At 34.4% G+C, this 241,062-nt stretch overlaps 2 protein-coding genes across 4 annotated transcripts; one reads left to right on the top strand and one right to left on the bottom strand.

Moving 5' to 3' along the window:
• Positions 1–872: 872 nt before the first annotated feature.
• LOC118267589 (uncharacterized) lies at positions 873–237,077 on the bottom strand. 3 transcript variants are annotated; one of them, XM_050694351.1, is made up of 23 exons: positions 236,511–237,077; positions 204,799–204,829; positions 152,515–152,546; positions 117,864–117,892; positions 96,800–96,853; positions 96,604–96,677; positions 84,824–84,940; positions 82,856–83,067; positions 81,351–82,736; positions 75,001–75,089; positions 60,774–60,960; positions 48,698–48,844; positions 33,563–33,824; positions 17,862–18,042; positions 9,690–9,834; positions 9,098–9,355; positions 8,202–8,331; positions 7,275–7,438; positions 6,611–6,842; positions 6,096–6,257; positions 4,962–5,113; positions 4,352–4,464; positions 873–4,231 (listed from the first exon to the last, which is right to left on the bottom strand). In XM_050694351.1, exons 7-23 carry the CDS (start codon positions 84,859–84,861, stop codon positions 3,533–3,535), a joined length of 4,557 nt encoding a protein of 1,518 aa, XP_050550308.1. In that variant the 5' UTR covers positions 84,862–84,940; positions 96,604–96,677; positions 96,800–96,853; positions 117,864–117,892; positions 152,515–152,546; positions 204,799–204,829; positions 236,511–237,077; the 3' UTR covers positions 873–3,532. The 3 variants fall into 3 exon arrangements, with proteins under 3 accessions (XP_050550308.1, XP_035437553.2, XP_035437555.2); XM_035581660.2 differs by lacking the exon at positions 96,604–96,677; XM_035581662.2 differs by lacking the exons at positions 84,824–84,940; positions 96,604–96,677 and having other exon boundaries at positions 236,511–237,076.
• On the top strand, positions 113,489–117,509 carry LOC126910799 (uncharacterized protein K02A2.6-like). The gene is made up of 2 exons (XM_050694486.1): positions 113,489–116,185; positions 116,751–117,509. The coding sequence occupies exons 1-2, from the start codon at positions 113,489–113,491 to the stop codon at positions 117,507–117,509; spliced, it is 3,456 nt and encodes a 1,151-aa protein (XP_050550443.1).
• Positions 237,078–241,062: the final 3,985 nt, after the last annotated feature.

Genomic DNA, 241,062 nt, shown 5'->3' with positions numbered 1-241,062 from the left:
TACTGATAGATACTCACATTTATATGTTTTTGACTGTTAATAGAAAACCGTTGAAGGCAAATCCTCCGCTAACGTCGGTTACCGATCAACCTCTTCTTCTCTAGATAAATCTTTATTTAATAGTGAATATATCAGACTGATTGTGTCCCTGTTCCATTTCCTGCCTTGAGCCGGAGCCTCGGTAACCTTTTACCTTCCTAAATCTTCACGGCCCAAAACTACGTACCAAGTACTAGTAGTTCTTGAGACAAACTGACGAAGACTTTTTTTGGGTAAAGTATGAGTGTCGAAGTCTCGTGAAGATCTAATTCATTTAAGACAAGAATTAATATTTGTAATAAGGTTATTATCACTGTTTATATTGTGCAGGTACATATTTACTCGTTAAAAGTCATCGCCTGATATCAAAATTTGGAGATAAAAATGTCTTATCATGTTTTTGCGTACATTTTGTAGGAGGAGGTAAACAGAAGTGTTTTGACGGTTCCATTATTTAAGAGGTGTGTTCAGCCCATCGTCATTCGCCAGGGTAAATACAGATTTAATGCAATCATTGAGAATTTTCAAATTAAAATATCTTTAAATAAGTAATTTCGATACGGGATTATTGATTCCAAAATGAGCCTTCTGGAAGATTCATATGGAACCTTGAAATCCGTGGGCTGATCCTAGGATTAGCTCACTGATTGGGAAAAATATTCTGAAATAATTTATGTATTAGACATGGTCACTGTATCCATCAGGACAGGCGTAAGTAAGTAATGTCACAATATTGTATACTGCATGATCAGGAATCTAGGAAAAATAAATCATGAAGGAAAAAGGTTTAAGGGATATCTAGAGAGAAACTATTTTGGGACATAAACCACAAATAAAATACACAAAAAAATTTATTCACCACATAAATTTTCATTGGATAATAATCTTGCTTTGCTCTTGCAAAATAACAGTTATACTTAATTATAATTTTTATATTCTTTGAAGATCCCACATAATAACATACTTATAGCAACATTCACGATCACAGGAAGGTTAAAATTTTGGAATAGAAAACTTATTTAACCATTGAAGAACTTGACACGTCAATATTTGGTGTTCCTACAAAATAAATCTATACATACATACATTGAGTATTATATTATTATGTTCAACTCATAAGACATTGGGTAGTCATGCATACGACTTAAGACATCCACGGAATATTATATATCGGCGAACCATTCATAGAAGCTTTGAGCAAAGTTACAACTAAACGATATAAAATTATTGATAATTTAATAGAAGACTTTACCCATCATGTATAATTTTCATAAGTATAAAAATTTTACCGACAATTCAACTTGTTTACTTGTCATTCGCCAGAACGTCAGAAACGTTTGAATTTAGGCTAAATATTTATTTATATATTAACACCTATTTTATATGACCATTTATTAAGATTTAGAAGACCCATTTCATATATATTTACTACAATATTTAGAATATAGACGACGAGTGCGCACATGAATGGAACTTGGCACTAAGGCTGGGATTATACTAACATTTGTAAACATGTTGAAACGACCGAACAGAATCGGGAGACTATCTCCAACCAGACTGTCCATTCTTACTGTATACCTATAAGAACTCGCACGGAAATAGAATAAGTGAAGACATATAGTAAAATGTATGCGAAACGAAAAATAACGAGCGAATGTTTATGATCTAAATATATAACACCAATGGGTTATTATAGGCTGCCTATATTTATTTAAAAGTGATTCGTTCCGACTCAGCAGCATAAATATTGTTCAGGAATGTGTTCCCGAGATAGATATTAGTATTAAACGCGCTAAACGAAATACATTTACATACGATTACGCGAAATGGGTCTCAATATTCCGTCCACAGTAGACAGTATAGAAGGGTAAAAATACTAAAACATTTGGTTCAGAAGTCTTCACTTTAACAATTAACACAAAGTAGATACACTTACCTAGGTGAGTTTGAGTAGAAGATAGATAACTCTAGTTGTATAAACTATATCTATGCAGTCTGTATGTGTTATCATAAGTTAAACTTATCCTAAGCACAGACTGCACAATTCAGTTTTCCACAGAGCATCACGATTATCATATGAACTGGCATAGTTCATTACAAGTATATATTTCGAGACAAACACAATCATTAGTGATGCTTCATTTACACTTGGTCGTTGGCCAAATTCGGCTATCAAATCCAAGCTAAACCTAGGTAATACACCCTGCTATATTATCTACTACATACAATATACCGATTACAAAGGCGTTACGTAATCGATATTTATCGTATTATTACACCTAGTATACGAAATATTTTAGACCATTTAGGTACATATACTTTCTATACATTACTTATTCCATCGAACACAGATAGGGGCGAATTTCTAACGAAACGACCAAATGTAATGGAGACATGGTATTCGTGACGCATTTGTATTATTTTGTAGTATATATCATACACTCTGACAAATTAATGTCCTATAACATTTGATTAATTTCTCTACATATAATAAGGGTACACTTTCAAGGTAAATAAAGATACAATACAGCTATGAATACAATTTAGAACTGAGCTTAAGTTTAGTAATAAAATTAAAGCTTTGCTTGTGGATAAAATTGTGCGAAGGATAAAAGGTTGTCACCCATTTTTCATAAAATAAACCAAATATTTTACGACTACTAAAATATATTCTGTATAAACTAAAATTAGCATAAATTGGTGACAATATTTTATTTGCTTTAATCGTACGTACAACAACAGTATACATATAGGTAGGTATAACATTCTATACATATATCAGAAGGCATTATCTATGATAACTTTTGAAGAGGTCTCAAGAACGAGTTTCACACAAACGTATTTATTATATTGAACTTTATTCTACGGATAACTTTGTTAAGTGATAATGTTTGTACAATTTGCACAAATTTATTGTTTTGTGAACATTAGTATAATATATTTTATCAAGTTTTGTATAGTACTGTACAATGTTGAACATGTTCAGGTCCTGGATTCAGTCATTAGTAGAATGTCAAACTATCTCATTGATGTGGTTATAACAACTCGAAAATATTATTTATCCATTTACAATATTTTTTACTACACATGGTATAATTACATCATGTTGTGCTCTCCTATGAGAGATCACACAGGGAAAATCTTTAAAACGTGCTATAACATGGATGTAAATAATATATTTTCATGTAAAATTTTTCATTTCCAGTTGATGAACGCTTTTATATCTTTAATCGTAATTCTTGGTACCAAAAATAGAGATGATTATGATATTGAACACATCTAGCTAGATGTAAAAAATATAGGTATCAATGAACAATAACATGGAGTAGGTATCCGAGAAGTGTACAAATATTTCTCGTACCTCTACAGTATTCGAGTACATCTATAACAATAATACTTTTAGAAGGCGTCAACATACCACATTATAGAAGGACCCAGCCCAGTCACTCTTCATAATCTATCTAATACACTGATATATCTCACAGCTCCATGTTTATATACCGTAGTCGAAACTTTCGAACTCCGAGAACCTCGAATCCTGTTTCTGCAGGCGCTGCTGGCAGGCCTCGATGTAGCTGTCCTGAATCCTGTACATGCCCGAGTTCGCCTGGTACATCAGCGTCTCCAGGATCCGCTCGTTCTTGATTGCCTTCGACGGGAGCACCACCTTTATCAACTCTTGCGGTGAGATCCTATACAGCTTCAGGTCTCTAGCTAATCTTTCCATTGTGCATTTAAATTCATTTTTGGCATCAGTCTTATTGGCGGACTTGGCTTTGATCTTGTTCCGGGCCCAGCTGAGCATCGCCTCGAACTTCCTCACCTCCGGTACTTCGAGGTTCCGGCACATGATCATCTGCACCATGGACTCGGACAGGTTGAGGAACTCCGGAGTCTGGAACAGGGCGTACGCTCGCTGCTCGATGAAGGCCAGGATCATGTTTACCAACTCCGAGGCTGACGTATATCGCCAGTAGTAATTTTCTAATGATATGAGCATCGTGCATACCACTTCTATTCTAAGGAATTGTTTAGCATGATGGAAACACGCCTGTAGTAATTCAGGCAGGTCGTAATGCTCTGCAGCACAAATGAGGCCTGGTATAGAGGCGCAGGTCAGTGGGCAGCTGCCGGTGTGCAAGTAGTCCAGGAGGATGCGGAAAGTTTCAGGATCGAACTCGATTATTGAAAACTGGAAAACAAACAGAACAATCGTCACGTCTATTTATAGTAAACAATTGTTGGATATGTGATCGATGTTATTTTTACACAAGGAAATTTAAAAATAGAAGTGAACATTTTTTAATTTTACCTCTGTTTGCGCCAGTTTAGCTCGATCGACTTTTTGTGCGTCAGCGCAAACGGATAGTCTCGGTACAGCAAGAGCTGCGTTTTTGTCTTTTTCTTTATCTTTTCCTTCTTTATCTGTAAACAATTATAGTAAAACATTACATACAAAAATAACACTATGCAATACAATGTATGAAATGTTACTACAGTCAGATAAACGTTGCTCACGGATTTATTTAAGGCGCTTTGTGGTATGCTAAGGAATGTCCCACTTTGTATTTACATGTATTTTGTAAAACAAAGTCAATACGAATAATATCCATAAACACAATGTTACTTGTGAATGAAAATAGAACAAATACAGGACATGGTGACATAACCATTATTATGAATGCATTGTACAATGTTCCTTACATGCTTTTGAATGTGAGTATGTTAAGAACTATACCTAACAATAAAATAAAACTGCAGTGTGTATGAAATTGGCTAGGAATAATGTTATAGGTTCGGTTACTGTTAAAAAATAAGCCGAGAGAATGTTCTCCGGACAACCAGATTGCAGATAAGATAACAGACTATAGCAAGTAATGTATTTATTTTTATTTGTACTATAGGTATTATGGTCTACTTACTGGAACAATCTTGGGAACTCGCCCATTTCTTTTTATCTTCTGCGTTAAGTTGCGAGTGTTGTTTGCGAATTGATCGTCCCCAGCCCGCTGTTATGGTACCCAATCTGGAGAAAGCGCGCTTCACCATTGGAGAACTAGGAACGCTTTTTGGCCTGTAATTTTAAAAACAATCATTTTGGGGTATTGTGTGAAAATATCTTAATAATTCTAATAATTGGGAGAATTAATTGAAGTCTTCTACATAGGTACAATTATATTTATTGATCACTGTTCAATCTCAAACTGTATAATACAAAATTTTGATAGGGATATGGTCTATCGACGGAGAATCTTAACACCGCGATTTACATTATGACGTCATCTAATAACGCCATCTAGTTCAGTTCAATAGAACTTTTTAACAACGAACAATTAATTATGATGACTTTTTTCTACGACAGAAGGCAGAGGTACATTAAATGTGATGGCCACCTTTTTGGTACCGTACATAGTTATAATTGTGATAGGAATGTAATAAGTCTTGTATTTACAGTTAAAGAAAAATTCGTCGTGTAGTGTGTCTACTGTCTACTGCCTGACTGTTTAGTCTACTGTCTAACTTTAACCCGTTGTATGTCGGAACGCAGGTATGCGCGAGACACAATGTATTTTTTATTGTGTCTCATAATATACTAACAGGCAAGAGGTTAAGCAATAACTGGAACGACACTGAACGTAAAAATCGTTGCGATGCCCAGAGTTTCATAATTCACTTAAATGGACTTCAATTCTTGGCAGACAGATTCGATCATGTGTCTATATCTAATGAGTAATGGTGAATCATAAAGGTAATTATATCTTATTGCAAATCGTTTTCTGGCCACAGTTATGACAGGTTTATTTTCGGAATTATGACAACCTCGATTTGCTGAAACGATCAACTTTTTGGATTCATATTTCGATCCCATTTTAATAATTTGCATTTGACTTTAGAAGAAAAATTAATAACACTCAGTTGGTTCCTCACGGTATGCTTGTCTTTTTTAATTTTATTGACTAAAGACTAAAGTCGTTCATATAATTTTTCTAATGTAACTTTGTTAAAGAAAGTCTATGTAACGTTTTAGGGATTCTTAAATACATAATGTATCTTACCTTGGTGATTCAATATCAGGAACTTGCAAGAAGTTACTACTTTTTTGCCTTGCAGGAGTCGGAGAGAGAAGTGTAGGTGCTGGCCGCGCCAACAGTTCAGCAACCGGGACTTGAGGGGAACCGAAACCCGTCTGGATACCGTATAGCATCTCTTGAAATACCCTGGAATTTAATATGATAATAGTGTATATATATTAATTGTGTCTATTTTAAAAACACCCCTTTAGGTAATAGCGATCAAATTAATTCTTTTTTCTGGTAGTGTAATGACACCATAGCTTGAAATCGATGGCATCAAACTGGATTTTTTTTATTACTTTTTACTTTATTCTATTAGCATATTTTTTATATTATTTTTTTCTTTTTTTTTTATAGAATAACATATACTAAATTTATTTTCATAAATAATGCTTCTCCAGAATATAAAGACGTTAAGTACACCTTCAGGAATGTATAGGTATACAGTTCATAACTACTTCTTTAGGAACTTTCAGAAGAAGAAGAAAAATAATCACCTGCTTCTCACGCCAAGTATAGCTCTAACACCAATAAACTTGGTCTTCTGTTTCGACTGTCCCACGAGGAAGACCACGTCAAATAGTTGGGCGTTCTGTGCCATGTTCAGCTCACTGTTGAGGAATACCCTCGTGAAGTCCTTCGCCAGTTGGTCGTAGTCTTCGAACTGGTCTCGTACTGAGTCCAGGAGTGGAGAAGACGGTCGCATGTGACCGATGGGTCGCCATGATCCTGAGGAAGAAAGCACATCGTGTTACTGTTGAAAAAATTCAAAAACCGTTAAACCCGAAATTGTATCTTATCCGGAAATTGAACCCAAGAGCAAGGACTCTAGAACAAGGGTTCAGCAGTCGTTCTTGTGACCACTTGATCGATAAAGCATTGAGTGCCTTATTTTTAAACATAATATTTTGTTATAACGAGTTGGTTGTTTTAGTTTGTCATGAAAGTATATATTTTTTTATAAATTATAATTATGTATTATGTCAGTAAAATACCATAGAAATATTTAGCTCGTACCTTTGTAGCAAAACTATAGCGCCATCTAACTAGATCCCAACGCCATCTATCGAGCTTATGTGTAAACTTTTCTTTTAGATACGAATTTCGATAGCGCTATGGTGTCATTGACTCAAAAAATGCATAACAATTATATCAACTAACCTCTTCGGTAAGGTTTCGGTATTTGTCCAGTCTCAGCGTGGTTCTGCAAGTTAGCAACGATGTCTTCCAGCATTTGACTGCGCGTTCTTTCTTGCATTCTCGCGAATTTGGGCGCGGAGTACGAAGCTCTTTCTCCGTTCACTATTTTAGTCAGCAACCATTCCCTGGAAATTTTGGTTAGAGAATGAAAAGCTAGACTTAGAAAGTAATACCAAGTTCTAAAAGATTATGTTCACATATTTTAAACATCTCTCAAATCTTGTAAATCAAAGAAAAGTTAATGGAGCTGATTAAGATGTAATTAAATACACACATAGCAATGAGACATTATCTTATTAAAATAGGATAGAACTATCAACCAAATCCTGGTGAATGATTAACAAAAAGTGCCCAGTAATTTGAAACTAAAATATTGGTAGACTAAACTAGGTATAACGTAAATGCAAATCTCAGATCAAAAGTCTGGCTCATTTAGTTCCCCTCTATCTAATATGAACTTTGTTAGTTAAATACTAGTTATCAAACTACTCATTATGTATCTTCGTCCAAAGCTTTTGACTGTGGTCAATTATAACTTGATCAAAGCTGGGTAAAACTAACTGCAACAGTTAGTTGCAGTTCTCATGGAAGCGTTTAGGTAGCTGTGTGGATATTGGTGCTAACTCGGTGTAAGCTGCTAAGTTGATTTGCTAACTAAACCGTTTAGTTTCGGGTTGAGTTTAACCGCGTCAATGGTTTTATGAGGTTACGGTATTCAACTGTATGATATAATAGTAGCAGATGTTCTAAGGAAGATAAAAATATAAGATATGAAAAGAACATTGAACACGATTATAGTCTATGAAAATACATCATTTTAGTTAAAGACCATAGAAGTGATTTGATTAATTGATAGATATTAAGTTAAGCCAAATGATGTTTTATTACCTGAACATAGGGCCCTTATCGAAAACGCTTTGCTCCCACAAATAAGGCTTGTAGGCGCCCACTTCATCTCGTGTCACCACTGAAACTTCGTATCGCGTTGGTCTGCGTTTAATCTTGGCTGATACTCGCACTGTAAATGTTTAATAGTATGATTACCTACTAAAGTCTCGAAAAGAAAAAGAAGAAATACCTATACAAACAAAATCAGTGGTATACCAAATAAAGTTAAACTGGCAGATACAACAATGATTCCTAAGTGATTGACTTGATACTTCTTGCTAGGACTGTTGGAACTAGAACTAATGTTGTTGAGACATAAATGTCTACAGTTGCTATAAGAAACAAGCGTCTCAGTAAGGTATGTAAACAAAACTGTTTCAGTTATGATGAATTTAATATGATTACATACAATTAGTTCTTTTTTTGCATTAGATCATTTTGCTTGTATTTGTAATAATACTGAATGGCATTGGATATAATAGTCACAAAGTAGTAAATTGATTTCGTCTGGACTTTAAAAGAGACTATGACCTCTGAGTTTGTTTCGGCATTTCTTCTCAGAGTAGTCGGATAGGAAATGCCGGCCTCATCTAGTTATTTAAGAGATTGACGTGTAAAAGTGTTATTTTATAACCTATTTGCAAAATAAATATCATTTATCATTTATCATTTAGGTGTTTAATATTTGTGCACCAATTTCGGCACTCTTGACGCCTCTGATGTTGCTGTTGTCCTTAAAATTTCGTTGACTTTTTACTATTAGACGACTTGCAAAACTTTGTCGGTACTGATTGTAAATAGTATAGAAAAATACCATTTGTACCTTTAGGAGGAAATAATAGAAACTGATTTGAATTTCTTAAAAAATAAGTCACACAATCCAATAAACTCCTTACCTAATATGAACGTATGCAAGAAGTGGCTCTTGATACAGGCTGGAGAGAACGCAGTGTTATCGGCTTCCAAGAAAACGACACAAACTATATCGTTGCCTATATGACGTTTCCTTTGTAGTTTCTGAGGGTCGTGCCTCTCGTAAGGCAATAGGGTTGACACGTGGAACATGATTTCTATCCCCCTCCAATTTGTGTACACTGAGTATAAGCCAGTCAGGTCATGGACCGTGTCTAAGCCGCCTTTGTATTTATCAAAACCTGTAAACATCAAGTTGTGAGTTGAAGTTTGTTTCAGATGAAGCATGTTGTTGGGAGAAATACGAGGAATTTTAATGTGTCTTATTTTATTATGTTTATATTGTTTATTTTTTATAATAATTGTATAGTCTAACTCAGAGTTTAGCAATTGTTTTTGATACAAAATCGTTACTAAGGAATAGTTTAAGTAATCATTAAATGACTCTGAGTGTGGCAATAAGAACTTTTACTGTCATAGGCAACTGCAAAATTGTTTTATTGTGTCTGCCACAGGGCAAAATGTTTATAAGAGTTCTTTTAGAATGGATCATAGGTAAGGTGATTCATCTCTTACCTTTAAGTCTGACTTTCTCTCCTAAAACTTGCAAGAACTCTTCAAACATCGGCGAGTTTTCGTTATTGTCCAGAATTTCTTCTTCTGTGTACTGGTTTTCTTTTACGTAGATTACTCCAACTTTCAATTCCGATTTTATGAATACCTGAAATTAGATATTAATTTTCTTTAATATAATCACATCAACAGCCTATATAAGTGGTCACTGCTGACCAAAGGTCTCTTCTCACACGGAGAAGGTTTGAGCATTAATCACCACGCTTGTTCAATATGGGATAGCAATTTCAAACTTATAAACAGAAATAATAAACCCAATGTCCCTTATGTTATGTCATGTTTTCCTTTACGGTTTGTCAGTTGTGTCTAAATGATCTTAGAAAGTACATATTCTTCCCGTTGGTAAGTTTCGAACCCTCAAGCATGAGAAGCGGGCGTCGCGACGCATCGTATACTGCCGGGCCACTACGATATTTTTATTATTTAATATAATAATCGCCTTTTATATAATGTACTTTCTGATATTATTCATATAGTTTTCGATAATTCTCACGGCGTTGTTTGAGACTTATAGACTAACTAAACACTATGTAAGCAAGTTTGTAGCAAATACAATATTCTCAGCTTAACATCGTTTCAACAACTCTTGTACCTAATACAGAAATCGATGTACAAACTTAAATTACAAACTTGTTATTCGGTTCGTACCTTTAATGTTCTAATATACAATGTTAACAGTTGCTTATTGTTGTGTTAAATAAAATACTTTCCTTTTGACAACCAATGGCACTCATACTCAATAGAACCGTCTCATTCTCTGAGCTGTTTCATAACAAATCGGCAAATAACTTAAACGGTATTCCAATAAATAGAATCTTATGTACTCAATCAAGTAAAACTGAGAGAGATTATCTCAAAACTGTATCTTCTGTCAAGTGATAGTAGATACAATAAGCTTGAAATGAGTTTGATTCCCATATCTTATTATTAGCTACTAACTAACACTTATAAGCTTTTAAATTTAATTAGCTTGGAAAATCAATTCCGTGGGAAATGTGTGGTTAATGGTCTAGAAGACCATTATCTATCTTTGAACTATATTTCATCTATATACATACGTTTCACCTTTTGCGTGATTCAGTCATAAACATCAAACATAAACTTTCACATTTGATTACAATAATCGTTTTCTTATTCTAACAATTATTTGAGTAAACAAACAGAATGTACATAGCAAATGATCGTAACCGTTTATAGAAAGGCGAGGTGATGTTTTGTTAGAGGTAGTGTTGTTATTACTGTATAAAATAAAATAAGGAAGAGAGAAGCAATTTATTCTAGCATGGTGTCTTTGATCGGAGTACGATCGCTAAGGGCCTTGGGGACAGTGCTCATTATCTTTCCTATCTCAGCCTACATACAATGGTCCCTGATGTCCAGCTACAGTAAAAATATCCACTTTACTGATGAACTAGATTTATTACTAAAAATAAAGAGGTATTATGGAACTACTTATACAGTTTATTAGAGCTTAGTGTTCATAAAATGCCAAAAAGAGGGCTTTGATTTATGTCTATTCGTCTCAGTGTTATAGTGTATTCAAGTGCACCAAGCCCTTATTTACATAAAGTACGCGTAATATACATATCGAGTCAGATTATTGGATAATTTTCAAGGGGATGTGCATTCATCAATAATAGAAAGAAAGAAAGACATTTATTCTCAGATTAAAAACAAGGATACACAATACACTGTAGTATTATAACTACTATAGTACTGACATGATTACATGGTAGTACGGAACCATTCGTATTTCTAAGCCTCGTACCGACTCACACTTGACCGGTTTTAATATCTTAATGGAGAAAATTCCGCAAATAATAGAACAGAGGCCGTCAACGGTCGAATGTCGGGGGGCATTACAAATAAAATATTTATCGTGAACTTACTGAAGAAGTGAACAACTTTGGCTCACTCGCGAACTCTATAAAGTGCTTAGATGTTTACCTCTCCTCAATTACGAAGTGATCAGACCATTCGCTCGGATCGTTTCGTGGAGAGACATTAAGAAGAACCGTTATCCGGATTAATATGAATACTTTTTCGGAAACGAATCTAGTTTCTCCAGGGACACTTCTAATCTATTTCGATCCGATTGGGGGAACGGAAAATTCGAATAGATTACTTAATATCGTTATTTTTGCTGTGAACAGAATCGCCAATATTTTGAAATATTTCTGAATAGGTAACGATAACTACTCAATCCGGAATCTATTCCAAAAAACATTACAAGTAACACTTTAGTAGTCATCTAGTCGTTACATATACCTAATCACGAACACATGAGCATTTGATTCACGTAATTTACTGATATTCGATCAAAGTTAGATTACACTCAGTACCGTGGCGGCCGTGGTTACTCCTGGAATTTTCCTAACTAGATAACTACTTGGGAAAGTTCCACAAATAAGAAGACCACTAACAAAGTAAGTAGACAATGTTTTGATTTAAATAGTTTACGGTATAAAGTAATACATAATTTATATTACATTTTATACTACTTACGGTAGCAAGAAAGCTTGTTCTCGTTCGTTCTCGTTTTGTTAAAATAAGATAATAAATTGCCATTACCAAGCGAACTCAATATTATGAAGGATCCACTTGAATTCTTCAGCTATTTGAAGTGGCTACCTTTATCTTCAAATGTTCCAGTGTATTTTATTCTTTCTTTTCACAAATCAATATTTATTCAAAGTAGTCTATTGTCCTTTAAGGTTGGTAGTCTTAAATTGTACCAGAAATCGACCACTTAATTGGGTTCTTCAATATTTCAATGGCGGTTCAACCTGGCTGTGTGCTGTAGCCAATGAATTGTTTATGACTATTAGTGGTTTCGAAAGCTTAATTAATATTAGAGAGGGTTCGATACGTATCTATTGCTTGATTGACAGTCGGTCAGAAGTAAACATGGGACTGACAATTTTACATGATAGATGTTTTCTCAGAATTTCTTGCAATGGTGTTTCTTTAGTTGGTAATCTTTGATAACTTCCTTGATTGTCCTTAGTTATGTATTAAGATCGGGCCTGTATTTGTATAATATAGCTGCCAATTGGAGATACGTGTGCAACCCACAAGAAGCAGTTAAGTGCCAAAATCTCATGAAAACACACGTTAGATTTATTATCATGTTGGTGTCATTATTTTCTAAAATATATTGGGATGATCTGAAGCAAAATTTCAAGATCATAAATCTGTTTTATAACACCTCGTACATATGTTCCCTGAAGACATCCTTCCTATGCGTGAGCTCGCATACATCACATAGTTCGATATTTCACCTCAGTAACAAAACAGCAGACTAGACGAGCATTTCGTTTGATGAGAACACATTTTACTGTCTTTCTACTACCTAATAAAGAAGACATAAACTTTCGTAGGTATGTAGTAGTAGCTACATACATGTATTCGCCGCGGGTTGCGGCTCGGGAATATTTTATGTTGCGTTTGTGACTCACGGGCTAACAAGAGACTCACGCGTTCTTTTCTTTGATCGTGGAAAGCATTATTGGATTTGTGAAACACGCACTAGTTTAGACTAGTTTGTAGATTTGGTAGTAGTAAAATTGGTTACTGAACGCACTGTTTTGTGTTTAAAACCTAGATTATAAACCTTTCCGTACAAAAATCAACCGATACATCAGTTTTATCTTGTGTCTTATCCAAAAACCTAAAAACATTAGATGTTTCATATGAAAATGAATATACAAAAAGTTATATCTAAACTCGTATCTATCATAAAAAGCCTACTTCAAGGAAAAGAAGTCGTGTCGTTACATTATATTATAGTAGCGTATGTTAAAGTAGTTGAGAGGAAATTGCAAATAAAATGGAGATGAAAATTGGACGGTTATGGCCTGACGTAGAGTAGGTGATGTCACGGCTGATGCGTATTACGCACATTACCTTCTGTGGGTGAATGTTACATATAGGTACAGACGTATATAAGTATTATATATGTATGTGTAAGGCCAGTCGCATACGTCTATTATAAAGTGACAGTTTGGTTTGGCAAAGTTTCAATGTAAATTAATGTAACGACACAATTATCTAGGATTGTAATTTATAATATTACGATTGTTATGTAATGTACGTGAATGCCAAATACTTACTTACTTTTTTGTCAAATACTCAAATGTCACTCAATTTTAAGACGCTTTCAAGAATAGTTCTGTCACCACATATTCTTTAGAGAAAGCACGATATTTTCAGTATTCGGACGTTTATCACATAACATAAGAGTGTACAGTAATGTAGAAATGTGAGTGTACCGTAGCAATTATATGAGTTTGCTTTACGTTTAAATTAATCGAAACGAGACCGCGTTCGGCGCTCCGATTGGTTGGTTTTATTCGAGCCAGCCAATTAGCGCACCGAAGGTGTTCACAGCAGAGGCGAAATAACCGTTTATGTTACACGAAAATTTTGAATTTAAAATTGAGACCATTCTTAAGCCAATACAAATTCCCAAAAAGCCCAAGCTCTCTTCATAGCCACATTTGCAGCCACACAACAAAAAGGTATGAATTTTAATAAAAAGGCCCAAACAAAGTCGATTTGAATATTCGTTATGAGATTGCTGAAGGCATCGATTTTGTGGAAATATGATATTATGGAGTCGCTATAAAGGTAAGGGAGGAAGGTTGATGTGTTCCCCGATTGTACGGACAATTGTAAAAGAAACACTTTTTACGACATCGTTAACGTTTTAACGAGAAAAAACGGAGATAACTGAGAACTGAGGGAAGCTTAATGTTTCCGTGCAGAGCTCTTGCAAATTGATCCTGAATGGTGTCATGACATTTGACGCTTGTGTTTATTGACTATGTGACTTGTGATTTAAATGTTAAAGCATTTATTTAATTAGCACAAACTGAGTACCATTTGATAAACAAATACATTACTTTAAAACTTTATAAAGGTTTTCCTGTCGCCTATTGTTCTATGAATGCAAATGAAAAAACGTTTACGGTATGCCTTCTTTGACATTCATGTTACTACTCAATGTGGTTAACTGCAACTACTTGCTAGTTTATCTTTTGTAGGAGATTGAGGTATTATCTCCTGGATTTATGGACGATGAAACTATTTAATTTTAAAGTCAGTAAGTTGATAGAATTGTATGAAATTGTAGGAATCTATTTAGCCAAAGACGTCAACAGAAAAATGTTACGAAAAACAAAGAAAGTTTGAAATAAATTAAGGAGTTTGAAATCAGTATTCCAAATACAAATTCATAAGTTCATTCTTAATGCATTGCATCAACGTTTGACAGTTTAATGATAAATCGGTGGAACTTGCAAATTACGAACGCATCTATATTGTTTATTATTCCATGAAATATTTTCAAAAATCGAACGCAACCAAAGAGCGGCACAGACCATAAATCATTCAGGTGGAAGTGGCTGTCAGCATGGATCTAAAACAATTTCTTTTAGACAAAAAGTGACTAAAATCTCGCGGCATTTCCAGTTCCAGTATCGCTTGGTCCTTCTTGTCAAGCCATCCATGTCAGGCTGCGTTACTTCGTTCCATGTTTTCGGTCAGATTACATTATAGTCAGTGAAAAAGTAACAGACGTTTTTCTTATTTACAGATTTCAATCAAGAAGAGTGTATAGAGAGAATAGAAGATTGAAACGCTATTATTAATAGTGTTCTTAGTCCGATCGAAGTACACACTAAGCGTTAATGGAATTGGTTATTTGTTTTTTTTTTTAGGCTGTATGTCTTTGATACGTTGGTCTCACGTTTGTTCTTCATTACAGTAGTCATTTACTGCTTTATATGCTGTCATTTAATTTTTAGGCCATCGATACTTGAAAATCGTCTCTATTCGCTTCGAAAGAAAAAATATAAGAAGCGGGCCTGTGATACGATAATTTAGAATTTCAACTAGTTTTCGGAGAATTTATTATAATTTGGTATGATAATAGTTCTCAGAACGTTAACATTATTATGGTATTCACATGGTATGTAATATTTGGTTAGGTTATATATTATGTATAATAGTTGGTAGCGTAAGTTATATTATGCATGAATTAACATATTTCCCACAAATTAAGTCAATTGCTAGTTCATGGACATTATACCAAATGATTATATTAAATTAAAAGTTCTGTTATTGAGAACTTTTTAAAATGTCAAAGTTTTATTGTGACTTTATATCAACTATTATACATTCCAATAAAACAATCCCAACCAGCCAGTCCAGGTGAAAATCATAAATTATGAATGAGGTTTGAATGTAGAAATTTTTCGAATTTTCATTTCATCGCGGGGTTTACGTCCCTTCATGCAGATAAGCCCCACTCACTGTTATATTCAGAAAGCCGACATATTATATATATACAGGGAATTCGAAATGCAAAGGACGGACAGGAATGGGCCGAGCTCAACAAAGTTCTGACTTATAAACGTACGTAACGTACGTAATGAAAATTGGCAGTTCACTGGATCGAACAAACTTACCCACTACACACAAAATTGAATCTTTTGCCTCAGTATTTTACGTGCACTTTCCTTTTATGCGTGACGAGGCTTACACTAAAGATACTGGCATTTGAAAAATATGTACATTGGGATAGCTTTATAACGGTAGTGGTCGGTTTGGGGTTTTGTTTCAGCTCTTTATCAATTTATTTTTGAAGGCAACGGAGTGATTTATAAGATGAAGTGATTGTTTGCTTCTTTCACAAAAAAATATTTTTCTAAATAAAATAAAGGAAATCTTTTTCAAGAATTATTAAATACTCATCATGTACACTTCAAAATAAAAATGTAGTTTTTGTCTCATTGGTCTTGTAGAGGCAAAAATGGTAGCAGAGCGTATAGTCATTAGTTCGATTAGGTTTCGGAATTTGCAGCCAAATGTGCGCGCACGTTCCCAGATTCCGTGCTATGCATGGCAATATACCCGCCCCCCCATTACATGGCACTAATAATGAAACTGGGGATAATTGGATTAACTATAATACACCTCTGTCTACCTGACAAAATACGTGATGTTTTGCTGTGTTTACAAAAGAGATGACGGTTTGAAAATCTGTGTGCCAAGTTTTAATAGACATTGTGTAGATAGGGGATTAACGTACGAAATTCCTTCTTTATTTATTTCATTCTTTTGGCATACCGCCATAAGTTCCCTGCCTCATAAGACATCCGATTATGAGCCTTCTCGCCCTAATTAGTTGTACAAATACCTTCATATTCAAAGAAAATGTCAGTAATATATTTAAATGGATGCTTGTAGATTAACTTCAAAGTAATTAGCTCTGACGTCCCGCTGTAACTCGCGTTTCCAATTCAAAGTTATAATATTGCCGTGTAATATTTTAATGTCTCGTAGTGGATTTCATGTGAGCGCAAAGTTTGTGAGACGGGAGTAGTTGTGCCTAACTTGTCATTACTCCATTACCGTGATTAGCTTCGAGCTACGGAGAGAGCTGCCTCCCCGTATGAGAGTGTGCCGCAGACGTCCCCCTACGTCCCTGCGTGCCTCGCGACTAACGGGCCTCATCAATGTTTCATGGCAGTAAGCGCCATCGTTTATTCGTAATTGGTAAGAGAAAAAACAATCGCAGCGACTGGGGAAAGGTTTTACTGCTAATTTACTCGCGATCCTGTATTCTCTTCGAGCCGAATGCTAAATGAGATAAGACGGGTTTTGCTCGTGATTTTCTTAATGTTTGTTTTCGCTCGGTCGGTTGTTTGTGTACCCTTGCTTTAAAGTCAGCAAATACTGAAACCGAAATTTTAATGTTCCACTTCGGATGCAAGGCCACGTAAAATATTATAATGTAATACGTGTCATCTCAGGTTTTGTATTCTGGAATTGTGTCAAGTACAAGAATATTGTCATAGGTATGCTATTATACACTACAAGAAACTCATAACAGAAGTGGCGAAAACTGAGTTTCACATGTAATAAAATGTATGTTCATAGCTGTCTAACCTTTTGGGAAATAAAATTCGTGACGTAATATAGTTTAGTGTAGTATACACATATATCTACTTTTAAAGGAATATAAATGTAAAGTTCCAACACGAAGGAGTATTGTATTGCGCTATCAGTGGGTCATGTACGAATAAATGCTTTTTCTTTTTTTAAACTTACCTGGTCAAGTTTAAGGAGTTCTTCTGGCGTATCTGGTAGCTGACCCAGCATCAGCGGCGGATTGATGTTGACCTCTTTGCCCAGTGACCTCACCACCTCCTCACGGTTGTAGCGGTCCGCAAACACGCATGACGCAGGAATCAACCCGTGGACCGTGTAGCTTATTGCCCGGACCAGAATCCTAGACAAAAAGGAAAGAAAGCTGTTAGTACTAATTTTTACATTGGTTTTAAACTTGGATAGGAAAGTTAAAGTCATGGCTTAAAATAATATCTTGGAATCCTCGCAAAATAGACTTTTTTATTCGTTGAAAACTTTATTGAAAGTGATCGTTTAATTTAGCAAATACTTTGTGATATTTCACACTTTTTTTTTTTTTTTTTTTTCAGGGGGGAAAATCATCCAATGACTTCTCCCGCCTTGGGTGAGGCGGGAGGGAGTGTCAGACTCTTACTGACTAAAAACCACCCCGTTCCTTCTCCTGCTTTGAGCCGGAGCCCCGGTAACCTTTTACGTTTTCCGCAGCTCCGGATCGAGCATCAACCCTACTGGGCCCCAACTGTGGTGGTCTGGCTCTTTGAGGCGCGCGCGGAACGCGACGCGCCGTACGCACGGGTCTGGTTCTGTTCGGGCGGCGAGCTACCCTTACTCGTCGTCCGCAGACCCGCACTTACGGTGGCCGGAGATCGTCACGCGATCCCCGACGCTCGGAGTGTCTTCTGCGGCGGCTGGGGCGTGAGGAGGATCGTTCCCTCACGCGCTCCGCCTCCTCCTTAGCTAGCATGACTGCTTCGCAGAAGGAGGAGACGGCGTCCCATTCCCCCTCGCTCCGCACCATGGCCTGAACCAGGGCCGGACGCGAGAGGTCACCGTCGCCGATCACATCCCTAAGGACACGGCGATGCTCAGCCCATGCAGGGCACACCGCTACTGTATGTTCCACCGTGTCCTCCGGGTGATCCTCGCAATGACGACACCCGGGCGTTTCCTCCCGCCGAATCCGAAACAGGTACCTACCGAAACTTCCGTGTCCGGTAAGCACCTGCGTCAGGCGGTAGGTGAGGACGCCATGACGCCTCTCTAGCCACTCCTCAAAGAGGGGACTTACCGCTGCAATAACAGCGAGCCCAGCCCTCGGTTGCGACAGTCGCTGCTTCCATTCCGCCATGAGATCGCGCCGGAGCTCATCCCGCCACGCACTAATCTGACGCGGCAGTGGGGTTTCGCCCCGGCGATGCGCCTCCGCACGTAGGCTGTATACGTGCGCGAGCACTTTCGCCTCCAGATCCCACGGCGGTGATCCCGCAAGGAGGTTAGCCGCCTCCCCGGAGATCGTGCGGTACCCACGGATCATCCGAATGGCCATGACCCTCTGGGATGAAACCAGCGCCCGAGCTGGTCGTCGCCTTAGATGTGGCGCCCACACCGGGGCCCCATAGAGGGCCATGGACCGCACGATCCCCGCGTATAACCTCCGGCAGGAGGCGTTTGGTCCCCCGAGGTTGGGTAGGAGCCGCTTTAGGGCAGCCCCCGTCCGTTCCAACTTGGGAGCCAAACGTCGGAAATGTTCCTCAAATTTCCACCGACTGTCGAGGACGAGTCCCAGGTACTTCATCGTCACCTCGATGCCGATGGAAACCCCTCCTGCCATGATCTGGAACTCACCCGGAGGTGGCGCATTCCCGCGGCCATAAAAACACATGGCCTCGGACTTATGAAGCGCCACCTCGAGTCCCAGCTGCCGGATCCTTTCAACGACTATCGCAACCGCTCTCATCATCAGGTCGGCCGCCGCCTGGTGTGACCTCCCGTGTGCTAGTACCAGCGTATCGTCAGCGTAGCAAACCACGCTGACGCCGTTCGGGAGGTCAGTGCGCAGCACCCAGTCGTAGCCAATGTTCCACAGGAGCGGTCCCAGGACCGATCCCTGTGGAACACCGCGCGACATCTCTCGCCGGTTCCACTCACCTCGGTGACCGGGGTAGATGACGGATCTATCCGTCAGATAAGCCTCGACTATACGACGGAGATAGGCAGGCACCCGATGATACCGTAGTGCCTCCAAAATGCAGCTCCAGGGCAGAGAGTTGAAGGCGTTGGCGATGTCCAAAGACACCGCCACGACGACCTTACCCCTGGACACTGCAGACCCCGTCGTAAGGTCTCTCACGCGCATGATGGCGTCCACCGTAGAGCGCCCTTTGCGGAAGCCGAACTGGCCGTCCGCGAGGTCCGGCCCTGTTCCCGTCAGGTGCGCGACGAGGCGGTTTGAAATTATTCTTTCAAACAGTTTTCCCACCTCGTCGAGTAGCACGATGGGCCGGTACGCGGACGGAGAGTCCGCAGGGCGCCCTGGCTTCTTCACAAGGACCAGTTTACCCGCCTTCCATGATAGCGGGAACTGGCCCCTCTCCAAACATGCGCTGAAGAGACCAATTAGTCGAGGCCTGAGAGTCTCCGAAGCCAGGACCCACGCCTTGCCAGGCAATCCGTCGGGTCCCGGGGCGGTGTTCTTGGCGCCCATCCGGCGCACCGCCACTCTCAGCTCTGCCTCGGTCACTTCTGGTGCTGTGTCGTCGTCGTCGTCGCTGTGGCCCGCATCGGGCACCGCAGGGAGCGGAGTCATACACGGAGGGATGTAGCCCCTCCGTGATTGGGGGAACAAGGTGGTGACCACCTCCTCTACAACCTCTGGCCGGAGACTCTGTGTCAGCGGGGGAGCCTGTGTGCGGAGCTTGTCGCGCACCATTAGGTAGGGGCGTCCCCACGGGTCTCTGTCCAGAGTCTCCAGCATCTCCTGGCGGGCCTGGTTTTTGGCCCGCCGGATTTCCGTTTTTAGGGCGTCTTTCGCCGCCTTGTACCCCTCATATAACTCCGCCTCTCTAGCTTCCGCGTCCGGTGGACGGATACGAAGCCTGCGGTGCCTAGTGTACTGGCGTCGCGCAGCAACACACGCATTGCGCAGAGCAGCCAGCTCTTGCGACCACCAGTACATCTGGCGCTTCCGCTGTCCTGGACGGACCCGGGGCATCGCCACGTCACAAATTCTGGACATGGCGTCCTGGAGCCACCGCGCCTCCTCGTTGATGTCGGCAGGCCTGTCTGGTGGTATCACCCAGGCCTGCACGATGGCGGCTTCCAGAAATAGCTCCCGGTCCAGCTGCCTCAGCGCCCAACGCGGGCCACATGGGGCCTGTCTGACTGGTGGGTCCGCGGACTCGGCGGAAACATCGAACCGGATGTACCGGTGATCGGAATATGTCTCCACCTCCTCCATGACACACCAGTCGACGACACGCGGTGACAGAGCAGGGCTCGCGAACGAAATATCCACAACCGATTCACCCTGCATCCGCACACACGTGGGGACAGAACCCCGGTTCAGGACGACTAGGCCTGTCTCCAGAGCCCAGTCTTCCACCATCCTACCCCGCGTGTCAGTGATCCGGGAACCCCAAGCCAAATTCTTGGCATTGAAGTCCCCGAGGACGAGCACGGGGAGGGAACGGAACCCGACGACGACGGCGACCAACTCCCTCAGGGAGTTGTGGAACTCGGCGAGAGTTCGGTTCGGAGAGAAATACACGCCCACCACAGCGATCTCTCCGAACCGTGCTGCGACACAACCCCGGCCTCTCCGAGCACTCTCGAGAGTCGGGGTACCGGCGGCGGCCGACGAGATGATGGTCACCGAGCCGTCTAAGTCCGCAACCCAGTGATCCCTGGGCGGGACGAAATACGGCTCGGAGACTACGGCGACATTGATCGACCACTGCGTCATGCTCTGGAGCAGGAGATCCTGAGCAGCGGCGCAGTGGTTAATGTTCGCCTGGAGGAGGCGGAATGGATTCATTAATGGCAATCCATCACGACCTCCCCCCTGGCGGCACTACAGCTGGCGGTGACCGCGGCGGCGGCGGCAGTGGCGACTGCCACGGTGGCGGCGGTGGAAACGACGGGGGCGGCGGAGGGCCTGCCCTTGCTCCTGGGTTTGGCAGGCGGGGAACAGGCCTTGCTCCCAACCCGGTGATTGGCCGGCTTGCCGGCCGCCGCACATGCGTCGCAGTGCAGCGGGGCGGTACATGTGCCGGCCTTGTGACCGGGCTGACCGCAGCGGAAGCAGCGGTCGCTGCGGTCAACCTCCGAGGTGCATTTAGCGCTCACGTGGTCGCCTACGTGGCAGCGGTAGCACCTCAGAGGCCGGAGCTCGAGCAGTTTGACCTGCGCCGAGACCCACCCGACAAGGAGCCTTTTGCCCTCCTTAATCTTTTTGGCCGCTGTGACGGGGCAACTCACGACCACCGTGCGCAGCCCCGAGTTGTCCGGACGGATGGTGCCTGCCCTGATCTGGTCAGCAGGGCACCCTCCTGTCCTGGCGACAGCGGCCACCACCTCGTCTTCCGTCACGGAGTCGTCCAGGCCCATTATTCGTAAATCCAAGCACTTGGTGGGCCTGGACACGCGAACCTCGTCCGCACCGAGACACGCCCGAAGCCTTTCGGCTAAGGCGTCAGCGGACGGGCCGCTGGTTGCGCCGGGGACCTCCAATAAACGGGCTCCTGTCGCGGTTGTTTTCATTGCGAACCCGTTAGGGGCCCCAAACTCCGCGGGAGTCACCGCGGTAAATCCCTTGTCGGTGGGATAAGCTCGCTTGTGGCTGGGGCAGTCTGCTGAGCCGCTGTGCCCCTCCTCTTTTTTTTATTAACTTGTCCCACTGTCCCGTTTGCCATCTGTGCAACGGGAGCCTGCACAGGTGGTGGCGCTGGGGCTCTCGCTGCGGGAGCCGCACGTGTTTTTGCCCGTGGTTGAGCGCCGTGGCCAGACTGACCCGAAGAGGTCGAGGACCCAGCCGCAACAGCCGCATATGAGCTCGAGGCCGCTAGCGGAGGACGGAGGAACCTACTCTCCAGCACGTCGAAACGCTGCTGGAAAACTGCCATCTCTCTACGCACCAGCCCCAGCAATTCGGTCTCCGTCGAAGCTTGAGGTTGCCTTCCTCGGCAAACGGCGAGGTCAGCCTTGGCGCACCGGAGTTCGGACTCCAGATGCGCATTAGAGGCCGACAAGCGCACCAACTCCCGCCGCATTTCTGCCAGCTCTTGGTGCACTTTAGCCGCCGAAGGCACGCTGCACACCTCAAATATTGCCGCCATAATGCTCGCCTCCACGGACTTTAATTGTGCAGACTGGCATTTTTTGCCAGCCACCCTGCGCAGCTCCTCTCTGATAGTTTGGCGAAGCGCCACAGAACTCTCTGCCTCGCCCTCCAAACCCGCGACCTCTATTACCTCCATTACGGAGGAGTCCGAGAGGGCGCCACTTTGCAAGGCGCCACTCTCAGCGGCCAGTTGCTCAGCTGGCTCGGACTGTGCAGTGTGTGCCAACCTCTTTCTTTTCCCTCTGCCTCTACCCCGCGCGGTCGTAGGGATTTTAGGAGGGTCTGGAGGCCCCTGCGTGTTGGAGGACGAAGAATGTCCCTGGCCATCCTCCACCCTGGGACGTTTAAAAGCCCCCCTTGTAACACGTTTTGAGCTTTCGCTCGCGGCGGATGCAGATGAGTCGGACTCCGCGCCCGACTCCCTCCGACTTGAAGCCCGTGTGTTGGGCCTGCTGGATTCGTCCAGCGCCTCCCCTCGGGCACCAGAGCCACTAGGGCTCTCTAAAACTATTACCGCAGGCGAGCTGAGCTCACCTGCCCTCTCCTCCACTGGTGGTTTGGTTTTTTTTGCTAACTCCATAAAGTTCCCACGAGTATGGGGGAAATATTCAGTCCACCCAGGCAGTGCCCCCTGTACCTGGGTAAGTGTATATTTGTATCCCAACTAGAGGGTCCACCGGTCCCCTAGCTGGGGGTGCGCTCGAGACTGACACTACTCCTCAGCCACGCATACCCTCGCCGCGCACCAGAACTTGGTATTAGAGGAATTTTTTATAGAGGTTATCTTCCTCGCGGTCCGGGCGGCCAAGCCAAGACCCTCGTTCCGTTCAGAGTCATAAAACATGACCATGACCTCTTCACGGATTACGATATCAACGGTTGCAATCGAGGACAACTTGTGCCCCGATGCTGCTCGTTGGCAGGGTAAGTGCACAACGAGCACCGTCCTTGCCTCTCCGCCACGCTCTCTGCTAGGTTCAGAGAGACGGGCGGAAAGACGTTCTCTCGGAGGCGCAGGCCATGTGTCAGCACAAAGCCTGCCTCCTTCGGAACCCATCTCGGGTTCTTCCGCTCCGTCCAGAAGTTCGCTACAGGCAACAGCCACTCCAACCCTATCACCCCCGTTAGGGGACTACTACCTGTACCCAGGGTGCACCACGGGGAGGTCTTCTGGCACCGCACCCCTGATATTTCACACTAGAGTGGCTTTACATAAAAGATATTAAAGTTTGAAAAATACAACAAGAAAATAAAGTATTTTCTAAAATTCAAAACACAATGTTTATTGAGCTGGACAAACTGTGGTTCAGGTAATGTACAGGATGTATGGACATCTGTTATCCTTTTGATATTCAATGAATTTGACACCTACGCCAAATGGGCTATTTACGTAGGCCATTTTTCGGCGGCTTATTTCTTCAGATTGAATATGTGGGTTTTGACAATAAAGTGTTATACGGTTACTTATAGACATTTTATTTTTAGGTGATTGATATTTTATTTTATCGGTATTTTTGTACGTGTTTGCTTATGAACGAGAATAAAGAATGTATAAATTGGATTAGGTTCGTTTGTATAGGATATATACAGTTATATTAATATTTAGATATTTTCGGTTTTTAGAGTTATCGTCATCCACAGTCCGTGACAGTAGACTGCTCGGCCTTAGTCTCCTCTGTATAAGAAGGTTTGATAATATCACTCATGTTTGATTGGTTGGATAGAGCTGTTTAAAAGGTTCAGGTTTATCAGAGAACGCTGCTGTTTGGTATCTGTCCAATGTGTAGTCACTTAGTTACTACGACACTCACAGGACCACAAATGTTTTGTACTCTATCTTTACCTTCGGCTTTAAGGCAAAGTAATAGAGTGTAAAATTCTGTGTCTCAATTAATATGGGTAATTAATTTAGTACCTATATTTTAGTTAAGAAACTGCTTTATAATTAATACTTACCTATTTATGTTAAATTGTGTAGGAAGGAAGCATAGTAAATATGTATTGGCACGTACTAATTAGATCTTTAATAGCTACTCTTCGTTAATAACAGGATATTTTATATTGAATTTAATTTGAAGGTTGGTCTTTGAAAGAACGTTTCGGTTTTAATATTAAGGTTAGAATTAACGTTTTTTTAACATAGATTACATTTTATTGGTTAATTTCGTATACGGATAGACATGTTACAAATGACATATTTTTTATAGAACCTAATAAAGATGGGTGGAATTATGATCAGCAAAATAACGCTTCGAATCGAAATATAGGTAAGCGTTAATTGGTAGCGGTAAGACCTTCTTTAAAACTGCAAATTTTATTTCGCTAGTACTATTTTACACCCCTTTTATAGAACAATGGAAGAAAAATACACAGAGGTAGGTTATACATACACTTTCTGTAACTAGTTCAATAGTGAGAAGGGCTAAGTGTCGATTCAGGGAAACGGGTCACCGTTCTTGAGTTTGTTTGCCCAGTGTGCAATTGTGGGCAGCGACCATACGCTTTTATAATGTTGGTATTGCTTTAGGATGGGTGTGCTTAGACGTTTAGGTATTTTTAAACCATGAGGTCAGATAAAGACGATTATTTTTAGTTAAACATGATGCTGTGTTAAAGATATTAGTTAGTTATGAACGGAAGAAATACTACTGTACGAAAAAAATGCTCGTATTGACCATCAGGATCGTGATGACTCAGTGCCTACTCCGTCAAGATTGTAATGAAGATGATGACCAAGACACACACACAACACATACATACACAAACATAAGATATTTGTTCCACATCTCTCAGATTTTTAATCGGTTCAAATCATGTAACTGCCCAACCCTTTGTTCTAACTCTCCAATAGCTCGCATTCAAAACTATTTATCTGCGGTGCTAACACAATTAGGGTGACATTTTAGATAATTGTCTACAGCCCACACTCTTTGGGTCACCACTACATAAATAGAAACGCAGATTACAAACTATAAAACAATTTACGAACGTTTTACAAAAGGCAAGAACTTCTAAGCTGGGATAATGACGTTCGAACCTCAACGAGAATTTGGTTTATATTCACATTAAAACGAGTCGCAGCTTACCGTTCAGCCTGAAAGGGTTTGTTAGAAATGTCGACAAATTGAAGGGTCTGACCAAAGCGTTTGCTTCTAGAGTATGAATAAAGTAACTTATGGAATTTACCTGTATAGTCGAACCAGATTTATTTTGTAAAAGAAAAATCTGAGCGATGATAATGTTAAGATTAGGCATTGTATGTTTTGTAAGATAATAAGAATCGAATAACTATGCTGTTTTTAAAGGGAACATTGAAAGTATTTTATTTTAAATCAAGAGTAGTTTCATCACATTAAACGCCATAGATGGCAAAAGAGACCGGAGCTAGCGGAGAATTTAGTCGTAATATTTTAGTTGAAAAGAACTTCATAGTATTTTCACACGTTTTAAAAAACTCAACAAAAGCTCTTAAGGAGTCTTACTACGCGCTTCAATATGACTTGTTGACAAAAGATAATGGCTGTGGCGAAATTAAACTAGCACTTTACCAATACTATTATTGGTTAGGGACTGTCATTTATTCTCGCTTTGTTTGCTTGTAATTAGGTTAACTGCCTTGCTACACTCATTTACTTCGTTCGGCTATTTTCCTAATTCCCTTTGTAAGGGTGTGCTTGTGATTTCCGGATTGTATATAGTTACTTTATAGTTATAAGTGTCTTTAACTTGGTATCAGGTTGGTAAGTTGGATTGCGTTGGAAATAAATCTTTAGGGTTCAGTGTTAGAAGTTTGGTTGTGCACTTTTTGGGAGTTAAGTGGAGTAGATATTATCGTTCTTTATTTCTTATATGTTTTTTGACTAGAAATCCTAATTGTCCTAAGTATTACGAACTAGATATTAATTATGTGATATGTAGAGCTATGTTACGATGATGAAATAGCTAAGCCGTGAAACTATATGACCGTTTCCATTGATACTAAGCTATGTAGCTGTGCGAGGAAGATGCGTAGCTCGAGTATACGATGTATCGATAGTAGGGAAGCCATCCATAGCACAAATCCTTCTTTCCATATAAAAAACGTATCTTAGTTGAAACTTTTTTCACCAGTGCTAAGCTATATATGGTCATGAATATGATTGGTGGAAGCCAAACTCGTCCACAACAACGTAGTAAAGAACATTTCTGATGGAAAAGCACCCTTACTCACCCTTCTATTAAGTATAATTCCTAACAAAAAAGACATTAGTTGTCTACGAAATAGGGGCAAAATAGCAGGTTTGATGGTAATCAAATTAGTGGATAGCTATCCATCAACGGTTCTATCTGTCGATAGGTATCGATCACAAACAATGCTATCGATCAAATTAGATCTAGTGTCATCGTTCTATTGATAATCTACACGAATATATGTATAAAGTTGAAGAGTGTGTTTGTTTCGTTAATCTCCGGAATTACTGGTTCGAATTGAATAAGGCTATATAGGCTATAAAACAACACGCTACGACCAATAGGAGCCGAGCACAACGGGTGAAACTGCGCTAGTAGGTGCTTAAAATGGCAAGGAGTTCTTTGTCCAAGTTGAGTAACATAGTAATGGAATTTTAAGATTTCATTAGAAAGGAGGTTTTGGGTTGGATTTCCCAATCGGAAAAAGTTAATTGGGCATTTAGATTAAAAAAAAACTCAATTATAACTCGTGTCCTGGAATTCTGTAATTGATGTTGTGTTATTAGAATCTGTTATCTGTTAATCTAGCCTGTTTATACATATATGTCAAACAATTCAGTGTAGTTTATTAATACCAAAAACTTTCGTGTTTACTGTAAGCAGTAAAATAAAATTCTTAAATTAATTGCATAGCACTAGTTCATAGCTTGAATGAACAATTGAATGAGTGAATGAATGAGTAATAGAGTGGTGGCAGTAATCGGGGTTAATGGCTTCATAACTACGAAGGTAAAAACTCAGTAATTAGCCACACTTGTTTATAACTGGCCAGTAACTAAACACGCTAGTACCGAATTAATTTGAAATGTTTTTGACATGAACACGAACAAACGGCTGAGTTGTTTGAGCCGCTAGTAACTAGTAACTAATTTAGGAAAAGTTTCCTTAGATTTTGTATGTCTTTTAAAGGATAATAGTTGTTTTTTAAACCAACGTTTCCTCTAGGTTTTTCTCCGTGTCGTGCGTCCCAGACCCGAAACAACAATTTGTAGATAAAATGTGTGTTGGTACTTTTTCTGAATTAGTATTTAGTGGTATTGGTATTTGTTATTGTATTTTATAAATGTTATACTGTGGATGTGCATATATTGTATGCGTGAATTTGCTAAAAAGTATGTGATTTTAATGTAGTAGGCGACGCAAAAATTTAAGCTTTCCATATTATTGTTTACCGTTGTTATACTACTACTTTTGGCTCGTAAATATTTGACTACAAGCATTACACGACAAATACTGTGTGTTATTCTGATAGTCAAATGATAATCTTAATAGCATTTCTGTCTTGAAGAGGCACTTATGACATGATATTTAATTACAACTTAACAACATTTCATTAGTCGCGTCAGTCCCTAACTCATAAATCGTGATGATCGATCACTAACCACGCCTGGCAGTCACATTAGGACTGTCAAATTATTGTCATTGTGTACAAGGATGCTGATACCCATGTCATGGTTTAAAACGACACCCTCGGGAAGCCAGGGTGTGACCTCTCTGCACCTGGGGACCATACAACACGCATAAACAACAATACCTACCACGCAACGCACCAAATATTTCCGAAATTAATTCGCCACTCACTACCATTTCGAGTATCACGTAATTATGACGTCACATTTCCTATATTCCCTGTTATAATGTAGAATGTAGACATAAGACTTGCCCACTTCATGTCGCAATTTACAAACAATTTCGTTTAAGACACCATGTTCGCATAAAGCTCATTACATAAATTGGAATTTACCGTTTCAATAGAAATTCTCTAGTGGATTCTCAGGAATTCAACGATCGTTCATTAGTTATTGGAATCAAGTAACTTGATATATGATAGGTATGAAGTACATCGTGCTTGGTGCTAGCAATAATAAACCTTATTTACTAGGTGTTAAGTCTCATACAAAAAGTACATAATCCGTAAATGAACGAACGAAATCTTCTAAATGTGTAATTCCAAAAGCTTACTTGATACAAGAATCAGCGATGAACACGTATATTCGGATTCTGTGGAGCCAGTCTAAAAATTTGAACATTCAACGTTTTTAATTAAATTCTCTCGTTGTCTCGCCGTTTCAGTTTTCCTATGACAGAGTATAATGAAAACGCTGGAATTTACGGTGAGCAGCCGAGGAATCCCACTGTGAACAATTCCTATGTAAAAAATTAGACATTTTTGCGGCGTGTCTTGATTTTATATGACGTGCCATTTTATTCTTTGGAGACTTGACTTCATTTATTTTTGCATAATTTTACTGACAAGTTAATACAGTCTTGTCGGAAAAGAAAACGGAAAACTATGTAGCTACAAGCAGTGCGACAAATAAACGATAAAATCGTTTCCAAAGAACCAGTGATCAACGTAACGATACCGGTTGAAAATGTATTCGAATTTCCGTGAAAGAGAATTGAAAAATTCGTCGAAAATATTACACTTTTCCGACACGTCCGTTTCTGGGTTCCCCAAAATGAAATCAACTTGATTGACGATAAAATACCTACGAGTTTCAGTTGATTAGTAAAGGGAGATTCTGAAGGTAATTGAAATGTCTATTGGTACCTTCATTTTGTTGGGTTGGGAATACAATCCTTAATTTGGTACTTTGTCTTAGCTATGAAGACTCGGTTTTATTATATTTCCCGCGATTATTATAGACATTTGTTATGAAAGGGATTGCTTTAGCTGGAACACTAAGAAGTTATTGTGGGTTTAGAGCATTCGAGCGTAAGAAAGTAATTAGCTTGTTGTTCTAATGTTAGTATATCATTTATATTATAAACGTTTATTGACTTGCTTCTTCAGTTGATCGTAAGTATCAATTAGACGATAAGTGTGATTGGAATTTCAATTTTGATACGATGTACGATACCTCTATAGGTAATATGTTTGTAAACAAAACTATTTTATGAATACAACAAGACAGGTGAAAATGGAATAAAATCTGGACACTTAACACATAAGTATATGTTTTTTTGGAAAGATTGTCGTATTTTGGATTGTAATGTTTTTTTTTGGAATGTGTTTGTGTTAAAAAATCCACATTAAAATGTGTCTTTTGACAAATGTGTCCAATATTTATAGTTTTATTTAAGAGTTTAATAAATTAGCTATGATGTCGTCGACCTAGAAGAATGTAGGTGATTAAAATAAACTCGCTGCAACTACATGTTATTGAATCTTACAATCTATTTTAGAATGCCTTGAAATCTATCTTGTTATTTTGTTTGTACGATGGTGAAAGAATTTAGTAATACAAAAATATTTATGTATTCATTGATTAGCAATAATGCACTGTAGTATTATTTTAATAAAGTTTATATTTAGTATCTTTATCTTACGATTCTTCCAAGCCATGAAGTAAAACATCTTGTCTTTCTATTAACAGTTTAAGAGGATCAATGTACTTGAATCAATTTAAAAAAGGATTCAAATGAAAATTCTACTATTTCTGTTAAGAACAAAATGATTGAGTTAACAAATATTTTATACAGAATATTTGCATTTATTATAAAAAAAGAGAAATTGAGTGACTGGAGGCTGAGAAATAGAATAGCACCGAGTAACGAGTATTCTTTTAAAACCAAACATTTTGAGATTCGAATTATAGAATTAGGAAGCTCATTCCGTACTTTTTTCGTACCGAAACTATGAATTAACGATCAGCTCAGCAGATGTAAGATCAAGTTTCGACCTTAGTAAGAACACCTACAATAGAGTATTGAGTATCTAGTTATACAGCCAGCAAACATGGGGCTTTGTAAACTTTACCGATAGCCAATTTGAATAGTCCAATACGGTCTACTCTTCAAACATACCCTTTCCTATCCAATTGCATGTAAATCAGGCATCAGGGTCAGCATCTAATGTTTATAATACAGGCTAAAACATCAAAGGAGGTCGTATGATCTTGTACAGGCTTATTGGCCTTTGCAGTGACCACGAGCGGGTTAACGACGTCTCGACACGCAATAGTCTCGTTGAAGAGTACTGCCAATCTGGCTGCTGGCTTTAGGAAGGGTGCTTACAATAGAGGTCAGTTTTCCTTGCAACTTGCTGTTACACAAATCAGCAGATTTGTGGAAATTTTGGTGTTTTTCATGAAGGTTTGAGTGAGTTACATTTTTAATTTTCAATCGAAGTCGAATTCACTGACTGAATGGGTTTAGACTAGAGACGTCTATTGGCAGAAATAGATAACTTGTATGGATAGAGAGCCAAAGCGATAGGTCCTTTAAGTATAAGCATACTTTTATGAAACTACGTACATAAAATAATAATTTCCAAAGCAACGTAATAAAAACGCCAAAAATTTATGAAACCGAGGCCTTCTATAAGAAGTATCAGGGGATATCATGATCAAAATTGAATTCCATTTCTCTGAGGCAATACGACTTCAAACGTGGAAACAGATGGAATCTCAAAAACGATGTTAAAAAATAAATTGACTTCTACTTTCACGAGCCGCAATAGTACTAAAAATTTAACAGTTTTTTTATGTACGTTAAGTAAATAGGTCATTTGAAACGCAATTTTAATTAAGTGACAAAATAAATTATGTGTTTTGTGGTCGCAGGTCTGTTTTATTTGTCTGATATGGAGTTCGAATTTGTGCGATTTTTTTCGATTTGATTTTGCGAGGCGGGAGTGTCAGACTCTTACTGACTAAAAACCACCCCGTTCCTACTTCTGAACTCGCTAGTCAGTTTTTACGACTGAGTTTCTACATAACTGATGACTACAGGAATGTTCATGTTTTCACTTTGCATGTGAAACTGTACTTCAGACTCCTAATTAACCTTGTCCAATCTCAAAGTTTGATACAGCCATCTACGGACAATCGTCTAAAACAGCAGTGATATTTTATTACCGAAAATGATGGTTCTGCTCCTCCATATTTCTGACACAGGAATGTGATTACATGAAGATACCTTGTTTTAAACATCGTACCAGGAATATCTACTTGGTTATGAAAATTTCATGAACATTTTCTACTGCCAATGTAACGAACTTTGTGATACAAATTTCGTTTTAATGAAATACCGTAAGGTATAATTAAAATTCGGTAGAATTGTAATAACACCTTTTACGTGTGTGAGGGTGAGGCCACATTCGGATCGCCTGGTCCCCTTTACAACTGCGCTCGCTTCTATTAAAGGTCGTTTGTGACATTTATTACGTTTTGAGACTTACGAACGACTTGGCTATACGTCGAATTGTCTTTGCTCTAAAATAAAAGTCTAATGAAAATTGCCTTAATCAAGGAAAAGTGCGAAAGGGACAAGTGAGTTGGGATATGGAAATATTTTGTTCATGTGCTACGTATTCATATTGTCGTACGAAGCGTTATTAGGCAGCTTCGGGGCGTTTAACACCTTGCTTCTACATTATGCTAATTGAATTCTTGGTTTACGAGAGGGTCGTGGAGGTAAACCCGAGTGAGGTCATCGCCGTTACAGGCCAGTTAATTATAGCACTATACAAAGCCCATTCCGTTTACAATACCTTGCCATTTTTAATTAAAATGCACCCCACGGCAGCAGATAGCACTCCCATTTATATTGAAAGTAAAATACGCAAAAGTTTATTTGTTTTACGAAATAGAAATAAAAAGGAATCCCTTTTTTACCTGAAATGTTTATTTTTCAAAGGTTTCATTGAGATACGAGTAAGGAACGTTGTTTTAATAAGAGAAGTTCACGCCTACAAATAATAATTAAAATTGATTGGTATTACAAGACCGTCGGATTATTGTATTCAGTTATTACAATAATAATAAAACAATACGTAATTAACTTCAAAACGCTGTCAAGGATGGCCGTCGTAGCTTAGACAGGAATTTCATATTTTGCGCATCACTCGTCGGCTCAGTGTATACTGGGATATCGGTTTAACATAATTATATTTAATTAAATTCCATTTCTGGCTGTGTCCGCGCGATATGATAGGATTCACATTCCGAGAGTTTCGATAGATACAAATATGCTGGAGTGGCATCGATTGTTCTTCGCATTTGGATATTAATAAATTGTTATCGTCTTTGGAATACTTATTCATTGTTTATGTTAGCTTTGACTCTATAACTATTTCAACTAGTTTGTTAGTTTGAATACTTATTGTATAAATAGTTGTTAAATAAAATGTCTATGAAAGAAAGTAACCACTTTTCACAGTGCTTTAGAAAATATTTCAGTATTGGAAAAAACTTATAAGAAAGTATAAACCCTGTTTTGTCTCTAGACTGTATTAGTTGTAGTATTAGCGTTAAAATAGGTAGAAGAAGATCTTTGTGTTGATTTCAAAACGAAACATTCTACATACCTGAACTGATCTCTTCCATTCAGCGTCTCCTGCTTGATAGACAGTATAACAGGTCCGAGGTCCTCGTCATTGGTGAAGTAATTCCAGTGTTCAGTTCCGTAGAAATACTTCTCATATGTTTCTTGTTCCACTGACGTGAGTTCGAATCCTCCTGATCTTTCCCATTGTTCTTCAATCGCCGTTTTCTTCTTCGGCGTACTACCTCCATTGTCACTGCTGTCTTCTGCCGCTTCGTCCAGAGACCCTGATCTTCTGTGACGATCTGTTAGAGAAAATAAGGATTTTTTAATTATTTTCTTAAGTGAATTTTGGATGAGGAAATGGAAACTTTGATAATGTCAAGAGAAAGAGAAGAATAATATTAGTTTTGTTTTTTTATGAAATTAAAAGTCAAAGAACAGGAAGATTTGTGTGTTTTTCTTTGTAACTAATTAATTCTCAGTTAAGACACGAGATTCAGAGTTTGGTACACGAATGTGATTCTGTGTAAGTATAGATATTATACAGAAGGTCGATTAAAATATGGATTCAATTCCATTGTTGGCACTGAATTTGGTTGAATGTCAATGTAGGTTACAGTACTACGGTGATTTAGATGAGCCTGACTATTAGTAGCAATGCTAATGAATGGAATCGGATGGGTTTGGCCGTAAGGAAATACCGTGTAGGGCTGTTTGACGACATAAGCTTAAGGGGTAGTCATTGGTAGTAGTTTTAGGTTTAATTTTAAGGTTGACAACGCTAGAAATGTTGACCAAAAGTGCACAACGAATATATCTTTTTGTTGATTTTTCCCTATCTTATGCCCTATAGTATAGTTGGCATAAGGTACAATATAAACTTTTGCCTATTTCGTAAACAAAAATGAATTTCTAGTCAGTTTCAAAATTATGCTCATTTACAACACCCACAATTAAAAATTATGAATGACTAATAAAATAAGGGTACTGGTATCAATGTCTATCTAGCGCAAACGTAGGCCGGTGACGTAGCCAACCCTAGCTGGTCGCAGATTAATGATACCGATAAAGTTGTGTTATCACGCTTCTATATGTCGAGCGATTTCTTTAGGAGCGTTTCAGTCACGCCACCAGAGTACAATGTGAGTCACCCTCAAAAATTGCTTTTGATTATGTCCTTACTTCCTAAGTTTTTGAGGGTTAGGTAGTAATATGTAGTGGGAGTTTTGAGATATAAAATAGGACCTTTTTTAAGGGGGAAAATCATCGAATGACTTCTCCCGCCTTGGGCGAGGTGAGAGGGAGTGTCAGACTCTTACTGACTAAAAATCACCCCGTTCCTACTCCTGCTTTTCTAGCCGGAGACCCAGTAAACCCGCTAGTTAGTCCGGATCATAAAATAGGACCTAGTCATGTAATTTTCAGGATCAGGAGTTTAGAAGAGATCAAAAGTGATTAATGTTTGATAAATATAACAGTAAAAGTAATTTGGTAACCAAGTTGGTATCGTTAATCATAATAAATCACTGTTTTTCGCTTATTGAGGAAGCCTAAGGATTGCTTAATTTAGACAAAGATAAGGAAATCATATCTGGGTTCAGATCGATATGAAACTTAAAACTTTTTAAAGTAAATTTTTATGATTTTCATTATGCCCCGAAATAAACCTCGAAATTAAGATAAAAATAGATTAAAAGGAAAGTGTGTCAATAAGATTCTTAAGACACTATTAAAATATTTAGTATGATATTAATGAGTCTAGAAGTGTGTTAATAAATACGCCATTTCATACAGAAGTCGTAACAATGTATTTAAGTATTGTTGCACACGTTGTTCCAGACAAAGGACATTCGAAAAAATGTAGGCGAGACGAGTAATTGGATTCAGCCATTAGATTCTCAAATAAATAAACAAAAGAGGATAGCCGTTTATTAAAAGAACTGACAGATGCATTTAAGACTTTAAATAAACGTGGCATCAAAACAAAAGTGTGTGAATGACAAATCTTTATTTTGTATTTCGATTTCGTAGTTGTATTTTGATTGATGAGTGTGATTTCAATTTCTGCACGTCTCCTTAAAATACATATAGTATTGAATTTTATATTTTATTTATTTATTTAATCTTAAATGTCCACAGTACAACAAAATAGTGGCACATAAGCCGAACTTAATGCCATATGGCATTCTCTACCTGTCAACCCTAGGTTGACTCTATCAAAATTTAATTTAAAACAATTGCTTAAAAACTATCTCTATATAATATTGTATCAACAAACAAACATTTTACATTAGCGGTACTAGATTTATAGAATATTGAAGTCGTAATGTTATTTTAAATTTAAGTCAAGTCAAGACAAGACGATAATCGGATTATTTAGCACGAGACACGTGCCGCTACCATAAAATGATGAACGACAGATGTCTTGCGGTTATACCGTCTCTAAAGCCATTGTATCCTCCAAGTGAGATAAGTTAAATTAATTATTCTACTAATAAAGCGTCAAAATATACGAACCTAGAAACAGACGTCAGAAAGGTTGATTAATTTTCTTAAAATATTGTTAATAAAGTTAAATGGCCCTAAATTTTTTAAATAAAAAAGTTGCAAAAAAAAACGCTGTAAAGCATATCAAAATATTATCTGAACTATTTATTAGTCACTCTGTCTAAAATATTTTAACTACTTATTCCCTGAAAAATTCTGATTCTATATCTCTTTACTATTACCACCACCAATTTGGATGCATCAAAATCAAAACGGCAGATTTTTTTATGGCATAAACCTGTAAACTAGCAAACGTATCACCTGATGGTAAGCAATCGCTGCCTCCCATGGACATCCGAAACACCAAAGGCGTTACAAGTGCGTATTCGTTTATCCTTTCCTTTAAGCCGTTCTATCGGAAAGCAGATCTATGCGAGACACAATATCTTTTCCATCGTGTCTCATATACCGACAGACAAGATGTTAATACTGAAATAATAATATTATCATATACGGTATACGGTACAGGTGACTTTATTAATAGATTTCTACCTCCAGCTATCGGGCGAAGCAGGACGTCATATGACTTGACGGTCCAAAGCCAGGCTTACCATGTCATTTCTGCCTGAGATCACATATTTGAACAGCATGAATTATATTTCTTATTAAATGGATATTTTGGTATTATGTATTTTGTTATATTTGCTGTTGTACTTAGTGGCTACATTGGTTGGTACAGTTTTGATAGATATTTGAGTTGTTAGAGTTGTTTATATTACTATTGAACGGGTTTAGATTAGACTATCATTTTTAACCTAGTATAATATTATATGTGTTTTTTTTGGTAATCTCACGGCGGTGGGGCTTTTAAGCCATTGCCATCTAAAAACTGTTAACGGCAATAGTTTAACAAAGTGGAGGAATACAACTAGTGTCACAACGTTGTCCGACATGGCGTCTAATGTGTTAATGAATATTTTAAAATGTCAAAGCAATTCATGAATATTACGTAACGCAATAGAATGAAAGTTTGTACTTGCAGAAAATCTCTGTTCTTAAAATCACACGCATAAAATATACACTTCTATTCGAAAAGAACGTGGTGTTATGTTATGTACATAATACATAATTAAGTAGGTATGTACGCCCACTATTGCACATTTCTCCATCACCTGCGGTTAGCAGAGAATGCTATCTGTTATTAAGTCCACTCATGTATGTTTGCACATAAAGTGTAAAATAGAAATAAATACTTAGCAGTGAATGGAGCTTGATTGCGTCTACACCAATGACATGCTATCATTTACACGATAAGACGGGCTGATTGGGTTTAGATTTATAATAGACGGGTAGCGTTTATTAAATACGTCTTTATGTCTTGCAGTAACAAGCTTAGCTCAATTTGACGCCATTGAAGCCTCATTTCTTCAAAAGGGCTATGTTTATGTCTGATAAATATCAGTACAACATACATGAAACCTATATGGTTTTTAAATATACAGATAGACGATAAAGTGTCTTGGTAGTAATTCTGATCGATTTTAGAGACGAGCTAAAAAAAAGTATTTTTTTATCTTGCAAACATGTAATTTTGGTAGCATACTGAAACTATAACTTACGTTAAAGTAAATATAATGTTTTACTAAGAAAAAATGAATAGCAAAAAGTGAGCGAAAGGCTTCTTCCTCACCCAAACCAGGGACAAACAATCAAAATATTACGCTGTTACATCACTTTTATCTTTATAACATTCGCAGTTCAGTCTAGTTTCGTTTACCTCGTGTTATTGTAACACCAAAAACGTCACTTATTTACGCCTTCTTCACCTTGAATATGTTTGTTACGTGCGCGTATAGGCATAAGCTTTTACAGGCAAAATATGTACCTACATCCCTTTCACCGTCCCTACTTTTACCATATCAAAAAACCGCTTGTTTATTTAAGTATAGCTGCGTTGTCAGACGGGGAAATTGCTATGGAACACAATCCCTTGTAAACATTGTATATGGGTACCTAAGTATACAATATACCTGTGTTGGGGATGACTATAAATACTTCCTTGTACACCTACATCTGATCGGTTTCAATCGATATTTCATAGTTTGGTACTGAGCCTAGTGTTTCAATTCTATGTATTACTGGATTCGGTTTATTTACTGTAGAAGCTAAGAGATGGAAGCGAGGATGTAGTCAATGGTTTAGTTATCTTTAGTCGTTAGTGAACAAGTAGTAATTCATTCATCGTGGCATTAAAATATTTTTGATGGGTTGTCATATCTGTGAGATAGTTTTGAGGAGACAAACCAACCTAGCAGTTACCATAGCCTATAGAAGTTCCTGATCCGGAGCTGCCGACTACCTAGCGGGTTTACCGGGGCTCCGGTTCAAAAAGCATGAGTAGGAACGGGGTGGTTTTTAGTCAGTAAGAGTCTGACACTCCCTCTCGCCTCACCCAAGGCGGGAGAAGTCATTGGATGATTGTCGCCCCTCAAAAAAACCTATAGAAGTTAAAATCGCTAGAGGTGCTTATGAATTTTCGAATCGGTAATACTCTTTTCATTTTTCCTCCAAATTCTAGAGATCTCGTGCTTTTCCAGAACGCATCTCAATTAGTAGTCTTTGTTGAAGGGCAGTCTCTCCTCGTAAGAGAAATATGTTTAGCAGATTGAACAAAAAAAGATTTAAGCTCAAAATACGAATATATTTTGTAACAATTTCAAGTGGCAACATAATCAGCAAGTCGCAGGCTCCTGAACTAATCCTCAGGCATCAGCTTATGTCTTTGCAGTAGTTGAACAGATATACACCGAAATAATCTCATTTAAGCTGCCATTTGCACCTGGCTGAACTTGAAACACACTACTCTTTGAAGATAAAATTAGTCGCGAGAGGTCTAATCCTTCTTAAGACCCTTTTTGCAGAATTATGAAGTCGGTGTTGTTTTATATTTGCTTTTTGGTTACTGCATTTACTAAAGTTCATGGCATGAAGTTAAAAGCTTCGTTGAAATGCTACTGGAAAATTCAGAGGTCCAGCTTATGAGTATTTAGTTACACGTAGCCAATCGCATTGTAAGTTCAGCTTAGTGTATTGTATCCTATCAGTTTTTATAGTATCGCAAAAATAATACTGATCAAGTGTATTTAACATCATACGATATTTCGAATTACATTCTGAAATAACTAACATTTTGTTTTATAAAACAAAATATCTGGAAAGCCATGTAATAGAAAAGAAAAAAGGCTTGAGATAAGTTAAATAAACATTCGAAATAGAGAAGGACGAAACTCGAAAGTTTCTCGAAGATTGATGAAAAAATATTGAACATAAAGTTTTTCTTTCATTTCGGCCAGTTCGGTTGTGCTAAAATATAAAACGTCACTAACGTTTCCAAGTCTCTAAATATGGCGTCGCTACGAAGGAATGACAGGACGTCAGAATAAATTATAAAGTAAAATGTTTTTAAGCACTTTTCTTCATGACATTTTGTCGTTTTTGGATGATTTAATACATGAATCATCAATTAGGTTGTTTTCAAAAGAAACGGCTGTTGAAATGTGAAAAATTATGTCCTATCTTAATCTAGGTAACGTGTCAATTATATTATCTTTTAACTTTGAGATTTTTGATTTTGAAATTCCTAATACACTACTGACAACTCATACCCTCTGACAAGATTTTTAGTTAAAAACATTTTTGCTATTTTTTGTAGGCAACTAGTTTTATAAATGAAGTTCGTCCAAAAACTTCATAGTGGATGAAATAAAGACAATAATAGACATATCATACGTCTAATAGACATACTACATTGGAGTTATAAAATGGTTCCGGAGCTTCCATAGAATTTTATTGGCGATATTTTTTGTCGTTTCACGCTTGTTATTCGACCTTGACGATGATCCGTTTCCAAGGATGATGTGACAATTTTATAGTAATATAATCTAAGTAGATCAGATCACGTTTTATTCAATTCTTCATGTGATAAATTGTGTTAGTCTAGCTATGGGTATGAAGAGGCGAAATTTTTCTATTACTTTTTATAGAAAAGTGTTTTTCGATGTTCTCTTAGCAAACTTAATTGTTATGATGTCCGTTATTTGGTTATGGGATAAAGATATTTTAGGTATAATGTAACATCGATATATGAAAAAGTAAAATAGTTAGTGAACGGTTGCCTCATATATCGATGAGATACGATAGAAATATGAGAGAGGAAAGACTGTAAGTGAGTTACCATTATACATACTTACTGGAAGTAATAGTAGCTACTACATTATTTAAGTATAAGTCAAAACGAATATCTATAACAGTTAACGTCTACGACCCATTCTATCAAGAAGAAAATCTTAAACACAATCACGAAACCCAACAGCCGACCTCAAAATAAATGATTACAACAAATTCGTAGCGAAATCCCGAAAGAATTCGTATTTTGTGATAACATAATATAAAACTCAATGAAAAGTATGTAGAAAGTAGGTATTCAGTGATTGATGGCCTCTCGAGGGCACCAAAGTAAAACAAACAAGCATCTAGTGGAAGTGGGACTGTGGAAGTGAATTCGATACCTATCTAATTTGGAAATGGATTCGCCATTGAAAGGCACGCTTTGTACCCAGTATTGATTGTAACTTCTAGTTTGGGGTTACGTTTGTTTCGTCCAATACTCGTACACATGTGAATAAATAAAATTTACAATCGAGAGAGTTGTTGTTTTTTTTTTTTTCGAGAATCGAGAAAAAAGTTTGTGGAACAATATAACAACTGGTTTGATTTAAAAAACTGTAGTTAGTCATCGTACAATTGGGATCGTGATTTAGTTTAGAGAACGCTTTTGTCCGTAACACTTGATGGGAATATTTTTACGATACTTACTATTGAGTGGAGTCCAAGAAATAAAAGAAGATTGATAATACATTGTAGTCTGGGATAAAGATTATTAGACGACATTCATTTATATTGTAGGAAGATTTTGGACAGATAGGTACCTATTGTTTTTGATAAATTATTTAATTAGACACAAAATTGCTTCTTAATCTTTTAGTGAAACACCTTCGTAATTCTACCAATATTTAGTATTATAATATATATACATGTATACTGAAGTCTAAGAGACACTTGGTTAAAGTACTGTCTTCATACCTAGGTATAAAAAAGTGCCTTCTAGTTTGCTTAGCAACACCAGTCTTCAATAAACTTCAAATATATATTATAAAATATATAGCATAGATCGATAGAATCCCCAAATCATATTCGCTCAACGAGACATGATCTCGTTGTACTTACATAGACTGGTAATATTTGCTATCAATATCGTCTGCACGTGCTCCACGTAATGTACTTACTTATATATATTATATACATATATATATTTTGATACTATTACGTAGTTTGGTAGCGTAGTGTTAGTATAAGTTACATGTTTGAGGAACTAATATTAAACAAGATGTTTTTTAAAGCAAAAATTGTAAAGAGTTCTTCTTTTAAATTAATAAACCATTGAAGACTTTTTAACGTTTTGTTCGACCACGTGAAACATTCTTATTTTAAAATCATTTAAAAATAACTATTTTTTTTCTAAACAATTGAATTCACAATAAATAAGTACCTATTTACCTTTATTCAATAGAACCATTTTCATTTAAAACAGTTGACAAATTGTTTCATAATAATATTTTATGAATTGAATTTGAAAAGAGAAGACAAAAATGATTGTGTGCAAAAATATTAAGACTGTTTTGTTATTACATTTCAATTCGTATTTTATTATTACTCTAGCTTTAACGTAAATTCAACGTAGATAATATTTTTTTTTATTATAACTTTCGTGACACTAGTATGTATACTAAATTAATTATTATGTTATCGGCTTATTCACGTAACTGTTTGACGAGCAACTCGACTAGTTTCAAGCTATGCTGGAGGCTCATATTCATGAGCAGCATTCCGCATTTCCGCGACACACGACGCGGCGATGGGCGCGCTACTACTGATCGCCATAATAATAATATTTTCAAATCGAATCAATAATACCGTAAAGCCGATTCAAAGCAAACAAACAAACAAATTAGCTTAACTCTGAATAATTTTAGTACGCATTATTACTATTTTTGTGACCGCCAAAGCTTTGAAGGGCGCGTTTGAAATAAAAATAGAATTTTAATAATAAATATAGAATTGTGTCAGTTAGATTCTGACGTATTTTTGTGAGAAGACTGAGAAATTGTGTCATGTCTCGTGTCACGCTAATAATATAAAGTGTCACTATTGATATAATATAATAGTTACTTACTATTATATGAAATACAACTTATTTATAATGGAAGAGTGACTTTTTGCCTGTTATATTTTGACGTCTAAATAGTTAAATAGGTTATGATAAGTTTTTGTTAAGAGAAATATTATGAAAATATACTTTTTTGACACAAATATAAACTGTATTACTATCTATATAGTTAGTTGTAGGATAAAATATTGTTCTTGTTTGTTTGATATCGAAAACCTGAGTTATAATCTTTACCGCTAATTACCGCCTCTAAAATAATAATATCATATTATTTATATATTAATATATCGATTACTAGTAATAGTCCTTGGGTTAGTAAAAGTCTATTATACATTTACAAAAAAATGCATTGGAAAGAATAGAATATGTTCCTTATCCAATACCTTGGGTACGCTGTGATGTGATACTAAATATATCCATAATCAAAAATATCCATTTCCACGTTAGATGCATCTTTGTATTTTCCCAAAGGCCAGTCAAATGCCCATACTTGAACGTTAATGGAAACGAATGGTTCTCCATTACATCCACCCATCTATCAAGCAATCTGTTTACGAGTATGTTTATGTTCGTAAGTAACGTAGGTGTCTATTATCTTCTATACTTGTACTAAGTTTCTTTTAATTAGAAAATGTACTTAAAGTAAATAAAAGTAAGGTTTATTATTGTGTTGAGAGGTTTGCAATAAAATACAAGAATATTTTTGCTTCAATGGTTTGTAAATAGAGGCTTTGGTAGGATTTGAGCATTACCTTTTTTCATTTTATACATTTCTTCTTACATCGTTTTAATTTAATACTATTTTGCTGACTAAAAGAGTATTATATCTTACTATATTATAAAAGCGAAAGTTCGTATGTTTGTTACTAGATTACGTTAAAACGACTGAAGCGTTTGGTATGAAATTTGGAACGGATAGATATATAATCTGGAAATAACACACACTATTTTTTGACCCACAGGTCCTCGGGCTAAGCCGTTGGCAGAAGTAAGTCTTATAAATTACCCAAGGCCTTTACATATGACTATATAATAATTACGCCATGGAATTCGAGCTACTTTAATTAACTGACGCCATAAATTACAAGGAGTATCGTTATAGGCTTAATTAAGGCTTCACATACACTATATTGAAAGCGCCTTAAGATGTTATTCGATGAGTACCTATTATCGGGTGAGAAGTGGTATGGTTAATTATGTAACCCACTAGTTCTACTTGACCACATAAAAAGACGTCTTTAAATTTCTAGGAAAGACAAGTCCCCTACAGTAAAGGTTGTCCCATCTTATTTCAAATATAGGATACAATTCCAGATTTCGCACTATTTATAACTTTCAACTTCAAATCAGTAAAAAATCTACGGCCTGACCCTTAGTACGAGTTTGCTTTACGTTTAAAGTAATCAAAACGAGAGCTCGTATGGAGTACTGATAAACCAACGGCTCGGATAAACCAACCATACCGAAATCGAAACCATCGCCGAATCTGAAACCATCTGCACTCACTATCATTCAAGCAACAGCGAAATGATAACCACTTAACTTCATTATCATTATAATCAATTTAATTTGTATAGACAGACGTACATATAAAACGTAAAATGTAAGCGTATCACGCAAACTTAATAGTGCCATGGAATATGTATTCTCCGTTCATTATGTTCCGTGAAATAATTATGAGAAATGTGTAGCTCACTTTAACAAATGACATGTGGTAAGCCGAAACATGTGCTTTATGTTTATAAAATTAGAGTATATTATTCTTTGTACATGAATACGTTTTACAATTGATATTAATATACATTTTAGTCTACGAAAAATTTGATAGTCCTAGATCCTAGGACTATCAAGCTTTATTTATTTTTGTGAACCATCATGGTCCTATTTATTGTCAATGATTTAGATACCTTACAAGTTATTTTAAATACTTATTTGGTATTATAGTGAGATATTCCCTTGTTCCACTGGAGTAATAGATTTGTAATTCAAATATAAATAGAAAATGGATTCGTTTATCAAACGAGAACGATGTAATGTAACGTATCAACATCGGTGAGTGAGAAAATCACATCACAAATGCAAACAAACAAAACGAGTCACGTACGGATTGCGATGAAGAACACATTGTGAGGGAAAATGACCGGGTCACTGTGCCATTACAGTATCGCGGTACATTTACACATGACGTGACTTTTGAATAGGGCGCCCGATAAGGGAGGAGACACGACGGCGGGCGCCGAAGATCTACACCAGCCCAGACAATAAGGGGGACACCGATAAATTGAAAACGTGTGTCGAATGAGCCATCGGATCGACGAGGATTCGTTTACACAACCCTAGTTCGGTGTCCAGACCAACATTTAAGTAGAAAAATAAATAAACAATTTGTATAAAATGTATATCTGTTGACGTTTTTTAAATAGTAAATTCTCTGTATTGAAAATAGTAATTTTATACCTCAAATAAATATCATATTGACTTGCGTGCAGAAAAATATTTAAAATCTTCCATAAATAACTATTGTTGAAATTAAATTAATAGATGTTCCAGGTAGTGTAGGGGTAGTTGTTTTAAAAGCTGCTTAAGTTCATAATTAATGAAGCACAATTTAATCAAAGGAGAGTCTTAAGGTATTTGAGATACAATATATTCAAATCTATTGTTGTATCTATTATTTCATGCATATCTATTATCGAAAATTTCAGGAGACTATTTGCGGAGATTCAAATTTTAAATATGTCCTATCCTTAATATAAATTTTAAACCCCCCAGCATTCTTTTAGACGTTAATGTGTTAATGTATAAAATAATGCGAATACATATCAATAAGTTTATATGCCACAGCATACCAGATATGAGATATGTATACTGATTGTGAATCCTCGAATCTATATTTAAATAAAAAAAATACTAAACACACTAAACATTTCCCATAATCCCGACGTTTAGGTTCATTCATAATAATGAGTTCAAGTAACGGTTTCAAAGTTTCATGTGGCCGGGGATACGAGCGACAAGTCTGAACTACATTCAAGTCGACCAAACATCGTTGTCTCTAGCTGCGACGACATGTACTCTAAATAATCCGCTTTGCATAACCAATGCGCTCCGAAGTTCAGCGTCTCCACGAACACCATTTTCCCTCGTCTCCATGCTAACAGTCATTACATACAGAATAAATATCAAAAGCCAGACGGGATTTTATTTTAAATATTTCATCCCGACGCAACATTAAACCCTGACTTCATACATTCTGCAAATACTCCATGTTTGCATTTTGTTCATCACTGTAAGTTAATGAAACATTTCGAATAGTTACCATATTTACAGAGTACACAGTTTAATTAGCTCTCAAACACCGGTATTTTGTATACTCATTTCGTGTTGTTTGCGGTCAATAAATTGAAATTCTTCGTTAAATTTATTTTTATTGAGCTTCGTTGCGATTTTAATTTTGTAAAACCAACGATATCGATGAACATGATACAAATGTGGTATGTTTATCGTATCAGAGAGTATAAATTTTGGGAAATACGTCGCATTTTCAATGTTCCAGACTCTCAGCTTTATTATTTTCGTGAAGCGCCTCGTTCTGATTGGATGCTTCTGTTCGATCTTTGCTATAATAGGAACTATTTTGTCCTGAAGGCATGTTACCGAGATGATTTGATATTTTCACATTTTCGTTGATATCGGTAATAAGTCTGTTATTCTTGTTATGTCTAGAAAAAGGTTTTTCTACTGTAAGCTCGGAAACAAAGAAGAAAATGTCACTTGTTAGAATATAGAACATGGGATCATGTTTGCTGTAACCATTAATTTATGATATTGTTAGCTGGAGTACGTACCTTCGAATTTTTGATTGAACGTGGGAAAAAAGGTATGAAACTTATTGTAGATCACATAAATACGTGGTTACAGTACATTGCCCCTAAAAATAGGTCGAATAGCGTTTTATTTTCCCATTCGTCTTGAATGACGGCCTTTTCGTCGGCCATATTCATCATACTACATGACAATATCAATATTCAGGTAAAACATTCCCTGGAATGTGTAAGCAGGTATACATATGTATAGGGGTTCTCCTCACAAAATACGTCGGGACAAAATAAACTGACTACGTGAAAAAAAGATGTAACTGTAATTCTAGGATGAGGCAACAGAAATGTGTTCTTATTTCATTTCATACGTAGTGTTGGTGTTGGTACATTTTCTGAATGTCCCATCTGCTGTGCTGAGCAAAGTATCATTATAATAGATGGCTTAAGTATATGAAGACGATTTTTATATGAAAATTAGAATTGAGTATATACTTTTTTCGGATCAATATGTCGATCAATATTATTTTATATAGTGCTACGTTAGAAATACGAGGATAGGTACTTTTGAACGCCTACATAATGTAAATAAACTCATTTTAATTATTTTCAGATAGAGATTGTAAATAGATATCTAGTTCTGTATTAGAGATTGGAAATACGTATCTAGTCTATATTGTATTACAAAATTATGTCTACGTATGTCTTGTATATCTTAAGGTGTTACGAAACTTAAGTATTTCTTAAGGTGTTACAAAACATAAGTATTTCTTAAGATGCTACAAAATTTCACTGCTAGCTATACACGTCTGTCACAAATATTCAAGGAATCGCAAGTTTTGAATCGCATTCCCCTCTATTGAAAATTGAACTGTGAATGTTCACGTCTGGAATTGTAAAGGTCGTTACATATTGGATGAGCTACACCTTAGTCGATGCGCCGGAAAAAGGAGCCAAATTAAATTTGATTTTCGACTGTTCGCTAATGTGACAGCAAAAGAATTATCTCGGAACTCGTACCCTCAGTTATTCAAGAGAACACTAACTTTGTTTCAGTGTGTACGCGACTTTTCTTTTAGCTTTTGTTGATTTTTTATTAAGGAGTTTTATGTTTATTTCTTTTAGGTTTCACTAGGGGATTAAATGAGACGTGCATATTAATTGAAATAGGCGTTCAATTTTTTCACTTCATTTTATTTCCCTTGTAAATAATACAACGATATTTTTTGGTAAAATTGGAGAACTAACTATATTATTCTCAGCAATACTTTTAGATATGTCCCAATGATTTAAAACCTCACATATTGATAGAAAAACACATTAAAATTAGTCTAGTTATTATCAAGCGAACATGTAAAAACAGTCAAAGCCACGGGCAGCATCTAGTAACAAATATAATAGAAAAGTAATAGGGTGCTGTACCCATCAAATGTTAATAATTTCATTCGCAAGTTGAGTTCAACCGCCGTAACGAAATGGAAGCACCTACTGAGAAAGTATAAAATTTCATTTTCTTCTCAGAGCTAATATGACAGGTGAGGAATCACCGCCGCGACCCCTTATTTAATAAACGACGAACCTTGTATTCGTTTTTAGCTGTTTAATGTCCTAGTTTTAAGTTATAAGCGGTTCTGAATATTAATGTACGTTTCAATATTTGTAATGATTTTGTGAGAAACAACTCTCAACTCTGGTTGTGATGAACTTTCAGAATAAAGATTGTTACCAATCTGGACTATTGATTTTATTCTTTTGGATTTGTGAAACATTGATGGCTATTGGAATAAACGTTTAAAAAACTTTTAATATCTTAGGATAAAGTACTAGCCAAGTATTTTATACAAAAGTTAAGAGATACTTATTTTTCTAAAGAACATAATTTAAATTAACGTATAAAAGTCTTAGATAAGTGTCTCAAGTACACTCCATCTTAGGTAATTATTCTACAAAGAAATATCTTGGAAACTTATAAAAGTTTCTTAGTTTCATATAAAAAATATTGCTTCGGAAAGTGGAGGTGAAATAATTGTAATGTCTAGAACAGACGGCTGCGTTGTAAAATTAGCTTTACCTTAGTGGCCTTTCTGTACTTACAAATGATAAAATGTTTGTATTTGAAGTGTGAAAGTATGTTGTTATACTTTTTAAAATTTATATGATATTACATTTAGGATTTAAGAAGCGGTGAGTAGTATAAGCAGTAATAGTCTAGTCCCTTCAGTAACTAATTAAGTAGTTCGTCTAATTTAAAACCATCACTATCACCTCATTGTTGAACTGTGGGCTTTATTTATTACACGCCACAGTTTTATATTATTGCTTAATATAAAACTGTGGCATTTGTTTTAACAGTTTAACCGTTCCAGACTTGATCTTGCGAATATGTTCTCGATTTTTAGACCAACAAAAAAAAAAAAGATTCTTGACCAATCAGAAAGAGAGATGTAATACAAATAATTTTCAGATCTTATCTCTCTCTTGATAGTGTTAGTTACATTTATTGTGATTTAGAAACAAAAACATCTTTCAATAATTATTGAAAGAATGATCCCTTCTTCAATAAATTATAGTATGAAGTACTTACCGTCAGCATTGTCCCGGTCAGGTCCACTATCGTGTTCCGACTCGGATTCGTCCCAGATTGTGTCTGTAGCAATCTTCTGGCGTGAGCACTCGATCCAGTAGCCAGGCGTCGGGATCAAACTGTGCGGGTACTCTTCGCAGAATTCATCTGGAGAAACAAAGGAACATTAAGTAAAATATTTAAGGAAGGCTCCAAAAAGTTACAAGTTGAGATGAGACTGTAAAAAGTATGTGTACTGTAGAAGTAAAATCTCATCGCAGTTTTTAGCATCACGTGCTTTAACATCTAGAAAAACCTTTATACCGTAGAAAGAAAATAAAGTTATAAATAAATATATACATCTACATAAAAAATAAAACGTATTTAAGTAACTTATGCCTAAAAAACATTATCGTTACACGAGCCCTATAAAACGGGGAATACCTCCAAAATTCTAGATACTTATTAAAACAACCTCAAACGTTCTCTTTGAATTTTTCACAGAAATTAATTTCGTTATCGTTTGCTTGAAGGCTACGATCCGAGCCCTTTTATTGATTATTAATTTATTTAGCTTCGTTAAGTGCCCATTTGAGCGAAACTCGGAGTTTTGATCATTACACAAGTTAGTGTCCTGTACAGATTCTACCTTCAAACTACAAGTCGAGACGAAACTTAGTTGTTTGGCAAATACATACGACAATATTGTACTACAAGTATATTCAATCTAGGAATACATTTAGTATGGCACACATACATTTCAATATCGGAACATACTCTTGTATACAATACAGCGTTGCTTTTTAATATTTGTACGAAGTACGAACGCTGGAATCTGTTTAGTTACTAGATACAAGTACACACGTGGAGTTTTCCAATAATAGTATGCTTTCTTTACTTATATTTCGCCTTGAAATAAGTACCGTAGGTAATAAAGATATAAATATCAAACAGAATTGTTCTTAATATTATCAAACCGTATATTAATCCTTTCATAGCTTTAAAACGTTACTTTGAAACTCAATCCGGTTGTCAAAATCAAGTGAAATTTACCGACACAGAACGGAGCGTTTTATTGGCAGAATGTGTAACGAAAATTACAATTTCAATCAGACGGGCTGAGAGAGAGCTTAGGAATTCATGTGAGATGAATATTAAGTAAACAGGGGAACTGTAACATTTTTATTAATATTTTCTTTACTTATAAGGAAATCTGGCCGTTCAAGCCGTTAAAGGGTTGAGTTGTAAATAAAATATTTACATAGAGTGCGCGGAAGTGTCCGGCTCGGGTCTCGGTCTGTGAGGTCGAGACCGTCTTTATAAAACTAGAACATATCAAATATGCACCGACCTTATTGAATATTTTATACTATCTACTCCGTGTTGTACTTTCTAAACTAATTTTTAGGTTTAGGTGCGTTTATATTTTTAGATGACTTTTTATTTTAGTGAATTAGAAAGTTCATCAAAAGAGTAAGAGCTGTATTCAGAAATATTTTTTTAAATTCTTATAATTGCAATTGCAAATAGAATATAAATACTTTTACAATTTATAAACAGGACGCTTGAAGAATCGAGCATGCGTCACACAGTTCAAAATTAAATAAGTACAAAAACAAAAAAGAATATTGTCTTCTGTAATGGAATTTTTCTTCCGAATTCTTCTTTCTTCCTTTTTCTTTTTTGATTCTTCTTTCTTCTGAAGCTCTGATGAATGTCTAGTACTCAGTTCACTGTAAGGTAGAACACCAAACTCTTTTCAATATGCTTGGCGTTCATACTTAGAGTGAGCCGAGATACCGGACTTCTTCGCTGTCTTCTGCTTCTATCTTCTTTTCGTTCTTGAAGTTTCTAGTATTCCTTATGACTAAAACTTATAACTAGGACACAAGAAGTGTATACATAATTAGTGACAATAAAATAAAAGGATAAAAATCTTCGATTCCGAACTTACATAATGTATTTTATGGGATTTTTCAGTACTTTTGATGGTATAAACTGGTAAACGAGAAGATGGATCACCTGATGGACACCCGAAACACCAGATGCGTTACAAATTCATTGGCCTAGTGGGGGTTAGAAATTTAAGGGTTGTTGGGAAAGGGCCTCCGGTTACCACACTCACACAACGAAATACAACACAAGCGTTGTATCACGTCTGTATTCTGTGAGGCCGTGGTATCATACCGGCCTGGCTCTCCCACACTTATTTTGAGAAAGATTAATTTAATACTACTCACAGTACTTTTTTAAACAAAATAAATCCATAATTTGTCAAGTTAATAAAGTAAGCAAAAAAGATAGGAATAACGATGCTTTTTTCTGTGCTTTTAATAACATAATATTTTGAATTCAAGATTAAAATTATGTTCACGAAGTTCATTTCGTGAGGTTTTTAATGTCTGTACCTAACATTCCATTTTGAAAAACTCGGAATATTTTTCATAAACAACTTTATGGAGACCTTTTACCGACGTTTTTGGACTCATGAATATTTCTGTTTATTAATATTTTAGAAGTCCGCACCAACCTTAATATTGCACTCGGAAAAAGTTTCTCGGATGTCAAAAAGTTTCGTTGTAGGTTTTTTTCACAGAGAGAAGATTTTAATGTAAGAAAACTAGGACAGAATTTTTGTTTTTATATTTGCTATGAAAAATGTAGTTAATTATGAAGCAAATCATATTTAATTTTCAAGTACTTATAATTGAAATTAGTATTCCTTATAAAACTTTGATTTTTATCATATTTAAAAGAAGAAAAAGGCAAGTTTCAAAACCCAATGTTTCACCCAACAACAATCTTCAAACCTCGACACCCACCATTGTGTTACTCGGCTCATAGTTGCAAATTTCTCTTACACTTGGCAAGCCATCAGTAAAGCCTTATCCATCTACAGCATGGCATGTTTTTACGGATAATATTATGAGGTTTATCGTTACGACTTCCGAGTTCCGAGTCAAAATGGGGTCCTGACGTTAACATAACGATACACGTGGGAAGTAAAGCAACTGATACATTTACATTTTACTTAGATGTGCCGGTTTAATATTCATAAAGTAAATATGTAATAGAAGTAATAATTTGTTTGATTATTTATTGTTCAAGATTTTGTTATTCGTGGTTGGTGTAAGAGGTTTTGGTATTGTTGGAAACTGTTATACAGATTATTTTATAATGTTGTACATATGTTGATGTTGGTGTATGGTATTATGATTGTAGGTAAATGGCTTCTATTGTTGATCGCAAAGCGATTAATTTTATTATTATACAAACCGTAGTACCTAAATTAGTCTTAAAATAACATTAATCTCAATAAATATCACAATCTATTACATCCAGATTAAAACCATGGCAATTATTTTTTGTAGAAAACTGTTGAACGTTTGCAAAATATGTATTTCCATTTTCATTGTTATTTATTTAAAATTAAGAACATATTTCATCAAATCCCTTGAACTCACATAAAACAGAAAATAACAAATTAACAAGAGCATTGTGTTCATTTAAAATATGTCTGCGACCCACATATTCATCTCTTTATCAACAGCACAAAGGAAATACTAATTTCCGTTTTCGTAAAGGGTTCCTTTTTGGCCTAGCCTAGCTTACGACAACGAAGCCACGAGTTTTTCTAATTTCCCTATCTTTGGATTAAAAGAGAGTTGTTTTAAAGTAAGAAATGAGCAGAAAATAAAGATTAATATTTTTACTTATAACAAAATGTATAGAAATAATCATCTAGTTTCGTAATTACTACTATTTCATTTGGTTTTATGTTGATTTAATCTTGTTTATTTGAATATTACTATTAACTATTTACTTTTGATTCTATGTTTCTTAGATACTTAAACAAAAGAGACTATTTAAAATGAAGTAAATACACATGTATTAAGTAGGTTCATTAAAATATGAAAATGCCTATTCCAAAATACGTTTACACTTTCATACCTTTATTAAAAAAGAAAAAAGTGATCTTAAACCTGCTATCAATCGTCAGATTTCCCACTGTATATTAAAAATCCAGGTAAAACATTGTTTTACATGTGTGCTTCATTATTTTGTAATCTCGTCCCTATGTAATGCTATCTGTCAGTCGTTCTTTATGACTCGGTTATAATAAAGGGGGTTTATTTTAGACTGTGACTTAGCAAGTCACCTGGCTTGGTTTGTCGTTAAAATTTATTGTCGACGCTGTGTTATTGTTTAATTAGATTTTTATGATTTTGGTTTAGAATAATGATATTCATTCAATTTATTGATTGACCATCGTCATTAGCCATACTATACATGGTTGTACTAAATCTTCAATCTCACTTTGCCAAGCATGAAGGTAGAGCCATGCTTCGGCATTAATGGGTCGACTCGACCAGTGATACCACGACTTCACAGAAAACAGACGTGAAACAACGCTTGCGTTGTGTTTTGTTGTGTGATTAAGGTTACCGGCGGCATAATTAATCTTCCCAAATCCGATTCTCTAACAATCCCTCATTTCCTAAACCTCCAAAAGGTCGGTAACGCACTTGTAACGCCTGTGGTGTTTCGGGTTTCCATGGGTGGTGGCGATTGCTTACCATCAGGTGATCCGTCGGCTCGTTTACCGGTTTATTCCATAAAAAAACAATAATGGATTGTAATGATTGATTATGATGACGATGATTATTCTGTATTTTTTTCAGTGATCTTGCTTGTCCAACCTTGTGGTAACATCAACGCAGTTAAAAATATTTTCCACAGGTTTATACATTCACGATATACACTAGTAGATATGTCACTAGTTATTAGTACTGAAAGACACAGTGACTAGCTCTAGCTTATCTACTCACTGAACACATACTAAAGCACTTATAACCTAAATACGCGATAATACGCCTAATGTGGTTTTAATTAGTGCCTCAGAGCTAATCTGTTTAATCCATACGTATTCACGAACTCTGTCTTGTGAAGTGAATTTGGGCGTGATATTGATTGGTTATTGGTTCTTAATATTAGGTGTTATACACGTTATATCATGCTTGAAATACCTCCAAGAGGTATATGAGTAGGTAATTATGTGGTGTGTGTAGTTAATCAGAAATGTTATTAGTTTGATTGCAAAGTTCGTGTTTATTGACTGAAGTCTTGTTGGTATTAAAGAATTTGATAACAACGCTACGTTTCGACTTAGAAAATAAAGTTGAACAAACATATTCTCGTCTTATTATGTTGTAGTAAGGATTAGATTATATTATTCTAGAAAAATAAAGACATACCTACTAGCGGAAAACAAGTACCTTTTACATTTAATATGTACCCGTTCTACAACACTATTGGGCAATAAAAGGCGTGATGTATGTTTAAATAAAATGATTTAATATCCATATACAAGCGAAAAACAAGGTTCATATCAATAAAAAGTGATAAATGTTTCTCTTTGGTGTCGTTGTCGATGGTATATCAATTAGGTGGGTATCAAACGCGGCTCGGTGGCAAGCGCAGTAATACAGTCAGGTTATTTGATTATACGATTAACGACCGATCGGTACGTATCGATTTTTCTTGAAGAAGTGACGATTTGTAATAGAGTTAAAACGATTGTTTCTTGCTTCAGATTTATACTAATAGTTGAGATCTTGCCATCTGGAAAGCTTAACTTGAACATAGGGTTCGTTGCATTATTTTCTTCCCGAATTTAAGCGAACGTCAGAAAATTCTACATTTTTTACCGAAGAAAATTACATGTGATGAAATGCGACTGTGATATTATTTGACATTCACCAAGACAAATATGTGGCTAATATACGTATTTATTCGCAATACAAATGAAAAAGGGGCAAAAACACATGAAGCATCTATGACGTCACGCTCAAAAATGAAAGCATGGTGTTCTTTTACTCAAAAGAAAATTCTCAACGAAAATATTTCATACCTTAAGAACAAAATTTTCTTTTTATTAAATTTTGTACAACATACCTAACTGAGACAGCGATGCGTACAGGTTGCATATTTTATATTCCCTTTAAAAAGTTACGAAGGGAAGACGTAAATTATGACAAGAAGGTGTGTGACGTATGTCAGAATCTACGTAACAACTTACATATGTCAGTGAACTCCGCATGGGGTTGGGACCGAAAGGAATTACGCCATTTTCCTGAGTTATTTTCGAACATTTATTTTATTTATATAAAATTCTGCGTCATTTCAAAATATACGTCATTTGTTCATTGGTTATTATAGCATTTATATTTAAAATAATTTTGTATTTTACGTTTAGAATGTCTAAGAATTCCCACCTAACCCTTTAAATTAATTATTATGCTATTGGCTTACTCACATAACTATGTGACGAGAAACTCGACTAGTTTCAGGCCACGCTAAAGGCTCATATTCATGAGCAGCATTCCGCGACACACGAAACGGTTGTCGCGCTGCTACTCTTATTATAACCCTTTAAAATTGAAACCGTAATAGACGTGATGTTCATTTCATATACACCTGCTAAAGATAGTCGAATAAAATAATGCGCATTGTGCGTGCGTTATCAGGCTTTTATAAATATTATTATTAATACCCTAGTGTTGATTTTAAACCTCAGCAAACAAAGCTGGCAAGCTATTACGATTTCCAATTTGGTTTGGTGTACATATGAAAATACCTGAAAATACATATGGAGTACAGTGTGTAATATGCATTATTTAAATTGAAAGCACAATCACAAATATTATTTTCACAAATAATACTGAGATTGATATTCAAATTTTACTTTTGGTATATTAATTTCTCTCTTGTGGTATATTTTTTATTATTATTTGGTTTTTTGTTTGTTTGATACGAGTAAACGCCGTGAAATTGTATTCTTGTGTCAAGTATCCACACTTTCTTTTTGGGTATTGAAATAAGGTTAATTGAAATAAATTGTAGACTCCTCTTACATAGGACTTGTACGCAATTAATTTCGTTTCCTCAGTGACCCCAAATGTGTTTTGGCTTCCATTACGAAAATTCACATGTTATTCATTCGCAAAATAAATGAATAATATAACCTAAAATACACAGAGAATCCTCATATCATTTCAAATTAAAATATTTTAGTTGTTGAGATTCGTATTTGTGAAATTTGTTGAGTCAAAGATAAATAGAACTTCTTACCTTATATTAAAGTTATATTTACAACGAACGCCCGCGGTATCGCCCACGTCAGTAAAATATTATATTTGTTTATTAATGTAGGTCATGGTTCATTAGTATCACGAATTTCATCTGAAACCATTCTAACAAAGTTTTGTGTTCATAAATAATTGGAGAGGATTTATGTTTCCAAATTAATAAAAATAATAAATAAAATAAAATGGCTTTTGCATTATTTTTTAATTTGGAAAGTGCAACTCATTTACTACAAAAAAGATTTAACAGGGATCAAAGGGGCATGCTGTTTTGTTTTTAGCTATTTACATGCATATAGATTCGAAAAAGATAAATCTTTCTATCCCGCAACTAATATGGTCCACAACCCTTAAATAAACCCTAAAATAACTCATGTTCAAAAAGGGAAAGAAAAATTACTTCTTTCCCACTATTTTTCACATTACCGAATCCAGGTTAAGCCATTTCGGATAGGGAAAGTTGGTAGAAGGGTGGAAGTTTTGCAAATATATTAAGGTCTATAGAATGGACCGATACAAACAGTTTCGGAGAACGATTCCTTCCCCCGAAGGTTGCAACTGGCACGTTTCTTCACTAACACCCTTAACTACAGTATCGAAACGAGTTGTTAAGAAAATAAGGTATTAAGAGAACAACGCTATCCAATGTTGTTTTGTTTTTGTTTGTTTTAGTGGCTGTGGGAACTCCGGATTTACTCCCATGCGTAAAGTCACGTATGGGTTTCAAATTAAAGAGCATATGGGGGTGATATCCCTTAGGGATAAAAGTAGTTAAGATAACGGTAAAAATGCTACTCTTACCCATTAGATAATATCAAAACATGAAGGTAAATTAAAGAGTTACAAACAGACTGTAGTTGCTACAACATTAGTTTCCGCATCTAAGAAGTTTGAATGCACGTCCAAAAGAGTTGTAACACGTACGAGTACAATACGAATTTCGCAAGACACGTCCGGGGCGGACTTCATAACAATTCCCCGAGTTCCACTTGCCGAAAAGTGTTGACAATGCATTACCGTACACCGTATACACACAGTAGGTACCAACAAAAAGGGCCACGTGAAAAAATAACGAGGCCTAAATATTGTATGCCAACAAACCTACACTGTACTTGTTTGCGAGCCTTCCTGTGTGGGCGATGCAGACGGCCGGTAGGTTTATTATTAGAAAAGTTTTTACCGTCGTCTCAGGATTTTGATGTGCCTAAACAGGGAACGCAGAGGAAATTAAGTTTCCTTGCATTCCGTTTCGTGATCATTGGGGGGACTATCGTCAAAAAAGTTGACGGCCCCTTCGACGTTGAACGTCACAACACCGAATGTGAAGACGGTGTAAATAAATATTGTGTTTTACTTTTGTACACATTAAGATTTTGTTGTGGGGGATGTGATTTTGTAGTTTCTGGTCTACTTCTAATTGGATAGCAATTACATCATGTATCTTTACAATTTGCTTGCTGATATATCTTAAGTAAATCGTAAAAACAAGATACTTTAAACATCTTTTTCTAAAGACCATCAATTTGGTTTTTTCAAAGTCACTTTACTAAAGTATGCTTCAGTAAACCAAGGGGTATAATGTTATTCGTAGTAAATTCAACTCGACGTATGTGAGGTGGTAACATGCTTTCTCCATTCCCCGTTGACAGTTATTGACTGACCGCTGTTTTACGCATCTGACAGCTCACAGCTTCTGTTCCGTAGGCGAGGACAAACAATTTTGAACCTTATGTCCAGGAACAGTCTGTACTATGTGACTTTTTTTAAAAATCGACTTTTGAACAACGATGGATGTTTGATGCGTTAGTTTTAGTGTTGAGTATCATGTTTGTTTTATGAAAGTTAGCTTATGGTAGGCAGCAGTGTTCTTCAAAACTGAATTATATACAGATAAGCATGCTCATTTATATTATTATTACAAAACGTTTCATATCTTACAATATTAAAGTAAATTCTAACTAACTTTTAATGGGATTCACAACTTTTCAAACGAGAACATTGACACGTTCCATAATAATTGTGCTTATTATTAAGGGGTGAAATGTACTGAATCACACATATTTTATTATATAAGTAACCTTTACTTTAAGAATAGTGACATTAAATGTATGACAGTTTATAAATATTACATTAAAATTTAACATCCACTGACAAAGAAAACAATTGTTTTTCATAACAGAATATGAAAGTTAACAGGCTATTTTTAAACGGGCAAGTACTAAAACATTACTCAAAAATTTATTACTAGCGGACTGTGGGCGTACGAAAGCATACCTGTCTCTAATCCACCGGGATTTACAAGCGTGGGTCAAAGAGCAAAGTACATAAACTCTTGACAGACAACCCTGGTATCATTTACAACATTACAACTAAAAGTTCCACCCGCGCGCCCTTTGAGCGTTACAACTAATTCGCAACGTAACCTGTTAAATATAAGTAGCATTAAGACCGAATAAACTCTCTACTTCGCACTAATTCCGCTCAAACTTGGCGAAATCTTCATTTGAATGAAAGTAAAACTCGACGTAATTATTCAGTCCTGTGAATATAGAAACGCTTAAAGGGAGAAGCGAATGGTTGCCGCGTTTAATCTTGTCAATTAGCTGGAAAATTGGCGCGGCCTCAGTCCATAGGGCGGTCTGCAGAGGTTTTGTCAGAATTATCAGACTTTAGTACCAGACTAATTGCGGTCACTGACCGATTAACACGCCATATTTTTAAGCGATCACATTTCAGGGGTGAAACCTCTCGACAAATATTTGCGCAGACACTTATTGGATTGCAGAAAAGATATTTTGGTAGGATAAAGATTAAAATCAGCTAGATTGAAATGTATGTGAGAATGGGAATTCTGAACCTTGAATCGATATTATATTATGTGCAGTTTTCATTTGCAATGTGCTACTAGAAAACGATGTAAATTGGCTTCGAGTGAGCACGTGCTGGATATAAGTTTTTATTTGTACGTGACAATTGTAGAAACACAATCAGTCAAGGTGGAGGATTAGATAGCTGAAAATATCGAATACATGGTTTTATTCACCTCACCTTTGTATCGACCCTAAGGTAGTATAGTAGAAAATTAATGTCAAAAATTTTGTCTAAGAGAAGCAGGGTACAAAAGACCACGAGCGAAGTGACACTTGGTTAAAGACATGAGCTTGAACATTTTTCGTTACCTACATTGTTATCTTAAACTCAAAAATGACAAATCGAAAAACAAAACATTGTATGAATAAGCATACCTACAATCTACAATACGTATCTACCACAGTACATACACAATGTACTTGCAAATATTTGTCTCAAGTTTCTCATGCATTATTTAAATTCCTACAATCTTATACAGACAGCGGTCGTTGACTTCTGAACGTTGATTTTGTTATGTATAAGCCAATCTTGAGACATACATTCATAATATTACATACTTCAGTTTTGTTACTAAAATGCTGTGCAAACAAGATACTACGATAGTATTTTGTTTTAGAGTCACGTTCAGTTATTATTATCGTCTAGGAATTTGAAATTTCATCCCTAGACATTAAAACTATTTTGCACTGGCAAATTGAGGAGACAAAAGAAAAAGTTTCCATGAATCAAATCAAGGGTTACCCAAAAGTATTTTAAAGCATTATAATCTTTTTATCGCAAAAACTGTAATTCAAGGTCATCTGATATCTATCGTATGGTTCGGAAGTGGTGCCAAAGATCAAATTAACGACCCTACAGTGGAACTAGCTTCTCTCAGCTTAAGATATAGATCTCAAGCGCTACTTGGACAGTAAGGAGTATCTGATTTGACAAGTTATAATCAACCCTGATAAAGGGAAGTAAAGTACAAAATTGTTGAAAGTGTTTTGGGTTAAGTAGCATAAATGGCTGATTTGCCCTGAGAGTTTTTTTGAAGAGCATTGTAATTTTGTATTTATCCTATACTATTCTGCACTACATATATTGTAAGCACTCAGTATTTTATGAGAGTGTCTACAATAGATGCATAGCTGTATACTTATATCAATTCTGCGGGCTATCCATCACCCCGATAATTGCTTGACTAAAAAATCCAATAACTGTCAGGAATTCCTTTTGTATAACACGTTGGGTATGACAAAGGACAACAAGTAAAAGTTGAAATTAATTGGTGTTAAAAGTTAATGTTGAAACAACCCCACTGTGAATACAATGAAATTGGTAGTAACAAAAACCAGTATTTCAATTGTAGAAAATCTAAATATTTGTAGAGTATTAAGATATAACGAAAATAACAATATATCTCGATACAAACAAATACCCTTCCATATTTCCGTAGGTAGAAATGTTATTGATCCCACATTTATATTAAAAAGTGTCTCGAAATAGGTTCATGTCCATCGGAAGCACCTGTCTGGTCGCGAATAAGCTACCGGCCGCCCTGGATACGTCAAGAGCTCTGAACTGTGTCGAGTGGCTCTTTACTCAATTACATACAGAAAATAATTTTCTTCCTCCATAAATAAATCGTTATTAAAAGGACGGAACAATGAACACGGTATCTTAAAAATCATGTTTACAATTTAATAAAACTGAAATAATAATTATTTAATTTACAAATGTGATAAATAAACCAGAATAAATACAAATAATGGTTGTATTATATCCACTAAAACATAAAGGATTTAATATTACGGCATAGTATATATGAAAATACCGTAGTTAATCTAAATGAATAAATATAAATTTTCTCTTAAATATGGTGCAATACAGATCGTGATAATATAATAATTTCATACGTACAACCGTAACTGGCGTAGAAATAATAATAATATTAGAATTGAATTTTCTACTTTACAATACATTTATTTCAACGTGACTGCCCAGTTTATTAAGTATACTAATGACTCTACATCTAAACTTTCTACGTCCAATATTATTTCTTGAAATCCAGACCTATGTATATTAAAACATAAAATTACCTGAGCAGGCTTGTGGAGGCAGCGGGAATATGAGTGTGGTGGAAGACTTGCGCCTGGCGACGGCGCAGCCCAGGGACTGGGGTTTAAAGCTGCGCAGCTGCTGCATGAAGTCGCTGCACTCCATCAGCGCCACGTCAGCAAAGTGCAGGTCGCACAGGATTTGGTTTTTGAAGCGGCGAGCACGTTTCTAAACAAAAAAGAAGTAGATTAAAATCATTTAGCAATGTCATGTAGTGTTGTTACAGTTTTACGTTGCCTAGATGGCGCCACTAGCGATTATAGTCTCGTCAGTTTATAATAATTAGTAACATAATATGTTTTAGACGCCTAAGGGCTTAAACTCGATAACTTTCAATACAGTTTTTTATACGACCGTCCTAATTTTGTGCGGATCCGAAGACTAAAATAGAATGTTCATATCCAAAATTCTTTTTTCATCTATATGCACATGTTTATTCTTCAAACAATGTGTACACAATCCATCTCTTTCACTAAAGCTGACGAAAACTGTGATGGAGCGTCCTTTACACCTCTTGCCTACATATTAAATTCGCCTTAAATATTACAAAGAGGGTACCAAAAGAGAATGAAGCCGTAGGATGCTTTTTGCAAACATAATTATGATTATGTCAAGCAAATTAGTACTTTAATCACAATTAAGTTTAAGGTTTTAAGATAGGGATAATTACAAGTAACGGTTATGGTCGAAAAGACTTTTATTACAAGAGTTTTACCTGAAATAAAAATATAAAATGATAACCTAGAAAACTCCTAAACATGGCCGTATTACAATCCTACACACATTAACACATTTTCACTGTAGGTGTTTAATGTTGTATCAAAATCCATTTAGTCTCTATCTACTTCTAAATGTTTCCAGTTTAGTTTTACGGTGTAGGTGTTGGTATGTTCCGAATATACAATATTATAGATAAATAATGGTTTTGAAGTCAACTTTTTGGTTCACTTACAAGTTTGTAATGTTTCGTAATATTCTAAAGTAAGTATTAAGTGATGAGAAACAGTATGTTCGATTGCGTGGTAGTCAAGAAAATAAAATTATTCTTTTCTATAGAATAAATTTTATAAAATAATAATATAATTTTCTTGATAATATATTACTCGGGCTCATACTTATATGGCCCTCTCTGACTCTTTTCTGATGGCTCTTTGAGACGCGCGCCGTACGCACGGGTTTGGTTCTGGTCGGGCGGCGAGTTATTCTTAATTATCTTCTATTGTTGTTTATAAAATAAATAACTTAAGAACAAAGAATTCATTAAAAAGGTTTACCTATTATAGGTAAAGCTGATCGCTATCAAGGGTTAAACAGATGTGCCTGAGAACAATTTCCTAAATGGTGTAAATGAGAAACAATATAATACTGACGTGGTATTATAGCTTCGATTTATCTTTTCATAGATAGCATAAAGTTACGCTTTTTTATTCAGTTAAAGGGGTGAAAATGTTTACCTATGTAAACATTTTCACCAATTATGTAATACCTAATATGGGCACAATTTTTTTTTTTAGAGACCAAGTTAATAATTAAGTATTACTTATTACAAGAATAACTTAGTACTGTAAAACTGTTAGCTTAGTTCCAGTAATGGTTATATTTACTAAAAATGCACTGAATTATACATTATACTGAGCAATATTTCATATTCATATTTTTATGATTATTTAAATAGGTTTTGTTTCTGTTTTATTGTTTGTTATTTACACTCACAAAAATCACAATACGTTTCAAATGTATTTTTTCGAATAACCCATATCAAGTCAGAACTTTGTTGAACCCAATATTGAGTTTTAACTAGTTTTTGTTACGTTTAGTTATTCGATTTTGTATTTCGACTACATTACGATACGATCTATATAGCTGTATCTTCCAATTACATTCTGTTGTATATTATCAAATTTAAAATTGATTAATAATTAAATGCCTATCTTTTATTTTTCAAATTAAGCACTAATATAAAACTTTACTATTAAGCTCAAAATAATTTAAGGATATTATTTAGCAGCTCACATTTTATATGTCAAAAAATGGGTCCTTCTAATAAACTCCAGTAGTTCCAGTACCTCTTTTATTCCATACATTAAAATATTAGCTTCTGTGCGCAGTGCATTATTTACATAAAGTAAATATCATAATGCACGCTTCTTAAAACTGGCAACACGATATTCAACTAATATATTCTTAAATAACTTGCTATTGCATTAGTGAATGGAACAAAACGTATGTAATATACTTAGAAACGTAGCATAAAACAAGAAAAGTAAGAAAAATATCGCGAGGTAACAACCCTAATAAACGTACGCAGTAAAGCGAGCGTGCAGCTGCGTTACTGTATCATAGGTTCGTGTTATAGTACCGTCATGCAACGTTACTTTGCAAGTTGCAGGAGAACGAGTTTGTTTAGCATTAATAGGTTAGATTAAGGTTTAAAATAAGTATACAATGAAATAATATATTAAATGGCTCGTTGCATGTTGCCATGTTCGCTAAGTAATTAGAAACGTAGTATAAAACAAGAAAAGTAAGAAAAATATCGCGAGGTAACTACCCTAATAAAGGTACGCAGTAAAGCGAACGTGCAGCTGCGTTACTGTATCATAGGTTCGTGTTATAGTACCGTCATGCAACGTTTCGTTGCAAGTTGCAGGAGAACGAGTTTGTTTAGCTTTAATAGGTTAGATTAAGGTTTCAAATACGTGTACAATGAAATAATATATTAAATGGCTCGTTGCATGTTGCAATGTTCGCTGAGTAATGGATTCACGACTTTTTAGATTTTAAAACTTTCGGCAAGTGAGTGTCTATTAAGGAAACTTTACCTGAAACTAAAAACTAGCTGATTATGGACTTTGTGACTAATAGGTATCTTTAGTACGTTAGCTATCTGTCAATAAAAGTCCCGCATTTCAGTAATTAAGATGAGCCAGAACAAACAGACAGATAGACAAAAATTGTAAAAAGTAAAACGCGGTTAGGTACTTCAATATTACAAACAACACTCCAATTGTATTTATTAGTTATACTAAAAATAAAGGCATAACATAGTACCTATATAACATAGACACATTTTACCTATTGTGTAAATAGATTACATAATAAGTAAAACGTCTTCGCTAACGGAGCTGCTCGTAACTAGATATTACTGATTATGAAAATCCAATAGGTTCTTTCTTTCGTTTAATGAGTTAGGAATAGAATTGATCTCAGTAGTAACGCTAGACACTAGATGTACAAGGCAGACTAATTAGTTTTACAAGTAACTAAAACGGATTAAGTCAGATTCAATTAACACAAGATTAATGATAAGGCTTTTGTATTAATTTGAAACAATTAGACGGGTGCTGTCGGAATAAAATCAGATATCACGTAGACTTTATATTTAAATCATATTATAATTTAATTAATTTACCGCCTTGGTTGTCAAGTGTTCGCAAGCGTAACTTTCGACTAAGGTGTTGCGGATTTGTACCTGAGTTGAGCAAAGTATTGTTCGATGTTTTTCCAATTTATCGAAAATTTTGATAGTCATACTCCTGAAAAGTTTTAACACTTATGGGAATCCATTGTGATGGTAAGTTTATGTGAATGTTACTATTAAACCTTAGAAAAATGTCCCAATTCAAAACGAACCCTAGCAACGAATTCACATCGCATGGCTCCAACATATTGGCCCCATGGAAAATTGCCTATATCTTATTGCGTAGCCCAAATGTTGACATATATTGAACCCACAGCCGACTTCATTTGACTAAATTGTTCATAGCTTGCAGAGCCCAATAAAAATCACATTTTATGAAACTCGTATATAAAGTAATGCGTGCATGGAAAGCGTTTTCTGCGCCACACGATTCAAACCGACATTTTTTTTTTCGAAAGAAAATTACGATGACTTAGGAAAGTAAATTATTGTGCATATTGCAGTGAACGTTGTTAATCAAGTTTGTATATTGAAGCGTGTTTGTTATTCAATATTGTGTTTTCGTTTCTAAGATTCCGGATTTTTAGGTACGATTTGTGTCCAAGAGAATTGCCAAAATTATATACTACGTACACTATAGCCTAAAAGACTTAAATGCGAGAAGAATGATATATTTGGTTACAAAATACCACGTATAACATTAAAAAGATACCACTACACCACAGCTAATAAATAAATCGAATATACTTTCGATACAAATAAATATTCCGATTCATTTTTATATTAGCCCTGTTCACATCAATGTACTTGATGAATCTCTAAACGATTAAACTCGATGTCTCGATTATTTCCAATTCACTCAACAGGCCTCTTCGGTTGATTCAAACTTAGCCGTTTGCTTGAGAAGCACTTAATACGGGCTGCAAGAGCGACGAGTTAAACGACCTGCTAATGATGATTAAAAAACTTATATTTTATGCCGCACATTCATTTTTGTTTATGTACGTACGAAATTTCCAAGTTTGTAATAAGTATCGTACTGAAGTGTTGTTTTTTATTAAGAGACTTGGTAAGCAAATATAAAAATGTATCATCATGCTTTTTAATCTCCAAATGTGTTGTCACTTTACCTATTAATGTATGTAACACTCATTTTTCACCAGTTACGTGTCGTAGATAGTAGATTTAACCTCTGGTAGCCTATTGTCATATATCAGGGCATAACTTGTTTTTTTTTCGGTTTTTCGAAAATTTCTATGTAGTAGCACGGAGTCTGGAATTGTGAGTACATGGGACATAGGACTTACTACATAGGACTTACAACACAAATGGTGAAAAGTGGTGGTGTAGCGGCATAGCACGTGCCGTAATGTGCACCTCTTCCTACTGCCTTTGCCCCTTCGGGGATAAAAGGCGTGACGTCGTTACACACGGACCATAACAGGCTCCGACCTATTAATGCGAAATTTTCGAAAAACCAAAAAGCGTCTTGCCGGGTTCTTGCCTTGGGAACGAACCCTTGCTCAGCAGTCGCAATTCACACTCGCCCTACTAGTCAAGTCAAGGGATTTTGTTTTGTTTTTCAAATGAAATAAAGATTTTGCGAGCCCTTTGAAGGTCTGATTTCGTGGTTGCGACTGCGAACCGTGAAATTGGGTTGACTTTCTATATTCTTTTGTTTACATCGAAATTGATTGAGCGTGATTTATTGCGACGGAATCGGGTAGCTTAAATCTCAGTATTATTACTATGTTAAAATCCGGAGTTTGAGTTTTCTACAAAATTCAACTTGTGTGTGTCTTCAAGTCCCGAGTGAACAGATTGTTCATAGGTAGGCGTGCTCCATTATTGGCCACATCATCGCTAACCACCAGACGTGATAGTGCCCAAACGCCATCCTATTAAGTATAAATAAAATATATCAAAGGTCTCTTAAAATATTATAAATGAATATTATTTTGATTCAAAAGCCATGGCTTTGCAACTACAACTATAATAGAAAGCCTTTCATTCAACAGTCTTATTTCCACTAAAAATCGTTGAGACAACACCACATCGTATCAGCGAATATTTAAACGAAAAGCAACTTTATCAACAACTTAATTCGGTACAAAAGCCGTTGACTATAAAATAAAGTAGACTCGACTCCTTTGTTTATGCTTGCGAAGAATTTTATTCAGTCTTTTGAACCCTGTCTCCACGCCCCAAATTTATTTTTCTAGCGTATCGCCGGTACCAGGGTTAGGTTTATTTTCCCCTACATCTTATTATGCAGCGACATTTTGTACAAGACTTTGTTTAAGGGTAATTCTGTAATTTGTGTTTCACTTTTACAAGGGATTCCTTTGTCAGTTTTTGATGTATTTTATGCTTTAGTGTTTCCTTGGTAAGTTTAGATTTTCAAGATGGTTTAGATTTTTGAGTGTGGTATAGAATATGCTTAAGTTATTGCGATATCCTAAACTTCAAATAAATGACGGAGAAAGAGAAAACACGTTATGCATCTTTCTCATGGTATAGCGGCCCCGAAACCAAAACCCTTAGCATGTAACTTTTGGTGATTTCTTCTTCCTTCTTGCATTCTGATATTCTTCTTGTAATTGACCAAACTTCAATAAGCATACAGGTATTCAATTACATCAGGAGCTTACAACAAATATAGGAACAACAAATATAATTGTTATTACTGAGACTCCTAAACAAAACAAAAATTTAATTAAAACTGAAGCCTTACTCGGGTAAGTTTAAAGTTTGATAAATTTATTTGATACCTGCCAAGGCTCTGTAAGCAAGGCCCGATCAAAGATGTCCAATACCGCTAACTTGAGCCGTTCACACTGAACGTGCGCAATTTCAAGGAGACAAATTTTCATTAAGATCATTGCGGTGATAAGTCAAGCGTACCAGACAATATTATCGGTAATATTTTATTGGATACACTCATTTTTCTTGCGGTTAAATTTTATGTTTTTTTCGGCTATTTGTTGTTGATCTGAGTAAAGATTCAAACTAAAATGATGTTTAATTTATTGATAAGATTGAATTTACTGCGAACAAGCTTCTGTTAAAAAAAGCAAAAATATTATTCCACTTTACAGCCAGATTTAATTAAAAAGCATTTAAAAAGCGATTTAAAAATTCTATTTCAAAAGGGTTAAAATTGTTTCGAGTGCCGCTTCGCTGCTAAATCCACAAAAATTCTTTAATTTATCGTGTAAACATTTTATGGGTCGCTTGTGTACTGGGGTGGAAACCTGCCTGTTTATACGAGGACAACATATGGACGACAGGGGGGGGGGGCTTAGTATGAAAATTTCGATTGGTTTTGCCAGGAGGTAGATATTGCTACCATGGATTATAATATAAACCAAATTAAGTTATACCGCGTGGAAATAGATGGAGTTATATGCAGTAACGGAGTATTCATTTAATGTGACAAACTAATAATATCTTCAGATTTATTTCGTTGCGGGACTCTTTCTTCAATATTCCGGTGTTTTCATAGTGGTATCTACTGTAGATCCTGGCTTACAGGAGTTGCAGCAGTAAGGGAGATTAGGGTAGGCTTGTCCCATAAAAAATGAGACAAAACGTTATGAAGCCTCGCATAACGTAAACTTTCCCTCTCTACATAAATTCATAATCGCCGGCCATTTACGCAATCAAAAAGCAAATTCTTTTATCTGTTCATCCAAATAATTGTAAAATGTTCAACATTTACTTTTGCACTCCCGAATAATGGGAAACAGTGAATCGAAGGAACAATAGTCCCACAATGGTCTTCCTAATTAATCAAAACTCATTCATCTACACTGAATAGAAGTATGAATGACAAAGGAAAACCGTCTCTGTGAAAAATCGCGTGCCCCAGTATTTTGTCATTTTGGACGTATTGGATCTAAAACAATGTGACGAAAAACGATTAAGCTGAATTTCGTTTGAATTTTTATTCGAAATGCCTGTAGTTTCAGTCTTTGTTCAGTTCTAACGTGCAAACAAAATAAACCTTTGCTGCAGATTTATTGAGTTGACTAGGTGGGCTTTGCGTTTTGGAATTCAGCATGGAATGCTTTGTAACTATACCACATATTGTGATAGGATTGAGGCCAAGTGCTTTTTTTTTTCGACACGGGTGCTTTTATTTATGTCTCTCACGTGAACCCATACTTTTGTTTTTGAAATTTATTCGTTTGGTTTGTTTATTTTGGAATTGTCGTGCAAAATTGCAACTTGCGGTATACCTACAGATTGTTTGGTGTATGATCTGATATACTTCTTAAAAGGAAATCAAATTTTTGACTAAAATTCAGATTACATTAATATTCAGCCCAGAAAACAATGGTTTTTGGCCGTTATAGATTTCTCAAAATAATCACCCGTCTCCAGATCAACAGCAAAAAGTCCCTCTCTTTCAACAATAACCTCTTACGTAATTAATATTTGGGCAATATTAAAATTATTATGAGAAAATATAAAATTCAAAATCAACGCGTTGGGGATAATGGAGTGTATTGCCTCTTGTACTCACTGCAACATTAGGTAATAAGGAAAATACGCTGTTTAATATTGTTAATAGTCATCGTCATTAAGGGGCCTTAAAACGGGACAAAGGTTTGTTTCGTGAAAAAGTCATTACGTAATAAAGAAATATTTTACAAGACGTGCACTTCAAAAATATACCGTAATTTATGTTACTTTTAAGGTGTTATATACTAAAACAAGGCTAGCAGACAACTAATGAAGAAAGACAGAAAAGTCAAGTTCGGTTGTAAATTAAGTCAAAGGACAGACAGAGGATTTATTTTTAAATTCTTTTGTAATTTAGGTCGTCTTAAAATAGATCTAACTGTGGAGTGAAAACTTATATTGGGATTTGCCCTTTCAAATTGTCTGCATTTAAATTTGGGGCATAGGTAATAGGCAGTCAATCCAATCGTCTGACAAATATGGGGGTTATGGCATAGCCTCTCTTTAGGGGGAGACCTTTATTCAACAGTGGACGTGTCCCGGCTGATGATGGTGATACAGAAAAAGAAAATATTCCTCATATTTTGGGAAGGAAATTACTCGTAAATTATTATCGTTATATTTATACAAAGTTGCGGGTAAAATAAATCAAATAAAATCTCATTAATCAAAAACGTAACTTTGAGACAAGGGCTACTATTAACTCAATTATGAATGACTTAAGTCCTCATTTGATTTATTACCCTCATTATTTTCTGGATGTTAAGACAATTATGTTGATATAATGAAGTTGTTTTTAATTAGCCTACTTATAAGATCAAAAATTGAATGGACCGTGAATTTCTATCGATAAGTTCATGTGACTTATTTGTAGAAGTTAGAATAAATGGGGTTATGTTATGGGGGCTCTTTGTAGCTATACAGTCTTCATGTCACAAAGATTTAGAATAATACTTCTTGGAACTTCTCGCAACCAACTAACATTGCAAGGTAGTCAAAGTAACTTCTAGAATATTCTAGCTAACACATATTGCACTTGTTTGAAATATTGCTCTGTATATCTAATAGATCAACTATGAAGGAGATTGCGGATAAACTAAATCGAGATTGAGCCGGAAGGTCGTGATAGCGTCCGGGATTAATCACGCAAAGCCGAAGCCAGGCTTCGGGGTAAATTCATTTCTTCATAGTAACTGTAACGGACAAGCTACTTGAAAAGAGATTTAGTTGTACTTCATTTACTGTAGAACTTTTTATTGCATGGGATTTTGCATACCATTCCTAATATTTGAGACTGTTATAACAAAAGCTTTAAGTTTGGAAACAAATATCTAAGCATTTGTTTGTTATGCAAAAGTTAATTATTTTCCGTATTACCTTCGATATTTCTTTTTATTAAATCAGGTTTGCTCAAAAGTCAATACTTCTGTAAAGTAAGTTACTATCCAGTAAAACCTTTAAATATTTTTCTATACTTTAAGATCGCCTACGATACTGATCACTATGATTTAAATATATCCACACATAATTATATACTCTAATCTGACTCACACATCAATTTCCTCATGTTCCCTAAAGTAATAATAAGGCGAGACATCCCTAAACCACCGTCCAACTGAATAGAGATCTCAGTATTTGTTTCGTCATTCTCTCCGTGATTGATTCGCCTTCGGTAATAACTCTGCGTCAGGCTTCCCACATCTTTGATTAATTTAGATCTCCGTGTCCTTGTTATAAGTGACTGGCTTTATTTCCTACGGCGTTCAAGGTCATACGTATTCTACGGGAGCTAATAAGGTTGTAAGGTTCACGAAATCGTTTATTGATTTCCCAATGTATTTAATATTTAGGATCTAAAGAATAATTGTCTGACTATTCTGGACTGTAATTACTTATCTACTAAGTTCTTTTGTAATTGCTTTTTTTGATATTTTTGGTTTGTCTTTGAATTTGTTTTGATTGAGTATCTTTGTTAACATACACACGTGGTTGGTTGATGTGTTTGAAAGATTCTTCCCTGCTTCCTAAAACAGAATCCATTCTGATTATCATACGAATAGCTTCAAACCTGTATCTGGTTTAACAAGAACAACTCTGTCTGTCTAGTCTGATTAATACTCAATGTTGACCCCAACCTAGTAACCGAAAGGTCCGGAGAGAGGTGGAGGAGTTAGTATCCTATTATTATGAATATTTGTCTAACAAGTTCGGGTTTTACGATGAATTCTGATTTTCATGTGCCCTCTGAAGCACGAAGATGTAGGGGAGCGTATCTTCACCAAAAGAGCGATCGATCCTGTAGCAGATATTTTTAACCTCTCATGTAGGTACTTGAATGTACGTATTCTTCCTTGTATCTATGCTGAAATGTTCAAGGCTTCATAATAAGTTATATTTTTAATATACACGGCTTTTTGTCCGAAAATAAATGTTACTAACAGCCAGCTTTTGTGTTTAAATGTTGTAATAAATAATCAAATAAATCTTGGTTGATTGATTTGGTTAGGTTAGCTCTAATCAAAGTTGAAACGTGAACACGTGACACTACAAAACTTTGTACAAGTTGAAGTTAACTTTGTAATTCAAAAGGCTTTCAACCCTTCATTATCATGAAACCAAAATAATGTAACAAACCCGTTATGTGTCGACGTACATTAATTTTCTATTAGCTTACAATCACGGCATTAGAATGGAGTTACCAAAAAACCTCTTGACGTAGGAAGGAAAATTCAGAGTGTAATAATTATTTCATCAGGGCTGTGTGGGTTAACCCTACTCAATGTTTCAGTACAAAAGAGTAGCAGATTGTTTGATTGACAGCTCGATAATGTAGGGAACATTCGCCACATTCCCGCTCGTCCACACTTTGGGGTAACGGGTAAGTAAGGGGCAAGAGTACGCAGACGACCGGCGCCGGCGGTTGGACGGAATCGTAAAATGATTGATGACTATTTGCGGACCAGGTATAACCAGGTTTGGCCCTAAGAATAGAAAGAAATATTTATAAGGAGTTGCTTAAGTGGAATATAATGTGAATAGGATGTTTTATGTGGACGGGAAACGGGAAGAGAATTTCCGATAGGCTTTTATATGACCATTAAAACATATATACGTTTACTCCAAAATAAATGTATTTAACAATTATTTAGTTTTGTGTGTTTTATTGTGATTTTAGTTTTAATTGAAAAAATGGAGTGGTATGTTTTTATGCTTAACATTAATTTTAATAAAAGTAATTTGAATGAAAACGATAAATTGTGTAACCATAAAAGTTTATCGAAAGTCTGATAGTACTTGAGGGACAAATAAAATATAAACGAACGAACAGTGAACTTATTACAAACAGCTGTTAGCTGCTATTATCTATAATAACGTTATACAGACAACTCTATAGTTTTACGCTCCACACGAACTTTTAAGCCGATTAAATTATTACTTTAATGTAGAACAGTGGAGTTCTGGTAATAGCTAGAAAATTTGTTTCATAAACTACGTTACATCATTTATATTTATTGAAGTACCATTTTATGGTTACCACAACTTATATTTTCTGCAATATCTCTCATTTGCTACATTGACGTTAATCATATTCACGGTTATATTATGGTCTCCATTTAATTCTAGGGTTCGACCAACTATACTTATAACCCTTCCTAAAAATAGACTGAATCAACTTAAAATTTAATGCAAACATCAACAATATACGCAGCACCAATTACCCTATATACACAATAGGGTAGATATAAGTTTTTAAACTGACATGGTCACTAACACTATAATTAGAACTTATGACGGGATATTTACCATGTTTATTTAATTTGAATATCGGATTTAAATATCGGAAACTCACCAAATTAAATAAACATGGTAAATATCCCGTCATAAGTTCTAATTATAATAGGGTAGATGACTAATTTTTATTTATATGTTCATCTCGTAATATTAGACACATTTTTTATTTTCTTACGGAAACAAATACTTTCGCAGATATATCAATATGTAATATCGTGTGACGTCACTTCTAGGTACATTTTATACGCAGAATTGGCGGATTTACAATACCTAAACTTTGATTCGTTTTGTTTAATTAGTATTGTTATCTCATATGACAAAATAAAAAAATATGTGTCTAATATTTTTTGATTACCTAACCGACGCACTTTTTAATTTTCATACCCCGTCACCATCCCTATTGTAACCAACAGCAAAAGTATTTCGTGAATTTGTGTACGTGTGGAAAGCATTACAATGGCTGTATGCTATTAGCACATTGGTCGGGTCAGTATCGACAACATCCCCATATTGGTTATAGTCCAATAAGGGTGGGTCTGCCATTAGCCACTCCAAATGTATTTGTTTCCACAGTCCCGTTCTAAAAGGGTAAATTGAATGGAACTTTGTTCTAAATATAACTGAGAATCCAATTCACACAGGTATTTATTTCACACAATTTTCCTATCGGTTCGCAACAGCTCTCTCTGGTAAACCTGAACCTCTTTAACTGCAATTTTCAACCCGACTGTGAAGCTGACCTTTTCAACCTGACTGTGAAGATTATGGAAAACTTATTGTAAAAGAGATCTATCGTTATAATATGTCCAAGAGTTCAGGTGTTGACAAAGTGACTTGTTTATAATTGTTCCTATTTGGTATAAAATGGAATCATTCATAATGGGGATTTTAGGTTTTTCATGCCAAGGTTTCCCTTACCACCAAATACAAACTATATTGTTTAAAATCTTCTTAATTCCTTACTTTTGTAAACAATGTAGTTTGTATTTGCTGTTAACGAAAACCTTGGAAACTTCGGCAACACTTCCTTGTCTTAGTGAAACCTTTCAAAACCCTCACTCCAGTCCACAAAAGCGTAGAAAATCCTTTGGTTTACATTCAAATATTTCACCACAATATTGAAGGGAGATGGAAAACCTTGATCTACATATTCTCCGTTATAGTACATATCGTCCTTTGAATCTTTTCAATAAATATTATACTTTTGTGAATATCGTAAGATATTTGCGTGGTCCAAACAGTTATTGTAATAGTGGCCAATACGTTTTTGTATGGTACTGAATGGTTACAATCAGTTTATGTTATTGTACGAAATGACAGAAACGTCACTCTTTTCGTAGCTATGACTCCAAAAGAGTTAATAACAACAATAAGCTGCGTTTACTTTTTCCAATGGGAATAAGTGGAAATGGGGTAACGATTTTATTCTCATAGCCTAGCAATCAATTTGGGTAGTCGTTAATTTTATTATCATCGTCATAATTTTAGCCACAACACATTATCTTCACTAAAGACTTCCAAATCGTGATTTTTATCAGTCTTTATCAATTAATATCAGTTTTTATCAATTTTTAATAAATACGAACCTGCTAGGAAACCCCAGTGTACTTACTGAAAGTCAAATCCTAAAGACAAAAGTACTCAATTATGCAATTCCTTTGTAACAATGTTACACAGTTAATTCCAATGGAAATAAAAATAGTAGAAATTCAAATCACAAGCGAATCAAAGAACGAGATTTGAAGAGCAATTTAAATGAATTAACGAAATCGAATTCGAGTGTTTTACTAGGTCTGAAAGGATTGAACAGATTACAGGAATTTTACTTTACAAACGTAACAAAGTTGAAAATGTTCGTTTAAAGGATAAAGATAGGTGATTGAGGAGTCATTTTAGAACTTTTGTAGATTGATTTACCTGTTTTTAAACTGACATGGTCACTAGTATTATCATTAGAACTGACTAGTGAACTGGTAGTGGTGTCGTTAACAAAAAACGAACTAGTAAGAGGGTAGACTGATTCGTATGCTCATAAACATCCACCCGCATATACTCCAGTTCATCCGTGATCATGGCGCTTGCAACAGTGCCGAAATATCGGAAACTCACAAAAAATATCCCGTTTTAAGTTTTAATTGATTTACCTATTTAGTACCTAGAATATAACTAACGTTTCCTCCATTCTTTTAATGCACACTTTTCAATTCGTATTGTTTGTGAAACATCTCATTTACTAAGTAGTATACAAATCTGTTTCTATATTACTCAAACATTTAAAAAGCCGCTAAAGATGAGCCGTCTAAAAGACGAATTCAAACGATTTTCGGTCGACCAATGGCACAAATGCAGCAAGAGGTTTTTTCTCCAATCACTACAGCTGTCAAATATTGAACGTCCAATGGTGTGACACTAGCTAATTGCCTATTGGACGAAAAGCTAGAAGTTCATCACTAGCGACATCTGATGTGTAAAAATATTGTAGTCCCCATTAAAGGGCGTATAACAACTAATGTTTGTTTAGCACTAACCTGATTGGGTCCAGTGAGGTTCAGCCCACAGGAGTTGCAGCGAAGACACTCCTCGTGGTAATGGTTGTTGTCGTACAGCGGAGAGGGTTCTGCAATATTCAGATTCTATTAATATTATAAGTAATTTATGTATCTGAATAATATAAGGTTTAGTACCTAAAGGACGTTACGGAAATTATTCTTGGTTGTGTATATTAAAGTTTGGTTCTTGTTTATTTCATAATATATTTAGCTTAAAAAATAGCCGGAAAAAATTTTTCATTTGAAATTTTTTTTGTGTATTTAGTATACTAATTCTTAAGGGAGCTTATAAATGATCAAACATCACGCTACGATACAAAGAAATATAGCACAAGGGAGAAATTACGGGAGTGACCTATTCAGAAATTAATTATTTGCCATTTACTCTTTTTAACTTACCAAAAAAGCTAATAAACTAGAGTTCATAATTAATTTTGACTGCGTGTTTGATTAAGTTGTCTTACTCTGATAATCAAGCAAGAGGTGTCGAGCTCGATATCAAATTAGTAGTATTTTCTGATTTTGTAAAATTCTCAATAACAGCACGGAGTCTGTGCCCAGTACCTTTAGTTCGAGATTTTCTTTACGTTTAATATGATCGAAAGGAGATTGCGCGTTCAGGGCTCTGATTGGCCAGCTCGAATAAACCAACCAATCAGAGTGCCGAACGCGCTATCCTTTCGACCTTGTTAAAAAAAACAAACTCATACTAAGGGTATATTACTATTATATAGCAATAGGTATAGGCTCAACCCGTAATGAGTCTTTATTTTGTATAATATGCGTACATCTGCCTTTCTCTGGAGGATTTAAAAGGACATGACATTATATAACGACCTCTAGTTTCCTAGAATATAACTTTAAACCGCGCATATACCTTAATGGTCTTAAGTTTACCGATAGTTCACTTAGTTGGTAATAAGAGTCATCGAATGAAATCGATGCTTCAAGTTAAACAACTTAGTCTGCAAACAGTTTAGAGTACTTAATAAGTCAATTTAATAATAGAGATAGAGGGATAGGGTTTGAATGATTTTGTGGTAGGTTTAAAAGGTTTTTGTAAAGTACATTTGTACCTCGAATTTATTGTCAAGATGTACCTAATAATACGCTTCGATAAAACAGCGGCGTGTTTAGTTAGTTCTTTCAATTTATGAATGTACTCGTATATGGGAAAGTTCTATCTATGCTAGTTTCTATGCTAGATTCTGTGCTAGTTCTAAAACTATTTTCTTTCTGTGGCGATTCATAAAGCTATCCGTCCATAGGCCATTGCACGCATCGGACGGATCGCAGCAAACGGATAAATTTTTCAGACTGCATCCGTTGTATCGGCAGAGTTAGTACGCGAGTATAAGAGGAATCTTTTCGATGATAAAATGAACAGATGTCACGACAAAACTTAAATCGCGAAAGTAAATTTTGCTTATGATTTATGATGATATACGGATAGATATTTTCGACGTAGTTATAACTGTTTTTCAGCAGCCCGTCCCGCGTCATCACCTAACCTAGGCGGGAGATCTTCACATCTCATAATACCTTTACGATCATAAAACATTCAAGTATTATCGTATTAAACATTCAAAATTTCACTGCTATTGTACCTTTCATAGCGAAGCGAAATTTTGTAGCTGTGATACTGATTAAAATATAACGGACCTACAAGTTGCCCTTATAAATCAAAATAACCGACTCTTAAGAAAACAAATGGGTGTACAGTTTGTTCACAAAATGAAGCTTTGCCTTATAATAATTGAGCAATAAAAATTCTATGGCCACCCTAACATGGTTAGCAACGGAAAGTGAATTTAAATATTTAACAAGATTAGTATTTCAAGTGATTAGTTTATTACTTCAGTTTAGTCATTTAGGGAACTAATCGTTGAAACAATAGTAAAATAGAAAAAAGGAAACATTTGTAAAAGCTTTCAATCTTTCCTTTTGCATTTCGATTTCAAGTTTTTACATGAGTTGAAAAAGAAAACTATAAGCACGATATGATACGTTTAACCAAAAACTGAAAACACGGTTTAAGTTTATAATAGCTAGTAGCAGTTTCAAACAAATTAAATTAACGTGGTAACTGCATCAAAACCCATCAAGAACTTGTCCTAAACTGTTTAACGTTAAAAGGTAATAAACACACGTGCTTTCATCTTGAATTTAATCTTTATTACATTTTATGAGGCTCGTGTTGCGGTTCTTACACTACACGATAACACTGAGCTAATAGCTTTTACAAGATCCTAGCAAACTGCATATTACTTCACTAACTTTTCGACTTGTAGCCTGGCAACACTAAATTGTGCTTTAAAACTTTATTATCTCAAACCAGTGTTGCCAGAAACTACAGTGACATTTATTAAAAAGTGAGAGTGAAATTTCCCTGTTGGCACCGCGCCAGGGGGCAGTGATGTATCTCGGGAACTTCCGATCTAACATTTTAAGTACAAGTTATTGAAGACCCCTGTCGTAACATGTGACAACCACTTAGGTATTCTTAGCGGGTCCGCAATAGTTTCGAACAAAATGCATTATTGATCAATGTTATATTCAACAATATAAAGTAGACAACCTCGACACGACCACCTAACTTGATGAAAAGGGTCCTCTCTTTTCAAAAGGTTACTTAGACAGCAAACTGACACTTCTTTATTTGCTCAAATGAGACTTTCCTTTGCATTTTACGAAAACCAATTTTTCCACCAAACCAACTTCTGATTGATCACAGATTACACTATTTGACACTTTAATGCCGCTCGAACAAGGTTCGAAGCCTAAACGTTAGATAGTCAACTGTTCATTGTGTTTCTTTGAACAAATTTTGATAAATGGTCCTCAAATGAGATATAAAATTTATAAAACTTTGTCAGGGTACTTAAGAGTCAATATTGATTTTGTATTTTTATCATTAATTTATGTGATTCCCGGAGTTGTTCATTAATTCATGTACTTATAAATTCGATAAAGTTTCGCCGGAAAGCGAATAAATAGTACATTGTTATACGATGTTCGGTGAATTGAATCACTTTGCAAGTTAATAAAATTTTAGGGCCATTTAACTTATTTTGTTGTATAAAGAGACTGCAGAGATAAAGTGGGACTTTAATATGGAGATATTGAACATTGCCATAGAAACGTGAATGTAATTAATGTGATCATAGTAGACGCAATAAAGTTGGTAGTAAATAAGTATTCTCATCTTTTTATAGGCGAGGAACAGAGCGGCGATAATATTGATGTTACGAGACTATTACAATGTTGTTTCAATATTCTATGCGTTAATGGATACCGTTATTAAAATAAAGCAGGCGTCTTATATCGGTTATTGGAAACATTTTATGTTCTGAGTATTTTATCGCTTTTGCTCTTTATGCGTAGCTTTGTGAAAATGGAACTTCTACTTTTATGTATGTTTATAAAAGAAAACACTTATATTGCCTTAAGTGGTCGTTTCTATAATGACAATGTATTTGTGTAGATTAATGAGATACTGCACAAATGTAAGGATTAAAGAAGATTATTAGAAGAAGAAATTCTCTTCGACGAGATTATTTTCATTAATTAGGAAAAAACTGTCAATTACTTAAAAGGAAAATTCCCTTTACTATAGTAAGTCATATACATATAGGAGCCTTGCGACTCGAAGATCAGTGTAAAAATGGGATGGTTTTATAGATTGAATATTAATATAACTGAGGCCATAGTCTTGTATTGCTAAATATACTATCACACCCACAGGTCTGGTGTAAACTCGACACAGACCAACCGTAACAGAAATATTACTAAGCTCTTTAAATGGACATCAAAGGCAAAATTTTCAAATGAAAATATACGTTTGAATAAGCAGAAAAGTAATATTCTTATTTAATTGAGTCAGTTATTTTGAACACGTGTTTTTTCTCATATCGGTATCTAAAATAAATAATTAGGTACACATGTTTTACTTATCGACACCAGCAATTTATACTGCGCTAACTCAAAAAGCGTACTTTACAGTAGAGGCGTTTAAAGGTGATAACTTTTACATTAATTAAGATAATTTTTTGAAATTTGGTATGCTTAATATTTAATTTATTCATTGTAATATCTCATATTTATATTTCCTTAATTATTTTTATTTTTTGATTTAGCGCAAGTTAGCCGTATATAAACGTAATTCATCAAAAAAATGTTACGTCTTATACACGTCTAACTAACGTTAGCGTAGTGTAGTACGGGATGTCGTAGTGCATGAAGGCAAAGTTTTCCAATGAAAATAAACGTTAGAATAAGTATTTACAGAAAAGTAATATTCTTATTTAATTGAGTCAGTTATTTTGAACACGTGTTTTTTCTCATATCGGTATCTAAAATAAATAATTAGGTACACATGTTTTTACTAGTGTTAGCTTGTTTAACAAAATGACTAACTGGATTTGTAGGTACTTTAACGGATAAAGGGAAGTTTTTAAAACAATTTTGTTAACACATTTTGTAGTTTGCGAGTTTAACTTTTAGTTTATTCTGTGTATTTAGTGTTTGGTTCGACACTAAAACTTCACTGAAACATATTCACTAACGAAAATAATTTTGTGGGCATTACTTTATTTGTTTGAAGAGCTTTGGTTCTCAAAAATACACGATTACTCAGTATGAGAAAACTAATTCAAAATTAACTAACAGATAACGTATTTATCAATAGCATTTTAGTCATTGATTAACACAATTAGTAACATTACAAGTTAGGAAGAATAGTTTTAAAGTTTTCGCCTCCGAAACAATTGATGTCAACTAAAGTGTGACTAAGATAGGGACTCGATGGAAACCACAGAACTATTAAATTAACGGTAGAAGGTCACAATATCTATGCTATTTCGATTTTCAAAGGACTGTGTCCCTTTGTCGTTTTTCAGTGGGGCGGACAATTATATCAAAGGATACCCTGATTGATAAAAGAAAGACGCTGTCATAGGCTGCTTGCGAGCTTCTGTATTTTTAGAAATTTTAGCTTAGTTTTATTAAACGAAAATACACATTTGTTATGACAGTTACACGATCGTTTGATAAATTTATTAATAATAAAAAATTACGTTTCTTAGATTTAATACCAAGAATTGTTTTTTTTTTTATAAATTTATTATTTACAAGTATTTAAATCACTTACCATATCGTTTCGGCTCAATTTTGACGCTCGTTATTTAACTCGTACAAAAGTAATTATTTTTCGTATTTTACAATTTATTATCCCGTAAAAATATTATGTAAATTTTATATATTAATTCTTACTCTAACATTTATTTACGACACGAAAACTACTTGGTGTTTTGTTACTTTACAGTCACACTTATTTACAGGTTAGATACAGTTCAATGTTTATTGTTTTGCACCAATTACACTGGCTCCTGATAAGAAACTTTTCTTATCACGTACACCTTCCCACGGCACGAACAAAACATACCATAAAAATATATTTCTCGAGTGTACAAACTGTGAATTGTCAAAAAATATTTATTAACACAAACCGAGTTTATACCACGCTTATTGCTGTATTTTATAGGAAAACAAGATTCGTTGTAACGTCTACGTTGAATTATTGCTCACGATTTTTTTCTCGCGAATTTAGGCTGTCAATGTTATGTTATTTGAGGTTATTCGTTGTGTACGGCACGTCACTTTCGTTCTAGTAAACATGGCAGCATTCGGCAACAGATGACAGGGCGCGGGCGGGCGAGCCTGCGCCGATCGCTCGTGTTCATCTCATTTCGTGGTCCGCGCGACCGCGCTGCCAGTTCAAAGTGGCCGCCCGAAATCGGCTGGGTTCGCCGGTGGCGCCACTCGGGCCCCACTCCCTCGGCAAAGAGGGATTCTCCCGTCAACCCTCTTCTTCCCGTCGGTAAAACAGTATTGTAAGACAGAGACAAGCGAGATGCGCGTGAATCGATTGGCTGTTGAAAAGGGGCGGGGGCTGAGCACGTGGCTGTCACTGTTGTCAGTGAGTAGTGCTCGTATAGCGATTGAGTTTGCTGTTGTAATGCGTTTCACGTCCCGCAAAAGCTCTTTAGCGCGTGTTAGCTAAAAGTTGTACGTAGCCCGCCAACAGCGTTAACTTTAACCTTAACTTCGAGGACCGATTTCTAGTAATGAATGATCTTTACCTATTTATTTTATAAAGTATTATATGACATAATCATAGGGTTTTTTGTAGGAAATAAATTATAGTTTTTTTTAGTAATAATAAAAACATGTTAACTATTTAGAATTTATGCTCAATTTCCTATCTGATTTATTAGAGTTAAAAAAGTTAATATTAAAAAAAGAAAAAACTATAATAATAATAAACTTACCAGTTTGCGTGCTGGAATCGAAGAAGGTGCTGGTAGTTTCTACAGTCATGGTTCCAATAGTTCCATCTAGTATTTGTGTGGACGAATCTCTGCGACCTCGTGCACGCATGCATGCGTCATCACTTTGTGAGCTTTGTCGCCGAAAGTTTCTACATCTGATCATCTCCTCAGTAGTCGATTGCCGTCGAAAGCCCCGAGCTATTAAGATTTCTTCAGTTGTAGATTGTCTTCGAATCATTGTCCTCTCAGGTGGCCGAGCGCAAGGACTCGGGTCTCGGCTGGAGCAAGAGCTTGATTCTGGACTCCTAGCTCGGCCCATCCTGGCACACGAGGCTTGTCTTCTTAGTCGGCTTCGTCTTCTCGCTGCTGATGGGCTTAACTCTCCACCACCAGCTCGATCTGGGCTTAGTTGAGATCGCTCTCGTCTCGGTCGTACCGCAGAATCGGGACTCAAAGAATCTCTTCGAGCCCTTCCTTCATCATCAGGTCCTAAGGAGGGTCCTGAATCCCTTCGCCTGGTACCAGGTGGCCCTATTGGATCGTCAAAGGCAGTAGCTTGACGTTGCAGTCTTCCAAGTCTTGTTGGGCTGGCCGCAGCTCGAGAATCTCTGCGAGCTCGACCACATTGGGTAGTAGAGTCTCTACGTCCACCTAAGTTTGGAGGAGAACGGCCACCGGGTGTGACTTGTGTTGCTTGAGCAGACTGTGTCGTCTGCGACGTTTGTGCTGTTTGGGTAGCACTACTATTAGGTGGCGTAGGTGATGTAGGTGAGGGTGTCACAGCAGATGTAATTATGGTAGGCATTGTCATTGTAGGTTGACATTCTCCATCGGATCGGCTGGGTTCATGGATAGCTACCACAGTTACACACGGCATATGCGATGAAGGTCCAGGATCAGAGGACGCATCAACAAAGGAAGGTGGAGCAGGGGTTGGTGGCGATGTTCGCCTTTTCCTTTGGGTAGCCACTATACGTGGCGGAGCTACAACGGAATCACGGCGATGCCGATGCCCATCTACGGAGTCTCTGCGTTCCTTAGTTTCCTCAGAACCACGTCTTTTGATGCGTCTTTCTCTCGCTGGCATAACGGTTATTGAGTCTTTCCGGTCCCAATTTGGGAAATCAGCCCGAAAATCTTGAGGTGCCGCTTTGGAATCGCGTCGTTTGGAAGCCATGGATTTGATGCCAGAGTCGGCTGAAGAGTCGCGACGCCGCCTCAGTGGCTGCTCGTGCCGCGCCCAAGGTAGGGAGCGGGCGAGGTCCGCCAGGGTCTCTCGTCGGGAGAGCGGGGCCCTTTGGCGTCGAGGCGCACTGCCCCCGCCACCCCACTCGCGTAGAATATCGGTTAATTGAGCCAAAGAGGAGCGGCGGCGTCGGGGCCCACCTACAAATAAGTGATTTTTTAATGACATAATTGGAAAAAACACGAAAGCCACCAAAGCAATATTTTAAATGATTCAATAATATAATCAGTAATTGTTTTTCGCTCGTGATACTACGTACCTCTGGGTTGATTCTCGACGTCGGGTTCTGGTGGTGACAGGCAAGACACTTGTGCCGCCGAATCCCTTCGACTGCCCAGTCTTTGTCTCAAAGTTGATTCTTCTAAAGTAGATCGTGTAAGCTCGTCCCAGCCGTTGCCTCCAGCCCAAACCAATCCAACTTGATGCGACAGTATCGGTAGGTTGCAAACGAAACATATTGCTGTCATAGTCCTGTACAAAACAAAAGCACTATTAGAACACTTGTATAAAAATGTGATATAAACTGTTATAGTTGTGTAACTGACGATTTATTATTCCGAAAATTGATACCGCGATACATGGTGGTTCGTGTTCCCGGTAGCCGGTGCGAATAAGCGTGAAGTGACATATCGCGCCCTTGTGCTCGCATCACCGGCCTGATAACCGAACTACCGATATTAAGTAATAACCACTCCCCTGGCTGTCGACGTGTATTACATTATCAATAAACAATTGATGCGATACTATAATATTGTTGTTGGATTATAATTGTACCGTATTGGTTATCATCGACGAGCGTCGAACGTATTTATCATCTTGGACTTAAGGATGATATTAAGGTTCTGTGTTTGGTAGGGCGTCGTGAATTCAATGGAAACCGCTTCGCTTATTCTTGTTCGTCGACAACCTCGCAGACATGTTTACGATAGAGGCATACAAAGTGCGTATCGCTAGATAAAAGCATGTGATTGTTATTGTTGCGGTACAGTCAGTCGACGCATGATGTTTTGATAATGCCTATCTGCCGGTTATTCGGATGAGCGGATTCCCCTCAGTGTGACTGACGATCGAGAAGCGGTGTTTAATATTACTGAAGTGGAAACGCGGAATGTGCTCAGTCAGTTTGAAATCTCTTCACAATGGGATTCAATTTACTCGTAAACTTAAAGTACCTTGTAATAGATTAGTCAGTACATAGGAACGAACACTTGACGACTCGTATCGAATTTTCTACAAGCATCTTGTTCATCCTTATGTACAAACGTGATATAATCAAGTATATATTTACTATGTAAACTATGTATAAGCTATCCATCTACCTGACTGAACTTTTACCGAAAAACAGTAATTTGTTTGAAGTAAGTGATTTAAACGGCTTTTAGTAAAGTTGGTAAGTTTCAGAAATTAATTAAACGTTTTCTGGTAAAAGTTCAGAATTTATCGAAGATTAATTAATTTATGATAGGGAATTTAATATTATACTAAATTATTCTTTACGCTAAAGTTAATTAGGTTCTATTTTATCTACAGTTAAGATTTTGATTGTTCACCTGTTTAAACTAATAACTTATGTTACCTACCTACTTCTATAACTACAGTGCTTTAACTTATGAACTACTTATGATTACGTTATCTATTTATAATTATTATAATGAGATTGTCTCGTAACGGTATGTTTATGAGTGTTTGTTATGAAAGTGTTTTAAAGAAAGTGCAGATTGAATGAAGTAAGTTTAAGAAATGCAAAGAGAATTAAAAAGTACCTCGACGGCTTATACGGTTTCCTTGAGAATATTGAGTTCAAACGAAACTTTAAAAACATATGCAATTTTTCATCAATTGAAAAGATTTTAGTTAAAGAAGAGTTAGAGCGATAATAATTTTAACAGCCAGCTTTTCTGACATATTTTTATTACCCATATTAATCTGACCAAATAATAAAAACAAAACCCAAAATAAAGAAGCAAAAGATTGTGTAGCGAAACGACCGTGCAGTTTAAAAATTTTGTCAAGAAATAAACATGCATTTAAATGCCAATTTTATTTATATTTTCAAATTAAGATCAAAAAGCATGCTAGGATATAGAATTTGGGTTCGAAGCGTATTCTAAGTCTACATGCAAGGTTCATACATGTGTTTTGCGGGTGATGTTCGATGTTCATGATTTCATGCTTGGTTCAACGGTTTCATGCTTGGTTTTAATAACCATGCTTGGTTTCCAGGGACCTGTAATGGCGCAGACGAGGTGAGGGGGACTGAGGCATGTCGAAAGCCGGGTCATTAGGTCAGGACTAACTGAGGGTTATTCCCACATACAATTATCACATCAAACACTTTGCACATCTGAAACAATAGGTATAATAAATTAATCGTATTTGTCGCAGAATGAGGCCGTCTTTAGTAGATCGCTGAAATCGAAATTTGTTGAAGATTTAAAAATAAAATTGAGTATAGTGAAAGTTTATGTGTTTTTGTAAAAGTAGTGAGATAGTTGGTGTTAAAGTAGAAGAAAGATATGTGATTGTGTTGTTTGTTTTGTTCTTATTTTTCTATCGGTAACCTTTCTTAAAATAACTACCTAAAGGCGTAAATATATGTATATCTAAGTCGTCGATTCTATGTAAAGGTACTCCCGAGAGTATAACATTTCCTGAATAAATTCTTTATACAAACAAAGGAAATAAACGCCATTACTTCCTCCTTAATTATGTAAAGTATAAATGGAAGATCCGTGTTCGGTGTCATAAAGTAACAGATAAAGGTCTCTATTTTATTACGTCACACGTCACAAAATTGTTTTGGATACATCAAGTTTTAAATTCGACACGTAACTGTAGATAGATTTACTTTTATTCTATAGAAACTATGATTATGGTAAGAATTTTATTTTGTAGCGTAAGAATGAATGTGTCTTAATCTACTAAAAACCTATATTTGTACATCTATACATATAATAAAATCGTAGAAAAGTGCTGTCTGTACATTGAAAATAAAAATAAAAAAAATAGCAGGGGTTATTGTTATGTCGATGTCGAACCCAAAAATGTAATTAACTTTTTTTGTCTGTTTGTCTGTTTGTCTGTTTGTCTGTTCGTCTGTGCGCGCTAATCTCAGAAACGGCTGATCCGAGTTGGATGCGGTTTTCACGAATATATTGTGGGATGCTTAAATTTACATTTAGTGTTTGTTTCATGTCAATCGGTTCATAAATAAAAAAGTTATGTCAAATTAAAGAATCACGTCGAACATTCTATGCTTATACCATTAATCTCCGCAACTATTTGACGGATTTGGTTGAAATTTGGTACAGATATAGTTTAGAACCTTAGAAAGGACATAGATATATTTTTATTTCAAAAATCAAAAAATAAAAATAAGAAATTAATTATTTATAAATAATTCTATGTCGATCGTTACACGACTTCGGTTCATGTTATTGTTTTAATTTATCGAAAAAAAGTAAATAAATAGTAAAAAGGTATGAAAAAAATAATATCAATATAATAAAACATTTAGTACAAAGAAAATGCTCTAACGGAGTATAGATAATTCTATGTCGATCGTTACACGACTTCGGTTCATGTTATTGTTTTAATTCATCGAAAAAAGTAAATAAATAGTAAAAAGGTATGAAAAAAATAATATCAATATAATTAAACTTTTAGTACAAAGAAAATGCCCGAACGGAGTATAAATAAATAATCCAAGTTGTCTTTATCCTCGATAGATGGCGTTGGGATCGAAATAGATCGCGCTATGGTTTCGTTACATTCATTTGGTTGGGTATCGGCCGAGCGCTTCGGTACTATCGTAGAAAAAGTGTATTATCAGTCGTATGATTATTTGTCTGTAGTGGTCCTGCTGTTTCGTATATTCTAAATTGGTTTCGTTGTATTTGTCAATTAATAAGTTTATTTGTTGGGTTTTCCTGGTTTTTTGGTTAAACTATTTAACGTAGGTTTAGTTTGATATCGATTATTAGTAGTTACTGTAGTTAGTTTTTTTAATAAAATTGTAAGTCTAATTTTTTTTTAATTAGATTAGATTCAAGTCGTTTCTTTTAAATTATTTAGTTTAAGCTTGGTTATTATAGCATAGAGGATAGGTTGTAATATAGTTTCTTTTTTAATTGTTATAAATTCGTAATTCGTAGCTTTCTTTAGTTTTAAGTTAGTTTAAGTCCGTTTTTAAACTATTTTTTCAATGCCCTAAGTGAGTATACATCTATTAAATTCAAACGCAGAGCTCATTATGTTGATTTTTGAAGAGTTCCCTGGAATATCTTCCACATCTCATTTTTGAAGAGATCCCGCGAGATCGGGAACTATGTGGTTAAAACCAAAAATTTGCCGGAAGTCACTATTCCACGCGAACGAAGTCGCGGGCAAAAGCTAGTCTTTATTAAACTTGGTGATGTCTTAAGTTAATTCAAACCTAGCGCCACATCTCGTCTATTTTCTGCACTGTTGAAGAAAAGCGCCGAGAGTTCCAACCACAGTTCCTCCTGAAAGCTGTAGATGGCAGTGCAGTATCGCCACTGACTACAAAGTTTGCAATGGGCGTACAAGTTCCAAGCGTCGAGTCACAGATGGCGTTAGTTGTGGGTACGGGAAAATTAAGTGTTCCCGATGTTGTGATTACGTTTTTTTTAATATTATAATTATGTTATCGACATGTTAAATTAATTAACAATGTTTAAATATTTAAATTTAGAAAGAAATATATGTTTAAACATAACAACCAAATATAAACTCGTATAGTTAGTGCAAAATCGTTTTTAATTTAGTTTATTCGAAAAAAACTTGCTAGTTATGTTTTGGATTAATAAAAGCATGTAAAAATGTTACATGGTGTCAAATCGAAGTGCTGTGGGATTATGTAAAAAAAAATTTTTTTAATAGGGAGATCAAGCCCAGAATCCGTGCATACACCGTCGAACAACTACTACTAGCTCAATACAGAAGTCACTAAACCAACGTCAATTTAAAGTAAAGCATTTAAAGTTATGAACAGTTATATTGTAGCATAATTAGCATTAAATCCCAACGAAAGCTTACAATTTCCGTGCGCACAAATTAAGTTCTACAGCGAGATGCAATCATCCGAATTGCGGTAAGAAATAATATCTCCATTCAACTTTGCTAATATTATGCTCCCGTTTCATGGAACGCAGAAATTCGAAGAGGAGTACGTAGTAAAGAGCTTACCAACCTGTTTCATACAACACGACCAATTAGACATTTCACAAGCCGACTTTACTGTCCTTGTCAGGTATTTACTCAATTAATTCTCATGTCGGACTTCCATCTTTTGTGCACCCTCCGGCAGCAATCATAAAAGCAGTTTATTCCCTCGTTCGTAATACCGGAATAATAGCATTCGCCCGAATGGTTGCTTTTAAGTCTTTAACATTTTTAGAGAATACTCCCTGAACAAATGAGAATGTTGTTCAATTTAGATTGGTTTTTGATTGATGGGGACGCGTAAAGTTTTAAATGAATTTTGTTGGGTGCGTCCCGGCGCCAGCGGGCAGCTCCCGTCGCCCTTTGGGCCGCTTTATTCAATTAGTCCTCAACAAATAATACGCTCTCTGTAACGACATATTTTGCTGTAAAAGACTCCATTTCGGATAGAATTTTAACGCAAAAAAGATCACAGTTAGCAATTGTTGTGTGTGTAATGTTTGGGATTGTACGTAAGCTATTTTCTCGTAGCAAATTTTAAATTAGAGTTTGTAACAACACTGAATTTTGAACGCACAACCAACTTTCGCATTACGAAAATGTTCTGTCAAGCGCAAATAAACTTACATACAAAGTGGAACAATTTAATGGCACATCGGAAATGTTTAGTTAGTTGTTGTTAGAACAGTAATTTGGATAAAACAGAGCTTCATGTAATGTGAATGAATGCAAATTTCCCGAAAGTTATTTGTTGATTGTATACGGTGGCTTTCAATGCACGAGGCAAAGGATCTAGATTAAAATATTTTAACAGACAATACAGTATGTGTTATTTACAAAAGAGTAGCTCATTCAACTGTGATAGTTAATGAACTATAAATTCTCATCCACATAAAAGGAATTTTCAATCCAAAAATCACATAAAAGTAATAATCACATAATCCTTCAGAATTTCATTCGAAACTGCACCATTCAGTCTGTATCCCTACAATATGCAATGTACATACGAATATCACCCCACATAAAGCAGGAGAGGGCTTAATTCAGACATTTGATGGCATCATGTTACATTTCACGTCCGTTCGATACTGGACATGCTTTGTTATAGTGTAGAGCCCTCTGTATCGTGAGTCCTGTCAATGTCGAGTGTTCATTATTGAATATTTGAAATGGAAACTTTTGTTGCTGTTTCGAAAGGTGTAATTCCATGCTTTTGTGAGTGTGTTCGAGTTCATAAATGATTTTGTGTTTTTGTGTAAAGGTTGCATCGTTAATTTAATTATGACGTTTGGTGAAAGCGTATTTTCTGTTCTATTAAGGAGTTGAACTAATTTTAATCACCACGCTCTGCCTTTAGAGAAATATCTGCTGAGGTCTAAAAAAGCTCCTTTCCTTTGTTTTCTAATAAGTTTTGATAATTTTTAGCTCTAAATCTATTTCTATCCTAGTTTTTATTCATATTTTAGTCATACATAATATATGGTTTGTATATTTTTCTTTCATTAAGCGGTTAATAAATAATTTTATTGAAAATAGCTTTTAAGTTTAGTTAGTTTAGTCAAATTAGATATTTAGTTATTAAATCTCACCTAATATTTAAGACGGTTTAAAGTTTAAAAGATTCAAGTGATGTAGATTTATTGAAATTTTCCTTTGAGTACTTTCGTATGATTTAATCTTTAGTATTTCTGTAATACTAGATCGTTTGACTAACCGTGCTTATAGATCTATTCCTTTGAAAGATTTTTATACGGAGAACTGAACAAGTTTCCATGAACTAAGGTCATTCGAGTGAGCTAGGGGTGTTTTGGTGTAAATAGTATTCCGATGAAGTTAAAGAGGCTACGTGTGTATAAAATATAATATGCCTGGTATGGATTTCTTTTGAAGTAGCTACTATATAATATTATTGAATGGTAAATCAGATTTACCGTAACATATATATCTATTCACGACACCACGGAGAATAGGTCATTATGAGTGAGAGAAAAATGCACTCATCACCATTGGAAAAAATACAAAATAAGTGTTAATGTTATTCTCTCTAGTTTAGATTGTCCGTAAAATTATTAATTATCGAAATTCAAGATAAAAACGTAGGATTGCATCATTATAGATTAACAAGGCATGATATTAGGTATATACTGCATTAATCGCGTGCTGCTGTGTTCTGCAATTCTGCAACAAACCATAGGATAACGGCCTAATCACACCATGCTGCCATAGCGCGGTCGGAAATGTCCACTAATCTAATTAAACTTGCGCAAAGTTTGTGTTCGATATTATAATTTTATACGAGAGTTGTATTTATTCGATATCTAGTTATGAACTATCGAGTTTCCCAACCATACGGCCCTTGTTAAAACTTGATGCTAGGCACTCGTAGCATCCGATTTTGAATTTCTAGTTCCAACAACCCGAGTGCTGGGAAATCCTAGATTTGTGGTAGCAAAATCTTCTCCAACTGGCTTCGGAACCCCGTAGTTATCCTGTTTTGTGGTAATACCCAGAAATTGTCTGATGATGCAAGGGAACAGGAAAATCGGAACGTAAAATTATTATTACGAAAATTGGAATTGAAGGCTGTCAAAAAAGGTTGTTAAAGAAAATTGTGTTACTTATTGAAAAGTGTATTTTTGAATATAATTTTTATGGACGTATTTTTTGATGTTGTATAAAATTGTTTACATAAAATCTTGTTGCTGTTGCTTTTAATGCATTGCATTTTTTATCAAAGAAAATGTCAACAATTTAAAAACGGAACCTTAAAAACTTGTTTGATCCAATGCTCAAAGAAGGGAGGGATAGGTATTTGAGAATCGTATTAGTAATCGGTAGATTCTATTTCATGGGCAAAGCGTATGTGCATTGTACACATGTATTAGTACATTAGATACAACGTTTAAGAAACCGTAACAATCCTTAACACAACACCTAAAGGCATTGAACTCACTCCAAGACCGTTGCTCATTGTTGGCCACGACTAATGTGATTACTAGAGCAACCCTGTATCACAAGACGGTAACTAACGACGCCATTTTTCATACATCAACATAATTTCTTTAGATTTTTACTCGTAAAAAGTGATGAGAAAAACTACTCCAAGATAATTTCGAGTCAATTTTACAAGATTAGGTGCTTTGAGATACAGACTCGACTGTTGCTTAATCAAGATGAAAGTTTCTAGTAAAATTATTATTTATTTATTCATTATATTAGAGTTGTTTGTTTATAGTTGCTTAGAGAGTATGATTATCTGGTATACTCAGAAACAGCTAATGATCACTTAAACTACTCTTTATTATAGCGATTGTGTTCCGAAATGGCTAAGTACTTGGTTAAGCATAGGCTCTGAGTACGGCAGTAAATATAGCAAGTACATAAACCGTCTGTCAATTTAAAGTTTGTACAAATCTAGTTAAATTTTGTTAGGGACTATTCATATAATCGGGTATTACATACGCAGTCCACAGTTAACTAAACCTTAAAAGCCTGTATACTTCCGAAAAAGACGAAGAGCTAGAACTACGTAGTACATAGGTACCGTACATTATATTTATAAGTATAGCTACGCATAACTGTCACGCGGAAAACCCGGAAAAATATCCTAAAACCATTTTGACTACGTACAAAAACACCAGTTGATTATTGCTAAGTCAACCCTAAAAATCGCTACGTGGCTAACACATGTTTTTTCATTGCAAACGTGCCCCAATCGAGCAACGTAACAAAACAATTCGAATTAAAACCTCCGCACTGGTGTAGCAATGTATTTAAAAGCATTTTTTGATCAAACAAATAAACGGGACCCTGGAGCGAACGAGACGATTTTATTTTATGATCTGATGGTAATAAACAGTTTATTACATAAAAAAATATTGATTTGACTGCATGGTTGCCGCGCAGCGTGTAGTGGGTTCGATTTCCGCACAAAGCACTCTTTGTGTGAACTTGTATCTTTGTAAACGCACCAATGTCACAGGAGAAAATCCTAGTGTAGAGCAAGGATTTTTTAAGAAAAATAATGGAACTGTCTGTGTTACTACGTTTCAGAAGGATCATAATAAATTATTGTTGCAAATTAAGCAAATCCTATTGATTTTTAGGTCGCAATGCCGATAACCAGTGGCAAGAAAAACTGTATAGGAATGTGTTGTGTTACTAAGAAAAGGCCTTATTTTACGGAGGAAAATTGCAATTACTACTAAATCAAAATAGGTTGCTTTAAAATTAATTAATTAAGCTATGCATGAAACCGTGACTAAAAACTAGTTCATATACAAACTGTAGCATACAAACACCTATTGTACACTAACACAAATTATTTCTCTTTTAGTGAATCACAACAAATCATGAATTTCGATACTACACACTTTCCATTGTGCATTGTAGAATAATGAAATTGCATTTTACGAACGTGATTTCAATGTATGCTGAAATAATTATCGGGAATGTTCGCTGCTTTGATGTTTCGATATTCGATATTGTATGGTTTGATTCTCTACCTGTAATTTGTGTTGATGTGCTTTGTTCGTAGAAAAGGTTTTGTTTTGAATGCATAATTAAATATACCTATGAATGATGATGGTTCCTTTTTATCCAGTTATACTATTCTAATTGTATAGCTCAAAAAATATGTATTGATAGATAGTGGTTTGTATTTCAATTCTACAGGCAATTTCGTATTACCTAGTTTTAAATTCAAGCAAAGCTATTGAAATGTTCACGTTACTGCTAATTATTATTTCCTCGTATTTCAGCTTTTCATTGGTCGGATTGCAGTTGGTATTAACCGTATATACATTCCAAAATATTTATTTTGTATTTTGCAGTAAAAGTGAAAACCGAGCAAGGCTTTTCTCTGTATCGATTGCAAATGCTTTAGAGACTTGCTTCTAGAGTGTTCGAATACTCGTGAGAGATGCGATTGATATCTTCGATATAGCGGATATCTGCAGTATACGAGAACTGCTTGCCATTAAATGGGCTTTTATCTTTTTTTTTTTGAGGGCGGAAAGTCATCTTATTTCTTCTTCCACCTTCCGTGAACCGTGAGGGAGTGTCAGACCCTTACTGAATAAAACCACCCCATTTCTTCTCCTGCTTTGAGCTGAAGCCTCGGTAACCTGTTACAGTGAGCTTCGGATAATATAAGAAGATAATCTAAGAAAAAAACATTGTTTTTTCCTGGCACTAACTAAAGTCTATTTAAATACTACTACAAACTGCTGACTTTTGGTCTCTTTGTATTTCTTTTAAGCAACCGTTTCGAAAAGGTCAAAATAACTATTACAAACGGTCATCATTGCTCATTTAACCAAACAAATACAGTCCTATGTAAACCTTGTCTTTTACAAACTTGAGACCGCTGAATGTCTACTAAGGAGGTCTGAAGTAAAAAATCAATGTAAAAAAAAGATTTAACATCTAATTTGAATAAGAAAAACTTGAAGATAACGAGGTCTAATGAATGATAAATGAAAGCAAAACGTTGTAAACTTTGAGAAGGTCTCTGCTAAGGAGGTCAGATAATGTCGGGATTATTTGAAAACTTTGAACTTAATAATGTCCTATCGCCAGGAAGATTTTTCTGTTGGTGATATGATTTTTATTAGGTTTGCTTTGATATTTGTTGAAAGAATTGCGCATCTAGAGGTCTTGGATGTTTTTTCAGAATTAGCGGAATGTTTGGCTGTGTAATAGTAATAGTTGTTGAAAGCCTTTCCTCTAAGGAACAACTGTTTACTATGAGGATAATTTATATTGCGAATGGTAAACGCATAGTTTCTTCCTAGACTTCACTAACCCTGGAGTTGCGGACTACCCTTGAGCTGTGGACAACCTAGCGGGTTTACCGGAGCTCCGGCTCGAAAAGCAGGATTAGGAATGGGGTGGTTTTTAGTCAGTACGAGTCTGACACTCCTTCTCGCTTCCCTGAAGTCGCTAAGTGCTCGCGAGAGAAGTCACTGGTTGATTTTACCCCTTAAAAAAAGTCTTCACTAACCGAAAACAAGTTAATTTAGAATACACGAAAGATTAAGAAAGTAGAGTATTTTTTCTCTTCGTGTCAAAGTAATACATAATCCGGAAAAAAATTGCTCAACTCCCAGCAGAGGTTCCCTTACTTTGAAAATCATATGTTTCACGCTTACGTAAGTCGTAAAAACTGTCTTCAAGCGAAAAGGGTTAGGTAACGACGCATTGCCCACGCGACATCATTAATTTCAATATAAAACGGCCTATTTTGACAGGAACATTTTGTAGGACAGCCAGAAGACCTTGGCTAAAATAGTTTCGTGAATGTAAATTATTAGGCTTTACTTGATGTGATAGTCTCCGGTTTATTAATTGCTTAACATTTTTCATACTAACTAAAGACTAGGTTAACTTTATAGTACTAAACTATTGTATAAAATATTACTTAAGAATAATTTCAAGACATTGACTTATGATAAATTGAGGCTACTAAGCGTAGCGCGAGATTGAAAGAGAAGAGGAATCGCGATAGTAATTCAAAGGATCAAAACTGATATACTAGGTACTTTATAAGAGACTAAACAAACTAAAATCTTTCTGATTTCAGGTGAACCAGATTACTTCAAAGCTCTAACGGAGCGCTTACACACAAGCATGCATCGGTTGCGAGTCAAAAGCAAAAATTTCGCTGTTTTTGTGTAAAAAAATCCACCGTGTTTGGGTTTTTCGTTGTTTTACGTTTTGGCGAATATCCAAACACAAATATCAGACACAAACAACCCCATCTCTAACAACTATTTGTGTATTACACAAATATTTATTCCTTTTTGGAATTTACTCACTGTTTCTAAAGCCCATGGTTTATTACTAAGTGCAAATTATGTAAATACAACGTTTGTGTCTTTATTTCTATTATATCACGGAATACTAAGGTAGAATTAGTATAGTATAAATTCCATAGGGTTTTATATTTTTTATTGAAATATAACGCAGTGTAACCTTTATAATACACAAGCGTAAAGTAAAATTATAAACTCATTGGACCAATAATTATAAAACTAGATAAACATATTTGCAAAATCAAAAGTCCACTGATTTTTTTATTAGATTTCAAAGATTTCCACTACTTACTACCCTGGATAATTGAATTATCATACATTTTACAATGTTATAGCAGAGGAAATGACATTAACGTAGCAGTACATCATTCCAAGCAGTCAGATATGTCATAAAAGACAGTTTAAATGGTTAAAAGGAAGAGACGTAACGACGCATCATGTCGGAAGGGCAATAAAACTTGTACTATACCATTTTACGGTACACGGACATACCTTTTTATTGTTTATTGTACTGTTTATTGGTATTTAGAACATCGTTGCGAAGAGATTAGACAGGCTCGAGGGGTTGAATTGACGATGGGACAGAGAAAGACGAAAGAAACATTACTTTTTATTGTTTTCTGATTGTTTGTAAGTCTGGATTTGTGTGAGGTTGTGGCGATAGACTTGATCCTTGTTTCGTTGGGTTTACCTCTATTACTAGCAAGGTTACGTATTCATTTAACAGGTATTTTCTTAATTTGTTTATAACAACTATCATAACACAAACTAAATTAACTAAAAATCACGGTACTCACGTAAATTAATGGAGACTACTAGGTTGCGATTCACACGGGAACTCTTCATCATGACGCAGCCTACTGCTGTAGTAGGTCGTGATGAGGGTAGACCGTGATTTTTAGTTAATTTTTTAACATTGTAGAAAAATATCATGAATGAAAATCCTAAACGTGTGGTAAAAGTGTAACATTATTTTTAATTTTTAACTAAAAGCTTACAAATTTTAATACTAAAATCTCATCTGATTTCGCGACATTTTCATTGTTCATGACAACCCTTTTAATTACAAACTCAAATAGTACCAAACCTATTGTGTTAAATACGTACCATTTAGAAGATACGTACCCACTTAGTTCTTCTAGTTTTTGTTTGTTTTTACTTACTTACAAAGCGGGGAGGATGCTCAGAGCGGAGTTTCTTAAACGATTTTGCACTAAGTAGTGAATTAATTGAATTTTATGCTAATTTATTCACGCTAATGACTCCTGTGTGGTTACTATAATCGAGATTGTGGAGCTGAAAGATTTTTTCTTTGAAATTGCGCTGTATTATAATGGGAGATTTTAAAAAGTTGAATGTATAAATGTATTTAGAACAATAATGAAAAGTGTATTCCCGTTTTGATTTGCATTTGAGACCTTTATTTGTTTGTTTATAAGTGCTATAATGTTTTGCTTACCGAAATGAAGTTTAACGATATATTTATTTCCTTTGTTTTTAGTTATTTACTAAACGTAACCTTTTTGAATGTTATTTTAAATATCTGTAATTATAATTTCAATTCATTTGCATTATGAAAATAGTGAATTTTCGTCAACATTGATATTAGTCAATCAGAAATATACTAGAGTCGAAATCACTGTTTTCTTAAAACAAATGACTTAAATCCCTATGTGATTATGTTAATAATTATTTATCCCTATTTTATGCTAGTGTATTCTAATCTAGATACTAAGTTATCTAAGTGTAGTGCGAATATTATTATAGAATAAGTACCTAATATAAAACTAAAGGTATTATCTTAGTGTACCGTTATCCGTCTTAAAATTAAAGCAATGTTCTTACCGTTCTATTCTTCAATAGAAATACCAATCTTATTCTAAAAAGCATATAGTTTATTTTTCATTAAGCGTCAAAATAAACGAGTCATTCTATAAGCGGATCTAAAGAAATAAATCTAAGCAATGTAAGCTAGTTTTGTAATTAAGAAATTTTGACTACAATTTACCAATTTTGAATATTTTTTTTTGTTTGCCAATCACCGAATTTGCTACAAACAGCAAAACCACACGGTATCACGTACTGCAAAATTAAATCATTGTTAATTGAGAGGACAAATTAATTAGCATAATTACTAGCCGTGGTTGTTTACTGGGAACAAATGTTATTTTAATGTCGAAAGTGTTCGATGTATTTGTACTCACATTTTGCTTAATATATATCACCAGATTCCTCTTCAATATTGTCTGTTGCTGCATCTGTAACAAATGGAAGGAAAGTTATTAATAGACATGGCTATAAAAAGTATCATATAATAATATGCAACAGCACGTCTTTGCTCCTCGAAAGTTAGTGGTGCACATTACGGCACGTAATGCCATTGTACAATCTACACATACTTCTCACCAATTGTTTTATAATTCCCATGAATAGGGGTGAGCCTATTACCATAATTATACTGGGCACAATTCTAGGTTCTATGCTACTACTGAGAAATTTTCGAAAAACCGAACCCGAGGCCTCTTGCCAAGCAGTCGCAATTGTGATCACTCGACCAACGCGGCAGTCAAAAAAGTATTAAGTATTTTAAGATATACGGATACTTTCTTATTAAATGTATCTTCATAGAAAACATTTTTTTAAGAACAAGTACTTGGTCTTCTATTTTGGCGGTAAACCAGCATAAAATGAAGACAAATGTGTTTTTCATACACGAACGCTATTTATAGAGTTCAGCGCTGTTAACCCTCCACTTGAGCTTCACTGCAATCGGGTAAAAAAGGCCTGTCGATATATTTTCCCTTTTTTTAAAGTAATACGTTATATTATTTCCTGTTAACTTTGAACATCTTAGGAAAAACAAACTTCAACTTTTAAATGTAAATTCTTTTAAGATTCTTTTTATCTCGGAAGGCGATAAGTTTGCTCATACATGTGAACTTTAAAATTTGCTAGTAGAATCTCTCTCACACACACGAAACTATGCAGCTAGGGAATCAAATTCAGTATTTTGTAGTTCAATACTTTAATAGGCAAACTTGTCTATAGAAGCTTTATAATAATAAACTACTCAATAATTACGGTACTTGTTGTAAGTTTGTAAAAGAATCTGATACGTAGTAAAACTATCCATATTGTGCAATAATATTAATGCAAAATATTGTGAGGTTATGTATTTATGTGTATGTTTGTTACTCAATCACGTCAAAATGCAAAAATTTGAAACAGTGGTAGAATATGGTCTGGAATAATATATAGGCAAATTTTTATACCAGGGGATAGCAGAAGCTAGTCCTAAATAAGGTTTTGTTATTATATTCTATTATTCGAACTAATTTTTTGATTAATTGTCATTAGAGGTTGTAAATCTTACACCTACTGGGCGCCAAATTCTTTTTAAAGAAAGTAGTAAACTAAAAATTTGGTCACCGTCATAGTTACCAAGCTAACATAGGCAGTTTGTCTCTATCTGGCACTTATTATAAAAACTATCTTAAAACATATTCGACATTTATTTTCATTTTAAGTTCAACTTTTTCACACGATGTTTTTCTTAACAATTATGCCATAAAATAAGAAAGGTCTTATATTTATAAAGTAACAATAAGACTAATTTTGAACTGGTTTCGTGTTTTCAAGATCAACCAACTGCTCTCCAAGTAGGTGTTGTTTAACAAAGTAAAATTCGAGGCCCGTTAATTGTAAAGCTTGAGGCCTCAGGCCAAATTATATGTCCTCAAACCCAAACCGGCCTTTGTACTTCGTCCCAAAGTATATAAGGAAAAAATAAGGCCTGTAGATGTTGTTTATGTCGGTATATATATATTTTTTTCATTAATTGGTCTGTTACTTACGAGTTTCTGCACGAAATTCAAACTCTCAGAAGTTCGTGAAGTTTTTTGTCGGTGGTGATGAGTTTGTAATTTTATTTTGACAAGTTCCCGACATGTTTGTGTTGCAACATTTTTTGTGACGTTGATAATTATAATATTTTTTTTTGTAAGATCTTGATACTTCACGTTAATGCGATATGTTCTAAGTGAGAGTCATGCTTCGGCACGAACGATCGGAGTGATACCAACAACCCTCAAATACCTAAACCTAAAAGACCGGCAAATCACTTGAAACCCATTAGGTGTTTAGGATGTTCATGATCGGCGGCGATTGCTTACCATCAGGCGATCCATCTGCTCGTTTACCGGCTTATACCATTAAAAATGTTGATAATAATAATGATTTTTTGTATACTATAACTGATTTAGAAATTCGAATAGCGGTAGAGGTGAGTAAATCACGTTTGTCGTTTAGGTCCCTCAAGAATATGAATATCTGTTTGGTGTCTGCTGGTTTCAATCGACAGCAATATAATCTTCAATGTATTTACATACAATTAGCACATTAACAACGCTTATCGGTTCCTACCAACTATTCGGGTTTGTGTGGTAATTAGTTATTAATAGTGCTGACGTACCACTAACTTGTTATATCTACGTTAGTATTAATTTGAATAGTTATGTTTGTGAAGTTCATGTTATGTTACGGTAGGGGTTCGCATTTCAGTTGCGGACTATCTAGAGCGTTTACCGGGGCTCCGGCTCGAACAGCACTCTCCCTCTCGCATCGACCAAGGTGGGAAGATGGCTTTGAATGATTTTCCCCACTCAAAAAGGGGGATCCTGGTCTAGGACCATTTTCTTATCATTCTATCTTATATTATCTTTAAGATCACCTCATACATTTAAATCGGCAAGAAAATTAGTTTGATAAACTTTTAAATTAGGCGCGTCTGATTTTACGTGACTGTTTTCTGACCATGACTTCTTTTCCTAAGTGCAATATACATTTGTACGTATAAAATGACACTTGATTATTCCTACATAACATGCACGTGAAAGGGTCGTGATAAATTATACATTTTTATGTTTTTAAATATGAAATGGTCACTAACACTATGATTAGAACTTTAGACGGGATATTTTTGTTGCAAACGAACTGACGGCGCTTGCAACATTGCCGAAGTATCGGAAACTTATAGACATAAATAAACATGGTAAATATCTCAAGTTCTAATGATACTTTTTTGTGTTTAGTAAAGACGTAGTAACATAATATTAATACGATACACGAACAAATATACGAGTAAACATCACATACCTACGCAAGAACTTCGTATTCAGTTTGCTCATACTTACAACTGCCATCGAAGCAGACAGAAAAAGTAGTCTCATGTAAACCACGGAACATGATCTTGTTATAACGGTACAGTTGGCTGCAGTAACGAGGACATGACGCAATTTGTGATGTATATGTTTTAAAGAAGCTAATATTCCTATATTTTTGAAGACTAGACATGATTTTGTTCAAATATTTGATAGGTATTATTGAGTTAGACTGTATAGACTGTCAGGAATGGGATGTAGACAGTATCTATAGAGTTTTAAGGATCAAGCTTTGGGTTTTCTTGGATGATGGGTTCTTTCAGAGGTTATTTATCATGGAATAATACCTACAATATAATAGACAGGAAATTAATCTTATTGACTCATTAGATAGTGTTGATCCAGTTTCTGTTTTCATTCTCTAAAGAAAACGTATAATTCATTAAGGCAATGTATCCTGCAACATGTTAAAATATTTGAACTGTATCATAATTATCCATACATCAATTAAGTAGTCACTGGTATTTCAATTAATTAACATCGAATCAACCAACCCCAATAAGGTACATGTAGCAAGACCGAATTAAGTAAACATTGTAATTACTTAAACAATATAAAATCTTATTTGAAGCTGGTCAGAGTCCAGTTTCGCATGAAGGTGGAGAGTACAATACTACGCATATCAATTTCGACTGCACTCTCAATACTGTTCGAAATTGGAATTTTTAAACAAAGGGTAGGTACTGCAAGCGAAATAAAGCAAAGAGCTTTACTCCTTTCATCGGAAGCGGCAGACATATTTTTACTGCGAGTACGAGGTGGTGCTTCTAGTCAACAAAGATAGACTGAATGTGAGAAAATGAGTTAATCTATTGTTTAAATATAAAACGATATTTTTAAGCTTGATAATGGCCATCAGTATTTATCAAGCATTCATGTATCTCTTGTTTTCAATCATGTTTACAAAACAGGATTTAACCACTAAATTGCCGTATTTATAACATAGCGGGTTAAAGGATTCATGATTCATAAACTTTTCAAATCTAAAGACACTAAAATTCTTTTTAGTTCTATTTTTGTTCAGGATACTTATGATGTGTGGGCATAAATGTCTTACGGGTTTCAATTAATATTAAGTATTTCTTTTTATTATAGTCAGGTGTTTAATGATAGTTGGTAAACACAATACATAACTTCACGCCTGTCTCCCATGGAGGTACGCAGAGACAATGGAACGCCAATTGCTACGAATCTTACGAAGCGAAACAAGTTTTGTTTCGCTTCATCAACAGTCATCAGTCTTTCAAAATTTGAAATAGACTATAGCAATTTCTAGTTTTATAGCTTTGTGAGCTTCCGATAAAAGGAATTGGGAGCGGCCCACTCCTTTTTGTATGGAAGAGTTCAAAGAACAAAGAGTAGTTCTATTCCATTCACTTTTTCAATAGAATAGAGTGCAGCGTGAGGAACAGTTTTTTGAAAATTGAAAATTTATCAAATTACGTGAAACCTAGTATTGAGAGGAATATATATGTACGTACTGTACTTTGATGAAAAACACGAGTTTCCACCAAATAATCCTTTTTTCTAAAGTTGTAAATAGAGTGCCCACAACACAGTTTTAACCGATTCCGTTATTGGTTACACGTGAACAGTGGCGAGTAGATACAATGTTAAACAAAGTATGCAAAATATACAGTGGTGAGATTTTATTACAATGCTAATAATTGACCCTTCGTGACAAAACCTACTATTTTTTTGTTAAATTTTAGAAAGATATTAGTTTTAGAAATGTTTCACGGTAATGATACTGATAATGCCTAGTTTAGTCTAAAACAGTCTACGTTAGATGAAAATATGTACCAGCAAATAAATAGACTCATTTATCAATTTAAAATTTTGACCTACGTAACAACGTAACAGAGTCTTAAATCAGTCAGCACAATTGTGCTGACAATGTTACCACAAAACTTGCCATGAAAACACTAAAGAAAATTTAACCAAGCAATTCTCGAGACTATTGTCCAGTGTTACTCAACATTAAACCAACAACCCTCGATTAAGTTCCAAGTTGTTCAGTTTTAACAAAAATAGACTGTTCAAAATTGTCCTTAAAGTTTGTTCAAAAGCGTCCCTATTGAACATTGATAAGTACGTCAGTGGAATTAGAACGACAGAGGGACGGAGTCTTGTGACACCGCTCACCGCCGGAACAATTGAAATAGGTATTCCAATTTCCCCTGTCTGTTCAAGGAAATAGAAACGTTTAAAAACGTTATTTTTAGTTGTGTTGCGCTTTCGTTGTTGATTTTGTTTTGTGAATTGTACTGTTGTTCTTCTGATTTTAGCGTTGGTTGCAGTCAATGTTTTAGTTTTTTTTTGCTTGTTTGTTTATATTTAAATGCTCGTTTATTTTAGGTTTTAATAAACTTAATAAAGTGCAAAAGACTAGCTAAAAGCGAGTGTATTAGTATACTCCATCTATGTCTTCGAGATATAAATTACCTTGAGTTACATGTATGTTATCTTTCGTGATTATTTTATTTGTGTTGTTCAAATTGTTCAATGTACAGAATGAATCAATAAAATTAGTTGTGTCCAGTACTTACCAAGAGAACGATATCCTTATTAAGTTTGTCGTGTAACATGGACGATTACTTCCCAACAACAGTTTGTTCGTAGACAATAATTACGTCCCAACTTGTCCCTACGAGGATAACGAGGAAATTTCTATGTTTTCAGACAATAAGGTCGCTTTTATATTTATGTCCTAATATGACGACGATATGTTGAGATGAGATAACAGGACTAATGTTAAGGACTTTTGGTAGGTATGTTAAAATGTCAATACGTTTAATTTTTCTTTAGGAATCAGTTTGATATCAGTTTTTTGTACCTTGTTATAGTCTGATAGTAATATTTTTTTCCTTATTCTTATCTATCCTGAGCATTTGCCTTGGAGTTGGTTATAGGCTAAAAATTAATGAGATATTGTTTTAATAATGTTAAAATTTTAAGCAAAACGTATTCGTAAAACAACCTTAAATTCGTAACTTGAGCGTATGCAGACATTATAATTGGTAACTATGTCTTGAAAATCAAGGTGGTAACTGTTAATAGAACACTCTTATTGTGGATTCTTAAAACTTTAATAGTTCATTTGAACTTACATTATTTTGGCAAATACCATTTCCTAGAATGGCAGACACTACTCACAGATGTTTTTATAGGCCTTCATAATATAAGAAAATCATAGTTTTTATAGATTTTTTATAGATTTTTCGTTACCAAAAAATAACCTTAGGATACGTTAAGCAATATCATACCATTCATATACGGTAGTATAACAGATCACTTTCACCACTTAACTCCATAATTTTCTGAAAGCTTCTCGAATATTCAGTGAAGCGTCTGTACCCTGATATATTACTGGCTCTTGGACGCAAATCTGCAAGCGTTGCTCCTTAAAAATATTGAGCAGTTCGCGTACATAATGGGGCCATAGATTACGTGTATGTGTGGGTCGATTGTGTGAGCGTGTCGAAAGTCAAGGAGGTATGATATCATTTGTTTTTTATATGTAATTTAGGTGAAATAATGTAATCGTCTGGTATAGCATGGATATGAATAAAATGTAAGGTAAGTGCTTTATTTTACTTAAATATGGGTTACCAATTTCTGCCCATGACTGAAAATTTCAGAAATTCCTTTAAGTCATGCTTCACTTCATTAGAAAACAAGTGATAAGGGTTACTAATAACTTGAGTAACTTGGGAAAAAATACTTGGGTTCTTAATATATTACAGCCCCTTATGACCAATAGTTTCGATGTTGATGGTCTAATAAGTTTATTTCTGAAAAACAACTAATAGTACGAGTAAGCCGATAACATAATAAATAATTCAGCATAATTCAATTTAATAACAATTGGCATGACATTCATTATAATTGAAATAGATTATTCGACGAACCATTTTCCCCAAACAGGGTCAAGATACCTCTCACTGAATACAATAGTACTTTTCTTCCCAAAAAACAGGAGATACTATTACCTAATACATCTAAACAACAATGACAGGAAAACACGAAACGAAACAAAACAATGGATCTGAAGATACAATCAGTAATTAAGTATTTATTTCTAAAATATATAACTTAAATTGGAATATGGCCATCGGTGTTGTAAATACCATGATATTATATTCCTTAGTAACGATTTTGTTTTAAACAATTATTGCTAAGGTCAGTCTTAAGTTACCATTAAATGACTCTAAGTAAGGCGGTAAAACCTTTAGGCACACGACAGTTGTTGTTTCGTTGTGTGAGTGAGGTTACCCTCCTTCTCAATCTTCCCAATCCCCGATTCCCCAACAACCCTTAAATTCCTAAAGGCCGGCAACGCACTTGTAACGCCTCTAGTGTTTCAAGTGTCCATGGGCGGCGGAGACTTACCATCAGGTATTACGTCAGCTCGTTTACCGGCGCATTCCATAAAAAAAAAAAACGACACAGGAGAAATTAATTTTCATTATCAGTTTGATGTCACTACACTACAATACAAACCTCTGGTTCCTCAAACTAAATGAGAAAAAAAAATAAACAATGACTTAGTTTTGGATCATTCTCCTTGTGCACGAAAATCTTTTCGTTTGTAATGAAAGAAGGAAGGAAAATGCAATAATAACTCAATTAGAGTATAGTGAACAGTGGGGGAAAGTCCCCTCATTAATAATGTTGTCATTGTCATGTAACTACCGATCGGGTGTAGGTTTGTTTGTGTTTCTGATACGTGATTTGTTGTATTTTTTACTCTTTAATTGACTATAGGTTTTTTTTCTACAGTAAACCCAATTTTGTACTGATACAAACCTATATTAGACAAGATATAACTGTATTTTGTTGATATAAATGTTAATCTGATTGATATGTATGAATTCACCATAACAACAAAAAAATAGCTATCGTAACCCATGTCTTTACCAATTACTGACTGATTTTAAAACTTTTTATACATCTATGAATTGATTGACTTAGAAACTGGCCTCAATTTGAAAAAGTTTGCACACAATTCGATTAAAAATAAAACGGTTTCTTTAAACATGATTGATAAATCTTGTATGAAAATAAATGATACAAAGAATACTGTCATTGATTGATAGCGAAGCAGGGTTCCGTAGTATTAATGACGTATCATAACTCATCCCTAAAACAGATGGATGGATTCAGGTGTATTAATTTCATAATGGAGGACACAAAAAGTAAAATTATTCAAGCAGTGTCTGGGCAATCGGCTACTGTTCAAATCCCACATTAAAAACAATTATTTATGTATCCAATCCACTAATACTTGTTCTGGGTCTAAGTATGATATTCATGTATAGTGTTTTGTTTATAAACGCAAACGATACGAGGCGAGTAAGAGATAAGATATTCAACAGAGACCAGACAGCACCTTTTATACTGTGATGTCAATCCATCTACCAAGGGTGGATATTAGGGTGCTGTTCATTTTCACATCTTACTCGCACAGCTACATAACTTAGGATCAGTGGAAACGGTTACATAGTTTCACAGCTTAGCTATGACATCTTCGTGGCATAGCTACATAGCACAGCTCTGGTGCATGCACCCTTATGGTCCTAAGAAGCCATAGTCCAGTAGTGGACTCATAAGAGCTGTTCATGATGGTTAATAAAAGAACGGTACAGTCAACATATCCTCAATTATGCGTGTTTTATGACACATTCTATTCAGCGATATTACCAACGGATTAAATACTAGGCCCATGGCTCTTTGCAAACCTGCTTTGCATTACATGAGCCAGTTTTGTTGGTTGTACTTACATATTCATGATTTTATTGCTGAATGTACGTGCCGTTGACTAAATCATGTGCAATCGGTTGTTACTTTTGTTTACAAATTTTTTATAACGTGAAAATGAAAATGAATCATAAAAAGAGAAACGATTTTATGTGATAGGTAAAGTATGTAAGTATTTCACTCTGCCTACTTACACAGACTTTTTGTAAGAACATTATGTAAAACTTTGTACAAAAACTGTATTGACGAACCACTATTCAATGAAAGAAAGATCGATTTCCCACGTGTAGTGTATATTGACCAAATCTGAACTTGAACATTGAATGTACGGTACTCCTAATATTGACAGTTGCAGTGATGAAAATTTCGGCACAGGTGTCGAGTTTTAAATAGATTACTGGAGAGACTGAATCACGATTGGATTTCCTGCATACGTTGGCTCACTGCCTATCAGAACTGAGCTATACTGATTTGTGGTTGGTGGAAACTCATGATGAAGGTACAAGTTCGTGTTGTGAGTTTAATTTAATGTACCTGTATATTTAGTTTGGACCACAGAGCTATTGTGGTTGAAGTTCACAATTGTTCATGGTGATTTATTGTGGGTGTGTTTCATGGCTGTAAATGAGCCTACTCATGATTATGTTCACACTAGTTGGTTATTGTGGTTTCGCTTGTTCTAATTTTCATATCACATTGCTTATTTAGCAACCCATGTTATACTGCTGTGTTCAAAGCTGAAAATTCATTATTCTTACCTAAATAATTTAATAAATAAACAACTATCAAAGGTCGTTCATTTATAGTAAAACCCATGAAAATCAAATCCTACAGTAAATGAAAGCGAATTAATTCAAAACTTCCATTAAATGCAACAAAGGCTATCGAAGTAAAATGCTAAGTAAAAATGTATGTTGATATCGAGAATACGTCGATGCCTTAAGCTACGTCTGAATGCAATACAAAAATAAGAGCAACTCGCTATGCATTAGCCGTTCCTAATGCGATTCCCGTGTCCGCTAATAAAATGAAATGCTATACTTGTATGATGCATGAAAGATAATACAGAGTGAGAATAATTAGGGATATTCAGTTAATGGGAAGAGGAAAATATGCTTTGAGGGTTTCTTCATAAATATATAAATAACAATAATATTTCTTGAAAAATGTTGATAGGTACAATATCAGCTGATAGTCTTTGTTTAAAAAATATATCAACAATGTAATTGTTATTATTAATTTAAGACAGTCTAATAATGATCTAATTTCGTACAATTTGTAACATAAATAAAACAAATGTTCATTATTTAATGCCCATTTAGTTTCGTAGCCATGTTTAATTTCGCGGCATTATTGGATTAATTATCCGTTTAATTTGAAATTAGCAAGAAAACTCAAAGAGTTTCAGATATCCAGCGAAGCCTTTCTAAAGTGGAATTGGATCTGTTTGCTTTACTTTTCATTTTATATAATCAGTACTTTAGTTACTACATAAACGTCTTCCAAGAATATAATTTATCCATATTTTTTCTTAAGTTTATCCAATCTCTAGTTATATTGATACCATATAACTGTATTGTGAATTAAACAAACCGTCAACTCACAACTAACCTTATAAATTACAAGCAATCATGAACTTTACAACACTAACACTAAAGTTTATATCCCCGTGTACCGTATAAGCTAAAACATTACTTAAATGCAGACTACTAAAAGATACACTAATGTATGCAGATCCGTATCTTGGATGTCTAAGTGAGAGCAATTACTTTTATCACATAAGCTATTCTGGCTACTAACTTCAGATAGATAAGTAGCAATTTCGAGTAAAGTACTTGAAACATTTATACTAACGTTTGCTAGAAACTTCCATGCTGTTTCTGTTAAAGTCGTCGGTGATCGTGATGGGTTAATGGAAAGGGAGTGAATTAAACATAGAATTTGCATATAGGTAGTTTATAACTAGGTTAATTAACTGATTATAACATGTTTTGTATTTGAAAGTGGGAGTTAGTGGTGAACTTATAACTTATAATGTAACTCTCTTCTGAAGCTGCACTTAAGTCTAAAGTCAACATAAAATATGTTAATCCAAATAATAATATCCAATCGAAAGTATCAAACTCAAATCCATTACTTCAGACTAGTACTTACGAATACTGTATCAACATAAGTCGACGATACGTAACAATTATTTTATGAAATTATCCCATAAGTAACTTGAAAACGTGCTTATTACGCAGCAATAAGGTTCTAAATCAGTTTGGTAACAAGCTAATCATTATTGATAGGAGCAAAACGTTTAAACAAGTCTCTTTATGATATTTGTGTAGGGTGGCGGCGACGGCTGCCCAGAACTTGTGCAAACTCATTTATTTGCGGTTTGCCTCCGTTGGAACGGGCGCTCTCAAACCAATGTGTTTTATTTACCTATTTTCCTTATAAAGTCAACGGAGTGTGTATTTTGTCGGTCAATTTTCTGCTGAAACACGTCGCCCTTTAAAAGCTGTGGAGAGATGAAAAGATCTTATTTTGAGTCGTATATTTTTCCAACGCTTTAGTGATATTTGAAATATGTTTTGGTTACTGTTTTGTGGTATATGAATGAATGTGTGTACAATATATTTGGTTCATTCATGAAATAGTTTACAAATACCATGATTTTGGTAAATTCTAATGGTCCACTAGCTAATTATAAAAGATACGGCTGTACAAGAAGAAGATAAATGAAAATAGCTATACATTTTTTGACAATTTCTGAACTCCAAGTTAAAATGTATAAAACAAAACATCGTTCATGAATGAGACCGTTGCTTTCTATTCAAGCCTCCATTATTACCTTCACACAGACTAAGTTCACATTGATAAAGCTGAAAGCGCACCAATGAGATTAAACAACCTGCCTTTCAAACATAAAAGAAAGGAAATTAACTACAAGATAAAAAGCACTCTGCTAAACAGATAATAAAGTTTGTTATTACATGTTCGCTTTTCGCTCATAAAGCATTCATGTTTGTTTTAGCAAATTATTAAGAGAATGCACGTTTTTCAACGTATCTTGTATGTAAATTAATATGTTTTTGTTCGGAACAAAGATGTTAAGCAACAATGATATTACTAAGTACTGAATGGAGTGTATTTTTTTAGGAATTGGGTGTATTGTTTCACCAGTTATGTAGAGACATAACTAAAAGTATTTTTGTGTGTTTGTTTGTGAATTTGAAAGTGAAATGTTCAGTGTGCAGAGGTGCACAATAAGGCACGTAATTCCGCTTTATAATATACCTGGTGAAAAGAGGTTTCACCATTTGTGTTATAAGTCCTATGTAATATGGGGTTAGTCTATTGCTATATACTGGGCACAAATACAGACTCTGTGCTACTACTGAGCAATTTTAGAAAAACCGAAAATAGCCCAGAAATTTCGTGTCGTTATATTGTTTGCTGTAAAAAAATCTAAATTTTCGACTAAGTTAGAATTTCGATCAATGATACTAAATCTAAAATATCACTTTAATTATAATACGAAAGACGTAATATTTTTTCATAACATTACCTAAATTCATTAATATTATTCGGACACATAAATTCCCCTCACACTGGATCAAGTTACCTTCACGAAGCGAAAGAAAAAACGTCAAAACTTTGACGAACATAAATAAGAATATAAAAAAATAATATTTCTTCATTGAACTTTTTAGGACAAACATAAAAAAACTCGGTTTGACAATCGGTAATCATTTCAAATTGAACAAATAAAAAGTTTTATTGAGCAGCTTACGTTATGAAGGTACCAAGTTAATTTATTACAAGTAAAGGCGGAGCTGCTAAAGTTAAATTATGTTAGGCGAGATACCGGTAAATTTTAGGCGTTAACATTGTTATATTGTTATTTCTTATCGACGTCAAAGTTGACGATTTTGTTTATAAATGATACTGGCAATTTGAACTGATTTGACGCTGATTTATTAAATGTATAGAACACATAAAAAATACTGAGAGGGATTCTGAATTCTGATGTTTTTAAGGGCGAGGATTCTCTAATGTCCCACGATGGGTGAGATGAGAGAGAGGGAAAGAACGAAAGAAAGAAAAATAAAAGAAAGAGAGTCAGACTAACTTAAAACCACCCGTTCCTATTCTTGCTTTTAACCAGAACCCCTGTAACTCGTAGTAAGGTTGTCCGCAGCTCCGGTTTTAAAAAAATGGCAATATTAAATAATATTTATTTTATGTATTATCGTAATTGTTAAATTGATAAAAAAATGAGACGAGTTTGGAAATATAATCATGTTAATTTAATGAAAAATCGATAAAAAGGTAGCAAAAATTGGTTATAAAACATATTTACCTCTATTAAAGCTTTTAAAGCATAATGTTTTTATGAAACAGTAAAAAATCTATACATATAATAAAATCGTAGAAAAGTGCTGTCTGTACATTGAAAATAAAAATAAAAAAAATAGCAGGGGTTATTGTTATGTCGATGTCGAACCCAAAAATGTAATTAACTTTTTTTTTGTCTGTTTGTCTGTTTGTCTATGCGCGATAATCTCAGAAACGGCTGATCCGAGTTGGATGCGGTTTTCACGAATATATTGTGGTATGCTCCAATTATCATTTAGTGTTTGTTTCATGTCAATCGGTTCATAAATAAAAAAGTTATGTCAAATTAAAGAATCACGTCGAACACTATTCTATGCTTATACCATTAATCTCCGCAACTATTTGACGGATTTGGTTGAAATTTGGTACAGATATAGTTTAGAACCTTAGAAAGGACATGGTAGTTTTTATTCTAAATAAATTGGTTTCGTTGTATTTGTCTATTAATAAGTTTATTCGTAGGTTTAGTTTGATATCGATTATTAGTAGTTACTGTAGTTAGTTTTTTTTAATAAAATTGTAAGTCTAATTTATAAATTAATTAGATTAGATTTAAGTCGTTTCTTTTAAATTATTTAGTTTAAGCTTGGTTATTATAGCATAGAGGATAGGTTGTAATATAATTTCTTTTTTAATTGTTATAAATTCGTAGCTTTCTTTAGTTTTAAGTTAGTTTTCATCTTAAGTTCGGAAAGATTATAATATTTCTTTAGTTTAAGTCCGTTTTTAAACTATTTTTTCAATGCCCTAAGTGAGTATGCATCTATTAAATTCAAACGCAGAGCTCATTATGTTGATTTTTGAAGAGTTGCCTGGAATATCTTCCACATCTCATTTTTGAAGAGATCCCGCGAGATCGGGAACTATTTGGTTAAAACCAAAAATTTGCCGGAAGTCACTATTCCACGCGAACGAAGTCGCGGGCAAAAGCTAGTACAAAATAAACTTTATATTGCCTAGGTGTAACTTAACTAAAGTAGAGAGTGTAAAAATTTGTGTGTATTTTTAAGCTTGGATCTCGGTAATGGATATAAAAATGTTAATGTGAAACAGTTAAGTGGTTTAAAATTGACAGTATGTCCTAAACCAACAAACATGTGAAATAACTGGAAAATAACGAGTAACTTTATTGTGAAAGAAGATTACTTATTTTATTCCTCTTTGCTTTTCCATTAAACGAGAATGTTCAAAAACAAACGCAGCTCTTTCCTTTTACCACCATAAAAAGGGAAAATAAAAATTTTATGCAACAGCCATTAGGGCATTTAACAAAATGTTTACTGAGGTACTTTTTCTAGATTTTAAGTTTCCAACGTCATTACTTTCCTGCAATCATAAAATATTCGTAGGCCATCTATAATACAACCGTAGCATATTGACGTAGTATCGTCTACGGCGTAGCACCCTCTACGCCGTAGACGTAAATCATAGTTGACGGTGTAAATGGGAAAAAATATTACCGCCATTAAGTTTAAAGAGTTCTTTTGGGAATGTTTGTAATCTGCACGGTTCATGTTATTCCCAAATAAGTATCGGCGATAATTACTCCTCATAAATTTGAAGCACTCAATGGAAACATTAGGAATATATTTCATACGTCCTTTGTCAAGTGATGTTATGTTGTGGAGGAGGGCTTATTTAATATCTTAATAACTTAGTTGTCTGTCAAGTTTTTACTGGTGTTTGTCATCAAAAACAGGTGACCCTACGTCAAAAGTCGACAAAATGTCACAGAAGTCTGTCTTCACAGTCAGAAAATCCTAAAATAAATTTTGTTTAAATACAAAGAAAGAACACAATAGGTAACTGTAAAAAGTTTAAGGCTAATCCATGTTCAAGTGGGCGGACGCTATTTCAGATACAATCCATGTTTAATTTACTTCCAAAAATAACTTGAAAATGGCAAACATTTTTATATGACATTTCATTAAAATGAAGTTATTTCTTTACTAATTTTATAAGCAACATTTGCCAAAGTTCCGAATAGTAATTGTGTGGGTGTATGTGGAATTAAAGGCTAAAATAAAACTAATACACTGCTCGCTATATTTTGTAATACAAACCTTCGCAATATACATTAATCCAAGCCCGACCTTTCGGTTGGACAAACTAAAATATACAAGTAAGTACTTTACCAACTTACATCTCTGGAACTACAATAAAAGATACGTTTTTGTTATATGAAAAGCAAAGGTAGGCTTATACTCGTATTTTTATTAAAAAGGGATTTTGGACTGTGAAATAAAAGGGTACTCTAACTCTAAGTGGGTGCTTTTTGTACTGTTCTTGTTTTGTGGTTATTATAAAGTTATTATTTTTTAATAACCACAGAATAATAAATCTACTGACCTCGGAGGTGAAAGTACGTGTAAATATATATTTTTTGGAATATTATTGTGCCGCAAATTAGTTTTTGGCTTGGCTTATAATTATCAATTAGCGACCTGACTCTTCAGTTAACCCCGATGAAGCTGGGATGTACTGCCTCTGTAACTTCACTTATTTTTTGACCACTTAGTTATATTTCAAACTGTAGAAGAAACATTTCTGTCTGATAACAATGAGTTCTTTCGTTGAATGAAGACATTCGTTTAAATATGCCAAGAGCCACGTACATCTTAATGTTTAGATAAAGGAAAAAATAAAATTGCCTTAACAATAGCCTGCCAACGTACCTTTCTGCGCAATGATTTAGGATCTCATTATATTTGTAACAGTTACAAGTACTACGCAACAAAACGAAAGACTTACGCTGAAACCCTGCCGTACTTGATTTAATATGAAGTGGATTTAAAGGGAACGTAAGAAATGAAATAAATTACTTACTTTGCTGAAGAGAATATTCTGTTTTTATTAAGGCGGCATAATTTCTAGGAAACGAAAACAATACATTTTTGCGTGGGTGATAAACTGGTTCATAAATCTTGTAGAGTTGACAATAATTTTGATGTACCGTAGCAATATTCCGCCTAGCTCATCGCGGGACCAATTTGTAATGGGACGCACCTGTGCCCCTTTCAGATCAAACAAGCTTCTATTAGCATTGAACACATCGTCTTGAGTTACGTGCCCACTTATCTGGGAATAAAGGTAATACTAGATGCTTGTCATCCTCAACATGACGTAAAAGTCAATTGTATGAAAGGGACGACCTTTTTACATATTGTGTTAGGCTGCTATTCTACGAGCATATACGCTCGTCGATAAATATATCATACTTCTTCTACCAATATCATTTCATTCATTGATAAATACGTATGTTAAGTTAAATGATTCACGATCTGATAATGTCATTCAAACTTAGGCATTGACCCAACTGTGATCCTGTAGTGTAAGCGCATAATCTGTGTACAACATCAGTTGTCTATGTCAGTTGTCAACGTGAATTGTCAAGGGCAGTCTTAATTATACCGAGCTACAAATGGGCTGTGTGTTTTATTGTGAGCTTCCCCAGTACTAAATACTATAGTGGCGACGAGGACAATTAGTTACGGTTTTGCGTGCGCATTCAATCTACAGTGTGTCACAATGTCGATTGGTAAAATCAAAGAGTTCGACATGCGGTCGGGGTTATGGACGTCTTATATGGACAGACTTGAGATGTACTTCAAGGTGAACAAGGTCTCGGACGAAATGAAGTTACCGACGATGATTGCTAGTATGGGGGATGAAGCTTACGAGTTGCTGGTTAATCTCGCTAGTCCAAACAAGCCTTCGGAATTATCTTTCGTACAAGCTGGTGATTTGATGCAACAACACTTACAACCGCCGCCATCTTCGTTAGCGGAAAGATACCGATTTCGACAGAAACGGCAAGGTGCTACGGAGGATGTGGCCACATACGTAGCGGAACTGAAGAAATTGTCGCGGAATTGTAAGTTCAACACCAATTTGAACGAAAACTTACGCGACCAATTTATCTGCGGGCTGCGCAGTGACGTCATTCGGCAGCGGTTATTCGCTGAAAATGACACCATAAATTTTGCGGAGGCGGTCAAGTTGGCGTGTTCGTTAGAAGCAGCGGAGAGGGACGCAGCTGTGGTTGAGGGGAAAGGAGCATCAGAGGCGAGGAGTACGTGCTCGGTCCATGCGCTAGAAAAGTGCGCGGGGCGTGTCGGACAAGGACGCGGGCGCAGAGTTGGCGGAGCGGGACCGGTAGCACCGACAGTTAGAGGCCGCACGCGGCCGGTCAATGTCAGGATGACGGGCTCAGCCGGGTCGGTGAACGCAGGCTGCGCAGCATGCGGGGCGGCGAATCACGATTTTGACAGGTGCCGCTATCGGAACTTTGTGTGCAGCAAATGTCAAAATGTGGGTCACTTGCGGCGGGTGTGTCCTGAGTGGAAAGGTCGAAGGTCGCAGGAAAACAATGACGGTCAAGAAAAAGCGATTAGGCGCGGATTTCATTTCGGAGATCTCGACTACGGGACCAGTGATGAAGAAGGGGTTATCGAAGATCTAAATCTCTTGGCATTAAATAATTATAAGGCGGTGAGTTTACCCATTCTTATAGATAACATTCCAATTGTAATGGAGATAGACACTGGCACAGCCATTTCGTGTATAAATAAAAATGTATATGATTTGTATTTTGACCATTTGCCTATTAAAAATGATAATACTATCCTAAAATTTTATGATGGCTCGAAAATAAAGCCCTTGGGTATAATTAAACCGTCAGTGTGTTATGATGCCATAGAAAAACAATTAGAATTATTTGTCATTGAGAATGGTACCACATCTTTGATTGGGAGACAGTGGTTGGCAGAATTACAAATAGATATTCCAAAGTTTCAGTGTAATTTTATCAGGAAGGATGACAAACAAATTGATATTGTGTTGTGTAAATTACTTGACAGGTATAAAGAACTGTTCAGTGGAGGGCTGGGACGGTACAGGGGGGGCAAGGCAACACTGCGGGTGCGTGAGGGCGCGGAACCCGTATTTCACCGAGCACGGCCCCTGCCGTATGCACTCCGTGAGCGCGTCGACGCTGAGCTCGATGCGATGCTGCGCGCCGGCGTCATCGAGCCGGTGGACTGCTCGGACTGGGCTTCTCCACTGGTGCCTGTTAATAAGGCTGACGGTACGTTACGTATTTGTGCGGACTACAAGTCTACTTTAAACCCCGTTTTGCTGGTCGATCGTTACCCACTTCCTAGAATTGATGATGTTTTGGTAGGGTTAAATGGAGCTCAATATTTAAGCAAAATAGATTTATCTAATGCTTACAATCAGATTGTGTTGGATGATTCCAAAAAGTTTACTGTCATTAACACACACCGAGGGTTATTTCGATACAATAGGTTAGTATTTGGCTTAGCATCTAGCGTAGGAATTTTCCAACGCATTATGACAAATTTATTACAGGGCATTCCGCATGTGCAAGCGTTTCTTGATGACATCATCATAGGAGGTCAGACTAGAACGGAGCATTTACAGGCCCTTGAGGCTGTTTTGAAGCGTTTAGCTGACAACGGATTAAAGTTAAGGAAGGATAAATGTGTTTTCTTGGTAGACAATGTTAAATATTTGGGGTATGTGATATCAAAAGATGGAATTAAAGCGGATACTTCTAAGATTGATGCTATTCTTAAGATTGAAGCTCCTACCAATGTAACAGAATTACGTTCGTTCCTAGGTATGATTAACTTTTACGCAAGATTTACTAGAAATCTTAGTTCCTTACTAGCTCCTTTGCATAGTTTACTGCGGAAGGAGATTCCATGGAAATGGGACAGTGAGTGCGAGCGCGCATTCGGAGAAGTCAAAAGAGCGTTAGTCAGTAGCGAGGTGTTAGCTCACTACGATCCTAGGAAACCGGTTATCGTGACGTGTGATGCGAGCGCGCGGGGTATTGGAGGGGTATTGGCGCAGCGCGGGGTGCGGGGCGAGCGTCCAGTGGCGTATGCGTCGCGTGCCCTCACTGCTGCGGAGAAAAATTATTCTCAAATACACCGCGAAGCTTTAGCTATTATTTTCTGTGTAAAGAAATTCCATCAATATTTATACGGACGAAAATTTACATTACGCACTGACCATAAACCGTTGGTTTCTATCTTTGGCCCTAATGCCGGGATACCGACTATGACCGCGAGTAGGATGCAGAGGTGGGCCGTCATTTTGTCTGCTTATGACTACGATATAGAATACATTAAAACTAACGAAAACTGTGCGGACGGCCTATCGCGGTTGCCGATCAATACTACTAAACAAGAAAGTGACGTAATTCCGGAACAGACATATTTACACTTTGCACAAGAAGCGTTATTATTGGATAATAAACAAATAAAAACATTTACATTGAAGGATGCCATTCTGAGTAGGGTTTTATCGTTTATACGGGACGGTTGGCCCGAAGTGTGTAGTATAGTAGGTATGCAACCTTATTTTAATAGGAAGTCGGAATTATACGAGGAATTAGGATGTGTTATGTGGGGGCATAGGGTTGTAATTCCTGATGGTTGCCGAGATAAAGTGTTAAAATTAATACATGAGCCGCACATGGGGATAGTTAAATCCAAAGCCATAGCCACGGCTCTGGCCCTGGCCTCACCGCCCATGGACTAGGCTCCATTTAGATTTTATGGGCCCCATCGGAGGTAGATTGTATTTGGTCGTAGTAGACTCCATGTCAAAATGGTTAGAAGTTTTTTTGGTTCCTAATACGTCAGCTCGAAGTACTATTTCTAAGCTTAGTGAACTATGGAGTAGGTTTGGCGTTCCTAGGCAGATAGTGACAGATAACGGTCCACCATTTACAAGTAGTGAATTTGCCACCTTTTTACAGGGTGACGGGGTGGAACACGTATTTACAGCCCCTTATCATCCCGCGTCAAATGGGGCGGCGGAGAACGCAGTCAGGACCCTAAAGAAGGTTATTAAAAAGGCTATAGCTGAGAACAAAAATATAGAATTGACCTTGAATAATTTCTTACTACATTACCGTAATACCGAACATTGTTCTACGGGAGAAAGTCCGGCGATATTACTGATGGGCAGACGTTTAAGGACTAGGTTAGACGCGTTGAAACCAGATAGGGAAGGCAAGGTTCGTGAGTCGCAGCAGCGGCAGGTTAGAGGTAAAGGTGGGGAGAGTAGAGAAGTAGGAGTAGGTGACGATGTTTGGTACCGTCAGTATCTAAAGGCAGAAAAATGGCAACCAGGATCTGTGATTAAGTCAACAGGAACTAATGATTATAAAATTCTTGACGATAAGGGTAACGTTCACCATAGACATCTCGACCAGCTAAAGCGTAGAACGAGGAGTTCGCTTGTAGTCCCCACAGGTACGAGACCGTCTTCCGTGGACCCTCAGACTTTGGAGCCTGATATCCAGGCGGAGATCCCATCTGAGCGGACCGTAGTTCGAGGCGAGCAGCTGGGTGAGCCCGGGGGTAAGATAGGTACCAATACAGAGTCCGTTGAGGATTTAGGCATGCCAAACAGTGAGGACTTTACCACGCCTCCTACCACCCCAGTACCGACCCAGCCACGTCCCGTTCGGAGTTGTCGAGTGGGTAAAACCATAAACTATAAGTATTCTTAAGTTAATCATAATTTGTTAGATATTAAGTAGGTAATAAGTTAGAGAGGGGTAATTGTTGTAATTCTTAATTAAGTGGGGAGGGATGTAGTGTAAGCGCATAATCTGTGTACAACATCAGTTGTCTATGTCAGTTGTCAACGTGAATTGTCAAGGGCAGTCTTAATTATACCGAGCTACAAATGGGCTGTGTGTTTTATTGTGAGCTTCCCCAGTACTAAATACTATAGATCCCACCTGCCAAACGCGTGGAGATTATTGGAAATCCGGCAGAGTTCACGTTCAATGATTAAAACAGTCACGATCGATGACTTTAAATTAATTAGTATTTAGAATATTAAAATTGCAAGTACGTACCAATAACAACTTTGATTGTTAATGTTGATCTGAAACAATAAAAAAAAAACATTATTATTGTTATTTTTTGCAGTAAAATTTATAAAAAGCTCACTGAGAACATGACTCATGTTGCAGTGTACATCGGAAGTTCATAAAATATGAGGTTGGTAACGAGGCTGACTGCCCAGATATATTTCAAACAAGACTGAATTTCAATTTTCATCTATGACGTAAATATGTACTACCTTCAGCTAAATATAGAGACTCGTACTCGGCTTTTGCGTTTACTTGCACTTGGGAACTCGCAACCAACAAGACAGTCTATGTCAGTTACTTAGCAAACAAGAACAAAGTAAATAAGTACCTATGAAGTTGTATTTGCCTGTATTGAGAGTCCAGGGAGATGCACTGCGGTCAAAGAACTTTAGTTCTTTCAACTCAAACACGGTTCATGAACTCCCTTAGAGAATACCCAGTATTTAAACGGGGTTTGTTTTTTTAGACAACATGGTGGAGTTCTCTGTATGAGAATTATACCACAATTAGAGATACGACGTAGAAATATACATATTTTAATTTATTACAAAAAAGGGAACTTCGTCTGAATTCCATTTATTTTCGTTTTCTTGCTTCAAGAAGGTATGTATGGTAGGTTTCAGTATTTCAGCTCTAAATAGACCGGGGCTGCAGACTACCTAGCGGGTTACCAGGACTCTGGCTCGAGAAGCAGGTGTACTTCAAGGATACATACAAGTGCAATAGTCGATCATGGGGTTTCTTTGTAATCAGGTTCATAATTTGAAAAAAATTCGTATATGATAGGTGTATTTGCTCCCTTTAGTAGATATACCTAAAGTTAACGTACAACGTTAACAATATTGGTATGTCATAATGACCTTGAGATCTCAATTTGTCATTAAATATTTTTGCAAGAAAAGTAGGCACAGTAAACACATTGGCCTCTGTACCTACTCAAAATTTTATTGAGTCCCTCTTATTTGCGCGTTAATTGCCTTTGAAGTAATTATGACGAACGTTTCCTCAGTGCCCAACATTTCTCAAGGCTCAACCTTCAACTGCCGGAACGCTTTGGTAGCATAATTGCTGTCAATAGGAATTTATATAACTAAGACAGTATTTCCATAATTTGAATATTGAAACTTATTTGGTTTCTCATCAACATTCTCATCTTGTCTTATTGATGGTATTTTGTTACTAACTCTTGTAGATGCTATTTTTGCTCTAAGGTTATGTGTCCTTTGATCCCTTTCAGCAATTGAGTGATTGGCAGTTCTGAATCTCAGGGCGTCCGACAAAATGTATGTCAACAGACGTTCAAAGTAGTTAAAGAGATTGATTTCAAGTACGATGGCTATGTGATTTTTAAATGTGTCTGAAAATACTTATTATATTAGATACAAAATTAATAAAATATCCTCACAAGGCCTAAAGAACATATAACAAACAAAACAGGAAGGGTGCCTCCACACAGATTAGGATAGGAAAAGCGGTGATGATGTTTGAAGAAAATAATTTTATTTTAAAAAGGTTGGCCGAAAAAGCGGTCAAAGGTCACCAATTATTTCGTCCCTCTTGTACGCATAAAATTACATTTAAAATGTATACAATTTTGATACATAATACAGTGACTTTGAGGGTATTTTTAACACTTATGCTGAATATAAAGCTTTGATGAAACAGAAAGGCACAACGTCTATCTAAAAACCAAAGACAAACATTTTCAAATCGACTGAAGTCCACAAATTGGTCGACGACGTGCGATGCGACTAATTCACAAAAGCGTCCACGGCATAGCGTATAATTCCGGCATGCCCAACTACCATGGAATCACACAAATCAATATCGTTGCTATACAGTTGTAAAGCATTCAATAGACCTATCAAATGGATGACCATTACCTTTGTGATGTGGCTTTCAACCACTTCTGTGGAAGCTCACTCCGGCTAATTAGTTACCAGTTCGTCTGAATGCACCCTCCAATCTGGGATTACATGGAACAACGTTCATTATACATGGAACCGTAAAACGAAATGAACGACAACGAATTTGAGCTAGTTGCTATTGATACTGCGTATTATTTTATTTGCAGTGTATGAAAAATGGTATATAAAATATTATGTTGATAAATTCAGCAGCCAGTATGGTAAAGAAAATATTATTGAGGAAAAAATATTTTACCTACTGTAGAGTCTTTTGAATGATTTCATCAGAAACAAAGTTGAAAAACCATATTATTTATTTTTATAAAGTTCGTTTAAAATAATATAGGTACCTACTGAATTATCAGCAAATTTTTCGCTCGTGTTCCCGCAGAAAATTAAATATTGTCAAAGTAAAAGCCTTCACATTATTTTAATTCAGCGTACCTACGCAAGTAAATTATTTTAAAGCCAGCAAATAAATATAAATATAAAGGCACTTTTGAATTGTCAAGAAGTCTGTCAGAAAGGAAGAACATGTTTGTGATGAAAATGAATGTAAAATAAACGCTTTACCGTATTTACGGATTTAGTTTCCAAAAACCGAGCTATGTGGGCGGTACAAACAAAGAATGATAAGAGCTCAACATTTCTGTGTGCCGTGTCACGACGGAGGGAAAACAAAAAAGTTTTTATCTCATCCTCGACTCTTTGAAGATAGCATAGTGGAAACAAATACAGCCTGTTTGAAGTAAAAAGCGAAATTGATAGTACGCGTACCGCATTTACATTGTTTTGTTAGAAAAAATGGCCTATCAAATGGTGGTATATTGTTGGGATTTTATTTATAAGGATAGATGAAATATTTTTATTTGGAAGTTTTATAGACAAAATAGTGTAATACGATTTATTTTAGCTGACAAATTGTTATTTGAAATGTGTGTTTTTTTATTTAATTTCTAGTACACACTACACACCTTTTGGCGCTTGTGAGGTGTAAAATCCCATTAGGCAAATTACTGTAGCTGTCAGAGTTTACTCTACTCACCAATGGGTTAACAATTAGCAAATAGTTTATTGATTTAGGGACTTTACGCTATACTATTGCCTCTAGCATGGTATTATAATCATTGTAAATTATACAATACATGAATAAAGTAATATACCTATATTATATATTATATTTTGCAAAAAATCTAATTGAGAGTAATGCTTCTTTAATTAATTGTTAATCTCAGATTGACTTGTTTTCCTCGACCAATTCACTAATTAAGGAATTGAGATGGGCGGTGCCGTCCTTCATTCAAAGGACGTCGCGAATAAAAGTCAATAATTCCTTAAACCGTGTGAAGTTAATACGAAATTAGACCTTTGTCCACATCTTTACAGCCCACTTTTGTTTAAATCTTGCATGATGGTGTAAGTTTCAAGTTCCCATTTATTCTTATTTATGTCACATATCATTCAATCAGTTTTAGCTTTATACAACAATGTATCACTGCTAAACCGCTTGATTTTCACAATACCCGAAACGCCAAACAATGAAAAAACTCGCGGAAAAATAAAGGCAACCCCCAGAGATGAATTTACATAATAAAGAATGGTTTCACGAAGGTTTCGGGACACAAATATCTGCGAATAATCGAGCAATTTGTGGACGAATTGAATTTTACCTGCTTGTAGTTTGTTTAGGGGCGTCCATTGATGTCGATGAAGCTTTGCTTGTTGTATTGTGATACGAAGTAATTTTAGATAGTGTGTGATTTTTTTACAAGTATTTTTGCAAAGATACCTACCTTTTTTTCTTATTCCGGTTTGTGATCAAAGTTAAAGTCCAAGGATTATTTTAAACCAAACATTGACACTTTTTAACCGACTTCCCAAAAAGGAGGAGGTTTTCATTAAACGTCAAAAAAATACTCCGTGAATCCGTCCGTCAGTGAAATTAGGTGCTCGTTCTAAGATTCATACTAACTATATAGCTACTGACACTTATCTAAAATCAGTTCAAGTTCTGGATATTTAACAATGCCTGCCAATTATGTGATGAGTATACCTACTTGTACTTTATATTCTCCAGTAAAATAACAACTCCACATTGTACATAAGCCATTGTACTTCTCCATATATTTCTCGTGTTCAACTAAGCTTTCATAATTGATCACCTCATTGTCCGTGTGGTACGAGAAAGAAAGTGTGTCACCGCTCGTGTTCGCACGAACTGCGTGGCTCCACGGAGGGGAACAGGTTGAACAGTACTTACAGATGGGAGAATAAACAATGGACATTTTAATGTAAATATGAATGCTAACGTACGTACTTGTGGTTGGTTGCTGTCGCTAGCTTCTTTTTAAAGTGATTAGTATGGGATTAAAAAAACTTTTAAGGAGTTATGTTTTTATTTTGGGGAGTTGGCGATGGATTTTTATAGAAGAGTATTCTAAAGCCTATTGATATTTTACTGATTGAATTATAGACAGTCATCTACAGCCTATAGTAGCCACTGCTGACCATCTCTTCTTACATGGAGAAGGTTATTAAGCATAAGCATAAGCTTTACTTGCTCATGTCTTAATCCCGGAGGATTAAGACATGAGCAAGCTTAAAAGCTTAGATTTGATGGCCCGGAGGCCATCACGACATTCATTCGTATCCGATTTTGACTATTCATAAGAAAAGTATAGTTGAAATAAATTACTGTTGGGATATTATTCTGACATAATATAATGCAACTATTTTTGCTATTGTATTGAATTTGAACTGTATCAAGTAACATAACGTATGACAAGTAATCAACCATCACATCGAAGATTGATTTTAACATCATGTAACAGTATCTACATCGAATCGAATATTAATCCCTGCACCTGTACCTAATAGCTGACTTACAAGCTATAGCTATCAACAGTGGAGGTTGTTAAATCCCAGTACAATGGCGCACTGCATTTCCTATTACAATAGGGTATTAAGTTTAGATATTGCAATATTGTCTATGTAACGACAGATGAAGTCTATTGTTCAAGTGTGCGTTGCATTTCAAATTAATATTGCGGGTTTGAATTATGAAGGTAAGTTTCATAGAATATGTTAATCAATAATTTCAAAGTGGTCTTCTTGAACAGTATAATGTATAATTATGTATATGTAGGCGGTGTTGAACAATGTGGTCATGCAAGCATTAAAGCGACTGAATTTATGTTTTTTTTTAATAACAGATGTAGCCCCAGTATCTCTTTGTTGTAACAGGGTGATGAGAGCCAGAGTAATAAATATTATGAAGTAGTATTTTTTTTAATAAATATATCAATGTCGTTGTCTAAGAGATAATCAACACAAGAACATCAAGTAATCTTGAAGTCTGTCGTTTCTTTGCCAAAAATGTCCACCGCTTGATAAACAAAAATATTTATCAAAATAAAGAGACACAAAATATGTAGGGCATGCACGCACGACGTACGTAACGTGTGCATGATGCGCACTGACCTGTCGCACGATTTCACGCTGTTACAAGTTTAAAACAACGGTCCAAGTTGTACGCAGCCTACATACACGACACATCAAAGGGAAGTGTTGAGACACACTGCCGTATTAACTGGTGAACGTTCGGTCATGAATGGCCGATGGAATTTGATTTGATAGAGGAATTTGAGTTTTGCATTTCGGTAGTTGATTTGTTGACATCTTTAGATTAGAAACTCGGGTAAATATTTTAAAAGTAAAAGATCTCAAGTATTGGTAGTTTGAAATAAAGTAGAAAATTTCATAAGTGCATCGTCGCTTTTTTAACACTCGTGCAGTTATTTAAGGTAAAATCATCAAATGACTCCTCCCGCCCTGAATGAAGCACGAGGGAACGTCAGACTGGATATTCAAGCTCACATTCTTATAACAAGGTTGGTTTAAAGCAAAAGTATCCAATAGGTTATATTCTTCCATGCAAACGTGTGCAGACACTCTAATCAATTCATATATTGGTTTCACAACCGGCCAGTTACGTCATAGAACTTTTAATAAAAGAAGCCGTAATTTCTACTGGCCAGTATGACACTACGTTTCGATCTACAGCAGCTGTTGTCCGAGAATATAGAGGCTACAATATGACGTCCACATGGCCGTCCTAAGTACACTCGCGTCCATGGAAATTTGCCATCCCTCGTTATTAGCTACACCCACGTGGATATATCCACTCAAAATGATAATTATATACGTTATATTGGACTACCGATATTAAGGGTTGAATGTGTTTAGATTATCAAAATGGGCGTTTGATTTTCGCTGAATAGGGTCAATGCTTTTGCTGCAAAAGGGTCGTGATTGGTTTTCTGAATTGGGTGAACTGTTAACGAGTACTTAGAGCTATATCGCGATCTAGACGAAACCTTTTGAGTAATTTAGGTTTACTTTAATTATGTAGGTGTTTACGTTCAACACATTTAGGCTGTGTGAACTCTGTTAATTACGGCATTCAAGAAATTAGCTTTACTTAGTTTGAAACGATTGAGGATGAGAGAGAAGGGAATAACATTAGTTTTAGTATCGTGTTGTGTGATCATTAAAGTCTGATTTCGTTTATCACCTAATTAATAGAAGTAGATTTTCATGGATTTCCATAACAAATTATCAACGTTAATTCTATCAGTACTCCAACTAAAGCGGACTGAAAACGTATTGTCGATTTTAAAAAGAAACACTTATTCGATTTAATTCAAGTAAAATTAAATAACAAAAAGCTGCTCTATTATTACAAAATTATTATGAAACCCTCACAATTCGTAATCCACAACTTTGTAAGAATAATTATTTTAATATTGAACTAAAATTAAATCAAGCTGTCCAAGAATTTAATCAAACTCGGTTGTAATTAAAAATAATTAATATTAAAGGATGTAATATTGTTCTATTAGTTTCGTTGGCATTTATTTTAATCAGGTATGATATAATTAATTTCAATTTAATTATAGTAAAATCTTTGTTTTCATTATTCTGTTATTTAGAGTATTAAAATACCCTGTTTTCTTTGTATGATATAGTAATACAGATACAGTATCATACCATATAGAGAAAACTCATATGACTTCATTTAAACCACATATTAGTTATCATCTTGGCTGACAATATAAGAAAATGAGCGATTTTTTTCTCTTTGAGCTAATTTGAGCACTCTTTATAAATACGGCATTGCAACACCCGTGCTGCATGCCCGTAACATTCCAAGACAACCTACTACATTACAGCTCTGTGGTCAACTTACAAGAAGCTGTCACACAGAAATTTATTTTGTTTGAAGATTTCCAAAAATTGGTGATTTCGATTTTCGTTGAAATATTTGTATTATTTTTCTGTGGATGAGTACTACTTGTAATTTCATTTAAGTCATATGAGTCATATGAATACTGTATATTTCATTGTATAGTTACAGTTGGTCGATGAAGTTAAATTTCTGGTTTATTAACATTGTCAGTAATCAGTGACAGTCCTTTTTGTAATAATAGCCTGCTTTACGGAAGAATAGTAGAAGGTATACCATAATCTTGCCTTGGAGATCGAAGTATGAAATTCGTATTAATTGTGAGTATGGAGTAGGTAAAGACGCTGAATATTTCCGTCAAAGAGTATTCATTTTTTAATAATAAATAAATAGTCATTTGGGTCATAACATAATCAAACGTGTGATGTTATAGCCATCACATAATCGTTATGCAATAAAGCCTCTGTCCATTATGGTTATACAATTTGCTCGGTACAGTGCGTTCCGATAAGATACTATTGACGCATGCAAATTGCAGTTACCGCTTAATAGCTCACTGGGTGACAAACAAAGGTTTATAGATATTAGGTATGTAGTTAGTTGAATATGTGGTGCATAATAGTACCTACTGTTACATGACATGTTTCGTTTATATGTCTTTTTGTTTGTTACTCCTTCTCGTCAAAAAGGCTGAAGGTATAAAAAAATCAAGGTTAAATTTGAAATAGGGGTTAAATTTTTATCCCAAGTGAATGTGGGCGAAGTCACTGACAGAAGCTAGTAGCTTAAATGAAGATTAAAAGACTAGGTACTATCATAACCAATTTGTTGCCCATAAATGTTAGGTCCACAAGATTCTATTAAAATACCTCATATCACATAATATTTATTACTTTTTATGTTTTATATACTGAAGCAAACAAAATAGTACGGTATCAACTTACTTAAGTTTTGCTGACGTATCTGAGAATGTGCTAATTTTATCTAGTCATACTACTGATTACCACGTTCACTCTTCAGTTAAGCAAAGTATAATACTATCTCTTAGAGATATTGGAGAAAGAAGAGGTATGGTGAAATAATTTTATTTAAGTTTATTGAAATTCAGTGTCAAGTTTTATAATACAAATATTTCATTTTTTTCACAAGATACTAATATGTTAAGGGTTTTTTGAATCGTAATTAAATAAATGCTATCAATACTGACCGCCTGCAGTTACATAGCGGTGGTATTGTCGTACAGTCGACTTAACAATCAGCCTCCCACCCTCTGGCTCGGGTCTATAATTTTCAAAGCAACCGTTGATTACTCCGAGCCACGGTTATACGGGCCTACAGCTATAGCGACCCAGTTTACATTGTTCAAACAACCTTGTCTTGGTCCTAGATGTTTTCTTTGGAGATGTAAAAACTTTTTGTTTGCTCTGGGGCATAAACTAAAAAGTACCTTTTCATAAGGTTGTACTAAAAACGAACGAAACGGTTTTTATTTTCGTTCGTTATTGGTTCGTATTAGAATCGTGTTCCATGTAAAGTCTGGAAAGTTTTTTTTGTGTTATTGTTTGCTTTGCTGGCTCATTGAACTATCTCGTATTCGCTAATGTGCTTGGATATAATAATGAATTATACCTGAAATAATATTACCTACTTAAACATGTACATACTCGTACATGTAAATATTGATATAATAGTGTGAGTATAAAAACACGTAAGTAATATTTATAGATTTTTGTTTTAAATTAAACAATGTACAAGTACAACTTTTGCAGTACAGAATTTAGTAATTTTACCGAAATACATTAGATCGTAACTATGTGAAGTTAAATAAAGACCGAGAATAACTTCATAAATAACATAGACTTCCTTTAACATTTAGCACTGTTTCATTCACAAAGATACTCGAATCGAAAACTCTAGAACATTGTTAGAAGTCCGAACATATTTCTTAAAGCATTTCAAAGCTGAACATTCCGAAATTCCATTCTCAGTGAAATGCTTTCTGAATCGGATTTCCAATGAAAATCTGGGAATAATGAGTTGTATTTACAGCAGAGAGATTCCAAAATATGCGTTAATTGTGAAATTCACTTCTACCACTACTCACTGGAATTCTGTATTACGATTCACTTTTGAGGTTTTAAGGCTGGGTTACACAATGTCCGAGTTTAAGCCATTCGCTCTACTAAGTATACTGTACTATCCCTTTACAAAGTTTGCATTGTATTACAGCCACTGCGCTTAATCCTTGCTTGGCTCAGTGTGCCCTAACCTTTAGTTTTGCAAACAAAGACTTTGTAGCTACGAAATTATTTAACATTTCAATGAGTTATGCAGTAAATTGAGGCGTTTTAACTGAAAGCAAAGTTCACTTGAACGTAACATTTGTTTTGGTAATAGCATTGATTGGTGTATTAGTAAACGGGATTGGTTGTTCATTGTTGTGTTTTGTAATGAGTACAAACATTTGTATTGAGTTATATTTCAATTTTTTATAGACTATACGTTCAATGTAGATTTTTCATTTCATTTCTAAAATTATATCCTTGTTTTTAACGTTAACATACTACACTTGGAGGCGTTACCTCGGTCTTCTAAAACCAATCCTATTCTATTAATCAAATAGATATACTAGAGTACAAACAAGATGCAATGTTTGAACAGACTGTACATTGAAGGTCCCAATATCAATTGAGGAGTAGCCACCTGTGAAAGGTTTCCCTGAGGACTTAAGCAAACGTACATACATCGGTAAATATGTATGTATATACGTACATATATAGGAACGTCAGTCCTTTAGAGTTTCCGTTCCAAAAACTATCCTATATCACCCTGTATGCAACGTGAAACTCTCTGATGTGTACTAGAAAAGGTTTTGGGATTTACATAGATGCATTTAAGGTTCAAAATAGATTAACATCACGTTTTGTGTTATTCCATATTTGAGTTACGGTTGTAGTTTACAGTTGTGTTTAATTTGTTGTTTCAATAGATTTAATGGTTTGCTTTTCACTACATTTGATTATCTTCTTACTTATATTATAAATGCGTTTGTGAGTGAGTGAGTTCGTGTGTATGTTTCTTACGTCCCAACGGCTGAAGGGATCGGAATGAAATTTGGAACAGGGATAGATTATGGACTGAAATAAAAGATAGGCTACTTTTCATTCCACGGGAATGTGGGTAAAGCCGCAGCCGGCAGAAGCTAATGTAAGTATATCTGATCTATGGATGTTCTGTATACAGAAATGCAGAAAAGCTTTGGTCGCTCTTTGATACACCTACAAGATAAGATTAAATGGAGCAAGTCTTTTGTATACATACTTTTGTATATAAAATGAAAAGGTGAAAGCAGATTTGAGGATTATTTTCCGTATGCTATGTTCATTTATATGGGTAGGAGGTACGTCATTCAATTCATAAAAATATTTTATTAAATTCACGGAATTACGTTGTATTATATATATATATATATATATTAATCGAGAAAAACTGCAAACAATACTGAAAATAACGAAGTAATATCACCCTTATATAAAAACCATCACTACTATTGTCCAATTCATTTTGCAATTGCAAGAAAAACGTCTCAGAAGGCTCTATAATTACCAAGAAAAACAAATTCAAAGGTCAAACATTGGATCGCAACCAGTATTGCTACTTCCAATATTGTGAACAAACATCAGACGGACTTGTTGCTCCTGATTCGATCCCTGGGCGCTCAGTCTTACTTGTTGATATCTCAGAGTTATTTATATAGCCCATTGCAGCGAAACATTATGGTTTGCTATCATGAACCTCTGATTTTATGGTTCAGAATAAAGCTACGGTTATCGTTTTGTTGTCCATTAAATTATGTTAGAATGACTTTGTTCGTGTTTCGTAATTTAATAGCAATGGAAGTTAAAAATGGAATTACTTTCAATAACATATAATTTTTTATAGTTTTATTTAACGTGCAATTTGATTTTTAGCCTCCATGGGACGTTAGCAATTTTCTCGTAGCAAGTCGTTTTTGCTACGCAAGTGCTACGGCGTAGCATATTTCAAAGCGTCTTGCCTGCCGCGACAATCTCCGGTAACCGAGAAATAAAAATGTCACTTCAATAAGGAATTGACATTTATGAATGACGTGGCAGTTTGAAAGGTTATATCCTCTTGAATACAGTTGACGTTTATGGAATACCTATGTGATAGTAACTGATATTCTGTAAGTAATTAGAAATGATTACAATACTTTTTCTTTTAATATATACAAGGTCAAGTGAGTAGTAGTAAAATATCACTCAATTGTTTCCAACATTTTTTATTTTTTCGGTGATAAATATGAAAATAAAATATGTATAATTGAATACCTTAGCGTGACAAGTCAAATAAGTCTTACTAAGTGTTTTTATTTTAGTGGCAAGGTCGTCTGACTATTTCGTTACTGAGGCATGTGGCAATTTATTTAACATTCACACAATTTATTATGCTGTACCTGAAAAATGAACCTAGTATGTCTTAGACGGAACACGGAATACATATTCATGACCTAAAAAGGTGTAGAAAGTACGATTTAAATAATCTAGAAAACTAGTAGAGTTTTTACCCATTAATGTACGTGAGTAAACCGTAACTTTTGTGTTAATGTTATGTTAAGTAATGTCTAAGAATAAAATATGTTTTAATTGTTGTGTGTAAAATCCAACTTACCAATTTCAAATAAATAAATAATAGAGTAAAAGTCACATCACAAATTAGCGTATATTAGAGCGCTATACAACTACTACACGTCGAAGCTGACAACGACATGTGTCGATTTTAATTTAACTTTGAATTTAACACTATTTCGGATAAATCTGTTGTAGCTGCAGCTTTATTTATTCACAATAAACCCTGTATCTATTTTAATTTGGTGAATTTATTTCGAATGAGTTATCAGTGGACCTTTACTCCATCAGGAATACTTTAATAGTGTCCATAGAAGAGATTGTCATCGCAACCAATAATAATCTTCTTTTATTCATCCTTTGGAAAGCCAAAAGATATACTCTCCTCAAGATTATCAAAAATCATTTTACTAAACAAAATAATTGCAATAAAATTTTACAGACTTTGGAATACACAACGTTACCAAATTATGTCCAATTCAATCTCCAAATACAATAAAATAAAAATAAAACAAAAAACAATAAAAATGTAATTAAATCGACGAAATCATACAACGCGCAACTGCGAAACGTGGAACGCACCAATTTGTATGTAAATTTTTGATACGAGTGTACATATATACCTATATACAAACATACGTAGCTATTGTTTATAGCAACAGTGTGAAAGTAATAAAAATCAGTTTCCGCAGTTAACGAGCGTGTTAAGGCGCTTAACATAACAGTTAATCCGGCTTTTAGGTTTTCAACAGGCGTCCCTCACGAAGTAACGATTTCATTAACATATCTTGACACGTTACGTCTCTTGCGTGGCGATTGAGCCCGACTATTGTTGAGTCGAAGCTACGTGACTTTTTATTCTATTGTTTTTCTTTTTGTGTTGCTTTTGAGGGTTATGTAACTTTTTTAAGTAATAGTAAATATAAAATGGTACGCAAAAGATAAAGCATATTAAAAAGTTCAGCTAAACAGTTTTTTTATATTTTCATGAACTAAATACTACATTTTTTATTATACAATGTACGTGTAGACGTTTTAATCTTAACCAAAATTAGCAAATATGACTAGATATGATGTCAAATCAAACCGTACCATACATAGAAACAATATAATAAAATTGAAAACACGCGCGTAAGACAAATGCGTAATTTTTACAATTTTATCAAAAACAAATAAAACAACATTACTTTGTTGCCACAGCTTTAGGAAGACCTTTAATTAATATTTTACCACTTTTTTGACACCAACCTCGTTTTATTTAGGGATTTGTACCCAAACAAAGGATATTAATAACAGTTGTTCGTTGACGCTCCGATGAATACAAAATGAAAAATTATTTTTTGTTTGTGGAACAGGATAAAATATTTTATGATAGAGTAGAATTAGAAGTGTTCTCAATTGAATTTGACACTTAGATACCTTTTAACCTTATCTAACCTTTGTGATAATGTACAGTTTATTTTATTAAGTTGTAATTTATGAAGATGAAAGAAAATACTTTTTACAACTATAGTATAGTATTTCTATTGAATATAAAACGATAAACTTTTTATCCTAGATTTGAATTTAATTTCTTTAATACCATTTTGTATGAGGTGAAATGTCATCCAAAGGCTTCTCCCGGCTTGGGCGAGGCTAGAGAGAGTGTCAGACTCTTACTGACTAAAAAACACCCCGTTCCTAGTCCTGCTTTTCGAGCCGGAGCTCCGTTAACCCGCTAGGCAGTCCGCAGCTCCGGTTAACCCTACTGGGCCCCATCTGTGGTAGTCTAATGGCTTTTTGAGGCACGACGTAAAAAATGTACATTTAAAAAGAACATAGGTATACATTATTTTACGACAACGTAAAACATTATTTGGTGTGTACCAAAAAGTATGAGTTTTATATTATTCAAGTGTTTAAATCTATCCCTAATCATTGTTTGTGTTCTAGAAACTGAAACTAATCAGCTTACTAGCTCAGCACTGCTAATTAATTTCATTACTTTGAGAAATAAACGCTAGGGATCTCAGTTTCATTTGTTTAATTGATTGCGCAGTTTTGCTAGCTCTTATACAGTTTCAACTACTTCAACTAAAGTTCTTAAGTAGCTATTACTCACACAAGGATGTTAAAGTGTAAAAGAAGAATATTTCCGGCTATTCGTGTACAGTTACGCTATTTTTATATAGAGTATTCACTAGCATATTTTATTTTTGTTTGATATAAAAGTTAAACAATTAACTTCACTTTAATCATTAAAAAAATCAGTGATGCCTTCTCAATATCCGCATTATGTGTAGATATTGTTATTTTTTTGCATTCTATTTTTAAAATACTTGATGTAATAGGCTGGTAAATGAGCAGACAGATGACCTGAGGGTAAGCTAGCAACTCCACTTATGGGCACGACTAACACCAGAGGAGTCACAGATGCGTCTTAAGTATTTAAAATAGTCTTAGGTTTTTTTTTTATTCGTAACGGTAAAACGGGTTGAATAGAATTTAAAGTGTGAATAGATAAAAAAACGGGGCGAATATATAAATGTAAGGAAAATGTTCTAAAACCTATTCATCCCATCCTTGTATCTATCCACCCTTTAGATTCTGTTCACCCCGTTTTAAATCTCACTATAGAAGTATTACCTACACTAATGTTACATTCACATATTATTATAAAGGACATTTGAAAATCTTTATGAAAAGGCTTAGTATAGTTAGGACAGATTAGTATCCATATTTACTAAACGTAAATCTGGCTTTTACATTCAATGAGTTCCAAGAAGGGAGATTAACTTGAGCTTTTAGTGTATTGAACGTTGCAACGTCGATAATAATACTCGTATAACGTATGCGCAAAGAGAATTCACTGGAATATTAATTCATGGTTTTATTATGAGTTATCTGATATCATTAATAAGAAGATTTATTTTTATTGTTCATTCTGTTGAAAGGGATCTGCCATTCGTGAATACGAAATTATTTCTGCACATTTATTCGAAAGATAATTGTAATATCGCTAATACTTTCTCCTAAATCTAAAAAATATTATGCTGAAAATCGCATTAAAATCGGCACAGCTAATCGCGAGATAATCGCACATATACATACATCAAGGTCAAACTGAGAACCGCCTTGTTTTTAAAGTCAGTTAAAAAAAATCTACAATTCGTTTATTATTTTATCGATTAACCTCAGATTCACAACCGGGTAAGTATTAAAACTGGCTCAGGGCTACCAAGTTCTGCCCTCAACACAATTAACGTTAAACAGCCAGTTTTACACTGAAACAGCAATCCTGATGAAAATAATGGTTTTTTTACAGCTTATTTACATAATGAAATCTGAAGACAATCAGATGCAACTTTTCCTTTACGGAATGAGTTCAGAGAATTGCTTGAAAATTGAGAGGGGTTTAAAAGTTAAAATTATAGAACAAAGATTTTTGCAGTGATTTACTAAAACGTGTAAAGTGATTATAGGATTAATTTTGTAATCGAAGCAAGAACTTATTTAAATGACAAATTCACAAATCTATAACGTTAATAAATTCAACTACAACAAGCATTTTCAATCGTTATTAAAAATTGCCATTAACAGAACGCAGCTTACAACAGCTATAACTTATTAATACTTATTAATATGTACCTTTGGTGCCTATCACAACGCCAGAAATAAAGCATTCACATAGCCTACGATCTGACACAGACTATTCTTAGGTATTCAGGCCACTACATTATTTGGATAAGCCAAATACAACAACGACGCAACATTCAGAAATAAAGTTATTTCTGCCTTCAAGTTACATCAAATTTTCATCTCTGCTACGATGCTTTCGGAAATAAAATCAATTCGGATATTCCGAAAATCATATTCGGAAATAGCAATGAAATACGATCTGTGTCACGTTCATTAAGGGATATTCTACGTTGGATATTTTGAAGGCATATTTTATTGAGTAGGTGGATTAATGTGATATATTGGAATATTATTTTGTTAAATAAATATTGTTTGTAGATTAGTGTTTGATGAATTTGTAATATGTACAAAATAATTATTTGTTGTTTGTACATTTTACTTTTGAATTTTTAATTATTGAACCAGTCAATAGTACAAAAAAGTATTGTGTTTCACGAGTGGGTTTTTGACGAAAGGTTCAATTGATTAAAGTCATTACTATTATACTATTTCACATTAAAATGTGTTAAACACATAAATATTGTTAGAACACTAACTACTACTTGCCTTATCTTTCCAGCCTCGCGTTCTCGAAGCCATGTGATGATCTACGTTAGTAATAAAAGACACTACAAATATATTGTTTTGTCAGATAGTAACAAAATGAATAAACATTTCTGAAGAAATTGGTGGAGGCGTAGGTATTACTAGGAGTACACCCACTTTGTGCTAGTTACTAATGTATCTACTCATTTGTAAGTGGGCGAGCCATAGTCATTGGGATTACTATAGAGAATTTCCTGTAATACCTGAAGATTTACTCTAGTAATAAACTTTACGAAAATTAAATAAAGAGAAGACAAAAGAACGCAAAAACCACTTAAAACAAACTCGAATGACGTCATCACAGTTCAACACCAATAACCAAGTCCGAGACACGCCCAACACAAACGTTGGTAACAAAATATTAAATGCAAGGACAAACCAAAATAATTTGCTCTCGGCATTCCTCAACTCGACCCTTGTCATAGAAATATTACACGCAAAATTATACCGAGGTCACACAGAGAATGTTTAAAGAAGGTATAGAAAGACCACTGGTATGTGCATGGCCTAATATAGCCCTCATAAAAAGATTAGGATCATAATTATTAAGGCATATACTCACTATGTAAGAATTAGGTGGCTTTGTTTTGCAGCACAATGATTAAAATAAAGGTGTAAATGTAAGTTATGATAGTAATTACCGCCTTATAATGATACCCACGCAAAATATCAGGTTGCTTATTATGGAAACGCAAATTACGCGAGATAAAAGATAACTTATGTGTTCGCTTCAAAGGTTTCCTGAGATTTATTTCTGACAGTATTAATAGAACAATGTGTTTTTATTTTATTTTCGTCAGTTACCACCCACCATATTATAAAGAGAAAATCCATTTCTATAAAAAATGGTGATGTTGGATTCAAAATCACTTTATGAAATAAACAAAACGAATGATATTTCTGCCATAGTAATCAATTTATATTGATGTATAAGCAACAGATAAATAATGACTTTGACTAAATGACTTTTCTAATCATATTTACTCATAATGAAAGGCCTCATTATACGAGTATAACCTATAAATTATTAAGCAAGGTTTAGATTAAGCAAATGTTCTGGCGATCTAGTCTTGATCTCTAAAACATTCTGTGCACGTCGTGTACAGTCTACTGCGGTTTGTTCCTAGAGAGACTATGTACTCTAGCCCAGAGCCACTTAGTGGAGCGCCACAAGCTTAGATTAGACGGGTTTTAAATAGCACACACCATTTAGTTCTAGCATCCAGTTTAAACTGTTTAACAGTTAAGCTAGCTTAATTGGAAGATTATTTATTCAAATTAGATTGTATTGTGTTTTGTTAATAGTAGAAACGTCACAAAATCACGTTTCTTTTCTTTTAAGGTATAGTTAGGGGACATTTTCTTTCTTCCATATCAAGTGGAGTCATTTGACTTTCATGATAGTTACTGGATACAGGTAAAAGGCTGGAGATATTAATTATTTTTTACAGTTACATACTCTAATTTGGTAATCAGACTTTTATCCTATAAAATCTTAACCTGAAACACATTGCTAGACAATTTACTTGCGACCATCAAACCAACTTTGTCTAATAAGGTTGTTTTTCACAGGTGTAGATACTGCCTACTTTTATACGATATTGGAATAAGCACCGCTCCAATCCAGCTAAGTTGTCATTTAAAATTGAACTTTAAATCGTATGTCGTATGATATATTTCATAACGTTTAATCTACAAAAACGTGGTAAGTGCGCTGCCAGTACGCTTGCAGCTTTTTTGTATTAGTTCCAAAACAAAAAACGCCGTATCAGAGCCGAGCAGGAGCCATGTTTGATAAGTGTGCTATGTCCCATTATGGTCCTCGTTGCACCACAATTTATCGCTGCAGACTTTGTTTGCAATCTTTCTTTTAAACTTAGGGGCTCAAGTTTTTCCTAGCCGTTAAATAATGGTGCATTTAAGTAATCTGCTCTATAAAAGTTGGTCCAAGATTTTTTTTAGTGACATTGGAGAGCGAAATATTTTTTTTAAATACACACCGTTGTAGTAACGCTCTAGTATTTTCTCCTGCGCCGTGGATCCATTTACAAACATACATGTTCACATGAACATGACACCCAGACCCGAAACAACTATCTGTGGACACAAAGAGTTGCTCCGTGCGGGAATCGACCCCGCTACACGTTCTACGGCAGCCGCTTGCCCAGCCACCGCACTAATCGTGCAATTAATATGTTCGTGTTTTGTCAGTAATTTTACTATTTGAATATAATAAAGCATAGACGTCTGACGTCATTCTTTACAGCTATTATTATGATCATTAGGATCTTTGTCCATCGCTGAAACTACTGAACGAATTTTGATGAAATTTGGCAGACCGATAGGGCTGACTTTTTATTCCACGGGAACGCGGGCGAAGCCAATGGCAGGAGCTAATATAATTTTACTAAGGTGTTGTTATCGGACGGAGAAGTCAAAACAATTCCTTTTCGACAGAAGAAGCATACCTATTGTTGTTAGAGTTATCTTAATTAACGCCTCTTCTATTTAATGAGAAACAACTGGTTTTATTTCCAAGAAGAGATGAAATTACACTTTGCGGTACAATAGAACAATGACCCTCAAATTATAATTAAGGGTTTAGTGATTACTGAAGAATTTTGAATGTGAATTTTAATTGAAATATCTTTTAATTTTCGATAGATTACGTACAAGTAGATGTGCATAAATAATTTAAAACCCAGTTATATTATGAGTTCCGTAAAATAGTGGGTGAACTTGTCATTTGCTGGGTGCAATTATAACCTTTGTGCTGTAATACTGATTTAAAAAAAAAACTAAAGAAAACCCTACTACGTTTGACCTTCGGATCGAATATGGGACCCACAGCTCTACCGACGAAGCAATATCAAAAATGAATTTATTTGAATCACCTATTTTTTCAAATCGTCCAGCTAGTAACTGATAATTATGTCGATACAGATGAAATGTATAAATATATTTACCGATAAACTAGTGCATCACGTCCCTGACCGGGTTTCAATCACGGCCTCAGATCTCAAGGCTGGGCCAATTACGCAGGCAATATGGTATTACACAAATATCAATGTACAGTACTTTAGGTATTTTATTACTACTAAATATCAAATTATATATCAAAAGTCATAACGTACTTATATACTTTTCCAAAATAAAGAAATTTGACTGTACGTCAGTCTTGTTTTATACAAACTTTTGCATTTTAAAACTATGCTTGTATTTGTATAGATATAGAATAGGATTAGATTAGATTTAGATTTTAGCCATGACCGTCTCACTGCATGGCAAAGGCCTCTGTACCCTCCTTCCACTAATATAGATAATAGGAGCAAATATAAATCTGACATTTATGTCAAGATTTTCAGTATATATACATACCGGTAAACTATGGCAACTTTACCAGACCCTTGGCAACTTTACCATACTATAGGTATTCGGTATAAACTCATTTATCTAAAAATCTACCCACTAGAATTCTGTTTTGTAATAGTAGTATTTTTTAGACTTTAAAAGGAAATATTTACTATATTTTGCGTAGACGTAAGACTGCTATTATGCCAGTAATGGCCGTTACAGTGTAGTGCGTGAAAATGTGCTAAAAGTTAGTAGTTCCTAAATTGTGCTCACAGAGCCTAAATTATTTGTCACAGGTGAGTGAAATTTTGATCTTGTATGTATAATATAGTTGGGATTACTATTGTAATGTCAGCAATTGCTTTTTCTTTAATTTATTGATAAATAATCGCTTCGGTAATGTTGACACAGGTTAGGTAAAGTTGCCACGGCCTGCTTTGTGGCAACTTTACCTACAGTTAGGGTTGGCAATAAATGTTTTTTTCCTTGTTTGTGTGTATGTAACCATTTTCGAATACCTAAATTTCCCAGCATAATAGTGAATATCCTGGATGATAAGTTATAATGTATTTAATAATACCTTTTGTTTTAGAGCCAAAATGGCTCACATGAAACAAAACCGCAGAAAACTCGGAGCTAGACAATATAAAAAGTATACGAAAGTAATGTTAAAATTAGCTATGGAGATAATGAAGTCAAAAAATTAAAAAGTCAAAAGATTAAACATTATTTTGTAGCCTTTTTTTACAATTTTAAACATAAATACTTAAAAGGTTAAGGTTTATAATTTTTTTTTTAAATATACATGTCATAAAAAAATTTCTCATTTTTTGACAACCCCGAGCGTAACAAATTATTTGTATGTAAATTACGATGAAACCCGTGGCAACTATACCTACTGTCTGTGTAGCCGTTATCTTTATAGATTTCCTCATATTGTTTGCATTATAATACGAAGAGGTCCTAGATGAAGCCCTCTGTACCTCAACAACTCTTTAATATGCAATACACGATGAATACGGCGCGTAGGTAAAGTTGCCAAAAATTTGGTATCTTTACTCATGTTGTTTTTTCTTTACTACGGCTAAAGTAAGCGTTTGTATATAATGACGATTACAGTAAAGTGAGCCAGATAGACTACAATTCTAAATATATAGTTTTGGTTTCTATGCGTCTTATGGTTAAAAATATATTTCGATTTTTGTTCCAAAATATGGTAAAGTTGCCATGTTTTACGGTACTTTAGTATGTAGCTTCAACTGAAACTGTCAATTTAATATAATATGTGGGTAAGTAGGTTTTTTAATGCGTCTTTCATTTATAATACCTATTTCAATGTTATTGTAAAGGTTTTTTTCCAATAGATATCATGCGCGGAAGTATCCGTCGCTTTCTCTCGGGTTGACAAGGGTACCACAATACAGTCACATTTACTTTGATCATATTTATTATTTTTATACAAAAAGTACCCAAACATCTAGTTTTGTAAGTATATTGAAAGATAGTAGGAGATACGTTTTGCACTCAACTTGTTTACATGAAAAGCATCGCTAAATTTTAGTTTGATGCTTAACCCGAACTGTAAATTACTATTGAGAAAAAGTCAGTAGATACCATAGTAAAAAAGTCAGAGGTTATCATATATAGAGGTAAAAAAAAACATATGAATGACTACAGCTATTTAAGGGGTCACAATTTAACAAAACTTTTTTCTATTCGATTCCACATTCATCTAAAAATATCTTTACCATTCCATTTACATAGAACGTCACAAAAAAAACACGATCATTAAAATTGAAATAAAAAAGGAATCCAAAATATTTCGCAGAAGCCGATACTCATTAATTAAAATCTTTTTTTATAATCCTTTATAAATACAAAGGCGAAGAACTTCTCAGCGGCCGGTGTTTCACAAATCTTGGCATATTTCAAAAAGCTAATTAATCAGTATAATCCTCGATGTTATTTATTTGTAGGTAGACAGAACGGTGGAAATGTTTCTGAAAAGGTTTCAAAGGAATTTTGGTTAAAATTTGTTGTCAGAGAAAATAGTGATTAGGTAACGAAGAAACTATTCAAATTATATTCATACTCAAAGTAAATCTATAACGGTCCTAAAGAGCAAAGACTAATTTTAACCGCAACAGTTAATCTATGTAGGCGTTTTAATCAATCTAATTCCATTCCTGTAGGTTGCAAGCCTTCGGCACACCCACCCTCGGGTCCTTTATCAATCCATTCATTGTTTTCTTGCCGCTTTGACAATATCGGCAAGCTATCAACCTGATGATTTTCCTCACTGCCTCATGGCAGAAATTCTACAGAGCTGAAATTCATTGAAATGTTTTGGAAATCAACGTAAGACCAATACTGTTTGTTGGTAGAAGCTTCTTTCGTTCCTTCTTAGGTAAATAACAGGTGTTGTATTTTCATTGTTCTTTTTCTAATGTAATCGTAAAATTGTTGCTACAGGTTTTTATCAGTAATATTGTAATTATCATTTAATTGTAATTTTATTATACGTGTCGCGGTTTCGATTCTCGCATGTAACAATTCTCCGCGATTCCACAAATTGTTGTTCCGGGTTTAAATGTGATGTGCACAGTGCACATGCCTATGGGGAAAAAAAGAAATAAGGCAATTTGTCACAATGTTTTGGGCTACGTTGAAAAACACAACAACGACATAAAATTTTAAATTTTTGTAAGGTATTGAATAGTGTTATTGGTTTGTACCGTTCTATTCAAATAAATAAATAAAAAGATGAAAATTCAAGAAACAAGATAAGACGACAGTATGTCGTCACAATATTTTATACAAACCAATATCAAATTAAATGGAGGGAAACTGACAGCCAAACCGCTCTTAGAAAGCCAAACCTTTAATTCGTATAAACTTCAAATATTTACCAAACACTTGTTGAACTAAATTCTCGTTACCACAAAGCTTTATAAACAACATTTATTTTCTTAATTGAATTCTCAGATCTTCTATTAAATTGTCTGTTAGAATTCAAAACGGAATCAAAATAATGGAATAAGAAGTTTACGACATGAATTCTGGTTTGATTATAATTTCTATTGTATTTATGGCCGAGTGGTTACAGGTGCCACTGGTATAGATAAATTCTTAACCTTTTGTTTGGTCCAGGTATAAAATGTAGAATTACGAGTATTGTTCACGTTTACTGTCTTTAAATTAGATTACTGGGTAATTCAACTAGTTTCAGGCCACATTCGAGGCCTATAACCATAAGTAACATATACGACTACTACAGGTGATGTTTCAGAAACTAGTTGAATGATATGGTCGAATAATAATGTGAGCATGCCATATAACTCAATATTACATGTCTTGCGATAGTTATAGTACAAAAAATACTTTAACTTAAAAAACTATTACCTAAACTTGAATATCTACATACATAGCTAAACGTATGGACTTGAAGCTTTGTTGCATTGATAACTTCTCCATTTACGTAGCTTATATATATTTTTTGCTCCTTTTTATTTGATCTAGCTTACCAATCACTCAAAGCGTTAGTTCCAACTTTGCTCAATATTTGCCTAGTTTTTTCAACGCATCGCTTTCACCGCTCTGTAGTGGACGGGATTGTTTGTGTATTTACGTTTGGATGAAACGATCTTCATCTGCGTTAAAAACATTTCCATTGCAATCAATTCAACATTCATTTGTGCATACCTACATATCTATATATCTATGCATTTGTAAGTAGTTTTATTAAGAGATATCATAGATAAATTATAAATGAGATTTTGCTTTTATCGACAGTTCGTGAAAGTGACACTGTTGGACTGTGGATTTCCAATACATAAGAAGATTTGGCCATAATCTCTACGCTCGGCAGGCGAGTTGAAGATCATTGTTCAAACGGGTCATGTCTGTCAAAAGGCGCTCGGCCCGAATCAAATGTGTCCTCAGTCGATTAGTGGTAGTTAATGTATTCTGAGCCTCTAGCTGAATGTCATTTAGCACTTGTCTACAAATAGAATAGAAAACTAAATAACATAGGATTGATGTTAATTTAGACAGAGACAGAAACAGTGAAAGAGATAGCTCTTTCATAACAAACTCATACGGAGATGTTTTTTAATGAAAGAAAAAAATACTAGTAATCAATAATTTATATTTACTGTTGTAATCTTCAAACACAACACTACCTTCCATTAAAGCCGTGGCAGATCATTTTAGAACACTTTATATTGTGGTTTTTACTCTTTCGGTAGACAAACGCTTAAGAGGTATTTGGCTATGGGCTCTTCTCTGTCGTCACCTCCCACGATCATAAAAATGACTCAGCAACTAATACTAGAGTTAATATCCAAGATACTGCTATCACTCACTTGTAAACGCTTAGCTGAACAAAAATACAAAGTTCTGAAACCTAAGTATTGTCCCTGAAACTTTCGCCATTTATCAAAACAGAACTATGAAACTCTCAGTAGAAGCTCTCTTACTCTCTACTCGCATAAAGTTTTGAATATTGATTTTGTTTTCAAAGATTTTTCTTTGAAATAGTATATTATGAAGTACACTGGAACAGAGTAAACATGATGTAAGCAAATAAATTGTTTAAACATTTTAAGAGGAGTTCTTGGTATATCCTACTCTTAAAGAAAATCTTATTTCCTTGAAGATAATCAATTATTTTAGTAGTCCATAGTTGGCTAAAAACAACCAATGCCACAGAAGATGATGTTTATATTTATATTTGGTCTTAAGTATTTAGGATTATTTTGAAAACATTTTCATAGGTAGGAAACGTAGGGCCAATATAATTTTGTAATATTCTGTGAAACTTCAAACAAGCACTCTCTAACGTTTCTATTTTAATTTAATTAAAATTAGTTAAATATTTTCATAAAAATATCTTCTCAGCTTCCACATAATTCATTCTAAGAGCAAATTTTGGTATTCTCTTTAAGATACGAGATTACACAAAGAATTAAAAAGATCTTTCGGTGCTCCCACACTGGATCTCGTAAATATTTTAATGTAATTAATAAAGATTATACATTCATGTATTTCATTTTGATAAAAGTAGGTATCTGTATAGTCGATATACAAAGATATAAAATAATTGATGAATAGTCGACTACATGAAAGAAGTCGTCTGAAACACACCGTCATGTGTATCGCCAGTATCAAGTTTAAGATTATTTAAATTTTCATGATAACAGAATTATGTATAATGAATTGAGCACAGATCATTACGTCATCATATCGTCACGCCTTTAATCCCCGAAGGGGTAGGCAGAGGTGCACATTATGACACGTAATGACACTGTGTACACCCACTTTTCACAATTTATGTTGTAAGTCCCATGTAATAGATCATTACATCTTCACAGAAATATTACAATGTTTAGTCTGTCTAGGTATTTGAACATAAAATAACAATATTACAAACAAACTACGTTCACGTTTAAGAACATGATTAAAATGAATTATCAGGTACTTAATATAGGTGCCAAAATCTTGTTCAACCATTAACGAATAGTCTTGTCAAACATTCGGGGTCAATGAACCGTATTTATTTGAATTAAGCCTGCTCCAGTGAGCTAGTATTGTCTGAAGATTTATGTTGATAAACAATAATTGCTTATTGAAACAATCCCAGAATATTAATGTATTAGGTATATATACATAATGAATGGTTATTTATATGAATAAGATTATAGATGTTTGAGCTTAATTATTCTGAAATCTAGACTAATACTTAGAAAAATTTAATGGTTACTTAACGCTTTTAGTAATCGTTTTTGGAACAAAATCGTTACTATGAAATAGTTTAAGTAATCATTAAATGTCTGTGAGTACGGCAGTAAGTGGTTTTAAAATAATAGTGTGTGAGTGTTTGCTTATATAGAAGAGATCAATAGTTTAAAAGTGGACTATTATATACTTTGATGATATTGAATAAATATTCAAATCATGACACTATAATACTCTAATAGTACTTGTAACTATTCTTAATTTAAAGGTTAAATAAAGTCGAGGAATGAAGACTGCATTTGTATTCTAATTCATTAACAAGGAAAAGGGATAAGCTCCATGTTTGTTACATAGCATATAAACCTTTATTATATTTAAATGTATGTAGATACATAATATCCTAATAAATAAAACCCAAATCACACGTGGAGCTTGGAAACTTGAGATCCGAGATTATTGAAAAATGATCCGCAGGCATTTCGGCTACGGTTTCCGATTTGGCGAAATCCTCGAGAATTTATTGAAAGATTTTCCGTAAAACTTCTTTTTAATATTTAAAAAATACACGTGAATCGTTTAAATATATAATATATTTTTTTAATATATTACTTTTGTGATGTTGTAAATCTTTTGTGAAATTGTAATTTTTTCGTTAAAACCTGTCGTTAAACAAATAAACAAGTACCTACCTAACATTTTATTTGAAGCTTTGAATAATAAGTTGATATTATTGTATTTACTCATATTAGAGCTATTACTCATAATTGACTATTCAAATAAATAGTCAATCAGGAGCATTTACTCATATTCATATGCAAATAAAAAAATATTATTAAAAATCATATAAAATATTTAATTTTCCAAGTTTCATAAATCCTACATTTAATAACTCTAGTAATAGGTAAAAGAAGAACTGTAACTATAAAGCTATTCTTTTAAAATAACATTTTTAATAAAATGCCGTGTCAGCATAGTTCCCAACTAAATTAAAATGTTCAATCAATTGACATGAAATTTTATAAAAGGAAGCATTTTTTAATTTTAATTAGGGATCTCTTACGAAGCGCTTTTGTTCTAGCTTTATCTAATCTAGAGGTACTAAATTAATTTCAGCATGGCCTTTTTGAGTATCTATATTTTTATTGAAAAAAGTGTGAGATGAAAATAATGAAAGTCAAATTAAGACTAGGCACTTCATTTTTGTGAAGAAATTATGAAATCAATGTATGTACTAAAAAATCTCAAACCAACTTAAGAATAATTGGGTCAAAGCCACATGCACAGGCACATAAAATATATAGTTGAATATATAAACTAAAACATTAAATATCTTAGCATCAACAGACAGTTAACTGGTGGGACTATAGGTCACTGTTTGGCTTGGTGCATCTAAATTGTTGAGGTTTATTAAAAGTGGCTTTTACACCCGTGGGAAGAGAAAAGGTGATGCCAGCTGTCTTTTTCACTTACTGCTTCGATGTTTAAAGCGTACAAATAATTACCTGCCCCATCACACACGTGTACCACAATGTACTTGACCCAGTATAGGAATTGCATTAGTTCCCTATAACAGGTTTAAGCTGGGTATACCTTGACCTACTACTCTTGTCCTAGTTACACGGGAGAATCAAGAGGTATCTGTTTATTTATAGTGCTGTAATTCAATAATGGAGGCGGCAGAATCTTAGTATATAATAAACTTGTATGTAACAACATCGAGTGTTTTCGCCGAAGGACAGAACTACATAATTTTATGTTATATTTTTAGTCTGTTATTTATCCCATATGTGAATCCAGATTTAGAAAGAGTATCTACTGACAATTTGCGATTGAAAATCTAATACCACTGTGACAACTTGACGTTTAGAAAAGCTTCGACTCCTGCTATCAGATCCATCAAAGAATCTCAAATTTCGTCCTCAAATATAAAATTGAATGTCCTCTCTTATAAAAACCATAAAGACTATGGTGGTAGTTTCTATAATTCATCTTTTTTATTTAGAATACATTTCCTGCTTTTTAAATCTATGACTGAAATCGTCTTTATAAAGTGTTTTTGAAGTTCACCTACTTTGCTTTTCAGTTTCTTTGCTGTCTATTTCAGCGCAGCCACAGGATATTTATAAATGTCATGAACACGCTTGAAAATGTCGGAAATCTTCCAACGTTTTCCGAATACAGAGTTTATGCAAGAATAATTTTTATCTAGTTTTTCCATATATATAAAATATCTTGTTTTCTACCTGAAACACCGTGATTGGCTGGTCGATCGTGCAATCCAGTTATGTTCGCTATAATAACATTTGCTGCAAAGTCTGACCGTGGCATCGTAACACGAGGTGTTAAAATTTGAGTAAATTAATTGCTCGTTGCGAAGTTATCGATTTTACATTCTATTTAGTTGCTTGCTAAAAATACGTAGTTTTTTTTATATTGTACATTTATTTTGTAACTTTAAACCATATGTACCTACATATGGTTTAGCCGACGATTGTGATAAATTAGAAGACCACTTAAGAAAGTAGATCACCTACGAAATTCACTTAATTATCAAAAACAAGAAACTGTAGTTCACATAATAATATGTGTATAGGGCAAAATTAAATGGTCAAGCACCATTAGCTTAATGTTAATCAAGCTTTTCTCACATAACGTTCTTTGGTATATGTATATGTCAAGTGTACATAACGTTTTAGACAAATTTCTTCATATTTATCTAAATTTATAGTCACTGGACTGTATTCTTATTCTTGATTCTAATAAATTCATTTATATGTCCAATCTTCCAGAAACAAATGTTGCTAAGTCCTAATAATGTTTTTAATTGTAATGAATAATAAAATTTTAGGTATGTTAAAAAAATAAACAATATAAATAAATATAATCGTCTTAACCACCGGTTCCAATAACAATGACCCAAAACGAGGTAATTCATTCTTATTTGGACAAAAACGTTACTAATCTCAGAGCTACAGATTTAGATACAAAACAAAAATAACTGATGAATATTTATTTCATAAGTCAGCCTTGTTGCACAATATCTAAAGCTAATCCAAAAATATCTCAGGGAAACAAGGAAAGACCCAATTTTATTTGTAGACACACGAGTATCTGAGGTTGGATTGTAAATAGATTCAACGTAAGTAATCCCATCTCTCCTTTATATTCAGAAAAATAAACCTCACGAAATATGGAACGATAAGCGAAAAGAACCCCCGGTGGCTAATAAAACATTTTGAGATAAATTGCACAATCGTGGAGCTGGCTTAAAATTTATTGTGGCAAACAGATAGCATTAAATATGTATTTTATTTATTACTTATATATAATATAAATGTCATGCCTGTTAAATCCCCAGAGAGGTTGGTAGTGGTGTGTTTATGTTGCACATGCTTTTTGGCTGTTATATTGGGCAAATCGTCATTTCAAAGAAAAGAAAAACATAATAATATTTTCACACGTATTGTATCACTTATATACTTATGCATAACGTAAAAACCGCTCATGGTTTGTACCTGCATGTGCCTAGTATCTTATGATATTAATGAATTGGTGCGCTGTAATTGTTTCTATAATGTGATCTACATAAAACAGTTACAGAAATCATAGATTTTCAAAATTGTAAACAGTTTGATGGGTAGCCTGAATTGTTAAATAAAAGTTTTGATGTTTTTGAACAGATGAAGTAAGCTAATCGACAGATACTAACACTATCGCAGGTGTGAAGAGAGTATCCATCAAGCTCTTTCAACAAACATTGGTGATCCATCTTTTAAAAAGTTACTTTTACGTCCGTCAGGTCCACTATGTTGCGATATCATACTGTTATGGATGAACCTCTCGAAAATAGAAATATTTGATATAAATGATATCAGTTCGTTTAATTTTTTTTTCTAACGTTGATAAGTCTGCGTTTGGCCACCAACCCGCTTTTAGTGGGTTTTGTTAAAAATTACGTTTACAGGTTGTCATGGAATATAATCGTTTTTTATTATTTAAAGATTGGCTGTTTTCAATTATTCCTTTCAAGCAAAACTGAAATGTATTAGATTAGGTAAAATATGGAATGTAACAACAAAATTTCTCAAAATTGATTATCTTAACAAAGACTGAAATCTAGCTTTCATGTACCTATTTGTAGTAGATGCAATTAATATTGGTCATATCGGTATCCAATCAAGCCTCAGGGCCTGTGTATGATGTACTGACAGTGAATGTAATCACATGTCCTGTGGTTTGCAGTTGAGATGTCGACTGCAATACTATATACCTACATTGTAATTTGACAGTAATTATACTATGCAATTTGATTGGTATACAGGTTTGTTACTTGATCTACAAATAAGTCAAAATTCTATGTAAGTGTATACACAAAATATTGTCAAACCCATATTTCCCTTTTTAAGCGACTTAAAAACGGAGGTTTTTAGTTTGACCTGTATGTATGTATTTATGTTCCTGCACGATTATCTCGCGTTGGTTGATCTGATTTTAGTGCGATTTTCAGCTTTTTAAGTAGTGTTTTTCAGACTTTTAAACATTTTTGGGGATATTACCTGACTTAAATAAAACGATGCGGTAAATAAAATTGACGGCGGTTCCCTTTAAACAAAAGTCTTTATTTCTTTCAATTTTTGATCAGTTGAACAATAATAAATGTAACTTTACGTAGCAAGAACCTTCTGTCCGTTTCTGCATGCATTCACAAAGTTTTTCATATTATTAACAGGCAAAGCTTTCCAGCGGTTTCCATAAATGGTTTAGTAAATTGAGAGCACCGCAAAGTTGCGTCAACTCCTGAATATTTATTAACATTATTGAAGCAGTTACGGAAAATTAAATTTTATCGTTATAGAATCAGAGATTTTTATCGTTGCATGATGGTGGAAGAAGTGATTTCTTATCAGTCGGGAGTATTATATTGAAAAAATACTGATGTAAGATATGTGTGTCCTTTTATTCTCATTTATAACTTTAACCCAATGCTATCTTAACCACTTTTTTATATATAGTAAACATCAAAAACACAATCTTACTCAAACTGAATTATCTCTCAACCTTACCCAGCTCTTACGTAGAGGTAATTATATAACGTATACGATACGTACCTATACAAAATTCTAAAGAATACCTATCAACGAAGCGTCTCATAAAATATTCAGAAAGAAAACAAAGCGCTAACAAGTGTGGGAGTGAAAGAGATAACAATACATCTCCCTAAGCATTAAACACATTAAAAATTACATACCTCCTACGTCTCTAACATGGTCTTGAGCTAAAAGCATCGAACACATCACGTCTTCACCCCGGGTCCCGTTCTGTTTGTTATATACGCGAAAATATTTTTTTTAACGAAAGAAAATCTCGAACAATAACATCTAAACGAATATGGTATGCTCTTGAGAATTCACGACACACGAATGTGATTGTGGTCTGTGAAATGAGTGCAAATGGACTCGCCCTTGTTGTTTGGTTGTATTATATTGGTTTTATGTACAAATAGCTGATTCACTATTGTTGCTTTTTTGGTTATCAATATATTATTGCTCTATAAATACATTGGTATTTCAGATGTATGGTAACAAACAACGGCTCTCTTAAGTGGGCACAAGAATACAATGAAAATTTTGTAAATATTCGTATGATGGTAGCTTCGCTAGTTAGTAGCGTGATAGTAGTTGCTAGAAGGATGATACAGATCATCTTTCTACGTATATAGAAGAAGGGATATAGAAGGCTCTGCTAACATTAAATCTGCTTGTGGTCCAGACTTAATGGTGACCATGATCTACTTGGAAAAAGGTAAGGACATAATGCGTATGCTGAAAATTGCAACTGACTTATATGTTGTAAATAGAACGCGTTGGTATAGCACTATTTTGATTCTATTACTTGAAATAAAAAATCAAAGTTTTAATTTCGTATTCCTTACATAACATTCACTATTCTAAGATCTTCTTGCCAATTTCTATACAAATTTCTGGTAGTAACATGTCGGAACAATCTATTTTGGATAGACAGATTGTTTCAAGTTTACAATAGTTTTACCTAACATAGCAACACCTCATGTACAACAAGAACAGCTAACTCAGTTCTAACTTAGATAGGAGTTACTTAGATAAGGTTGTATGCCTAAACAAGTATTAAGTACCTATATCTTGAAACTCTAATGTTGATCTTACAACTTTGAATTTGTTTCTCATTACCGAGTGTGATGCGTGGGTAGCATTGTATAAAGGGCGTTTATATGCTTTATCAATTACAAAATTAACTGGAAAACATACGTTAAAAGTTCGAATCCAATTAGCTCTTAGTCGATTACGTAATTAGTTTTTGATGTAATTATTTTAAGGAATGGTTAGAAAAAGATGTTTGTGTTGGCGTGGTAAGTGGGGTCGTCGTCACATGTGTAATTTAATTAGTAGTTAGTTTATTCCTTAATTTTGATTAGTATTTGCTTAGATTTAAGTAAGAATATTATAAAAGAATTGCAATACATTTATGAACATAACATACCTTTAAAACCAGACTAACTATTGACAGTGTAGCAAATTATGACAGATGGTGGTCTAGTCCTAAGTTAGTTAAAGTAGGTACTTAACGTTCTTACACATTCTTATTATTTGACCTACATTTCAAAGAACTATAACTTCAATTTTGGGCCAAACTTCAAAGAAGAAGTCCAGAGAAGAACGCCTGATTCATTGGCAAAAAATGTTTTGTATATATTTTTATTATGAAAAGTGAGAAAGTACCTACTTATAAAGTGCTTACAGCTGAACATTTTCAAAAGAATGAACGTTACTCTCTCGCTTCGGAGAGCTTTTGTGTACCATGAAGTGGAAATCGGATACTTGAAATGAAATGTTGAATTCTTTCACGTAATGTGGCTACGTGCTACAGTGCTACGCCGTAGCTACTCGTAGACAATCGCAGTCTGCTACGATTTGCTACAGTCTTATTGTGATAGTAGGGAAATCAAGTAAAATATATTTTCGTTTCTAGTATTGAAACTACTTAACGTATGAATATTTTACGCCGCGTAATAAAGATATAAAAGATTTTGTTTAAAAATTATTATTATTGGTTGTGCTATTTTATAATTTACATGAAATAGTTGCTTTTCTGCTTTCGATAATATATTTTTACTTGAAACCATTAAACAAAAATTCCAGCTACATTTTTCTCAGCTATAAATCAAACTCTTGTAATCTCAACATACGTTTCACAATCATAAAACTTATCACAATACAAATCATAGCATAAACACTCAAAAATACAACAAAAAATGAGCCAGAAAAGTATTACTTACACGAGGAATGAAAAAGAATTATTGTTGTGGACACAGTAGTGCCCTTGTCATACAATGGCCCACCGGATAAAATGTCACGACTGAAAGGAACGTCGTCCAGTAAATCACGGTACACTTGAGGCCGATAAATAATCTCCGTTCGGTATCTCATACATTCGTGTCGATTTGTAGGCCTTTCTTATTTCTAACAAAATTGATAGGCTCGTTTGAATATATCTGAGACGTTCGATACTCAAATATGTTGGGGAATTTATGTCGAAACGATTCCGATTGTGCGCTGTTTATTTTGGTCGGGAGTGTAAAATTGTTTTATGTGATTGCTCGTTTTGATGTCGATTGTTTTATTCCGGGTTATTTTTTGAGTAGGTAAATACGATAAAAAATATTACCTCTTATATATGTTTCACAAACAAATACTCATGTTAATATAATTATTTTCGTACAACAACTTTTGACATATCCAGAAAAAATGTTAGTGTGTTCAGCCACACATACTTCTATTGATCTCCTTTGATTTTTACTTTCGGTTCGGCCTCATATACAACCTCATGTATCCCAATGGGCTCTTCTAATGAGTATGAGACGTGAATCAATTACACAAGTTTGTGTGCGGTTAATTACACACATATTATCTTAGTAAATTAGAAATAGGAAACAAGATTTATTGGTGTTTGGTTTCTCATATTTCTGCGTTATTTAATATAATGAATATCGTTGAGATTATTGATTATAATGAGTGTAAATAATGATATAAAACTATAACACTGTATTTTTGACAATCTTTTTTTTAAGGGGCGAATTATTCTCCCACCCTAGGCGAGGCGAGAGGGAGTGTCAGACTCTTATTGACTAAAAACCACCCCGCTTCTATTCCTGCTTTTCGAACCGGAGCCCCGGTAAACCCGCTAGACCGCAGCTCCAATTTTTTGACAATCTAGCGACAGTGCGTATTCTTGAGAAGCTTTGTAGTCTATCCATCTTTATACCGTAGATCGATTTCATGTAGTCTAACTATAACCCCAGTTTATACACGCAGCAATAACGCACTTATGAACTAGGCTTATAGGCATGATCAATTCCATTACTCTATTAGTCTATTACAGTACATAATCCGTCTATGACCCGATTAGTATAATAATACCTAAGTAGTCTATTTCATGCTTGTTTCATCCACGAACTGTTTTAGTATACAAGTAACGTTTTATTTGTTTTTCTTGTCTAAATCTGTTTTTGGTTAATGATAGTGTTTGTTAGTTCGTTTGATGTGAATATTTATAATGTCTGACATCTAAGTATATGCGTGTACTATAGGAATATGTTAGATTATTTATTCGAGATAATATTTTTTTAGAACAAATAAACTTGATATCTGGATCTATTGCAAAACATAGAATTATGACTGAAGTATGATAGATCTATAACTACACCATTACCTAGTTTGAAAATTAATAGCTACAGCTAACCCTATCCCTATGAGGAACAAATGGCATGATATCGTATCATTATACTATAATTATATAAAAAAAATAAAAAAAACATAAGTCAGTATAACTTGACAAACACAAGATAAACTTCAGTAACAAATAACTTAATGTCACCAAAGTTTGTAAGAGCTAGGTATTATAAGGATTCTTTGGCAGCTGTGATATCTCACGTGGAAATCTCAGGAACACTTTAACGAAGGCCACCGAGGATTACACTGAGGACGGATACCTTCGGATAATTCCCGCACCATTCGAGCGAGTATTGATAGGATTATTTTACCATAACAGGTATTGCGCATTGAATTTTTTTTAATAAATAAATCGATTATTTTCATTGAAAATTTGTTATTGAATGCTGTGGTGTCTATTTTTGTTTGAATGTTTCATGGTTTAAATACACTGAACTAAAACATCGATATATAAAAAAATCTAAATATCTTGATTTGTAGTTAGGTAGTTTAATGAAGTGACAGATAGACTGCTATTTACTTGTTGTTACAGGTAGGTACAAAATACGCAGGTACTACTTAATCTTCAACCCATTCTACAAAGTTCAGCAACTTAGTCTTTCAAGTCTACGTCTATGTGTGTAGCGTATTATTTACTTACATATCTTGTAGTTAAGGACAGTTACTCGTACTATGCATTATTAAGTGACCCGTCTAAACGTTTGACCTACTTACCAATTCGCGTTCTTCTCATTACGTTCAAACATCTGAAACAAAAGCAAAACAAAATTTATATGTGTTCCCAAGTAATCTGAGGATTCTAAAGCTGTTATTATTAATATTTACGATATTCTACCACTGGCAAATCCAGCAATAAGGAAAAATACGAAACAACCTTCGGGGGGATTCTCAATTTTTTATCCAAAATAAAATTTATGACGAAAATCCCATAATTAAACTTCGTGGCACGACTGTGGAGGGTTTACCCATAATTTTATGAAAAACTCAATCAAGCATTGAAGTTATGGACCGAGGAAAGGCACTCATAACCAAGGCTCGTTCAGACCCATGTCAAAACCATTGTTAGTTCGCTTTCAAGAGAAAATTCAATATCCAACAAATCTCCATTGATCTTTTGGTCGCCACATCTTTTTGTTGCGAACTTGCTTGTTTTCTATTTATTCAAGGCATATTACAATAGGAATCTGTTGGTATTTTGGTGACCTTTGTTATGTTGCTTCCGTAAGAACATTTTTATTAAGAAATTTTTATTAATATACATTTGCCGGACTATGTATAATAGGTATATGTATGTGTATATCTCTTCTGATATTCTCTGGACTAGATTAGAATCCCACGCCACGTCTAGTTTAATATAGGCTAACTCATGTTGGATAGTTTTAGTATAAATCTTGATTAATCAATGGGACTTAGCACTTATAGTTAATATTTATACTTTACAATAGCTATACATACACAACCAAATCCCACAAGCCTACACGATAGTTTAGTCGCTCGGCAATTATATAAATTTTAGCTACAATTAAATTACAGAATAAAAGACAACTTATTCAATAAGTTAGCAATAATATCTAATTCGTTTAGTACCTATCCCAACATCAGTTAACATTATTTTCATTGGAATTCCAAGAAAATTCTCAATTCAACAAGGTTATCAAATCTTAAACTAATTCGTTTAAGTATTCTGTGGTGTTGGCTTCGACAGTTAGTGATTTTGATTCCAATATCGGAGCTGAAACAATAAACTTAATTTGATTATGATAAACTTTATTACAATATCTTGATTTCATAAGGAAATTTGCTTAATATCTATACTTATAATAAATCTGTAGAGAGGTCAATTCTGTACATGAAATATATTTCCAAAATAACTATCAGTGGGTGATTAGTGATCGATACTGACGCCAAAAATGCAATCGGATTTTTTTTGTCTGTCTGTCTGTCTGTCTGTCTGTCTGTCTGTCTGTCTGTCTGTCTGTCTGTATGTTCTTTATAGAAATAAAAACCACTCGACAGATTTCAACCAAACTTGGTACAATTGTTCTTCATACTCCTGGGCAGGTTATAGTATACTTTTCATCACGCTACGATCAATAGGAGCAGAGCAGTGAAGGGAAATGTTGGGAAAACAGGAGAACTTACTCCATTTTTAAGCTTCCGTCGCGTGTGCAGCCTTAATGGTTAAAGCTACACAGAAATCATGTATGACGGAAATGTTCTCCTTAAAATTGTTTGAAAAATATTCCACGACAGCAAATGTCTATCTTTTATGGTTGACTCACAATAACACGTATAACTCCCGATAGCTTAGCAGTTCGGAGCTTTCTGATTATATTTGTCTACTCTAACGTTTATAACACTCTCATTCATTCATTCATTCATATTATAATAAATCTGTAGAAGGGTCAATTCTGTACATTGAAAATATTGAAAGAATAAATAGCAGGGGGTGTTACTGGATCCATACCAAACCCAAATACTGAAAAAATACGGAGAAAAAATCTTAATTTGAACGCGGGCTCAACAGCAGTAGCTCAATAGAGAGATCTCCGTAATTATTATGGGCCTAGCCGTATTTGGTCCAATAGATATTTATAACAGGTCATTGTCAGAGTTACTCAAAATGGAGAAATAAATCATCCACGCGAAGACCGACATCCGCGCGGACGGAGTCGCTGGCGGAAGCTAGTTTAGAAATAAGAAAAAATGACAAAACAATGATTATGTCGATTCTTGTTTTTGTTGGTGGGATAATAAAATCTATGGCTTAGCAATCATACTGCCTGGCATAGTTTTTTGAACAGGGAAAAATCATCTAATGCATTCTCTCGGCAAGGCGTTGCGAGATGGTATGTCAGATCTTACTGACTAAAAACCACCTCGTTCCTACTCCTGCTTTTGGAGCCAGAACCCCAGTAAATCCGCCTATTATATTCTATTCTATTATTCAGCGTATTTTAGTTTTTTTTTTCTTTATTTAGATCTGACGTACACTCACGCCTATTTCTAATACGGGTTTAAAATTAAAACTGCGTTAGGTATTCTGTGCGGCCAGTTTGTAAATAACAGCTTTTACCGGCAAAGAGGCCGCATCGCGTCAAAGATCTATTTATAGGCTGAACGGGGTATGTGAGGAAAGTTACCTATTTTTTATAAAAAAAGAATAAAACAAGATTGCGTTTTTCCTAGCATGGACGTGCAACGTATGAATAAAAAGTTGTGACTTTAAATTCCAAGTGTTGAGTAAAGTATTATTGTTGAGTGTTATTATTAAGACGTGGTCTTGGCAGAGTAGACTATATTTGGCATCCCTTACTCTTTTAATGGTTGTCGTGAGAGCTGATTATAAAACTATACATTTAACAAAACCGCGCAGCAACGTATTTTAATAAATCTGCGCCTTTTAAACTAAAAATTCTACTAACCCATACATAACACAGATACGTGAAACAACAAAACAGTATCACCAGTCTAGTCCCCCGACTAAAATATTCCCAGACCACGAAGCAAGCCTAACATTCCGATAGTAATTCTATTATAGTCACCATCAATTTCTGAGAAATAGGATGCTATGATTATGGGTTGTGGGTTCACCTCTAAATAAGTGGCCGGAACGAGGTAGGCATCGGTATTTTACAGTATGATGAATTCCTTCGTTTTAGTGTAGTAAAGATATTGTGGGCTAATTAGATTTTAATGTATTTTGAAGATTATTGTTTTTGTTTTACTTATAACTGTGTAACTGTAAATTGTTATTTTTCACTGTTGTTCTTTCTGTTATTAATAAAATAAGCCTATATATATAGTAAGTAAGAAATATAAAGCTTATACCCTGTCTGTACGTCAAATTTCATTAAAATCCGTTTAGTAGTTTCAGCGTGATTAATGGTTTAAACATCGAAACAAATAAACTTTCACATTTATAATTTTATTAGTTTGATATTTTAAAATCGTAAAGCGTTGTGAAATATCAAAGAATGACAAAAGCTATGGTGAAGCTATAATTTATATTAAAGTTGAGAGGACTTCAATTTCACAATAACAACAAAACAAAAATTAAAATATCATAGAATTTTCTTTTATTAAAACATTTTCAGAAATAAATTTAATTAAAACTGACAGGCTCATCTATCTCAATTCTACATTTAAATAAAAGTCAAGTCTGTATTTGTGTTCTCAATTCTACAGAAAATAGGTTCGCTCTGAAGGTGCCTTTCACAAGTCCTCAATAAAATTAAATCGTACCCAAATATCGTACGATAATACACAGCTAAATACGTACAAGGGTAAATTAAATTAGCATTAAGAAACTCTAGTAGTAAATAATAAGAAAATTTTATTAACATTTATCCCAAAGGCGGTTATCGAATGGCCAACTTAAGAAGACCCATGGTATTCACACGTCACAGTCTTTGTAGAACAAAATGGAAGGTCAAAATATTATTATCACAGTGTAAAGGATTTTCTTAAGATGGTTAACGTGGCCAGTTCTGTGATTTATTGTTTTCGAGGCCTCCGAATCGAACAACCTTTATTGACCATTGTAGAAAAAACAACTCTATTCGAAATTGGTTTGTGAAAAAAATCCAAGTATGTCAATTTCATTCACAAAAGATAATTCTCAAAGAGACATCTCACCACCACAGTTAGGACCCAGTAGGGCTGATGCCTGAACCGGAGCTGCGGACTTAGCGGGGCTCCGACAGCAGGCGTAGGAATAGTTGAGGTGGTTTTTTTATCAGTATGAGTCTAATACTGGATCTCGCTTTGCCCAAGGCGGAAGAAGTCAATCTTCCGAAAAAAGTGATATAAGCTAGACCTTTCTTGCTGTTCAAAGATCAAATGATCAGTATCATCATATTCTATTATAAAGCATTAATTTCAAAGACAAGAATGTCTGTTTATTTACACTTTCTAAACTAATCTGCAATAACAAGTTTGTTGCCAGTCAATAATCGCACTTCAATGAAAAAAGGTAAGGGGAGCGTCCTTTGATCTACGCCTTCGCACCCGACAAACTTTAATAAATGATTAAACTTTATACCTCAGTATTTATGATTACTTTGAAAATACTTAAACGTAATTTTCGTTCAAGAAAATAAGTTACGGCAAACTCTTTGCGTGTCCTCGCCATTATTAATGCGGTTTTGAGTTGGATTTTTTTTTGGTGGAAGTATGTTAGAGAAAACTTCGAAAGGTGTATAGAATTTTACTATAGCTGTACACTATATATATGAAAGTTTGTTTGTTTGGATGTTTGTCCGTCAATCACGCTGAAACTACTGAACGGATTTTGGTGAAATTTTGTATACAGACAGGGTATGAGCTGATTTGGATGATAGAATACTTTCTATCTCACGGGAACGCAGACGAAACCACTGGCAGAAGCTAGTCCTACAAATAAATATAGGAAATGTGATCCTAGTCTCCAAGACAAAAGTTTTTTAGCCATAAGATTATAAGATAGGGAGTAATTCTACAATAATTTACCTACGATATTACAAGAGGTTTTCTTTTTAACCATAATAATATGCTGAAAAACTGCTCTTCAAGTGCTAGCATTTGTTAGTGGTGTGTCTAGACACATCAATGAATCGAATAACACATAGGTACTATTATTTTATTTCAGACAACCCCAATACTATACAGACATATTATTCAAATACAAGATATTAGGAACAGTATTAGATAAACAATAGGTAGGTAACAATAACAGATATTAGATAGGGGTGCTCGAGACTAGTACTGAGGCGTGTGACATATGTTCTACATGTATTCGATATTAATGATACAAGTGTCAACGAGAATTTCTCTATACATAAACCTATATACGTAATCGACCCAATGAATAAGGTTATTTGAACAATGATCAGTATTATGCTAATACTAGCTTTTGGCAGTGGGTTCGCACGCATTCCCGTGGGATAAAAAGTAGCCTATGTGTTATTCCAGACCATAATCTACTCCTGACCCGGAGCTGCGGACTGCCTATCGTGTTACCGAGGGATGAGTTTTAGTCAGTAAGAGTCTGACTCTCACCTCACTCAAAGTAGGAGAAGCCATTGTATAATTCTACGCCCTCAAAAAATACCCCTGTTCAAAATTTCATCCCCATTCCTTCAACTTTTTTCATGTGAAACAATAACAAAAATCTATACTCACAAACTTTTGCATTTATAATATTAGTAGGATTGTGGTAGAGGTTTATGCTCATGTTAGTAGTTACGTTAATTATTATCACTTATGGCATCGTTAGCTTAAATACGTCCATTACTGAATAGAGACGATTTGCCACAACCTTACCAAAAATTTAGACAATGGTCCTACCCATATTCTCATTCGTTTTAGGACGTACACGTCAGACGTTAAGACGAATGATTAAAAATAAACGAAATAGGTATGATTGTTAAAAATTTGATGACTAAAACTATGCAGGCACAGCAAATTGAACCGTTATTTACTTCGTGATTTCTGTGTGGTTTTTATAGTGTGTAAGTTTATACCATGTAATTCTAAGCCTGTCACGTTGCTCGAGTGGCCACAAGTGCGACTGCCGGGCAAGGGGTCTCCGGTCCTGAGTCAGGCAAAGTACAGTTGCACAAAGTCTGGAATTGTGTCTGGTACACTGTACTCCTAATTACATGGGACTTATAACACAAATGGAAAAAGTACGTATACAGTGGCATTACGTGCCGTAATATGCACCTCTGCCTACCCCCGGGAATAAAAGAAGTTACAATTTTTTTTATTCTAAGAAACAGTATTTTATTTAATCAAAAAACACAATACTGTAATCGACAGTACCACACAACCCTAACCAACACCACTGTGACGCGACTCCGCATGGATACTAAAACAAAACTCTAACTGTATAAAGTGGGCCACTCATGTACAGTTCGAATTATGAGCAAGCCTGTTTATATAGACTACAACTTGTTTAAGAGGGCACGTACTACAAACAAGCCTTCATAGATAATATTTGTGTTACCGCCACTAATTCCCGTCTTCGTTACAGCTTGGTTGCGTCGCAGTTTCACAAACAATTTGAAGTTTCACGCAGTTAACACAAATAGAGACATGCTTCGCGTTTATTTAGTGTCGGCAATTAATATGAACACTTCTTATTGCATTTTTTGTTTTGAAACGGCAAAATCCACCAATGGTTTCTCTCGCCTAGGGTGAGGTGAAAAGGAGACCCTTACTGACTAAAATCACCCTGTTCCTACTCCTGCCTTTTGAGCCGTAGCCTCAGTTACCCGCTAGGCGGTCTAAAAATGATAGAAGAATCAAAATTAATGCGAAAATACTAAAAAAATAATAGTTTAGTACACAAATTATATAATTAAGAACTACTAAATTTTGGTTTCAAATAGACCAACTCATAAACCACATCATTGAATTAAAAAGTAAATACAATTATAATGATAATGTGGATACATATTCAAAGTTACCTATATTACAAACTTGACATACTTTGGTATATTATTTGGTGTATAACTTCAAATGTTTTTCATAATACGTGTTATAAATTAACCAACAGCACACAAGCAGTTACACTCAAGGACAAAATATCACTAGATGTTTGCACAGACGGGCTTAAAGCGACTTGTGGGAACTTTACCTAGAACAATCAGCGATTATACTAATACTCTCTAATCCAATATTACGAGACTTCTAGACTATCAAGATAAAAGGAACTATGGCTGATTATGTAGATCTTTAATGAACAGTCTTTTTCCTTGTAAGTTATTAAGAAAAAAAATGTTAATTACTATAAAATGTAATATGAACACGATTATAAGTAAATCTACAAAAAATCTAATTAAGGTTTTAACCAAATTACCTTTTGGTTAAACCTATTCTAAAGATTTAGGGGATCTGATAAAGTAAAGAGGGTTTATGTACAACAGTTATTCAATGCGTATATACCTTTGAAATTAACTTACGAACAGTTTCTGGTTAATCTCTCTGATTGTGTTAACTACGGCATTTGGAAGGTTATTTGAATTAAATCGTCAGTTCCCTTTAATTTATTTGCAACATTAAAATAAATGGTTACGTTGAAATGGTAAGAAATTTAACTCTTAAGCTTATTTTATGGAGTATATTTAACATTTCTCTTGTTATTGCGGGTAATTCAAACCTTGGTGTCAAAATAAATACACAATACTATACTATATAACCTTATCAGACCCAGGGCCTGAATCATACCCAAGTTCTCATATTTCGAGACGCCAATAAAACTGATCCACGAGAAAATCTGAGATTATTTTCACGGTCAAACGGCCTGAAACATATACGAGTATGTATTAAAGAAACAACTTGGTTCATACAGCAACCCTGCTGATATGCTCTTAGAGGGATTTGCGGTCGACATAGCTAGGGCTGCGTCGTTCACCCAAACGACAAAGTGGATTGTAATGGTCACTCAATACGTAATCTCTGCTGAGTGGCTTTCTTGATACTGGCTTATTATTGACGGGTATTATTGCTTAAGTTTTGTCATATACTATTATCCTTTGAGACTTGTTACCTATAGACTAAAGTTCTTTTTACATTACACGCCTCTTATACTTACGTCGAATGCGTTTTACATGCCTTCTGTAAGTTTTCTATGTACGTCATGTAGGTGAGTAAATTTTCAAGGTCTACTTCCAAACCTCGTATCTAGTCATATTGAGAATTTAGACAATGATTGATGATGATAATTTTGAAACCCACGAATCATAACAAAACCTAGTTATCGAACTTGCTACACTATAATAAAGACACAGTTTACTATTTACCTACATTGAGAGAAACAAACTCAACTAAAACTAGAATAAAGTTATCGTGTTCCTGATCTCATAAGCATTGCTAGAGTTGCACTTACCGAATGACAGAATTACTCGATAGTAACATTCTCGTATATCGACAACGATCGATTCAAATTGTGCTACAGGGAGCGTCTGTTTTTCCTAGTTTTAGAGGTCACAACTCAACGGTTGATTTATGTATCGTAATGGAATTTGTACGCTCAACCGCCCCAAGTAATATTTTAGCTGGGAACATAGTTCATATTGGAATAGTGGCGACAGTATCCAGTGTTATTGTTATTTTGGTTATGAGAAGTGAGTAGAAATTGTATTGGTGTTTGCATTACAGAAGTGCTCTTATAGTACATCACCTGGGTACTTGTTATTATCCACTACAAATTATTATAGTGATGACATTATTGATTAGCCATTGGGGATTTCGGAATTAGCTATTATTTATTTTTAAATCTTCTCCTTATCATTAGAACCCAATACTAAACTCTATAGAAAACAACTATAATACATTACAAAGTAATTTTCCTTGTCTCTATCTGGTAATTAAATATATTTTACCCAGCATAGTCAATGGATATTTACACACTTTTGTAAAATTCATTGTTTAAAACTAAGGAACCATATGACTTGTGTACGCATTAATTTAAAGAAAACGGAATGAGGTCAACCGCTGTGGGTACAGGAAACCTTAATTAACTTCTACGTTTTCCTTTTTATGGTAATAGAATTCCAAAACAATATATAACAATCATTAACATTATACTCGAAAAGGGAAGAAGTCTTGCAATTTTACTCACTGAAGTAATTAAGTAATGATAAATAGACGTGGACCAATTAATAATACACCATAAAGAAAAGTGCTTTAGGTAATAAATTGATTGTCAAAACGATGGTTATTAATGATACTTTCGTTTGACTTACTGATGAAATTGTGTACGGTTTGTATCTTATTTTACGTAGCCCATGTAAAATAAGCACTAGAAATGATAATTATAAGTAATTGATAGATGTCTGTCGATCATAATTGAATATTTTAAGTTATTGTCATAAAAAGTATCGTATTTTAGAATTGGTTTCTTTGCGTTTAATTATTTTCGATTTATAGCAAAAACAGCAGTAAAAAGAGCTATTTTAAATACATACAAACTAATCCGATGTTGAACGTTATCATATTCCACCCAATTAACATACCATTATCCAATTAATCTCCCACAAAACGGAAGACAATAAGATAATGCAATCTATACAAAATTTACACTCGAGTGGCTTCAGATCGCTAGGGATGTTACATTATATTGTGTCATCGCTAATTTTAAACACATGTGTGCGTTAATTTTCTAGCCCATTGAATATGGCGCGTTAATCCCATTTACCATCATGAATAAACCAGATAGCATATAAAGTGAATGATTGAATATCGGTTAAGGTAAGGACGTCTTATTGTTTAATGAAATGACTTGGATTTGAATGAAGAGGGGTTTGATTTAATTATGGTTTCCGTGTTATGTTGTGATGGCCCTTTTTATATTGGATTGATACTTAATAATATGTAATATTGCTTAAAATTTAGTGAAAATGGACTTGGCAAACTATCACTGTAACTATAAATATTCACTCTTCCTTAACACTGGAATAAAGTCAATTTTTCCACAAATTTCGTTTTAATTAATATAATAAGTCAAGAGTTTACAACATTACACGATCAGATTTAGATAAAAATTCTTATTAACTTATATAATTTATAGGAAACCAAGTAACACCGTGATGAAAAGCAAGTTATAGAAAGGAAGACGGCGCAAGATAACCAGCGCCATATTTCCCGAAAACAAATGACTCCTTCCACCTTTTTGTGGAGTGTCGTAAAAGGCGTAAAGTAATTAGTATGAATTATGATTCCATGACTAAGAGGGGCATTATCTCTAATGCATTAGTTATTGCAGGATGGTCCATTAGATTTAATATGGTTTTAGCCAATGATGGTATGACATTGTAACCTGCCTAAAAGTTATTACTTTCAATGTTCTGTTTGTGTTAAGATAAAGAAATGGTATACTACTATTTTCAGTATTTTCCAATTTATTTTGTGAGTTTGTATTACACAGCTCGCTGGTGTTCTAGGTTATAAAAATAAGCGTGGTTTAAACGTAAGTAAAAGTATGTAAAATATACCAATATGTAACAAAAGTGGCGCCCCCATCCGTAATAAAATACTCATTAAATCATTTTCAAATAAGTCAATAATAGGTAGGTCAAATTAGAAATTAGACAATCTTTCTTCCATTTTTATGGTGGCCCTTGAATTGATTAAAAACCCATCACGATGCTTCTCAAAAGTCCATGTAAATACGAAAATAACGAGGATGAAACACCGAAAGGAAAAAGCAAAAGTACTTTCACCACTTCCAAGAAGAATATTCAAAGATGATTGGGAGCTAACAATGGCGTCTGCCGTTTGTATAAATTAACAATACCCCACACAAGGTGAGGTACGTTAAGAAGAAATCGATATAAGCTCTTTCTGAAAACAGTAATATGATTTCCCTTGCCTTGTAAAAGTAAGATTTATGGAACGGGATGTTTATTCTTGTTATTTGCTGTCGCTGCAAAGGTTTTAATGGACGGTCTATTTTAGATTTTTTTTTAAAGATGACAATGCCAATACTTTTATGTCTAGTTGCACTTTTACTTAACGTTTGTTAAAATAATACTGCAGCGTGGGTCTTTTGTAGAGTCTACCGTTTTGCTATGAGCAGCTAGTTTGTATTTTTTTTTATAGAGAAAAGATACCGAGAAGGTTTAAAAAATATGTTTACCGTAAAATAATTAATACTAACAACATGAACAATTTGCAATATCTATTTTAAATTCATATACAGCCAATGATATTCATTCTAATATGATGAATGCGAAATTGCGTATATGTCTGTTTGTTTGTCCGTCTCTCACGGCAAAACGAACGACGAGTTGAAAGGATGGAAAGTGACACAGGGTATAAAACATCAAGCTACAGTTAATAGGAGCCGAACAGCGGGTAAAATCCCCGCAGGATTAGCTAGTAGTACATAAAGGCATATTTAGAAACCACACAATGTCTCATACAAAACAATTTCTTAATATAATCGGTGTATAGTGACGTCACTTGCCACAATATCTTGAAAATATTTGTATTAACATTTTGATGTGAATATTGACGATAGTGTATTGGGTTATTAGGTTTGGTTTATTGAAATTGAGGTGGGGTTCCAAAGGTTTTGGGTTATACCTCACCCCTGCATGTTTGGAATATTTTATACCTGTGTTGGTTTAGTAGGGCGAACTAAAGTGTTATGTCATTGTAATAAATTGAGGTTGTTTAGAGGGCGATTGATCTTTGATTTTGAAAAATTATACCTTTACACTATTACTTTTTCTTTTCATCGAGATAATAGTATAAAGTAGGTGCGTATAAATTAGTGTTTCTCGTATAAAAAATCTGAAGTAGTATTATGCTCAAGGTCAAAGACAAAAGTATTTTTATACCTATATTCGGTCTAAATTTAAGTAAAGAAGACTTGTCACTTTCAGCTTCCTCGCTCATGGGAATTTAGGTGCCCTCTTAAAGCAACAAATGTGTCCCTAAACAATCATATGAATATTTATCTGTATCGTAATTAAATAGTACTATGAATACACACAAAAATATAAAATATCATAGATAATGTTGGTCAAATATCAGGGGGACAAGGGTGGACTTTTTGCCTATTACAGACAAGTCACGAGTTTCAATAGCAGTAGCATGGTGGGAGAGCCAATCATCTGAGTTTTATGCAAATCCAACTATTCTATCTTACAGATAACTTAAACACATACTAGATATTCAACATAGCGACTATAATTAAGTAATTAATTACGTCACGTGGAAACAAGGGATTTGTGTAGTCTACCTTAACGCGGATAAAGGGTGCCTAATGATGTTCCAGAGCTGAGCTTAATCATGTCATAGCGTGGCACTGATCGCTCGTGGCACACCTCCTATGAAATTAATTTGTTTCTCAGCTCTATGCATATAGAAGGACTTGATATTGCTATAGTGTGGTTAATAAGTAAAAATCCACTCTATATAAGTGGCGAATTATTGTTCAGGGTGAAAGGTTAACCTTTCAGCCTCTTAAGAGGTTGATGAAAATTATGTCAATGATCGTAAAATATAGAGTTAATAGTATCTCTTTGAATGAAAAATTGTTTTCTGTAATCATAAGTCTTTTTTAAATAATATTTTAGTAATGTTAATTCAAATTAATTTGAATCTGACTGTCTTGCGTCGCATCATATCACACTCACGAAACTGTTTGCTCTTGGAAGGAGGCTAATAAAGGTGACAAGTTCACAAAATAAATAGTGTACTCAATAGAGTACATATTATAAACATACTCGAATATTTGAACATTTGAACATTTGAAGTCGTAAGTTACAGAACTAGAAAATAATAATGAAGATAGAGATTTCATGAAACAAAATCGGAATCAAAGTCAAAGACTTCTTTAACAAAATTATATTGGAAATACTTTTATCCTCGTTACGAAATAACACACATCGTGAACTCATGAAATACAACGATAACATCGAATATCGTTATACGAATTCGAAAATTTTAACAAGAACGTAACAAGGTGTTCTTATTTCTTAGATTTTCAGATGCGAACATTGCTTGCAATATTTCTTATATGAAAATTTTGTTGGGAAAGTAGATCGATCCATATATAAGTTGGGGCACGTTTCAAGTACCACTCCAACTTTACGAAAACAAACTTTATTGAAAAGAAACGATTTTAGCAAGTTCCTTAACTCGAGAAACGATAACAAATATTTTGTTTCTGTATTGTTGTAGGTATCGATTTGTCCATTTGTTTGGGTCGAAACAAAACTTTGAATTTTCAGAGTAATTTAGTTGCTCTTTGTGTTATTACGAAACCATAAAATTGACTCCTAAAAATGTACTTCTAATGAAATTAATTTAAGACCATTGTCTTTATTGCCAAAATCTTTCATATTTTAATAGAAATTGTTTGATTTTTGATGTCTTTTATTCAGATAAATTCTATTTTACATTCATACAAATCAATATTAAAATCAATAATTTCCTTCAAATCTGATATCTAAATCCTACAAATGTTTTAATTTTAAAACGCAATACGAATGCAATTTCACTATCAGAAAATATTTCGTTCTGCGTTGCAATATAACTCGCGAGCACTGTGGGTAAAAAACCAAGTAAAGTTGAGCGAAAATATGCTGTGGAAGAATTCTGATATTTGATTTCAGGCAAATCCCGAAGCGTTTGTAAATCTTTTTATTTGACACGTCGCTGGGTGTCGTCCCACTGTGCACACATTGCCTTATTTGCACAAGGGACAGGTGTTTGACACTTGCGATCTCGGGTAACACAATGTGAAACTTGTGAGGGTGCTATTTGGTTTTCATTTTCAAAGCGATATTGTAATAAAATATTTGTCGATGCATAGTTCACGTGCTATGGTTAAGATATTTTGAAAGATTGGTGAAGTTTCGAATTCGATTCCCTTACGTGGTATGCTATTATAAGATTTAGCAAATCTTCAGCAGCAATAGGCGCATTGAAATTGTGCTTGGTATATGGCAATACTCTACTATACGCCGTATGTTTCATTTTATAAACGACCAAACCATTCATTTTCGTTAATAAAATTATTCAACAACTTTGAAGCAAAATTTGACTTTAATGACTTTGTGCAGGACTGTATTAAATTAAGCCAAGTATAAAATTACTAAATTAATTTCACTTCCTTCGCTATGCTAACAAGACACCTGTGTGTTTCTGTTAAATATATGTAACAAAATAATATATGTATGTAGACCTATCAATTGTTAAACTCCTTATGTGATAAGTAAAACTCCTTGTATATTGTTTATTATAAAACGTCAGTTGATTGCAAACCATTTATAGCGTTTTATTAGGTTATGGGCCCAGATACGAAATAAAATTATATTTTCACGAACTTTTAACTTCGGTATGTTTACTAAGTAATTAGTCGACATTTTAAACTGACCAGCTATGTTAGCCAGCTATTTGAAACGGCACAGAAACTGAAAGGAACTGGTTTTGAAATTAACGACCAATGGATGGGATCGCTCATGTTAGTCGGATTACCGGAGAAGTTCGTGAGGCATCTGTGGTTCAGGACGCTATAAAGACAAAAGTGTTGGATATGAGTTTTGCAGTTAAGTCGGAAGGTGCATTCATCGCTGAAAAATATATCATAAATATGGCGGCGGCTACAGAATTCAATCACAGTATCAATCACAGTACGGCGGTAGCAGCGGAAACGGAAACCGAAAATTCGTTGACGAGCACTGTCAGTGGTGGTGTTGGTAGCGCTGGTAGTAGCCATAGTGATACAACAACAATTCCGGCGCAAGTACTCATATGGTTTCCAACAAGAATTTTTTTGTCAGACTGTTTGTTATCAATTCAAGATTAAGGAGATTGTTGAATGCTCAGGAGACTCATACAGATTAAGACTGTGAAGAGTGAGCAAGTGTTGACAGCTGCAGTAAAAGTATTGAATAATACTTGGCATAGACGTTTCGGTGTGAGTTTTGATGAGAAGTGCGGCTCTAACAAAGCCAGTTGCACAGTTTGTTGCGAAAGGAAACAAACTAGGTTACCATTCCCTCAAAGTGTAAGCAAAAGTCATGAAATCCTAGAACTGATTCACACTGATATGTGAACCAATGTCACTAGGTAAAGCCAGATATTACCTATTGTTTATAGATGACTTTAGCAGGATGTACACAGCTTATTTTCTGAGATGGAAAATTATTTGAGGAAATGTGGTATAGTTCATCAGAAAGAAACAGTTATACACCAGCGCAATATGGAGTAAGTGAAAGGTACAACAGATTGAGTTGAGAAAACTCGTTGTTTCCTATTCGATGCTCAGTTTGAGAAATGTCTATGGGCAGAGCCTGTAAACACAGTCAACAGCAGGTATTAAAGAGAATACAACTCTTTATGAATTATGGACGGGCAGAAAGCCAAAGTTGCAAATATTTGGCAGTCCAGTTATGGTCCAAGTAAAAAAGCAAAGAAGAAGTTCCTAGTTGGATATTGTGAAAATATCAAGGGCTATCTTTTGTATGATCCAGTAGCACGAAATATTATTATAGCCAGGTATGTTGTTGTCATGGAAAACATAGATGACAGTTCAGCAACAATGATTATAGGCCACCTGAAGAAGAGAGAAGAGCAAGATACCAGTGTAAGCCAGAAGGATGAGATTTTTATACCAGGGAATTCATCGAGCGACACTGATACCAGCTACTCAGATATCTTATCACCAGAGGAGACGGATCTTGTCTTCATGTAGCGTGAATCATCTACGCCAGAAAACGTGTGAGATGCAAAACAGACTACAAAGGTTATGCTAACATGTGTGCGGAAATGACAGGTGAACCAATTGCTGAAAGTGATATATTAAATAGTGCAGAAAAAGTAAAGGTGAAATGCATTATAGAGTCGGGCTTGCGACTAAGGGATTTACCCAGTTAATGAGACTTTTTTTTTCACCAGTTTTACGTTTGTTACGTTTTCAGAGTTTTGTTAAATAATATTATGTTTTTAAAACAGATTATAATATTGTTTTAGAGAGAATTTAGATTATTTTGTTAGGTCAGGGTGTTAAATATATGTAACAAAATAATATATGTATGTAGACCTATCAATTGTTAAACTCCTTATGTGATAAGTAAAACTCCTTGTATATTGTTTATTATAAAACGTCAGTTGATTGCAAACCATTTATAGCGTTTTATTAGTTTCGTAAATTAAAACGTTGCTCGGCAAACTGTACTAATTAAGTGCACAGTGGGTAAACCAATATTGGGGACTACAAAGTAACGTGTTTAATGTTAAATATTGACACAGTGCAATATTATTTTCAAATATCAACAACTGGTTTACTTAGGGTGCATTTAATTAGAACAGTGCAAATGTTTAAAAAGCTCCAGGTATATTAATATTACGTGTACAAAATAATTGAAGAATACGAAAATAAAAAACAATATCGTTATAATAATAATAATGCAAAATTAGTTTCTAGTACACATTACACTTATTTCAAAATGCAATTTAATTTTATTCATGACGTTTTGAATTAAATTAAAATTGTTTATTAAACCAGAGATCTTTACATCTCATAAGATTAAACGGAGTAAGTAAATTAGTATTACTTGAATAGAGCTAGCTACGCTAAACTCATTGAAAACGTTATTAGGTAATTAACGTTGTACTAAATAACCCTGCTGGCCGTGTAATCCGAGCCGACCTCACAAAGTCGTTTGTAATTAAAATTCTCAAAGAATAAAGCCATATTAAATCTGCAATGTCAAATTTTGTTCGGCGACGACGGTATTTCGAATAAGAAAAAGATTTTTAAATAATAAGTAGGTACCCAGACCTTTTTACCCAAAGTGGCGTGTCGTTTCGTCCCACTGGGAATACTTTTAAAAGTTGAAGATGACCTGTTTTGTTATATTCGAAACTAGACGACCTAAAAATGGTAGCGTTCAGAGGCAAAGCTATTGTGGGTATTGATTTGAGGGCCGGCTGTAGAAGGTAAGTATTTTATGAAAAGAAAATGTGTTTTTGTTAGTAGCGTACTTTTTGCGCTATCACAATTCCAGAAAGACCATATATTGTACTAAAATAGTACTTTACTGAATTTTAAGAAGATAATTTTATTAAAGTGTGCTAAAGTACTATTCGACGATACTTTCCATATACATATATTTTTTATTATTCAGATTTTGTAGGAATTTAAAGATTTACGTTAGACGTCAACTTATCTAGACTATCCTCTAAACCTCAGCCGAACAGCCTAATCATTGCTAATGGAAAACCTTAATGGAAAAATCTAATAACGCATTGCCTAACCATTGAACCGAAGAATTTACGCTCTGTAGTTGCGTTTGAAACCGTTAGACCCCAAACCAGTCTGTCTGTGTCATTTTATCCAATAAATCAAAACTGTACATGACGTCATTAGTACAATACTAAGTGGGAGTATCGCTATACATACGTGAATATGTGTGTGTGTGTGTGTGTGTGTGTGTGTGTGTGTGTGTGTGTGTGTGTGTGTGTATTGATATACACAATATCGTAGTCTTTCCTCAATTGGATGCCGTTTGCTACTACGTAGGAAATTGAGAGATTGCATTCAGAAAATCATTTCTGGTTGAGTTTGTAACTGTTTCCGTTGATGCAATATTGGTATGTCAATACGTGAATGGTGTGTTCTATGTTTATAGGAATTTTAATATAACATGCTGAAATACCTAATAATGTTCTCGAAGAAACTAAGCTGATAACAACTACGGCATGAGCTCTGAACAAATCGAGATCTACTGGCATATCTTGTTTAAATTATGTAAAATACCTCCAATAATATTTACCTAAGTCACAGCAATATTATGGTTTTTACATTCGTGCCACGTTAATATGTAAAGTCTTTTCTTAGATTTCTCATGTATTGTATCTTAAAATAACTGTTTTCGTGGCCTTGTTTACAGTAACAAATGAATTCCGATTCCCAAAACTCTTTTCTTATAAAAAGAATACGTACAAACCGAAAGAGGGACAAATGTCTGATCTCCTAACCCTAATGTTATTTTTAAGATGGGTTTTGTACAATGACATGTCTTAAATTAACGAATTTAATACAATTTTCTAGAATTCTCTTCGCTCCCAAGACGAGATAACATGTGTATTGTTATTTTCTAAGGCATTTTGATTTTGCTTGTTGAGGTATGCCATTTTATATAGGATGTTAAACAATACGTGAATGTGAGGTATTTGATCTAATTTTGTATAATATTATAATAGGGAAATATGCATAAGAGGGTTTGTTCTTGGTAACAATGAGTATAATTTGTTGAGCTTGTAGAATTTGTGTTGTAATTTGTAATAAATATTGATATTTATCGTGTCTATTTGATTGCTGTAATTATCTACCTTCTACCGAAATATGAATTTTATTGTTATAAAATGTAGGGTTTACCAATATCATATTTAGAAAACTGCACGCTATAAAGTCTTATTCAAGGCATCAATCAGAATTACAATTCACTATCAAAAGTTCAGTATATATGTAATATTTTATTTATTAGGTAAACGACAAGTTTACGTGAAGTCTTGGGCACAACTCACAAGGGACCACACTGAAGTTTTTGATATGAAAGTTTTTTTCTTGGAAAGAAAAGAACAGAATATTTGAATAATTCCACGTGTATGACTTGAACTTACACATTTTGGGAAATAAGAACGAGTTCTATGCTCACATGATTACTGTAATTTTTTACATCAAAACACTACAACACTTTAGTGTTAGATTCGATCCTTGTGCTAAGTTCCTTCTTTCTAATAGGTTGGTTGGTAGAGAATGCCATTCCTCATTAAGTCCGCCTATGTTCGTTCTGTACATAAAGAGTTAAATAAATGATAACATTTAGCGTCTGTTTCACCACCTTCATATAAGTGCCCGATAAACTTATGTGACAGATAGTGCATACAAATTACGTTCTTAATTCAAAGTTATCTGATACATATTGGCTATCTAGACATTGTGAAACAAGTCCTTAGTGTAAAATTATATACCTGACATGTAACTATAACGTTACTTTCAATAAGCTGTCACGAAAAAAAAAACATTCGGTAATGAAAAAACTGTCCTTTACCGAGCCGACGTTCGACAGGTAATGTTTCCGATACGTTCCACAGACTGTTTTTCACCCAGTTGCCGATTTTATATTTTGACCGAACCTTTACAATATTGATGATGATTGATGCACGAAATGGCTGTTGTTTCAAAAGCTATTTATATAAATAGCTCATATATTTTCATTCAGTGCGGGTTTGAATAAAGAAAGTATCGAATTCTATCTCATGACCTCAATTTCACTGTCAGTTAATTAAAATATTAATGGTATTTTGATATTCGCTTGAGAGTTTGCTTTGCATTATGTTCTTGTTTCCACTGGAGCCTCACAGTTGTAAGTCAACGTTAGTCAAAATTGAAGTGTAGTTATATGCACGTTGTCGAAAACTCTCAATACATACGGTACTATTATGCACATTCAGTTCAACTTGTAAAGCTGTTTAGTAACAATGTTCCTTTCCTTTTCTTGGTGATCTTAGTCCTATTACTTTTAGAAAGATATCTCATTTCCTCTGATTAAATCCAAAGACCCAATGCAGGTCGAGTTGAACAAAAAAACCACATTCTGATTAGTAAGCTGTGCCCGTTTTCACAAAACCAGTGATCTCTGAAACGTGATTAAATATCAATTTGGGATGGGACACAAAAAATACCAGTCAACAAGATTGAGTCTTTTCTACGAATTCAGAGCGTTTTTCCGATGAAATCGAACATTTTTTTCCGAATACCTCATTAGTTAAATGAGAGGTTAAATACGTACCGTCTTGGCTCGTGAATGCGTTCATGTGGAAGAATCGTTCGATTTTCGGAGTATCATAGTATCTGTTGTAATATGTAGGTATATCACACAAATTATTGCTTGAGGCAACTTGTGTCTAGCTCGCTTTATTGATGAAAAATGAAAAAATATGTCAGAAGTAAGTATTGACTGGGTAATACTAAAACAATTTCAAAGATGGCTTCTCTTAAAATCATACCTACGTCATCTTCAAGATGATCTCGCAAAGATTTTTCATAGTTCACTGAATTAAGCCTCGAGCTTACAACGGGATGCTTTCAACGGAACCAAAGTCCTTCACTCACCTTTCAATATAATATTTTTACTTGCTTTCAGGATTCATTTGAATTCATAGCACATTGCCGTCATCAAAGATTGGAGCATCAAAAAGATTTTCTGCCGTAATCGCCTTTCGTTTACCGATGTTTGACAAGATTGAGGGGAATTGAACATATAGAATATTGACTTTGAGTGTTTTGGTAATCAATTGCTTAATATTGTGAAAAAATATATTTAAAGACCGTCTGCTTGAGGTTTGTGATTTGTACGTTTTATGAGAGATTTAATTTTATGTTAGTTAATCTTTTATGATTACAACTATATCGCACTCGTTTAACAAAACTATTTAGTTATGTAAAATGTGGTTGGCTCAAGTGCGAATACCTAGTAATATTTTTTGTGTAAGTATAAGTACTTTTAGAGATATCTATAAAGATAATAAACATACCTATACGGAGTTGTCTCTGTAATGGATTTATTCACTACGAGAGACATATAGTAGACCGGCCTTAGTAAAAGTACCAATTAAGTAATTACTTTGTTGGTTAATTAATTAAAACAAATTATTTTTCCTCTCTCGCCAACCAAATAAATGTTTTGTCGCAACGAATACTAAATATAACGGAGGTTTTGATAAGTATTTTCTCAAAGCTTTGAGTGTTTTTATTTATTTTTTGTTATAAAATATATCTTATTATTATTTAACTTGTATCAGTGCTCTTTTGTAGCCTATTTGTAAAATAAATCCATTTCATTTCACATATTATAACGAATGTATGAATACTAGCATATCTAGGAAATTAAGCATTGTCAAGATTAATGAAAGTTATCTGTCGAGTCTGTCTCACATTCACAGATCTATACAATGTCTCACGTATAACTACATGTATATATACTTAGGTATTATGTATCAGTATGTACAGACACGTGTTCTGTCTTTAACTTTATCAATTTATAGTGAAGTTCGTGTCATGCGTGTGAACCTGACGAGTTTCTGCCACGAATATAACGCGTCATCATTTATAGTGGGTAAGTTTTAGATGAATGAATGTGTGTTTGTTCAACTGTATGATATATGTATGTGATATATCTTGTTAATAGACTTAATGGAAATGTATATTGTTTATATAAGTTATATTGTAAATAGTTATATTTAGCTTGATTTAATTTTGATCTTTATTAAGTTATTGTTTACTTTATACGTATATTTAAGATCCCCGATTCCCAAACAACCCTTCCAATCCTAACTCCTAAAAGCCCGGCAACGCACTTGTAACGCCTCTGGAGTTTTGGGTGTCCGTGTTATCTTCACATGTTGGAAATTGCCTAATCTTATGATGTGATTATTTTACATATATAGTTTTATATACAACGATATTTTAAGATTCTGATAAAGATAAAGTAAAATCTGACATGGTTGTGATAGGTTATTATCGAATAGTGTCGATAATAGCTACACGTTCTCTTAGCAACATATAATATTTTAGTAGTAGATATACTTGCTAAATCTAATATGACACTTATTATCGAACTCACTCGGCCGTATTTAAGACCCAACAATGTCTCCTAACTAGATAGACAAAACAATAATTTATTCTCAGACATAATGTTCGTATAATATTAATAAAAACCCAAGTAACGATAATGATACACCCATATAACAAAACTAATGTTTGTAGAACAAAACTTACAAGACAACGCAAAAAATTTCACCAAGAAAATAAATATTCTCCCCCAAACAAATACAGACACTAAAGTAATTGTCAGTCGGTTTAATATCGCTTGGCATTTTCTCCATAAGTATAAATGAGAAAAGTTGCCTATGTTTGATGACTTGAGGGCGACATATACAGATATATTTTTTTAAATTACTCTCCCAACAACAATGAATATTAAGTAAAAAGTATATAAATTGTGCTCTCAGATGTTTGCACAGACCGAAAGAATAATATATAAAAACTAGATTTAATATAATATATGAAAAACCCTCTTAGAATAAGACTAATATTAAAACATTTCAAGGTCAATACATTACCTATATTCTTATACTTATATACAGAAATCATATCAGCATATTTCTAAAAGAGACAGAGAAAGATATATAGAAACGAAAGCCAAAAAGAGATAGATGAACTTAGCCCAATTTCCATTCTGTGCCCTCTATGCTCCCAAACGTTTACGTAATTTTGAATAGCCCTTATCATAGAATGAAGCCCTAGAAGGGAATAATAGACTTTCATTGACATTCGTCGATCGAAGATAATGGTTCCGAATTTGACATACGCCGGCAGTCTTGTCAAAATCCATTGAAAACTAGCGGGAATATTTACACTTAGACTTTAGTGGTACTAAAATTGAGACCTTTACTACTTAGTTTTTAAGTTTTGTTTTATTTGCCTAATCTAATCTAATTCTTGGTAAAAGATTTAATAATATACTGAATGCAAAATCATGTAGTGACGATTTTCCTTTAAAAGGATAAGTAGTTTAGCATTGTGCAATGTGCATACACGAGCATAATATGTTAAGCGTAAGACACTAAACAGAGGACAATAATACAAACGTTAAGTTTTTTATTGCTAATAGAAAACTGTTGAAGGCAAATTCTCCGGTAACGTCGGTCACCGGTGACCACCACGGCGTTTTCAAAGTGTTAAGAATACAAAGCTAGAAAATAAAGTCCAAGATTGCATGTGGTAGCAAAATATAAAATCAATAATCATAAGGGGCTCCATAAATCTTATTTCCTGCTTCCTCGACAAAACCACTCCCATGTAACCGTAGCAGTTAAATTTCGGTCATATTATTTCACTAATGGTAGTGGAACTTTTCGTCCATAGCACAGTTAACGCCTATAATCACTCCAAATAAGGTAGAAAGATTTACCGCGAACCGTAAAAATGTGTACTTAATCGGGAATCGATCCCTCGGGTCCGTCAAACGTGACCGGAGTGAATGACTTGTTTCAAGTTCCGTGTACAAACGACGCACGTATTACATTCTGCTTTAGTGCCAATAAGACTTGAATTTTCTGCTGTGAAGCCGATGGAATTGGTATGTACTGATTTTACTGAATACGGTGGCACTTTATTTTACCTGTGGAGTGGAGTTCAGTGCTGATTTTGTGTATTTTGTATCTATATTCCCCTTAAAGATGCACATTGCAGCTTATTTTCACTGATGGCTCATCAACTCTATACCAATGTGGATATTATAAAAGAAAGTCGTGAAGTTAACTTATTAATAATTTTGTCAACAAAAAAGCAACTTAGAGATATCTTACAGAACATAAATACTTATTACGTAGTATTTATGTTGTTAAACATAATTATTCAAGCTTTTCGATTGAAGTCGGTATTAAGTCTTTGACTGCCAATAGAAAACTGTTGAAGGCAAATCCTTCGCTGCCGTCGGTCACCGGTAAGTCGCGTTTAAAGTGTTAATAATATCGATATTTTACTATACAAGTACATTTAATTTAATCAAATAGCTAGAACTAATATTAAACGCCCTTCAAAATCAGGTAAGTATATATACATACCTATGTATGTGTGTACTGTCTATGTAAAGGTTTTGGGCTACACATGTATGTATCTGTTCGTTTTGTAAAAAGCAACCTTTTTCATGTCGAGAGCTTGTATGCATGAAGTGTATTGCAAATATAAATGGACAGGAAAAATTCGAGAGACGGACCCGGAATACGAGAATCAATCGCTCCTTGTTTGTTTTTTATACTCTCCCAGTTTATTTTGGTTATACTCGTAAGAGGTAAGTTTACATAGGTGGGGAAAATTGAAACTGTCCTTTTTAAAGGGTCAGCACCTCACCTGTATCTACTCTCATGTTGTAGATGTTGATAGGCGGTGCTATACACTAACCTATCGATGATACGTGAGCGAGTTTCTAAAAATATTTTGGACTGTCATAATCAATATTTTATTGATGCAACGTCACGCCGTTTATTCCCGAAGGGGTTAGCATATGTAATGTCACTGTACAATGTACAACTACTTTTCACCATTTGTATTAAAAGTCCCACGTAATAGGAGATGAGTATATTGCTATATACTGGACGCAATTCTAGATTCCGTGCTACTAGTGAGAAATTTTCGAAGAACCAAAAATAATCCAGTAATACTTTGCATAATCATAATTGATGTTTTTTAAAATTTTATAATACTCTAAGCTCATAACTGTTTCTAGCTACTAAACATTTCAGTTATAAATTCTATGAAAGTCTCTACTAAAGTAAATAACGAAACATCACATTCCAAACAGCAAAATGTTTACCTAAACAATATTTCAAATTCCACATTTAGTGCCAGCATTCAGTAGGCGACGGTGCGGAAAACCGCTTCTCAAATAGAATAACACCACAAATCGTTTGAATTTTCATAATAAACCGAGCGAACAAACCTGGAAGCCTGGTCTAGGAATTGCATTCACTCCAGTGTCCTTAATTTATTCAACGATTCTTTTCGCTCTGCTGCATAATACGATGTCCTCGCTTAGAGAATGTAGCGAGAAAAATAGCTAACGTAACACTACATTGATTTCGATTTCGCACAATTGCTCTTTTCGTTATTAAATAACTCGATATTAAATATTAAAATATCACTCACATCGATTAAGATCGATGAATTTATCACAGACGTAAAATATTACATAGATACATTGTGTAGTATTTTTCTTTATTATGTAATAAAAATACAAATTATTAAAAAAGTACACGTTACAAAAATTGTGTCCAAAAAAAAATGTATAAGTTGCAGCTTTTAAAATAATAAAAAAGTTAAACGATTGCAACCACTACTGTACAAAATCAGATAAAGTAACCTTTAACGAATCTCAAACACAAAAATGTTTGCAATTTTCTGTATAAAGATAGTTCTTTTTTTTCAATGTAAACATATTGTACGGTTGTCATTTTGCATTCACGAGTAAAAAATGTATGCCCATGAAATAACGCATGTATTTTTTGTTATTTGTACCAAACATACCCATTGAGGCGAATGGACACCGGTTTTTACGGAAGCAAGTAAATAAAAATGTCGTCAAATATGTAACCAAGCTTTTATATGTATATGGTCTGTTAAACTTGCTGTTTAATTTGTTATTGTATGAAAATAAAATGTACTACTATGAAGGGTTCCCATGGAGACACAAATAATTAATTATTCCATACTAGCAATAATCTCTCGTTTACTGTCATTATGATAACTATAAATAATACGTGGATGTCCCCTCGGACCTCACATTTTATTTACGTAATAGGTACGGGATATGGAAAAGATAAATCACCAAATAGTAATTAAGTGATCAGTACTGCAAGGCAGTTGCCGTCCTTTTTCTAGGGAGAACTATTGAGCCTTTCCGGTATCATCTCTTACACGACGAGGAAACCAAGCAAGCTTTGTTTCGCGTAGATGTTCTAAGTAGCTTCGATAAAGCCAGCTCATTCGAGCCCAAGCATAAAATAAACCATATCGACATAATACCATAGGTAAAAATGATAACATCAGTCATCACATTTTATTAAGTCTCGGTAAATACGCATATTACCATAGTATTTACTTAAACTTATAACATTATGTTTATTTGTTTTATGCGTCCGCTTCCCCAGACTTAATTAGCAGCCTCAAAGGTTTCTCTGTAAACTTTTTATCAACGACAGTGGTTTATATTTTGTATTTTTTTAACATGGAACATGGGAAGATGATTCTTAAGAGACATTATAAATGTATTTTTTTTTCAAGTAGTTATAATAATAGGTATTTTGTTAAAGAGAACAAAAATGATCCACCTAATACTTAATATCTTTTATTATGTATATAAATAAACAGTTATAGAAAGAATTAATCATAAAATTTGTGTAATACGACTGGTATGTAGTAAGTATAACATACCTATTTATTATTTGTAATACATATAGTATCGAAATAATTTAAAGACAATGGCTCTAATTTTTTTTATTATAACGTTCGTGAGACATAATAATTAACGATAGCTCTCCATTAATTCGTTATAAGCTCAAATCGAGAATCTAATTTCAAATTACGTCTAATTTGTTTTTAATTACTCATTGTTATAGGGAAATGTATTTATTGAATATCTTTAATTTTTTTTATAATTCAAGGTCACTAGAAACCATAGCCAAATAAAAGTTGCTTACATTGATGAGATATGAGCATTTAGTTTTCAAACCATCTCTATCGAATTATTTTGGTACCTACAAAACATTTCTACTATCTTTTTCCTACCTAAAATATAATCCTGTATCTCTTTATTGATATGAAAATGACAACTAGGGACAGTTTCTATTTATAGAAAAGATATAAATGTCCAACAATAAAAAAGGTGCCTGTTTCTATGAGCTATTTTTATTTCTATCACTTAAATATATATTTTTATTTCAATTCAGGTTGGTATGATGAGAATAGAATATCATATTAACTTCAATGATTTGTAATAGAAGATAGGTTTCATTGAGTTTTTTTTGTAATCTTAGTTGTCTTCTTGGTTAGATGTAAGGCAATTCTACTAATGAGTATTAGTAGAAAAAATAATGACTAGTTTTAAGAGCACTTTTTTGTAACTGAAGCAGTGGTTATAAGTAATTATATTTCACTTAAAAATAAATTAAGTTAAGCATAAGCTGTAGCCATATTGGAATGAATTTGTGAAATCCAATTATGGTCGGTCTGGATGTGCATGTAGCATTTGTCTTTGATATTGTACCGGTAGAGCCAAATAGGCGTAAATCCGTTATGAGCCGAATAAAATGTAACAAAATCTTACTTTTGAAAAGCACATCAACAATAAACAATATTCAAGTTCATTCATGTTTACATATTGCAATATACATATACAGGGTACATAACTTGCAATATAATGCCAAAGCAATTAATTCTACCAATAAGTATACACTATCACAGTAAACGAGTTTCTCCATCAACATAATTATAACTGAAGGTGTACACATAGTTTCTGAGTTACGTTACCAATTTCAGTGTATAGAGCTGTGCTGTCCGGAACACACATTAATGGAGAACTCTTAATAGAATGCTTTGTGCTCCTGTAGAAGCAGGAGTGATCAATTAATACCATCTTTGTGCACGTGCTTCTATATGCTACTGTATGTGTTTGCACCCTGTGGTCGTACTGATGATCGATGGAAGCAGAATTTAATGGTTTAGCTATTTCTCTCTCAATGAAAAATAGAAGTATTTTGTTGTAGTATTGTCCGTTTGCATTGGTACTTATTTTATTCTTGGCATAGCTCACGATTCATTTGTTGCAACCAAAGATTAATCATAAAAAAATAAATTCGAATTTTAATTATAATATCAGTTATTCCGCATGCAACTCTTTGTGTGATCCACAAATTGTTGTTCCGTGTCTTGTTGTCATGTGTATGTGAACTTGTACACGACAGAGGAGAAAATCCTAATGTGGGGCCACGTTTTTCTAAATAAAGAAAGAGAGTTATGGAAACTCAAAGTAGGCAAATTATAGAAAAGTAAGAGGGCATTTCGACATAATTATTGTTATTTGTACACTCGAAAGCTTTATTGTCTATTATTGGCTACAGCTCCGTTCGATACTGAAGTACTTAAGCTATTGTACTCGTTACGTTCTGTTCAACTGGCACTTGAATCCGATTTCAACATTTTGCAATTTTGGAAATATCAATTTTAATATTATTCAATTGGTTGTCTAATAATAAGAGGATTAACAATTACTTTTTTGACAAGCAATATTTTTTTACTTTATTATTCATATCAAAGTTACAATTGTAACCAAAAGCATATAGATTCAACAAACGCTGAATCTGTTTATTGGATACTAGCAACTTAAAATATCAGAATACAGCAATTTTCATAGTAAAACCATGCAATAATATACTCGTACTACGGCGTAGCGAATGTTAAGCTACGCCGTAGCAATAACGTAGCAACTTTCATTTAAAAAGCGTAGCTTTCAATAAATCCGAAATTAAACTCGTACCGCAGTAAAGAAGAAAATACGGAAGCGTGCAGACAACAATTCAATAACTGTTTTAGTAAAGCAAAATGTAACAAGGCTATCCCATAGTCCCGAGCTTGTTGCAAATAAAATGCGGGGTAAGTCTTTCAATAACTGAGACGTAGAAGCAACAGATTGCTAAAGCCCAGGACTGTATCAAATCGATATAACTGTGCGATAATCGAGCTATAAAGCCGTCGTTTCGACGACCCTACTGTCCTCCACCCTGTTTTACGATCCTTGATTTATCTTGACAAGATGCAGGACAATCGCTCACGAAGTATCATCTATTGGTGTCACATTTTCTTTGAAGTGTGTTTTGGAGGAGTGCCAATATGTTTGGCTTTAGATGGAAATCTTTATAATTATAGTCGCTATGTGGTTATATTGTAGAATAATTTCAATTTGTTTTATTTCCTTGTTCGCATATCTAAAGATTGGAAGTTTGATATTATGGAAAACTGAATCTCTGGTAACCCCTTTAGAAATGGATAGGACTGCACAGTTGGCGCCATAGCTGGGTAACTGGTTGCAACTGGTAGCGAGTTCGATTCAAAAGAAAGGAGTAACTCCTTGTGAAATCCACAAATTTTTGCTTCGGATCTGATTTTCATGTGTATGTGAACTTGTATGTTTGTAAATACACCAACGACAAAAAAAAATACAATTGATTCAATATCAATTGTGAATTTTTGCTAACGTTACTCAAATATCAAATAACTATTTTAAAACAAACAAAATGTTTTAGAAATCTAAAAATAACGCAGAGTGCATTCAATTTAAAACCTTTCTCAATAAAACAATAGTTTTGAAAACATTGGTGAGGCTTTTACAAAACGTTTTACTGAACTACAACTACGCTTCATAGTTTAGTTGGAATGTGAACATTTGTTCTAACACATGTTACATGATCCGTGTTTGTAAACTTTTCTTAACTCCTTTCATCACCAGGTTCTTCTGAGAACAGCAATAGAGTGAAAACGAACGACTTGCTCGCTTCGTATCTGATTGAAGAAGATATTTGTGAAATTCAAAACCTTTGACTGATAACAGGAAGCCAGTGGATGCAGGTGGCGGCTTGTCGTTCCACGTGGGAGACTAAGTGGAAGGCCTTTGTTCAGCAGTGGATGTCTCTTGGCTGATTATGATGATTATGATTATAACCGAAAACTGTCAAAGGTAAACTCTTGTAGTAGTTGTTTTTTTAAAGAAAACGTTACCTCACACCTGTTATTTCTCCTATGCTGTAGGTGGGTTTCCAAACATACAAGTTCACATGCATATGAAAACTAGACCCGAAACAACTATTTGAAGATCAAACAAAGAGCCAGTTACCCGGCCACGGCGCCAACCGTAAGTCAGTTTACACTCATAAAATAAAATAGAATCGCATTATGGTTTAGTACTAGAGTCACCTTGTTGTTGTCAGTCTGGGACAATGACGTCACGGTCAGGTCAGACGTAGACCATGTAACGACAACTGATCGGATTGTACGACGTTGTCATCTCTTTAAGATGTGTACCCTAAGCTGCTTACAGAAAATTCAACTTTATTTCACCGTAAAATACGAGTAAATATTGCAAGTACATTTTTTATGACTTAAAATTATTTGAATCAAAACCTTTTTAGGACTTATTTTTTCTTGCTTTCAATATGAACCTTTTTAATCCTCTTAACGATTACATATTTGAAATGTAATCTATTGAACTGCATGGATTGAAAGTAATACGTATGTGTATTAATAAAAAACGTATTGAGATTGAAAGAAGTACTATAATTGTATCGTTTCGTAGATTCTTAGTCTAGTAGATTTATACAAAAGACCCAAGACAACGTTGAACGTTTTGATATACTTTTTAAAAAAACAAAAATATTACTGTGTGTGAACAAATTAATTGAATAAATATAAACGGCGCACCTCCCGTGTCCAAATCAAAACAAATACTCGTTAACACCATTCTATTGAGTGCTCAAATCATATTTAAAGGTCCATTGTTTCATGTAACAAAGCATCACTGGTCACTTTACACATGGAATTAATTTATTTCGTTAAATAAAATTTTATGTTCTTTCCAACTGGTAAATCTGGAAGTTATCATTCCACCCCACCCCCTAAAACAGGCGGTGTCTTATGGCAGATGGTGATGAGAGTCCCATATAATGGTTTAAGTAAGTAAGTTACCAGAAATCGAACTTACTGCCACACTCAGTAATGATTACTTAAACTATTCCTTAGTAACGATTTTGTATAGAAAATAATTGCTAATAACAGGGTTAGGTAACCATTAAATCACTCTGAGTACAGCAATTAATGAGATTGACAATCACACTTGTGATGACAAAACCAATGAAGCAGTAGTATTTATATTTAATCGGCATCCAAACTGATAATTTCGAATAATTGAAGTTACCTCTCAAATGTGGTACAGTTTACAATAAATATATTTTCAACAAGCTGTTACGATGCATTTTGATTAATTAATACTTCGTGGTAATGATGGTTCTGTTCAATAACGTAAAACAATACAAACAGTTTATAATTATTATGCTGCATAAAATTCTGATACTTCTCTGAATAAAATAATTAAATTGTGCAATTTGTTATTTGGATTTGGGTTTCCAAGTTATATTTTGATTCATTTGTTTATTTACTTTTACTTTAACAGCCTATAACTGAACACTGCTGACCAAAGGCCTCTTCTCGCATGAGGTTTGAGCCTCCCCATGTATTACTTACTTAGGTAAGATAAAAGATAAATCAGACATTACTTCAAAACAATTGTGTTTTAAAAACTTACATTTTGACTGTCTATTTATATTTAACATTATTATCTTTTATGTCTGTTATTTGCAAGTCACCGTATACCGAAAATAAGAGCCAATTAATTAACTTAAGCACAATGAAATTGTAGTAAATACTTAGGCATTATTATTTTTGGCTCGTTGTAAGCAAGGCAAATAACAGACAAAGCTCTAATTGAGTGTAATTTTCTCATTTTAATCCGAGAACTAAAGTTGAAAACTTCTTAACAATAATTATGAAAATTGTGTAATAGGCGAATGACGTGTACTCTTCAATACTTAACCCACATTGAGAAGTTCCAAGGTTATTATAGTACTTGTGATTAATTTTTAATTTCTAGATGCTTTGCAAGTTGTAAAATGTGCCTTGGAATTATGAGGAACAATTCAGTAAAACGTATTTTTTTATACGCTATAGAAAAATATCGGTGAAATGCGAAAATAATACCAGTATGTATTTATTTATTTATGATATTAAGGCATATTATCGATGGAAACACAAACATAAAAATTAAACAATTGACAAATTGTTTATATCAATTAAAGATAATATGCTCAGCATTCAATTATAATGTGTGTAACAGTTAATACAGTAACGTGTCCACTAAATGAGAATACAATCAGACAATTATGTTGTATAAAAATTGACGTATTGTTAAGAACTTAACTTTTTTGGAAGTAGTTTGAAGAGTCGTTTATAAATAATTGAAGCGAAAGATCACGGTATCCTGTCGATCGGTAGTGCCAATCACTTACTATCAGACGTCAGCTCGTTTTCCCCTTTTCGATAAAAAGGTAGATAACCGAATATATACTGTACATCTTCTTTTACTTGCTTTTCGTAGCATCTTGAGAATATAATGCACAGGTATAGGACTCTTAAATGCTTGTCTGAAATTAAGTAGCTAAAACAAACCTCTAATTCAAATATAAAGAATTAACTTGGTTGGTCATACGAAATGCAAATTATGTTATTTTATACAATTTTACTTTACTAAGAACTGTTTTGTGAAATGCAGTAGTGGATGGTTTTTGTACAAATGATAAAATCGTCGTCATTATGCAGGAAATGGTTTGTAATGAACCATTTTTTTTCATTGCAATATTATTATTATTTTGCCTTCGTAAGAGTTTAAAAGATTTCTTTGCTAAACAGAATTATAAATTATTATGAAACAAGTACATCTTTATAATAGCTTAAGTTTTGCATTTTACTATCAAAAATTGTATGAAAATGGAGTCATAAAAGCTTTAAACATTTTCAATCGGTTTTAATACGTTTAAGATGACACTTCAACAAGCTTAAAATTGCAATTTGCACTTAAATTTAATAAAAAAATAAGAACGTAATATTCAGTTTATAGCAAAATCAAGTGAAAACAATAAATAAATTGCTACCCAGGGTGCTAACGTCATAAATCAATTCGCGTAATGGACTCCATTCTGCTATAACAGCATTTTATTTCACAATATTTGAATGTTGGTTTTGAAACTCGAAAAAAGAATAATATTTTTCCATTCGCTTGAAATATTGTTTTGTGATTTATTTTTTAAATATCACTCTATTATATTGTATTATATTTTTTACAGTAGACATTTAAGTTGATACTTAATTGCGTAAATTATTTGTCTAGAAAACTCGTTTATTTTATTTAATGCTCTTTAGTAAATCTAGGCGCAAACACTTTTAAGTAATTAGTAGCCTAGTCGAGGCTCAGGCTGAGTTGTAAATTTAAAGATAAGGGACATTAGATCAGAGAATTACCCTGATAACCAAGTTACGTTTTATTCTATTCTATACTATATTTCATATCAAATGTATCTATCTCTCAACAACATTATCACATAAAAAACATAAATATATTTCTGCTTGCTTCGTTTTATACTCAGTGAGAGTAGTATAGACCTCACACGTGCTAACAGAATATATGACATTGAAGGTCTCTTTATTTGTATCACAAAGGATACCAACAAAGAAAGTAAAAAGTAGAACACGTAAGGATTACGTATGGAAACATGTTTGTTGGTCCACAGCTGTTTTTATTTGCAAACTCTTTCGTCGCCACCTATTTATTACTTTGCGAGCATCGAATAAAACACAGACTCCGTTCAATTTGAGTAATGGACACTGTTCGTTTGTTCGGAGGTGTAAAATAGAGTAGGTTCTCATATGAGAGTGTGAGTTAGACACCTGGAATTTAAACTTATAAAATTAAAAATTATAAGCCCAGGTTTTGTCACGATGTTTTCCTTCACAATTTGTGAAGAAACCAGGGCTTATAAGTTTAAAATCTAACCTTGAGCAAGCATGATGATTAATGTTCAAACCTTCTCCGTGTGATAAGAGACCTTTGTTCATCAAGGGCACTCATACTGTTGATGTGATCTGTATGTGACATTGTTTATTTTGAATGGCATCTGTTATACATCAAAAGGCTTAGTAATAAAACTAGTATCAGCGAAATGTCGCGTAAAAATACACAATTTGACCTCATATACCCTTTTAGGTCTTTCGTTTGCAATGTAAGCGTTTTTGCCGCGGGCGTTTGGTCGACGAGGTGTATTTTAGGGAAGAATATAAATAACGTCAGCCATACAAATGAGATGGAGCGGTATATGTACGATGTTTGCAAAGGTCAATTTATTGGACGGTCACTTTTCGTAAGTATAATACGATGAATAAAATAATAGACTACACATCTTGGCATCGTTTTGAGGGTCCAATACTTTTGTAGAAAAATTTACCGTATGATAGATATTGCAGTTTGAAAAAACACAAAATGATATCTACGTGTAGGAATTTATTGCTTCAATTCTTTTTACTTTTCTATCCCTTTTAAAAGACAAAATTTCTAGATCAATATAACCAGACATACCAACACGGAATTCAATCAACGTTTAATTTTCATTCTCAGTTTTATACTGCACTCGATTCCTTTACACGGGCAAAGGTTATCACGTTACCTAAAAACCTTGTAGTAATTACGCCGAAGCGGGGCGAGGTGTTTGATCCATCGCTTCAGTTCTGAATTTGCATCGAAACGAGCGCCGGTGATTGGGTTACCGCGACCACGACCATGCTCGATCACTAATGCTTATTGAATTAAAACCTAAGTCAATATAAACGACGAACTCACTAAACATCGCTTTTATTGATTTTCGTTGTACTTAGTGATTTTACCAAGTTATTGGACTCCGTCGGTTTTTTGCCTTGTTGATTTTTGATGTTTGATGTTGAATTTTAGACTTAGAGGTTTTGCGGTTTGGCACAGTTTCGGTTTGGTTGGTTTGGTAATGAAATTTTGGTCACTTAATAAAAAAATATTAAGTCAAGTACTTTCATTTTACATCACAGTTAGTTTGCAAAATGTCTTTTCATAAATTCCAATAAGCGTCATAATTAAATCGTAGTCTCCAGAACCCCTTCATCAAAAGACATTTCGATATAAAGTAATAAAACTGAAGAACAATGTTTATATAACCCCGAACGTATAAATTCAACATAAAATCTCGATTTCCATCAGAAATATGGTGTTTCTCTCAACAACATTCACAAACAAAATGAGAATAGAACAATGAAAGACGTCTTTTGATTAACAGTAACGTTTTCTTACAATAGGGTTGAAAGTAAAGTTGGGTCGTATTCTTAACCCCCAAGGGGCGAGTCGATACTCGCGTAAATTAATTCTCATTAATTTCTTAAGAGCTTGTACACAGGGGCCTATTTAATACCTAGCACCTGTGCTGGGATGTCTTTTTAAACGATTCACGGTTATTAGGTACAGAATAAAGAGTATTTATTTTATGTAAACGAGATTTAAATAAACGAGATGAGCCTACTTTTATTTGGTCTTTTTGTTATGTTTGTTTTATAGATCTTATGTGGTTTTGATATGAATTGAGATTTTTAAAAGCATTATGTTATCAGTGTATTAAAAAAATCATAACATGTAATATTTAAAAGACTGATTTGTAACTTTACTAGAAATATAGCGGGTCATGGAAAATAGATACTAGTCAATCCTAGATTTTCACCCAAATCTGAAAGAACTCAAGACACAAATTTAACTGAAAACGCCAAGAGACAGAAGGTCATATTATAGTGAAATCTTCTGAATAGTTCTCGAATTAATCTAAGTACTAGTCGAGTGTAACAGATACATCATTCTAAAAGAGTGTACTAGTACTTGAAGAGCAAATAACCATTCCAATTTATTACATTATAACAACTAACATACCGTACAATAACAAAATAATATTAATTAGTATTAATAGAAGCACGTAGGGTAATATTATAATGGTAGTTGGGCTTTCATCATTACAGCTAAGTAATTAGTGGCAGCCAATCCGATCTGCGGCCTAATTACTACTAAATTAGTTCATATCATCATCTTCTGTGGCATAAATATCATCGATTAATAGTTGTGTTGTGTTTCATTTGGAGTATTGTGAATGTAGTTTTATTTTTACTTAAACATGTTTAGCCTTAATTTCGTCTGTTATTTATTATTAGCTTTATGTAGGATAGGTGACAAGACTTTCAAAGATTTCTAAGCAATGTAATTTATCTAGTTAGTAGGATCTAAGTTAGTAGCCGCGATTGAAAATTCTATACCGATATGATACTTTGTAAATTCTTAAATAATATTTTATGCCAGCAGAGCGATTGCATAGGCTTGTATAGGTAAGTAAAGCATAAGCTGGCTGTATACCATATGGGAAAAGTACCTACTTTGTACCTACAGATTTCACAGTGTAGTACTGTACATTTATGTATTGCACGCACAAAATCTTACGACACAGCTAACAGAAGCAAATTGAGTAAATCAAAATTAAATGACGAACGAATCATCAGATGTTGCTTCGCAAAATATGATATAAAGAACCTTCAGCGTTCAGTGCAAGCATGTATGAAATAAATAGAATAAAGAATTATTAGCTTACCTACTTTAGCGAGACGTATACGGTAAATAGATAGGGAGGATTTGTACGGTGCACTGAGACGGCTCTTACCCAAGGCGCCGACATGTTTGTTTTATTTTTAGGTCGATTGAATTTATGAAACTCGAGAGGAGGTCGCAGGTATATACGGGTATGTATATCAACGGTCGTAGCTCAGGCACAGCCAAATAAATTTTACTATGTTATATAAAGTCTATCTATGGATTGGTAACATTTATTTGCAGTTTGAGTTTAATAATGGTTTGATCTACACATTAACTTGCTTAAGCGTATTCGTCACGATAGGTGAATAGGTTTATGTTCCTTTGTTGTAAAAACCTGTCGTATGAATCGCGTTGATAAAGAGTTCTGCGCCTTAACTAAAAATCACGTAAATTATTGGAGAAAAGCTCTACTAGTTTCGAGTCACAGAGGGACTTTTTACATGAGCAGCGTGTGCAGACGCAGCGACGTCATGCACCCTACTTTTTCTCCAATAATGTACATGAGTAAACCGTGATTTAGTTAATTTATTATGTTTCACAATAGTAATTATAACTTCTGTGCATCTATTTGACATTCCTTCAAATTTATTCAAGCCTAAAACTATGTTGGGATAAGGTAAGGCGAAAAATTCAATTTATGGAACAGAAATGTTAGTAAAGTTTGTGTAAATGATAAATATTTTATTCTATGTATGTACATATGTTGTAGCAGACACAAATTCGATTCTCCTGGTCTCCCTTCCAAACTTGTTTGGGCTCCCGTCCTAATCAGATTTGGTTGAATGTCAATATTTTATGAAACGGCTACGGTCTTTCCTTTATTTGGGAGGGATTTAGATTTAAATCTCGATCTTATTGACAAGATTCATAATTCAAAATGTTATAGCCTTTTCTTTTAAGAGGGGAAAATCATCCAATACCTTCTCTCGCCTTGGGCAAGGCGAAAAATGTTATGGCCGAGAAGCATGAAAATTATACCTATATTAATTTACTTTTTCTTAGTTAAAGGCACTACCTGCTCATTGTACTCATTTTAACTATTTTAATTGAAAAAAAGAATTTTGCAATCCACTTCAAACCTAAAAGAAGAGCAAAATATCCCGAACACATGTCACTCGTCTCAAAAAAAAAAGAATCAATATTTATTGAACGAAACATCTATTTCAATTTTATGTGACATGTTAAATCATATCTTTTACACCGTAATAATCTGGGAAAGGGAGTGTAAAAGTGTTATGTAGGGACCGTAACACATTTATTGCCTGAACACCGGTGAGTGTGTGCGTGTTTCGAGGCTGAGAAGTACTGGGTACTTTACAATGATCGCATAAGTATGTCAAAATGTTTATGTATGTGTTTTATAAACTGTTTGCGGGTTATTGTAATGATTTCGTCTTTTACCAGACGAAGTAGCATAAGTGAGCTAGTATTTGTTTCGATCATTATGAGATTTCTTTTATTTAATACACGTACTTAGAGGTATTCATTACGTATCTCTGTCATTGAAATCACTCAGTCTCATTAGTGCCTTATTATCTAAACAATAAGGCTTATTTTCGCAATTTTTTGAACGAGGGCTTGTAGATACACAGGTTAACATCCATAGGGACGCATCAACAGTTAGTTATGTAGGTGTTCGATATTTTCGTAGTCTCCCACTCCAAATCCAATCTAGTTGGGGTCAAGTGGGCAGGTACTCTACGCTTATAGGCTCGTCATACTAATATAGTACTGAGAGGACCTGGCATTTTAGTAGGTGCCTGAAAGCGGTGCGGTGTCAGTACATAATGTGTTGTAAATGGCTTTTAATAAAGTGTATTGTTACGTGGCTAAGTAGTCTTCTATGTATCTTCTTATATTATCTTATAAGTATATATAGAATATTAACAGTTGAAATTTCATTCTCCTGTAGTTACGGAATGACGTAGAATGAGCAAATGTAAAAAACCTATTGATATAAATTTGGTACGAATTCAAAAATCATTACTGCTACAAACACTCAAATCCATATTAAAATACCTAATTTTAAACGTAATTTACCCTAAAACACTCTCTAAAGTGACTGTAAAACAGCATGACGCAATATTGAGTAAAGAAAAATTAAATGACATTCTAATGTTATGTTAACCTAATAAAGAGCTCAATAACATTACATTCGACCCAGTTGAAGTAGCGTCATAGTGAAAGCAAATACCTTAAGTACTCACTTATAATTATGAAAATGTCTACAGTTTCATCCATTATCCTAAAGTAAACAATACCGGAGCATTGTTTAGAATTCAGAATACAAAGTTTTTGCAATACCTCTTGGCATTTAACTAAAGTAAAGGTTTCTTTAATGCAAAAACTTTGGGAAATGTCAAAAGTTATAACGTAATGCCTGGACTAGTTTGTATTTTTTTGTTTGAGCTGCTTAGAGAAGTTTATGAGGTGTTCAAAGCATAGTTTTTAAAGTCTTTAAGAGTTTCTGGTCTTTCTACAGAATACAGAAATTAGTTGTATGGATTTATTGCCCACGGACTAAGAATAGAAAGGTGTTTTAGTTACTTATCCGTAATAAAAAAAAAACGAACAATGATGTATGAATGGTACTCATCAAGAGCATTGCAATTTTTAATTTTTCTATTTCTATTTACGGCGCCTCCTATCTGAGGCCGAGTCAACACCTCCTAAAGACGTCGCGTGGAGGAGCTAAACATTTTGTTGCGTGTGTTTTTGTGTTGCATCTGTGCTGCATGAGCATTTAATCGTGCGGAACACAACGCATACTGAAAATACATATTATACAAGCGGAATGAAAACTAAAAATTTATTGATAGTTAGTGTAGCATGGATTACCGCAAAGTAACGCGACTCTATTCGATATATTAAGTCATTAAGCGTAAAATATGACTACTGAACTAATGAAATATGTGACTACTGAAACTGGCAATGAAACTGCACTAGCTCCTGTTTTTCTCATAAAATAAATATATGAAAACTAAATTGAATTTTTCATTTGTTGGTATTTACTTCCAGTTTATGTATGTATGTATGTGTACCATATCTATCTAACCGATAGTGTAGATACGAATATTAGCTATTTCGTATTCATGATCGTTTCGCAACACTAGTCCCGTGCTCCGACGCCGGAACAGTAGGGAAAGTTGTCTTATCTACCCTGTGCTACTGGGGAATGACTTTGTGGAACAATGAGTAATCAGTGCAGGAGTATGGAGGTGCTTTCAATACCATAACTAGCTATGTTGAGTATTGATGAGACTTGATCACATCGGACGTTGATGATTTTGACTTTGGCCCACAAAGTTACCAGCGATGAGTAAATTTTGTTTCAAAGTTTTGCTGCATTTTACAGAGTGATATTTTTAATGGCGTGTATCAGTGTATCGTAACGTAGTTAACGTGGAATGAACTGTCTGATGAGGTTTTCCCAGTAGGCTACAATATGGGGTACTTCAAGAAGGGAGTAAATAAGTTTCTTAAAGGTCAGCAAAGCGCTTGTAATACCCTAAGTGTGGCAAGCGTTCGAAGGTCACCGTTATTATTAGGTCGTGTGATTTCTTGCCACCGTCGTGGTATAAAATAAATGTGGTGACCACCACAGCTAATCTATCTACTATTCTAAACAATTTTAGGAATGCAATTTGCATTTAAATAGTCAGAATATATGTATATATTCTGAATACTTATCTTCAATTTCATTACCCCTTAGAAAAAAGCACATCAATACATTAATCTCCGAACACATAAAGAGTACAACATCATAAACAAGAATAAAAAAAACCTAGCACTACTACAAGTTTATTCGCTTTTGCACTTCAATTACGGAGAAGTGAGCCAAAAAAGTGGCCATTACTTTAGATAGGTAGGTATGTATATACTAATGACCCAAGAGGCTAGTTTTTTTTTCTTAAACAGAAACGAAAGGAGATAATCTTGGTATCGGGCTTCGATAAAATGAAGGTTTAGTCCGATAGTAAATCCAGGCTTAATGCGCGATCATTGGCTCACGAAATAAGAAGGTTGCTGCCAGACATAAGTATTGGATGATAGAGGATTCTCAACTATTTTGATTTGGTCTATTTTAATTATACGAGTGTTTATAGAGTGACTTTTAGTCTGTCTGTTAGTCTGGAAAGTTTGTAATTGGAACTTTGATGTGATCAGTGAAACTACGGAGTTTTGCATTATAGTTGGTGTACGAAAATAGACTCATTGTTTAATAACATGTGACTGTTTTACCCTTGTGTAAAGTAAGTAATGTTTGGTCGCTATATAACCTCTAAAGATTGTAAATAACTTGAATAGTTTATACACAAGTACTTAAAAATATTTTATACAACAATTCTTTACCGCACGATAACTAACTAATTATCTTTATTAAAGATCGCGGAATAAGACATTTCCACCGGAGATGTGCTATGCTACGTTACTGTGGGTGCGTTTGGCTTTCACTAATCATATTCATTGGTACACATAGCAGATCGCGCTATGTTTTTTATATGGAAAGATGCGTGGATGCGATATGGTTGGCTTCTCTACTATCGATACATCGCATACTCGAGCTGCGTATCTTCCTCGCACAGCTTCCTTCTTTATAGAATTATCTAACTCGCACAACCACATTGCTTAGTATCGGTGGAAATGATACACTTCATTAAATCTTCGTAGCATAGCTACATAGCACATACTTCTCATGAAAAACGAACTTAATCCTAGAATATCTTGCTTTTTAATTTTATTAAAGTGAAACGAGTGACATGTAACATGAGTGAGACAATTAAGTATTTTATATGCAAATGAATTTAATTAAATCGTTGACATTTCGCTACATATACAATATCACGAGCTCATTTGAATATTCACGTCATGTTTTATGTTTTATTTCAATTACTTTTAAGTGTTTGATTAAAAATGTCTTCGTGCGTAATTGTTGTTCATTTGTTATAAAGTTTTTATATGCATTACATGGATTAAATGAGCAGACAGGTCACCTGATGGTAAGCGATCAGCGCCGTCCATGGACACCCGCAACACCAGAGGAGTTACAGGTGCGTTGCCGGCCTTTTAAAAAGGAGTAAGGAGTACGCTCTTTTCTTAGATGTTTGAAAGTTGTATCGGTTTAGAAATACCGCCGACGATAACTCATTCCACAGTTTTGCTGTGCGAGGTAGAAAGTTTCGTAAGAAGAGCTTGATGAAAGTAATTTATTAATATATTAATCTTCTTATTTTTTTTAGTTTTCTAGTAGATAAAATGTGCGAACTATTAAATCAGGCATTAGCCAACTGCTATTAAGGGGAATTTTGTTATCATTATTTAGACATATCAATCTTTGTCTTAATTGGTACTTGGTATTAGTAATTCTACACAAGAATTTCAAAAATTCAAGTTCTCTAATTCTTCTTTAATTTATTGAAAAAATTGACCTCATCCCACCATTCATAAAATTTATTGAGAGCACTAGAGTGTTAAATTAAGCAGATTTATGAATATTGTGATCTCATCCAATTACTCACTTGAGTTCAATTTGTAAGAAATTTATTGAGTCCTGTATTACTTCAGCTTCGAATTCAACTTAAAATACTATTTCTTTATTTTAAATATAAAAAAAATAGAGATAGAACAAAATATTGAAAAATTTCTTACTGTAGTTTTATAGTCGAATTGGTTCATGTCTGAATAAAATCTATTTTAGAAACGGTAACACTTACTAAATTCTACAAATATACATGATAAAGAAAATTTAGAATAAGATATGACTGCACGGTTGATGCGGTGGCTGGACAACTGGCTGTCGTGCAACGTGTAGCGGGTTCAATTTCTGGATGGAGAAACTTTTCTGTGATCCACAAATTGTTGTTTTTGGTCTGAGTACTTGTGAACTTGTACGACAGGATAGCAAATAGTTACGGTAAAAAATAAATTTGTCAGTACTTAAAAATCAATCACTTTAAAATGATAAACCGATAGCACAAAACGACAGACATAAAAACTACATAGAATGAATATAGCAGCATCAATCGCTTCACAAATCAAATGGTTCTCGCATCTCTTCGAGTTGATCCCCACTTATCCTACTTCTATTGAATATACTGTTGAAAGCATTGCAAAAGGAGACGTCACGTTTACAATCCGCCATTTTAAATTTCACTTGACATTTGATAGTTGATACGTCTCGTATTGCCGTGAACTTTATTTTCTTGGGAATTCAAATGTTTGTTGGTAAATAAGAGTATTTGTAGGTGTGTGTGTGTGTGGGTATTAGTTATTAATCTAACACATGATATATTGATGTATTAGTATCTCAAATAAAAGGGACTATGTAAGGGATTTATTTGGCAACACCAAGTAACAAGTTTAAGGCACGTAAGAGCTAGTTTGAACTGCTAGTCGTAAGTCATGTTTTGGTTAAATAAGTACTAAAGTCATAAATAAATAACGTAAAGTAACGTCCCGTCTAATACTACTGAGAATAATTCGAAAAAAGCCCAGTAATACTTTACCCAACCCGAGACCCCTTGCCCAATCGCAATTACGTTAATTCGACCGACGACGAGGCAGTCAACGAGAAATAAGTAAAAATGTACATAATATATTTTAATCTCTGAAATAAAAGTAACTACTCTCATTTAAATGTTAAGAGTAAAAAAGACACTCAAAAGATGCTGTTTCTGGCAGTCATTTATTTTCATTTTTTTTCATAAAACCTGTCAAGCATTGCGATAGACATTCATCCAACGACAAAGTCACCTTTGCCACCCTTTATGCACGAAAAACAGTCTTAAAACCATGTTTGTAATTAAAAATGTACAAAATATTTTTGCTTACGACATCGTCACAACGTTTAAAAGACTTTTTGCCAAAGTACAGCACATTCACTTTGTATTTTAAACTAGTCTTAAAACAAAACAGTTGACAGACGTTCGCTTTAGGCTGTCGTGTGTGTGACATAATTATCTTATTGTTACCTTTTGTTTGTAACAAAGGTCGTATTTAGAGAACAATGACTGTAATTAGTACTCGTATTTTAGTTTTAGTTCTGTGTTTTGTTTAAAGAATTGGTTTTTAAGTAGTACTTAATATTTGTATTATAATGGTTGGGTTCTTGTGGCCACACAATAACAGTAAATTAATTTTAAGATATTAAAATAGCTGAATTTGGTTACAAAACTTAAAATAGTGGTAAGCTTTGGTATTTTTTTAACAATAACCGTATTTTACAAAATTTTGAATTTTATTTGTTTTGATATAAGACATGTCTTATCAGGTTCTTCGCTTTCGTGTCCATACATTTACGACTAATACTGTTAAAAGTTCTTCTTTTGCAATGCAATACAATTCACTTTCAGCTAAAGAAATACGAAGTCAACCCTAAAAGCGGTCGGAAACTCAGATGAAATGCGAGTTTTCTCAATATTTTTTATTTTTCCTCCCAAAATAAATGGGCAGCGGTCTTTTGAATACAAAGGGCCCAAGGGTTCAATATACATCAAGTAAATGAGAGGTTGAGCTGTGACGCGGCCTTTTTGCAGGGCGCATGGAATACTATGTTTTATTATAATGTCCATAAGAGCTCATGATGTAATGTGATTACAGTTCCATCTTTTTCAAACCACTAATGCATCGCCTTTTTGTAAGTTTGTTGAACCTGGCTCTTATAGAAAGTGAATGATATAAATAATCGTATCTTTGGAACTGGAATTTTTTTGCGACTGAGAGACGAGTCTTAGCCTTGAATCAGTTGATTCAGAACTAGACTAAAGTAATAAATATTATAATCTGATGTATTTAGTATCATGAAATCTGGAGTTAGTAGGTAAGTATATCGCAATATAATATTATAAACGTGAAAGTTTGTTTTTGGATGTTTGTCCGTCAATCATGCTGAAACTACTAAACGAATTTTGATGAAATTTGGTATACCGACAGGGTATGAGCTGACTTGAGTGTTATGATACAAGGACTTTTTATATCACGGGAATGGGTGCAAAGCCTACAGAAAAAAAGTAAGTATATAAGAATTGTATCTTCTAGTATCACACAGAGTTTAGTCAAGACAGATGATGATGACTGTGATACTCAAAAATATTATAAGCGTTTTGTATTCTTCTGTTATTTTTTTCACGACAAAACATACGTTACGTTACACAGTATGAACAAAAAGAGTGCTATGGTCCGTGATACTGAATGCCCAGTTAATATGAGACCGTTTTTGCTGCAACCTGTGAAATATAGCGCATGCTACTGCCAAGAGTCCCGCAATAAAAGCTGCCAAAAAATATGGTCCGTTTTAAAAACCTACTCGTTTTTTCCAAACTGCAACTTCTACTATTAATAAATGGACTATTTTTGTGAATCACTTTTAAAAGCTAGTAAGTTTTAAATGTTGGGAACACTGAAAGCAAGAGATTGTTCGAACTTTGCCTAAAAAGACGTACCGAGCAGGTGAATGACTCGTTCTAAAATTTTGACGGTTATAAGAGATGCCTTGGACACAAAAACCGCTTGAAGCAGATTATCTGCTTCAGAAGCAAGCCTGATGCTGACCGCGATCCTCAGACATTAAAGAGCGACCAGAGAGAGATAGAGAGTAAGAGAGAGAAAATTTTCAATATTAAAATGAATGCTTGTCATATTTCAGCTGGGATTATCAAATTGGTATTATAACTTTACTTGATAAAATGATGATTCATTCATACTACATTGTAAACACCATTTAATCTATCGTGGCTTAATAAACTAATAATCAGCACAATTAACAATTCACTGTGGAATTAGTGCTGATTATAATAATTAAACGTTTCAACATGAAGGCTGTTGATGGATGTGGAATGTTCTAGATAAATTGTTACTATCTGCCTACAATCCACATGAATGTAGATGTAATATCAACTTGATTGTCTTCCTTTATGAACTGACTTCATACCACAAGCTATTGCAAAATGGAAAATATCTGTTATATGCATGTGTTGTTGCTGGCAAGTGGTAAACTGGTTGTGGCAACAGAGGTATACCTACATAGGTATTTATAATTTTCGCCAATTATGTCATTATAATAAGAAGCTACAAGACTATTTAAGGTAAATCTCATATAATCCCCAAAATATTACTTAGATAATTATTATTAAACTTCTAGCTGTATTATTCACTATTTTACAAAAACCAAAAATCTCGTCTCTCAAACAATATGTATGTATATGTATTGAACTATGGTATTTAATTTAGGTAGCAGTTATTTGGATGAAACTTCACTGAAAGTAAGTATTGTAATATTTTGTCTATTTAGTCGAGATTGGACGCCAACATCAGCACAGTTTGAAAAGGGCTTGGCGAACAATGATTTGCTGCAATCAAAGGTAGGGTTTGCACACAGGTGTTCTTGTCATAGCACTTGGGAAATTAATAATTTTTTTATTATTAAATTTTGTGTCTCTTCGCAAAAAGTCGTTAAAATAGACTAATAAATCTCTAAAGCTTAATAAATAAATCAAGTAGATAATAGCTCTAATATTGAGATACGAATTAATGTCAATATCCACTAATCTACAGTTATCATTATATCATTAAATAGAATGATAAGTACAAAACTTTCATCGATAACCATTTCAAAGTAACTTTCATTTAGCGTAAGTAAAGCCTGAAAGTGAATATTGTATCTTTTGGTTATTAATAGGATAGTGTAGACAACCCTATCACGGTTTGCTGTCGTCACCTCACCCAACGCAAAGGAAATTGAATAGCAATCTACTTGAAACTTCCCGAAGGGCATGCTCTGATGTCAGATAGGGCTGCCATAAATTCGGTGGTATGTTATTGAAATTGCAATGTTCTGCTCTTAACGAGAATGACGTAATATTTTAATATTATGTCGTTTGTATGAAATCTGTCCCTTATTGGTTAAATAGTTACAAACCGTACTAAACGGCCCGATAGTTAATTAACTTGAAACTTAAGATTTAATAAATTAAAATTCACCCTTAAACACTCTACTCATAAATAAACTAAATAATATACTACTTTAAGTAAATACTTTACTTCAAGAAAATAAACTACGGTACTTAAAATAAATATTTCTGTCATATTGTAATTGGAACTGTGCTATGAACAAATAATCGATATTGATAAATCAATGAAGATAATGCTTTTCTAGCTATTAATGAAATCGGAAGTTCAGTGCTTTGTTTCTGAGAAACGGAATAATTACAATAACTACGAACTCTACTTTTGTTTAAATGTTTAAAGGAATGTTAAAAGAAACAAAAGTTGCAGTTTGTGCTGGTTCATAGCATTTCGGAGAAGTGTTGAAGTATACTTAACTACGCGGATTTGTTTTACAATGCGTATTGTGTAGGATTTAGCCCGCATTTCAACATTCTCATTCAGAGTGTGCAATTTGCAAACATATATGCTGAAATAATGATATTTATATGGTTGCGTTGAGGTTTTATATACAAATTCTATAATTTTGTACTGTTTGAAACTAGACTTCATTACTATTTTTTTAGTAATATGCGTTAGAGAGCGAAGACAACACAAGTATTGTAACTACAATATATTGAGGTGGCTTTAATTTATTAAGAAACTAGCAAACCCGCCCCAGCTTCGCATAGGTGCAATGGTGATATATTATGCATGTATTATACATATCAACCTTCCTCTTAAATTACTTTATCTACTATAAAAACCGCATCAAAATCGTAGTTTTAAAGATTTAAACATACAAAGGCACATAGGGACAGAGAAAGCAACGTTTTATACTATGTAGCGATACTCTAACAGTTTGGCATTGAATGATAAATGATATTTATTGCTGTAAAATACAAAAAATAAAAAAATAACACTTTTACACGTCAGTATTTCAAATAGCTAGATGAGGCCGGCATTTCCTATCCGACTACTCTGAGAAGAAATGCCGAAACAAACTCAGAGATCATAGTTTCTTTTAAAGTCCAGACAATGAAATAAAAAATAATGTGAGAGACATTATGACTAACTATGTATAATAACATAAACATCAACATAGTCACATAATATTCCAACTTAAATCCTCTATTTAAAGCTAAATCGGTTGGACTGTTGAGATCCCCAGAAACAATTATAGCATTATGTCTCCATTGTACAAAAAGCTGCGGTTTGGGGTCTCCCCACATGGATTTATTTACGGCTGGCCATTTTGCAGATGGGGGTACTAAAGACCGACCTACTTTGCTATCCACATTTAGTATTGTGTGTTTTGTTTTGAAATGTTTTATTTTAGTGCAACCTGGAAATGGTTATGATACATTACGTATGTTTATTGTTATGTATAGTATTAAGTACATTGCATTTATTTTGATTAATTTATATTGAGGGATTAATTTTCATCAAGAAAAAGTAAGAAGAAAGAAGAGAGTGAACGGTAGAAACATACACCTTTGATAAAATAGTAGAGTAGTAGTAGCAAGCCACTTTTTTGAGCTGGTAAAATCATTTTAATGACTTCTCCCGCCTTGGGTGAGGTGAGGGAGTGTGTCAGACTCTTACTGACTAAAAATCACCGCGTTCATACTCCTGCTTTGAACCAGAGCAACGGGAACCTGTTACATTTTCCGCAGCTCTAGAAGTAGAACGCCACTGAGTTTGCATATTCAGTTCTTTGCAGCTAATATAATATAAGCATTTACTTGTTGTTCTACGTGGAGGAATAAGTGGGAGGCCTTTATTCAACAGTAAAAATGTACACTGTTGAACTGTCAATTGTCAACTGATGATGATGATTAAGTATTGACTTATAAAGATGACTTACTATATCAATAATAACTTATTAACCTAAACATTGTTCCATAAAAATCAAACTTAGCTGAAATTCTAATACTATACAATAACAACAAACAACCAGTTAGTAGTTTAAAGCTCAGTTCTGTCTAGAATAGTCAATGTTTGTTGGTATAAAGTTAACAAAGAGTCCAATTAACGCTATAGCTAGTTCTTAGAACCTCTCCCATGATGAACTCTGTACTGAGATATCTTTGATATTTGAATTTCAACTTAGTTGTTAATATAAATAAGAGTTTAAATATAAACTGCACTGAACTTCGAAGGTAGCACCAATTAAATGTTGCGCGTATTCTTCGTGGAAAATTGTAGTGATAAGTATACATAGTTTTGAGTAACTACATATATCCATTTTCTGAGAAGAGAAGAGCTTTGGATTTATCTACGAATTTTAAGACATTCCACATATTTTTATAAATGCAATGAATATTTTTTCTGAGGTATTGGTATCCCACGTGTTTATAAATTTTTTCAAGGGAGAAAATTATCTAATGGTTTCTTTCGCCTTGTGCGAGTCGAGAAGGAGTGTTATGATGCAGAATCCCTATGTGACACTAAATTAGTAGAGCTTTTTCTCTAAATGTTTACGTAAGTACACTGTGATTTTTTGTTAATTTAGTATAGGTCAGGATAGATTAAATTCAACATTTGGACAAACAGACTAAAAAGTATCCCAAATGTTTACTACATTTGGGATACTTTTTAGTCTGTTCTACATCTAACAATTAAATTTAGCCACGAAAGATTATACCAACTGTACAAATAAACAGAAATAGGTCATAGGCACTTGTAATTAAGGTTTTTTTTCACTCTGTATATAAATAGCATGAACAATTTACTGGCCGCTTACTGACATACTACCGACGAGTGTACGTGCAAACCGGCCCGTCGAGGATATCATTATTTATTTACTTAAATACCTTCGCTATGTTATCTCTAATAGCTTACATTTTAGCTTAATTGATTGGTTCACTAGGTTGTTGAGTAGTTATTGTAATAGTTTAACACTTTAAATGCCACGGGGGTCACCAGTCACCGACATTGGCGGAGGATTTGCCTTCAACAGATTTCTATTGGCAGTCAAAGAGTTTGTAGTATTCAAGTCATTAATTTAAATGTTTCTCACCTTTGGGCATTAGTAAAAATGTATCTTAACCCACGGTTAATATTTTTGATAGCTGAAGATTTTTTAAGTGTCTATGTACTCGTAGATTTATTATTAAAAAGGTCTTAGAAGTGACTGAGATTTTATTTATTGCAGCAACGATTTCAACTGTTATCTTTTGAATTTGCATTGTAATATGCAATTCACTGTAGTATCTCATATAATATTATATAGCTTAGTTTACGATTACGACGTTGATGAAATGAAAAGGTTTACTTCGTAATAAAGAGTGTTTTATTAAAATTTCATCAAATAACTCTACAGGTAAGTGGTAACTAAGTTTAATTATGTCAATGACTGAAGTATTTGCAATTCTTTTATTATACGTATACATATAAGTTTCAGTAATAGTGTTATGTTCTTAGTTTAATGTTTAAAGATTTTATTTTGGAGTACTGATATTGATATTTTTTTTTTATCGTGTAAGCCAGTAAACGAGCACACGGATCACCTGATGGTAAGCAATTGTCGTCGCTCATAGACACCCGAAATACCACAGTCATTACAAGTGAGTTGCTGGCCTTTTGGGGGGAATTTGGTTGTTGGGGAATCAGGGATAGGGGAGATTTGGAAGGGGATAATTGGGCCTCCGGTAACTTTACCATAAAATGCAAGCGTTGTTTCACGGCATTTTTCAGTGAGGCCGTGGTCGAGCCAGTCCATTCGTGCCGAAGCATGACTCTCTCCTACACTTTATTTTTAAGTAGACGTATTTATTTAATTTAAATCACACACAGGTAGAGTAATCAATCAGTGAAGCTAGGCGCTCTTACCGAAGTGTAGATTGGAATGGAAGTACATAATTCACTTAACTTATCACGCAATCAATTCCGAGGTCTCTTGTTCAACAATTACATTTACCTCCACTCGACCAACGAGAGCCCAGTGTAGCATAAGTAATTAAATACCACGTCTTAAACACTTAAAGCTAAGCAATAAAGAAACATCTCAGATCTTGAAAATTTCCCAGCGCTCCGTCGTACACTGCAGACATTTTATAAAGTAAAGATTTTCTAATTTCCTCCGTTGACCGTGTCAGGTAAGTTCATAAATTAATAGCTCTCCAGACTTGTTTATGTCAAAGCAAGTAATATTGCAAACATTTTTCATCATGCATACCGGATAAATTTAATATGGAAACTGTTTTATGGAGTACCGAGATTAAACTATGAAGAATTTTGTTAGTATTAAGTTTTTACTTGGTACTAGTTTTAAAATGAGGGATGGTGTTTACGTGTGTATGTGGTTATGTAGGTAATAGGTATATTATTAAAGACAACAAACACACTTATAGCGTGTGATAAACTGAATCACAGCAGAGTCTGGTAGTACACACAATACAGTAGTGAAACTAGTCGAGTTCCTCGTCAAGCAGTTACGTGATTAAGCCAAAAAACAATAATTAATTTAGTATGTGTCATGAATGCTATTATAAACAATGCTTTGAGGTTTTTCTGTAGGTTATGACTGTACAAAATTATACTATCTTGCAGCCATATACTGTAGAAAAAATTACGTTTAAAAGCATGTTGATAACTTTACGTTGGCACAACATTATTTATTTTATTCACTAACAAAACATTACAACTTCAAAGTAGTAATAAAGATTTTAAAATAAAATAACGATCCCTATCATAACCAATTTGTCAACGGACTTCAATAAATATTTTAACAAAATATGATATCTTACGGAAAAATAAATTAAAACAACATTAGAAAAGTTCCCAGGAGGCCAATAACAGTTTTTGTGATATAATAAAATGGTAGGTAATAAAAACTTTTTGATATCTCAATAAAAGTGGGTCTTACTTTATAAAGACATAGAACGCTCAATTACGTGTTAAATGTTTGATTTAACTCGAGTAAGGTAATTAAGATCATAATCACGGATCATTAGGTTTTCTTGACTGGATCCCTAATGTTCCTTTAATTCCTAGTACTTAGTAATTAGAGAACTATTCAACAAAATATTAGGTTTTTATTCATTTATAAAAAAGGCTTTAAGAGACCTTTTAAACTGGGTCTCCATCTCACCTACCAAGTATGGAGTCAAAGAGATTAGGTATTAAAACGCCTAATAAATGCAGAAATTATCACGAGCTGTTAATGCGTTAAACATGTGAAAAACTAAAAAGTTATTTCCACTCTTAAAAATCCAATTCAAAGATTTTCACATTTGAAAAAGTGCCAGCCAATTTTCAGTGCATATTTTTTCACACCCCGGTTTTTCCTTGTTAGGTAACGCTGAAAATGTTAGCGGCGAAACAAGTCCATAACAATAAAAGTTTTCATTCAGCGACGGGTTTTCGAAAAAAGAGTTTTCTCGTCTCTTGTTCGAGTTTGTTGACTATACATTCCGTATAGTCAAAAACTGATCTATTTTCAGTAATGATTCTAAAATGAACAGTGTTATGATGTAAATAAAATATCATAATAAATAATATCACCCTTATAAATTAGGTTATTGTTGTGAATAAATTAGGTTAATCAAATATTGAATTTTCGCAAACAAATAATAATTGAATGACCCGAATCACCACTAAAATTACTAACCAACGTCCATTGAGGAAACAAAATAGAAAACGAAAATGTTCGAATTATTAGTTGTTCCATTAATTGAAAATAAATGGAGATCGCCAAACCAACACGAACATTCAATTTCAATGAAAATTCATTCAATAAAGCGGTTCATAACTCACGACCCATTCCATATAATGAGCATCTAACTATTTAACAATTAAACTAACTGCCTCGCCATTGAAACAAGCAGTTACAAAGTGAACCACTACTGAAATAGGCCCTTCAATTTGTTGAGGAGCTTAATGAGTACCCACCGACACGAAAAAGCACTTAAAACATTAAATATGGAGGTACATCGCGGCTCTGCCAGTTCATATCTGTGACGCCGTAACTCCACGAAATATTAATGCTGACCGGACACCTCTTCCTTCATTGTATCAACCGAGCATCCAGAATTACCAAATGTTATACCAAATAGCCCCAGGACCGGACTGTTGGATCCAGGAATCAGGCCACTCAATATTAGTTTCAAACTGTTATTACTTCTACGAGTAAATAATGATTTAGCTCGTATTGGGAGATGTCATATTAATTGGAAATTTTGTTTGTTGTCGGCCAGCTAATATTCACAGCCGCGGGTTATGAAATATCGCGTATCTGGCCATATCAATGTTTGTTTTCACGTTCGATAAGTAAATAAGTATTTTCGGTTGACTGCTGATGTCGGACGAGTGATTTAATTGCGTTTTCTGTAATATGTAATTAATTGGGGTTCGTTTTATTGATTTCGATCCGTTAGTTTTTGTAGTTTCATGCAATCTGTGAAATGGAACGCGATACGATGTTCCAATAACTTTTAAAGCTAATGTTTTTCCCATCAGAGAAATAAACTTTATATAAGACGCAATATATCTTCACACGTGTACCCTATAAATGTCAATTTTTGAGCAGTATAGTCCCTCATGTTCGCCCCACTTTGGCCCGAAAACTCGTGTCTATGTCACCTCCCCTCGTTTCTCGTTTACGCGTACTTCGCCATTTTCTTTTTGACCCACTCACCAACAAATTATCATATTTTCCGTTGAAGATCAGTTCTCGACAAAGTTGAAAAAATCGTGTACTTACCTACTTAGTGTGTTGTGACGCACCCCATTATCTGCGAACAAGATGAAAGAAATGTGACTTATTTTTTTTTTTTTAAGTTACGCCTATAGGGATTTCTTCTTGTAGGTATATTCTAAGTTGTGCGGCTAATGAAGGATATCATCAAGATGTGAATAACTGCGGTACACCGGACGCGTTAACGGGTCCACCATTGTCAGTTAATAGACACGTTCGAGGGAAAAGGGTAGGCCTTTATCCGGCAAGGAAATTACTAAAAGGTGATAAAATGTATGTAAATGTGTTCGACACAATGAAATTGATATATTTTAGAGGTTATGTAATGCCGCCAATTGTTCGTTGTTAAACAAGTAAGATGTTTTATTATGTTATGCACGACAGCGTCGTATGTCGCGGTTGCTTAAATGAATATGAGCTTCTTTTACCAGGGCTCTGGGTTGAAAAGCAAGAGTAGGAACGGGGTGGTTGTTAGTCAGTAAGAGACTGACAATCCTTCTCGCCTCGCCGCGAGAGAAGTCATTAAGTACATGATTTTCTTCAAGTTCCTCGTTAAAAATTTTACGAAAGTAAGCCGATAGCATAATAATTGATTTAGTATGTCTCACGAAAATTATAATAAAATTAAAGTTAGATTTTTTGTTTATATAATGTATTAAGATCACACACATTGGCTACCCTTTCGTTGTGTCCCTTTTGAAGAAAAAATGTTCAAAATATTCAACCTGCTAAATATAGTCACTAGTTCACTAGGTGAGTCCATTAGCCAAATTGTAATGACTTGAGATTTACAAACCCTCTACCCGGATTACCAAGAAAGGCATTCAACATTCAGATTTTTTGAAAGCATTGTTATTTCAATTTCTATTTTTATCGCGCAGCTTTTAAAAAATATGTTTTGTTCGCTAACAAAAATATTTTTCAAATACGAGTACAAACTAAATTCGGTGCTCGAATGCAATTTTCACTGTAAAACTGATAAATATAAAAACTAATATTGCGTGGCATATTGTATTGCAGGTTTTATATTTATTTCCCTTTTACGCTGCATTGGTTTAAAGTTTCATCATTTAAAAATAAAAATTCCATTCTATAAAAATCGAAAAAGTTATAGTAGGTTTATAATTATCCGGAGCTGCGGACTACCTAGCGGGTTTACCGGAGCTCCGGCTCGAAAAGCAGGAGTAGGAACTAGGTTTTTAGTCAGTGAAAGTCTGACACACCCTCTTGCCTCGCCCAAGGCGGGAAAAGTGACTGGATGATTTCCCCCCTTAAAAAAAAAGGGAAAACATAATAATAATGTGCGTTTATCAAGGGTTATGGCGATTATGTAGCCAAAATCTAGAATATTAAATTATTAGAGCGTTCATTTATTTGAAGAGAAATTCATAACCAACTACATTGTCGTAGAACACCGCGCACCGGTCTCAAAGTCTACTTTAATTAAAATGTCAATATTTAATTGCTTATGCTTTTGGCATTTAAAATAATTGACGGGACTTTCGAATAAATAATTGATCAAGAGTCCAGTGGCGATAGAATAATAATTTATTACATTTTGACCATCAATTTAAATGTCAAAGATTATAATTGATAGACGCAGGGTAAGCGCAAATCGCAATGTTTTGAATTAAATTGAGATGGAAATGTATTAGAGGTTTACGTTAGAACGCAGACAAGTCGTTTAAAACTGTAATCAATCAATGTTTATGAAGCTTTTTATCATAATAACGAATCTGCTAATCAAGATTAAGTAATAGATAAATGCAAGCGTTCAATGTTTAGGTTGAAATTTTTTGTTGATATACCTATAAATATTTTGTGTAGACATCAAAATATACAAAAAATACATACATCTGCAACTCATACATGTTAAACTCTTTTTTTTAAGAGGGGAAAATCATCCAATGACTTCTCCCGTCTTGGAGTGTCAGACTCTTACTGACTAAAAACCACCCGTTCCTGCTCCTCAAGCCGGAGCCCCGGTAAACATACATGTTAAACTCTACTGTTACTTTTACTTTACCAGGCTAAACAATCGATTCAAATGAGTTATTCTTAAAACAAGACAGAAATACCATAAGTGTACGTTGAAACATGCATATGTTCACTTATTTCCTGCACCAAAACATAATGTTATATTGACTGGGAATGAAGGATAGGTATGTACCAAAATAAATCTGTGAAAAGGGAATCACGGCGCTGAGTGCCAAGTATAGTCGCTGCCACCGGACGAGCATTGAATTCTCAAAATAACAACCCGATAAACTCGAAGGGTGCACTGGGTTGGAGAGAGTGATTAAACCTTTCTGTGTATTATGTTAACTTAACTTTATAGAATGGAATTGATAAAATAATATTGGGTCTCTATTTTAATTATTATGTTATCGGCTTAGTCACGTAACTGTTTGATGAAGAACTCGACTAGTTTCAAGCCATGTTAGAGGCTCATATTTATGATGATATCTGATCATGATGTCTCTATTTTCTACTTGTAAAGGTAAAACATAAGATCTGACTTTATAATATTACATGGCAGTATTTTTCAGTTTATCACAACTTATCATTTTGAAAGCTTCGTAGATATTATCAAAGAACTTAAATCATTTAGGGACTAAAAGGTAGATGGTGGAAATCAAAAGTCTTCTCATACGTTCTAATATAAAACAATAGATTTTTATTTAGGTCTCCGAAACGGTGGCCAGCAACGACCGAAAACGAAATGTTTATTGATATTAATGGTCAACCACAGTAATAATATAAGATTGAGGTGAAGAACGTGTTACAGTGCCTAATGTTTTTGGTCTAGCTTCGTCTTAGGTACATACGGCTTCACAGTGAGCTATACATAGCCAGTATGTTGTGGTCTTACTTTGTATGACCACTTGATTCATTCAAAGATCAGTTTATACTTGTTTTGTCTAGAAATTTGCGATACTCAAGGCTGTAAACCCCAGGTTGACCCAAATAATATTTGTATTTTCTTAAGTTCATTGAACTCATTTGGGCTTAGAATGTTACAGAATAATGAATTGATACCAATGATTAAACGATCTCATTGTGAATACTTGATTGTAAGATACGGTGATATAAAGTAGCAACACGATTGATTTTCTTTATCTAAATTGCAAAAATATTTTGTTGAAGATTTTTCGTTCTGTGAATTTCATAAATTGACAGAGCTGTGATCTGAGTGTGTAGAAGAGAAAATTCAAACCTATAAATCAATCATGGTGCTATTTAAGTGTGTAAAAAAGAAAATTTGTGACTCAAACCTCTGAAAAATTACTTTATTAAAGTTCTATACTAAGGTCATAAACTAGATTTTACACATTAAGTTTCAACAATATTGAACCTACTACCTAATAAACAGATGCTAACAGACTCTTTTCCAGACCAATTTTCGTTAATGTAATTACGTTGACAGGTTTACGTTTCCAATTCGTTCATAAATTGATATTAAAAATTATTTTAATATCAATCCACCATTTCCTCTAATGGATGTTACAAAAAAAATGTCGCCCATTTGTCCGCGGATCCGACATGACAGCATCATTATATTAGCTAAACACTACGCGGCTTATGATGTATCATATGGTAGTGATGGGACATTGGGAACGCGGAAAAAGGTTGAGTGGTTTTTGGGAAACATCAAATGAATTTGTACTTGGTCGATGTTGGTGGTATTGTGATTTATAAGATGAGTTCAGATATTAAAATGATATTAAAAAGTCATAAAATAACATTGAGTAATAATTTACTTACAACTTGTAATTTTTGATATTTAGTAAAGATCTTAGAACTTAATTTTGAAACCTGAGATTATATTTACGTAACCTAAACATTCAACAAACACTAAAATTCCTTAATAACGCATGAAATTCCAAACACAACCGACTTTTATTTTAAAGAATATCGATAAAATTACCATTTCCTCCCATCCCTATTACCTTCGCAACTGTAGGGCCAAAACTACATTTATTATAACGTGGCAATTTAGAACACAAAGCAGGATCACGTTTCTATGTGTGCTTAGTCGCTTAGCGGTCCCTCTGTTGTTATTTCGGTCACGGATTTGTCGTATGTCCCTAACGCCATTCTGCTAATGGCAACTGAATGTATGATTGAATCTTTGTTGGTCATTGAATTTGCTGTATCATTACCTCTGCTGTTGTTATGTTTGCCTGGTACTTTCGTTCTGATTTTGTTATATGTGTTACTGATTTTTCCTATACAAATGGAATAATAATAATATTTAAAATGTGGTCTTTTATTTATTCAATCATTTAAGGTTCCTAATGCTTTAACATACATAATATGATTATTGACTAACAAGTTATTTAACAACTGTTAAAACTAAAACATATTACTTCACCAAAGCCACGCCTCGTAAACGGATTGCTACTAAAATTTTCCTTATGTGCTCCAATCTCAGGATTGTTTGAAAACAATAATAATAATTTTATAGCAATACTGAAGGACGGTAGTAATGGAAAACGTATTATGGCTATGGCATTTTCCAAGGTAAATAGCAAGAGTCGAATTGAGAAAAATAGAAAAGCAATAACGTGCAATACTCCAGAGAATGGTCAGACCAGTATTATTTTCTGCATTGTCCACAAAACAAAATTATAGAACTGATTACTTACTACTATGACTTTCACTACATTGTTATATGTGAAAACTGGTTTTTTTTATACTTTATTAGCTTCTCTCCTTGACTTTGACTATGAGGAATTGTACACTGGGTAAGCGATTGCCATCTCAGTACTAACTTTTATTGAAATCGGTCATGTACTTAAGCTGGTAGAATGTAACAGCCACGCAGTGCATTCGTCTTTATATCATTTACCAGGATTATAATGTCATTACATTTGTAAATAGCTTATTAGAGAAGATTAAGCTAAGGCTGATTCCACAATCATTTACCCGTTCAATGAAATGGCTCAACCAATAACAGCTAACACAATAAACCTTTACAATAATCCCCATCTATCAACTAAACTCAAACAATAAATCAAGCGTCGCGTGTTCAAACCAATAAGTGTTCACCAATCCAAACAAATTACTAGTTTCTTGTTCTAATTGTCCTCATAATAATTAACTGAGACATTTAATCATTCACGAAAGAGATAAATGTTGGACATAATACGAATTGGAAAGAGAAATCTGTTAGAGTAACAGCTTTCGCAACTTATTACTTAAATGACTTAGTTTGTTAACAAACGTTTAGTTGTTGTGATGAATGTTTCCTTATTTTGTTACAATTGGTTTTGTTTCTCGTCTTCTCGGAGTTTTCGCTGTAATTACTCTCGTATTATAAGTTTAGGTGGCATATTTTAACTTGTAGGAATTTGAACCATATGGGTTTAATATAGGATAGTTAATAAAGTGGTTTATAATTCAGCTACAAAAGATATCATCTGTTAAGCACATTATTAATAATTTCCAGATCGGCCACTTTGTAAGATTTTCACGAACAACGAAACAGAACTTTTTAAAATTGTCAGCCATATAATCGAAAGGTTTTGCTACAATCCCAATTTAAATTCTCCATGGCCGATAAAATTTAAATAAAACGCCATCTATATTCGATAGGAGTATTTGAAAAACAAAATTCGATTCGGGAATCTTTAGGAGATAATCTCCACTCAAAATTTATTATCATAAAGAAACAGATTATGATAATGAATATCGGATACGATTATTAAATTATATTTTTATTCGTAAACAAGTTACTTTGTCAAACAATCTAACTTTAAAATATTCTGTAAGAAGGTTGTATAATGAGGCAAGAGGTTTTGGACCTGTTCAGGTAGGGTCCAAATCAAAATTCCGTTATAGGGTCCGGAAATAGGATCATTTGCATTTCTTGTGGGAATACTAACGTCAACAGTATTTTGTGTAGGCTGACCTCGAATTAAGGGCTTGGAAAAATGTAATTTTGTACCGGAAAATGAAAGGTAGTAATTTTTATTGGCGAATAAATTAATAACTCGATCTTTATGAAAAATATTGAAAAATTTTGTACTTGCTTTTAGAACACAAACAGATTAAAATGTAAAAAATATTTTCATAGATTAATTTTAATAGAGGCACTAGAAAATATTATAAGGTACTTTTTAACCGACTTCAAAAAAGGAGGAGGTTCTCAATTCGACCGTATTTTTTTTATGTATGTTAATCCATATCTCCGGCAGTTATAGACCGATTTGAGAAATTCTTTTTGTGTTTGAAAGAGTACGATGTCAGTGTGGTCCCATATATATTTTTTTAAAGTCTGACCATAAATGTGGAAGATAATCCAGGGAACTCCTCAAAAATGAACAGAATGTGCTCTGCGTTTGAGTTTAAGTGAAGAAATAACAATAATTGTACCTACTTACATTATAATGTGTGTGATGAGTTAGTAAAGTTAGTTGATCTATTAAGTTGTTGAAAAATACGCAATAATTTCTTTTACTTTTTAGTGCATATTAATTTGTTTTGGAATAATTTTTTGAAGTCGGTTTTTTTTTTGTTAAAATAGTTTTTTTAACCTGCATGCTTGCATTCTCCAATGCAAACGTATCAATGAAGCAGGTAAAAAGAATACGTACTATCCACTCTAACGTCCGGCCCGCGCGACCGTTTATCTCTCTAACGTCCAGCCGCGCACGGCATCCGAACCGCGCGCGACTCGCAAGTTCGTCGTAACAAAAAACCTATATAGCTACTGAACCGTAATGCCTAGAATAAAGAAAAGATTGAAGAATACTGATCAATCTTAACGATTTTTTTAAATCTTTAGTGTAATCTTTAAAATACAATAAAACGGGTTAAACTGAAACACAGAAAAAAAAACAGAATTATTTCTACCTTTTTAAATATACGGCACAACTATTGCATATTTTATCAATAAAATATTTTTACAACAAACTAGACTCAGATGTATATAATTATATTCGGTTAACTCTAAGTATTGTAATTAAATCGAAAGAAAACACTACTCGTAATTTTACACATCAAAAAACCTGAGGAACACATTGACATTATTATGGAATCTTCAATGAATTTAGTATATTTCTCTTTGAAAAATGTAATTTTGCTTATTACGAAATGTATTTCGATATTTTATATACTATTGTAATGCAAAGTGTGTAAAATATGTATAAACAAAACTAAAAGTGGCAACACTAGACCGGCCATTTTTTCGAAACAACAATCGTTTGAAGTTAAAATTAGACTAGATTTATCAGCTAAAACTGTGATATTTATACATCATCGAAAAGCACAAATCTTCTAGTTTATTTTGATGTATAACACTTGGAAGATAAATTAAACAAAACTGTAGTATTTACGACATTTGTTGCAACTCACAAAAACACTTCAAAAACGAGTCAACTAACTTTAAAAATTTATATTTTGTTTGTCAAAGCATTGCCATGTCTTGTTTTTTCGTCGAACAATTTATTCAGCTGTATAATAATCAGTCAAAACTCAAAACAAGACCGTATTTTAAACTAGAGGGAGTTAAACAGAACTCGTACTTTGGAAACATATAGTACTCGTATGACGCTCCTTTTTTTGGATACCGTGCTATCCATAAGAGTGGCTATGATTAATACCTGTTGTAGCTCTGGAAGTCGCCAATTAAGTAACAATATCATTGCCATTCCCAATATTCTATGCCAAAAATAGCCTGTCTGTAGCCTAAAATATTCGTTTGATACCAAAGCCAGCCTCCAAAACATTTAATCCAAAATCGTAACGAGTGTACATTAAAACATGTTACTTTACTTCATTATAAAGGTCGTATTCAAAGAAAATCGTAGGCTAAACGAATTAATATTAATGAAGGGAACATAGCCGCGAGGTTGGTACGCACCGGATTTGAATCCGACCCTTGAAGCTTACACCTATTGTTAGTTGAACCTACTCTTAGGCAGCATTGTTTAAAGTCAAGAATATTTTTATACAAATTTCGGACTATGAATAGATATTGGACGTAAAGATGGGTCATGTAATGATACTTTTGATTCTCTGGAGACATAATTTGGATGTTATGTTATAATATTTAAAACGTAATATTCATTATATTCTTACCAATTTAAAAACAAACGGTTGGGTGTAACTATGAAATATAATTTTGAATTAACTTATAAAAAACTTGTTTGTTTACTTTAAACATAACTTAATAAGTAAATGTCATTCATGTATTTTATCGATTTAATTTACCTTCAATTTTGAATTCAGCAATTTGTGTTGCACCTCGCCCTTATAAGTAGCATAAGTAAGTTGCTTGATTAAAGGTATTCTTTAGAAGCAACACGTCTCTTTCATTTGCTCCCTAAGTCTCTACATTGCAATTCGTTATTAAACATTACATCGCATCAATGAAAGTACATTCATACCCAAAACTTTGAGAGTGTAATTATGGATTTAGAGTAAAGCAAAATAAAGTCTCACAGAATCTCTAATTTTAACCTCAAAGGTCACATTGGAAGTGACTTCTCTCGATCCAATTAATGTTTGTACACCGTCGCTCCTCAATTACCAAGAATCCGTGGATTTCATTTGTTTTTATTCCAAACATTCAGTGTTTACAAAAGTATCCAATGATAGCCTCATTACTTACTGATTTTGTTATTTGTTTTCGTATTTAACGGAATTAGAGTTTGGTAATAAAAATGTACGATAAATACTCTGGCATTTTCAATGTTTGTAAATATATCGGATGTTCGGTATTCGCTTACAAAATAACATTTCTTTTCGCAATATTATATCTCATATTCTTCGAAGTATGTGCGACCACGTTTTATTATTGTATTAGTTTTATCTTGCCTATACAAAACAAGGTTGGGCTGCTTTTGAAAATTATGAATTACAAATAGAATTTTTCCTTTTATCACCGAACGGGTAGAAAAAGGTGCACATTATGGCACGTAACGCCACTGTTCAATGTACACCTGCTTCACAATTATTGTTATAAATCCCATGTAATACCGGGCACATTTCTGGACTCCGTGCTACTACTCAGAAATTTTCGAAACTCGAATAAAGTCCAGTAATTATATGTTCTAACCCAGGAATTAAACCCGAAACTCCTTGCCTGGCAGTCGCACTTGCAGTCACTCCGACAACGAGGCAGTCAATTACAAAACAGTAATAATAATAATATCTATATCACAATCAAAACAAACCTTCTTTTGAGTTAGGTTTCCCTAATAGGTCGCCACTAATATCGATCTTGATCCTAATACTAAGGGTCAAATCTTGTAGTAAGTGCTTCGTACCTAACAGTCACTAACACTACAAATAAATAAAGCAACATTTTCTACGTTTTTCTTTTTACGTTTTTATTTTGACAGCAAAAATCTAATAATAGTTAAGTTGTTTAGTAATTACTTTTAAAACGAAATATAATAACGTTACTTCGCGAGAACTTTGTTTCTTTTAACCTTTTCAAATCTTATTTTTAGATCGAGTAAATCGTTAAATATTTTAGTGAAATGTTTGAGCTATTTGTACTAAGTCACAAATAATTCAAACAAGTAAAGGTGGGACCTGGCTTGACCCAATTTGTTTAAGTAACTTAACTCCGATGAAATTATCGGGACTTGCTAATTTCTGTGAAGAATTTTATAGGCACGGCTGTTTGATCTATCGATTACTGTTTACTTTGTACCTGACATTTTAACGTTAGTAGCACTTTAATGAACTACTTTGGCATGAATAATGGACGTTTGAAAATTTGGAAATGTGTTCATTAATGAAATTTTGTTAATGAAACTTCTTGGAAATTAGTCAAACATACAAATTACAGGGAAAAAATACTAGTTAATAGTAATCTTACGGTATTTTTTGGCTCTCCAAGACTACTTTAACTAAAACAGAATAGACCTAAATTAAAATCTAAAATCTGTTTACAAGATCAACATTTCTAACAGTGTATGTTGATAATCACGTGATAGAATACTTCTTCATTCTACAATTAATATCTACATATAGTCACCACTTACGGTTCTGGTGTAAACGATAATAGACTATGGAGAGTCCAAGCTCGCATACTAATGCAAACTGAAATTGCAAAGCAAGAACATATCGTGGATACTCGGCTACACATGGAGCTATACAAACCAGTTTATCATGATCTCGCTCTGTATGATCTTTCCATACATGCGAGGCTCAGTTTGTACTAGTTCAGTGTGTATGTGAAAGTGTATATACAATATTGTCCCAACACTTCAGATTACTCCAGGAATACATTTCTCAACGTCTCGTGTGATTTCCGTTGGCACTTGCAATTTCTGGTGGTACACGATATTGTGTATTAGTTTGTGTAAACATGGCGTCACGTCCATCTTCCAGATACGCAAAGGTAGTATACAGTTTCATTTTCTACCAGTAATATAGGTAATGTTAGGTTTGTTTAATACCAGCTAATAGCGTTTTTTGAGAGGGGAACATCATCTAATGACTTCTCCCGCCTTGAGTGAGGCGAGAGGCAGTGTCAGACTCTTACTCACTAAAAACCACTCTTGCTTTTCGAGCCGTAGCCCCGATAAACACGCTAGGTAGTCCTCAGCTCCGGATTAGGCATCAGCCCTACTGTAGTGGCCCCATTTGTAGTGGCCTAATGACTCTCTAAGGCGCGTGCGGTACGCGACGCGCCGTTCGCACGGGTCTGGTTCTGATCGTGTAGCAAGCTATCTTTGCTCGCCGTCCGCAGACTTGCACACCAGCCAAAAGCTAGATGGTAAACAAGATTCTAGACTTTGTACTATTTATGGGAACACCAAAATTTAATAAATCAGTGTTCAGTTTCTGTTTAGTCGACAGATTTCGGGTCAAGACTTCGTGTTTACAATTGTGCTTGCAAACACTTCACTAACGAAGCAATCAACCCATAAGGCTTGCTTTTTGGCATTGTCTGTAAAACCTAAATTGGTAAAAACTAGACAATACACGCAAATACCCATCTTTTTGTCAAGTTTAATATCAGTTGTTTACAAAGACGGATAATGCTATAAATCAAATGTTATGTTCCAACTTGAAACCCGGATTAATATGACGATATAAGTGTCATATTACGCTCCCATATTACTCTACAAAACTCACTCTAAAGGATTACTCAAGTTTTTAACTAATTAATGCGTGTTTACTTATGATTAATGGTAACAATTTACGTTACCTACAATGTTTTAAATTTATTGTTTCAGTTTTAAACTGAGGTTTCCGGAATATTACACTCTGGGGAATGGTTCGGGTTATTTATGACAAAAAAGGTCGCAAACTATGTACACGTGTAATTGTTGTAGGTTAGGTAGGTACTGGGCTCTCTGTGCGATTTGTTAATTGTTAAAGTTAGACTTGTAATTATATATGAATTTAGAAATCACTTTTGTGAAACGATTACTATGTGTTCTTTTTTCAATCTCTGTCAGCCCACTACGAAGTGATAGGTAAAGATGAAATATTAAAATGATATATTTTATTCTTGTGTGACTCCCTAGTTAGTCTACTGGTCGCAGGTTTCGATTCCTGCGTCAGGTAATACACTATTGAGCATTTTTTAGCTTTTTGAAAATTCCTTAGTGGTAGAACGGAGTCTGGAATTTTTATATGGCTCACACCCTATTCATTTCAGCAAAAACACTGTATATGCTGGTGTATGATTTCAGACACAACTGTAAGAATGAACAAAATAAAAATGATACTTACTCGTATGTCATTCATTGGATCAAAACAACTTTCCATTTCAAAATGTTTATCTTTTCATATTTAATCATAAAGAAATCTTGAAGAAAATTCTCATAACTTTTAATTATTTTTGACGAAGCGTGTACCAGGGCGGCATAGCATTACGGTGTCATTTTCATTTGCGTACATTGATTAAGCCGGTGGGACTTACGCTGTCGCTCATTGTGACTGTTGCTTTCACTATCATATTACCCAGCGAGCATTATTTATTTCTGACATGCTATGACATGTATGTAACGTGTAATGCAACACCTTTGACGGAGAGAGGTGTAAAATTGCGAAGAAGGAAGTTTAAAATGTTAATTATTGACATCGTTATGAGTGTCAACGGTGATAAAAGATCTAGATTTGTGGGATAGAGAAGTGGGGACATTCGTGTGATAGACCGGCTCCAGCGAAGTATTACCACGACCCCACAGAAAACCGTAAACACAAATTGTGCTTGAATTTTGTTTCACAAAAACAAATTGAAACAGAAACACTCTTTATTACACAGTTTTTTAAGGAGGTAAAATCATCCAATGACTTCTCCAGGGAGCCACTAGATGCAGGTCGCTTCTAACCGGCCTATCTGGAAGTCATTGGGGGAGACCTATGTTCAGCAGGGACGCCCTGTTGCGGTATGATTATGATGATGACTTCTCCCGCATTGGGCGATAGGGAGTATCAGACTCTTACTGACTAAGAACCACCCCGTTCCGATACCTGCTTTACTACACTAAAATTATAAAAATATTTTATCATCTCGATAAAATATTTTCCACTAGATACTCTTTTTCATCGATATGTTTGTTCACAAAATAAACATGAGAGTTGTACTAATGAATCTCTTGTAAGCTACTCAGTGTATCAAACGAAGCACTAATTAACGAATGGATACCGTCTTTAGATGGCTGTGTGTATGTGTGTGTTTGTGTCTCTTGGTCTCATTCTTTTTATCTATCTACTATCATCTTTTTCTTTCAATAAAACGTTCACAGTTTATTTTGCTGGTATAGTTTCTAAGCGTGTTACTTGATTATTTTTATTCAAATTCCCTTATGTCCCACAGCATTTTACATACTTTCTTATTTTGCTATTGTGTTTAAAACCTATGATTGCTTAAGCTGATATAATTATATTTTTAATTAGGTATTTAATTCAAATGGCATTTTTTATAATATGTTTGATTGTTACAGAAAATCTGACAGTGGAAAAAAATGTATCCGTCTCAGACATATTATAAAAGTAGTTCTCAGATTACTACCCATATTTTCCTGGTAATTTAATTTGACAGTGTCAAGTATATTTCTGACCCAAACTTTATAGCATACACAACACATACGGTTTAGAAAATCTTAAACCTTCAGGATAAACAGTGTTAATTATGTAAAAAAGTAAATAAATATGAGTTTTTCCATACTCCGTTTCTAGAAAATACACAAAATAAATTATGTAAAAATATCAATGTTTCGTGAAACAAGATTTGTTTCAATAGCATTACCTAAGTCTAAGCTATTGTGAATTTTGTTATTATTTTGTTCGCGTACTTTGTAAAGCAATAACATTAATACTAAGTATTTGGAATCTCGAGAGGTTTCGTTTGAATAAAGAGATTTATATTAATATAATATTCTTTGGAAAGACATAGCAGAGTTGCGAGGATTTTTTATTCACTTAGAATTGCTGTACATACAATTTTACATTGCTTTGATACGCTAGCGTGAGGCTTATTTGTTTGGGCGTTGTATTGTTTTATGTAAATAATATAAATGGTTTAGTTCGAAGTATGTCATAAATCTCATATAAACCCTCTTTGTTTGCACAAAATAATTTTATAACGTGTTGAGAACAACTAATAGATAAAAGCAAAATAAATGTTATATTTCTTGATGATTCTGGAGGTTATTAAATGACATGAAACAGGTTTCTAGAAACAGCTCGGCACCAATCGGCACAGGTAATAGTATTTCAATATAATCTATGCCGCCCAGGCACCTAATTCTTTGTAGTGAGTATACCTGCGCCAATCGGTACTGGCTCTTACAGATGCTTCTTTAAGTAGGCCCACTTTAGCAGTAGATAACTTATGGGTGGTATGATGGCGTCTATATTAAGATTTTAATCATCAAAAATTTTAATCTAGTAGTTTCTTATAGAGTTGTGGACTACTTAACAGGTTTACTGGGGCTCTGATTCTAAGAGCAGGAGTAGGAACGGGGTGATTTTTGTCAGCAAGAGACTGACACTGTCTCGTGGCTCGCCCAAGGTGGAAGAAGTCATTGGATGATTTTCCAACCTCAAAAAAAGTAGTTTCTTACAACACATAATACTCATAAGCAGAATGATTGATTGATTCAATGTTATTTCAATATATATAATTAAATTAAGCTGCACTACCTAAGTTGTTAATCGAATTTAAACTTATTTAAAGCTACATACTGAGCTTTACCTGTCAAAGTACAAACTTCCATTCCAACTAACTTGAACTTGAGTTTGTCGAACGTTCGAAGTGAATGGTTTGTATGTGTGTGTGTAAGTTGACATGTTACATTGTACATACGTAATGTATACAGAGTGGAATCAATAGCGTGTTTTAAATTGACAGATGTAATCGTGGCTGTAATTATTGTAAGTTATACTGTATCATTCCAACATATTTTGTGTTTACATAATTGAGGTATATTTAGAATATTTATAATTTTTAAGACATGTAGGATATTGTATTGATACTATTAATGAAATGTGAATGTTACATAAAACCCAAGGAATGTTCGAATTGTTTTTTACCATCTAGAATTTTATATATTTTGATTAATTGTTTTCTTTTAATAAAGACTACGACTAAATTCATGGATCAAAAGCCGTATTTGTGTAATTGTACCCTCCTGTATATCACCTGTCACATGGGGTGAATTTGTACAAGTGTGTGTGTGTGTGTATGCTAACAGATACTGTCGACATAAAGTTGTCACTTGAGTAATCTAATTGACAGAATTTATCTGCAGTTATTAATTTAATTGAAATTAATACCTGTCATTGTCACATCAAGTCTGACATTAATTAATTGTTAACACAAATTAGAATTATCTTCAAACTCTACACGTATCATGTGTATGTATGTTGTTTCACCCTAAATTTCATCAATCATCACATGCTACGTACCTTAGCTTAATAAGCTACTTCTGTCTTTATTTTTTGTCGTTGGATTTTCGACTTTAATCCAAAATGACAAAGTTTGAAATCTAATAAAAGAATTGACAGAAAGGTATGTAGGTTGACCTGTTGATGTTTGAACTTTAGTCTAATTAGGATGCTCCTTTTTGTATAAAGACTTTACGATATACGTATAAATAGAGTTAATTAGGAATAATATTTTACAAATTTATTGTTCAAGTTACAGCCTTAAATATGTTGACCGAAATTTGCTCAGTGAAAGTTTTTACATTAAGCAATTATAAAGGTAAAATTATGCGGGAAATTATTAAGTAATTAAAATGCATTAGAAGGCCTATGTTTAAGTATGTATAATGTACACGTAGCATTGACTATTTAAGTAATATTTTTAATCTCTAGTAACAAATTTACATTTTCCGGAAAATATATTCTAGATTTTATTATTTAACTTTCGTGAGACATATTAAATTAAATAATATGTTATCGATAGCCTCTAGTACGGCTAGAAACTAGTCGAGTTTCTCATCAAACAATTATACTCTAGATAGTATATACACCTACTTCAAACATTTCCAACTTTTCAGAAAACGTATCATAAGAAAATACAACAGAAAAAGGTTCAATTACATTCGTACCTAAAACCATTAATGTCAGAAGTTAGATAAAAAAACCCTATTCCAAAGCCTATGTGAGCAACATCCTTTATATCCTAACCTAAACACAGAATATTGGCTGTACGTCGAAAACGAATAAATTAGGTATTGACCTAATTTCAACTGATTCAAATGTTATTTGCAAAATGGATTTCACGCTTAGAAAACCGAAGCGCAACTGGTGCGTTGATAAATGGATTATTTTATCTATTTAAACACAATATAATTGGGTGTGTTTTGTGGGTTAGCTACGTCGTACGTCGTACAGCGGTTTACCAGGGTTCCGGGTCGAAACAGGAGTAGCACCGAGGTAGTTTTTTTTTAGTCAGTAAAAGTGTGACACTCTCTGTCGCCCCACCTAAGAGTGGCCAGTCATTGGATGATTTCCCCCTTCAATAAAAAGCTAGATCGTAGCTCGCTACAACATTTTCGACGTAGCTGCTACGGCGTAGCAAGATTACGACCCGTAGCAATTTACTACAGTAAATTACAGTACTATTTACTTTAATTAATATATAAGTATCTTGACTCTATCAGAAAAAGATCACAAGGCCGTTCCATTCAGTTTTAGAGTTCAGATCAGAGATTGAGTTAAGAATAATCAGTTCCACGTATGTCCTTGTAACTGATACATTACGAGTTTTTTATTTCTATTTTCAGTAAAAATATGATCATAAAATGACTTTAACATATTCATTACATGTCGATATTTTTAGCTTCAGTCCTTTGGCATTTCTTTTTCAAAGAACAACCTTGTAAAGCAGTTGTTTGACATTTTGACTTTGAGTAAAAATGTGAGGGAGTCGTCACTCGCTTACGTCATAATCTGTATAAGTTACAATGGCGTCTAACGAAGCCTCACCTACATCCACATTTTTGTGTTCTTTCAAAGTAACATTCACTTTAATGGCTCATTTCTTCCTACTAAAGTTTCTAATCATGCGAAAAATAAAAACAGTTTTCTATGCTGTTATATTCATTTCTCAGAATCGACTCCGATGATACATTCTCTACAATTGTGATAATGTATTCTGTACCACTGTACCACTGTACCACTGTATGGAATAATATAATGATAGCTTCCTAAATGTGAAACTGAATAAAATTGAGTAAGTCTTCGTGAGACATACTAAATTAATTATATGAGTAGTAGCGCGACAGTCGCCGCGCTGTGTATCGCTCATGAATATTGAGCCTCTAGCATGACTTGAACATGAACATAATGATTAATACAATATTATTCAGATTGTTAAGAAAAAAATTGTCGTTACAGCATTTACTAGATTGCCTATCAGTTCAATAAAATATAATTGGCTTGTTATCCTGCATTATGTATATGTGTACAATATTTTTTAAGCTCCAATTCCATTTGCTACTGAATCGCTCATCACTTATTGCTTTACTAAATCTGATTGACCTTTGAAAATCTTATTGACTGAATAATAATCTGCATTGAATATTTTATTTGTGTGATTGGTTTAGAAAGAGAAATAATTTCATACTCATATTTCGTATTTGGTCATTGTAAAGTTAGATTTTTTACTGATTTATTTTGCACATTTTTTATGTAATTTTATAACTAATTCAAAATTGAATATTCGAGACGAAATAAACTCCCGAATAAGCGGACATCTAAACTCAAAACACTATTAAACTAACTTTAATAGAAACTGACGAACTAAACTTATTTCAATTTAGCAATTTAGTATTTCAACTGGCCATTCTGTTAATCTTTTAAAGAACGGCTTGACCTGAATTATTATTAGAGGCTTAATATCGAGAATGGTGCTAGGAAATTGTTTGTGGACCATCAAATGAAGTACCACTGATGAGGTTTCGTCATATTTTATTACTTACAAACACGCACTCTTGTAATTTTCATGGATATATTACTTTTTGGACTATCTGACTATGATTTAGTTTCTATGGTTCATCCTAGAAAACAAAATTATCATGTAATGTATCGAGATGTTAATTATTGATTTCCATAATCGATAATCCAGAACCTTCTAATTTACGATCTTTAACCAGGGCCTTCTAAGCATGGAAATTTTGGTCAACAGTCTAGAATAAGAAGTAAAATGTCACGGGCTCTTGATGATGTTTAGATTCTATTGATTACAGAAGATAAGTCCCTAGACTTTTTACCTCTACAACAAAATTTTTAATACCACGTACAAGCATTGTGAAGAAATTAAGAGAGTTCTATTTAATAAAAATCTTGTTTCTGCTTTGCCGATCTGACGTTTAATTCAAACGTTAAATGTTTGTTTACAAGTTTTCCTGGTAATTGCTAACTGTATTTTATGGCAGCAGAAACTGGTTCGGCAGAATTCAAACGTTACAGTACTCGTATGTTCTTGACGTGCGGTTAATTGAAATCTGTTATTTACACGAGCAAGATACAGGAACTGTGTTATGCTCGACCTCGTATTATGATAAAGGGTCCGTAGTTTAATATTATTATGCTATGTTTTGATATGGTAGTTCTAAGCATCATCACACACGGGGTATTGGAAGCTGTTCCTTGTCTGGCAAAGTACGTTAAATGTGTTGATTTCGAAATCAATGTAAGAAATTGTACTGTTTGATCTTGAATCTAAAATCTCGTAATTGAACTTAGTAATAAAAATCTTTATTGTGCATCGCACAGAAAATCTATCAGTCTAGATGAATAAATGTTACACTGTACATTTCATTGTAATAAAATATTTGCATTGCATTTTACAACACAAATATAAAATGTTTGCAAAGTTTTAACCAATTGCATATGTATCTATGTACCTGTTATTTATAGTCCACTACTTTGAGGGGATATCTGGTCACCACCCACATAATACTCCTTTTATGTCAGGTGAGGCGTGGTCGTATACTGGTACAGTGTATAGTTGTGCCGTGGGTGTCCGACCACGCAAAAATCACTATTCAACCCTATGCGAGTTATTCTGCAATACCTACGAATTCAATATTTTCATCTACGCGTATTATTTCATCCCGATTCAAAGCCGTACAAATTGGAATGTTTTGGTCAATGGAACGTACGGTATTTTTGAATTTAAACATGTATTTAATTCAGTGTAATTATTGGTACAGAGATTTAAAGTATGTGGATGATTGTGCATTCATTATCGATCTGTTTTGTTATTTTACAGCACTATAAAATACACTCATTATTATTATACCCTTCTAGTAGTGTAGTAGGGACTGAACCATTTGAAATTGTTTTGAAGAAACAGTTACTTAAGAAAAAATATCTTTTAAGGAAATTTTAGTGCAAAGAAATGTTAAAATAGTTTTTAGTGTCACGGAACTGTTTCAACAGACCCATATCACAAGGGGCTGTTTCGGCAGATTATTTAAAAAGTATCACGTCTGCTCAACCTTATAACGCAGAGTATAACTACTGAATGACGTCACCAGTCATTAGTATGTACCAACAGCTTACACAATTCTTCCATCAAAGTATTCTAATGACATGTAAATGAAACGAAGTCGCGTGTACTACCAAGCCTATTACTGTGAAAATATAACAGTGAATCCAAATTGCTTATAGACCTTACCATAAAGTTTTATGGTACTTTCACTATAAATGTGTTTCTTCATAGTGTTTTATGTACCGAAATTATCATGGATGTGGCTTAAAAATAAACTAAGTTTTTATGTTAACTCATATCTCTTATGGGTTTTCTATTCAAAAAAATAAATAAATATTGTGATAAAAAATTCTTTGTGTATTCCACCAAAAGAGTTGATTACTAATTTATATTACTATTTGAGTATAATCTGTTAAAGTAATCACCAACATCAGCGCCTCTTTACTCCATCTGACTAAAATAAACGCAGATTTTTTTTAATTCTTAGCTCCAATGTGGTAAGTATTAGAGAAACATACAATTTTCTAAACATTTCCCTTCTAACAATAGAGTAAGAACAAGAATAACTCAACGTTACAAAGATACACCATCGTTCGCAGCACAAACTTTTAAAGACAAACCCAGTGGGTAAAATTAGTGGTTATTTCCAAAGAAAAGTCTAATTAAATATTAAATGAGTAACTAAGTACTTCTTTCTCAACTTGGCTTCTTAGTATCGACGGAATATCGAAATTTCTTTCCAACCTCGTAACAGCTTAAATTTTTAATCGCTTTATTGATTGACTCGGTAACTTTGAAGTTTTATTATAAAGAGATTTTTTAATTAAAGCGTAAGTAGCATTTAAGACCTAAAATTTAGATTAGGTAGGGTCGTGTAGGTCAAATTTAATATTAAGTTTTATGTACTTAAGTATTTGTGGAACCTAAATGTCAGAAGTTAATGTCTGCTTGGGTTCATTCAGGCAATATGAACTTACTTAGGTCAAATTAAAGTAGGTTTCGAAGTTTCCAAAGTACTTAGTTATAGCTTAGTTTTAGATGATTCATTATAACTTTTACATCTACTACCTTATTGATTGAGTAAATGCAAGTATGATTACTGTTAAGAAAAGTATTTTATTATTGAGACAAGCGCGCCACTACCTCTCAAAACTGCTGCAACTCATGTAAGCCAGGATCTACAGCAGACAGAAACATTAAAACATCGGAACACTGAAGTCCGGCGCGTCTTAGAGACATGAATAACTGTCTTAGATGCCGCAACGAAATAAGTCAGAAGATATTATTAGAGGACAAGAAAAACACGACATTTTCCACTCCCCTCTGTGAATTTAATGTAGGACACAGAATAAATTAAGCCTAAAGGCACAGAAAAGACTGCACAACTGGGAGTGGCCCATTAGCCAAGCACCATGGAGATTTGACTGAAAACTAAGTGTGTTATATGTATTATCTGTTAAGAAAAGTATCTAGAACATTATTATTTCATAATTTTTAAACTATTTTTGATGTTTGGCAAGATTTGCCTCCTATAAAACATTAAATAACTTTACCTGACGAACAGAATGCCATAATGCTACATTTTGGACTAAGTAACAAAAATATACCATAGCCAAGTTTTAATGTACGACACTTAAATAAAAACCACATTTAAGTATAATCCGACCTCATGGCCCGTAATATAATAATGTTCGGATGGGCGTGCCGACAAAATGGCGAACATCGAAACGACCTTTTTTCATGCATGCTTTGTTTATTACCACGTAACAATAGAAATCAGAGTAGGTACACACGTTGGATGTTGAAAAAGGTATTTGTTCAAGTGATTATCCTCATAATTGGTTTCGCACCATGATTCTCATGCTATAAAATTAAACCTTCTAGAGTGAAATTACTTACTTTGCTTTATAATTCCACATTGGGCACATTTAAGTTCAATAAAAGTCATGCCTTATATCACAAAAACTATATTAGTTTACTAGGTTAGTTTTTCTCCATCCATTCCGCCTAACTCGGGAGAAGTCTTCACCCATGAATGACTTCTCCTCCTTGACCTCTTACTAACTAAAAACTACCCCGCTCCTACTCCTGCTTTTTGAAACCCGCTAGGTAGTCCGCAGCTCCGGATCACTGATAGTTACATTCTAAAACATTCGCTATCCAGTTTTATTAAAGAAAGTTTCAATTGTACTAATGTTATTTAGATGGTCACTATTATTATTTCCAACGAAAATACTTAGCACAACGCCCAAGTAACAATGAATCGCAACATCAGGAGCAGGAGAATCGCACTACTCGTACCTAACAGATGAAAAAAGACAATCAGATGATGTATTACGTAGCTTTCATAACACGAAAGTACCGAAAACAATACATCACACGTGCTATCTCAAACCAGAATTCTCTCAGTATCATGCTTGTCTAATAAAATAAATGGGAAATGGATATTCTCTGGTAAAAGGCAGGTATGTAATTGACAATGTGTTTCAAGATAAAAAATGTAAGTAACTTTTCTAACGCATTTATGTGTATTCGACATGTTTTACACTTTAATTATCAGAATCTTACACAACGATCTTTCGAGGTTGTTGGGGATGGTCTATGTTCAGCAGGAGACATCTTGTGACTGTTGATGGCATAGCAATCGCATCAATAGAGTAGATGACTAATTTTTATTTTAATGCCCTTAATGTAGATTAATTTAAAACATTACAACAAATACTTTCCCTACATAGTTTCACTTAACTGTTACATCTGCGTAGCAAAGCTACATAGCACATCTCTGATGGAAAAACACCCTTATGCTAAACAAAATGAATCAGTTCATTTCTATTTATACACCATAGGGAAATATTATAAATCACTTATTTTTACATAGCTCTGTATCAGACGCGATCCCGGCGCGATCGTAATAAAATTCCATGGTAAATGCCAACAAGCCTGCTATGAGCCCAACATGGGTAATTAAATTCTATCTGAATTCGCTAAACGAATGTAAAATGTACATACGAAATGTTGCAAATTTTTTCCTATGTTTATTACACATACATTTCTTTGTACGATTTCTGAATATACATAGGTTATTTAGAATAAGCACTTGAATAGATTCCAGTGTTTAAATTCAATATAATAAGTATTATTATTCATTAAAAATTCTGATGAATAGAAACTTTAAATTCAAAACTTCTGATTTGTATTCCCATTTAAAACGTTACTGATAAGTCGGTTCGTCAGTTACGAGTTGAGCCTCGAATCCCCAGTCTGCGGTCTGGAGACACACGTATGACCAAACTAAGGGTCCCAGAGGACGGACCGACAAGTCACAATTTATGTAGATAATATTAGGGTACAGCTGAGTAATCTCACACAAAATGAACGATTATATTCCCCAGACAATATGGGATTAGAGTAATTTAAATTGTTTGCAGTAAACGATTCAACGAATGTTGTAATAGAAAACCCTTTATTATTTGATTTTAGACTTTAATATGGTTGATATATGAGTTCTTGTTACTTTATACTGAATTATTATTAAGTTAAATTCTTCGAAAGGATAAACCTGAGATATTGAATTGACTTTCTACTAGCTATATATGTTGTCAATATGTAAAATGATATGACAGGGTTCCAACTCAATGATTAATTAAATGAAACTATAAGTATTTCAGCCTTTATGCGTATCAAAACTTCGAGATAGTCAATGGACAAATACCAACTGCGTAACAAAAAATAAATGATACTGCAAATACTATAAAGTCTAACAAATATGGTAGGAGTTGTTTTTTCCTGACTAACAAACGTCGTCATGTGTAGAAATATCTTCTTTGGTATTATTGACTTTTAGACATTTGATTGGAAAGAAAAGTCACCTGCTATTTACTTCACGTTTTCATGTCTAAAACTGACCCTCTGAAACTAACCAATACCCCGATAATTACCCCAATTAGAAAAGAAACACTACTAAACTGATATTTATGGAAATACTTACAAAAGTATTGAATGTAGAAAAGCAATAAATAAACTGTGCCAAGAGGAAACTAAAATAACCGAGTGTTGCCTTATTTCTTGAGTATATCTTGAAACAATCTATTCTTAGAACGCTCCCGTCGTCGAAGAAAATTACGCTATATAAATAAAAATCATGCAAAGTGAGAGCTATTGGCTCGATATTTATCAATAAGTAAGAAGATTTATTTTATTCCCTTATTTTTCTGCTGTTTACGTGAATTTTGCCTTTTGAAATTCAACTGATTTTATTTTATTTAGTTACCTTTTTATTACGACAGAATTTATTTTCTAAAAGGTACATGTACGTCTTTCTTTCTTTTTTTTTAATGGGAGAAAATTTCTTTTCAGACTCTTACTGACTAAAAACCTGTGTATCTATCTTTCTATGGTGGTGTATTAAAACCAGATCAAAATCAGTTCAGCTGTTTAGGCGGTTTTATACATTAACATTTTCAAGATACTTAACAGAAAATTAAGATTCTGTTTAAATATTTCACTTGGGTACGAGTATTAAAAAATACCCAAAAGTACAAATACTATAAATGGTTAAAGCAACACAAAACCTCTCCGAAAATAAATCGAAGCGGCCACAAAGTTGCTTAAAAGCCGCTTTTGGTATTAAAGTTTGATCAAATGTTTGTTGTAACGAATCCTTTATGAGCTTGGTTGAATTTCCCTTGTAATCCATGGTATTAACGAATCTCCAAATAGCTTGAACATTATCAATAGCTGTGCTGATCAAAGATATAAGAAGATTTCTCTTGAGAATAACAAATATTTACTCTACTGTATTCTCAGATTTTTTGATTATTTTTTAAGTTATGTTTTAAGACGAGATATTTGATTGTTTGTTTTTGAATCATAAACAATATCGGTTATCTCTCAAGTTCTTGAAATCTGAAAGTATTCTTTATTAACTCATAACAAGGGATGAAATAAGGGTCGAAAGTTTTTAGGTATACTTGGCGTAAAATATCTAGAAACGCAAATTGACATTTAGTAGGTCAGTCACAAAGGTGGGTAATCCATGCGAGAAAAGCCTTACTTATTACATGAAATATATTAACAATTTGATTGTACCATCTTTTCGGTTTTTAATGGCGTTAAGAATTGGCAAGCTTAATTGTTTGATCCTTTTACTTATAGTATTTTTAACACAGTTGTCATCTAAGTTCAACTATCAAAAATGAAAGAACAAACAAACATAGCCCTTAATAGCAGAACAACAGTCATTACAATTCTACCAATACTAACAAAAACCACATAGAACAAAAGAACCTAACTGTTTATTTATTTGGAGGACATTTTTATTTCCATTGGTCTACGAGACACACGTACGAAATTACCTTTGTCACCGATTGGCTAATCTCGTTCGTACGACGTCATATTTACTTTGTATATTAGGACAAAGATCCAAGCAGGTATGTTTGGAGAGGATCGATGTAGGCAATTTTCGTGTGAGTGCCGCGAGAGGACGCACATTACTTTTATATACATAAGTGTTTATATACCACTCACTTCTATCTTACTTATTACAAAGAGACAACAAAATACGTAGGTCTAATTGCAATTACAAGAAAATGCTTTGTTAGAAGAAAATGTAAAGCAATTAATATCTCATTTTAATTGCCTCTCAAATTAAGATACCTTGAATTCTATCGTCAAAAGTCGAAAGATGATCTCTCGTTACTTTAACGATTATTAGAATGTTCTCAACTCTAGATAGTTTAAAGTTATTAAGCAAATATCTTGCATTGTTTCAAAGACTCGTGGAATATTATAAAGTTGGTGTAAACTTCGCTATTCTCGTTCACGCTGCATCTATTTGTGTTTGAAACGTTTTGTCAAAGTTCTAGGAGCTGTCTTGCCGCCGACCATCTTTGCAGTGGTTTTTGGTAACTTAACATGAACTTATATTGTTAAGTTTGCACGTCCCAAACTAATCTTAGAATATTAAAAGTTTCACTGACATTTTACAAAGGTTTGACGTGTTATGGACGTGCGAACATGACAGGGTATTGATGACTTGTTAAACTTTATGTCAAATAGATATTCAGTTTGTGTAAATGTGTTTATAATATTTGAGATAACTTTAGAATTAATAGACATGTCAATCTATTTATTTTCAAACTTGTGCTTTTTGAGAACTTATTTTAATTCGAATAAATATTGCATGAATGACATTTAAAGTCAGGTCGAATCATAAATGCGTAAAATAGCTTTTAATGTCAATCAATGCGCCTAGGGCAAGCCTATCAGCAGTTTATGGCACTACTACCTTTATACGACATTTGTATTAAGAACGTATTTTCTTTGAAATTCAGTCGTGTCTGGACGAAGTTCAATCAATCATCAAGGATGTTGCAGAGATAATATTACTCGCTTCGTGCACTTAAATGAGGAAACGAGAGGGCTAGTGTAGGTATTACCTCAGTGATTGCAGGAAATAAAACCTTAAGAAAACGTTAACAAAAGATTCATTTTTTCAATGTTACTTATGATCGGTATGCTCCTACTTTGGAATTTTTACTTCAATGCTAAGAATTTTCTTTGATACGATTAAGTTACTTAGAATTAGACGATAAAATTACTTTATTATTCTACTAACAAAAATGCTAACATTTTTGGAATGCCTAGAAGGAAATTTGAAGTATTTTTAGCATTTCTATGTCTATCTTAAATGTGTAACTAGGTCCGCTTTAGTCTTCTCGTCTTTTAAGGTTACGGCGATAAAAAGGATCAAATGTCTTCTAAAATAAAATTGTCTTTTATAACAATAGGGACTCCTAGGCGTTCCTCTATGAGTCTTAATACAACTGACTATCTTTCTATTAATATACCTTTTTTTTTTCAGGGGGAAAATCATCCAATGACTTCTCCCACCTTGGGCGAGGCGAGAGGGAGTGTCAGACTCTTACTGACTAAAAACCACCCCGTTCCTTCTCCTGCTTTTCGAGCCGGAGCCCCGGTAAACCCGCTAGGTAGTCCGCAGCTCCGGATCAGGCATCAGCCCTACTGGGCCCCATCTGTGGTGGTCTGATGGCTCTTTGAGGCGCGCGCGGAACGCTACGCGCCGTACGCACGGGTTCTATTAATATACCTACGCTTTCATTTAAATAAACAATTATAACTTGTATACCGAAGGCCTAAGGGTTCTAATAGTTTTTATATTTTCGCTGTGTTCAAATTATAACTGTGCTTTTTCTTATTTTATTACCCTTTTGCAAATCTTTTTTTCTATACACCCTATCTATACATATAATAAAATCGTAGAAAAGTGCTGTCTGTACATTGAAAATAAAAATAAAAAAAATAGCAGGGGTTATTGTTATGTCGATGTCGAACCCAAAAATGTAATTAACTTTTTTTTGTCTGTTTGTCTGTTTGTCTGTTTGTCTGTTTGTCTGTTCGTCTGTGCGCGCTAATCAGTAAGAAATGCCGTCATGCAAACCAATTTTTCATGAGTAAAGAAAGAAACCTGCCACAAATTCTTGGAAATGTTACCTATTGGCATGGGAGCATGGTACTCGTACATCCTGATTTGATTAACAAACCATTGAAAGCATGCGGAATTCTTGTATTGAGTCTTCCAAGATTCTTACATTACATTCTTTTTGAACAAAGGTATTTCTTCGCTATGTCTAAGCGTGCTTTGTTAAGATTTTTAGTATGTATTTTCCCAAAATGGTAGATACAATTTGACTAGAAGGCATAAGTACTTGTACTTAATGTAAGTACAATAAATGTACAAATTTATCCTCAACTATTGGAGATTTTCAAACATTGTATCAAACATTGTATCCATTGTATGTATATATAGTATACTAATAACCTTTTTTGAGGAGGTAAAATTATGAAGAGACTTTTCCCGCCTTGGGTGAGGCGAGAAGGAGTGTCAGACTCTTACTGACTAAAAACCACCCCGTTCCTTCGCCTTGGGTGAGGCGAAAAAACCACCCCGTTAATACTCCTGCTTTGAGCCGGAGCCCCGGTAACCTTTATGTTGTCCGCAACTAAGTACGAATTTGATTTGTTTAAAACAGTACCAGCTTCTTCATTTGATATTATTTTAATACCAGCATCTACATATTTTCAGATACAAGGCTCATTAAGTCATGTCTTTTATTCGAGGCTGTGTAATATAAGTCACGTATATTGTATAGTAAAGTCTTTGAACGTCATATTTCTTGTTACATCCCGGCAAAATGCCGCTACTAACTACGGTGGCATCAATGCACAAAGCTCTAGGCATTACCGTGAAAGTAACATCAAAGAGGCACATTTTACATCGCAGCTACCTTTAGGCATGGAGGGGGAAAATATAGTGAAAAAAAATTAATAAAGAAGTTCCGGTTTAATTATATAACATTATGTGGTACTGAACACAACTGTTAGATTTAGATTTTTAAATTAACTATAAGAGTTTTATTATATTTTAAAAAATATTTGAAAGAGTAGACGACAGCACCTGATGGTATGCAATTAAATTACTAACCCCTAAAAGCCCATGGACACCCGAAACACCAGACGCGATACAAGTTCGTTTCCGGTCTTTTGGGGATTAGAAATTTAAGGGTTGATGGGGAATTGGGTATTGGGAACGATTCGGAACGACACAACGAAATACAACACAAGCGTTGTTTCACGTCGGTTTTCTGTGAGGCCGTGGGTGGTATCACTCCGAGTTAAATATTTGTAATTAGTGTTTACTTTTAACTAGTCCGAACCAAATTACGGTTTCAAATTAGTAACATAATGTACGTATGCCAATTTGTTTTACACGATTCTGACAAATGCGACCATTCAAATTGAGTATCAACATTAGTATCATAATCATCAACGTCCAATCTATCTCAGAACGCCCAATGCTAAACATAGGCCTTGCTACATAGTCTCCAGCAACGGTGACCTATTATATCCAGCGACAAGGGGCCATAAAATAATATGTATAAATAAATATTTACATAACTGAAAATATAGACACACAACCATGGGACTCGTCCTCACTCCATTGGTGACTGGCTAATATTTTGACCACGTCATCTGGTAATCTCTAACAGTTCGTGCGCATATGGTAGTGGAAGAGATTTAAGGCACCCACTGTTGAATATAAATCATGGTTATATGCGGTTTACGCAGTTATAGTGTCAGGAAATATTATATGAGAGACCTTTAGTACAAGGTTTTTATTTTAAGGGATGCTGTTGAATAACAGAACCCTGATAAATATTAACTGGAACTATCTATACTGGTATATGTTACAGATTCATGATATGATAAACTTTTTTAATATCCGTTCCCTAAAATCTCATCTTAAACTATCTTTCACAGAAATTTACTCAAAATCGGTTCAGCTGTTTTAGAGATAAGCTGACACATACGTTGACGAAAACTGTGAGTATTAATTGTTATTTTTGCACTTCGTAAACCAATTATTTTACCGACGTACTATGCAATATCTAAACAGCATCACATTATATAAACCACAAGTCCTAACCCCTCTATTATATTGTGGTCGTGTAGTAAATAGGTAAGTATATATTACGTAACTGTGAATAACCACAGGTTATTAAGATCTTCACTTCATAAACTGCACGGAGCAAGTTATCAAAAAGATTCTCTCTCTACATGAAATAATCCGATAACGTGTCCTCCAGGGTCCAGTGAATGAAATGCGATTTTCTTTAGAAAATGATACGTATCGCATTAAATTTTCTTTTCTATCTCATGTCTTGTTTGTGAATACAGCTTAAAATAAACCCATGTATTAAAGAATGGACTACATTCTAAGACTTTTTTTGAGTGGGTTAAATCATCCAATGACTTTACCCGCATTAAGCGAGGCGAAAGGGAGTGTCAGACTCTTACTGACTAAAAACCAACCCGTTCCTACTGCTGCTTTTCGAGCTACAAACCTGGTAACCTACTAGATAGTCCGCAACTCTGGCGTTCTAAGATTGCGACCAGCAACGGAAAGGCGATAAGTATCAGTAGACAATTCTCAATGACCCAACTACCATTTACTAATTATTAGGATTAATATGGCGTGCCTCTGTCAAGAAGATGGCGTTTGTACAGCAGCAGACATAATAATATGATGATAATGACAGTTAAATTTAAAGTCAACTAAATATGTACCTTCGAATTATAATTTTAAAATGCTTATTCGAGACTAAATTTGTCAAAAAACTGCATAAGTAGCAATTCAATTAAAAGTAAGAGACCCAAAAACACAAATCAGAGGAAATCATTAGCTGATCAAAAATACCACATCTATTTTAATAGAAATACACAAAAACAAACTAACGACTTTAACATTGATATGGAGATAAATTACTTTACGCAAGAACTTTCAACATTTCAGTTCGACGGACCAAGCTGGTGAGTTCATAATTTAATTAAAATTAATTTACTGCCACGCAAACTATCTGAGAGTTTCTCTAACAAAATATTTGTATGTATAATAGTAGTGTGTTTGTTAACGACAAAATAGATGACCTTGGAAGGTTATTGAGCAATATAATCACGCATTAATTTCGCGTTTAGGAATAGTAGACATTTAATGTATGCAATTCCAGTTTTGATAGCTGTTATCGAGTTTAATATAAAGGCGACATAATGTATTCGCATTGAATTTTCAATTGATCTTAAAATGATATAAAGCTACGCCTTTCCGTCTCGAATGAATAGACAGAAGTGTATAGATATACATACAATCTAATAATCTCTTTTCAATACTTATGTTCTGAGTCCCATGTAATATGCAATATTAGTAATATTGCGCAGCAGTCATATTTGTGATCTATAAAGGTAAGCGTCCACAGGCCTGCATTGTACGCATCGTACGCATCGGACAGATCGCTTCAAACGGATCAATTTTTCAGGCTGCGTCTACTATTTCGGCAGCGCTCGGACTGTCGACGTGAGTATTACCAATCGGATTGCCAATGCCAGTGCCACTTTCACTCGGATTTTTGGGATTGATATTCCGTATGACGTCATCGGTACGTATTGCATGTAGGCATTGCCGCTGATGCGGTCCGTACAATGCGGATCAGTGGACATAGTTGTATGAGTTTCTTTAGAAGACAAACTAAAAACCGTTGCGCACGATGCGTACGATGCGTACGATGCGAGCCTGTAGACGCTTACTTTAAGGCAATGAGCAGTTTATAATTGACCACCTGACAATAAGAAACTTGACACATATTGTGTGAAGCAATTGTTTACCAAATCGAATTCAAAACCTTCATCAAACCACAGCATTAGATTTATTTAAAGTCACCATGTTCATGAAATAGTTTCCTCAACGATTTGTAGTTGTGTTCAAGCCAATTTCAAGCATTTAAATTTATTCAATCCATAATATCATATCATTGTGTGTAATCTCTGTGATTATTCATTGTTTAATGTTAATAGCTGATAAACCGCCAGGAACCCTATGAAAATTATTATGCAGAGTTCTTGAAAAAGTGACGTAAAATTTAATATCCTCATATTATATGAACTTTGTATATTTTAGTCTTTGCGTGCAAAGGTTAAGTGGCTGCCTTCACTTTTTCTATCTATAAAACTTTTATTGGAGATACACAATACGTTTATAATTTCTATTATATTTTTTACAATCTCTACTATACATTTGAAACGGTTTTTTGAGGTAGTAATGGATTACCGACGTTGATACGAATAAACATTAATCTTTTTTGTTGAGACCTCAAAAATTCTTGGTCTAATGGTACATTTTTTATCCGTTCCTTTGAGTTAAGTTCATTGTATTCAACTATAATTATATTTTATTTTAGTTTCTTAAACTTTCTCGTGATTGTCGGCTGTTTCTTTTTGGTACTTTTGACCCACTTTTTTTTTTTTTTTTGACGTGGTCATCCAATGACTTTACCTACTAAGGATTTTATTTCAAAATTGTCCAGTAGGTAGAAAGTGGAAAACAGTGTACAAACAATTTTTATTTAATTCTAGTATTATAATATAAGCTAATAAAAAACCGAAATAAAATTGATATTTATTAAATGATTATTTACTATATTGCTTCGTTTGCGGGTTTGGGCCTGTTTTTGTTAGAGGATTATGTACATTTTAATTTATATTATACCTATAATACTGATGAACTATATACTAGTCGATGAAATTATAAATTTCTTATTTTTTTCACTACTGGATACCACCTTTGTCATGTAGCCTGATTGAAAGTAATTACTGTAGCCTAATCCTCGTGGACACAAAATAAATTGAAAACCAATGTGCAGGTATTATTGTAGATATTTTGAATGATGATCCATAAAATAGTGACCCCTTTACCAATTTATTAGAACAATATAATTAACTATATAATTAACTTTAAGTGATTAAACGTTACAGTGAATAGCCAAGCACAATCCGATTAATGTACCCGTGTGTGTTGCCGGCGGTGTGGTGGACGCGTTATTCAGTTAGCATTGTCTAAGTGCACGAGACAAAGATATACACTGTCTCCTCGACGAGCTGAGGAGCCGCGATCGCAAATAGGTGCACTTACCTGTTGAATGCCAGCCTATTACGTTTTATTCTATTAGACGACGACTTACTCCCATACACAAGCTGCAGATTAGGGTGAAGTAACTCAATTAAGCTCTGTATAACTTCAAATGCTGTGGGATATTTATGTGACATTAACTCTAATTTATTACCCCAACTTCCAAAAATATTGCCATTAAAGTAATTTATCGCTCTAAACGTAGTTATTTCACCCCATATAAAAATTATTCACGGTGATTTATAAGTCACTTACCTGTACTCAGCAAGGATCCACGATATAACGAACGATTTTACAATTTTACAGCGACGTATATATATTTATTTAATTCAGAATTCTCTAATATAATAAGTAAGTAGTCAACAGGTAACACAGATGCGAGTATCAACAACAGTTTCTAAATATCTCAAAAGTTACAACAAGTTACAACGCGCCCAGTATTATGTTACTGAGAGAGCCGTCCGTAACAATAATAACACTGACAGGAAGACGAAACCAAGCGTATGTGGGAGTGAAGAGAAGGCAGAGAGGAAGCGAAGAGTAGGCATCACAGGTAGCTCGAGATCAGCTCAGAAGTACAATGTAACTAACCGAAACGAAACGAAACCAGGAGAGACCGGACACGGCGAGTAGTGGCAACACGCGCGACGTGACTCGAGCGAGTTCGGTTGAGGTATGAAAAGTCTGTTAGATTCAACAAGTGGTTTGCGAGCGCCGGCGACGAGCCCCGGCTCGGAGGTCCTCGCGGCGGGAAAGCTCGCCCGCCAGTGGCCCGAGCTGCGCCTGTCGACTCCCGCCTGCCGCGGCTGTGTGCGTGCGGGACCTCGCTCCGCTGTGTGCGCGCGCCGCTGTGTGCGTGTATGACGCGCCTACGGGTCTGGCGCACAGGTGAGCCCGGGCCGACCTCCAGCCAGCTCGTCCCTGTCCTATCTATACCGCTTTTACAATGAAATGGCTCGGTGAACACAAACTACCTGCGTGCTACATTAGCGGACGCATAGCTCCCATAAGTCGCCCACTTTATTCACTCAGCTTTTTGTAACGAGCTCGTAATACAAGGTAAAATTACTGCTGCGATTGTTGGTACATGAAAAGGTTGAATTCCTCGCACTTGTGGAGTGCTCAAGCGAAACTTTCGCGTGCCTTACCGAGCTTCGGTACATATTTATTTAGTAAGCCTCTCTCGCTTGAACATCATGAATAGTTCACATTGCATTGTACTGAATAATTTTATATTAATTTGGATTGTTTAATTAAATAGCGGCGAGTTAATTACATTGTTACGTGGCTGTCAGTCTGCAAAAAGGTTTTCTGTTGCACAAAGTAATTTTAACCTTTTAAAACATTCTGTTGGCATTTAGTTTGAAAATTGTTTCTGTAGTGCCTCAAGCAAATTTAATTAACATTGCATTTTCATGACTTGCTTTTACCTATGCACCTGTGTTTGTATAACGAGTAGTAGTAGATCACTTTCTGTAAGTATCTAATAAATGTACTGAAGTAGCAGAATGCCGAGTAATGTAATTTCACGCCAGTTATGCTCTACGCGCGTAGCAAGACTACAAAGCTACGCCTGACACTAATTCGTAGCAGACGCTTGTAATCTGCTTTTCTTGCTACGCCGTAGCAGCGTAGGGAAACGTTACACCGAACGGTGGCGTGCGCTACGACTTTTAAACACAATTTACTTTAATGGTAAATTCACACACCGTTTATACTGTAAAACATATTTATTATTATTACAACTTCATAATAAATATTCTGGTATAAATTAAAATACCACCGTGGGCAGATAATAACTTTAAATCAATCAATGTCAGTTTCACACAGTAACGAGATTGATAAACACTGTTCTAGAAACTTATTTAATTTATACTATACAAAGAAGAAAGGAATTTTGATTTATAATAAAAGAAGTTATTTGATACTTAATTTAAAAAGATAACATGTTAAATAAATATTACCAAGATTTAATAGATAGATGTATTCCCTCGGTACAAGATGAGTGTCACGCATGACTTTGTCGATGATGCGGACGGGTCTGACTATAAAGCAGTAAGGTTAATGTTTGATTACCGGGCACATTTTATTTGAAACTATTCATAATTTGTGTTTTTTCTTCAGTGCTAATATAAAGGTTTTTTAGGGTGTTGGCAAGAAGTTAAAGTTTAGACTAGCTTGTGCCAGTGACTTCTCACGCATGTAGGTAAATAGACGATGTCTGTTTTTCCTGCTCTTGTGAGAATTTTGGTAAATACTCTCTTGTGAGTTCTCCCCTACATTCCTTAAGGAACATACATACATGTTTCAGCTTCTTAGTCCAGTAGTTTTGACTATACGTTGTCGGTCAGTCACTCAGTAACGGAAGAGTTTTACATGCACAGAAGATTTAAAGACCTCAGCAGATTTAGAAACGTTAAATAAACACAATAAATACATACTATTTTATTTCTTTACAAATACGCTTCTTACCACTTTTAGTTTATTAATTACCATTTTTTTCTACTTATTACTTATAGTAACTTATTCCGGTAACTCCGACCATAGTGATCAAAAAACGGTATTTCAGTTCGTATTCGGCAAAGATACAAACAAAGCTATATATTTTTTAACTTTTACAAACATACTCAAAATGTACTTACCTACATAATTATTAACATACAATTATTATAGAGTTAAACAATGTCTTTGATATTATTATACATAGACAAATATTAACAATGAAAGTGGACTCCATTGTTTTCTTTTAAAACGAAAAAATAATAATATAACGCCCACTCTAAGGAGTTAATGTTCATTTGTCTACACCCACATTTACTTGATGGGAGTATGAAGTTTCAAGTAAAGTGAGATCTCTTTCATTTTGTGATAATGGCTTAAGACATGAGAGTTACCTATGTGTTGTTCTATACTAGCTTTCTGTCCGTGGCTTTGCCTGTGCCGAATTAAGTTTTCATCTAGACTCTGGTAGAGGTGTTATTACCTTTTTCTGATTAAGGACTAGTTTTTTAATTCTTGTTATGTTAGAGACCACTATTAGTATTACTTTTTTCATGTGACTATTGGAAATTTCACACAAATATAGTGACTTTTGGATTATTGAAATTAGTTGCTCCTCTCAGTTGTCTCCTTTGATATAAGTTTGTATGTGTATTTTTTTTTCATTTCGCGGACCATATTTTGACTTTTGCGGGCAATTAGTTGTCCACGGATCACCCACCATAACGACTATTTACACAGCCAGCGCATGGTAATGACCACTGTTGAAATAAAATCTTATTTCCACTTTTGCAATACATTTTATTTTTATGATGATTTTAGTCACAACTTCACAAATAAAAATTATGTAACTTTTTATTAGTCGGTAATATAATTTTCAGTGAATCTTTTATTAAATTCCTATATATATATTTTTTAGTAAACCCGTAAAACACATATAGGTGATGCTAATCTTGTTCTAAAAAAATACTCCCTGCAACCACACGATTAACGTATTATTAATATTTGGAGTACAATAAAACTTGTACAAGTTGAAGAAATATACCAATGTTAGAAATAAACCAATGCTAAGTATCTATAGAAAAAAACTGGATAAATACTTTCTGTCCTTGTCATTTCGAACGTGACGTCATTGACATGTCAATTGTTTTTGTTCTGGCAACGTAGCAGAAAAAAAATAGTTACCTACATTTAAAAAGAGAACACATATATTGTAGACTTATGTACCTTCTTATATCCGTTTGAAGATTAAGATTCGGGATATACCGTGGAAATCGTTACAATCTGCCCTACTCAGAGACATTTAATGATTACTTAAACTATTTCTTAGTAATGATTTTGTTTAGAAACCAATTGCTAAGGACAGGGTTAATTAAGTAACCATTAAATGATTCTTAATGCGGCGGAATGAAAATCGATCTCTTGTAGTATCCACATGAAGTTAATTAAGTTTATTTCAATAAGAAGTTTACTACCGAGGTATATACATAGTTGTTCCTATTTTACTATCTTGGAGTTTATGATTTTGTCCATACGTTTTGTCGTAACAATAAAATCTTCTATATTCTAGTTGGCAACATAGTAAGACTTTGTCATACGTTCGAAATGTTTGCATCGAGTTTTTCACCATTGTACTTTGTTCATTAAAATATGTAGGTATTAACCACAATACTACGTAGATCTTAGAGTGAGACCACCATCTAACAGTATAATTAGTTCAGTTAAGCAATAAAAAAAATGTATTGATACACCACTTTCAAACATTAACTGTTGAAGCAGTAACTAAGTAGGTAGTTACAAGGACAGCTGCTATGCGGAACGGAATGTTCATAAACGCATTCACCGATTAGGTCTATGTTTAAAAAACATAAAAGCCTCAAAGTTTATTATATCTTTAATCAATTAGTTTCGTCTAGTGATAACTAGGGTTTAACACATTATAAAAATATTCACTAATAAACAGATGGTAGACGGATCACAAAAATTAACTGAGTAATGTATTCAAATCACTAAACAATACCAAAACCAAATGATCTAGACTAGACTAATACCTGGAACATTAGCAAAGCCTTCACTGCCTTTGTAGTGTTAATATAATGCTAATTGGCAGGCCCCTTCAGTTGATTTTGAAACATTGCGTCCGGAACTGCGTACTTTAGCCACTACAACGTAATTAATGAATTTGCGTTCCAGAATGTTCTGCACAGATTTCAAGGCAATTTTGGGTCGGTATGCTATCGTATCGAATATATTTTACGTAGGAATTAATCGTAATCTTGGCCGTCTAAGAATTTATTGGGTATTCGTA

This window comes from Spodoptera frugiperda, chromosome 6 (genome assembly GCF_023101765.2).
Source record: "Spodoptera frugiperda isolate SF20-4 chromosome 6, AGI-APGP_CSIRO_Sfru_2.0, whole genome shotgun sequence".
Lineage (NCBI taxonomy): Eukaryota > Metazoa > Arthropoda > Insecta > Lepidoptera > Noctuidae > Spodoptera > Spodoptera frugiperda.
Note: the sequence above shows the minus strand (reverse complement) of the source record. Positions and strands in the feature narration are given on the sequence as shown.

Bases quoted from the DNA above. Each gene is read 5' to 3' on its own strand.
- LOC118267589 (XM_050694351.1), bottom strand. From the start codon at position 84,861: ATGCCTCAGTCCCCCTCACCTCGTCTGCGCCATTACAG. The intron at 48,845-60,773 runs GTAATTTTATGT...TTGTTTCTCCAG, and splicing joins GCCTCCACAAGCCTGCTCAG to ATGAATTCTGCGAAGAGTAC. The intron at 6,843-7,274 runs GTTAGTTGATAT...TTTCTTCCTCAG, and splicing joins ACCGAAACCTTACCGAAGAG to GATCATGGCGACCCATCGGT.
- LOC126910799 (XM_050694486.1), top strand. From the start codon at position 113,489: ATGTCGATTGGTAAAATCAAAGAGTTCGACATGCGGTCGGGGTTATGG. The intron at 116,186-116,750 runs GTAATTCCGGAA...ACCTTTTTACAG, and splicing joins CTACTAAACAAGAAAGTGAC to GGTGACGGGGTGGAACACGT.